The sequence below is a fragment of the Schistocerca cancellata genome, chromosome 5, assembly GCF_023864275.1.
Source record: "Schistocerca cancellata isolate TAMUIC-IGC-003103 chromosome 5, iqSchCanc2.1, whole genome shotgun sequence".
Lineage (NCBI taxonomy): Eukaryota > Metazoa > Arthropoda > Insecta > Orthoptera > Acrididae > Schistocerca > Schistocerca cancellata.
In genome coordinates this window covers 428,647,058-428,935,415 of record NC_064630.1, presented here as the reverse complement: position 1 = coordinate 428,935,415, position 288,358 = coordinate 428,647,058, and the positions used below count along the sequence as shown (strand labels likewise).

General features: G+C 41.6%; 2 protein-coding genes across 2 annotated transcripts; one reads left to right on the top strand and one right to left on the bottom strand.

Annotated features, from left to right (window-relative positions):
* Positions 1-52,026: 52,026 nt before the first annotated feature.
* Positions 52,027-83,431, top strand: LOC126187601 (calcium load-activated calcium channel). The gene is made up of 5 exons (XM_049928789.1): positions 52,027-52,206; positions 59,066-59,143; positions 61,537-61,711; positions 61,796-61,940; positions 83,112-83,431. The coding sequence occupies exons 1-5, from the start codon at positions 52,146-52,148 to the stop codon at positions 83,202-83,204; spliced, it is 552 nt and encodes a 183-aa protein (XP_049784746.1). The 5' UTR covers positions 52,027-52,145; the 3' UTR covers positions 83,205-83,431.
* On the bottom strand, positions 83,301-281,065 carry LOC126188582 (tripartite motif-containing protein 45). Its single transcript, XM_049930184.1, has 10 exons — positions 280,905-281,065; positions 207,700-207,854; positions 151,014-151,312; positions 143,560-143,976; positions 126,048-126,272; positions 108,566-108,770; positions 106,667-106,796; positions 100,019-100,133; positions 84,210-84,333; positions 83,301-83,948 (listed from the first exon to the last, which is right to left on the bottom strand). Exons 1-10 carry the CDS (start codon positions 281,063-281,065, stop codon positions 83,818-83,820), a joined length of 1,962 nt encoding a protein of 653 aa, XP_049786141.1. The 3' UTR covers positions 83,301-83,817.
* Between the last annotated feature and the right edge of the window lie 7,293 nt (positions 281,066-288,358).

Below are 288,358 nucleotides of genomic sequence, written 5' to 3'. Positions count from 1 at the left end.
ACATGATATCACTTGTGCAAGAATATGTCTCTAAGAGAATTGTGCCAATGAACAAGTGTAAAGCAGTATTCAGACAAATTGTGTCCGTGTGCAAATGTACTGTAATAACTCTTGCCCTTCGCTCTTCTGAATCACTTGGACTTGTAAGGCTTGGTCCGATCCCTTTTCATTTCGTAGCATGAGACCTAAGTTCAATCTTTTTATACATCTGCCATACTGTAGAATTTTTATGCACATATTCACACCATTACATTCACACATATTTCCATACATACCATTATTTATTATCAGTGTGGCCATTTTGCTTTGGTATCAAACACCTATTGTCCCGTATTTTACCCAGGACGTGACTGTATTGTTTGCTGGAAGCACACTTAAATACTAACTTAAAACTAAGTGCATAGTTGCTCACTGGCCACTAATGTATCTAAATGTATCACCCTTTCAATATCCATGTATTCAATTTCTATCAGTACATAGTTCATTCTTTATCAATTTTTTATGAGTTGTGAGAGTGAATGAGTTCGTACTGCGGTTGTTGTTTCATCTTACTCTAGTACCTTCCGCCGCGGAAGTCGAACACGCGGCATAACAAATGGACGTGGTCAGTCCCTAGAGGGCTCCGCCTCCGCGGCGGCTATTCCGCGCAGCGGCTCTCGCGCAGCGAGGGTGCCACCGCTAAGCCACGTGCTGACAGTGGCCAATAGCCGCTCCCTCAGGTTTCGTATATAGGGACCGTCTCTGCCCTAGTCCAGCCAGTCTGGTACTCGCTCTGGATTTCGTTTCTCTCTCGGCAGTCCTGCGTTCTGGTCGTTGTTCGTTGTTGACATTTGCTTGGCTCTGGTTCTGAGTGGATTTACGTTTGGTGTTCGGTGTTGTGGTTTCCACAAGCCTCCGTTGTTTATCTCTTCCTCGTTGTGTCGCTCATAGTCGGTGGTGGTCGGTTGTTGTCAGTTGTCGTTGGTCTGTCGTCCGACTCGTTCTGTGTTTACCTGGTGGTGCGTGCTCCACCGCCGGCGGCTTCCCCCGCCTGGCGGCTCTGATCCACAGCCCAAGGTGTTCCCGTTGTTGGTTATGGTTACTACACTTACCTTCTTGCACTTGAAAAGGAAAATGTTAGTATGGGGCACAATCCTATCTCTTACAGTATATTCAGTTGCCATTCGGATCATTGCCACTGGTCGGCGGCGCATTATAAACTGACTGTAACCTTTTTCGCTTTTAATTTCTGACCGAAAAAATTATGTCCTTACTTATTTATTCATCCTCGCTTGAATTTTTGCCCATTTCCGTTACCAAACTGGTTCCTGTTGCTAGTGCTGCGAGGGGATATTGGCTGCCAACCGCGTTGGTTGTTATTGCCATTCCTGCCATGTTGGTCATTTGTTTGTGTGGGGTCTGCCTGCGCGCTGCCAATTTGTGGTTGTGCAGGTCTTTCTTCATAGTCAAAAACCGCTGGAATAAAGAGCTGATTGTGAGAGAAAATTCTCTATATCGTGCTTAAGGGTGAGGATTAATTTCTCACTTATGTTAGCTGGTAGTCAACATTTCAAAATTTTTAGGACATCTACCTCTGATATCGGGTTTGTCCACTAATGGGTTTTGTTTCGATGCTTTCAAAGTATCTTCTGAGCCCTGCATGATTACTGCTGAATGGTGCCAGGTTGAACACTTGGCGCCTCAATTTCTCTTGTACTGCAGTGGACCAGAACTTGTCTAGGAACGCCCTTTCAAAGTGTTTGTAAGTGTGACAGTTTCCAAATGGTTCAAATGGCTCTGAGCACTATGGGACTCAACTGCTGTGGTCATCAGTCCCCTAGAACTTAGAACTACTTAAACCTAACCTAAGGACATCACACACACCCATGCCCGAGGCAGGATTCGAACCTGCGACCGTAGCAGCAGCGCGGCTCCAGACTGGAGCGCCTAGAACCGCACGGTCACCGCGGCCGGCTGTGACACTTTTCCGGGATTTAGGTGGCCCACAGCAAGACCCTGCCTACAACCTACCACAAAGCGTATCTTCTGCGCTTCTGTCCAATTCCATGGCAAATATTCCGGAAGACTTATGAGCATGACTGGAAAGTTTGGAAACTGCCTGTGTCGTAATAAGCCTTCATCCAAGAGCAAAGTCGAAAGGCATGCAGCACTCTCCATTGCCGTTTTGATGTATCAGATTGGATTCTGAATACGTATGCATGACAGGGACAGAAGTTGGCAGCATCTGTGCATGTTTCGGTTGTCATCTATCTCACCTAATAGGTTAGGGTTCAAGTGCAGCTAGATGTTCAGATTATCTATCCTGTCGGTTGACACTTGAATAGTGTTGAATGCCCATTCCTTTTTAGTGTTACTAACGATGTTAGTCCACACCGATGTTAGTCCATGATTTTTCCTTGACTGCCTTCAACCTCTGATGTATTTCAGCTCTTAGTTGTGCATTCTGTAGCGTCATCACTTCCTCGATCACATGTGCATAACGCTTGGCTTCCTAGAGTACCTCCTGCGCCAGGGTACTGCATCGGTCAAGCATACCAGCCTCGGTTCTATCCTTTATTTCCTTAATCGTTTTTATCTATCCTATCCTATCCTATCCTATCTATCCTATATTTAAACTTAAGCTACCTAACTGCAATGACAGGTCTTGCATCTGTTCAGGTAGTCCCCTTTCGTACGCTGTTTGCAACCTGGTAACAGTACCTGTACGTGTATTTATATTCTGTGTCTGCTCCTGCTGCATGTTTGTGTGAGCCTCGGATACCTCTGCCTTCTCCGTGAATGGTTCTTGTGTCTCACCTAGTGCTGACACTTTTTGTCCTAATTCTTTAAATCTTGTGACAAATCAGTGAGCAATTTTTTTTTAAATCTTTCCCCGTACTTAGAAATTTATTTGATAATTCATTTGATAGGGCAACACGCAAATCTTTTGCCAAGTCATTGAACTGTCGTGTTATGTCGGTTTTGAAAGCACCAAGAATTTGCTTTTGCTGTTCGAGTAATTCCTTTTGTGTAAAACCATTAAAATTTTCGTTGTTTTGAAAATTCATTAAATTTTTCACCAATACTTCGAGTTTCCAGAATGAGATTTTCACTCTGCAGCGGAGTGTGCGCTGATATGTAACTTCCTGACAGATTAACCTGTGTGCTGGACTGAGACTCGAACTCAGGACCTTTGGCTTTTGTGGGCTAGTGTGGTGGAGCACTTGCCCACGAAAGGCAAAGGCCCCGAGTTCAAGTCTCGGTCCGGCACACAGGTTTAATCTGTCAGGAAGTTCCAATACTTTGAGTGTTTGTTTTTGCTCTTCCTTAAACTAGTTCTCGAAATCATTGAAGCTTTGTTTAAATAACAGTTTTAATGTTTGCTTCATGATCAGGGTTTCTGGTGTGTACAATGCACCCTGTCTAATCACCTTTGCATTAGGCATAAACGTGGCAGGCAAAGAATGATTTAATAATTCAGCACTGTTGCATGTTTCATTTTCACCAAGGGCAAAAATACTCCTTGAAGAAAACAGTCATCATATCATTTTGAATGATGTTATTATCATCTGTGTCCGTGTTAATTGAAAAATGTAATTGGTCGTCGGCACTGCAACTGAAATTTTCAGTTTCGATTTCATTTGTTGCCATGTCTGTGTCGGCAACATCTTGTGCCTGGGTATCCTGCAGTGGACTGACAACAGTATGCCTGTTGTGTGTACCCATTTTGATAATTGTACAAAATCATGGGAAATAAATGAGTAGCTTTGAAAAATTCTCTTTGTAATAATGAAGATACCACTGTGAAGCCTATCAGTGGTGCTGTGCTAACAAGTATCAAAATAACTTGTTAGCTTAGATCAATGTATGCACACACCTCTCTCCCTAAAATTAATTTACTGTACACATGTCTACATATTTTACGAGAATGCTTCAGTGTGGGAATTGGTTTAGGAAAGGTACTATGATCACTATTGGTAGAGATACTACTAAAGTCATGCACGCAGTGGATCATGAATTTACCTACCTTTTCGTTGGCTTTTTATTTCCTTCCGGAATTAATTGTCCACTTGATAATGTTTCATCTTCTGCACATCGTGTGATTTCAGTCCTTGTTGCGACAATACAGTATACCATTCACTAAACAGAGATAGACAAAAATTAGTATACTAAAAAAATTTACAAAATTTTATCATTATTTTAAATTATTACAAATGTGCTAACCCTTCCCGATGGCGACGTCGTCTTATAAGTTTCCAGATATAGTGGTTGGAGTGAAAGATAAAGGGAATTGTCCAGAGCTGAAGTAATTATGCTAATGCACATTTAGCCGTACCGGAAATTGTATGCCCAGAAACGCATGCAGGTATGGATGTATGTGGGTAAAGAAACATTGAGATTGGGTGTACGGCTTGATACATAATTTGTCTCTCCAACGATGTTCAACAATGCCAGTGTGACTGTTCTCATCAGGGCATAGCTCGGTAGGAGAATGAAAATGCATATTATAACTTTTAATTAATAAAATATTACGAGACTGCAAGTATATATGCCTTTGTCACACCAGCCAAAAGACCGACACACATCGACTGGTGGAAAAAAAATTATAATACAGCTTTCAATTTTCTCATGTAATTATACCTCCCTATGGTACCCTTGCCCCAAGGGGATGGCGCGAATAAGAATCATATAAATATTTATTGATATAGTAGGCCATTTAGAGGACCTACACAAGTTCCAGGAAAATCAAATGCTAGCCTAACCAACACCCCTAACTGCTAATGGGAAGAAGCAGAAGGGAAGCATCATGAACGCAAAATGTGTTAAAAAGACAGGGAAAGTGTTCGACGTAAGTCCAGCTAGTGCTACAGATGGGCGTATTGCAACGCCTGACTATATGCCTAAAGCCGGCAATGGACAAAATCGAGCATTTGTATGCAAGTACAAAATAAAGCAAGGCGACTTTGAGGTTAACGTGTGTGAAAAGGCTTTCTGTTCATGTATGGTGTGCGTAAATGGAGGATTGAATGAATAATAAAAACTTACAGTAAACAAGCCCAGTTCCTGTGGACAACTTGGGAAAACAATAATAAGCCAAACAAAATACCTGAAGTATTCTGCAAATTATTGATGGCCATATAAATAGCTTCTCCAAACGAAGCTGTCATCACAGTAACGAAAGAAAGGAAAAGAAGTGGTCTCTCTCACAGGAATTAAATTTGACAAGAATGCATGGGTTATGCTTGGAAGAGTATGAACCAAGTGTCTGAAAACATGCATAAGGGAAAAAAATGTTGTATAATAGTGTCATATTTTTACTGCTGTCATTTTTCTGAGTACCACAACACACCCTCTCAGATGGCAAACATGTCACTGGACAATTGGATCAACAGGGGTAAAGATTCTGCTACTGTCAAGAAACTTATGCTTGAACTAGAGTTGCACACGCAGAAAAGTGAGGAATTTTACCGAGCTCTTCAAGAGAAAACAAAACAGGCTAAGACTCTGAAATCCTCTCTTTTATTTTGAGCAAAATCTACCACTCCCAGTGGTACCGAGTGGAGATGTATTTTATAAAAGGCAGTTGTGGTTGTATAACTTCCATGAACACTCCAGAAAGCCAGGCAAATCATTGTTGCGTACAATGAAACTATTGGTAGGAAGGGTCAAAATGAGGTGATGAGCGTGCTTGATCATTTCATACAAATTGAGATACATGATGACATCAGTCTTGTATCTGTTCTCGGATAACTGTCCGGCGCAGAATAAGAACCTTGGTACTTTTCACTTTGTATACAACTTGTCGAAGGACTTGATAGATTTGAGTAAATAAAACATCATATCCAGCGCCCAGACTTAGCTTCCCCCCTGCGACTGGACCTTTGGTGTAATCAAGAGGTATCCCCCATTACTAACGATCATTTTATATATGGCTGATGCAGACATAGTATAATTTCGGAACCGTGATTGGATGTCAACAGTGGACATTATACATCTCTGGAAAGCTATATCATGCTCGTATATCGCAGAGCAAATGATTTAAGGAAGTAGTTTTTTCGTTTTATGGTTCAATAACATAGTTTATCATAGAGAAACCAGGAAGAAGGATGTATATCATGTGCTGGAAATATATTTATTACATTGGAATATTAACAGCGCTGCATTCCACGTGACTGATGTCAGAAACTAAAGTGATCTAACAATATTGTGTGTTTCAAGTGCGGAATGTTGTAGCCTTAGGAGTGCATATGTTTATGTTCTCTGTTACCAGTATCTTCCAGAAACTGATCATAGACTCTGGAACAATACTTAAGAGTTGATAGCGTAGCTGATTTACGTACAATGCTACGAAATCAATCTGTCTGGAGCTCCATCATGCATAAAAATCACCCATTTCTTGTTCTTCTTAACTCTCTATTACATCACAACACTTGCAGATCTGTTACTAAACACCGATAATGGGTGTTAACCTCCTCAACATGGGTGCATCTGGAGAAATCCTGTGTACTTGGATGGGCGAGGACTTGGCTAGCTCCATTCATTCACGATACGTGGAATGTAACGGTCTACTTCTGGTTGCTTGCAGATTAAATCGGTAACGGTGGTGCAGGGTGGGTTGATCAATGAAAGTGTGAGGGGTCTTTCAGTCTCTAATTTTACATCTACATCTACATTTATACTCCGAAAGCCACCCAACGGTGTGTGGTGGAGGGCACTTAACGTGCCACTGTCATTACCTCCCTTTTCTGTTCCAGTCGCGTATGGTTAGCGGGAAGAACGACTGTCTGAAAGCCGCCGTGCGCGCTCGAATCTCTCTAATTTTACATTCGTGATCTCCTCGGGAGGTATAAGTAGGGGGAAGCAATATATTCGATACCTCATCCAGAAACGCACCCTCTCGAAACCTGGCGAGCAAGCTACACCGCGATGCAGAGCGCCTCTCTTGCAGAGTCTGCCACTTGAGTTTGCTAAACATCTCCGTAACGCTATCACGGTTACCAAATAACCCTGTGACGAAACGTGCCGCTCTTCTTTGGACCTTCTCTATCTCTTCCGTCAACCCGATCTGGTACGGATCCCACACTGATGAGCAATACTCAAGTATAGGTCGAACGAGTGTTTTGTAAGCCACCTCCTTTGTTGATGGACTACATTTTCTAAGGACTCTCCCAATGAATCTCAACCTGGTACCCGCCTTACCAACAGTTAATTTTATATGATCATTCCACTTCAAATCGTTCCGCACGCATACTCCCAGATATTTTACAGAAGTAACTGCTACCAGTGTTTGTTCCGCTATCATGTAATCATACAATAAAGGATCCTTCTTTCTATGTATTCGCAATACATTACATTTGTCTATGTTAAGGGTCAGTTGCCACTCCCTGCACCAAGTGCCTATCCGCTGCAGATCTTCCTGCATTTCGCTACAATTTTCTAATGCTGCAACTTCTCTGTATACTATAGCATCATCCGCGAAAAGCCGCATGGAACTTCCGACACTATCTACTAGGTCATTTATATATATTGTGAAAAGCAACGGTCCCATGACACTCCCCTGTGGCACGCCAGAGGTTACATTAACGTCTGTCGACGTCTCTCCATTGATAACAACATGCTGTGTTCTGTTTGCTAAAAAATCTTCCAAACAGCTGGTCTGATATTCCGTAGGCTCTTACTTTGTTTATCAGGCGACAGTGCGGAACTGTATCGAACGCCTTCTGGAAGTCAAGGAAAATAGCATCTACCTGGGAGCCTCTATCTAATATTTTCTGGGTCTCATGAACAAATAAAGCGAGTTGGATCTCACAGGATCGCTGTTTCCGGAATCCATGTTGATTCCTACAGAGTAGATTCTGGGTTTCCAAAAACGACATGAAACTCGAGCAAAAAACATGTTCTAAAATTCTACAACAGATCGATGTCAGAGATATAGGTCTATAGTTTTGCGCATCTGCTCGACGACCCTTCTTGAAGACTGGGACTACCTGTGCTCTTTTCCAATCAGTTGGAACCTTCCGCTCCTCTAGAGACTTGCGGTACACAGCTGTTAGAAGGGGGGCAAGTTCTTTCGCGTACTCTGTGTAGAATCGAATTGGTATCCCGTCAGGTCCAGTGGACTTTCCTCTGTTGAGTGATTCCAGTTGCTTTTCTGTTCCTTGGACTCTTATTTCGATGTCAGCCATTTTTTCGTTTGTGCGAGGATTTAGAGAAGGAACTGCAGTGCGGTCTTCTTCTGTGAAACAGCTTTGGAAAAAGGTGTTTAGCATTTCAGCTTTACGCGTGTCATCCTCTGTTTTAATGCCATCATCATCCCGGAGTGTCTGGATATGCTGTTTCGAGCCACTTACTGATTTAACGTAAGACCAGAACTTCCTAGGATTTTCTGTCAAGTCGGTACATAGAATTTTACTTTAGAATTCACTGAACGCTTCACGCATAGCCAACTTTGACATCGTTTAGCTTCTGTTTGTCTGAGAGGTTTTGGCTGCGTTTAAACTTGCAGTGAAGCTCTCTTTGCTTTCGCAGTAGTTACCTAACTTTGTTGTTGAACCACGGTGGGTTTTTCCCGTCCCTCACAGTTTTACTCGGCACATACCTGTCTAAAACGCATTTTACGGTTGCCTTGAACTTTTTCCATAAACACTCAACATTGTCAGTGTCGGAACAGAAATTTTCATTTTGATCTGTTAGGTAGTCTGAAATCTGCCTTCTATTACTCTTGCTAAACAGATAAACCTTCCTCCCTTTTTTTATATTCCTATTAACTTCCATATTCAGAGATGCTGCAACGGCCTTATGATTACTGATTCCCTGTTCTGCACTTACAGAGTCGAAAAGTTCGGGTCTGTTTGTTATCAGTATGTCCAAGATGTTATCTCCACGAGTCGGTTCTCTGTTTGATTGCTGGAGGTAATTTTCGGATGTGCACTCAGTATAATGTCACTCGATGCTCTGTCGCTACCACCCGTCCTAAACATCTGAGTGTCCCAGTCTATATCTGGTAAATTGAAATCTCCACCTAAGACTATAACATGCTGAGAAAATTTATGTGAAATGTATTCCAAATTTTCTCTCAGTTGTTCTGCCACTAATGCTGCTGAGTCGGGAGGTCGGTAAAAGGAGCCAATTATTAACCTACCTTGGTTGTTGAGTGTAACCTCAACCCATAATAATTCACAGGAACTATCCACTTCTACTTCACTACAGGATAAACTACTAACAGCGACAAACACGCCACCACCGGTCGCATGCAATCTATCCTTTCTAAACACCGCCTGTGCCTTTGTAAAAATTTCGGCAAAATTTATCTCTGGCTTCAGCCAGCTTTCTGTACCCTAAGACTGTGAGAATGAGAATGCTTTGTGACCGCCATCAGCATAGAGATAGATCGTAAGTTAAGCACTGTGCTCGAGGTGTTAGAAACGTGTAGAGCGCTGTCTGGTATACTTTGATGACGTATGTGTTGAACAATTAACAATAAATGGATGTACTGCACAGTCATCTATCTACATTTGCAATGATACTCGCAAAGTAGAGGGGGGAGGTTTAGCTATGATACTGAAATTGGGAAACATGCTGTCGCATCATTGCTCGGTGTTGATATTATTGATAAAATTGTTTGCAGTATCAACTGTGATGCTTATTATTAGAGTACATTTATGGTGTCTTTTCCACCCCATCCATCCACTGGTACACTGTTGGTTACCACATAATGATTGACTGACATCGCTTGTTTGAGTTGGAGAAAGAGTTTTGGTGGAGGGACAACACTTTCTGGGAATGGATAGCACCAAAACAGAGATCGCGTACATGATTGCAAAGTGAGGAATCGGTTGAAACGGAATGCACAGCCATCAGCTATTCCATCACTGTGGCAGATGAGTTTAAAAGTAGAGGTCGTCAGTCACTTTTGGTCAGCAGTTTGGAAACTCTCTACAGTGCCGCCAAACACTTCCAGTTTCCTTATGTTGTAATTGTCTTTTTATTTAAAATCATCCAGTGTGTGTGTGGTGTGGTATGGTAGCTGGAGTAACAAGATGATTTACACCATGTGACATCTAGTTTTCTGCAAAAGACAATGGATCAGAACGTGTTAATGCCAGTTTAGAACCTGACATAAACCTCAAAGTCGTGGTGGAAAAACAAAATGTATGGCAGTGTACAAAGCGTGTTACAGCAGAAAAAAAACAATGTTTCAAACGATGAGACAGGGTCACAGGGAGCATCTCTTGCGACTTATAGTATGGTCTGTGGGATACGGTCATCCTCCTACAGTACCTATGATGAAACATTAAACTGGTTGGTGCAGTTGATCAACACCTGTATATTTAATAGGAACGTCACATGTGCTAGATGCCAGCACGCATGTGGTATTTCTTTTTGGTATATGGGAGGAGAGAGATTCGGCAAAAATCACATAGAGTTCTCTATCGGATAAAGTTAGTGGATCTTTTATAGTTCGTAATTTTTTTTCTCTGGTGGATGGAATAGAATAACAATGATAGAATGTTGAGGTGGTAGACATGAATGGGTTCTGAGGGACGTGGATCTCTAGTACGTGCTTGTAGTTCGGAGAAGCACCACAATGCAGTAGCAAAATCCATGTGTCCCCCCCCCCCCCCCCCCCCCGTTCCTGTACTGTATTTTATACTACCTCATGTTGCAGGAGCAGGCTTCGCTTCCGTTGAATGGTCCAAACACAGTTCTGTCGCAGTTACTCAGCTTTGTTTCTACACAGCTTGCAGAAGGTGGTAGATATAGCTTCTCCGACTTCTACCAGTTCCAACTTACATTGGAACAATCACATGTGCAAAGCTTTAGGGACGGTAGTCTGACCGGTAGTTGCAAGATACATGGGGCTACCTAAAACCATGTTCGAATTTTACTGTAGCAGATAGGTTCGAGAAAGGTGTCTTGTTTCGAGATATGAGAGTGCCAGAAATATGATATGGCATCGAGACAGAATGCGTTACAAATACAGCAGAAATATCTAGTGGCACCGGCGTGAGGGGGTTGCAAATATGTTTCAGATCATGTTCCTTAGCCGAATGACTTTCAAAATTCGATAATTTTATTATGAGGGTGCACCATTGGCGACGTGTAACCACACTGCTGGTGTGATAATATACACTCCTGCAGTCACCATCTCGGCACTTGTCTGGAAAAACCACGTGATTCGTAGGTAATGCCATACGCGGATTTATAAAGCCTATATAGCTTTTAAAATGGATACTTGTGTGCACATGTAGAACTAAGACCACTTATGACAAAAAACATACAGTGATAGGTTCGCCTCGAGCATCAGGCTTAAAAGTATGTGTTTAGTGATCCAACATGTGCATAGTAAACGACTATGTCCAGTCGTAAGGAGGGTATGGGCTTGATGTGGAGTACTGTGACAGCAAAGTATGTCAAGTCATAAGAATGGTACAGATATTTCTATTTCCAGAGGCGCAGCTGTCAGCAGGGTTTATTTCCAATACTTCGCTCATTGTCGAATGTCATTCAACTGAGACCACAGTCGGAACATTTAGTTGTAAGTTTTCCTAGGACGATTCTGCCTGTGCGTGCTTGGCATGCAGCGCTGGTGACGGGAATGATTCACGTTTCCCATTAACTGTAGAAGCCGTCCGAATGGAGAGGCCTGTTGGAGTGTAGGAATGTAGATGATTTAACCGCATTATCATGTAGATGATCAAATAGCGAACTAATACTTAGTATGTGTTGGGCAACTTCCGTGATCAAGTGGAAATTTGACAAGATTCAATATGGACATGTGTTTGCGCTGGGACATTATTTCCTCCCATGTAAATTGTTCGATTGACTGCTTCTTTGCATTTGACTTCTTTATTTAGTTGAGAGAAGATCGATTGTGGTGTGTGCGTCTAGCAGGTGTAAGATACGTTTGCCTGTTCTCTAGGCATGAGAAACACCTTAGTTGACTTTGTAAATTCTAGGGATGATTTGGAATCTGTTACATCACCGACATTGGTATTCGGGAGTGGAAATATCATTTTCCTCTATTTGTTTCGAGTTCTCACATAAAGGTCTTCGCCGACAGGATAAGTTTCTAGTTACTCAGTGGTCTAGAGCACGTTCCACCTCGCTAAAGTTTGGGGTTTGTAGAGAAATAATTTCCAGTCTATATCTTCGGAATTATGTTGGGCGGGCTATTGGTAGGATACTGCTATGTGCTTAATATCGAGAAGAACCGCGAAAATGGAATAAATTATGGCAAACAATGCGAAAATACACGTGTTCTTGTAATCCCAGAGTCTGGAGATGGGTGTATGAAAGCAAGCAAGCAGGTTCGGAGCAGAAACAGTAACGCGTTTGTGCTGAGGGGGAACGAGTCTGAACTTGTAGAATAGTTCTGAGAGTGACTTTGGTCCGCTGAGGGCGCGCTGGTCACCCATCGGGCGTGGCTGTCTGGAGATTTATATATATATATATAAAAGACACCACTGTGTGTTGGTTGGATTTACAAGTATCAAAAATACCAAAAGGTTTCGTGGAAGTGATGAAATCGATAAACCGAAAATACTCTAGGGCTTTTTAAAATTGTAATTACATCGTTTATTCATCGACAAATACGTAATAGCGGGAGACTTTTTTGTACCGTGAAAATAACACCCAGCTGGTGCAAGTGTGGACATATCATAATTTTCTTTATACACCCATAATTGATAGTCAGAAATGTTATGCTGCTGCTTAAATGTGAAGGTTCCGTGGCTTATGTTCCGACATACATTGTGGGAAGTAATCAAACTACTATTCATGTAAAATGGTTCAAATGGCTCTAAGCACTATGGTACTTAACACCTGAGGTCAGCAGTCCACTAGACTTAGAACTACAGAACTACTTAAACCTAACTAACCTAAAGAAATCACACAGATCCATGCCTGAGGCAGGATTCGAACCTGCGACCGTAACAGCAGCGCGGTTCCGGACTGAAGCGCCTAGAAGCGCTCGGTCACAGCGGCCGGCTATTCACGTATAAACAAAAAAAAAAAAAAAAAAATTGCGTATGTCTAGTCGTAACTGAAGGATAGATTGGACATGGTGAATTGTGATTTGAACACCCTGAGAAGTATATCCAAATGTACATGGTTGTTGTTGTTGTGGTCTTCAGTCCTGAGACTGGTTTGATGCAGCTGTCCATGCTACTCTAACCTGTGCAAGCTTCTTCATCTCCCAGTACCTACTGCAACCTACATCCTTCTGAATCTGCTTGGTGTATTCATCTCTTGGTCTCCCTCTACGATTTTTACCCTCCACGCTGCCCTCCAATACTAAATTTGTGATCCCTTGATGCCTCAGAACATGTCCTACCAACCGATCCCTTCTTCTGGTCAAGTTGTGCCATAAACTTCTGTTCTCTCCAATCCTATTCAATACTTCCTCATTAGTTATGTGATCTACCCATCTAATCTTCAGCATTCTTCTGTAGCACCACATTTCAAAGGCTTCTATTCTCTTCTTGTCCAAACTATTTATTGTCCATGTTTCACTTCCATACATGGCTACACTGCACACAAATACTTTCAGAAATGACTTCCTGACATTTAAATCTATACTCGATGTTAGCAAATTTCTCTTCTTCAGAAACGCTTTCCTTCCCATTGCTAATCTACATTTTATATCTTCTCTACTTCGACCATCATCAGTTATTTTGCTCCCCAAATAGCAAGCCTCCTTAACTACTGTAAGTGTCTCATTTCCTAATCTAATTCCCTCAGCATCACCCGACTTAATTCGACTACATTCCATTATCCTCGTTTTGCTTTTGTTGATGTTCATCTTATATACTCCTTTCAAGACACTATCCATTTCGTTCAACTGCTCTTCCAAGTCCTTTGCTGTCTCTGACAGAATTACAATGTCATCGGCGAACCTCAAAGTTTTTATTTCTTTTCCATGGATTTTAATACCTACTCCGAATTTTTCTTTTGTTTCCTTTACTGCTTGCTCAATATACAGGTTGAATAACATTGGGGAGAGACTACAACCCTGTCTCACTCCCTTCCCAACCACTGTTTCCCTTTCATGCCCCTCGACTCTTATAACTGCCATCTGGTTTCTGTACAAATTGTAAATAGCCTTTCGCTCCCTGAATTTTACCCCTGCCACCTTCAGAATCTGAGAGTATTCCAGACAACATTGTCAAAAGCTTTCTCTAAGTCTACAAATGCTAGAAACGTTGGTTTGCCTTTTCTTAATCTAGCTTCTAAAATAAGTCGTAGGGGCAGTATTGCCTCACGTGTTCCCATATTTCTACGGAATCCAAACTGATCTTCCCCGAGGTCGGCTTCTACCAGTTTTTTCCATTCGTCTGTAAAGAATTCACGTTAGTATTTTGCAACTGTGACTTATTGAACTGATAGTTCGGTAATTTTCACATGTGTCAACACCTGCTTTCTTTGGGATTGGAATTATTATATTCTTCTTGAAGTCTGAGGGTATTTCGCCTGTTTCATACATCTTGCTCGCCATATGGTAGAGTTTTGTCAGGACTGGCTCTCCCAAGGCCGTCAGTAGTTCCAATGGAATGTTGTCTACTCCGGCGGCCTTGTTTCGACTCACGTCTTTCAGTGCTCTGTCAAACCCTTCACGCAGTATCGTATCTCCCATTTCATCTTCATCTACATCCTCTTCCATTTCCATAATATTGTCCTCAAGTACATCGCCCTTGTAAAGATCCTCTATATACTCCTTCCACCTTTCTGCTTTCCCTTCTTTGCTTAGAACTGGGTTTCCATCTGAGCTCTTGATGTTCATACAAGTGGCTCTCTTTTCTCCAAAGGTCTCTTTAATTTTCCTGTAGGCAGTATCTATCTTACCCCTAGTGAGATAAGCCTCTACATCCTTACATTTGTGCTCTAGCCATCCCTGCTTAGCCATTTTGCACTTCCTGTCGATCTCATTTTTGAGACGTTTGTATTCCTTTTTGCCTGCTTCATTTACTGCATTTTTATATTTTCTCCTTTCATCAATTAAATTCAATATTTCTTCTGTTACCCAAGGATTTCTACTAGCCCTCGTCTTTTTACCTACTTGATCCTCTGCTGCCTTCACTACTTCATCCCTCAAAGCTACCCATTCTTCTTCTACTGTATTTCTTTCCCCCCATTCCTGTCAAGTGTTCCCCTATGCTCTCCCTGAAACTCTGAACAACCTCTGGTTTAATAAGTTTATCCATGTCCCATCTCCTTAAATTCCCACCTTTTTGCAGTTTCTTCAGTTTTAATCTACAGTGCGTCGGTGATGCCTTTCCAAGAGTTATGTCCGTGGGTGCGTTATTCATTATCACACAGTGCTGGACGCCTGACCTTCGTAACACTTGTTTGACAGAATATTGGCAGGATGCAGCACCTTCCAGAAGTGGTAATTCGACGACTTTGTCAGATAATTTCCTAGGACTGAGGAGAATCGAGACCTATAGCCTGTGTGAGTGTAGGTATACCGTAATTTTTTTGGGTCCGTACAGATATAAAAGATAATTGCACTGTTTGTGTAAAATGCGTATATATTGCAGTGTAAAGTTACTGTGGCTTATGTTGTGGCTTGGTCAGAGAAGATGATTGTGTGTCCTATCGTGAGGGACGTATAAATTCAGGACATCGATAACCGAGAGGGTATGAGAGAGGTTTTCTTTAACGTGGAAAATTACGTGCGCTATAGATACTGAGATTCGTTCCAGAACCACAGCCGTCAAGAGGAGACATTACCTGTACATCGATTGTTGTCAGACTCCAGCAGCAATCATAATATTTAATTGTAGTTAGACTGGTAAATATGTTCCTGGCTTACAATATTCTTGTGAGTCTTGTGTGTATTTGATGATCTGTAGGCAACTTTTGTGGGTTTTTGCTATCAGAGCAATGTAGCGATCTGTGCAAAAAAATTTCGGCTCTGAAAGCCTCGTCTGCAGAAAAAAGGGCGGATGGTGGTGTCTCACTGGTAGCAGTGACAGTTTGATGGGTAAGTTCAGTAACAGACGGGCTGTACCGTTAGGAATGCACCTTGTGCTGCAACATTTCTCTCTCTGCGCTGGACCCAATGCATCATCATACCAGGTGAATACGTATTTAGACAGGAATTTCTCAAGTGTCAAGTATGAAAGAGATGCTGTCACGTCTACCAAACGGTCAAGTCATAGCTTCGCACGGACCGCCGATGCACCCCCCCAACTCCGGTGTTGACGTCGTGTGGCGTGTGTTTTATGAACGATCTTTTGTTTAAACTATATTCTATCTACATCTACATATATACTCTGCTATCCACCAAGTGGTGTGTGGTGGAGGGCACTGTTCGCGCCAAAGTCATATCCCTCCCCCCCCCCCCCCGTTCCACTCGCGGATCGCGTGAGGGAAAACTACTGTCTGAACACCACAGTACGAGCTCTAATTTCCCTTATCTTTGAACAGTGATTATTACACAATATGAAAGTTGGTGGTAATAATACATCCTCGGCGAAGATGGGATTTTGAAATTTAGTGAGCAGCCTATTCCGTTTAGCACGTCGTCTATCTGCAAATGTGTCTCACTTCAAACTTTCAGTGATATTTGTAACGCTCTCGTGATGGCCAAATGTACCAGTCACGAATCTTGCGGTTCTTCTTTGGACCTTCTCAAGCACTTGAATCAGACCCAACTGGTAAGGGCCCCCCATACAGACGAACAATACTCTAAGACCAATAGGGTGCTGTGAATTAAAAAAAAAACTACCCTATACATGGGAAGAATATAGATTTAATTAATTCGCATAATTTTTTTATGTCAACGTGATGTTAGCAGTACAATAGTTGGGGGAGGTTGTGTGTGAGTGGTAACATGGAGCAGAACAGCAGGTTAAGTGCAGAACACAAAGTTAATTTGGATAACTTTTATGTAAAATGCAGTATAATAGTTTAAGGGGGTGGATGACTGAGGGGAATGAATGAGAAATGGCGTTCAAAAGCACATGAAATTCGAAAAGTGTATCAGAAAATGGTGGGAGGACATAACTAATTACTTAATTTGGCGTCAAAGGCGGTACAATAGTTTAAGGAAACGGGGGTGACATCAAATACCACTTAACAGAGTAATAGGTTAAGTAAGACTTATGTCCGTCCTATCCAGCACAGGCTGAGTCCTTTTCCAGCCAATTCCTAGGAAGAGGTGGCAGTCGGATGACTTAGGTTTGTAGCGGTAGCCCAAGTGCCCTTTTTTCCCGCCATTTTCTTAGGTTAGTGGAGGTAGCTTTGGTATGTTGCATTGTCATAATGGAACTTTAACTTCCCGCCATTTTCTGGGGGAGGAGGGGGGAGGGGAGGGAATTTACCAGTGGGTGAGAGGTTAATTAATCGACCAACTTAATCAAGTAGTAAACCAAATTCATAAGACTGAGAGGAGCTATTGCAATAACTCAGACCTGAAAGTGTACCTGTAGCAGCGAGAAGGGGTGGTTGGAGGGGGAAGTGGTGGGGAGGGGACAATACGATAAGTGCCTGTCAGTCAGAAGAAAATGGGGTGACATGGAAAACCACTTAACAGAACAATAGGTTAAGTACCTGTCAATCAAAGGAGAACAACAGGTTTGCCCCTGAGTGCATACCTGCCCCTGATGTAGGCAATCTGCACTAACAAAATGGGCTTGTACATAGTTTGTTCTACTATTTGTTCTACTACTCTCGAATAGGTGCCACATTGACAGTGTCAAAATATAGATCGCTGAGTATAACAGCATTGGTCTGTCATGCAGTGTCAATAGGAGTACCACGGTAAGTGACATCTTTGTACTGGAGAAAGCAAATGCATCAAGTATTCTACATCACAGTGAATTAAAAGTCAAAGCAAATAGGGCAAAGGATGTTAAATATATGGCTTTGAAATATGTCCCAGCTAAATGATTGTGGTTCTACAACCAGATAGATTCAGCTGGGAGTGATGATGCACCCAGAGATGATGATGATGATGATGATGATGATGATGATGATGTGAACATCATTTTCTTGGTGTGTGTAAATCTTGTTGCATTGTAACGATATTTATTCTCACTGTAAGTCTGTTGCATAGTAAAGTATCTTACATTAATAACTCAAGTAAATACTAATGGTTATAGCATTGTCCGTTGTATATATTGTTTATTGGGGAATGAAATAAAACAGCTTCAGTGATTCTGTGAATAAACTGAGAGGAGTCCAGTAACATGTTCTGTATCATTTCCGCTTCAATACGTATGCTATACTGTTTCTAACTAGTGTACGTGGATAGTCCTTACTTTTTCAACGTACGAGGGCGGACACAAAAATAACTGGAATTGTAATGCTGCACATCGTGTACTTGTAGAAGTAGGTTGCGCCGCCAGACAGCGTCACCCAACAGCTTCTGTTGTGGTTTCTTTGGCAATTTTGTGAGTGTATGTGTATGTGAAGACGTGACACGAGAAAATAGCTACAATAGACAAACAATATGTGACTGTGAAATTTTGTTTTTACTTGACAAGAACACAGCAGAAACTATTGTGATAATGCAAACGACTTACAAAGATCATGCTTTTACTAAAACAGGGAGAAATGATCAATGAAGAGCAGTCCCATTCCAGTCACCCTTCAACTGCTTGAAGTGAGGACATTGACAAAATCAGTGATCTGATCAACGAACATCAGTGCAGGACAATCTATCAACTAGCGGACTTATTTGAAAAGGCTGTGCATAAGTTTGGCGCAAAAAGTCCGGATTTGTGGAATTCTGGCGAGTGGTTCCTGCATAACGCAATGCTCTCGTGCACGCGGCTCTGTGTTCGCCAGTTTTTGGCCTCAATGAGGGCTACCACATTGACCCAGCCATCTATTCGCCTAGTTGTTTAGCACCCTTGGACGTTCTGTTGTTCCTGAGAATGAAAAGAGAAGACTGTTACTGATGTCGAAGACATAAAACGCAATGTCACCAAGGAGCAAGCAAGTATCAAAGAGGATGAATTAAAAAAGTGCTTCCAACGCTGGAATGGTGAACGTTTGATCAACTGCATGAATGCTAATGGAGAGTACTGTGAAGGAGATTAAGGATGTTTGTGCGAAGAACGATAAAGTAAATGCTTCCTACAAAGAAATTCCAATTATTTTGGGTCGCCCCCCGTATAATTATTTTATGAGGTGTCTCATAAAAATTTTTATATTATGTTGCTGTCTGGTTCTTGCAATGGGCTCTTCAATCGTCAAAAATACAAAAAGGGGGCATTAATATTACTGGTATGTTAAAAAATAATGTAATATTATACACTCCTGGAAACTGAAATAAGAACACCGTGAATTCATTGTCCCAGGAAGGGGAAACTTTATTGACACATTCCTGGGGTCAGATACATCACATGATCACACTGACAGAACCACAGGCACATACACACAGGCAACAGAGCATGCACAATGTCGGCACTAGTACAGTGTATATCCACCTTTCGCAGCAATGCAGGCTGCTATTCTCCCATGGAGACGATCGTAGAGATGCTGGATGTAGTCCTGTGGAACGGCTTGCCATGCCATTTCCACCTGGCGCCTCAGTTGGACCAGCGTTCGTGCTGGACGTGCAGACCGCGTGAGACGACGCTTCATCCAGTCCCAAACATGCTCAATGGGGGACAGATCCGGAGATCTTGCTGGCCAGGGTAGTTGACTTACACCTTCTAGAGCACGTTGGGTGGCACGGGATACATGCGGACGTGCATTGTCCTGTTGGAACAGCAAGTTCCCTTGCCGGTCTAGGAATGGTAGAACGATGGGTTCGATGACGGTTTGGATGTACCGTGCACTATTCAGTGTCCCCTCGACGATCACCAGTGGTGTACGGCCAGTGTAGGAGATCGCTCCCCACACCATGATGCCGGGTGTTGGCCCTGTGTGCCTCGGTCGTATGCAGTCCTGATTGTGGCGCTCACCTGCACGGCGCCAAACACGCATACGACCATCATTGGCACCAAGGCAGAAGCGACTCTCATCGCTGAAGACGACACGTCTCCATTCGTCCCTCCATTCACGTCTGTCGCGACACCACTGGAGGCGGGCTGCACGATGTTGGGGCGTGAGCGGAAGACGGCCTAACGGTGTGCGGGATCGTAGCCCAGCTTCATGGAGACGGTTGCGAATGGTCCTCGCCGATACCCCAGGAGCAACAGTGTCCCTAATTTGCTGGGAAGTGGCGGTGCGGTCCCCTACGGCACTGCGTAGGATCCTACGGTCTTGGCGTGCATCCGTGCGTCGCTGCGGTCCGGTCCCAGGTCGACGGGCACGTGCACCTTCCACCGACCACTGGCGACAACATCGATGTACTGTGGAGACCTCACGCCCCACGTGTTGAGCAATTCGGCGGTACGTCCACCCGGCCTCCCGCATGCCCACTATACGCCCTCGCTCAAAGTCCGTCAACTGCACATACGGTTCACGTCCACGCTGTCGCGGCATGCTACCAGTGTTAAAGACTGCGATGGAGCTCCGTATGCAACGGCAAACTGGCTGACACTGACGGCGGCGGTGCACAAATGCTGCGCAGCTAGCGCCATTCGACGGCCAACACCGCGGTTCCTGGTGTGTCCGCTGTGCCGTGCGTGTGATCATTACTTGTACAGCCCTCTCGCAGTGTCCGGAGCAAGTATGGTGGGTCTGACACACCTGTGTCAATGTGTTCTTTTTTCCATTTCCAGGAGTGTATTTATCACTTTTGCTGGCGGCGAGCATCTAAAATGGTAAAAGGTACATAGCAAATTTTTGCCTGTGGATAATGAAGTTATAAATTCCTCCAACTAGCATCAGATTCCCAGCAGACCCACGTGAATGTTGACCGACGGGATTGTTTAGAGGCCAGTGACGGATCTCAAAATTGCGCAGTTTGCTTAATTACATTGCCCGGATACCGATAGAAACGACCGGTAAAAAGGTCTTGGGAACGCTGGAATAAAAGTTTGATAAAGTAATAGTCGATTGAACACTAGTAGCTTTCGGCTGTCGCCACCAAACAATTCGTCGGCAACTCTCCTTCGCTGTAACCTGAAGAAGTTCTAAAATGCATCATAACAGTTTGATATGTGGAAGTAATGAAAAAGGAAAGTAGATTATTAATTTAAACACGGCTGTTGTAATTAAATTAGCGTAACTATTTAATCAAAAGTTATAGATACGAGAGCGACTCTTACAGTCTGTGAAACAGCCGTCGAAAACAAACGAGAGAAAATGGCATTTATACTTCACTGTCTTTGTCTACCAGTTTTATAAAGTTTGTTCAGATACATTTATCTTTTAGAAAATGTTCATAAACTTTTAGTAGATATACGTAAATAGAGTATTACAGACATAAGTTCTGACTGAGTTTAAGAATCTTGACGCACTTCTCTGTAATACGAAACATGCATGGCACGTCCGATTGCCACAACACAACACTTTCTCTATTTGGCGCGCTCTGTTGAGGCGGCGGAATCGTCTGCTAGTGCGGTCACCTCTGGCGGCGACTCCAGGAAACCCGCTGCCCAGCTAGATGTCTATCGTAGCTGGAATGAGTACGAACGGCTCTGGCGGCTGGCCGCGCCCCTACTCCTGCTTGCTCTATACACGTGACGACTGGCTGCGGCCGTTGATACGTGCAAATCAAAGCAAACCAGTATTAGCAGCCGGCCGGGGTGGCCGAGCGGTTCTAGGCGCTACAGTCTGGAACCGCGCGACCGCTACGGTCGCAGGTTCGAATCCTACCTCGGGCATGGATGTGTGGTGATGTCCTTAGGTTAGTTAGGTTTAAGTAGTTCTAGGTTCTAGGGGACTGATGACCTTAGAAGTTAAGTCCCATAGTGCTCAGAGCCATTTGAACCATTTTTGAACCAGTATTAGCTCTACAAACATTAGTGCTGTATCGCAGAGCTGCCCTAGAGAAAAATTTGTTTACTACAATGGTTCATTATTGTCTTGCGTGTGTATTGTTCTTGTGATCCAGATGTATCTTTAGGGAACTTAATTTCTCACTAGTTTCTATTTGGCACCACAGTCTACATGTCATGGCGTATTTTCATACTGGGTCGAGTTCTTGACCGCTGAGTTCGTCAATGAACAGTACTCGTTTATGCATTTTAGTGTTCACCACAGGCATCTGAAGAACGTCTCTGCAGAGTCACTGTTTAGAATTTTTTTTCCATTACCTCGACAATGCAGTAATACTTTTTATAAGTTCACTAAGTCACTTTTGTGTGCAGATACATGCACACACAATGTGTGTACGCATCGAGGACAAGTCATGTGCACCGGACTTCTCACTGTATTGGGCTGGCATGCAGGTCACAACGGTGAGTGTGGCATATAAACTGTTCACTTCATGTAACACTTATTACTTTAAACATTTTGAATTCCCAACGTCACTTAATTGAGTGTCCTATTGCGACCATTGTCCACCACTTCACGTCGCAATCTTCATTTATAAAAACACTCACAAGTAAATGAGTCCCTTTTAATTATCCACACCAATCTGTTCGTTCCCTGAATCGCATGTACTTCTTGTACAGATTAACTGACATAGTTTTTACTGCTTGTTCACAAAAAGAAGAGCTAGGCCTCCCTAGTTCTGAGTCGTTAAAATTCGGTTCAATCGTGTTTAGCTCCGGTCGCTGCCAACGTCAGTGATGTAATACTGAACTGTGCGTAGCCATTGTAGTGTGACTGGTGAGCTTCGCTACATTCCTTAGTGAAGTTTTACACTTCATTATGAGTGACGAAGAGGTTGCTGGCCCATCGCGGGCAACTCCAAATACTTCATCCACTCCTCAGAGAAGAGCAAAGGGTAGCACACTACGGAGTCGAGAAAGAAAAATAATTAGTAATGTCGCTAAATGCTGCGACGAAGAGTGCAAAAATAAAAAATTGCTCCACCCTCTTTCGCATCCAATAACACGAACAATTACTTATACAGGGCTGAGCGTCATTTCCGTGAAAAGAATACGTAGATTTTCTGAAAGACAATCCTGGAAAATCACCAGAAACTCCAGGCAAAAAATTTCAGTTCAAATTTTTCAGTTCGACATTGCTTTGAATCTGCCTTACCGTTCGTCTGAATTGCTGTAGTCGTTTTGTTTGTATGGCGTGAAAGAATTTCTTGTCCTCCAATAGGCATATAAAATTGAATCTAAAGCTGTAAACTAGTCATATCCACGCAATTCGGATTATAGCGTAGCGGTTATGGTTAATGGAAGGTAACGGGCACGAATCCTGTTAACTGCAATTTTTTTTTAATATTAATAGCAAGGACTGTTATAATCATTTTCACTCAGTTCAGTTAAATGTGCCTGCATAGTACGACACCAGGGACCATAACCTACTACACTAACAAACACTACTCTATAAGTGTTAAAAAAAAAAAAAAAAAAAAAAAAATTCTTCACCTGGAAACGTCTCCTTGTTACTTCTAACTCCGCATTCTTACGGTCTGACTCTCTAACCCTTTTTTAAAAAAATTCTCTTTTATTTAGGCCAAGATCTACTGGAAAAATGCACTTGGATAATTTCGACAGGACTGTCGTAAAACAAACAATCGAAGATTTTTATATGGTACAGAAGATTGCTCCCAGTCTGAGAACACTTCGTCCTGTACTACAAGAAAAGATCGACTGGACGTGGGGTATTACTTTACTGCGGAATATTTTGTTATCCATGGGATTCACATGGTAAAAAGTACAAAATAAGCGGTCTTTACTGCTAGAGCGTGAAGACATTGTTGATTGGCGGTCGCGTTTTATTGTGCAAATGAAACATCTGAGGGAAGCAGCCACAGAAAAATTCTATTTGGATGAAACGTGGATCGACAGCAATATGACAGTAGGTAAATGTTGGCAGAAGAGTGGTATCGTCGGCATTGTGGGTTGGGGAACGTCCTCTAAAAGACTGAGTATTGGAAGCGTTGGATCAAGGAAGGGATTTTTCCGGGAAGCCGAACTAAAATTTTGGGTTAAATCAACTAAAGGTGACTACCATGGTCAAATGAATTCAGGAAATTTTGAAAGGTGGTTTTCAAGCATGGTGCTCCCGAAACTTCCTCTGAAGTCGGTAATTCTGATGGACAACGCTCCATACCATAACAGACTGGGTGAGAAAACACCCACACAGTATGACACCAAAGTGAGGATGTTGGAACGGCTTCAAAATAGGCGTGTCGCCTGTAAAGCGATCAGGAGAAAGCAGGCTCTTTTCGCTTTTATACAAGACATAGACCTACTAAAAAAACATGTTATTGACGAAATGGCGATAGAGAAAGGCCACATGGATGTACGCTTGCCTCCCAAAAATTGAGATATGAGTGCGGTAGAACTGGCATGGGCGAAATTAAAGCTGTTGTTTAGAGACATTTCAGGGGACATGTCGAAAGTTAACCTTTTTGCGACAGCAAGTGAATCCTTTTTTCCTGTAACTGCCGATGACTGGGAAGGGTACTGCAGGAAGGTCCAACAACTAGAAGAAGAATATTGGAGGCGTGATAGTGTTGTTGAACTAGCAATAGATGATACTATCATTAACACTGCCGAAACGGACAGTAGCGACGAACATGAAGCACACACAGGAGTACAGTGAAAGTGATTGAGAGTGATGTATTTGAGGGTACAATACAGCGTAACAATTGTCAATTCTCTTTTTATTGTCTCAATGGAAGTTTTTTCTGCTAGTTCTGTATAATGCCAAATTGTCCAAGAGAATTGTTACGAAATTAGTTGCAATAGGCAGTATCATTCTATATGAAACTTTCGATTTCACTTCATAGCGGCCAACTGTCGAAATTGCAGTATGGGGTTTTACTTGTAAATAATTTCACGTATCCTGCAATCTGTTATTATGCCGCCGTCCGCTTTTGCACTAGTATATGCGCCAACATTAACAGTTGCTGCTGCAGCTAATAGATGGCATTGTGTATACTGCTTGGAGCACAACTTTTATGTGGACGCCAGAGTGTTGCCAGCACTGAGTAACGTTAGCGCGACTTATTACCTTGCCAATATGCTGTGTGCCGGTGGGCGGAGCTTACCTTCACTATACCCTGGCCCCCCCTCCCCATCACCACAGAATTAGCTCTTCTCTTTGTGAGGAAGCAGTACATTGGTGTTTCTTAAAAGTGGCATACTTTCCATGAGTAATGTGTCGCTCGTGTGGTTTTTTTTATGTTAGCCATGTTTGTAACAATGCTTTGCTCATAGTCAGATGTTCACAAAATTCTTTACTTACTGCTCTTTATATCTCACATATTGAGTATCATTACCTAGGTTATCGTCATGTTACTACGTACCCATGAAATAATCCCATTCTAGATACGTATCGGCAACGGGCAAAGCACAAACAAAATCCAAATACAGACCACTTTCACGAAATTAACACATGCCTCAGAAATTGCATGTGCTAAAAATCTAATCTCATGCTCCACATTAACTCGCATAACTCATGGTCTCACATCATTTAACATATAATAGATCACACTAATGAAATGGTGACAGTACAGATTTGCGTAGCAATTCTCTAATTCAAAATAGAATTCATATCAACTCACGTGAAATAATAAGCAAGAGATTAGCATACACATAAATATTCACATAAAAAGTAAAACATCAGTTCAAGAGCAGCTTCTACTACCTTCTGTTTGACTTACATATTAGAAATGCTATCTTTCATGCTGATTACATACTAATATTTACAGATTGAGTATAGTTATTACATGTCCTGTACATCATTTCTTCAATAAATGATCAGCTCAATTTAATGTCACCCTATATAGCACAAGTGTGGCTAGAGAATGCACTCTGTTTACATACAGTTCACTATCAGGTTTAACTAATTGTCCTTTACTTGGTAGTATTCAATGTATAAGTGCATCACATATACATCCATAGAAATAAACTTGGAAAAAAAAGTTTACCACAAAGTAACTAGTTACACTGAATATTACTGCCTCTTGCTTTATATACACTTACTTACAGGTAACAGTTCATCTGTTTATGTTTGTACTAGACAACAAATTATGAAAACATAACTTTAGTTCGCATTTAGCCCTTTTATCACTTTCCGTTATCCTATACTTTACATGACCTGTACAGAAATATCTTCCATAATAAACGTGTCAAACTTCTAGACTTCATATAACTAATGCTGAAAATATTTTTTTTACTCTAAAAATACTCAGTCCTCATTTCCACATTTCATGGTTTTAGTGCTGCAGTGATACTTTCTCAATACATAGTCACTTTTGACAACATAAATGTACTTTCATGAAAACATACAGAAAAACTTCCTAACGACTACTTATATTCAGCAAATAATTAAAACTGAAGGATTATTATTGCTTCTAATGTGAAACAAATGTCAGCTGTTTTGTCACATTCTAATCATATATATCATTGGTAATATTTTTAGTTTTGGTACACTAGTACACGTTCTTCATTGTGCAATAGACTTTAATAGTATGACAGGTTCAAAGAGTCTCATATTCACCATACAGAGCGGTAGCATCTTTACTGACAACATTTCTTCACATCCTTTTCTTGATGATAAAATTTCTGGCCTGGTTCTTACAGGAATCGTTATTTCGTTGATCGATCGAGGATCAAGAACAAGGCGCATCCCACTTCCTGCCTTGCCCACAGCTAATAATGCGCTGCTGTATGGCAAAAGGTAAGGCTCTATAACACGGCACTGTACCATCTTGTGAAGCTCCTGTTTGACAGCCTCACTTTTGGACCATGGAACGGAAGAGGTTGCCTGGCAGTAAGTTTTATGCGGTAGGACTTCTATCCGGTAAACATAATCCTTAATCAGGCTTTAACGAAAATACCTCAACTTATTTCTCAAGTAACATACATAATTCCATTTTCTGTTCGTCTGATAAGGATTTCGCTTCATCGGATTTGCATTGTATGAGCAAAGAATCTATTTCGTTGTGCCCACTGTTCTTTTGTTCAGGTGCAAGCTTTTTATACTGTGAATAGTCTTGCACCCACAGGACTCTATTCTTGATAATTTTAACTTTTATTCTGTGGCACATTCTGCTATGTTTCGCTTTTGTTTTTATCAGATACAAACAAACTCCTCGTCCGCCCCTCGTGGTCTCGCGGTAGCGTTCTCGCTTCTCGAGCACGGGGTCCCAGGTTAGATTCCCGGCGGGGTCAGGGATTTTCACCTGCCTCGAGATGACTGGGTGTTTGTGTTGTCTTCATCATTTCATCATCATCCAGGAAAGTGGCGAAATTGGACTGAGCAAAGACTGGGTAATTGTACGGGCGCTGATAACCACGCAGTTGAGCGCCCCACAAACCAAACATCATCATCATCACAAACTCCTCACCTCCAAATGTTATATGGTATTTCCACGGACGTATATAAGAGGGGGGGGGGTGTCCGGACGCCCCCCCCCCCTCCCTTCCTTACTTTACACAAAAAAACGCCAATATTAGAAGAATAACCGCTTTTGAAACCCCGTGCCACAAAATAGTCGCGCACTGCGCTTGGTTGACGTAGAGACAAGCCATGGAGGAATGAGGCTGTAAAAAATAGCTGTGCCCTGCTGCGGGGTGTCTACTCCTCCCCCCCTCACCATGTGTACAACAGAAGTGAGTGCAATCTTGCCAACCGTAGCAGAATTCCACTACTCGTATTGGAGTTTTTTGGCCTTCGTGGCATAGCGGTGAAATTCTGAAATTCAACTTTCTTTGGCGAAATGTAAAACCCTCGTAAATTTTCACTGCCAAGTACAAAACATGTAATATATGCACGGGAATGCAGATACCGAACAGTCTTTCTCCATGATGACAGACATTAAAACTAAAAGACTTATTAAGCTATTCGCAGAAACGTTAAGTGACTTGTTGAAAGTGTGACTAGACATCCAAAACAAGAACAGTTATTGATCATTATTATATTTCGTACACAATTACGGAGGAACATTTCCTAAGTTTGAAAAACGTATCAATTATTATCTGAGAACTGAAGGTGATCAAAATATTGCTGCATCGACAAATTCATACATTTCACTGTGATTTTAATAAGCATTGAAACGTTTTGCTCACACAATGCTAAAAAAAAACCCTTGTAAATTAACTCCTTATGCCTTAGCCTGTTCAGATTCCATATAAAGAGGAAAAATTACCTGTCGCATCAAACTTCAATTACTATATTAATAGTAACTATTTGAATGAAGCACGATATTCAGGTCCATCATTGGACACTGTCGTCCTAGCTGTCGCTGATCGTTAAATGCCCCAGCTGGAAAGATATGGAATATATTTGTTTATAGCTTAAATTATTTATTTAGCCTGTATATCGTCAGGAATTATGTAGACTATATCATAAATTACATTTGAAACTGTTGTGGAATTTGGATGTGCTCGTAGCGGAATTAACTTATTTTTGGCTGGCAACACTGAACGGTAACAATCCAGTGTGTTCTGTTGTTTCCCCTTGGGCAGTCACAATTAAAGTGACGAAGTTTCGGGCGTCATGTGTTAAGCCAGCTTAAACTGTGCGTGCGTGTGTTATGTTGTTAAGAGTCGTGTTTGGAAAAAAAAATAAACAACTATGAAACGGACAAGACAGATATCCCTTCTGGTTTTTTTTTCTAAAAAAGAGACACAGAATTCTGATGCACTTGTTTTGAAAGAGAGTGGTGTGTCACCACGTGATGCGGAATCCCAGCATGAAGAAGCGGGACCATCCAGGAAAACTGAGGATGAAGCAAAGAAGGGTGAGTCTACTATTTACCATTATAAAAAGGGTTATGTGATTTTGAGCCGCAGTTTTGTAAAAAATAAAGAAGAACCTTCTAGTTTAACATTTAATTACAAGTGAACAAATGGGCCTATCGCAAAATACGCTATACCAATTTTTCTAGTTTAATTCTGCGTTAGGCTATTATATGAGAGAATTTGGTTATAATGTTTAGTAACTCTTTTCTATTTATACTTAGAGTAACAATTGCCTGGATTATGGGCGTTTTCCCTAGGAACTACTCACTTCAAAACTCTTGAAACGTGTTAGTCTGTTGTTAATGAAATTTCATGTGGTTACAGGCACATGCATTGGCAGTGTAAATCTCAACTTACAGAATTATTCAATCATTTATTGAAAGTTTCTTATAATTTTTCTAAAATAAGTTTTCCATGGCCAATATAAACGTAGAAAGCATGTGATTGTTTTGGAGCTCTCTTTTTGTGGTACCTAATCTTGAAACAACGATCACTGAGACTGTACAGTGTGATATAATTTTATGAAGTTTAATATTGAGTAATGGTTGGAATTTTGTCCATGTTGAAGTAGCTTTTTTTGCCAGCAAAAATGGTGACTGTTCATTGGCTGAAAAGTAAATATGACAAACAGTGGTGGATAAAAAAATTTTGCACCCTTGGCAGTGCAACAAGATTGTGAAGGAATTATTAGTAAGTTAGCAGCAAGACATAAAAGGCTAAATATAATACTTTAATTGAAAGTAATTAATGTTTATTTTTATATTAACTTACGACCTGAAGTTACAGCAAAATGCCAAAGTGTCACAATTTAAATGCAAAGACTAATTTAATAATATTATTGTTTAATACAATTGATTAATAACGATATTCAAAAATATATAATTACCTCCAATGTTAGCTTACAATTAGTTGCTTTTTCATAAATAAATACCTCAACAGCTACAATACATATGTTTTATTTAAAGACACTTGGACCAATTAGTGTTTCTCTACAGTTTTACCCACATGTAATATGGATGCTAACGTACTTTTTTTTTAAATTTATGCTTGATTGACTCTATTGGGGTTAACAGCAAAACCTTCTTATGTGGTGGACGAAGACATGTTTACCTTCCTAAATGATAGCGTTGGACACCCCCCATGCAAAAGCTGTAGGTACGTTACTGGGTATATCCCATGCAGGAGGTCGATCTTTACATCCCGTTCCCGCATGAATTCCATGCCTACGAGACAGGACACGGTTAAATTTTTTACTGTTTGTCTGTATGTATAAATTTTGTTCCAGATATTAAACGTATTGTAAACTCCACCTGTGATAATTAAATAAAACGTATCGTAGGTAATAGGTACTCTTTCAAACCATGATTTCTTTCAAGCACTCCTACTAACCTTATTCATTCACTCAATAAAGCAAGCTAGGAAACAAAACGCATTACAGAGGAAGGAGTGGTCAGAAGGTATGGTGGGGATGGGAGATAAGCGGGTGGCCAGTTTGCCCCTGTGTGCGTGCGGAACACCTGTTAACTGCACGCGTGCAAGTGCACCGCACATGTGCAGGATTCCTGCCCGCCCCTGACTTAGAACAACAGCTAGCAACTACTTTTTCGTAGCTGTGTAATTTAACTCATGCTCATGAAGGTTTATACTTGTGAAAGTGATGCCTTATGCTCCCTAGCTTCTGGATTCCATTCTCCTTGAAACAGTTCTGAAGCAACGCTGTATTATAATTTGGAGCCATCTGAAACTACTGGGTTGAATTAGAACACTGTGTCCTTTTCAGTAAATCCTGTGGAGAGATACTTCAGTGTAACTAATGGAAACTGTCTTCCACAGTCACCAGAGATATTAGTTGTCATAGTGATGCAAAAATTGTGCATATATGTTATCCTTTAGTTACAGGGGTAAATGTGCAAAAACGTATTTTTTCAGGTTGATTTGGAACATGTCACAATGTACAGAAGGAGATTAGACCAGCTGACTATCAAAGATATAACGAGACGAGTCTTCAGACAGCTGTTAATGGAGTCAAGGCACGTAAAATATCTCTAAGGAATGCATATAAAAGAGTTGGAATACCTGCTTTTACTCTTTCAAGAAAGTTAAGTAATAAAATCCTTCGAAAATAGGTGGACATAATCTTGGTGATAGAAACCAGTGGCATATTTAAATGTACAGAATGCCATCAGCCAGTTGCGACTACTGAGGTTAGCGATTTGTGACATGTTACTTGGCCCAAAGTAGAAGAGTAGGAAAGAGATTTGAGACAATAGGCCTGGATATCTCTGTTCTCATGTAACGAGGTTGTTTCTGTATGTTTCAGAAAAAATGTGAAGCTCAAGTGAACAGAGAATTTGTACCACACTGTTTCAAAAATTTCGAGGAGACTGTGAGAGGTGTTTCACCTAGTCAACTATGATAAGCCCAACTTTTGAAATGGTCCTTGTGCTGTCAAAGTGTTGCTCAAGAACAGATGTCAACATCCACTCAAAATCATAGACTCATCCAAAACAAATAACCTTGTTATGAAGGTGAAAGGAACTGATTTCCAAAAGGAAGAATGATATTTAAAACTCGTGAAGGCATTGACATCATGTAAACTAATATGTGGTATTAAGTAATTGGTGGTGAGATTTGTTTTGAAAACCATCATTGTCTAAAAAAGCATTTGTAACATCAGAAGTTCAATGTTTTTCTATTATAAAATACAAAAAGATTTTACTTAGCATTATTTAATGTTAAGCTCAAGAATATAAATGCATTTTTCTAAATAAAATGCTGTTAGATGTGTTTAATGTGTTCTAATTCACCTCTCTGAACATTTGAATGCAATTATTGCTCAATATATTTAGTTTTCCAAATCACTTCATGACCTGTGTGATTTTGAACACAGTTTAGATTAAAATTTAAGGAAGGTTTCTGGCAATACATTGATGTAAAAAGAGCTAGAGATCCTATGTCTAAGATTTCAAAGTTGTAGTGCAATATTTTGATATCAGTTTTCACAAAAATTTCAGTTTCTATTCCATTTCACAGCAAGTTACTATATTCTTGAGTGCTTCTGATGCCTCTTCGTCCCAGATCCATCTTGATTTTCGTTTTGGTGATATTAACATCCTACGATCGTTCATTACCTGGCAGTGTATATAATGACAACAAAATCTTGCTAGTCATAGGAAAGAATGTACTTGTTTCATGTTCTCTGGATCTGGACAATCTACTGTTGTGCTTATCCTGTCAGGATTGGGTTTGATACCTCGTATCCCTACGAGATGTCCTGAAAACTTTAGTTCCTCGACGCCAAAATGAGATCTCGACAGTTTAATTGTATATATTTCTGATAACATTTCTGCAACGTTTTTGCTAATAAATTTCAATGCTCTTCCTGTGCCTTAGACACTATTAAACTTTTATCTATGTAGATAATCAGTTCGTCTAATAACTATTTCCCCAACTCTTCATCTAAAGCGGTGTAAACACTTAAAATGAAATATTTAAGCCAAAAGCCAGTATTTTGAATTTATATGACTTTTCATCAAACAAGAGGTCTGTAATAGCATTTCAAATTTTCGTGTAACCTCACTTGCTAGTACACCCTATGAAGTCTATTGACTAAAATATCTGGTTTGTTCTAATATAACTAGCAATTCAACAATACACATAGTGTTTCTATTTGTTTGTTTTCTGTTTTGGTATGTTTTTTGAGACTATGGTGAGGTGTACTCCACCTGTAGAGTTCTTAACAATCAATAGTGGGTTTTTGTAAACACTTACCTTGTGTTCAGTGATGTTATTTTCTTTCATGTTTTTTATTTCCACTTGTACTTCCCCTTGTACAGCAGATTTTAAAGATAAGAAAGGATATTACAAAAGAATGGATTTTCATCTTTTATTTTAAACTGATAAGTGTAATCTCCTATTTCTCCCAATTTACCTTAGAATACTGGATTTTGTTTCCATAGAATATTATGTAATTGCTTCTTCTGATTGTCACCTAAGGGGATAGATTGATAAGCTTTACTATATATTTCTATCGTAGATATAAATTTCTATCATAGATACAAAAATATCTGTAGGTAGGTGCTGAGTGCTGCAAAAAAGTCATTTAATGACAAAATAATATATAATGCAGAGAATAAAAGCAGAGCAGTCTGGGATATTATAAAAAAGGAAATGGGGAGAGTCAAACAAATGCAGAATAACATATTGCTAAGTGAGGGGGATAAGATAATAAATGATCCACAACACTTAGCAAACTATGAAAACGACATTTTTTTAAGTGTTGCAGAGAAGTTACAGCAAAAATTCCCCAAAACAAATAAAACACCTGTAAATAATGTTGCACTAAATACAATGATATTACTTCCAACCACAAAGAATGACATCAATAAAACTGTTCAAAAAATAAAAAGTCAGTAGGCTTAGATGAAACACCAATGTGTGTACTGAAACAATGCATAGGGTTTATACAAGGCCCCTTAACAAACATAATAAATGAATCCTTCACATCAGGGACATTTCCAAAGCAGTTCAAACAGGCAAGAGTTGTACCTTTGCTTAAGAAAGTTGTACAGAAGATATAGAAAATTACCGACCCATTTCCCTGCTGTCACCATTAATAAACTACCTGAATAAATACAATCATTTATGCGAATCACAGTTTCGTTTCTGAAGTGGCAAAAATATGGAGTCAGCCATAGTAGAATTAACAAAAGCTGTAATTGATGCTCATTATAAAGATGAGTACGTCACAGGCATATTTTTATATATTTCTAAGGCGTTAGATACAGTCGACCACAAGATCCTATTAAATAAATTAGAGGCATTAGGAATAAGAGGGGTGGCTAATGACTGGTTTTGATCATACCTAACAGATAGGGTACAAAGAGTAGAGCTAACACATACTTCAAATAAATCTAAACATTTAGTAAAACACTTATCAGAATCAAAATGCATTAATATAGGGGTTCTGCAAGGTAGCGTATTAGGACCAGTACTGTTCCTTATATAGATCAATGACTTTCCCTGTAGTGTTGCTCATGGTGAAAATCTCGAACACCACCCACTGGGATTTTTTGTGATCTCTCAAAGGCTTTTGATTGTGTAAATCATGAAATTCTGGTAGACAAGCTCAAGTATTGTGGCATGAGTGGGACAGTGCACAAATGGTTTAATTCGTACCTAACTGGAAGAGTGCAGAAAGTTGAAATAAGTAGTTCTCATAACATGCAAAGATCAGCACATTCCTCGAACTGGGGAACTATCAAGAATGGGGTTCCACAAGGGTCAGTCTTGGGTCCTTTGTTGTTCTTAATATATATTAATGACTTGCCATTCTATATTCATGAAGAGGCAAAGTTAGTTCTCTTTGCTGATGATACAAGTACAGTAATCACACCTGACAAACAAGAATTAACTGGTGCAATTGTCAATACTGTCTTTCAGAAAATTACTAAGTGGTTCCTTGTAAACGGACTCTCACTGAATTTTGATAAGACACAGTACATACAGCTCCATACAGTGAATGGTATGACACCATTAATAAATATAGACCTTAATCAGAAGCATATAGCTAAGGTAGAATATTCCAAATTTTTAGGTGTGTCCATTGATGAGAGATTAAATTGGAAGAAACACATTGATGATCTGCTGAAACGTTTGAGTTCAGCTACTTATGCAATAAGGGTCATTGCAAATTTTGGTGATAAACATCTTAGTAAATTAGCTTACTACGCCTATTTTCACTCGTTGCTTTCATATGGCATCATATTTTGGGGTAATTCATCACTGAGGAATAAAGTATTTATTGCACAAAACCGTGTAATCAGAATAATAGCTGGAGTCCACCCAAGATCATCCTGCAGACATTTATTTAAGGATCTAGGGATATTCACAGTAGCTTCTCAGTATATATACTCTTTTATGAAATTTGTTATTAACAACCAATCCCAATTCAAAAGTAATAGCAGTGTGCATGACTACAATACTAGTAGAAAGGATGATCTTCACTATTCAAGATTAAATCTAACTTTGGCACAGAAAGGGGTGAATTATACTGGCACTAAAGTCTTTGGTCACTTACCAAATAGTATCAAAAGTCTGACAGATAACCAACAAGTATTTAAGAAGAAATTAAAAGAATTTCTGAATGACAACTCCTTCTACTCCATAGAGGAATTTTTAGATATAAATTTTAAAAAACCAAAAAAATATTTAAAAAAATAAAAATAAAAAAATAAAAATAAAAAACACAAAAAAATGAAAAAGTTGTTATATTAACTTAAGTATGTTGTTAAATTAACTTAATTATGTCATGTATTGGAAAATTTGACTCGTTCCACATCATTACGAAATATCGTATCCATGATCCATGGAACTAGTATTAATCTAATCTAATCTAATCTAATCTCTTCACTGATGACAGCAATATTATAGTCACTGAGAAACAAAGAGAACTCCTTGCTGATAAAGCAAATGAACCTCTCAAGGAAGTTAATGATTGGTCAATAAGCAATAAAGTGATATTGGACATAAAGAAAACTAATGCCATGATTTTCAGTTTGAAGAGGAAAAATGACCATGTTAAATTAAACATAGATAGCACCTCTAGAGACTGTGTAACAAATATAAAATTTCTAGGAATGAATATTGATTCTCAGTTGAAGTGGTGTGAACACACAAAGGTACTTGCAAACAGAATGTCATCAGCATGTTATGCCCTTAGAATACTATCATTAGTGTGTAACATACAATGTCTTTTAGTTACATACTATTCATATGTACACTCAATTCTTAGCAATGGAAGTCTTTTTTGGGAACAAATGCACAAAATATGAACACAGTTTTCAGACTCCAGAAAAATGCCATAAGAATAATAACCAAAAATACTAATCGAGCTCATTGTAAAGATCTGTTCAAATCACTGGGGATTTTAACTGCCTCATGTGAATACATTTACTAGTCAGTTGTACACATCAAAAATAATATTGGTAATTACTACACAAACAGCTCTGTCCATGACCATGCAACAAGAGATAGACTCAATTTATATTTACCAAGAAAAAATAAACAACAACTCAAAACAGCATTTTCTACCAAGGAATAAAACTGTTCAATAAATTACCAAAAGAGATTAAGGAAAGTGCAAAAATACATTTATTTAAAAAGGTAGCTAAAAAGTACTTGTTATGCAATACATTTTGTACATTGAAGGATTACTTAGATAAAACAGAGTAGGGGTTTGATAAAAAATATTATTCAGATAAATAATAATAATAATAATAATAATGATTATAAGACATCCACCATTCCACATAACACCTTTACTTTATTTTTTCCCTTCTTCTTTCCTTTCTAGAAATACTTACCCTCAAGCTATGCATAGTACAAATACTAACACCTCTTCCTCTTTCTGAGCTCAACATCTCACTCATTATGGAGGGATGATGACTCAGTTCTTCAGGATAGCAAATGGGAAGTTGCGGTACAGAAAAGGGCAGAGATCACCTCTCTCTCTCTCTCTCTCTCTCTCTCTCTCTCCCCTTCTTCTTCTTCTTCTTCTTCTTCTTCTTCTTCTTCTTCTTTTTCTTCTTCTTCTCTTGTGTGTGTGTGTGTGTGTGTGTGTGTGTGTGTGTGTGTGTGTCATGTTCAGAAAAACAGAACACCTTGAATGACTTGATATAGGATGGTCATATTGCAGGACTTGTGCATTAGAATGTTCTACAGAAAATGATTTACATTTCTGTGCAATTGGCATTCCGTTCAGCATGTGTCCTGTTGGCTGGTAGGCACAGGGTCCACCTTGGACCCAGATAACTTGTTATATATGTGATGGCACTGACACATATAAGGTGCAAATGGCGTCCTGTGGTATAGCCATCCATGTTGCATTCACCTGGTTCTAAAGTTCATTGGTGGGGGTTGACTGTCATTTCACCATATCGCACACGTTTTTGATCGACGATAAGTCTTGTCATAGGGTGGACCAGGGCAAAAGACTGACATTTTGTGACACCAATAAGTCACATGTTCGCACAGCAATGTGTGGTGGTACATTGTCTTGTTGAAAAATGGCGTCTTCCCCCTGTCTGCGGTGAACCAAAATTTAAGCCATCATTTTCAAACAAGCAGAACTTAGATTCGTCTGAAAACATTATATGATGTCATACATGTATCCAGCGGCATTTTTCCATACACGATTGCCGTCTAGCATGTTTCTGCACATTTGTCAAAGGTAGGCAGAAAAGTGGATGACATGCATGTAACCCATGATGTAATAACCTCTGATAGCGTCCAATGTGTTACACTTTTCCACAGTTGCGCCAGAGCTGATGAGGATGCAGATCTGTCATGCAATGTCATTCAGGTGAGGTGTCGATCTTCTCAAGGGATGGTATGGGTGGTGCAACCTGAACAATCTTCTGTGAACCATTCTGCACATGCCTGTTGCACTGTCAAAACACTTTGTCTCACACAAGCAGCAATTTCCTGGATGGATGCATCGTATTCTGTCACGCCAATAATGTACCCTCTTTCAGACTCACTGATTTGACACTAACGTTCACATACACATGTGTGAGGCATCCTGCACATCTGCCCAACTCACACTGATCCATTACCTTCGGTTTATAGTGACAATGAGAGCCACAGGGGCATTTTACTGGTAGATGATGATGTGTCTTGATATCAAAGTTGACCTTGAACTTGAAGGCAGACATGGTTCAAATGCTAATCATTTCTGCAGAACATACTAACGTACATGTCCTGTGAATATGAATGTCCTATCTCTAGTCGTTCAAGGTCCCCTGTTTTTTCTGAATATGAGTATATTTCTGTAACCAGTTTATACCAAATAATATTTGTAAATAACCATTAGGTATTGTTAGTCAAGTTTGCGAAAGCTGAAAATTTCTGACATTCATAGATACACACATTTTGTGTTTGATTAACTTACCGTTGCTTCCCATAATACCTAAGACAGTAGCAGATAGTATGGAACACAGGTCTTTATTTCTCAGCATTTGTAATAAGTCTTGTGAGATAAGTTAATTCTCACTACCAGGTTATATGTAAATATATTTCTCCAACTATTATCAGTCTTCTGTGACTTTCTTCTTTTTCTTCTTCCTGGTCTAACAACCACTCTCATGTAGGTATCTATAATATAAAAGTGCATTTTTCTGTACATGGACCTAAGATTGTATTGTCATTTCTAGATTCTGGCCCCTGTCCCAGGAGTTCCAGCTTTCCTGTTACAGTTGCAGGATAAATCCCTTTAAATACCTCATAATTTTACACAGATCTAGTGATAAGTGTTTTATTATCCTGGGATGAAAAGTTTGCAAAGGAGAGGAATTCATGACAGGCAAGGTCAAACCAGTCAAAAGACTGCTGAATTAAAAAAAATAATTAAAAAAATTGATGGTGTTTGGTGCAAACACTTGTGAGTGTATATTATTTTTCTCCATTCTTTTGTATTACTTCGATTATTACCTTGGTTATGAACAGTAAATAGTTTATCATGCAATGTAGGCTTTCACAATCGCTATTGTCTTCACTTAAAACTGGTGGGCTGATTGGCTGTGGTCGATGCATAAAACTCTCCCCTGTCGTTTCGTCTCCAACTTTGGGAGACGTCCTCTGAGGTACAGCAGCGAACTGCAAAGAGAACTCGAGGAAGCGCTGATTATATAGGCAGTACAGAGAGCGCCACTGTCCATCACTTGGCTTCGGCTATGACACTGTCTCTGGTAATACCAGCATTCTTGATTGAAGGTATCGATCGTCACGCTTGCGGTACAATGATGACATCCAAATTTTATCCAGTTTAACACCTTCATCTTTCCTGTTAAAATTATTACAGTGTTTATCAATCTTGATATCCTCTCTATACGTGCATGCATAATAATGCGACGTTTTAGATATGACGCTCGTCTCGCTGAACTTTATTTCATGATCACCTTCCTGGTAAACATGTTCCGCTAAGGCCGATTTATCCTTGTGATCCAGGCAGCAATTCCTCTTATGTTCAACAACACGGGTGTTCACACTTCTCTTTGTGGTACCGATGTAAACCTGTCCACAACTACAAGGAATTTTATATACCCCCAGTGTAGCCAAAGGGTGTTGTGCATCTTTTGCCGATCTTAAATATTCTTTTATATTCCTGGTGGTTCTGAAAACAGTTTTCACCCCATACTTGCTTAAAACTTTCCCATTGCGATCTGTGACCTTACTAATGAACAGAAGAAAAACCTTGACCTTGGGCGACTGTTGTTCATCATTGCTCCTGATTCTCTGCCTAGATCGAAGTGCTCGATCTATATCCTTGCTAGAATAGCCATTCTTCAGGAAAGTTGACCATAGTTGTTCAAGCTCATCTTTTAAATAAACAGGTTCACAAATTTTGCACGCCCTGTATACCAATGTTTTCATTACACCTCTTTCTTGTCTAGGGTGTTGGTTTGAATACGATCCTAGCCGTTTGCATCCTTGGATTTTACGTACATGTAAGCCACCTAACAGTAATTTGTTGCAGGCACAAAGGAAGGCGCTAAGGAATATAAATACAGATAAAAACATTATTGTTCTTAATGCAGACAGGGTAATGTCACTGTCATATTGAACAGTGAAGACTATCATGGAAAGATCAATGATATTTTGGTTCCCTCCAGTTACAAAAAACTCCAGAAGTATCTGACCATGAAGATTTTAAGAATGACCAATTGACTGCTGAAAGCATCTTCATTCGCCTCCGACGATAAGAAGCTGTTTTATAAATCAGAAGCGTACCCACCTAGACTTTATGGATTACCCAAAGTGCATAAACCTGAGGTTTCGTTGAGGCCAAGTGTCAGAGCTATAAGGCAGACCTTGCCTCATTGTTGCAACCTTATGTTGGTAGCATAGACAGTCATATTAAAAATTCAGCTCATTCCATTGACAAGTTAAAGGAAATGAATGTGGGCCCAGATGATATCGTTGTCAGTTTTGATATTGTGTCGTTATTTATCATGATTCTGGTAAACGAAGCTGTCTTATTCATAGCGGATGTTTTTCCTACCGATATTGTGGCTTTATTCCGACACTGACTCACCAAAACCTACTTTCAATACAATAGTGAGTTTTATGAACGGATTGATGGGGTGGCTATGGGCAGTCTTCTTAGTCATGCTGTGGCTAATTTGTTTATGGAGACTTTTGAACAACAGGCGTTGCAGACTGCCAATAACAGACCAGCCAGATGGTATCGTTATGTCGATTTGATGACATGTTCGTAGTGTAGACACACAGAGCAGAGGAGTTGGATGCCTTCCTGTCACATTTAAACACCATTAATCCGAACATCCAATTTACTATGGAGAAGGAGAGTAATGGGCAACTGAGTTTCCTGGATGTGTCTGTGATTAAACGATGGGCCAGAACGTTGGGCCATAAGGTGTATATAAAGGCCACACATACTGCTTGTTATTTGCATAAAGATTCAAACCATCACCCTAGACAAAAAAGAGGTGTAATGAAAACATGGGTATACAGGGCGTACAAAATTTGTGAACCTGTTTATTTAAAAGATGAGATTGAACAACTATGATCAACTTTCCTGAAGAATGGCTATTCTAGCAAGGATATAGATCGAGCACTTCGCTCTAGGCAGAGAATCAGGAGCAATGACGAACAACAGTCACCCAAGGTCAAGGTTTTCCTTCCACTCATTAGTAAGGTCACAGATCGCATTGGGAAAGCTTTAAGCAAGTAAGGGGTGAAAACTATTTTCAGATCCATCAGAAAGATAAAAGAATATTTAAGATCAGCAAAAGATGCACAACACCCTTTGGCTACACTGGGGGTATATAAAATTCCTTGTAGTTGTGGACAGGTTTACATCGGTACCACAAAGAGAAGTGTGAACGCCCGTCTTTTTGAACATAAGAGGAATTGCTACTTGGGTCACATGGATAAATCTGCCATAGCGGAACCGAGATTGATAAACACTGTAATAATTTTAACAGCAAAGACGAAGGTGTTAAACTGGATAAAATTTGGATGTCATCATTGTACCACAAGCGTAACGATCGATTACTTTCAATTGAGAATGTTGGCATTACCAGAGACAGTGTCATAGTCATCGCCACATGATGGACAGTGGCGCCCTCTGTACTGCCTATATAATCAGCACTTCCTCGAGTTCTCTTCACAGTTTGCCGCTGTACCTCGGAGGATATCTCCTGCAGCCGTCAGGAGAGAGTTTTATTCATCGACCACGGCCTATCAGCTCGGAAGTCTTAAGTGAAGACCAAATAATTTAGTTTCTCTTTTCTTTGCAGATTGGTTGGGAAAACACCCACAACGTTGTCATTTCGCCATTGGCATTCTCACTGTGTCTCTTAATTAAAGTATCTAGCTGTACAGTGAAGATCAGAAAATCAATTACGGTTGCTCACCCTCTATACCAAATTTCTCTTTCGAAGAGTCAACTTTTGTAGCTATCTTCCTCCCTTGTCTATCTAAATCTAGCAAATTCGTATTCAAGTTTTTTGCTCCTCCCCTTAAACCTTAATAAGGACCTTTGATTCCCCCATCTTGTTTGTTTGAACTGGCTTACAGTTTTAAAATTGACAGGTATATCCTCGTTCATATTTAAGCAATGTCAGTAGATTTTGACCTGATTGCTCAAAGGCAGGGGATTGTATTTTTACAACTCTTCACAGGACGAATTATTAATAACAATCGCAGGTCAGTGCTGTTTATGGCTCACTTAATCAGGCAAACAGCTACCTGCACTGTGTTGCCAATGTGTCATGCATGGGCTAAGTGACACTGTGATGAGCCAGTGTACTGTCATTGCGTAGCCAACTGAATGGCTGCAGCACTGCAAAGCAGCCACCACAGAGATGACTTTGCAGATTGCTGTTGCAATTTTAGTCTCAAAATCACAATATTGAATTCTCTTGTGTTACTGAAGAAATTCTTCTCACTGAAGTGCCAGAGGTTTCTTTAAGCAAATGAATATCTTTCACTGTTGACTTCTTTGCTCCAGTCAACTAACATGCTTTATCCAATTCTTTAAAACACTGTGATTTCCAAGGCACCACCAAGCCACAATGCCAAAGCTTAAGTGGTGCTGCACAGCAGGTAGAGACGCTCACTCGCCATCATGCCTTGCAATGTTCTGAGCTGATGTCTTTTACGGATCATCCGCACATATAGCAAACTAGAGTGTACACAGTGAGACGTTGCACATTTAACAACTACCTAAACAACTTTTCCATATCCCAGGCACATCTTTTGTCACCTGAATGGTTCGAAATGGAACACATTCTTCCACAGAATCGACATAGTACACCACAGATGATAAGCTCATTGAATATAATTACTATCTACGAATGTCTTTTGTATAATGTCGTAATTATGCAAAAAATATGTATCTTACAAGACGAAATTTTTCATGATTTATTTGGTTGCCATATTTTAAAATGTAGCATCATCTAGGCTTGTTTTCCTTATACTGTATTGAGTGACTGATTGATTTATTGATCCATTTTTATCTACAGCTGCACAATATGCAAGAGATATTTGGATTTTATGTTAATATTAACAGTTTTACATATAATATACATTTGTACATAATAACACACATTAATATATCAATTAATGATGAATACTTAAATAAATGTTGTTACGCAATATACAGAGAAATAAAATACGAATGTTCTTCTGAATGAGACTACATTGGGTTAACACAGAAAAATTTAGTTTTGTAGGTATTCATTTACTGTTTAAAAGGAGTGACCAAACAAGTACGACATTTGAAGTGACCGATGTTTTGTATGTGTTTAATGGTATCTGGTAAGGCATTGTATAGTTTGATACTAGGATGGATAAGGCCGTTTTGAAATAACTTTGTGTTGGCGCTTTGAACATGTACATCCAATTTTTGTCTTGTATCATATCTGTGTATTGTGTGATTTTGAGTGATGAGTGGTCTTTTTGTATGTAAGTTTTGCCTTAAATACATTATATTTCCAAGTATATATATGCAAGGAAGGGGCAGGATCATCCTTTCTTGAAACAATGGTCTACATGATTTGCGATTATCTACCCCTTCCATTATTCTTATAATTTTTTTTTTTGAATTTTGAATGTTTCGATGGCTTCTCCAAAATTTCCCCAGAACATAGTCCCATACCAGAGGTGAAAGTGTACAACTGCATAATATACACACTGAAGGGGGTTGTACCTGGTACAATTTTTAATGTATGTAACACTAAACAAGAAGTATTTAATTTTTTGTTCATTTGCTCAATATGTGCTTTCCATTTCAAGTTGTCTTGTAGATGAAGTCCAAGAAATTTGGTACAGGCTGTTTTGGCAATTGTCTATCCATATAGCTCTACATTGGGTGGTATCAGATTTTTTGTTTGTGCTGATTGTATATCCATAGCTACAGTTTTGATTGTATATCCATAGCTACAGTTTTTTCAATGTTTATTATTAAGTCATTGTAATCAAAGTAACATGTTAGCCTGTCAGTGGCTTCTTTTATGTTTTTTACAAGAGTTTCTTCTGAGCTTCTTGTAATTAGAACACTCGTATCATCAGCAAATTGAAATATTTTTTTTGCTGTCATTGCTTATGTTTAGGTCATTTACATAGAGTAAGAACAGAACAGGACCTATTACTGATCCTTGTGGCACTCCATATTTAACAGTCAGTAGCTTGGAATTATATTTCCTAATGACATTGTCCCTTTCTTGATCCATTTCCACATATTGTTCCCTCTTCTTAAGATAAGAGGTGAGCCAGTTGTTAGCTATTCACCTAATGCCAAGATTTTCTAGCTTGTGTAGCATTTAGTCATGATTTATGCCTTTGACAGAACTAAAAATATGCCCATGGTAAGTTTTTTATTGTCTAATGCTATCAGTGCCTGTCATAGAAAGGAGTGAACTGCTGATTCGGTTGAGCAGTTTGCTCTAAATCCATGTTGAGATTCTGACAGAATGCCATTATCCTCTAAGAACTCTGTTAGCCCTTTATTTAAAAGCCTTTCTAATGTTTTTGAGAAAACACAGGAGTGACAGTAGTCTGTAGTTGGAAATATCATCTTTGTTTCCTTTCTTGTATAATGGCTTTACTTTTGCTATTTTCAGACATGAAGGAAAAGTTCCTGTAACAAAAGATAGGTTACATAGGTGGGTTAAGGGCTCAGTAATCAAATCCCCACACTTCTTTATAATGAAATCAGGTGTATCACCTACACATGCACAGTGTTTCGTTTTGAGACATGTTATTGTAACTTATGCTTCTTCTACATTTCTTGGGTACAGAAACATTGATCTGCTTGAGACTTTTTTCCTGTTTCTGTATGCTGTTTTCTGTTAGAGGTCTGTTGTAGCAGATTCTTTGTTACATTTATAAAACAGTTATTAAACATATTAGCTACTTCCCGTGGGTTATTAATGTTTTCCAAGTCAGCCTTTAATACTATATTATTAACTCTATTTTTGTAAGATTTTGTTTCTTTCTTTACAACTTGCCAGATTGCTTTGGTTCTGTTTGAAGCATCTTCTATGTATTTGTCATTGTCTCGTTTCTTTGCCTCCTTTATTATTTTATTTATGATAGATTTATATTTTTTAAAGTAACTATCAAACTCCTGAGTTGTGTTCTAGCTTCTTGCAATATTGTGAAGGTACCGTTTTCTAGCACAAGATTCCCTTATACCACTATAGTTCAATTCTTTTATCTTGGCGGCTCGCGCATGCCCGCCTAGACGCGGGAGATTGCTGCGTTGCCAGTTGCACACGACGCACGCGCCAAGAGAGGCAGTGCCATAGTATAGCATAGTTCGCAAGCTTACGTTTAGGGGGGAGCGCGCAGTTCATGAAGTAAAGCCACCACGGCCGCAGTAACCCTTTCGCTGCTACAAAGACGTGCTCCCTGCATTCCGCGCTGTGGGCGATTTTGTCACTGCACTGCTCGCCTGTGCAGACACATTGTGTTCCGACTGCTTTGACACTCTTTATCATTTGATTCCATAAAAACTATTTGGCTCAAAAATTAGATTTTTACCTATCTTCTTGACTGATACCTTCCCCCCATAAATGACTTAATTTTGTTTCGATGTTCAACGCAGTTATTATGCAGCATTAAATACAGTAAACCATTGCACGAAATTTTGAAGAGTTTGCAGAGGTTAAGTCCATAGAGTATACTTTCCGGATGGTCGATTTTAGTTGCCACAATGTTGAGAATGAAATGTGGACAAGATACCTATATATTTCATTTAATTTAAGTACCACATAAGTGTCGTATGTAATATTGAGAAATATTCCACCTTTCGCGACTGTAACGAAAGTTTTACTTACACTGGGCACGTTTGGCTTTATTTTAAAGCACTTCAATCAATCAAAAGGAAGTAGACAAAATACATTAAACAAAACTGTGGACTTACAAAAACATTAGGACTTGAATATACCGTCTGTCAGTGAAGTGCTCAGAGCTATGTCAAATATAATTTTGTGTGTGGCACACACAAACAGCATTTATTTGCTAAAACACTGATGAGCCAACACAAACGTTGAATATTGTGGTACCGCAGCACAAAACTACGAAAGGTGACTTGGCAATGGAGGACACAAAATACAGTCCTCTTATGATGCCTCAAAAGAGAGAAACGCGTCTGGTCTAAATAAGTCGCTTATTACAGTTGCAGAAGAGGGATATATTTCAATACCATTGGTAAAACTGCGACTGTGGAACAAAAACAAGAAATAGAACATGAATACCATTGTGTATGTGCCATAGCTTTCACCGATGGAAGTGCTTTAAAATAAAGCCAAACGCGCCCTGGGTAAATAAAACTTTTATTACAGTCGCGAAAGACGGAATATTTCTCAATAATACATACGACACCTATGTGGTACTTAAATTAAATGAGATATTGTTATACAGTAAATATTATATGAAATTTAGGTATCTTGTCCACATTTCATTCTCAACATTGTGGCAACTAAAATCGACCATACGGAAAGTATACGCTATGGACTTTTACCTCTGCAAACTCTTCAAAATTTCGTGCAATGGTTTACTACATTTAATGCTGCACATCAAAACAAAATTAAGTCATTTATGGGGGGAAGGTATCAGTCAAGAAGACGTGTAAAAATCAAACTTTTTGGCCAAATAGTTTTTGTGAAATCGAATGATAAGTGTGTCAAAGCAGTGGGAACACCATGTGTCTGCACAGGCGAGAAGTGCAGTGATGACAAAATCGCGCACAGCGCGGAATGCTTGGAGCACGTGTCTGCAGCAGCGAAAAAGTTGATGAAGAGGCAAAGCACTAGAAATTTCATTAAAACGAATAAAATTCGTGAAGTAAGGCACTCCAATATTGTTTTAAAATAAAGAAAATATTAAGCACTGCACAAGGTTTGAACTCGTGACCTTCCCCTTGGCAGCCCAACACCTTAGCCGTTCCACTACCGCAACTCATTGTACAGTGTAGCTCCATAAGGACTCTAACACTATAAACACTGTTGGTATGACTTTGAATTACTCACGCTTCGTCGAAGTACAATAGGAAATAAACAATTACCGCTGTTCTTTATTGCGAAAAAGCAGTTCGTGAGATTGAAACAAACACCTTTCCTTGCTATCGCTTGAATTAGGAGTCTTATTGCTTGTTTGGTTTAATTAATTAATAGAATATGAAGCAGTTGGTATAAAGAATGCTTTTTCCAAACTTTCTATAAATGAAAATCTGCTATCAAGACATTGCTTTTGTTCTATTACTTTATTTATGACTGAACGTTTCTAAAACTGAAGACACTCGTCCGTGCTCTGCACTGCAGTCGAGATCTGGCAACGTCGTTCTCTGTTCATTGGCTGACTGTGTTTTTTGACGTCAGATGCGCAGAACGAACCTAAACTCGGCCGCCAAGATATATGACGCGCACTATAGTAATCCACTTGTTACTTTTAGTGATTTGGGTTGTTTTGGCTTTCAATGGAAAACAAGACCAAAACAATATTTAAAAATATTCGTGAATGTCTGAAACCTATCAGAAATATTTTCTGTACTATACACAATCTCCCATGGTTCTTGTTGGAGATAATTCTGGAATGTTTGTACTGCAGTATTACTGGAAGTTCTGCCCATGTGTGAAGTCTTCCACATATAATTATAGGATGGATTAGTGTTTACACAAAAGCTTATAGCCTCTGCATGATGGTCTGCCAGTCCAGCTTTAATCACAACTGATTTATATTTTGTTTTGGAGCTAATTATTATTTGGTCTATGGTAGTACTAGAATGATTCGTTTCACGTGTAGGGGACTGGATTGTAATTTCCAAATTATTGGCTGTTAATATGCTCATCAGCTCAGATTTTGAATTGCTTCACTTATTAAAGTCTACATTTAGGTCTCCACATATAAGAACTGTTTTTCGATTTGTTACTACTTTATTTAGTAAAGTACCAAGCCTAGTGTTGAATTTTTTTAGGTGGATATCCGGAGATCTGTATAAAGATATTACAATTAACTTGAATGCTGGGATTTCTATGCCTGATATTTCAAAATCTTTCTCAGTGTTTAAGGATTCAACATTGTCTAAGTTATTGAATTCGATATCTTTCTTCATCTATATGCAGTTCCCTCCAGGTATAAACTGATTTCTACAAGTTTGTGCTGCTAACACATAATCCGTTATTTTCACTGTCTTTAACTGATTTTCTTTCAGCCACTGTTCAGTTAAGCACAGTATATTTACATATCTGAGTTCACTTGATAGCAAGATTTCAAGCTCTCTTACTTTATTCCTAAGCGACTGTATATTCTGATGAAGAAGAGTGACCTGGTGAGATTTTAGGTTTGTTGTGATTGTACTTGGTTGACCACTTACCTTTATTCCTGAATTTAAATTGTGTGGGAAATCTTCATTCTCATCTAGAATTGTGAGTTGGTTTTTTCCATTGGTCATAAGAAAATATCCTGATGATGAAAGGGGCAGTTCTCCATCTCTCTGGTCATTTTACTTGTGTGGTCGATGTTGAGGTGGTTTCTGGTTTTGCGTCAAGGACTGCTACTGGAGGTGGTGTTGATAGGTGCACTAGTTATCCTAATTTGGTCTTGAGGCTTTTTGGGAATAAAAAATCTTGTAGATGACATTGTCGCCTTACATTTCTTCTCACTGAAATTGCTGAACTTCCTCCTGTTGCTGGGATGGTAGTAGTTGATTGTTGGTGTTCACTGTTACATGTAAAATTAGATGTCCTTGGTGATAGTTTTGAGACTGGATCTGTTGATGTCCTTAGTGGGTCTCCTGTAGGTACTGCTTCTGCTTTCCAGTACCCAGTTCTTCTTGTTGTATCTTGAATATCTTCGGTTGTGGAACTTGGTTCTGCTGCTTTTTTTTGGGGTTAGATGCTTTTGCCGATATCACAGCCTGGTTTTGTCGATGGTAGTTTTGTTCAATGAGTGCTGTTTGTTGATAGTCACTACATTGAACTAATGTTGTAACAATTGAAATCTCTAACTTACTTTGATGACTATATTACAGATCTTCTTATATCACTTTGATATTAGATTCTTTGTTGATATGAGGTGAGGTTACATGTATCTTTAATGACATTCACCTGTTAACTGTCAATAGTCTTTACGCAAAATGCCTGTGTTTTTTATGACATTGGCTTAATTATGTGTAATTTACATATCTTTATAAGACATCATTGCATATAAAAACGAGTGACGAAATATCAGAAGTATATCTGGCACTTGGCTGAAATTGGAAAGCAGTCAAGGGACATCCCTTGCTCGCTACTGCTGAGTCGCCATATTGGATTCATCATATTTCAATTGTTCCCATATTACAGCTTACAGAGGATTACAGTATCCTATTTTAGGACAAAGCTGCAATTAACATGTATCAGTCTAGGTGCAGTTTATTGGCACATTTTCTATAATAGTACTAGAGTAGTACAAGTTTATATGCCAACTAGCTCTGCAGATGACGAAGAAATTGAAGAAATGTATGATGAGATAAAAGAAATTATTCAGATGGTGAAGGGAGACTAAAATTTAATAGTCATGGGGAACTAGAATTCGATAGTAGGAAAAGGAAGAGAAGGAAACGTAGTAGGTGAATATGGACTGGAAGAAAGAAATGAAAGAGAAAGCCACCTGGTAGAATTTTTCACAGAGCATAACTTAATCATAACTAACACTTGGTTTATGAATCATGAAAGCGAGAGAGCATTAGGGAACGATCGTCAAGAACAGGGAAGAAGAATGGGTAGCTTTAAGAAATGAAATAGTGAAGGTAGCAGGGGATCAAGTAGGTAAAAAGACGAGGGCTAGTAGAAATCCTTGGGTAACAGAAGAGATATTGAATTTAATTGATGAAAGGAGAAAATATAAAAATTGCAGTAAATGAAGCAGTCAAAAAGGAATACAGACGTCTCAAAAATGAGATCGAGAAGAAGTGCAAAATGGCTAAGCAGGGATGGCTAGAGTACACATGTAAGGATGTAGAGGCTTATCTCACTAGGGGTAAGATAGGTACTTCCTACAGGAAAATTAAAGAGACCTTTGGAAAAAAGAGAATCACTTGTATGAATATCAATAGTTCAAATGGAAACCCAGTTCTAAGCAAAGAAGGGAAATCAGAAAGATGGAAGGAGCATACAAAGGGTCTATCAAGGGTGATGTACTTGAGGACAATACTATGGAAATGGAAGAGCATGAAGATGAAGTTGAGATGGGTGATATGATACTGCATGAAGAGTTTGACAGAGCACTGAAAGACCTGAGTCGAAACAAGGCCCCCGGAGTAGACAATATTCCATTGGAACTACTGACAGCCTTGGGAGAGCCAGTCCTGACAAAAATCTACCATCTGGTGAGCAAGATGTATGAGACAGGGGAAATACCCTCAGACTTCAAGAAGAATATAATAATTCCAATCCCAAAGAAAGCAGGTGTTGACAGATGTGAAAATTACCGAACTATCAATTTAATAAGTCACAGCTGCAAAATACTAACGCGAATTCTTTATAGATGAATGGAAGAACTAGTAGAAGCCGACCTTGGGGAAGATCAGTTTGGATTCCGTAGAAATATGGGTACACGTGAGGCAATACCGCCCCTACGACTTATTTTAGAAGCTAGATTAAGAAAGGCAAACCAACGTTTCTAGCATTTGTAGACTTGGAGAAAGCTTTTGACAATGTTGACTGGAATACTCTCTTTCAAATTCTGAAGGTGGCAGGGGTAAAATACAGGGAACGAAACGCTATTTACAATTTGTACAGAAACCAGATGGCAGTTATAAGAGTCGAGGGACATGAAAGGGAAGCAGTGGTTGTGAAGGGAGTGAGACAGGGTTGTAGCCTCTCCCTGATGTTATTCAATCTGTATACTGAGCAAGCAGTAAAGGAAACAAAAGAAAAATTCGGAGTAGGTATTAAAATCCATGGAGAAGAAATAAAAACTTTGAGGTTCGCCGATGACATTGTAATTTTGTCAGAGACAGCAAAGGACTTGGAAGAGTAGTTGAACGGAATGGACAGTGTCTTGAAAGGAGGATATAAGATGAACATCAACAGAAGCAAAACGAGGATAATGAAATATAGTTGAATTAAATTGAGTGATGCTGAGGGAATTAGATTAGGAAATGAGACACTTAAAGTAGTAAAGGAGTTTTGCTATTTGGGGAACAAAATAACTGATGATGGTCAAAATAGAGAGGATATAAAATGTAGACTGGTAACGGCAAGGGAAGCGTTTCTGAAGAAGAGAAATTCGATGACATCGATCATAGATTTAAGAGTCAGCAAGTCGTTTCTGAAAGTATTTGTATGGAGCGTAGCCATGTATGGAAGTGAAACATGGACGATAAATAGTTTGGACAAGAAGAGAATAGAAGCTTTTGAAATGTGGTGCTACAGAAGAATGCTGAAGATTAGATGGGTAGATCACATAACTAATGATGAGATATTGAATAGAAGTAGGGGGAAGAAGAGTTTGTGGCACAACGCGACTAGAAGAAGGGATCCGTTGGTAGGACATGTTCTGAGGCATCAAGGGATCACCAATTTAGTATTGGAGGGCAGTGTGGAGGGAGACCAAGAGATGAATACACCAAATAGATTCAGAAGGATGTAGGTTGCAGTAGATACTGGGAGATGAAGAAACTTGCACAGGATAGAGTAGCATGGAGAGCTGCATCAAACCAGTCTCAGGACTGAAGACCACAACAACAACATGCACATTTGTTATGGACTATTGCTCTGTGGCTATTTCCCAATTATGTTCAGATGGTAGAAGAAGCCAATCAGATGTTTAATAGGATTATCATTCAGAGAGTTCTGCAGAAATCACTTTAAAAGTCTTAGTAGTATGACATTGCCGATCCTGTATATGAATATGACCTTTTAATATGTGTTATAGGAAATATATATAAATTGAACGTGGGATTTCATGTCATCTTGTTTGATTTACCTTTCTTAAGACTTTCTGTAGTCAATAATAACTATTAACAGCCTACTTGAGCATAAAATTTTCAGCAAGTTACCATAATCAGTTCGAACAATACTACTTAATAATGAAAGAGCATATTATAAAGTTGACTAAAATACAGTGAATTTTATTTAACTAAAGAATTCCTAGAAGCTAATGACTGTAATATACTTTTTTCCTAAGTGATAAAGATAATATTTAGGTCTTAAATAAGGTATTTACTTAATGTATATGTAACTGATTATGGAACAAGTTTGACGAATCCAGTTAAATGAAAAAAAAATACTGGGAGGCGAATAAATAGTCTATTCTACTCTTGAATTTAAAATATTTGGCGGAACATAAACAGAAACAACGTCCGCCATGTTGTCAAGTTTTCCATCAACCAAGATATTTGTCTAACACGATCTGTGTTTGACTTACAAGTCAAATAGCAGCGGTACATGATCAAATAGGTGGCAAAAATAGCAGGATGAGACATATTACTTGATCAACTTGATCGTGTAGAGGGACCTATAAAATCACTCTTACCGTTCGGTAGTGGGCTAAATAAGCGAACCAATTGTGCTGACGTTACGCTTGATGTGAACACATCGCCATTTGACGATAACGTCGCCTTCTGATGCCTTCACGTTTAGTGTGAATCTGGCTTCAAATGATTTTTAGCTTCTCTGTCAGACCAGCTGCCGTGACAGTCAATAGCCCATTTCGCTGGCTAGTACGTAGTTGGCGGCTGGAGGGAGGTGCAAGTTTTAGTTGCCTGTAGAATGGGAGCTCATGGAGTTCTTTGGTAATCTTGTGTCATTCGAAGTACCGTATCTTTCGTCAAAAATTGAGATGAAATTGTTCCTTGTTGTGTTGACTGTTGAATGTTGTTGACTGTGATCAGCTGTGTTACGTGGTGGGAGTTGTGTGTTGTGGAACAAAATGTGGGCTGATACGTTGTTGATTCTTTTCATATCGGTATGCACAGCATTGTTGGGAGAAGGTGAGAGTATTTAATGAAATTAATCTTCAGTTTTTTTCTATGGGAATAACACGTTTTCATTTTCCTAAACTTTCGAATTTTTAGTTAAAACTACACAACTGTAATTAGAGAATCACGTCTTTTTTGCCAGAGTGAATGGCATGGGAATAGGCATCCTGCGTTAGAAGTGTTAATTGAAGTGATTGATCGTCTTAACACTGTATGTTTACAGTGAACATGTGCTGTTATTTGCGGTAGTTCCCTTTTCAGTGCGTGTATTTTAACTCTAAGGTATCACACAATCTATATGCAAACACGAAAGTGTTTAAAAGAACTGTAAATAAAGGATCAGCTCTTTCTACATTTAATTTATATATTAGTATTTACTTATAAAAAGTGCGTATACTATCTGCATTTATCGCACGGTATCATTTAATAAATATAAGAGCATATTACAAACTTGGCCAAAATACAGCGAATTCTATTCAACTGAAGAATTTATAGAAACTGATAATTATAATACATGTTTTTCTCAAATAAGAAAGTCCTTTAGTTCTTAAATAAGCTATTTATTTTCTTTGGAGTTTTATGTATATATAATTGATTATTATGCAAAATTGACTCCACTGTAAACTTTAACGAAGTTAGTTTTATGAAAAAATACTGAAAAACGTTCCAGAGAAAGGGTCAATCCATATGAAGTGGTCCAGTGATGGTTGCTTGACCATTTTTAAATATTTAAATTTTTAATATGTGATTGCCCCATATTTGAGAAGTTCAAAACAGTTTTTTTTAACGCACTGACTGCCATGGTATATTTGGGTTACCGACTCCTTGGAGCTATTTTACTTTTTTTCAAATATCCTGCTTTAGTTTGCTCCAAGCAAACTTGTTAACTGCAGATAAAGTGAAAATATGGCATTTTAGTACCTTTTTTTAATTTTTTTTGTGTGAGTTGCATATGATTCCGATGGCCACAGAGTAAAGGTACCAAGTGTGTCATTTGCTATCTTGCTAATAATTTTAGGCTTGTACTCCTGTCAGGTTTTCATTCCACAGCATTATTTGTGTACCGTTCCATTATTGCATTCCTGCATTGTTGCTACAGTCTTTATTCAGTGTTGTTTGCTCTATAACAAATTGATATAGTAGCAGAAGAAAATGTCTCGTAGAAGTTACGAAGATGAACAAAGGCATGTACAGCAGCCTTTAGATGAAGTTATGGGCATAAGTGATGAAGATTCTATGTCTTTATTTGGTGATAGCTCAAACGAATTTTTACCAGAGGAGACCGGAAGCGAAACCGGAACCTCTGATGATGGAATCACATGAGTGAAGTAGGAAGAAGAGTTTTATGTTCACATTTAGTCAAAGAACCGAACTTCACAGCTGTTATAACCAGGCAACAAAGCACCTCTAACCATGTTAGTGCCATAACTACTGCAGTTGATTCAGGTTCAATTGAAGTAAGTGTGATATGATGAAGTTCTGAAGATGAGGACGACACACTTAGAACAAATTCTAATGAGATTGTCTGTGGGCCAGTTACGGGTAAAAATATGAAAAACTTTACATTTATTCATTCCAGTTCTGGTGTAAATGCTTCTGTTGCACTAACTCTCAAAGGCAAGACACCATACGATTTCTTCAAATATTTTGTACCTGATGAAATTCTACAATACGTGACTCAACAAACTGGTTTGTACGAAAAACAAGTCTTAGAAAGTCATTCAGTAACTGTTACTTCACGACTGAAAAAGCGGACTGATGTCAGGAAAACTGAAATTGAACAATTTTTAGGATTTTTGTTATGGATGTCACTAAATGTAAAACTGAGGATTCCAAATTATTGGTCAAGAAATATGCTCTATCACGACAGTGTAAAAAATGTTATGTCACACATTCGTTTTGAACTGCTTTTACGTATATGGCATTTTTCCGATAACAACCAGTGCCCATTGGTAAACCGCTTATCAAAAATTCAGCCTCTTATTGATAAATTACTTCAGTGATTTCAAAGTGTAGTTGTGCCGGAGAAACAACTTTGCATTGACCAAACACTTGTGCCATTTCGAGGGCGGCTAAATTTCATTCAGTATATAAAGAATAAGGGCCATAAATTCGGAATTAAATTGTTCAAACTCTGTCTAAAGGATGGCTACACCTGGAATATGAAAGTTTACTGTGGGAAGAATGCGAATCCTGGTGTTCCTCTTGCCACTTCTGTTGTTATGAGCCTTATGAGTGGATTACTCAATGAGGACAGAATCTTATATACAGACAATTTTTGCACAAGTGTTCATCTAGCACACCAGCTTCTTGAACAATCAACACATTTAGTTGGTACCCTTAAGATAAAACAGAAAACTGAATCCTCAAGGTGTTGTACAGGCAAATCTGAAGAAGGGGGAACACAAAGCAAAGGAAAGTACTACAGGTGTAGTAGTACTGAAATGGAAAGATAAGAGGTATGTTGTGATGCTGAGTACTGTTCATGGAGAAGAAGAAGCAGAATTTCAAACCAGGAAGGAAAACAGTGATAATTGACTATAATCAGTCAAAGCCTTTTATAGACCTTTCTGCCCAAATTAAGTCGTATTTGCATTGTCTAAGGCAGGGTGTGACATGGTACAGGAAGCTTGCAATTGAATTGTTGACAGGGTCAGCACTGGTAAATGCTCATGTGACTTACCGATACATCAACAACAAGAAGATCACAATCACAGAATTCAAAGAGGAAGTGACTTTGAGACTACTCCATTCAGAAGACGCCGATGAGCCATTGTGCACTTGTGAACATGGGAGCAGCCATACGTAGGTGTACAGTGTGCTACGAAAAAATGAAAAATGAATTTGGACAAGAGCAAGATGTCAAGAAATGGAAAGAAACTTCATGGAAATCTAAGAATTGTGATTCATATTTTTGTGTAGAGTGTTTTTTCATAAAGCACAGTGCATACAGGTGTTAGGGAAACAAAGTGGAATGACCCAAATTTTTCAGTTTCATTGTTGTTACAATTAGAGTTGAAGAATGTCAATAAAACTGTATGTGATTTGCAATTACAATCTACTGTGTATTATGTCAAATTAAATAATAAACAAATAATGAAAAGAAGAAAAGTCCAATACAATTAAGCCATGAGAGTTATATATAACTCACAAATTCAAATGTCAATAACTACTCTTGAGCTCTTGGCCATAAACATGATTTGTTACTGGTGCCATAACCTGCTATAACTCGGAGTCACAGCGTGCTCCTGTGAGTTACAACTACACCACGGAGCTTTAAATGGAAAAGTGTCCATGAGTTGTATTTACTTCACATGGCCCCTAAGAGAACATTTCCTGTGATTTATATTTAACTCACATGGCAGACAAAGAGTTAAATAATTTATCTTGCATCTTTTCTGGATGGTGACCATTTTTATATGTAGGCGCGTGACTATTTTTGAGTCTGGAGACATTAGCGAAAATTTGAATATCTCTGCACTGGAATAAGTTACAACATTGCAATTGACATGACTGATTTTAGAAAAGTGCCCACTACAACATTGTCTAGTACACAAAATAACTGAAATTCAAAAATAACCAGTCAAAATGACCTCCAAAGTTTGGTATCCAAATTTTCAAAAATTCACTTTTTAGTCCCAAAAATAACAAACAAGGAGTGATTTACAAGAGTCTATTTTTTCCTATAGTTGGATATCATACACTACTAGCTTCATATAGAGCAAGAAGACTTGCAAATGTTTCTTTAATTTTTTATGAATTTTTGAAAATTTTCATTTTATGTAAAGTTTGGGGTTAGTTATCTCAGGTGGAACTGAATATAAAAATATGATTTTTGCACAGTTTGTACACCTATATGATAGCAATGTACTGTAAAAATTTCAACATTGATATGTAACTGTGAAAGAGATATGAATTTTTGAAAATGAGGAAATAATTCACGTTACTCTACAACTGATCTTATGTCTGTTGCCTATTTAAATGGTTTATTGTTTCATTGTAATAAAATTTAATTGTGGCATATATTTAGTTAACACTATCACTGGATTCTCAGTGACACACTCCGTATGTGTTTACATCATCAAAATGTCAAACTGATGATTGCGGGTGCAAAACTCAGTGAGCTTAACTACAAAGAGTTACTAGATTTCATGGTCTGTACACTAACAGTAATGACTGCATGATGAGTTTGTGTAATAAATGCCCTGGTAAGGAAACCGTTATTGAATTGTTTCACGAATGTGATGAGGAAATGCCAGACAGTATTACCTTCAAACAGTGGGTCACAACTGACAGGGCACAAATGATAACAGTGGTTAAATCTCAGGAAGAGTACTTGTAATCTTTAATTGATAACTTACAAAAACTCGAAAGTCACCACTATGTTTCTAAAATACAAAGTGAGTTTTTTTAAGGACAAAAAAGCACAACTTCATGAAGCTGGATGCATAGTGCTAGCTGATTTTGCAGAAAATTTTACATTTGTGATTCAGGACGCAATACAGGGGTACAGGGTTAATGACCAGGCAACAGTGTATCCATTTATTATCTACTTTAAAAATGAGAAAGATGAAGTTTTCAGTTTTTCAATTTGCATTCTAAGTAACTACTTATAGCACAACACATTGGGTGTACACGTGTTTCAAAAGTATGTAATAGGTTACATAAAAGAAAAATTTCCCGAGGTTGAGAAGCTGATATACTTTTCAGATGGAAGTGGTAGTCCATATAAGAACAAAAAGAATTTTTCAAGTCTGTGCAACCTCAAAATAGACTTTGTGTTGGAGGCTGAATGGCACTTTTTTGCATCTTGTCATGGTAAAAATGCATTTGATGGAGCAGGAGGAACAACAAAACGTGAAGTAAAGCCAGCCTACAAAGACCAACCACAGACCATATTCTCACAGTACAGGACAAGTATGTCTTTTGCAAGGATAGTATTAAAGGCTTTACCTATGTCTGATCAAGAAAGAAGAAGTGGTTTTGCATATGAAAACAATACTTCGAACCAGATTTGAAAACTGTATAGCACTAAAAGGAACAAGGCATTTCCACAAATTCCTTGACATTGCAGAAAACTTAATTTGATGCTATGTAACATCAGAAACCGAAATTTATGAGGATCATTGTGTCAGTAAAATTACATCGGTCTTTAATGTTGAATGGCATAGCTATTTAATCACTACCTATGAGACCCATTTGTTGCAGAATCTTAGAACACATTCTGATCTCAAACATAATGAGGTATCGTGAACAGAATGACCTCCTGTATGCAGGCAGCATGGATACTGAGAACATCAATCACGTTGAACCCATTTTCCACTTTTCTCGCATGAAATAACTGAAAGCCTTGGATCAAGGCAGCCAGTTAGGTGCAGTATTTCTCAGTCTCCGACAAGCATTTGACTCAGTACCACATCTATGCTTATTATCAAAAGTACTTTTGTGTGGGGTATCAAGTGAAATTTGTGATTGGATTGAGTGTTTTTTGGTAGGAAGTATGCAGTAAGTTATCTCGGATGGAGAGTCATCAACAGATGTAGAAGCAGCTTGGGGCATGCCTCAGAGGAGTGCATTGAGATCTTTACAGTTCATGTTGTATGTTAATGACCTTATGGACAGTTTTTAAAAGAACTTAATACTTTTTGTACAGGATGCAGGGATCTATAATGAAATGCTGTCTGAAAGAAGCTGGTATTAATAATTACTTAATACTATTTTAGATGATTCAGTTATTTGTAATGAAATACTGTTCAAAAAAAGTTGCTTAAATGTTCAGTTAGATCTTGATAATACCTCAATGTAATGCAAAGATTGTCAACTTGATTTAGACATTCAGAAATACAAAATTATGCACTTCATGAAACAAAAAGTGTAGTATTTGTAACTAAATTATCAGTGAGTAACAGTTGGAATCAGTCAACTCATACAAATATCTAGGTGTAACAATACGTAGGCATATGACAAACAATCTCAAAGGCTCAGTCGTAGGGAAAGCAAATGGTGAACTACAATTTATTGGTATAACACTAGGAAAGTGCAATCAGCCTACAAAGGAGGCTGCATACAAAACACTCATGCGACCCATTCTAGAATACTGCTCACGTATTGTAGGACGTGTACCAAATAGACTTAAATAGATACAAAAAAAGGGCAGCACAAGTGGTCGTAGATTTTTTCAGCCCATGGGAAAATGTCACGAAGATGAAGAAGAACTTAACTAGCAGACGCTTGAAGTAAGATTCAAACTATCCCATGAAAACCTACTTAGCAAGTTTGTAGACCCAACTTTAAGGGATGAATCTAGGAGTGTACTATAACACCCCTCCCAATCCCACCTGGTCCCCCCCCCCCCCTGCCCTGGCGCCCCCCCCCCCCTCCTATGCTGGTGTTGCAGAGAAAAGATTAGACTAATTAAGTATGCGTTTAAGCACTCAGTCTTTCCACGTGCCATATGTAAATGGAATTGGAAAAAGCCATAATGACCAGTACACTTGCTGTGCTGTGCACTTCTCAGTCATGTACCGATTGTAGAGGTAGACAGTACTTAAAATGGATTTGTTTGCGTTTGTAGTTTTTAATGTGTGTAGTAGAAACAGCTTTTTGCTAGACTATAAATCTTAGGTGATCCCTCAGAGCAAGTCCTTAAAAACTGACACACGCATTTGGCACTTCTTGCTTGGTGAATTCTGATGTTTGTTATTAAATATAAATAATATCTTACTTATTACAGCTTTTTTACTTTTATTAATTGCCATACAAATGTTATGAAGCTGTTTTGCTGTTTTGTTACGCAACAAAAGAAAGTTGTGTAGATTGTGTTTACTGAAATTCAGTACAATAGTCACAGCTAAATGATATCTTTTTTTAGGTCTTACATGGCTAATGGTATACAGAACAGAAAAATATCAGAAACTAAAAGCTGAAGTAGAGAGACAGAGTAAAAGATGTAAGTATATGTAGCATTTAGAATCTGATTGAAACTATTTATAGATGTATAGGTCTATATATCTAGTGAAGTTATCTGTGTGAAACTTTATGTAAGTAATATTAAAATCTAAGTCTAATACAACAGGTAAAGGTGTAGAGATGAATTGTTTGTGTGTCCATAATCTCCTGTATAAAGTATACAAACACTGTAAGACATAGCTAAAGTCTAAATTATGGCCAGCGGTAGTCACGACGGTGCTTATCTATTCATAGGTTGGTAGCACATCAGTTTTGCGTAGTCACTGGGATGAGTCTTTGACATAACCAACGAGAGACGAGAACAGAGGCAATGTACTGCTAGCACCAAAATTGGTGTTTGCTGCTTTTCATTGTATTAATGTGTTTCAAGAGAAACATTAATGGCAGCGAGAGCTGTATAGTGGAATCATCTGTTAGTGCATATCTCATGAATTAATTGCAGAGACATTAAAATGTGTCAAATGTGGTATGAAGTGCCTCTTAAAGATCCAAAGCTTTGTGTGAATGGAATCATCTGGAAGTGCAGCAAAAGCTTTTGCTTGGAGCAAGTGGTCAATGTTTTTTAATTCAATCATGGGGAAAGTAGGTGGATCAATGTTTATTAATAATGAGTTGCATGTTTGATATATTAATAAACATTCATCCACCTACCATCACCCATTATTTAATGAAAAAAAAATGATCCACCTAACTCCTCCCATGATTCAATAAAAAAACATACATCCCTTACTCAGTATGCTCATACAGATTGATTGCAGAGAAATGTTTTACTGCTTTTTCGAATATATCATGAGTTGCAACACTGTCCTTGGTTTGCAGATGCAGATAGTAGTACAGTTTAAGTAGCTGTTACTCAAAAGGAGCAGTTATAATCCTCATTTACAGCAATGTTTCACCCTTTCTTCTGAATCTATTACTTCAAAACATGTCATCTGCCCGCTGCTCTCTCATTGGCTGCATAATGCAAACAGCTGATACACCTTCATTTGTTCCCATAATACTTCACGTCAAGCGCTGATAACATTCTTGCATGAAACACGAGTATGACATTCTCCCTATTGTAAACTTTCACCATAAGACCCATGTTTAACATTGGTAAGTGTCAGTTTGTCAGTTATTTGTTTTAAATTATAATATGCAGGCCAAATATGAGGGCACTGGACTACACTAACTTTTGTTATGTTATAAGCAACATAGCCACTCATGAAATGTGAGTAAATAAAATCAATCACTTTGGTAAAGTAACTTATTTTTTACACCACCTGCAATGCTATAGTTAATCAGAGATAGGTTCTACAAAGCAGTTATACTTGTTAAGTTCGCTTAAAAAATGTGATTTCGACACCTACGTCCATTTTATCAATGCCAACTCAGTGGAACAGGATTCTTACTTTCTTGAAAGTACTGGAGAATAAGATAAAGCTTTGTCAGCTTTGAGCAGTTGCGCTATTAAGGCAAATATTGTTCAGTCGTATGTAACCGCTATGGTGCTTGGCTTTATAAAACCATGGGCTAGAGTGTGGGAGTTGATCCTACTAGCTGTGGTAACAGACTGATCTGGAGCATAGCCTGAGCTCTTAGTCGGGTTGGAAGGTGATAGTTTAGGCGTGAGTTGACCAAGCCAGTGAATATGAAAAAAAAGGCTGCAGTAAGACTGAGCTGTAGCATAGACTGCTGTCTGTGTCCATGCCATATTTCACACATACGTTTCATCATAAAAACAAAAACTCCAAGATAAATTCAGAATAGGTATATTAGATAATGGCCTATTACTAACAATGAAAAAGGATCCACTATGTAACTTTTATCCAATCATGTATACTTGATAGCCCAGTCATGTGTACTTGAACTATCATTGTTTGTTTTAGTTGGGATTGTTCTAGGTATTAAAAACTGAAACCTTGAAAACATCAAACTGTACTGTGAAAACGAGGGTTTTCAGCTGAGACGCAGTGTATATAAATGAAATAGTCCTGATGTATAACTTACAATTAAACAAATAATACGCCTAAAACATATGCTAGGCCTGGGGCCATGCTACAGGTTAGTCGCCACAATCTCCATTTAAAAAGTATGCTTTTTGTAATGGCACTTTGATTGCCTCCTTTATCAGTGCACAACCAAACCATCACCGCCTAACATCTCACCTAATCCCAACAGATCAATTTGTTAAAAAAAAGTTTTATCATCATTGGTCAAAGGAGAGTGGGTGTACATGGAACTTCACTACAGTCTGAATCATGATTAAGACTGTTCAATGTAAGTTAATGAATTCCTTATTCTGTGCAGTAAATGGTGGTAAATATATCATCTGCAAATTAATGGAAAAGTGTAAATAAATTAATGTAATGACACATGTTTGTTTAATTTCAGTGGAGAAACGAAAAGAGGCACATGGTGACTCTTTTGATAAACAACACAAGAAGAAAATAGAAAGAGAAGAAGAGAAATTGAAGAACAATAATAGAGATCTGTCATTAGTGAAAATGAAATCAGTTTTTGCAATTGGTTTTGCCTTCACTGCTCTTTTGAGCATGTTTAATAGTATGTAAGTATCTTACATAAGAAATTTCAAATGCCTAAAATGTTTAAAGCATTCTGTAAGTCATACATCTCCGAACTTTTCATTCAGCTTTGATGGAAGAGTTGTTGCAAGATTACCTTTTGTTCCAATTTCTTGGATCCAAGGACTGTCTCACAGGAATCTGCCTGGAGATGATTACACAGAATGTTCCTTTATATTCTTGTACATTCTTTGTACAATGTCTATTAGACAGGTAAGTTTGCTATAACAAAATTATCTTTTCTACAATAGAACTTTATTACTGTAGTTTGAATGGAGTTTTATATGCTTCAGTTGATAATAGTTGTGACGTAATCGCCAGTATGTCTTATTTGTGTATGGTATAATTTCTTCCTTCACATGTAGACCTCTGTCTAAGACATTCAACAGTTTACACACAAAAGAATAACACTGTAACACCTTTGTCACATCATCTAAATTAAAATTGTAATTTGACATTTGTTATGGTGATAAACAGATGTTATTTATTATGAGCAGGTTTTCAGCATATCTGACTGTCATCAGGTAATAACTCACCTCCGCTACAAGAAACAAATAAATATTAGTGGGACAGCTGCAGTTGGCTATATGCATGGTGAATGATGGGAAGTAATCATGATGAATCATTAGTCTCTTGTCAGTAGTCAGTCAGAATGCTCATTCATAAGTTCCTGTGGTTCTTAAATAAAGTTAGCTGGGATGTTCCTCTATTAGGTGAAACTTTAACCACATTGTGAGACTTTTCACCAAAATCAGAAATAACGCAAACAAATATGTTATTGCAATGATGAACTTACACCTCAGGCTAAGCTACATGTTGTCTATTATAGCAATCATGTTTTCCTGGTGAGATTTGTTGGCTTTGCCAAGTCACAACAGAATTGTCACAGTCCTTTCTAACTTCGGCCTCAGGCGTCACTACAGGCCAGTTTGTCAGTGCATCTAGTTTGCTTCTATTCACATTTATTGGCTTTGCCAGCTCACTATCAAATTATCACATTCCAACCTAATTTAGGCCTTGGTCTACACTACAGTTCATTCTGACAGCATATTTGCTTTTCTTCTTGCTTTCCATATCAAAAACAAATTTAATTAGTTTGTACCTTCTGTCGAAGGAAATTGTTAGATTCATCGATTCTGATTGGCTACCTCATACTACCATCTTATTGGCTGTGACCAAAAGAAACAGATTGCCAACAGAGCATGTAGTGGAAGAGCCTGGTACACCATAATTGCACTTTAGCTGAAAATAATTTTCTTTGGTTTCTAAAAGAAGCTGCAGGTTCAACAGGTCAACATTATTACAAAAAGTTTGGGGTGAAACATCAGAATGTTGTAGCTTCTCAAGGAACAAATAAGTACAAATTTTACTCATGTGTCAGCTGCTAGCTTGCCTTGACATTGGAAGGGAGGCATTCAGCCATAATATTTGAAGAGAATTATTGATTCCTAGAATGTTAGAACTTTTTACAGCAAAATGTCTTTGATCTTCGGATGTAATCTTGTGCTAATTACAATTAATGGCAAGTTTACACAAGTGAAACTGTGGTTAATGTTGAACTAGTAATAGTGATTCATTCCAGAAATTTTTTGCCTGGCCCTCAATGAAGCAGCTGAAGGTGGCTCATCACCACCTGAGGTTTTCCGTCTCATTGCACCTTGTACGTACAATCTACAGCATGTGCTGTATCTCATACTTTAGCAAGCATAAAATTATTTATTTTTGTAGTGTGAGTTTCAGTGCAAAATATTCACAACAAACCCAGTTAACACTGCAGAACACTATTGATGTATTAATTGGGTGCAGGTTGCGAGTGAGGAACACCCAATTTGTCATCATATTGAAATTTACCTGAAGGCTTTGAGTATGAGGGTTGTTAAAAATGTATTTATTGACTTTAGTTTTCTTGAAGTGCTAGTATTATTGATGAGATTATACATATGGAATTTTGCAAATTTGAAACTAACAAGTGTCACGATCAATAGAAAATAGTGTGTTTGCTGGAGAAACATTGTTTGCTTTAATTTTGATAGAGGCAGCTGGAACTATTTGTGCTGTGTATGCAAAGAGTACCATTGTTTAAATCAAGCCAAAAAGTGGTTTTCTCGTTGGTAGTTTTGATGTGAGTGATTCTCTGCATTCAGGAAGACTTAAGGGAGATCAGTGTGCTTTGAATAAGACCATTTAAATTTTCAGTCTGTTATGACCATTTAAATTTTCAGTCTGTTATGACCATATCAGTGTACTCAGTAATTGGCAGGTGTGAACTGTGACCATTTATCACCTGTGTCCACTCAGTAGCCCCGATCCGAAAGTTAGGTGTATGGGTACTGCCATACCTGCATTTTTGCTTCTGAAGAACAAGTGTTCCTACCCAGTGTCATTATTGATGATGAGCTATGGTGCATTTAAGTTAACTTCAACAGAAAAAATCAATTTCTGAGCCTCAGCAGAAATCATCTCTCCATGCAGAGACCAGTGTACACCCGCAACAGACGTTGTTATGCATCTCGTGGCACAAAGATGATAATGAGTACTAGAAATTGCTTCCCAGAGGTGTGATAGTCACAACTGAGATTTGTTGTCAGCATCTAGCACATTTTGTAGTTACAATTTAAGAAACACAACCAAGAAGATGGTATCAAGTGTTGCTGCTGCACAATCATGCCAACCTACTCTCTGCTGATTTGACAAAGTAAGCTGTCCTGGAGTTTGAAGCAATTTATTTTGATTAAATAAAAAGAAACTTGGAAAATAACCTGCTCAAAGCTTTATGAATTAGCAAGACATTATACACTTTTGACATTGACACAGACTGAGGTTAACTGTTACATGGGTCACCAGATCTGAAGATACTTATGAAAATTAACTGGAACTGATCTTAACATCTGCATTTGCACAAAGCAGGCCATTTGACAGTGTGTGTGGTGGAGGGTACTTCTGGTACCACATTTTCTTCTCCCTCTTCCTTTCATGTTTCATTAATGAATGACATTGGGAACAGTGATTGTAGATAAACCTTATTATGATCTCTAATTTGCAACTTTCTTTTTATTTCGTCGTGGTCGTTTTACGAAATACATATGGGAGGAAATTTTGCTGACTCCTCTTGCATTTTCAACAGCAAACCTGTCTGATGTGCAGTGCCTCTCTTGCAGAATCTGTCACTGTTTTAGTTTGCTGAGCATCCCTGTAATGCTCTTGTGCAGACTAAAAAATCTGGTGGCAAAATGTGCTGCTCTTCCTTCGATCTTTTGTACACCTTCTATTAATCCTAATCTGGAAAAGTGTCCCGGACTGATGAGAAAAACACTAGAACCAGCAAACAAGTGCTTTGTAAGCCACTTCTTTTATTAATGAATTATATTTCCTTAAGATTTTCCCAGTGAGTCTGAGCCCAACTGTTTATGTGGTGTTTCCAAAGGGTGCTCTGGATGGTTATTCCTAGGTATTTTACAGTAGTTACGGTTTATAATGATTTATCATCAGTAGTGCAACTGAACAATAGTAGATCTGTTTGCCTATTTACTCACAGTGCATTACATTCATTTATATTCAGAGTCAACTGCCAGTCCTTGCACCAGTTGTCGATCCTCTACAGGTCATCTTGTTTTCCTCATCTTGTGGCATTGTGACCGTCCTAAAGAAACAGCGTCATCTGCAAATGGCCTTATGGAGTTTTAAGCATTATCTGTTGGACCATTAATATAAACTGTAAACAGTAATGGCTCTATATCATTGCATAGGGATACTACCAAAATTACCTTTATATTTACTGATTTTATTCAGTTAAGAATGACGTTGAGTTCTGTCTGCAAGGAGGTCCTAACTTCAATCACAAATTTAGTCTGATACACAGTAAACTTGTGCTTTGTTCGCTATATGGCAGCGTGGCAATGTGGAACTGTGTTGAATGCCTTCTGAATGTCAAGGAACATTTGATCAACCTAGACACCTTTGTCTACAGTGTTTAGGATCTCTTGCACAAGCAGAGTGAGCTTAATTTTGCGAGATCTCTGTTCGTGGAATCCTTGCTGACTTTTACAGAAGAGATTTTTGTTCTACAGAAATGTTGTAATAAAGAGAAATAACCTTTATGATCTAGGTGGTGAAAAATCTGTTTAAAAATTATAAGAATCATGGGCCTTAAGACACTGTCACAGCTTAGAAATTGTAAATTCGTATGTCGACTTCTGCTTTCCTTTAAGTTACGAATAACAAATGGACTACACTGTATACTGCTCCAGTAATTCTTTGATTCACCATTGAAACAGACAACAAAAGGGAGAAAAAAAGGAATGTATGAATGGTCTTGCATGATTGTCAGTTTAAAATGCCTTCAGAAATACAGTAGGGATACCGAACTCTCAGCATAGAAAATATATTTAATTCTGCATGACAAAATGAGTTGTAATGTAATACATGAATAGGAGTCAGAGGGTAGCATAGACTGCTCCAAATATCTTGGTGAACTTACTGATGAATGTTTGAACTGGAAGAAATGATTTCTTGTGGCTCCTCGACAAGCTAAGTTCAGAAACTTGGTCCTTTTTCGTAATTGTCTGTTTGGGAAAATCAACAGTTCATGTGTTTATGAGATCTTCATTCATTAATACCATATGTCATAATTTTTGTGAATAGTTAATTACTTCTGTAAAGGGTATTGACTGGCCAAATACAAACTGTGAAAATGCACTGCCCTGCAGAACTTAAAGGAAGAGATTGGTTAAGTAATACAACACATTAATAACTTAGTGGAAATGAATGAAAGTGTGAGAGCTGTTGCCAGAGGTCTACCAGTCGTGCACATAAATCTGGATGTCACATGGCATCTAGTCAAAGTTACGATAGTGCCATGTGGGGCTGGCCCCATGACATTAGGCAACTGAATGAATGAGAAAAGACAATGTGCGACAATCTTCAAGCATGTATGGCACTGTGGTAGTGTTCTTTGTAACAGCGTGGCCCAGAGACAACATTTGTACGAGTTCACATGGGGAGGAATCAATGGGAAACTGGAAGAAGGGCGAAGTGTGATGAGTACAGCTCAGGAGTGTGGTATTGCTGACAGCATTGTTTCACATGCATGGGGAGGATTCCAAACCACAGGCACTGCTGCTCAAAGAAGAGGAGGTGGTCAACTGCAGTCAACCAAGCAGTAGATGACTGCTACATTGTGCAGTATGCAAGAAGGGATCCACATTAAACAGTGGATGCAGTTGCTGTCACATTTAACAGGATTGCAAGGCATGCAATCCACTGTGCACATTGAGTACATGAGAGTGACGTTTTTGTCTAATAACCAGTTTGTGGTGTTCCATTGACACCTGCACATTGGTGGCACCGATTTCAAAGGTGTCAAGAGCATATAAGAGATTGTCTGAAAAGAAAATCACATGGGAGTTGGAATTTGGTGATTTTTTATATTTATGGTACGTGAAGTTCAGCACTCAAACATGAATCTCGCAAGGCAGTTGTCTTTCAAAAATTCCTGAGAAAATCGATTTTGAAGTTTTCTGAGAGTTTGGCGTGAAGTGGTCGCTCAGGCAGAACGTTTGCCTGCCACATAAGCGGTCCAAGTTCAATTTCTGACTGTGATGAATTTTTAAACAAAGGTGCATGTTCCACAAAAATTTCTGTGAAGCTTGAAATGTATAAAGACAAAGAAGTTCAATTTGTAATGTTTTTTTTTAAAACAATCTATAAAAGATTGGGAATTAAGAATTTATATTTAGAATGTAAACTTGATTGTTAGAGCCATATGTAATCATAAATAAGAAATGCATTTTTCATAAAAATTACAATTAGATATGTGTTAATATATATTCGAAGAATTTTATATTTAAATGATGAAGGTATTTGAAATGAGTGGAGAGAGGGGGGGGGGGGGGGGAAATAATGACCAAAACAAGACTGGAACCTACAGTTTCTAGTCTCGCGTTTTCATCTTTATGTATTATATGCTTCACGGAAATTCCCATAGAACATTTACCTTTGTTTAAAAATTCACATTGGCTAAGAATCGAACCTAGGCCGCCAACATGGTAGGTGAGCATTCTACTGCAGCACCACATTGCCTGTCAAAATGCCAACAGTACTTTATAATATTAAAGACACTCAGAAAACTTTAAAGTCAATTTTATTTAGAATTTTTGAGAGTTGCATCAAACTGCTTTGGGAAACAGAAACTTGAATTTTGGACTTCACTTACCATAAATATAAAAAAATCACAAAGGTCCAGTTGCCGTGTGGTCTCCTTGTGAGTAATGATTCTTGATGAGGCCTCAAATAGCGAGAGGGGGAACACGTAGTTAACCCAGGAACATTGTCAGACATGATCTTTTGGTGGTCTAAGTGTTATTTTGTAGGGATGCACAGTGTTGCATGGGCCTACTGACTTCCAAATCTTTTAACATGGTACACTTACTGGTCGATGTTGTTGTGACACTGTAACTGCTTCCCCACATGCATCTTTTCAGTGGTGCATTTGGCTCTGAATTCAGTTTTATGAGTAACATCGGGTGACTGCATCGTACAGCACAGGTGGAGGAGCTCTTGGAATGAGAGGACATTAGTAAATGAACTGGCCTGTCTGTTACGCTAATTTAAATTACATCACGCACTTGTGGGATGCATTGGGGAGACTTATTGCAGCGCATCAATGTCTACATGCTCCAGTGACCATCCAGTAGTTGTCGACTATGCTGGTGGAGGAATGAACACACCACCACAAGAACACCTTACCAGCCTTGTGACCAGCATGGAAGCATGTTGCAAAGCATGCATTGCCATCTGTGGTGATCGCGCGCCCTATGAAGAACCATATCCCACCATTTGTATTGTCCAGTGGACCATTGTAAATCACTGTGACTTAAGTGTAATTATTGTCTTTGAATAAAAGTATCATTTCTATTCATCTTATTGCATATTTCTTTCAGTTACCTTCTGTACTATACCGTAGCAGTTTTTTCTATGTACGGTGTTAATTTTGTCAAGTTATGTTCCTTGCAAGTGACACATCCAAGTGTTGCATACCAGTGTTTGTTTTTACCTGTAATCCGTTTGTGCGTTTGACAGTCACAAAGGACATTTTTAATCTAACAGGAAGTCATTTCTGTGAACAGCTCCTTTTATGCCATAGACCATACTAAATTAAGCACTGGTAGAATATGCAGAAAAGAAGAGAAATGTTTTTGTTTTATCTGTGGCTCTCTTGTACCGTGAATAATGATATAGTATAATGTTGTTGATTTTTTTAAATTAAATTTAAGTCACTTTGCTATTTTGCAGTGTGTAAATTTCCAGCATGCAGAAAAATAACTTATGGAAACCAATTGTGCATATTCTACTATTGTGCTCTACCACTCTGTGACACTAACTGAGAGCCTATTGCTGAAAGACAAATTTCTCATAAGCATCAAGGGAATTATGCATTCTACCAATTCAGTGAGGCTGTAATCTTGCTTCTTGTCTCCTCTTATCCCTCCAGTTCATACTTTCACACTCTGTGGGAAATAGAAGTATTACCAGTGTCTGACTACTCTCATAGGGAGATGAATTCCAGAAAGTAAAATGCCGTAGTGAAACTCAGCAAAATAGTTGTTCTAGAAGTGACAGAAAAAATCAGATTGCTTAGGATTTAACCCCAAACCTTTTTGTTTGGATTCTGAACTCAGTTTTTACAGGCTTAAATTCCTGGCTCAGGTAGGGGTTTCATACAATTTCCCTGAAACACTTACGAAACATTCCACAGGAACATGCTCCGTCCTTTTCAGTCTCAGCTATTTCTATAATTACCGAAGTGTTGCCTGACTTCTCTCTGTATTTCGTTTCTTCCTTTGATACCCAGTGAATAGAAAATAGTTCGAGACTTTAAACTGGCTCTGATAATATATCTACATCTGTACTCCACAAGTCCTTGGGAGGAAGGCACATTATGCTAAATTTACTGATTCTGTTTGTAGTTAGGGGAAAATTTGTCTATATGCCACATTATGTGATCTAATCTCTCTCAGCCTTAATTTAAAGAGTTATATTATGGATATAGTAGAATTGCTATAGTCTTCCTTGAATAGTGGTTCTGTGATATCTTGTCTTTTAAAGATGCCCATTCAGGTGATCACCATTTACACCTTCATAGGGGCTGTACTTGTTTGTTAAGATTGTAGCAGCGAATCCTTGAAAATTCCCTGTTGCCATGCCTGCAGGACTAGAACAACAAACATTGGCATAGTCATCTGGAATTGGTTGCACTAGCATATAGTGTGTGATTTCCTTACGGATGTAGCACACATATCCCCAAATAAAACCTAAATCGTAAATCGCCACATCTATTACTTATTTCACATGTTTGTCTCATTTAATATCATGTTGTAGTATTATCCCTAGATATTTAAATATTATAGGCTCAAAATATTTAACACTAATGTTGTGATATAGTACTATAAGGTTATTTTTCCATTCTGTACATGAATTGAAGGTTTTGTCATTTTTTTTAAATTTTTCCATGTGATTGTCTAACATTGGTATTTTCCAATTGAGTGACCATATCTGATAAATTGTTTGCTTGTGTAGGGAACATTAGTGGTCTTATTAAACTTCTTCGGAGCAACACTTGTTGCTTGTGTTTGTGTTGAACATTTGCTGCTCTATACAACATTCTTGATTCTGTCAGTCAAAATTCACTGAAACAGTTGGATATTTGTGAATCTGTTGTAATTAGTGGTAGTGTGGTACAGTTTCAAACACCAGTCAAAAATGTAGACATGCTGAGTCTGCCTGGTCTTCTGTGTTTACTGTTGTCCAGATATTTTATGTTAATAAAGCATTAACGTGAAACAAAATAAAACAGTGGAAAATCCAGGATGGAATAATGACAATATAATGACAAGGATAGTTGCTATTCACCATAGAGTGGAGATTCAGAGAGGGGCATAACAAAAAGACTGTGAAATGAAGCTTTCGGCTAAACCGACCTTCATCATAATTAGACAAAACACACACACACACACACACACACACACACACACACCAGGCCTTGGCAGCATGAGACTGTGGTCATATGTGTGTGAGTTGTATTTGTATTTGTGTGTGTGTGTGTGTGTGTGTGTGTGTGTGTGTGTGTGTGTGTGTTGTCTAATTCTGATGAAGGCTGTTTGGCTGAAAGCTTTGTTTGACACCTTTTTATTGTGCTCATAGTGCAACTCGGCAACTCTGCTATGTGGTGAGTAGCAACTGTCTATTCTTTTCATAATATTGTCAAGCTGTAATGTGAGTTACTTTTCCTGAAGGCATGATTATTCTTTGGAAGGAGCTGTTTTATGAGTGACATAATGTTATGGCTTTGAGTGTCTGTAAGCTAGATTACAATTCTCAGTATCTTGTGAGAGTCTGTTCACTGTTCAATAATGCCTCCGTACAGAGAGTGGTTATCTTGGGTATTCTATTCCTTATGTCCTGCTCAGATTTTACATTATTGTAATAACTTAACCGAAATGATTTGTCACAAATTCAATACGTACTTTATGGCAACAGCTCATTTTAGTCTGAAATATATCGTACAGGGCATCAGTGTTACAATTGATTGCAGCTGCAATTGTTTGCTGCGTTCATTTCTGCATCCTATGGAATTTGTACACATGTTGTTCACTTTCAGAAGTCATGAAAAGTAGGACATATTGTTGTTGAAGAAATGGTACATAAGATGATCATTTTACTGAGAATGAAATTGTTGTTCACATGTATGTAGTGTATGGAAGGTTTTAGAGTGATTGATAGCTGTCAGCCATTGCATCAATTGTTGATCACCTGCAGGCTTTCCTGAATTTTGCTTCAGCCTTCTGGGTTATGCAACTGTCCTCTAGACAACAGCATTGCTTACAAACATCCTCACAGAGCTTCCAGCTCTAGTTACGTGTTCTTTCATTCTTCTACAGTATTGGGGAATTAACATCTTCATTTTACCTTGTTTGATGTATGAGGTCTGTTCAAAAAATTCCATAACATTCGTAATTTTGTGCCAGTGGAGTGTTGGAGCGAAATTCGGTTGACATGTGCAACTGCGTTTCATATGCAACTGCTGGAAGTTTCATTGTTGTATATCTGTTAGTTATTGTAAAATGCTATATTAAGTAGTATGTTGTGTTGCACAGTTTGCGAATTTCGAAATGGCAGAGTTAGAGGAGCAATGTGTCTGTATTAAATTTTCTGTGAAACCTTTACAGAGGCACACCAAATGATTCAGGTAGCCTACAGTGGTGAGTGCTTAAGGCATACTCAGTGGTACAAGTGGTTCACCCAGTTTGAAAATGGCCGGACAGAAATTAAAGGTTACCCTCGTTCAGAATGCCCTTCGTCATCTACCGACAATGCTCATGTCAGAAACATCAATGAAATTGTGCATACCAATTGAGGACTGACGGTCTCTGAGAGATTGCAGAAGAATGTAACATTTCAGTAGGTTCATGTCCTGAAATCCTGACACGGCATCTTGGAATGCGTTGTGTTACCGCCAAGTTCGTCCGACAGCTCACGGGTCAAGACCAGAAAGACCTTCACCTTGTAATCTGTGAAGAGCTTTTGGATCACACAAACGAGAACAAGATGTTCCTTAAGAGAATCATAACTGTTGATGAGACATGGGTCTACAGTTATGATGTTGAGACCAAGGTTCAGTCTTCACAATGGGTCATGAAAGATTCTCCAAGGGCAAAAAAAAGCTTGTCAGGTCAGGTCAAATGTCAAAGTCATGTTGATAGTTTTCTTTGACTTTGAAGGATTAGTACATCACGAATTCATGCCACAGTAACAAACTGTTACTAATGCTACTATCGGGACATGTTGCGACATCTGAGAGAATACGTGAGAAGGAAATGGCCTGAAATGTGGTGAGACAATTCATGACTCTCGCATCGCAATAACGCACCCGCACATTCATCCCTGTTGGTTGTTGGTGCAAGACTATCGCTTAAAAAAAAAAAAAAAAAAAAAAAAAAAAAACACACACACACAGTGCTGCCTCATCCTCCGTGTTCTCCAGAGATTGCCCCTGTGGACTTTATTTCCAACGTTGACAACCCCATTGAAATGAAATGGTGAAGATATGCAATGGTAGTGCAGACAGGGCTTCACACAATCTGGCAAGAGGCATACTAAGACTGCTTCTGGAAATGGAAACATTATTGAGAGCAATGTATCAATTGTGGAGGAGAGTATTTCGAAGGAGACTATGCACTATAAGTAAAAGGTAAGCGTAGAAAAATTTTGTGGACAAAGTTCCGGATTTTTTTGAACAGATCTTGTATGTGGTATTCTTGAGATGTGTTTTGATTGTAAAGAATTCAAAATTCAATGTTACTTAGGTAATAGCAGGTGCAGTGAATCAAGTATGTCAGCTGATTGGAATCCAGAAAATTAGAAAATGCAATTGTGTGTATTGCTTCTTCAATGGTGATAAGTAGAAAATGTACCCATCCCTGTCGTTGTTGTGTGAATCATATTCACAGAAATTGTCTATGAATGGTGTCAGACTAGTGTTTCTTAAATTATTGTTCACAGTCTTCAACCTAACCTACTCAAGTGGTAGCTGGATGTTTCTGATAGCTTAAAAGCAAGCTTTCCTGAATGGTAGCAGTTACTTGGTGCCACTTCTGTTTTATAACGAATGGTTTTATTTGTATCCGCTGCTTTGTATACACTGCTTATGTGACAATATTATGAAAAGGAAAGTTACTACTCACCATATAGTGGAGATGCTGAGTCTCAAATAGGCCCAACAAAAAGACTGTCAACAAATAAGCTTTCGGCCAGCAGGGTCTTTGTCAAAAAGGCGACACACACACACACACACACACACACACACACACACACACACACACACACATATGCAAACACACTCTCACACATGACTGCAGTCTCTGGCAACTGAAGCCACACACACTTGGTGTGGCTTCAGTTGCCAGAGACGGCAGTGGTGTGTGTGTGTGTGTTGTCTATTTTTGATGAAGGCCTTGCTGTCCAAAAGCTTATTTGTTGACAGTCTTTTTGTTGTGCCTTTCTACAACTTAGCATCTCCCATCTCCGCTATATGGTGAGTAGCAACTTACTTTTTATAATGTTGTTACATTCCATCATGGATTTTTCATTGTTTAAGTTATGTAACAATATGATGTCACTATTTTCACAGCCTTGGCTGCTGCAGGAGACTCAAATTGATATTTACAGGTGGTTTTTATTGCTGTGGGAACAAGAAAGAACAACACAGTTAGATCAGAGCTATAGGATAGATGAGGAAGAGTTTAGATGCGAAATTACTCAAGAGATTTAGTTTTCACCATGCTGTGAGCTGGTTCATTGTAATTATGAAGCAGCATCCCATCCATATTTGATTTTTATACACTTGTAGAGGTATTCAGAGAGATCGTGCACACCATCTCTGTGTGCACACACACACACTCTATGTTGTGGTTTGCTGGGAGAATTTCTTCTGAGAATAGCCATGTTTCAGCTTTGTTTCATCACAATTTATAATATTAAATACTGCTTTTGATTGGAACTGCATATTCATAGCATTTACTGACAGAATTCAATGTGGAAACTTCTCCGTCCAAGTGTTTAAAGATGCAGTATCTAACAACTTCAGAAATATTTAACCTGAATTTTCTCAAGCAACATCTTAAAAAAAGGGACAGGAAAAAAATCGTTTTATTTTATGGCCAAATACAATTTTTTTGACAAAATTGGTGCTATTTTTGTTAGAATCATTTATTTTTGCAAATTAGTTAACACTTTTGCCAAATTTGTTGTTATTTGATTGCCAAATGTGGTGTAGTTTTTGCCAAATCCTGTCTTTTTATTGCCACATTTGGTATCATTTTCAGCCAAACTCAGATAAGGATGTCTTGTCATGCTCACCACTAACAAAACTGCAATTTTCCCAATTAATTGGCAGATTAAAAGTTTGGAAGGTAGGAGACGAGGTACTGGCTGAAGTAAAGCTGTGAGGACGGTGCGTGAGTCGTGCTTGGGTAGCTCAGTTGGTAGAGCACTTGCCCGCGAAAGGCAAAGGTCCCGAGTTCGAGTTACAGTCGGGCACACAGTTTTAATCTGCCAGGAAGTTTCATATCAGCGCACACTCCGCTGCAGAGTGAAAATCTCATTCTGGAAACATCCCCCAGGCTGTGGCTAAGCCATGTCTCCGCAGTATCCTTTCTTTCAGGAGTGCTAGTTCTGCAAGGTTCGCAGGAGTTCTTCTGTAAAGTTTGGAAGGTAGGAGACGAGATACTGGCAGAAGTAAAGCTGTGAGGACTGGGCGTGAATCGTGCTTCGGTAGCTCAGATGGTAGAGCACGCGCCTGCGCCCGCGAAAGGCAAAGGTCCCGAGTTCAAGTTTCGGTGGGGCACACAGATTTAATCTGCCAGGAAGTTTCAGTTTAAGATATACTCAATCCTCAGTCTTGAGAGGATTAGAAGTCAAAATGCAGTTTTAACATTCAGTTACTATCAATTATGAATAATAGTGAACTACTGTCCTCAGATTTATAACATTTGCATACAGCAGAATTAAAAATTTCGCAATACATCATGAAATTGCAAATTTAACGTTATTTTGCTCAACATTGCCAATTTCGCGTTATTGTTCACAGAATTTTCCTGTCCTTATCTCTAAATCACTCGTGAATCAAGAACGGCTGCCAACATGAATAACTTAGAAGCAGGTATCCTTGGAGGAGTGAAGCAACTTAAATCACTTTATAGAAGCAAGTCTTTTGGTCTAGACTGTATACCAATAAGTTTCCCTTCAGAGTATGCTGGTGCAATAGCTCCATGCTTAACTATCATATACTACCCTCTAACGAAAGATCTGTGCTCAAAGACTAGAAAGTTGCACAGGTCACACCAGTATTCAAGAAAGGTAAATTACAAGCCCATATAATTAACATCAACGTAACGTACACTCCTGGAAATGGAAAAAAGAACACATTGACACCGGTGTGTCAGACCCACCATACTTGCTCCGGACACTGCGAGAGGGCTGTACAAGCAATGATCACACGCACGGCCCAGCGGACACACCAGGAACCGCGGTGTTGGCCGTCGAATGGCGCTAGCTGCGCAGCATTTGTGCACCGCCGCCGTCAGTGTCAGCCAGTTTGCCGTGGCATACGGAGCTCCATCGCAGTCTTTAACACTGGTAGCATGCTGCGACAGCGTGGACGTGAACCTTATGTGCAGTTGACGGACTTTGAGCGAGGGCGTATAGTGGGCATGCGGGAGGCCGGGTGGACGTACCGCCGAATTGCTCAACACGTGGGGCGTGAGGTCTCCACAGTACATCGATGTTGTCGCCAGTGGTCGGCGGAAGGTGCACGTGCCCGTCGACCTGGGACCGGACCGCAGCGACGCACGGATGCACGCCAAGACCGTAGGATCCTACGCAGTGCCATAGGGGACCGCACCGCCACTTCCCAGCAAATTAGGGACACTGTTGCTCGGCGAGGACCATTCGCAACCGTCTCCATGAAGCTGGGTTACGGTCCCGCACACCGTTAGGCCGTCTTCCGCTCACGCCCCAACATCGTGCAGCCCGCCTCCAGTGGTGTCGCGACAGGCGTGAGTGGAGGGACGAATGGAGACGTGTCGTCTTCAGCGATGAGAGTCGCTTCTGCCTTAGTGCCAATGATGGTCGTATGCGTGTTTGGCGCCGTGCAGGTGAGCGCCACAATCAGGACTGCATACGACCGAGGCACACAGGGCCAACACCCGGCATCATGGTGTGGGGAGCGATCTCCTACACTGGCCGTACACCACTGGTGATCGTCGAGAGGACACTGAATAGTGCACGGTACATCCAAACCGTCATCGAACCCAACGTTCTACCATTCCTAGACCGGCAAGGGAACTTGCTGTTCCAACAGGACAATGCACGTCCGCATGTATCCCGTGCCACCCAACGTGCTCTAGAAGGTGTAAGTCAACTACCCTGGCCAGCAAGATCTCCGGATCTGTCCCCCATTGAGCATGTTTGGGACTGGATGAAGCGTCGTCTCACGCGGTCTGCACGTCCAGCACGAACGCTGGTCCAACTGAGGCGCCAGGTGGAAATGGCATGGCAAGCCGTTCCACAGGACTACATCCAGCATCTCTACGATCATCTCCATGGGAGAATAGCAGCCTGCATTGCTGCGAAAGGTGGATTTACACTGTACTAGTGCCAACATTGTGCATGCTCTGTTGCCTGTGTCTATGTGCCTGTGGTTCTGTCAGTGTGATCATGTGATGCATCTGACCCCAGGAATGTGTCAATAAAGTTTCCCCTTCCTGGGACAATGAATTCACGGTGTTCTTATTTCAATTTCCAGGAGTGTATATCGAGTTCGAACATTATGAATTACCTCAAAGAGAATGGTCTATTGATACATGGTCAACACGAATTTAGAAAACATCATTCTTGTGAAACACAGTTAGCTCTTTTGCACACAAAGTGTTGAGTGCTATTGACAGTTGATTTCTAGATTTCCAGAAGGCTTTGTCGCTGTACCTTACAAGCGGCTTGTAGTGCAGTTGTGCGCTTATGGAATATTGTCTCAATTATGTGACTGGATTTCTGTTCCTGTCAGAGAGGCCACAGTTTGTAGCAATTGACAGACAGTCTTTGAGTAAAACAAAATTGATTTCTCTTGTTCCCCAAGATAGTGTTGTAGGCCTTCTATGTTCCTTACTATATAAACAATTTAGAAGACAATCTGAGCAGCCATCTTAGGTTGTTTTCAGATGGTACTGTCATTTACCATGTAGTAAAGTCATCAGAAGATCAAAACAAATTGCAAAACTACACTCCTGGAAATTGAAATAAGAACACCGTGAATTCATTGTCCCAGGAAGGGGAAACTTTATTGACACATTCCTGGGGTCAGATGCATCACATGATCACACTGACAGAACCACAGGCACATAAGCACAGGCAACAGAGCATGCACAATGTCGGCACTAGTACAGTGTATATCCATCTTTCGCAGCAATGCAGGCTGCTATTCTCCCATGGAGACGATCGTAGAGATGCTGGATGTAGTCCTGTGGAACGGCTTGCCATGCCATTTCCACCTGGCGCCTCAGTTGGACCAGCATTCGTGCTGGACGTGCAGACCGCGTGAGACGACGCTTCATCCAGTCCCAAACATGCTCAATGGGGGACAGATCCGGAGATCTTGATGGCCAGGGTAGTTGACTTACACCTTCTAGAGCACGTTGGGTGGCACGGGATACATGCGGACGTGCATTGTCCTGTTGGAACAGCAAGTTCCCTTGTCGGTCTAGGAATGGTAGAACGTTGGGTTCGATGACGGTTTGGATGTACCGTGCACTATTCAGTGTCCCCTCGACGATCACCAGTGGTGTACGGCCAGTGTAGGAGATCGCTCCCCACACCATGATGCCAGGTGTTGGCCCTGTGTGCCTCGGTCGTATGCAGTCCTGATTGTGGCGCTCACCTGCACGGCGCCAAACACGCATACGACCATCATTGGCACTAAGGCAGAAGCGACTCTCATCGCTGAAGACGACACGTCTCCATTCGTCCCTCCACTCACGCCTGTCGCGACACCACTGGAGGCGGGCTGCACAATGTTGGGGCGTGAGCGGAAGACGGCCTAACGGTGTGCGGGACCGTAGCCCAGCTTCATGGAGACGGTTGCGAATGGTCCTCGCCGATACCCCAGGAGCAACAGAGTCCCTAATTTGCTGGGAAGTGGCGGTGCGGTCCCCTACGGCACTGCGTAGGATCCTACGGTCTTGGCGTGCATCCGTGCGTCGCTGCGGTCCGGTCCCAGGTCGACGGGCACGTGCACCTTCTGCCGACCACTGGCGACAACATCGATGTACTGTGGAGACCTCACGCCCCACATGTTGAGCAATTCGGCGGTACGTCCACCCGGCCTCCCGCATGCCCACTATACGCCCTCGCTCAAAGTCCGTCAACTGCACATACGGTTCACGTCCACGCTGTCGCGGCATGCTACCAGTGTTAAAGACTGCGATGGAGCTCCGTATGCCACGGCAAACTGGCTGACACTGACGGCGGCGGTGCACAAATGCTGCGCAGCTAGCGCCATTCGACGGCCAACACCGTGGTTCCTGGTGTGTCCGCTGTGCCGTGCGTGTGATCATTGCTTGTACGGCCCTCTCGCAGTGTCCGGAGCAAGTATGGTGGGTCTGACACACCGGTGTCAATGTGTTCTTTTTTCCATTTCCAGGAGTGTATTTAGAAAAGATATCTGTATGGTGCAAAAATTGGCAATTGACCCTAAATAATGAAAACTATGAGGTCACCCACACGAGTGCTAAAATGAATCAATTAAACTACAGTTACACGATAAATCAGTCAAATCTAAAGGCTGTAAATTCAATGAAATACCAAGGAATTATTATTATGAACAACTTAAATTGATAAGAATGCATCAAAAATGTTGTGGGGAAGGCAAACCGAAGACTGCGTTTTATTGGCAGGACACTTAGAAAATGTAACAGTCTACTAAAGAGACTGCCTACACTATGCTTGCCCATCCTCTTGTAGAGTACTGCTGTGTTGTGTGGGATCTTTACCAGGTAGGATTAATTGAGTGCATTGAGCACATTTTGTATTATCGTGGAATAGGGGAGAGAGTGTCACTGACATGAGACAGGACGTAATTAAAATGAAGGCATTTTTCGTTGCGGCTCACGAAATTTCAATCACCGACTTTCTCCTCCAAATGCAAAAGTATTGTGTTGACACTGACCAACATTGAGAGAAGTGTTCATTTTTTCCATGTGCTTTTCGGGATTGGAATAATAGAGAATTATTGTGAAGGTGGTTCGATGAACCCTCTGCCAGCCACTTAAGTGTGATTTGCAGAGTATCCATGTAGATGTCGAGGTAGGACCCAATCCCAAGAGAGCAATTAATTTGCTGTTAAATGCAGTGGAGATCCTCTTCAATTACTGTGCTATATCCGCGAATAGCTGACTTCAGAAAAACAGGAGAGAAACGATGATGACGCAAGGGGAGGAGATCGACTACGCACGGGACTCAAACCCATGCTGGCGTTGAGCAACAGGGCTGACAGAATGGCAGACCTGACACACCAAGAGCAAGTCAATACAATCAATGCAACAACAAAGTGCAGTGAACTTTTGACACAACACTGTCAACAGGTCAAGTACAAACCACAATTGAAATCAGGACCAAAGAGGAAAACCAATAGCAAAGTAATATGGTGAAGATAGTAACAAACACTATCAGATGAAGTACATGACTAACTGAGTGATCGAGGTACATCGATATTTATGCTGCCCACGAGGGACACTGTTGTCCGGTGTATTCATGTGGCGAAACGGTGGTGCACTCACTAGACGAGTGGAGCGCTTGGGCGACACTGCCATTGAGGCCCATTAGCTCCGGCGGGCATTCAGCTTTCACGCAGCCTGGTAGCTGACAAGGTTCATGTTCTTTGGTATTGGCTTTTGCGACCCGTCATGATTGCCTTTCATCTTCAATAATGGTTTTCTTGTGCTGAACTAAATCAATGACAAACTTTCTTTGGAGGGCGTAGACTTGCTGAAAGCCGACTGCAGACTTTGCAGTGTGTTCACTCATACTTTTGAGTCATTGTGGGGAAATAGTAATATTGACAGCTCATTTCCATCTTAGTCTGACAAATGGCAAGAAAGACAAAAGTTGCATAACTCACATTGCAGGCCAGTACTAACTTTCTTTCTTGGAAATACTCTAATCAGAAGCAATCTTGAAAAACACAAAAACATTTGAGAGTAACCCTATTGATTACCACTCTTGTTCTGTAATACCCCAGTCATCCACCATTCATAGGTCATGCCGTTGTATTACCCCTACTTTGCAGATTTGTCAAATATTATATGGCATGTGGTTTGTGGAAATTTACAGTGACAGCTCAATTTTAATTAATGATTGCTCAATGTGCTATCAGTGCAATACAACCCTGAAACATTTTCTGCTAATTTTTATTTCTTACTTTTGTTAACTTTATGACAGAATTTGAAATGAGATGTGACAGTACTTGTCATTTGAATGAATGTTTAAAAATTGTCTATGCAATCCTGCATATTAATCATTTTCTTCTACAATAATCTGTGTAACTCTGGCAATGGATTGCATTGAACCATATTTTCAGCAACTAAGTAGTTCCATTATAGCAACCATGTTTACCCATAGCCTAGTTATAATATGATTTGAAATGAACTGCTGTGATGTACAAAGATAAACATTGCATTTGGATTTTGCCAAGATTATCTTTCGGGAATTTTTTTTTTCCATTTTGATGTTTACTGGCACTTGCCTAGTTTTCTACACTTGTCAGATTTTGCCATTAATGTAAGTAAGTAGTATACAGGGCTATTACAAATGATTGAAGCGATTTCATAAATTCACTGTAGCTCCATTCATTGACATATGGTCATGACACACTACAGATACGTAGAAAAACTCATAAAGTTTTGTTCGGCACTTCAGGTTTCTGCCGTCAGAGCGCTCGAGAGCACAGTGAGACAAAATGGCGACAGGAGCCGAGAAAGCGTATGTCGTGCTTGAAATGCACTCACATCAGTCAGTCATAACAGTGCAACAACACTTCAGGACGAAGTTCAACAAAGATCCACCAACTGCTAACTCCATTCGGTGATGGTATGCACAGGCTTCTGGATGCCTCTGTAAGGGTAAATCAACGGGTCGGCCTGCAGTGAGCGAAGAAACGGTTGAACGCATGCGGGCAAGTTTCACGCGTAGCCCGCGGAAAATTGGCTCATGCCAGAACTGGAGACCGACAGCGCCGACTTCATCTTTCAACAGGATGGTGCTCCACTGCACTTCCATCATGATGTTCGGCATTTCTTAAACAGGAGATTGGAAAACCGATGGATCGGTCGTGGTGGAGATCATGATCAGCAATTCATGTCATGGCCTCCACGCTCTCCTGACTTAACCCCATACGATTTCTTTATGTGAAAGATTCAGTGTTTAAACCTCCTCTACCAAGAAACATGCCAGAACTGCGAGCTCGCATCAACGATGCTTTCGAACTCATTGATGGGGACATGCTGCGCCGAGTGTGGGAGGAACTTGATTATTGGCTTGATGTCTGCCGAATCACTAAAGGGGCACATATCGAACATTTGTGAATGCCTAAAAAAACTTTTTGAGTTTTTGTATGTGTGTGCAAAGCATTGTGAAAATATCTCAAATAATAAAGTTATTGTAGAGCTGTGAAATCGCTTCAATCATTTGTAATAACCCTGTACTGGTAGATACATGCTTATGATGCGAAAACTGAAAAGTTTAATAGGAGGTACAAGTGTGACATGTTATTTATGTCAGGCTGTGTGGCACTTCTGCATCAGTACTAACACTTCAAACAACTATTGGGAGCCACTGCCAGTAAGATAAACAGTTTGTGTAGTGTGAACACTATTACATGCACTCTTAACAAGGAGTAGGCCAGAAATGACTAAGATGGAATATAATCAAACTTCAGTATCAAAAACATATTCTGATCTTGTCATAATTAAGCCTTCATTGCCGTCTTAACATTGTTGACACTGAATGTTGCCATTGTTATAATTGCCCATGCTGTACTGCTTTATCTACAGGTTACTCATTAACATACAAGATATTTAAGATACTTTAATTCAGTTGCTCTTCCAGTATGTACTTTTCTGACTACAGAAAACAGGTGTTTTATTTTGATGTCTCAAATATGTAAAGAAGTTAAAAAAACAGGAGTGTAATGTGAAAATATGCACCCAAAATAGCATATTGGATGCCTAGTTGGGTTGAAAATGTGATAACCATTAGAAGCCTAACTGCTGAGATTGATTTGTATCACTGAGCTAGGTAGTGCAATGGTTAAGACAATGGCTCACATTTGGGAAGACTGGATTTTAAATTCTTGTCTGATGATCCAGATTTAGGCTCTATATGGTTTAATAAAATCGCTGGTGTGGGTTCCTTTCAAGTGAACATGACCTGTTTTCTTCCTCCATCCAAGCTTCTGTCTGTACTGATTTCATAACCAATACGATGTTCAAAAATCTAATTTTCCTTCCTTCATAAGTCAGAACTAATGTATCTACTTAAACCGACATTAAAAGTTTTCAAAAGCTTAATCTTTACATAAAGTCATGGGTTTGCATTGGTTTTGACACTCCTGTAGTTAGCATGTTATGTATGAAAAACATATAAGTATATATCCTGTATATACTCTGCATTGATTCTGCACATATATGATTTTTTTTTCTGTTTAGTTTGTTGTGCTGAGTGTTCCTTTGTGTTTCCTTTTAAAGAAGACATTTCAATTATATAATTTTTTGTCACTTCCAGAACATCCAGAAGCTGCTTGGGTTTGCACCTTCTAGAACAGCAAGCAAGCAAAGTGGTGGCCTCTTTGGACCTCCACCTCAACAGTTCAAATAGTTTTCTGGACTTAAGCATTTTTAAATTTTTTTTGGAGTAAGTAGATGTGGACACTTTAAGCAGGAGGCTACTGGATGGTTGTTGGACAAATAGGGAACACCCCCCCCCCCTTTCCTCTCTCTCTCTCTCTCTCTCTCTCTCTCTCTCTCTCTCTCTCTCTCTCTCTGTGTGTGTGTGTGTGTGTGTGTGTGTGTGTGTGTGTGTGTGTGTGTATGGGGGGGGGGGGAGAAAGTGCGACTAAAAATTCAATAACTGACGTTTGAGATTTTTTTATGCACTTAAGAAGTAATTTAATTGTGGAAGAGGGTGGTGTAGTAGCTGAATGTATTTATTTCCTAGAAGTACAATAAAAATAATAATTGTTGAACACATTTATTTGGGAAAATGTTCCATTACAAGGGGCTGTGATTTGTGTGTGATGAAGTTGTTCCTATGCTATATTTTGTCACTGGACTTTCCTGTAATTGTTTTTAAAATTTATTTGTTTTTATCCTCCAATAATAAATTATCTGAGTTGTTACTGCACGTCATTTCATTTAATGCATGCTTCTAGTGGTGCTTGTGTTTATCTCGCACCCAGTAAATTCCACATATAAATGTAAGTAATGTCCAGTCACAGAGTGAATTGGTACAGAGCAGAATTTGTACGTCCACACTCGGAATTTTCAAGAATGTTCCCACAGCAAGACCAATGCCGGCGACCAGGATGTCCAGCATGGCCATGGCCGCAACCCTGGTAGCCACCTGGTGACATAAACAAAATTAAGTAATGATGATGTCTGTTATTTGTGGCTCCTTATTGTACAGTGCCAACTTCAGTTTCACATTAGTTCTTATACATTGATGCATTGTATATACGTGTACAGTTTGCATGGAAACTTAATTTTAATGGAAAAATAATGAAAGGAAGTGTTATATTGTTTGAGAATACAAGATGTATAGGTTAAAGAAAATGTTTGTGCCTTATCTTCCCTATATAAAGCCTTTTGTTAGATATTCTATTACCTGGCATTTTCCCACCACATCCACATGTAGCAGTTTTGCTCCCATTACTGGAACAAAAGCTGCAGCAATGAAATGTCCCATGGTGAGGACGCAGTGTCCTCACACAGACCAGGAAAGGACTTCCCTGTAAAAGAGATGCAAGTTGCTCTTGAGTGGACACATTTATAAAGGCGGCATTTTCAGACACTGTCTTTGTTTACAAAATATGACAGTGTACATGTGATGTGTTAAGGCAGTGAAAGGAACTTGTTACCACTGGAGTGCCACAAGTTCCTCCAGAAATCATAACACAACACATACATCATGCTAACAAATGTAAATCCACCTGATGATGGAGGTTTACACCTTTCAAACACATCATGGAGATAAATAGTGACTGGTAACAGTAAACATGTTGTTTCATTTGATTTCATTGTCATTGATGATACTTTGTTTCCTCTTTCATGTCAATTAATGCAGCAAGGGAATGTGTATAATTTATGGGAATGGTTGTAATAGTTGATGCTGATGAACTATGTATTTATAATCCATAATTGACAAACTTTATCTGTTGAAAACAGTATGAGATCTTTCTTTTCTGAATGATCGAGAAGGATGTACTCTGCATGTGCAAATAATTCCTTAGTATTGTGTTAGTTTTCAGACAAATGCATGTTTTATGCAACAAATCATACAAGAGAATACACATAGTTAGATGACTGTGTGAGAAGCTAACTAGTGTCCTATGAGTTTTATGAGTTAACACCATCTGTGCAGTTTTGCTCAAGAAATAGCCTTAGTAACTCCAATATTTTCTCCTGAAATAGCCAATTGACATCAAGGAGTGAACGAATGAAAAATAAGCCAACATAAAAGTGTATCACAGGTACTGATGAAAGAAAATATTTTAATCATAAAGGTTACTAACTGCATTCTACTTCTGCAGTTTAAGAAAAGGTGGCTCCCATGAGGACTTGTTGTTGCACCTCTGTCCCAGTAATCTAGTGTGCTCCCCTTCATGACACTGTTTCAAGGTACTGGAATAATGTCACCTACAGAATTGTGGATTAGAAACTGAATATGCTGCACTTGCTGTAAAAGGAATCAGTTTATTAGATATAAACCATGAACTGGTTCCCTTGCGTGAATTATTTGCTTTATTATTCAGTTCATACCCTGGACATTTGTCAGTGTTACCAGAAAATAAAAACAAGTTTGGACCTCTGTGCTACACTCAGTGGAAAGTGTACGATGTATTACAAGTTCAAGGACTTCTCGCTTTGTACCACTTATGTAACTTAGATCCATTCTGTGGCTTTTTCCTAATTCCACAGTAATGTAGTGTTTATGGAAATATACTTTTGTCCCCATTGTCATTGACATATCTAAAAAAAAATACCATATTACCATAATCTGTTACAAACCTCATAATTTCATCCAAGCAGTAAATAATGCATTTATTGATGAAACATTCTTAAAGGCAAATTTGTGTTTATAAATAAATTTTAATTACTGAAATAAGTAGCAATTGTTCATTTAGAGTGAAAAAGTTATTGAGGAAACAAGCAATAACAATGTAAGCTACCATCTTGGTTCAAGTTTATTATGTTATGTTTTCAATAACTATCCAACAAGGCCATAATTAATTCCTTTCCCTACTCTTGTGACAACTGAATTATTTCACCACATTAATGTTCTGTGTAACATATTGAACTATGAACAACAGAAATACAGGTTTTCATTATGTGTTTCCTCAATTTAAGTGCTTTGTTCTCAAATGCAAGCAACATGACCATCCTTAACTATAGCAGTGATCCCAAATGCACAAAATGTTGTGCTGATTATACAACAGTTTGAAAATGTTTTTGGTTTGGAGCAAGTTGATTTTTGCTTGATGAAAACAAAATAAAATAAACTGTGTAAAAAATGGGAGGAGTGATAATGGTGATGCTGGTTACTTTCCAGGTTGCATGACAGTTAAAGTTTCCAAAATTATTAGCTGTGTCTGTGTATCTTTTATGACAGTTATCACATGTAAACATTGAACAGTGTGTTCAAACAATTAATATATTTGGAATCTATTACTTAAATATATCTTCACCCACAATTATCAAACTTTTCAAGGATTCACCTACAAATATATCTGTGGTACAGAGATGGGCACCTGCATGACTCCGTCCTGTGTCAGCCTATGTATGGGCCATGTAGAGAGTTCCTTCCTAACCATCCAGAATCCTTTATCTGGTTCAGATTCATTGATGATATCTTCATGATCTGAACTGAAGGTGATGATACCCTATTCACATTCCTCCAGAACCTCAACATCTTCACCCCCATTTGCTTCAAATAGTCCTCATCAACCCAACAAGCCACCTTCCTTGATATAGATCACCACTTCAAAGATGGCTACATCAATATCTCCATCCATATCAGGCCTTCTGCCAACCACCAACAACCTAACCTTCACTTAGGCAACTGCCACCCATTCAATTCCAAGTAGTCCCTCCCATACAGCCTAGACACCCATGGATGAAACATCTATAGTGATGAGAAGTATAGTGGTGTTTTAAGTACTGGTGCCATGAGGAGGTGTGAATAATTTATGTCGATTATTTTGAGGTGTGTGACTGGCAGATACTTTTTCCAGCAACAATTCATGCGTCTAAGTTTGAATCTTCACAGTTTCGCTACAGTTACCACTGTAATGGTCTAGTTGATATATTAACTCTCCTTTTGAACAGAGTGATATTTACCTCTTCTTTTGTGTAGAAAAGTGTGCACTGACCAAATCCTTGTAAAGAATGCAGTAGAATAAATGGTTCAAATGGCTCTGAGCACTATGGGACTTAACATCTCAGGTTATCAGTCCCCTAGAACTTAGAACTACTTAAACCTAACTAACCTAAGGACATCACACACAACCATGCCCGAGGCAGGATTCAAACCTGCGACCGTAGCGGTCGCGTGGTTCCAGACTATAGCGCCTAGAACCACTCGGCCACCCCGGCCGGCTGCAGTAGAATACAATCATAAATAATGTCGCTGTGCTTTTTGAATTTTGTTGGCTGCATTGTATCCAGATATTATTTTCAGGATGAAACAATTTAGAAATGAAAGAAACTATCTACCTTGCTATAAGATATATTGTAAAAACTTTATGTATTGTTGTCTGACAACACGCGATACATCCACCTGGAATCCTGGGCGGGAAGAGACAGATAGTTTGAGAGTGAAAAATTTGATGTCAGCTTAAGGGAACATTATAATACAGATATATGTTCATCTTTCATTTTTGTACGGATCTCTTTTTGGTGTGGGGATGTTCATATTGCATCTTTGCCAGTGTTCTGATACTTATTGATTGACATATACTTCAAGGCTGAACCAAAAGAAGGTCCATCACAATTTGCCACCCCACAGTATTCTGGCATTGCCCATTATTACCAGATGACTGTATACAGTAGTAGTAATGCATTTTACAAATGTTATTGACATAAATAATCAAATTTTATAGGGAAGTACCACTTGCCCTGGCTGAGGATCAAATCTCTGCATTTGTCACCAAGTTTATACCTTATGTATCCCCTGCATGTGTCAGATTTGTTTATATTACCATTAATTTACATGAAATTTACAAAACTTTAAAGGTTCAGCTTCTGAGAGATCATGACTCGATATAGGGGATGTTGAATTAGAATCTTTTGCTTCATTATTGAGGTGTAACTGCCACTCATAGTATGTGCTGTCGAATCTCCACACATTAAGTGGTGTTCGTTGTGAGCGTTCCCTGCAGTACAATTGGTGCAACTATGGAAAAAAGTTCGGCCTCGGGTGTGTAACTTTGTAGATGACGATGAATTCCATGTTGTTATAGAGTTCATAGGATAGCTCCTTAGGATAAGTGTACATTGATGTGTGTTTGGTTAAAACATTTGATACCCCGATGGAGAAGCCATACAGTTTTGACCATGGTGATGTAGACTACTTCGTCCATTACATATTTCAGTGTCCAAAAGGCCAAACTGTATCATCGGTAACATGTCGAGAGCTCACTATATTCCTGGTAAGTCCATAAAGTACTTGCCTTAGTCCCTCCTCTGTAGCAAAATTCAACACCCAGTGCCACTCCAAAGGGCACTTAAAATATTTTCATCATTTTAGACACACGTAGGTTTGATCACCACTTCACATAAGTGTGTATTCCTTATTCAACACATGCTAAACCTATGAGTCAACAGTTTTTCTTGAAGCTCCTTTTTGCTCTGCATGTGTTAAACACCCTTTTCATATACAGTTTTCATTACATGTTTTTGTATAATTGCGTAAAATTTTACACAACTGGCATAAAGAAATTAGAACATGATGAAAATTTGCTCCTTATAACAACACATAAATGTCATTTTAATTTTAGCTGACACATTAGGTCTAATACATTTTACTTCTACAAAAGTTTATACATGAATTTGCCACATCATTTTTGATGTTTGTGTAAAAATATTTAAAAACAAGTGAATAATATTTAAGAAGTCATTTCACTTTCAAAACTCATAAGGCAACATTTCTGGGACAAGTTATTTCATGTTAATTCTCATTGTTATGTTTACAACTTTCATGATGATGAGCTAGTACCCCTTTTAACTTTGTTTACATGAATAAATTGCAAAACATATGTCAGGATTGAAAAAACAATATACAGAAGAGTCATGCTAATTCAAACCCCGGTAATCAGAACGTTTTGGTAATCCAAACATGAAAAATGTTAGTCTAAATATGGAAAACTGTGTGGTAAACTGCTGTACACACTATTTTAATTTACGCAGTACAGTTAACATGTATTAGAAAAATTGGCATGAAAACATTAGGTTTAAACAATGCATAACAATGAAAGAAAAGCTGTCAAACTTACTAAAATACAGCGGACATTTTATCCCTACCTTTTGGATGACAAAAACTCAGTTATTGTTTTTTGGCGTAATGAAGACAGTCTATCATATGACACATAGTTGCGCCATCATCTCATGAATATCGAATCAGCAGGTGTAATACTGAGCTGTTGCTCCAAATAACATAGCGCAAGGTCAAGGGCTTCTGCTGCGTCACTGTGTGGCACCAGCTCTCCTTTGTTGCTTTCAGGCTCATTGTCACTTATGTCACAGCAGTCCACGTCTTCCTGGTCTTGAGTCACAGCAGCAACTAAATCAGTGTCAGTAAGGTTCTCCACACATGCCCTATCCGCTGTCATCTACTCATCTACATCTCCTTCACTAGCTTCTTCACATCCAGGGATTGTCTGTATCATTTGTGGTAGATTTTCCTCTTCATTTTCAACTACGTTGTCCTGAAATTCAAGAGATGTCCACAGTTTTCTCCACGATTTTCTCAGAGTATTTTTTGAAATATTCTGCCATGCCTCAGCGGCCCAATAAACAACATCCTTCACATTGGTCTTTTTATTTTGTCCACTAAAGGAATGCTATCATCTTGGATTAGCATTCTTAAAAACTGTTTTATGTAAATCAGTTGTAATGTTTGCAGTACACCCTGGTCCATCGGCTGTAGAAGTGGTGTAACATTTGGCGGCAAAAACTTCACCACAATTTCTCCATTGCATAATTCCTCAGTGCTGGGGTGAGATGGCACGTTATCAGTCAAAAGGATTGTTAGGGGGGACAAATGATTTTCCTTAGAAAACAGTCAAACAGAGGGAACAAACTGGCTGTGAAACCATTCTTTGAACAGCTTACCATCCATCCATGCTTTTTTCTTGTTGTGATAATATATGGGCAGGGACTACATGTTCCAGTTTTTAAAAGTTCTGGGCCTAGCAGATTTGCTGATCAGCATTAAAGGCAGCTTGTGATAACCAGCAGCATTGCTGCACACTAATAGTCACATGATCTTTGCACATTTTAAAACCAGGAGCATGGTCTTCTGCTTTTGATGCCAGGCTTTTTGTTGGCAATGCCTTAAAATTAAGGCCAGTCTCATCAGCATTATAAATTTGTTGAGTAGAATACTTTTCCTCTCTTATCATTTTTTCAAATAACCCAAGTATTCCTTCGCTGCATCGTGGTCGGAAGAAAGCTTCTCTCCAGTAATTGTTAGCTGACGGATTCCATGACTTTTTTGAATCTGTCCAACCAACCCGTACACACGCTAAAAGGCTCATCACCATCCATTAACTTGTTCAAGTAAACAGCCTTCTCCTGAACCAGTGCTCCACTCAAAGGAGTTCCCCTTTCTCTTTCTGCGTAAACCAAAGGGAAAATAGTTGTGACGACCACGGTGGACAGAGCCATCACTCCGTCGTCATCTCAGACGCCGTCGCAATCTGTTCCACCGCGTGACCGTGGCGCAGACAGCGGAGGGAGCGCGCCGCTGGCGGAGGGTATTTAAATCGGCCCTCTGAGCAGCCATAGCGTATGGATCTCCGTACCGGCACGTTCACAGGAGCTCAGTCCGTCAGTTTACCTGATGATGGCGACATGTATGATCACCGAAATATTGTGCCTGTTGGACACTGTAGACCGGCAGTACACCCGTGGATATTTTGATTAAAGGAAAAGAGCTTCATCCACTTTATCATACTGGGACTATTTCAAAGTCTGCCGAATTTCAAGTGTTTTTCCTGAAGACGTTGCACAGGACTACTCAAGCTTGACTCGGTTCTTCTTCCAATCACAAATGGTTACTTTACCAACACCCAGTTCTGTTGCCAGTTTAGATACATTCTCACCATTGTCTATCCACTTCAAAGCATTCAGTTTTTCTTTGAGAGTTAATGTTGTATGTTTCCGTTTACTCATGACAAAAATACGTACACCACTACACTTGAACGAATACAATACAACTGTTATGCGTGCCAGCGATTGATAACTAACGTAACCAAGCACTTTGCTAGCCAACTGGCAGTGCACTGACCTCAGACATTACAAAGGTCTCAACAATGCACAACAAAAGGGCAGGGAGTGAGAGTGATCCACTGTTCCCACACTTGTTCCCATTTGTTAACCATGGTGTACCTACTTATCTGCTTGGTATACTTCATTCTAGAAACTCGTCACCGTAATTCCGGCTAATCCGAACAAATCGGTAATCTGAACAAGGTCCAATCCCAATTAGTTCTGATTAACGGGACTCTACTGTACATATATACATTCCAATGAACTACTTTGATCATCTCATTTAACTCAACTGTTTGTAATTCCGTGCTTTCTGATGAAAGGCATAGAGAACTTCACTCACATGTTTCCAATCAACACAAGCAAGCATAACTACTCGCAGCCATTCGGTGTTCATATCTGTTACTGTTTTTTTGTACAGGACCTTGACTTTACTTCACAATATTTTACGTACTATAATTTCTTTATATCCACACATAACATTCAAACTATCATATTCATACACATATTTGCCGGCCGCAGTGGTCTAGCGGTTCTGGCGCTGCAGTCCGGAACCGCGGGACTGCTACGGTCGCAGGTTCGAATCCTGCCTCGGGCATGGGTGTGTGTGATGTCCTTAGGTTAGTTAGGTTTAAGTAGTTCTAAGTTCTAGGGGACTTATGACCTAAGCTGTTGCGTCCCATAGTGCTCAGAGCCATTTGAAGCCATACACATATTTAAATCTAAATAGTTACTCATATTGTGGTATGGCCCATTTCTTTTGGTACCAGCTATCTAAATTCTCTTTCTTCTCATTACAGGGGTGTTCTTTGCATCATTACCTGTAAGAAGTGTAATATTTTGTCTCTGTTACTGATAGCATGGGATTGTCAGGTTCAGTAAATAATGCAATGGAATATCTGAGACCATAGCACACAAGCAGTCTCAGTAAAATGGAATTGACACTTACTTCACCCAAAGAAATAGAATCCACCATAAAGTCCTTGAAATCAAAGCATTCTAGTGGTTATGATAAGATATCAACTAAGTTAATAAAAGTGTGTTAATGTGAGTGTAAGTTGTTTGTGTAATCAATCACTTATTACAGGAACGTTCCCGGACTGGCTTAAACATACTGAAGTTATACGTCTCCACAAGAAAGGGGACAAAGAAATGCCGTCAAATTACCGACCGATCTCACTTTTGCCGGCTTTTTAAAAAATCTTTGAAAAGGTTATGTTTAAACATACACTGAAGCACCTTAGTGAAAATAACATACTGTCAAAGTCACAGTTTGGGTTTCTTAAGGGTGCTGATATTGAGAAGGCTATTTCAACTTACAGTGAAAATGTCCTTAATTCATTAGACAACAAATTAGAGGCAACTGGCATATTCTGTGACCTGTCAAAGGCTTTTGACTGTGTGAATCACAGCATGCTTTTGAGTAAATTAAAATATGTTGCAAAATGGTTTCAGTCATATCCTACTAATAGAAAACAAAGGGTGTCCTTACATAACACTTCAGCAGTAGGCAATCGGACATAATCTGATCGGGAAGAAATTACATGTGGTGTTCCCCAAGGTTCCATACTAGGTCCACTAATTTTTCTTGTGTGTATTAATGACCTGCCATCTGTTACATTACCAGATGCCGAGTTTGTCTTATTTGCATATGATACAAACATTGCAAAAATAGTAAATCAAATATAAATTTAGAAAGGGCAGCTAATCAAATATTTACTGACATGAATGAGTGGTTCATAGCCAGTTCACTGTCATTAAACTTTGAAAAGACCCACTATATGCAGTTCAAAACTTCCAAGAGATTTCCTTCTAGTGTATGTGTAAAATATGACGACACGAAAATAGGAGAAGTTGAGAGTGTAAAATTCTTGGGATTACAACTTGATAATAAATTCAATTGGGAACTACATACTAATGAACTGCTAAAGCGCCTAAAGAAGTCTGTGTTTGCAATGCGAATCATGTCAGATATAGGAGATATAAATATAAAAAAAACTGACATATTATGCTTATTTTCACTCCATTATGTCATATGGTATCATATTTTGGGTTAACTCCACAAACCGAGAAAAAAGTTTTAGAGTACAGAAGCGTATAACAAGAGTAATGTGTAGTGTAAATCCAAGAACATCCTGTCGAAACTTATTCAAAGAATTGGGCATACTAACCACAGCTTCTCAGTATATTTATTCCTTAATGAAGTTTGTTGTAAATAATACATCGCTTTTCCCAACTAACTGCTTAGTACACAGTATCAGTACTAGGAGTAAGAACAATATACGTAAAAATTTAAAATCACTTACTCTTGCCCAGAAAGGAGTCCACTATTCACCAACGCATATTTTCAATAAGTTACCAGCAACCATTAAGAGTTTAGTTTCAGACAAGACATAATTTAAACATAATTTTAAAGAATTTTTGGTGGCCAACTCCTTCTATTCCATCCATGAATTTCTCAACAAGTGCAGCAGACCATTGTAATGAAAATTTATTATACTTTAATTTTTGACAATACTTGGTTGTAACAGCCAAGTAACTACGTATTGTGTGAATGATGGATGTATGGAAAGCAGATGTAAGTATTAATCCTGTAAATATTAGAAGTTCAATTTTAATTCATGTACATAATTTTACTGTTTATTGACTGAGGATCATTAAAATTAATGAAACTCAAGTTTTTCTAATTACAGTTTTGTAATGTGTTTATCTGACATGTTCCACACCCAGGAGGATCCCCGCTTTTGTGGGTCTATGGAATGAATAATCTAATCTAATCTATTAACTTACAAACCAACTACATAGTTGATCCAAAGCTGACCAATGTATCATTTGCACTTATAACATGTATATATTTTCATTCAGTACGCAAATGTTTTTAGTTCATTATTCAGATTCTCAGAATTCAAATCTTTTTGTGAGGGAGCAAATATTAACAGCATTTTTATCACTTTGACTCACCTCTTTCATATCTTCCATCTCCATAGGATGAGTGCACATAAAAATAATAGATATCATCCTAGATGAGGAATAGTATCATTACCCCATCCTGTAGCTTATTCAGAGCATGAGCATATGCCTAGAATTATTCATTCTTTCATGGTCCATACAGATTTCATATAGTGTAATGTTTAATTTAATTTGTATATTGTCAAAATATAGATTTTTGTGTATATCCGAGGGTTGAACTTTAGTAGTGGCGACTATTTATTTACAGCTTGTACAAAATAGATACTTGTTTCAAAGTTTTACTGACCTTCAAAGCTGGTCGTAGGTTTTGTTCCAAAAATGAACAGCATAGAGACAGAAGTGATGACACTTTCTGCAGGACCTGACATAATTTTGTAGGACAATGCTCAAGCACGTACAGTTCAAGCTGTTATTGATTTGTTTGACTGATGGGGCTGCTAAGTGCTATACCACCTACTGCACTCCCCCGACTTAAGCCCTCGTGAGTTCATCTCAGTTTCTAAACTGAAGGAAACACTTCATGGCATTCGCTTCAGAACTGCTACAAATTCGTTGGGCAATAGACCACGCCGCTCAAACTGTCAACACAACTAGCACTGGTAAGAGTATCCTCCGACTTCCACATTGCTGGCAACAGGTTATACACAATGCTGGTGACTACTTTGAAGGTCAGTAAAACTTTGAAACATGTATCTATTTTGTACAAGCTGTAAATGAATAGTTGTCACTATTAAAGTTCCAACCTCGTATTATAAATAATAACCTAGTGTGTAGATATCCTCTTGTAGTTAGTTCATTTTCTTTCCTTCCACACAAATATATCCTTATCTTAGTTCTCTTTCCTTATATTAATTTTATTCTTATAGTGCAGACTTTGGTATTTATTTTAGTAGCCAGTTTATATTCATAATCTTTCACGTATACTGTATTTGGTGTACAGGTTTCTAATGTTGCTTGAGTGTTGGGTGTGATAAGCAGCATTTTCGACCTGTTTTGCCTTTGCACATGTGCTGAGATCACTGTCCTGTGGTGCAAATTTCTATTGCGCTTGCAGAAAATTTCTACTGCACTTGTGTGTAGCCTCGTGTCGTAATGGTACATCATTTATTTCTCCCACTATAGTTGTCCATTTGCAGTCACAAGTTGTACATATCGTAGTAGTGAATTTGCATCATGGCGATTAAGTGAACATCTTTCATAATTTATAGTGAAATATTTTCACTATAAGCAAGCACAATAACTTCACGAGTTGGTTTAACCTTTTGTCAGACTCACTCATTGCACAAATTTCTTTAGAGCCGTGTGTGTGGTTAAAGGCCTTTGTCCTTTCTACTTACAGGGTAAGCTAGTCTATATGATCCTTGTAATTATAAAAGGTCCAGTTGACAAGAGTTTCCATTTGTGATTAAGTTTTCCATGGTTGGTAGATCTTGAGTGCATTCGCAGCAATACTTTTTGGCCTGTATGGAATTGTACAGTGCACCCTAATCTTTGTCGAAAGACCTTTTTCTCTGCTCAGCCTTTTCTACTAGATTAATCAAGGTTTGCTGTATTTTTTTCATCAAATGACATATCTCTCTTGGGTACTTTAAGTAGTGGTTTTTTCCCACTCATCCGTTTATCGTTTCTCAAACATTAATGCAGCTGGTCTAAAACCTGTTGAAGTATGTGACAAATTATTAATGATTTGCTGAAATGGCGAGACGAACTTGATACATTATGTATTTTTCTGTGGTGTGTAGCAGCGTATAAATCTATTAAATTCCTTAAACACCCTTCCTATGGGCTTGCTTTGGGGTGGAATCATGATAGCAGTACATGTTTTATTTTATTTCCACCTGTTACCTGTGAAATACGGTGCATCATCAGATAACAGTGTCTGTGGCTCCCCTATTCGAGGGTGATAGTCATTTGTAATTCTTCTAATAATAGAATTGGTGGTCACTGACCTCACTGCATGCAACTTAATGTTCTTGGCAAAAACACCACATAGGGAAATTACTTACTTGACACCCCCTTTTCCTTTTGGATAAGAACTGGCAACATCCAATGGTTGAAATTCTAATCGTTTTGTGGGAACTGTTGGATGCAGTTCAACTTATTTTTTTTTTTAATGTTTATTGTTTTGACAAGTAATGAATTTTTGGATTACTTGGAGAATTTGTTGGGTAAGAGCAGTATGTGTTAATCTTATCAGTGCATTTAGAAACACCACAATGACCCCATACGTAGTGAGTGTAAAGAATGAACTTGTCTGTAAACTTTTTAGATAAACATATGCACTACTGTTCTTGGTTAGGTGTATGTCGGTGAAACAGTATTCCTTTATAAATAATATAAAACTTTTTTAAGTTGTTATTATCATCATCTTCACATATTCTGAGTCTTACCTTCTTCCAGTGTGGATCTTCTTGCAATTGATTCAAGGTATTGCACTTTTTATTATATATATACATATATATATGTACAATTATAAGATCTTCTCCAACTGCCTATTAGAATGAATAAAACCTATAGCAACAGACATAATTGGAGAATACCAAGGAGGTTTCCAGGCAGGGCGATCAACCACGGACCAGATTTTTGTCCTAAAACAGGTCTGTGAAAAAATGTACGAATACAGACGAGAGATACATTTCCTGTTTGTAGACTTCAAGAAGGCTTAGGACAGTATACATAGACCTAGCCTGATTAGAACTATGACAGAGTTTGGTATACCAAAGAAGTTGGTCAAACTGGTAGAGATATGCCTAAATGACACAAAACTTAAGGTTAAGGTAGGCAATCAAATGACAGAAAGCTTCCAAGTTGTAACAGGATTACGCCAAGGAGATGGGCTATCACCTGTCCTCTTCAACCTGGCACTCGAGAAGGTAATGCGGGATTTCGACAAAGAAAACATTGAGGGCATTCAAATTGGTAATGAACACATTACATATCTGGCCTATGCAGACGACATTGCACTATTAGCATGCACACAAGAAGATCTGAAGAGAAGTATCCAGACCTTGGAGTTATTGGCAGCTAGGATCAGTCTACAAATTAGCTCTGGAAAGACAGAGTATATGAACATAGGAAAAATATCCAAAACTCACAAGATTTAATTGTGAACAACACCAGGTATAAACATGTGAAAGAGTTCAAATACCTTGGATCATTTGTTACAGAAGTAACATCAACTGAAGCAGAGATAAAAGCACGACTGCAGGCGGGAAACAGATACTATCACTCTCTAGACCCTATATTAAAATGTAGAAGTGTCTCGCAACAATTAAAGCTACGGTTGTATAAGACATTAATAATGCCAGTAGTACTTTACGGTTCTCAAACCTGGAGCACTCGAAAACAAGACCTTAAGCGACTGCTAACATTTGAAAGGAAAGTCCTCAGGAAAATATTTGGACCAGTCAGAGATCAGACTACTGGAGAATGGAGAAGACGCCATAACACTGAATTAGAAGAGCTGTACAAGGAGCCTAACATCTTGGGAGTGATGAGAAGCAAAAGACTGCAATGGGCTGGACATGTTGTTAGAATGGAGGCAACAAGATTGCCCAAAATCACAATGGACTGGATCCCGTCAGGCAGCAGACCAGTGGGAAGACCTAGAAAGAGGTGGATCAATGGAGTGAGAGAAGACCTGTTGCAGCTGGGAGTCACGGAAAACTGGAGACAGATAGCAGAAGACAGAGACGGGTGGAGAGCTCTAACTGTGGTGGCGCGCGGTCCTCTGGGCCTGATCACGTGAAGAAGATTGCACTTTTTTACACAATAGGGTCGACAAGTTTTGTCGTGCATAAGTAGGACGCTGATTTCAGAACTGTGTTCGATGAGTTGTAAAAAGTCTTTTAACCTTTGTATGTTTTGTTTACCTTTGATGTACAGTACCTCAAACTGAGTTTCTGCAAGTAATGACACCATGTAGCTAATCTTCTGTGCAGAAGTTTGCATGTCAAGAGAAAAGAAAGCACTTGGTAGTCATGGTAGACTGTGGTGTGTTTTCTCCACAAATAATATCCACACTATAGAGAGAGCTTCGAGCTCCATTATTGAATATGATCATTCACATTCAGTAAGAGTTATCTTGGGTGTTTGTTGTCTATCTGTCTTGGTGATTTGAATAGGCAAGTGACCAGATCCTGTGAAGATGCATCAGCACTTAAACAAAACTCTTGTGACATGCCTAGATGATACAATACATTTGCATTGAGTAGAGTTTTTTTTATGCTTTCAGAGTCAGTTTGACATTGATTTGTCCATATCCATGGGTTATTCTTCTGTGACTAATTTAACAGGGCACCACTGTTCAGCAACTGGTCAGTAATAAATTTTCTAAAGACTCCAGGCCCAGGTAAGCTTTGAGTGGAGTTGTTTTTTGTCCTGACATTGGGGAAAATGTCTGATTGCATTCAAATTCCCTGCATCTGGCAAAATACCTTCTAATGATATGGTGTATCCTAGGAATTTGACCTTTCCCTTCCCAAATTCAGGCTTTTTTAAATTTTCTGTAACACCGTATTCTGAGAATCAATATGTGCTTGTCCCAAAAATTGCAAATACTGTTTCCAGAGAGGCATTACTGGTAGCAAGTAAATGACTAAATTAAGTAGTTCTGGACCAAAAACTTTGTCTAATGCAGGAATGAAGACATATTTTGTTGTTTGTTCATTCCTAATTTCACTATGAGTTTTCATCATTGATACAACTTATGCAAGGGATGATGAAAACTCATAGTGATGTTAGGAATGAACAAACACAAAACTTTAATGGCCTAACACAAAAATTTAATAATTTAACACAGAAAGTTGAAGACAGGCCTTTCTATTCTGCCAGCACACCCACTAGTCTTTTTTCTCCCTCCTTTACGTCTCTCCTTTTCCGCCCCCGAATGCAGCTTTACCCTGTTCCCACAATGTCAGTATGTGCTCCCACAAGCAGCACTGCACCCTCTCCCACCCCTACTCTGCTATGCCCACCCTCTTACCACCTACGGACTGCTTCTCCCATCAGGCACAGTTGTTGTGCACAGTCCGCCCTCAGTGACCAGAAACGGTTGTCGTGTGTGTGTGAGTTGTGCTTGTGTGAATGTGCGTGTTTTCTACTTTAGAAGAAGGCCGTTTGGGTGAAAGCTTAAATCTGTAGCAGTCTTTTTGTTGTCCTGGTCTGTGACTCAGTGTCTTCTCTATATAGTGAGTAGCAATCTGTCCTCAAAATTTTGTCATTATTTGAAATGTGTTACGTGTGTTTGTTTATATGTGCAGGAATAAATTTGCACGAGTTGGTCATTCTGTTACACACTAAAATTTCCCCCTAACAACTTAGTTATGTGGTCCAACTCAGGACAGAATTTAAAAACTTTGTTGTCTCATAAAATCAGTAACAGAAAACTGGATAATCTTAAAGTTGTGCTATTGTGAACATGTCACGTTAAAAATATGGTGTACAGACAGGATTTCATTGGGCACAGCATATACTGGTTGACATTCATCTCTAAGAAGATAGGTGTGGTTCATAGAGCACGTGTTTATTCTGAGTATAATAATGACAATTTAACCCTGTCTTTGTTTGCAGGATGATGTATACCGTGACTGAATAGTGTTACTGGCCATAACTTGTTTGTACCATAGGAAGATTCATTTGAGAAAACTAATAAATTATGAGACAGAATATCTGGCCAGTACTTAGCTTTAGGAAGCAAAATATCTAATACTGTTGATAGACACATTTAAAAGGGCCACACTATCTAGACTGAGATTATACATTCTAGCAAAGAATGTAGAACACATGATTTATGTCATCTTCAGCATAATTCCTGTAGGATATTAATTTTATCTTTTTTGCTATATGTGGAGCAGAGTTGCCCAGAAAGGCCAAAATTGGCATACTTTATGTGCCTGCTGTATCTTTTGGCTTGACACTAACATGTACAGATATTTTTATTTTATTACTGTAATTTACCTTAATTGGTTTCCCACGAACATAGACAGAGAGACTGAGGTTCCCTGCAGTGTCTGGTACAAACACTAGCAAATACGTTCCATCTCGACGGTCAGCCACGTGGATAGGAATCTTCCTGAAATTTAATGACTTTTAAGTACTCGTAATAAGTTATTTCTTATCATAAGAGTGTCAATTTCCTTTCTGCATACCTATGGAAGAAGAATGCCATGCTAATCAGTTTTGTGTTGTGTTTGAATAATTATGTTTTGTAATATTACTTTATCAATATTTACTAATTTATATTTTTGAAATATCATGCAGTATTTCTCTCTTAAGATGCATCCATAATAACTAAAGTTTATTAATGTAGTTTATAATGGAATCTTCACTTTGTTAATGTGTATCATAACTTGTTCCACACCCTTTAAGGTTATCACTCTTGATTATCATTGGAACACAGTGGTTGACTGAGTGAATGTATTACTTAACTTAAAATTAGACAGTTGATTTGTCATTGAAGAAAATGTGTATGTACTATGTAATTTCAAATTAAGTGAAACTCTTTACATTACCAAGGAACTATTTATCATGGTGTACTAGCATGCAATGATTTTTCAGCCTTGAAAGGTGTTCTTGTGGCAAATTTAATCAAAATCAGTCTACTTGGTATTGGTGAATGCATTTTATTGAGTAGATTCCTTCATGAAGAGCCTACAAGTATATGGGGCTGGGCTGATAAAGACATGGAAAGATGCAGTTAATACTGCTGGCACATATTTGTTACTCCAATAATTCTCATGAACAAAAGCATGAACTACTTGTAATATGGTTAAACATAATCTAGTCACCAAGTGGCAGCACATGTGAACATGTGTAAAGATGTAAAATTGCTAGTTGTTAGAATTAGGAATGAGCTGAAGCATGGTTGTCTGCAGATATTTTTCGAGGGTGTGGAAAAACTCTAAAATATTTCTTATATAAATGATTTGGTCAGTTGTGGGACATATCACACCATAAGAGCTATGTTTTATAGATGACATCAAAAACTTATTATATATCAGAGAATTGATGCTAATCCACTTAATATATGAGTGAAAACCCTGTAGTCCAGATTCCATAGGGAGGGAGAGGGGGAGGGGTCAGTGCTCCGTCCACCTTCGTCCCAGCCTCCCTCGTGAATGTCCATGAGTTGTAGAAAATAAGTCTAGTAATGCTTAAGGATGTAGGAAGAGTCATCCAAATCAAGGAAGGCTTATTGGATGGGATGACACAGAAAAATGGAATAATTTTTACTGTTACTCTAGTCAACAGTTGTTTTTCTTCCACTTCTGTATGTAGCTGCAGTGATTATAAACTTTTAACTATATACAGTAGAAATGAAGTATTGATTTGCTATGCACATTATTGCTTAAATTTGTAATAAGGATTTGTAATGGCAAAATCCAAATATTTTTAATTTGGGGAATTGTAAGTTTTTTTACTTATGATGATGTGATGAAAGAAATTTTTAGCATCATGACCCCAAACTGTGTTATGAAACATAGGTAATAATGCTAAGCCTATGTGGAGATTATGTTTGTGTGTTGTGTTGTGGTTATGAGCATCATCAATCATTTACTTTATTTGTACAAACTTACTTCGCTCACCGAATAGCAGAAGTGTTGAGTTGTTGACAGGCACATACAAAACATAAATAAATTTTGCTGGCTTTCAGAACTAATCCTTGACACAGTGCCAGGATTTAAATTTGGCAGTGGACTAGTTTGGGATGGGGATAGGTTCGGGTGGGGTGGGTAGAGGGTGAGAGAGGCAGGAGACTGGAAGAGGGGTTGGAGGGGTTGGGTGTGGGTAGCTAATGTCTTGAAGGGAGGCAGCAGGTTTGCTTGCTATGAATGTGGGAGGGAGGAGTGGCAGGTGCACAGGCTAAGCATGCGAGTCATAGATACCGGAGCCAGTTCAATGTGACACACGATGATGACAATTTAGAGGCTTTGAATGGGAGGACAGAGGAAGTAAAAATTGGATAGAGGGTATGGGGAAAATGGGTTAGATGAGATTGAGACCAGGAAGGTTACAGGAGAGAATTGTATGTTACAAGGATAACTCCCATTTGTTTAGTCCACAAAAGCTGGTGGTGGAGGGAAATAACAAGGTGGCTCAGGTTGTGAAGCAGCCATTGAACTTGAGCATGTTGTGCCAGTGGGTGGTCAACTTATGTTCATGACCACAGTTTAGTTGTGGCCATTCACTCTGGTGGACTGCCAGTTGCTTGTCATTGTGACATAAAAAACTGTGCATTGATTGCAGCAGATCTGGTATACGGCGTGGGCTGCTTTCACAGGTGGTACAGGCCTGGAGCAGGAAGTTCTTAGTTGGTGGACTGGGCAGATCTTGCACCTGGGTCTTCCATAGGGATATGACCCCTGTGGCAAGGGGTTGGGAGTGGCAGTGGCATAGGGATGGACCAGGATATTGTGTAGGTTGGGCGGGTGATCAAATATCCCTTTAGGAAGGATCCTAGGTAGAATGTCCTTTAATTCTGGGCTGATGATAAATAATCACCACCCTGGTGAAGGATATTGTACTGTTGTTCCAGTTGAGGGTGATATTGGGTTATGTGGGGTTCCTCCTTCGTAGATGATTTTTGGGTGCAGTTGGTGGATTAGGATTGTGGGAGGATATGACATAGGAAATCTGTTTACAGACTGGGTTTGAGGGGGGGAGGGGAGGGGTAATGCTGGTCTGTTAAGGCCCTCAGATAAGATTTTTAGCACACTGGGAAAGGGAATTCATAGTTACAGCTCTGCCCTAACAACAAGCCACTAAATTTGATCACCATGTCAGTCCACCTCTCCCCACATTGATCCCTTCAGAATTTTATGTCTTTCCTTTTTTTATGTTAACTTAGGTGTGATCAAGTATCCTCACATCACAGAATTATCCTAGTTCACTCAGCAAAATTTCTTCCATCCTTTTCACTCTCCGAGCTCATGTTCTGTTATCCATTTCCCTTTACAACCACCTGATGCTTTCATTTGTCCATTTCCTCTGTCATTTCACGTTTTCCTAGTGCCATCTAAGTTCAAATGAACCCTTGTTCCATCCATTTGCATCCACTCTGAAAAGCAACCATTTCCATAGCTAAAACACAGTCCCTGTTCCTCAAATGCTTCCTAAAGCCTGGAATACCCCTCCCCCAATGGCCTAACCCTAAAAATTCTCCTTCTGAGATCCCATCCTTCCACCTTCTGAAATCCCATCCTTCCACCTTCTGAAATCCCATCCTTCCATTCACAATGAACCTTCTTTTCAGTGTATGCCAATCCCTATCCCTCACAGACCTGGTACTGCAGAAACACATCTTCATGGCACAGGCATGTTAGAACTAACTCTGCTCCTTCCAGAAGGTATTTTTGCTGTGAAAAATCCTCACTTCATAAGCCACATCTCCAAAACTGAAACGTTTGCCTTGAACAACTGGAAGATACGTCAAAAAAAGTTTTGCATTACCCTGGTTCCCAGAACTCCTGAAGATAGACATTGACTGTGGATATTGCATCACAGACACTTTGACGGTTCAGAGATGTCACTATACCAGCTCAAAGATGTAAACAACCATGCATGAGCAATACCTGTTAGATGGAGGGTGTCCGACAGCCAATCAGTTCCAGTCATTCCACTAGGACGAGGTACACGGCTCATGTTATCTGTAGCTCTACCATGCCTAGACTGTCAGTATTGTGGTTCGATCGCATCTGCATTGTTACTTTGTGCTAGAAATGGCTCTCAACAAGGGAAGTGTCTGGGCGTCTTGAAGTGAACCAAAGGAGTAGTTTGGGCATGGAGGAACTGTCAATGACATGCCTCGCTTAGGCCGGCCAAGGGCTACTACTGCTGTGAATGACTGCTTCAGATTATGGCTCAGAGGAACCATGACAGCAATGCCACCATGCTGAATAATGCTTTTTGTGCAGCCACAGAATGTTGTGTTATGACTCAAACTGTGTCCAATAGGCTGCATGATGCGGAACATCACTCCTGACATCCATGTTGAGGTCCATCTTTGCAATCACGACACCATGCAGCGCTGTACAGATGGGCCCAGCAACCCGCCAAATGGACCGCTCAGGATTGGTATCACGTTCTCTTTATCAGTAAGTGTCACATGTGCCTTCAACCAGACAATCGTCGGAGATGTGTTTGGTGGCAACCCGGTCAGGCTGAAGAAGGCCTTTGACACACTGTTCAGCGAGTGCAGCAAGGGGAGGTTCCCTGCTGTTTTGTGGTGGCGTTATGTGGGGCCGACGTATGCCGCTGGTAGTCTTGGAAGGCGCCGTAATGGCTGTACGATACATGACTTCATGGATGACAATTTGAGCCCCCATTGTGCACATCTTGTGAATGACTTCCTTCAGGATAACGACATCACTTGACTAGAGTGGCCAGCATGTTCTCCAGGCATGAACACTATCAAACATGCCTGCGATAGATTGAAAAGGGCTATTTATGGACGACATGACCAACTATTCACGCTGAGGGATCTATGCCAAATCGCTGTTGAGGAGTGGGACAATCTGGACCAACAGTGCCTTGATGAACTTGTGGATAGTATGCCACGACAAATACAGGCATGCATCAATGCAAGAGGATGTGCTACTGTGTATTAGAGGTACCGGTGTGTACAGCAATCTGGACCACCACCTCTGGTGAACAGCAATCTGGACCACCACATCTGAAGGTCTCACTTATGGTGGTATACCATGCAATGTGTGGTTTTCATGAGCAATAAAAAGTGCAGAAATGATGTTTATGTTGATCTCTATTCCAATTTTCTGTACAGGTTCCGGAACCCTCAGAACTGAGGTGATGCAAAACTGTTTTTGATGTGTGCAATTCTAGTCACCACCTCCATGGATTGTCCAACCTGTTGACGTCCTGCTCCCGCCTTAGAAAACCATGACACATCAACACTTGTCCTATCCACACTGAACTCCCCTCTCCACTCATAGCACTCAAACCCTGTCGAATCCAAACAATCCCAGAACACTGGTTTTAATCTTTCCACCAAAACCTTATTTTCACAGAAGTTTCAGTCCTATCCAGAGACCTCATCTTTAGCTGACCATCCAAGTTTAACTCTATTGGGCTTACAATGGAAACCTTTACTACCAATCGCTCCAGCCAAAGTAAGCCTAAGTCCAACACTGAACATTGCCTCTCCCAGTTCATACCACTATCTAACAATGACCCTCTCACCTAAGCAACCTGGTTACCGTCCAGGAATTCCTTACTTTCAACGTGACCTTACCATCCTTTCCAGGTCCCAGGCTTAGAATACTAACTTCACGACAAAAGAAAGGACAGCTATTCACAACCTCAAAACAGATTCTTAGTTAATCATCCTTGCAGACAAAGGCTCCACCACTGTTGCGACGAATCGCAGTGGCTACCTGCCAGAAGGCTTCTGCCAACTGCCTGATTCCTGCCCACGCCCCCCACACACCCCTAATCCTCCCAACATCCCAAAGAATCACTCACAGAGGAAAGCCCCCTCATCACCCAATATCACCCATGACTGGAATAACTGTACCATATCCTTCAACATCACTTTGATTATCTATCATCATGCCCGGTAATAATTGACTTTTTATCTAAGTTCCGTCCCATGTCTCCTCAAGTAGTATTCAGTTGCCCAACCAACTCAGCATCCTAGTCCTCCCTATGCCACTGCCACTGCCACTGCCACTCCCAACTTCTTGCCAAAGAGGTCATATCCCTGAGAAAGACTGAGGTGCAAGACCTGCCCAATCTAGCCACTCCGGACTTCCTACTTCAGTCCTGCCACAGGTTTTTCTTACCACATCAGAAGTAATGCCACCTGTGAAAGCAGCCATGTCTTGTATGAAATCTGCTTGCAATCACTGCTCAGCCTTTTATGTTGGTAGGAATGAATTGCCACCACTAAATTGTAGCTAAGAACAAAGTTGACCATCCAGTGGCATCACATGCAGCTAAGCACAACACGCTCGAGTTCAATATTTGCTTCACTGCTCGGGCCATCAGGATCCATTGCTCCACCATCAGTTTTTCTGAACTATGCAGATGGGAATTATCCTTACAGCACGTACTAGACTCCTGTAATCCCCCTGGCTTCTGTCTCCATTAACGCACTATCTTGACACACACTGTACAACAGTTGCCACTTCTGTCCTCCCTTCCGAATCCATGCCTCCACGTCATCTTCATTCTGCGCCACATGGTACTAGTTCCAGTACCCATGTTCCACATGTTTACCATGTGCACCTGCCACCCCTCTTTCCCACATTCCTAGCGAGCAAATTTGCTGCCTTCCTCTGAGCTATTAGTTACCCACCCGAACCTCACCCTTGTCCACCTGCTTAAATGCAATCCTAGCATTGTGTGTCCAGTCGACTCAATTCAGGAGCACAGGTAGGGTGTGTGTGTGTGTGTGTGTGTGTGTGTGTGTGTGTGTGTGAGGGGGGTGGCATGTTCTCTTTTGTGTGTGCCTTGCCTGCCTATTGACAACTCAATGATTTTGCTGTTTGGTGAGTGGTCTCTTTTATTTGTAAATTATTTACATTTTGCCAAAATTTTTCTTACTATAATCATAATCTGATATTAAAATTAATTTGGACAACAGTGTACCTGTTGCTGGCATCCTTGTATCGCAGTTCTGCAGTGACTTTCTCTCCACCATGACATAGTGGCTGTTCATCAGCATCTCTTGTTGTTAGAACTGCTTCAGCTTTCTTATGCTGTCGACAAATCATCAGAGCTGCAGGTTGAGAACAAATCATTATTATGTCCTTCAAGTCAAGCAGTGAAGAGCGTTATATAGTAAAATTTCTATACCTTCCAACTATGTATCAGATAAAAGTTAAATATATTTTTTCAGGCACCAAAGATTTTGAAGATCTACAATTCAGATATTTATCATCATTTAGAGTGTAACGTTGTGTTATTTGTGTATAGGACAGCAAGCTTAGAATTACAGATTTTCTTCACGTGTGTGTGCACGCGCTGTGAGGAATTCAGAACACGGTAGCCATCTTTTTTTTTTAAATCTCACTGCTGTTGTTTCAGCTTTATTGTAACTGACAGCTGAGGATGGTTCTTGTTCACATTTTAATGTTCAGTATTAGTGCTTTTGTGGCTCCATGTTTTATTCCTGTAAGTTTTCATTAAAAAAAAAAAAGAAAGGAAAACATTTAGCTCTGTAGTGTACTCGTTTAAAATTTCCCAAGAATTTTACAAGAGTCAGTTCAGTTGTCTTAGTTGTGAAAGCAGGCAATGTGACTAAATAAAGAATGAGATTATGGTGGAGTTCATCTATCAGCATACTCATCAATCAACTTAGAGGTTGTAAAACCATGTATATGATTTTTGTATTTATAGATGGACAGTGACTTGGATGTAAAGAAAAAGAAATAAATAGGTGAGTAAAAATGGCATGGAGTGCTTTTAGTAAACTAAGTAGAGTTTCCAAAACTGATCTCCTTATGTGCCAGAGAAGGAAAATTTACAGTTGACGTGTATTTCCAGCTTTGAGTTATGGCAGTGAGACATTGAATTTCAGTGTGAAAACTACTAAAATAATGAGCACTGGTGACATGAATGCAAGGAATAAAAAGTAGAGACAAGTGGCCAAACACATGTATCTGGAACAGACTGTAGAGGAGGACATGCAAGATTCCAGGAGATTAGAAAAAAATCTAAAATGACATCCTAATGGAAGATGAGTAAATTACATTATGAAACATCCAGGAGCCTGTTGCCTTTTCTTGTAGACCATGTATGAGCACACGTACCCACATGTTTCATTTTTGTGTTGCCAATGCTGCCCGATGTATTGTTCAGCAGTCACACTTTCAAGATTGGTATGCAATCTCCATTTATGTTGGTTCATTGAAAGTGAAGTGTTAAATGTAATAATACATAAAATAAAGGAAAAGGTTCCACTTACATTTAGCAGTCTGTGTAGGAACAGATGACAGTATTCACACTAGTTTTCAAGCTCTTGCTCTTTTCTAGCAACACACACAACCACACAAATAAACGTACACTACCTTGCTTGCATTGGGGCATGTACTTCTGGGTGTCTGTGGATGTGTGTACTTTTAGCAGAAAAAGAACAAGAGCATGAAAGCTAGTGTGAATACTACTTTCCATTATGTGTTTCTGTGCTCGACACATCAGTCTGCTGTAGGTGAGTGGTTGCCTTTATTGTTCCATCCAGGAATTTACGTTAGTGTTTAATGTAAATATATTTTATACCAAAAGCCTGTGGCAACTGATAGGCAGTGCCACAGGTTGCACAGAAAACTGTTCATATGAACTGTTTAAGTTTCATTAAAGCCATCTGGTGATGAAGGTATAATCCTCTGAGACACATAGTGAAAAGGTAAATAAAAGTAACTCATGACAATAATTTTTGTATTTAATTGGCATTGATGAAACGGACCTAACATACAATGTCTCCAGACAAACTTCTCAGTTTTCACTGATCTGATGCTGAATTGATGCTTCTCGTTCAATAGCACTTACTGTCAGTGTTGAGCGTGCAGTGTTGTGGAGACACTGTCTGTGTTGTTATGACGCCAAAGAGGGTGTGTGATTTGATTCGGCCACAGCCCTCCTCAGGAAGAAACTGCAGGCAGTCAGATACACGTGGTTCCATGAGGCTGCCACTAGCCCCATTGTTGCAGCACCATTCCAGACGACGCAGCACTGGGGAGACCAGCGTCAGCAGCTGAAACACCAAGTCTGCCATATGAGCATCCACTATGATAAACTTCTTCCTTTCTGTTAAACGATTCAAGATGACTGACAATATCATATCAACTTTTTAATAAATTAGTATTCTGGAAAAAAGGGGAGTAGTTCTCATGAATCAATGGGTAATTAAATCTCACATACAAAGGTAAAGTCATTTGTTAGTCAGAAGAAGAATCCTTTGTTTTTATCAGGACCATACTGTTAGGGTGGCCAGATAGGTTTCCGCTGAGGGCATGGGCACTGACAGATGGAAAATTTAATGAAAAAAGAAAAACAAAGCATAAAAAGACAATGGTTTAAGAAGTAACTGGGAGAAGTATATGAGTTCTCCTACCCCTCACAATCCGTCCTCTGCCTTTGTGAGGAAGTCTTTCCCTAGCTAGCAACTGTAAATGTGCACTGTTGTCAGTGTCATTTCTAGACCCCCACTTCATCTGAACAGCATCATAAAGAAGTGACAACTATTGATCAGTTCGTCTGTCGCTGACGTCGTTTGTGTGTCAAAGGTGCACTTCGTTCATTCAGGTGCAACCTAAACGACTTGCTCGTGTTTGACAATGGAGTTTGTGCTGCTACTTCCATGTGGTATTGTGGAATCTCATAGGTCTGCAATTGGCTGCTGAAGCTAATGGCCCTTGATTTTTGCTGATTTTTGTCGGTTGAGAACTGGAGCAAGAAACAGTGATGGAGGCAGCTTACAAGAAAGTTGGAGGGATTATGTAATTACCTTGCCTCTCTAGGCTGTAGTTTTTCTGCTCCCTAATTTCAGTTGTGTGACTATGTTGTGGAAACAAAAAATAAATCCAGAACAAACCTTACGTTGCTGATTAATAATATTGCAGGAATTGCTAGTCATGCTTATTGACAGCTAAATACTGTTGATTTAAGTTTAGCCCTTATGCAAACAAACATAGGCTCTGCCATTGGTCATTAGCTGTGTTGCTCTAGGACCTGGTGAAAGCCTTACTTACGTATTAGGTATATTGTTGTTGTTATAGTGCAAATGAAACTGGTACATGCTAAAACACCATAAGTATTCAGTTTTGTTGCTAATCGCTGTGCTAAATGTTCAACCCATGTATTTATTGTAGCAAATTTCACTGGACATGCAGTTTTACTGTGCTTTATTTTTATTAAATATACTTACAAAATTATAAAATTTACTAAGTCTGCATAGAAACTTTTGCAGAAAGGTAGTTTTACACAAGGGGGTGGGGCTGGAGGGACGAGTGTGTAGCTTAGTCAGCTCTGTCAGGCGGCCAGGATCACCTTGGTGTGGCTTAAACCAGTGGCTCAGATAATTCTTTGACAATCTTGAATGCAGAATTCTTGACTTCGGTTATCTAGTGGAGAGCTGTAGCACTCTCATCCCCCTCCACCCCCTTAATAGGCAGGACATGCGCTATGAGCAGGATGATGCTGCTAAAGTAGCAGAACGCATATGTTGTAAACAAGTGTTGTGTTTTAGGGTTGAGAAAATTCGTCCATGGGCCTGATAAAAATTACATACCGATTTTGGAGAAAGGAGAATACAGCCTCATTAGTCACAGATTGCAATATTCATCAATATGTTGTAGAATTTTGGAAAACATTTGATTCTTATGTATTATGACCTTTGTGGAAACTGAAACCCTCCTCTGCAGGAAACAACATGGATTCTGCAAATAACAATCTTTTGAAGCCTAGCTCACTATGCTCTTGAGACTGAGAAGGTAGTGGATACTGACACCCAGGATGATGCAGTGTTTCTTCTCTTCCAGAAAGCAGTCAGTACGGTTCCACATGGGGGAACACAGTACAGCATTCTTAACAGAGACAAGTCTTCAGGTATAAAAGTAGCTAAGGCTAAGGGAGTATTATTTGGCCATTACTATGAACTATACATGTAAAGGATTGAGTGGGTAACTTTAGAAACTCCATGAGGGTGTTGGCAGATGCTGTTGTCATATATAGAGAAGTCACTAGGCTAGAAAATTGCAGCAAAATACAGAAAGATGTACAAAGGAGCGATACTTGATGTAGGGTTTGGCAGTTTACCCTCACTGTAGAGAAATATGATGTGTTCCACTCAGACAGTAGAAAATACCTGTTTTTGTTCCATTGGACAATGGCCAAACAACCACTGGAAACAGTCACATTGACTAAATATCTGAAAGTAGGCATATGAAGTAAAACCATGCAATTAATCATAGGAAAGGCCAAAGATGAAGTGAGATTCATTGAAGGAATCCCCAGGAAGTGTAGTCCATTCACGAAGGTGGTGGCCAGAAAATCCTCGTTCAACCAATAGTTGAGTGTTGCTCTTCGATCTGTAACTCTTACCAGATAGAATTGCTAGAGGAAATAAAGCAGATCAGTTCATTTTGTCATGGGTTTGTTCAGTAAGTACAAAAGCATCACAAAGATACCCATCCATTTCAGTCACAGAGTGGTGGAATATTTCCTGAATGGCTGAAATATGCTGAAGTTAAGCCACTGTTTAAGAAGGGAGATAAAGAAATAGCATCAAATTTCCGTCCAATTTCACTGTTACCAGCATTCTCAAAAATTTTCGAAAAAGTAATGTACCGTCGTCTTTATAACCATCTTATCTCAAATAACATACTGTCAAAGTCACAGTTTGGATTTCTAAAAGGTTCTGATATTGAGAAGGCTATCTTCACTTACAGTGAAAATGTGCTTAATTCATTAGACAAAAAATTGCAGGCAACTGGTATATTTTGTGATCTATCAAAGGCATTTGACTGTGTAAATCACAATATCCTTTTAAGTAAACTAGAATATTATAGTGTAACAGGAAATGCTGCAAAATGGTTCAAATCTTATATCTCTGGCAGGAAACAAAGGGTGTTATTAGGAAAGAGACATGTATCAAGCTATCAGGCATCATCCAACTGGGAACTAATTACATGTGGGGTCCCACAAGGTTCCATTTTGGGGCCCTTACTTTTTCTTGTGTATATCAATGACCTTTCATCAGTAACATTACCAGATGCCAAGTTTGTTTTGTTTGCCGATGATACAAACATTGCAATAAATAGCAAATCAAGTGTAGTCTTAGAAAGATCAGCCAATAAAATATTTGTGGATATTAATCACTGGTTCCTAGCCAATTCTTTGTCACTAAACTTTGAAAAAACACACTACATGCAGTTCAGAACTTGTAAGGGGTGTCCCAAGAGTATATGTCTAACATATGATGACAAGAAGATAGAAGAAGTGGACAGTGTTAAATTCTTGGGATTACAGCTTGATAATAAATTCAATTGGGAGGAGCACACCACAGAACTGCTGAAGCGTCTTAACAAATCTCTGTTTGCAATGCGAATTTTGTCAGACGTAGGGGATATAAAAATGAAAAAGCTGGCATACTATGCTTACTTTCATTCCATAATGTCATATGGGATTATTTTTTGGGGTAATTCATCAAGCCAAGCTAAAGTTTTCCGGGCACAAAAACGTGCAGTAAGAATTATATGTGGTGTGAACTCAAGAACATCCTGCAGAAGCCTGTTTAGGGAACTAGGGATACTAACTACAGCTTCCCAGTATATTTATTCCTTAATGAAATTTGTCATTAAAAATATATCACTTTTTCAAACCAACAGCTCAATTCATGGAATCAATACTAGAAATAAGAATAATCTTCACAAGAATTTAAAGTCACTTAGTCTTGTACAAAAAGGTGTGCAGTATTCAGGAACACACATTTTCAATAACTTGCCAGCAGCCATAAAAAGCTTAACAACCAATGAAATTCAGTTTAAGAGAAGCCTAAAGGATTTATTGGTGGCCAACTCCTTCTACTCCATTGATGAATTTCTTGGTAAAACCAACTGATTTGTATATAAGTACAACATAACTTCTGCACAATTTCAGTGCAGTAATGTGTTCACTGAAAATTTGTGTGTGTGTGTGTGTGTGTGTGTGTGTGTGTGTGTGTAAGTATAATCTAACTTCTGCACCATTTCAGTGCAGTAATGTGTTCATTGTAAATAAGTATTACAGTAGTTGTATTACATGTTTATTACCTTATAAATAAATAAAAAAGTTTTTTATTTTAAATTCAGTGCATTAGTATTTGTAAAATGACTCTTAGTGTTCATTAAAAAATGACGATCATTCCACTTGGGACCTGTGGAATGGTACATTAGCTTATTTGTTTTAGTTGTAAATATTTGTCATGTATTGTTGTTTTTCTGACATGTTCCACATCCAGGAGGACCTCCTCACTACGGATCAATTGGAATGAAAGTAAATCTAATCTCTAATCTAATCTAATCAATGTAGTTTACTATTAAAATTCTGAGAATTTACATTCCTAGAGCAGACAACCAATATATTGCTCTGTGCTAAATATACCTTGCAAAAAGATCATGTAGATAAAATTACCAAGATTAAAACACATAATGGAGGCTTACCAACACTTGTTTCTGCACAACATTTGCTAATGGAATGTGACAATGGTAAAAGCAGTACATTTCACCACTCACTGTCGTGGCATGTAAATGTTCCCACCAGATTTTCACACGCACACCATGTGTATCAGTATCTTGGCTACCACCAATCAAGGAACAACCGTCACTGCTGGAGGCAGATTTCCTCATCCAGCAAGCCAGTGTAAAGGGTTTTCCCAGACACACCGGACGTCTGTTGTGGAGTAATTGAGTTCACTAACTTTGTAGCTCCACGAAAGGTAGCATTAAAGATGTGACGATTCCAAAGGAAGTGCTTGGCAGCTACCAGCCAGAATTCCTAGAAAACCTTTATAGACAGTGCCTGATATGACAATTCTCATTGAACAGCTGTATGAAATCAATGAAGCTATACAGAACTGATCAGCTGCAACAAGCTATGGATTTTCCTCTATCAGCTCTGTCATTTTAGCATTTTAGATAAGAGCACCACTGCTCCTTCACTGATTATGTCCACATGGGCGGAGATATTCCTTAAAACTTATGGAATCCCAGGCAATCAACAACTTTTCACCTGTGTTCTGCTTTGTCAGCTGGACAGTGCTGAGAAAAATAAATAGTACTTTTTACATGGTTGTGTCAATAGTCTGCATTAATGGAGAGTGCAACAGAGTTAAAGTAGGTAATCAATAAGTTGCAAATGGTCTTTTCGTGCACAATACCCATAACAAAGACCTGCAAGATATAATATTATGTGATTAAATATTTCACCAATATAAATTTCATATTACTTCTTGACATTACAAGAGATATACTACCTAAAAAAACTTCTACTGCATCAAGTCACCAAAATATCTTTTTCAAGCACTCCACCTCTATTTTCAGCTTCTTATTTACATACTTATTCTTAAGAAATTTGTAACATTATGGGCTGGAGCTTCTTGAATTCTCACTAAACCAGTTAAGTAGCAAAAATTCTACTAACATATTTTTCCTGAAATTTTTTGTATAAGACCCATTAGATGATTTTGAACTCTATCAAAAATATGTCTGACTTTCACCCTTCAAGCTATAGATCCTTGTTTGTTTGTGATTGCAGACATGTACCTGGTTTTCATGAAAGTAGATGGGCAAGACTTTATTACATTTCAAATAGGTGGTGTAGAAAAATCCCAAGTACAAAAATGTTTTAGTTCTGTCTTTGCCAAAGCAAGTAAACTTAAATTATAAGTTGTTCAAGCTATAATGGTTGTAGAAACGAAATTAGGTTACCTGAAAATTCATTATGTTTTACTATTTTGTGTGTTGAATAAAGAAGTCAGTAGTTATAAAGGTACTCTAGTTTTCATCTCTAAATGGATGATGGGCATCAAAATTTACACACATTAGCATAGACTTATACACTGTCCATCACAGTAACGAGCCTACCTGTCAAAAGCCTACTTTTACAGTGCAGACTGCTGCAAGACATGCAGGAAGACAGAGAGGTTCTATATTGTACTGACAGGGATGTGGAGCCACACCAACTCCAATGCCATGGCTGCCTGTGTTAGGTTTCTTGGTTGATAATTCAAGGTGCATACAGCCCAATCGAGGTGGTCCCACATATATTTGACAGGGTTTAAATCTGGAGAGTCAGGTAGTCAGAAGGGTACGGAAAACTCATCCTGCTGCTCTTCAAATCACTAGTACACTGTGAGCTGTGTAACATACTGTTCTGCTGTTGAATGCCATAATGCTAAGGAAAGATGAATTGCATGTAGGGGTGGTCATGGCCCCCATGGATAGTGTGTACTTATGTCAATGCATTGTACCATTGTGCCTTACAGAATGATGAGATCACCCAAGGAAAGACACGAAAACATTCCTCGGACTGTGATGCTCCCTCCTCTTGCTTGGACGCTTGTGCTGATTGTTGCAGGCTGTTTGTTTTCAATCTTTCACACTCCATCTGTCTGATGGAGCATAAAATATGATTCATCTGAAAAGGCCACCTGTGACCATTTAGTAGACATTCAGTCGCAGTGTTGGCATGTAAAATCCAGCCTTTGTTACTGATGTTCAGCAGTCAGCAGGGCTGCATGAACTGGGTGCCTGCTGCTGGGGCCCATACGCAGCAATATTTGTTTAACAGTTGTTGAGAAGAGACTTTTGGTAGCCCTTTGGTTCTTCTGATCAGTCAGTTGCTCAACAGTTACACACCTGTTCAAATGTGCACGTATCTGCAGCTTTCGTTCACCCATCATCTAAGGCCCATGATGCACTAAACTTGCCTTTGCGCCGGTTTTGGAGCACACCATTTTGTCATGAACGGTATAGTTTAACCATGACAGCACAAGAACAGTTTACAAACTTAGCTTCCACTCATGACCTGGGAGCCAATGAAAAAGTCCTTTTGGTTGTCAAATAAGTCACTCTGTTGTCACATTACGACAATGACTGCACCTTTTTCCATGTCCCCTCAATACACTTTACATATCCTTCATTGCTCGTTATGTCAAGTGCCATCTGTGAGTGCTTATTGCACATTGCCTTCAAAAATAGGTGGTGGTCACAGTAATGTGACTGGACCATGGATATCTATTTGGCAAGCTTCTGTACAGTGCAAGAGTCCATTTGCTTATGTAGTGAGAGAAAATGACCATCTGCTCTGCCCATTTGAGTAAAAAGTTAAGTGTAAAAAAACATGTTTTTTAAAAAGTTACTTCATCTTAGGGCTTGCATGTTTTTCTGGTAACATGTGGACCCAATTCATTTCTCGCACGTAGTCCAAATGCATCCTGACGAATAATGCGAAAGAAGAATAGGCACAAAGTTCAAGTTGCTTTAGGTTTCTCATAAGCTAGGCCAAATATTCCACCGCAGAAAACCAAAACAAGTATGTATCTCAAACCATACACTGTCAACAGAGAAAATAACAACTGTCTGGAGGACACACAGATACCACCACCAGATAAAGTCAGACAGCTACTGGATACAGTAAGACAAAGCCCAGTGGGGGAGCATGTGACACATACACTGGAGAAGGCAGGTGTTCGAGTCTTCTATTTGTGCAACATTACTGGTTGCGACTTTCTTCCATATGATCACCCCCTATTACAATGACAGAATAGCGTACTTAAGCCAAACTATAGTCGACACTCCTCATAGCTGCAGAGCACTTACTATCTCTGACATGTCCACAGATTGGTTGTGTGGAATCAGCACACTAAGATGGGTCGACTTGAAAAAGAAGCTATATTTGAAACTACCCATGACCACACTATGAATGACATAGTTTGATTTGATGGCGTGCCAATCTCGGCTGTCCATTGTGTTTGCAAGGAAGGGTGTACCACTCCCAGCCATAACAGTAGGATTTGGTAGTGTCAATGAAACAACAGTTTGGAGATGAACACTGCAAAAGGAATTGCATGCAATTGACATTTGGAACAGGGTATCTTGCTAAAAGCAATTTCTTTTTAGAGTGATATAAAGCTGCACACCTTCAATGTGTGAGAAGATACAGAAACAACGGCAGAGCAGAGGCACATAGTTAGGCCCTACAAGTCGTGATTTTGCCTCTTTTCAACTGATTCAAGGCACCTAGTGCACTAACGACGTAATGAGGCATTTAACCAAAAGTGAATGGAAGTTATAGTTCAGGCCAAAGGTGGTTGAATGATATTTTCGGGGTATTTGCTGTACTTTGACTTGGGCCCACTCATTCAGTCTACTGTGACAATGATCCAGGATGTTTAATCCAATATTTGGTGAACGAGAGTTCCCTTTCTTCTACTCTTCATGATGAGTGTGCTGTGAACACCAGCATCTTGCAAGATGGCGACACCCTTTACAGAGGGCTGCACACACACATCTGGTTTGATGAACAGCCATGCACCCTATTGCACCTCAACTGGCCCACTAAATCACTGATTGTGAATTCCATAGAAAAGGCCTGGAATTGTTTGGTACAACAAATAAAATGTAGCAGTCAGCATCCCAGCAATGAGGCAGCTCTATAAAATATAATAACTGATAAGTGATTTCATTTGCATTTGATGTACCTGAAGAAAATTGCAGACTGTCTACCATGCCAAAATTAGGTGCAGATCCAAGGGGATAGCAGTCTTGATCCGTCAGCCCACAAACAGATTTTAGTGGAACCGCTTCCAAAATTCGCACCTAACTTTCAGAGAATAGAGTAGCATGTAAACAAAAAAGTCTTGAAAATGTAAAGGAATTCTAGAACTTTGAAGCTACAGTTTAAAACAGTATACTTTTCGGTTGTTTGTCTGAGGGGGCGGGCTTGCAGCCTGAGTGGTTGCCGAGAATATTCAGCCAGGTAAAGGCATTATGCACCGTGCTGTCAACAACAAATCAGACATGGCTCGTGAGTCTCCAGGTAGTAGAATCGGCGTATCACAGGAAGTTGATAAGAGAGGACGGGAAGGGAAATACACTCGACTAAGAAGGAAACATCGCCAGCCTTACGTCACGTTTTAAGGAGAAAAAAAGTAAGCACAGCGATATATTTACCCCAGCAATCGATCCCTCCCGAAAATTTGGACCATAATTCTGATAGTATACTGTTACGACCTTGTGTATGTACATCTTTTAAACTTAGCATTCGCTGGGCGTTCGTCACCAGTCCGCCCCACGCATTCACATCATACTCGAATGCCAAATAGTGTATAGTGCAGTAACAGGTTTTATTCATAACTCGGTGAGTCAGTGACAGATCAGCATTAGCAGGAGCGGTACGGATTGACGATCCAATTGCAACGCTTAAACGTGAAAAACGAGTATGCCTACTCCTGAAAGTAGTGACTGGTAAGCATCGTTATTTGCGGCTATTAGACTAACTTTTATACAAGGCAAACGAAATTGTAAGGGGTTACTTTTTATATCTTTCAGTTTCGTTGCAACAATCGAAGACAACTTCGTGAATGAAGACATGCTAGAGGCAGAGCAAAATCGGGTACTGACGTTCGATGCTTCTTTCGCGAGAGGATGACGATGATGATAGTGAGGCTGCCCTTGTAACAGTCACATTCGTCCTATGGCTTCATTGATACAATGGGGCAGGGATGTGAAAACGAGGAAGTTAGTTACAGTGAAGCCTGCTGTGAAAACGCAATATCCTCAGATACCACTTGGCCACTGTCCGTAACAGAAGAGTTTATGAAACGAGCTGTAAATCAGAAAGGAGGGAGACATATCTTTCAGGACCATCAGGAGGAACTTTAAATTACTAAAACACGGAACAGAAAACACTGCAGTTTTTGTATTGCCGATACCTCCATGTGGAATTAGATGATGTCGAGCGCTGGATGTATTTGGCTTCTGCATATTCAGGGTTTTGTCTGAAAGTTTAAGAGCTCGCCACAACATCTGGGCATCGATGTGAGCTTCGGCCAGATCAACAACATACTTGAAATGCAGTCTCTTCTTTACTGCCAGTTATGTACATCAGTATTTCGACCGATCTTCTAGCACGCATGGTATCAAAGCAGCTACACCAACGACCGAGTAGATCACTTATAAACTTCTAATTAATTACTGTTCTGATATTGGTAACATGATTTGTTCATTGTGTCAAAGTGTGAGGTTTATAATTTGTAGTTGGTACCAGAGACCTCATTGCTTTGAACACTTTTATTTAGCGATTCACAATTACAGTGTAAATCAATGAAATGAATGCCTCATTAAGGAAATAGCCAAGCGGTATTTAATTAATAACATCGCTGTTGTGTGTTATTTTCTTTGGGTTGTAAAGTTGACAATGTTAAAGTGAAGTACATTTTCTGGAGTTCACTGTTCATCATTGTGGTTGGCATGATCAAATTTTAATTCGAAATCATTAATTTCACAATAACTCTTCAGTTGCTTAGGTTTACTCATTTTGATGTACAATAAATATAAACTGCTGCAGAATACGATCACGAGAATACTATTAAAATAATATTAAATGTATATGTGCATGAGGTTGACATATTACATTTGGTACTCACATTACTGACGTCTTTTTCGTGTAAAATAACGTGTGTCATTGAACAAAATTTCAAAATACGTTGGACAGATGTAGCCACGTCGCCCCTCCTATTCCCTCACCTTCGAAACCCGCGAGTATGAGGGTTCTGGTTGTCGTTCGTGCTCGGGCATTAGGCGGCTGCTGTGGGACGGAGCGAGTGACAAACAGCTGGTACGCGCCTAGTCTAAAAGCAGCACATTCAGAAAGTTGTAACTGTGTACTATGAGAATTATGGTGGGATCGATTTCTGGGGTGATATCTTGTAACTGTGTTGTTTTCCTCTGAAAACACAAAGTCAAGTTGGTGATGTTTCCTTGTACGGAAGAAACTGACCTCCCAAACATAGGCGGAAATACCTGAAAGAAAGATCATTCACTTTATTTACATGCTCGTATAGCCACAGTCTGCAGAGCAGTGTTCGCAGCTGTAGTGCTTGGTGCAATAGTGATAACTGTGAGTGTACACTTCGATTTTATTTTATGTAAATTTCGACATTATCAGAGTTGTGAGAATATGTCGTTATTATGGTTCTTAAATTAACTGCGTGACATATGTAAGCCCACTTCTCAAATTTTTGGAGGAATGATTTTCAAAGTTCATATTTTTCTGACTATCAGTATCTTGGATGTTATGCTAAATCGATGTACTATTCACTATTCTCAACAAATTATTATTACTATCGTCATTGTTATTATTACTGTATAAAATACTTATGGTAATTAAACAATTTATTATGATTATAATGAGATTCTTTGCACTTTATTGTTATTATAATTTAAATTGAACATATCTGTGGGGCTGACAACGAGAGTCATATACTGCCAGAAAATAAATGAAACTCTCTCAAGGACTGTGTTCATTGGCACCAGGGTATAATATGTGCATACTGAGGGGTTTTTAGTGTCAGTGATTCATTTGTCGCAGTCATCAGCGATGGGATGGTAGGCCCTCTGTTTGACTTTGCAGACAGCAACTGTGGACAGTTTAGAGGGGAACAGTGTTTGCAACATTCACTGTATGCTACGCAGACGTCCAGAACCTGTCTACGGTTGTGACAATGTTCCACAGACCACTGCTGAAAGCAGTGAAACATCACCAATGAATTGTGCCCAAGGTGTGCAGCAATCCGTCGATATGTCTCTCCAGCTTCCCTCGGGCCCACAGTGTGACCCCGTTCAAATGGTTGCAGTTACTAAACAGTTCATAGTAGTCGGTAAGGCCTACTACTATGAACTGTTTAGTAGCTGCAACCATTTGAACGGGGTCACACTGTGGGCCCGAGGGAAGCTGGAGAGACATATTGACGGATTGCTGCACACCTTGGGCACAATTCATTGGTGATGTTTCACTGCTTTCAGCAGTGGTCTGTGGAACATTGTCACATCCGTAGACAGGTTCTGGACGTCTGCGTAGCATAGGTGTACTGTCAAGATTTTCACACTGCGTGAGCAGCAGTTGTCGACTGAACACCACCTAGGGACGAAATTCAGGCACATATTGTACCTGCTGTGTCATCAGGGACCATCGGGAACACATGCTTGCAACAGGATTGAGATCACATACAGTATGACTCTGGTTAGGCAGCCACTGACAGCATGGCACCATCAAGCTACTCTGGGGTCGTGGGAGAGTTGACTGGACAGCAATAAGGCACTCTGTTGTCTTCAGTGATGAGAGTAGATTCTGTCTGTATGTGAGTGATGGATGTACACGTCCATGGTGTAGACCTGGTGAGCTATCTGTTCCATACTTCATTCACCCACGACACGTAAGTCCCATCCCAGGCTTTATGACGTGGGGACCATTAGTTACAACTCACGGTCACATAGGATGTTTCTGCAGGATAAAGTAAAAATGCTTGTTCACTGGACAGGCTGTTATCCCCATGTTACTACCATTCCTGTGTTTGTTCAGCAGGACAATGCACAGCATACACTATGTGATCAAAAGTATCTGGACACCTGTGTAAAAATGACTTAAAAGTTTTTGGCGCCCTCCATCGGTAGTGCTGGAATTCAGTAAGGTGTCGGTCCACCCTTAGCCTTGATGACAGATTCCACTCTCGCAGGCATACGTTCAGTCAGGTGTAGGAAGGTTTCTTGGGGAATGGCAGTCCATTCCTCATGGAGTGCTGCAGTGAGGAGAGGTATCGATGTCAGTCGGTGAGGCCTGGCACGAAGTTGGCATTTCAAAACATACCAAAGGTGTTCTACAGGATTCATGTCAGGACTCTCTGCAGGCTAGTCCATTACAGGGATGTTATTGTCATGTAACCACTCCGCCACAGGCCGTGCATTGTGAACAGATGCTCGATCTTGTTCACAAATGCAATCGCCATCCCCGAACTGCTGTTCAACAGTGGAAAGCAATAAGGTGCTTCAAACATCAATGTAGGCCTGTGCTGTGATAGTGCCACACGAAACAACGAGGGGTGCAAGCCCCCTCCATGAAAAACACGACCACACCACACCATAACACCACTGACTCCGAATTTTACTGTTGGCACTACACACGCTGGTAGATAACGTTCACCCAGCATTCGCCACACCCACACCCTGCCATCGGATCGCCACATTGTGTACCGTGATTCGTCACTCCACACAACGTTTTTCGGTTGTTCAAGCGTCCAATGTTTACTCTCTTTACACCAAGCGAGGCGTCGTTTGGCATTTATTAGCGTGATGTGTGGCTTATGAACAGCTGTTCGACCATGAAATCCAAGTTTTCTCACTTCCCACCTAACTATCATAGTACTTGCAGTGGATTCTGAAGCATTTTGTAATTGCTGTGTGATGTTCTCGATAGATGGCTACCTATTAGACCTTACGACCCTCTTCAACTGTTGGCGGTCTCTGTCAGTCAACAGACGAGGTCGGTCTTTACGCTTTTGTGCTGTACGTGTCCCTTCACGTTTCCACTTCACTCTCACATCGGAAACAGTGGACCGAGGGATGTTTAGGAGTGTGGAAATCTCGCATACAGATGTATGACACAAGTGATACCCAATCACCTGACCACGTTCTAAGTCCGTGAATTTCGCGAAGTGCCCCATTCTCTCGATGTCTAATGACTATTGAGGTCGCTGATTTGGAGTGCCTGGCAGTAGATGGCAGCACAACGCAACTAATATAAAAAACGTATATTTTTGGGGGTGTCCGGATACTTTTGATCACGTAGTGTGTATGGCTGTATTGACGCAACTTGATATACGCCCTGACAGGCAAGATCACCAGATCTCTGGACAATTGAACACGCCGGGGACATGATGAAGCGGGAATTTACTCAATCTCGAGGGCCCGCAAGAACCATTGCCGAACCGCAACAAAAGGCGCAAAACGCTTGGACAGTCTGTCGCAGGATGCTATTCAGTACCTTTATGATCGTTTGCATGTGAGAATGAACACCTGTGTTATCGCCAGAGGGGAGGAGGGTTACACTGTTTACCGATGCTAGTGCTTGGGCACCCTTTACTGTGACGTGTACTTGTCAATAAAATGACCGTGTACTTGATGGTGTTGCATTTTTTTCCGGCAGTATATTGTGGCAGGGGGGTACGAGGGGAGCGGACAGCGACAGTAACAAACTGTGACCTGCTGAGCGCTCCCTTCGCTCCTCCCCTCCCCCCCCCCCCGCCCCTCCCGCTTCCACCCAGATGAATCCAACCCTGGATCTGATGCCATTATCGAGGATAGGATGATGGTGCTTAGTGTCTTGACTAGCGGCTTTTTATGCGACGTTCCGATAAAATCGATGTTGAAGTTTTAATGTGTACGATCTATATTTGTAACTCTGTCTGTCAACCAAGTGAGAGTGGCGTAGCGGATAAAATTACGGCTACGACGCTGGCGGTACAGGTCCAGACTCTGCTCGTGTGCTTTGTCTTCTCTCAATTTCATCACGAATATCATTAAATAGTATACAAACTTTCTTCAAATGTGTATTCTGTTTGTTACAGAATCATCGTACTTGCTATTTCTTGCATCGCTTGCTGTGCTAGAATGTAATTCCGGATAGTATCTCTCGTAGAAGCAACCGAAAAAGATTCGTAGAATATCACGTATATTTAATAAAAGCTTATTGCCTTACAGGGCACATGGGTTTGTCAGACGCTTCTGACAGCAAAACACAGTTCGTTGAAATTAGGAAAGATTATTCTTTCTTCGATCAACTTCGACACGAGCCACTCGTCTCAATCATTCCTCTGCAAATGAGCTGCACTAAATTGATCAGAAATAAAGAATGAATTTTTGTACAGTTTTCCCTCGAAGCGATTTCTGCGTTAGTCTTTAGCAAGCAGTTTGAATTTTTTACGTAAAAAGTGGAGCACATTTGGGTGGGATAATCTGTATGATGCACGTGCAGGCTTTTCTTTAACCTACAGAGATTTGATCGTAGTTTTATCGGTCTGCCCTCTCCACGAATCAATATGTACAGAAATTTTTCTTGGCCTCCAGCGGAAGAATGATAGATTTTCAAAACTCTTCGTACAGCACTTTCGTTAACTTTCCTGATTTTGAGCATATGACAACATTTTGTAATTTATGAGTCAAGTTGTCCACTCTGTTTTGAACAGTCCAACTAAATTTCAGGGGTGGTTCTTGCATACATGAAAAAACATAAGAGAATATCTTTCTTGACGCAGTTATAGTACAGTGCCCTGTGACACTATAACTAATCTTGATGATTTTTTTTGTGTGTGTGTGTACTAGGATGGATTCCGCTCCTTGGTCCACAAGGAGTCTATTGTATGTCGATTGACACTGTCAGCCGGTATGATTAGTGTTAATTACATGATCCAGGCCAAAATAAGGGATGAGTGCTTTTGTCTGTATCTGGAAATCTTCGGCAGCTGCTAATTTTCGTCCATCGTTGCGAATTCTGTGGAGCTCTCCAAATATTGGGAATTTTAACTACGAATCACAAACGGAATATACGTTTGAAGAAAGTGTGCTGTAATGTTTGATTTGTTGATGAAATACTACGGCAAAAATGACTGTTCTTGAATAATTTTGCTCGACATATACGTGCTATTTAAGGGGTAATACTACTGTAACGGTCTAAAAAAGGTCTTTTTTTCTTTAGGGGAAGGACAGGTGCTGAAGAAATAATACTTTGGTTGGTTACTAAGCATATACTTAAGTATAATACAAAAAATATTGTCGGAAAATATTACAAAATGGCGACATTGCGGCAATTCTCCCGAGGCATGTTGAATTTGAGGCGATCTACGGCACGCACTATAACCAGTGCCAGTTTGAATCTGGTAAAGAAAAAAAAAACTGTATATTCTACATGAGTGTAGTGAACACATGAGTGTGAACCACGTAGAGTGTTTTAGATATATCGATTTTTAGATAGTTGGCAAGTGTTTCACTAACGTCGTTCAATTTTCACCAAAAAGGACAATCATTTGTTAATAAATATTGTTTATACTAACTAATCAAAAATGTTATTTCAAAGTTGTGGTTAAATTTTCAAATAGAAAGATTGACTTTTTTGGAGTTATGCTGCGTGCTGTTTTGAAAAACGCGTTTGGAGTTTTAAAATGTGTTATAGACATGAACAAATGAAAGAAAATCAACTTTTACTAAACTCGTGCCATTGATCTGCTATCTAAGGGCTGGCCAGTCGAACTGTTGCCGTCGAACTCGAATTCGTATTCACTAGTTCACTGTAGGACGATTGAAATGTCGATCGTGGCAGTTCCATGAATGCACAAAACTTTGCAAATCCGTTTAGCCCTATTTCAAGCAGGTGCATTGATAGGACGATTCATCAATTGATTTCACATGCTTACCTTATAAACTCATTGCTCTGTATAACTGCTTCTGGGCTGTTTTGACAAGCAATGGTTACTGTGACGCTTAAGGCCCGAGAACTTCGTTCTTGCATCGCACATTTCTCGTTTTCAGAAATAACAAAGAAAACGGCTCAATTCGTAATTCACATCAAAATCCAGGCCACTGCCTCTCAGTTTCTTAGCAGAGGCACTGACTCCCTCCAAACTGTTCTCAGACTCATATCTATTCCTTGGAAGCTTTGATGACATATACTACTTCGAAGCCGTATTGGATACGACGTTTTCGTACTTTTTCTACCCGAGTACACTTTTTATCACTCATTTTTAGTTGAAAGGCAAAACTGTATAAATAAACTATCAAAAGTCAATACTGCATACAAAAATTAAGATTAGATCCGAAAGAATTGCCTTTTTCATACACGTACTGATTATTCCTGACGCCAAGCAAACGCGTCATTGTTTTGAAATGTTTCTAACTGTATGCAGACGCTACAGGGGGTATCGAGTTGGCGCAGGCAGGCCGTTTCGAGTCATCTGAGGCGCTAGAGGAGGAGCTCGTATTTCCGTAGAACAATTTTTTTTTCGGTGATTAGACTTTTTGCCTCATATTCCACAAGGTTCAAATCATCTTTTACGGCAATAAAAAAAGATTTTTTGATAATTCTACACTAGTGTTACCCCTTTAAAGGCATTCTACACGATGAAATTGAGAAAAAATTAAAGAACATGTTCAGGATTTGAACCAGAACCACTAGCATAGCGGCCTTGAACCTTAGCTGCTGCGCTACGCTCGATAGTTGGAAACATGACTGACATTAAAGGTGTAGGAGACACACATGAAGGAGTCGACATCGATTTTTCCGGAAACTATGGGCCGTCGCGTGAAAAGCCTAATCAGAACAGGCCCCTCTCCCTCTATAACATACATAAGTCTCTTCAAAATCCGTGATTAACAGGTCTGGCGATCTCCGTGTAAGACGTGTCAGTTTGTAGGTGGAGCTGGTGAGGGGGTGGAAGACGCACCTCGACGTCGGAGGCCTCTGCGAGGAGGTCCTCGGTGAAGGCGACGGCGGTGGCGGCCTGGTCGGCGCGGCTGTGCAGGTGGCGGGCGTGCGCCTCGACCAGCTGCAGCTTGGCGGCGCGCGCCTCCTGCACCTGCCGCTGCAGCGAGCGCCGGTGCTCCTCCAGCGCCGCCGAGTACGACTCGATGAAGCGCTCCACCTCGTCCGACACCTGGCTGCACCGCGTCTGCGCCCACCAGCCGAGTCATGAGAAAGGAAACATTCCCCACACAGAGTGGAACAACGAGGAGCATAGCGAGTACGAACAAACGATCAAACGAAAAACACTAGGGGTGACGTTCCAGCGAATGTAATTAAATGTAGATACTGCATTGCTGTGTCATGCAAGACAGGGGAAACCGCCTCATCTCAATGCTTTTCCACATTTGGTAATTGCTTTTAGTAATGAATGATTTTCAGTTTCCAGGAAATGGTGCCAATGTCTTTCCAGTTCTACACTACTGGCCATAAAATTGCTACACCACGAACATGACGGGCTACAGACCCGAAATTTAACCGACAGGATGCTGTGATATGCAAATAATTAGCTTTTCAGAGCATTCACACAAGGTTGGCGCCGGTGGCGACACCTACAACGTGCTCACATGAGGAAAGTTTCTAACCGATTTCTCATACACACACAGCAGTTGACCGGCGTTGTCTGGTGAAATGTTGTTGTGATGCCTCGTGTAAGGAGGACAAATGCGTACCATCACGGTTCCGACTTTGATAAAGGTCGGATTTTAGGCTATCGCGTCTGCGGTTTATCGTATCGCGACGTTGCTGCTTGCGTTGGTCGAGATCCAATGGCTCTTAGCAGAATATGGAATTGGTGAGTTCAGGAGGGTAATACGGAACGCCGTGCTGGATCCCAATGGCTTCGTATCACTAGCAGTCGAGATGACAGGCATCTTATCCGCATGGCTGTAACGGATCGTGCAGCCACGTCTCGATCCCTGAATCAACAGATGGGGACGTTTACAAGACAACAACCATCTGCACGAACAGTTCGACGACGTTTGCAGCAGCATGGACTATCAGCTCGGAGACCATGTCCGCGGTTACCCTTGACGCTGCATCACAGACAGGAGCGCCTGCGATGGTGTACACAACGACGAACCTGGGTGCACGAATGGCAAAACGTCATTTTTTCGGATGAATCCAGGTTCTGTTTACAGCATCATGATGGTCGCATCCGTGTTTGGCGACATCGCGGTGAACGCACATTGGAAGCGTGTATTCGTCATCGCCATACTGGCGTATCACCCTGCGTGATGGTATGGGGTGCCATTGGTTACACGTCTCGGTCTCCTCTTGTTCGCATTGACGGCACTTTGAACAGTGGACGTTACATTTCAGATGTGTTACGACCCGTGGCTCTACCCTTCATTAGATCCCTGCGAAACCCTACATTTCAGCAGGATAATGTACGACCGCATGTTGCAGGGCCTGTACAGGCCTTTCTGGATACAGAAAATGTTCGACTGCTGCCCTGGCAAGCACGTTCTCCAGATTTCTCACCAATTGAAAACGTCTGGTCAATGGTGGCCGAGCAACTGGCTCGCCACAATATGCCAGTCACTACTCTTGATGAACTGTGGTATCGTGTTGAAGCTGCAAGGGCACAGCCGTACCTGTACACGCCATCCAAGCTCTGTTTGACTCAATGCCCAGGCGTATCAGGGCCGTTATTACGGCCAGAGGTGGTTGTTCTGGGTACTGATTTCTCAGGATCTATGCACCCAAATTGCGTGAAAATGTAATGACATGTCAGTTCTAGTATAATATATTTGTCCCATGAATACCCTTTTTATCATCTGCATTTCTTCTTGGTGTAGCAATTTTAATGACCAATAGTGTAGTAAAGAATGATTATTCCACACGCCTTGCTTCCTAACACATTTTCTTCCATTATACTGATATTAATAATTGTCAATGAGTCAACCTGCTCAGACACAGTTGTTATTTTTTCATTGTAAAATGAAACGGTAATACACTGAAATGGCAAGTAATGGGATACCTCCTAATATCGTCTTGGACCTCCTTTTGCCTGGCGCAGTGCATCATCACGACGTGGCATGGACTCAGGAAGTCGTTGGTAGAATCCTGCAGAAATATTGAGCCATGCTACCTCTGCAGCCGTCCATAAATGCGAAAGTGTTGTCAGTGCAAGATTTTGTGCACGAAATTACCTCTCGATTATGTCCCGTAAATGTTCGACAGAATTCACCACGGACGTTCTGGGTGGAGACATCATTCGCTCGAATTGTCCAGAATGGTTTCAAACCAATTGCGAACAATTGCGGTCCTGTAACATGGCTCATTGTAATCCATAAAAATTCCATTGTTGTTTGGGAACATGAAGTCCATGAACGGCAGCAGATGGTCTCCAAGTAGCCGAACATAATCACTTCCAATCAATGATTGTTTCAGTTGAACCAGAGGACCCAGACGATTCCATGTAAACACTGCTCACACCATTATGGAACCACCACCGGCTTACACAATGCCTTAATGACAACTTGGGACCATGGCTTCGTGGAGTAAGCGCCACTATCGAACACTACCATCAGCTCTTACCAGCAGAAATCAGGCCACAATTTTCCAGTAGTATAGGGTCGAATCGATATGGTCACGAGCCCAGGACAGGCGTTGCAGGCGATGTAGTGCTGCTAGCAAAGACACTCGCGTCGGCCTCCTGCTGCCGTAGCCAGTTAATGCCGAAGTTTTGCCTCACTGTCCTGAAGGATCCGTTCGTCGTACGTCCCACATTGATTTCTGCAGTTATTTCGAACAGTGTTGCTTGTCTATTAGCTCTGAGAACTCTACGCAAACGCAGCTGCTCTCGGTCTTTAAGTGAAGGCCGTCGGCCACTGCATTGTCTGTGGTGAGAGTTAATGCCCGAAATTTAGTATTCTCGGCACTGCCTTGACACTGTGGATCTCGGATATTGAACTCCCTAACGATTTCCGAAATGGAATGTTCCATGCGTCTAGCTGTAACTACCATTCCATGTTCGAAGTCTGTTAATTCCCATCATGCGGCCATAATGACGTCGGAAGCCCTGTCACATGAGTCACCAGATTACAAATGACAGCTCCGGCAATGCAATGCCCTTTTGTGTGCGATATTACCACCATCTGTATATGTGCATATCTCTATCCCATGGCTTTGCCACCTCACTGTGTAACCCTACACTACCTGATCAAAAGTGTCAGGACACCCCTATGTAATGCGAAATTGATCACTAGACTTTATGAGGGACGGACTCTACGGTATAAAACGAGGCAGAGAATATTGTGTTGTCGGTAGAGAAGCAGTAACAGCAAAACTTGTCGGCCAGGAGAGCTGAGTAACTTTGAATGTAGGTCAGTCACTGGATGTCACCTGAGTAACAAATCCATTTCGCCCTTCTAAAGCTGTACAACTCGGCTGTTGGTGACGTGACTGTGAAAGAGAAATGCGAAGGAACATACACAGCTAAATCAAGACTGGTCTATAGAGTGACGCCCCTAGACACTGGATGATTAGAAACTAATGATTTGGAGTGATGTATCACGCTATACCGTGTGGCAATCCAATGGAAGGGCTTGAGTTTGGTGAATACCTGGAGAATGATTCCCGCCATCATGGCTAGTGCCATCAATGAAGTACAAAGGAAGTTGTGTTACACTACATGGGCTGTTTTCTGTACTTAGGGTGTGATCCCCTTATTTCCCTTAAGAAAACACTTAATGTGGAAGGTATTAACACATTTTGCAGCATTATGTACTGTGTACAGCAGAGGAACAGTTCACAGACCATGACTGATTGTATCAGCATGACAATCCACCTTGTCATAAATCAGCATCTGTGTGGCAATGGTTTGTGGACAATAGCATCCCTGAAATGGACTGACCTGCCCAGAGTCCTCACCTGAACCCAATGGAACACCTCCAGGATGAGTCAGAATGTCGACTTCGCTACAGATTCTAGTCCCAAGCATCACTACCCTTTCTGGTTTCGGCTCTTGAGAATGAATGGGCTAACATTTCTCCACAGACGTTCAGACATTGAAAGTGTCCTCAGCAGAGTTAAATCTGTCATAAAGGTGAAGAGTGGACACAAATCATATTAATATCCACCAATAGGCGTCTGCATACTTCTGATCAGATAATGTATAAACGGGTTAGTATATTTGCATACTTAAGTACGTCAATCCTTTGGAATAACTGCCTAAACTTCCGACTCCTTTTCCACCACTTTCAGTTTGCTGATGACACTGTTTTTCTTGCCCTCTGCCCAATACCCAAAAAGTCTCAGCGATTCTTCCAGCTCTATCTTGAACAGTTTTTCTCATGAAGATAAGTCCCAACATAACACAGTCAGTAGTAATAGGATGACCCACACAGAACTTCCATACATATGGCTTTTGCCTAACTATTTACAACCATACTATTCAGTTAACAAAAAAATTCAAATAATTTGGACTAACACTCGAACGGCTAATAATTTGAAAATCTTATCTACTAACCATCCAGCAGACAGCCCACATTACACTAAAGCTACTAAGCAGCCAAACATGAAAATTGCAACCCCCGCAGAATTCCAAACTTACAAAAGTTGAACCATTATAACCTCTCCTACACCACTGTTGCCTTGATATCTGCTCCACCCATGTTCTGTGACACCCTCCAAATCCTTGATTACCATGCACTCTATCTTTCCATTTCTAAACCTACACACACTCTCAACAATACCCTATTGCAACTTAAGCGGACTTCCCCCCCCCCCCCCCCCCCAAACAATGAAACCCGCCTCGATATTTATGTCATTTCAACTGTAAGCCTTTGTCCCAATCCTACCCAGCTTCCTTCTGCTTTGGTCCTTTCCTTTCCCACTCCATGGCACACCAACTCACCTACTATTATCTGCCTACCACCTTCCACACTCCTCCTCCACTTGCTCTCATCTTTATGTTACACCCCATCTGACTTCTCTTGTTTATATACACATTCTAAGATCCTAAAGAACACCTGACTTTCCCTCCCCTAATGCCCATTCCAAGAGCAGGTTCTCTCAATGTTTAGTGAATGTGCATTTCTTCTGTTTTTATTTATTTATTTTAAATCCTTCCAATTTTCTGCGCCCACGTTTTATGTACGACTGTGTGCATGCAGTTTTTCTTAAAAATCTTCTTTCCTTTAATCTTAGAAAGAACCAAAAGAACAGCAACGTTTATATCAATCAGAACTTATTTATAAATGTAAATACACGTGTAACCTACTTCTCATTAAATTTATATAGTATCTTGCTCATACATTTATAAACAATGCTTGACATAAGCGGGATGTTTGTAGAGCTGATAGCCCACTCCCCAACCGTAATGGTTGGGGGGTGGGGGTTGGGGGGGAAAGAACAATAAACAAAATGAGACTGGGATTATATTATTTAGATTCAGTAATTTTCAAAATGTAATATTATTCAGATTCCGTAATTTTCACAATGTGTCTGGGTTAAGAGATATGCAATTCATGTATTTGTTTTCTTTATTACCACTGGCACAGCATAGTCGAACAACGACATGCCACAAGTTATACTACATATTCAAGCGTCACCTGAATGTGGGATGGGTGTTTTTCGTTGTTGCTTCGATGTCAGTTTTTATGTGTTGTGTATACGCTTTTAAACATTTTGAGAATTTTTACTGTGACGAGTTCAAAGAATGAATTGTATCATGACGCGCTGCTGGTGAATACTTTAGGATCTGGTATAGTATAATGGTTGTCCACTTATTTCATGGTATAAGATTAAGGAAAGGCAAATCTACGTTTCTAGCATTTGTAGACCTAGAGAAAGCTTTTGACAATGTTGACTGGAATATTCTCTTTCAAATTCTGAAGGTGACAGGGGTAAAATACAGGGAGCGAAAGGCTATTTACAATTTGTACAGAAACCAGATGGCAGTTATAATAGTCGAGGGGCATGAAAGGGAAGCAGTGGTTGGGTAGCCTGTCCCCCAATGTTATTCAGTCTGTATATTGAGCAAGCAGTAAAGGAAACAAAAGAAAAATTCCGTGTAGGAATTGAAATCCGTGGAGAATAAATTAAAACTTTGAGTTTCGCCGATGACATTGTAATTCTGTCAGAGACAGCAAAGGACCTGGAAGAGCAGCTGAATGGAATGGACAGTGTCATGAAAGGACATGAACATCAAAAAAGCAAAACGAGGATAATTGAATGCAGTCGAATTAAGTCGGGTGACGATGAGGGAATTAGATTAGGAAATGAGACACTTAAAGTAGTAAAGGAGTTTTGCTATTTGGGGAGCAAAATAACTGATGGTGGTTGAAGTAGAGATAATATAAAATGTAGACTGGCAATGGTAAGGAAAGCGTTTCTGAAGAAGAGAAATTTGTTAACATCGAGTATAGATTTAAGTGCCAGGAAATCGTTTCTGAAAGTATATGTATGGAGTGTAGCCATGTATGGAAGTGGAACGTGGACGATAAATAGTTTAGACAAACAGAGAATAGAAGCTTTCGAAATGTGGTGCTACAGAAGAATGCTGGAGGTTAGATTGGTAGATCACATAACTAATGAGGAGGTATTGAATAGGATTGGGGAGAAGAGAAATTCGTGGCACAACTTGCTTAGAAGAAGGGATCATTGGGTAGGACATATTCTGAGGCATCAAGGGATCTCCAATTTAGTATTGGAGGGCAGCGCGGAGGGTAAAAATCGTAGAGGGAGACCAAGAGATGAATACACTAAACAGATTCAGAACGATGTAGGTTGCAGTAGGTACTGGGAGGTGAAGAAGCTTGCACAGGATAGAGTAGCATGGAGAGCTGCATCAAACCAGTCTCTGGACTGAAGACCACAACAACAACAATACGGATAATTTTATTAAAAACAGATGTTTGGGTATTATTGAACCTCACGATGTACAAGGAGCATCTCCAGAATTTTCCTTTGAGCCCGTATTACTTTCTTTCTCTTAGCATTGGCTCTTTACCACCTGTCAGACTAAGCAGTTCTGGTCTTCTTGGGATTTTCCACCAATCCAGCTGTCCTGTTGTGAATCTTAAACCAATTTTTTATCTTTGATATGTCAAGTTGTGTTATCTGTGCTTCTTTGAGGTCTTCTTTTACAAATTCAGTCCGTTTCTTGTGTTAATTTTATCTTTACTACCACTTTCATACAGTCCCCCAATCTGTCTAATTAATCTGGGTGGTTACATTCTTTTAATATGTCCACAGAATTTTAGACTGAGTTTTTTCAAGTCTGAATTTGCTCATAGTCTGTACGTTCCGTCTTCATCATTACTTGGATGTAAATTATTTCAGATTAGTTGTCCTCTCTCTTGCATGTCTTCAGTATCACTCTTTCTGTTTAAAAGGAATGCCTCTGCCCCATAAAGATACTCTGGTTTGATGATTATGTTGCCGTATCTCAGTTTTCCGCATTTTGACGCGCATTTTTTGTTACAAATATCTTTTGTAAGTCTAAAGGCTGTTTCCATGTTGTGGCAATACAGTTCATCACAAATCTTTTCCAGGCCAGTCCCCAGAATGGTTGCGCCAAAAATATTTGATCTGAGAAACTCGCACAATTTTCTCATATTTAATTTTTAGAGAGTTTTGATGCCAGGTTTTTACTAGATATGTACTTTATTTCGTCAAAGGATATTTTGAGACCTACTCTTTCTGATTTTTCGTTAAGAATTTTTATATGTTTTTGTGGTGTTTGAATTTACTGACCTAGAGTCATCAACCTTTTTACAAAAGCTAAGAAGGCTTCTTAATACTTGTTCTTCCTAATTTCATTGGATCTTCAATCTTGGACTTCAATTTTAGTTTTCGCTATTTTAGGATCATTTTTTTTCAGACAGTCCGCCTCCGTAAGTGAGTGGTCAGCGTACGTGGCTGCCATTCAGAACACCTGCAAACGGTTTTCCTTGGTGGGAAGACTGGTGCAGGGTGCACCCAGACTCGTGATGCCAACTGAGGAGCTACTTGACTGAGAAGTAGCGGCTCACTGGTCTTGAAAGTCGGTAAAACGGCCGGGAGAGCGGTGTGCTGAGTACATGCTCCTCTATACCGCATCCGCATGACGCCGGATGGCAGAAGATGACACGGCAGCTGTTCGACATCCCTTGAGCCGTCAAAGCCTGGACGAAGAGTTCCTTTTTTTCCTTCTAAGACAGTTGAAAATTAAATAACGGGGAGAAGGGAGATTCCGTCACCTTGTCTAACTTACATCAACAGTGAAATGTATAAACAGGGCGTTACAAAAGATAGCGACAGGCTTCGAGAGGCAGTGGCGGGTGTTATCAGGAGCAAACTGAGGATAAGAACGTGTGCCTGGAACCGTCATCCAGTGGCATTACAGAGCGTCGGAGTTATAGGTGCCAGCGTCTGCCACTACACCACCCCTTCGACAGCAAACGTGACATTGTACGCTGACGGACCATAGGCGGAACGTCTCGCCAAGTTGTTTGTTTTTCAGTGATCACGACTGATTACCACGATCGACAGTGGAGAAGATGGAGCTAGCTGTTACGTGGACGGGCCTTGTCTCCTGTGAATGTGATGCTCTCTTGCTTCAGTGGAAGACGGTTTTGGACACAAATTTCCACCTACAATTTATTTTTCTCCTGGAACCCTCTAAAATATCCAGTGATTTTCGGTATACAGAAGACAAAAAAACTGTGGATGGAAGTCCTTGTGCAAAACCGTAATCCACCGTGGCAACAGAGCATCGCATTCATAGGAGACAAGATCTGTCAATGCAGCAGCTAGCTGCGTTTTCTCCACTGGCGATCTCTGGCAATCAGTCGCAAACATGGGTAAGAAACAAAATTGCGAGATATTCTGCCAACAGTCCGTCAGAGCACAAAGTCACTTTACTTACGCACAAGCAGTTTATAACACGACGTATACGATGGACAGCAATGTGTACACAAGGTCATGAACGCCCTCAACAAGGAAGAAAGACACTGTCTCACTGAACAATGAACCCAATGAACAATGGATAAATCATTATACAGATCTGTGGTGTACACAGAAGGCCAAAGATGATACTGGAGGAAGTATGAACAATGAAACAGTAGATCCAATTACTATGGCCAAACTACAATAGGCTTCGAAAGGCATGAAGAACAGAAAAGCTACTGAATAGACGGAATAAATGCAGAGCTAATTAAATATGGAGGGTTACCAATAGATAAAAGACTTTTACAATTAATAAATGAATGCTGGTCGAACTGCAAGATCCCAGACGCTTGGTATACAGCAGAAGTAATATCTTTTTTCAAAAAAGGGAAACGTAATGACTGTAAGAACCATCGTGGCGTAAGCCTTCTAAACGCTTGCTATAAACTACATTCAAAGATTATAAATAATTGCATGAAGAACATCACAGAAGCTATTATTTCTGAAGAACAAAATGGATTTAGATCAGGTCATTTATGCATAGACAACGTGTTTGTAATTAAAAACATCATAGAAAAACACAGAGAAATTAATACAGAAACCCATGTGGTCTTTATCGACCTCGGGAAAGCCTTTATAGGCTGTGGTAGATTATCTCTGATGTGGGTATCCTTATTGCCTAATAGAGGTAGTGCAAAGTCTTTACAAAACTAGACACAATGTAATAAACACAGGTACGAATCGATTAGAAGAAGTAATTATCAACCAAGGAGTTATACTAGGATGTGAAGTATGCCTACCCTTTTCAGTATCTACATTGACTTCATTCTTCGCAAATGGAAATGTAAAGTAAACAAAGGAATTAAGATAACGAATGAGGAATACCTGAATGTACCTTTGTTTGCTGATGACATCGTTATCATTCAAAAGAATGAAGATGACCTCCATAGATCAGTATATCAGCTAAACGAAATTTACAAGAAGTACAACTTTAAAATTTCTGGTAACAAAACAAAAATAATTGCATTCCGAGGAAAATATCCAGTCAGATCAAAAACTGTTTTAGATAATTCAGTTTTAGAACAAGTGTCTCAAATCTGTTATTAGACTGTGTTATAAGTTTTGATTTGGACCCTGATATTGAAAATAAAATACAAAAATTCCAATCTGTCAGTGGTACCATTAGCAGAACATTGGGCCATAAAGTACAAAAAGAAACTATATGAAATTCTATATGGTAATGGTCGTTCGGGTGTTATCCTAAGGAAGCGAAAGCTGGGTTACCACAAAAAGACAAGAAAACAAAATTCAAACAGCGGAGATGAGGTTCCTGAGGAAGACGAAGAGTTGCAGAAGAAAAGATTAGAAAATAAGATATTAGACCAGAATTAAATATTTTCAGCATGAATGAAAAAACTCAAGAATATCGTGAAGATTGGAAACAACACCTTATGAGAATGCCAGGTCACAGAATTCCTCAGAAGATCTTGAACTACAAGCCAAATGGGAAAGGAGATATTGGAAGGTCTAGAAAAAGATGGGAATGACTTTGTTTGCGAATACGGAATAGGTAACAGCCTAATCCTTCAAAGGAAGATGATGATGAATATTTTTTCACATTTGTGCTGATCCGCTAATACAATTAAAAAATCTTGATAGCGCTGATCAACTAAGCTAGGAATAAAAAAGAAGTATAACTGTTTACGTTAAAGTGTAGACGGAAAACATTTTTTTATGCTTCATTCTTATACCCCTCTTTTAATTAACTCACGGAAGCTATTTTCAAGTAAAAAATAATACGTTTAAGTTTACAACAGTTGTTTCGCTTAGAAATGATTACAAAAGAACACACTTGCCAGCTCATTCTTCCTTGGTAACCTGACGTATTTTAAATAAAAATTTTTCTAGTCGGTTGATTTTGAGAGCGATGCCAAGCTTTATTCATCACAGGTAATTTTTTGATGAATGCTTTTGGGAGACAGTGCTCAAACAGCATTCTAAAATGAGAAAGGAAATAAAGTACCTATTTCAGAAAGTACTGCTGTTTCTACCAGCTAGGTATATGAGGCATATTACTGGCGTAGAGGAGCAGAAATGAGGGCAATCCATTGGTCATTTTATGCTCCCGCTAATGGAACTTGTTTGGGGTTTTATTCCCCAAGCACGGCCAAGAACAATATGTTATATGTGGATTGGCCGCTAGAGGGTATTGACCGAGCCGTCACGTCGCATGTAGGGACGTTCGATGATGATTGATATTTACGAAATATCTAGTATGGGACTTTAAACATCAATGTTTCAATATCGATAACGAATTCTTAGAAACATCGCAACACTGATGCTTTTAGGAAGAAAACACGGCCTGCAGAAAATAATAGCCCAGCCTCGTGAGCTGGTGTTAGAATTTCAGAGGACCTCTGATGTAAAGGTAGTTGCTGGTGACGAAAACGTGTCATTAGTATTTTAATCGGTACTGTCATGAAGACGCCGCTGAAGCGGCCTTTCTTTAGTAGCAGATGGGCTTTTTGTTGAGTGATTGGCGTCAGATCACGACGTGTTGCTTTTGGCGGGGTTTTGTCTGTAGAAAGAACTTCGCTATTGGGCCGCTGTGTTCTGCATTTTCCGCTATTGGCGGGCAGGTACGGTTCAGTGGGTGAAGACAGCAGGGCGTTAGAATTCACCAAAAATTGAGGAACTTCTTGTGGAGATGCGGAGGAGGACGCATGTAGTCTTCTTAGGGGAACGCGGAGCTGTGCGCATCTTGTGCATGCCAGCCACGTACATGGGAGACAGAGATGAGCTCATTTTAGAAGACGAGCACGCGCCCTCCTCTTCAATCGAGAGCCATCCTCACAACGCAGCGAGACGAAGGGAGATAACACTTTTACTCAAAGACAATAATTAAACTCAAGTTATCACCGAAGCGGTCTTGTACAGCTGTGGTGAGCATAAGCGACAGCAGTAGTGTCACGGCATTCTTCATCCGCACGTGTGCAACTCTATACGAGTGCCGGTTTCAGATTCAGCCTTGGCGTGTTGAGTATGTGAGCTTTATAGTTAGTCGCCACGCTAAGTCACTATTTTTCTTGTGGGATTAACTAGTTTTACAACTGATTTTGTGATCGACTTTAAAGCCATCAGGGCATATCTTCTCGTCCAATCGAGTAACGTTTGTAATCAATTACAGCCGCTAATTGGAATTTGTGTTGTACACTACTCCACATTTCCTCACGATTCATGCGTATGACTGATGTCTTCAGTGAACAAATTAACGAGTTTAAATGAAATACTGTTTCTGTTAGACACCGCACCTTCAAATTAAATGTTCTATGTGCAAATCCCCACTTTAGAACCTATAACTAGCACTAACAAAAATTAGCGTTATCCAATTAAGTTGTGCACATTAAACTCATAGCTTAGATCTGCTCACAATTAGTGTTGCGGCTTGCTGTAACTTTCCATGCGTAGGTGTTTCGCATGATTGTGGGCAGATTTGAGAGTGATGTTTTATGTGTTTCTTTCCCTGTTGACTTTTAACTGTATCCCCGTTTTGTTGTGCGATTTTGCGGTAGTTTGCTAGTAACCGGTTAAAGTCTGTGCACTGAACTATTAGCGGTGATCATATTCGAATCCAGTGGTCGGATGTTGTAATCTGATATGAAAGTAATTGGATAACTTACAGGGCTTTTAGTTACTGGCTTTCGAGTCGTGAAGTGTAACCCTATCTCTCGGGCCAAAGCGAAGTTGTCGATCTTTATTTATACTGATCTTGGAGATGTAGCAAAGTAGAGAATTAATCCAGGTCCGCCAGTAAACGTTTCCGATAAAATCCACACAGTGCGAGGATTCCGATCGCGGCCGCGAGTGTGATTTCGCACGACGCTACGGATGCTCCGAAGAACGGACGAAAAGGAAGTTTTCAGCATTAGCTGTATTTGCATGCTACTTTTTACGCCATCTTAAGGACGAAACTAATGTTCGCATATTGTGTAACTACGAGGGGTGGTCGAAAAGTCTCTAGCCTGAGATAGTTACTGTAATGTCTCGCACAAAAAACACCACCTACTTTTATGGAGACCATTTGTGGGTATGAAAGTTAAATTTCGTGGCTCCAGCTTCGTTTGTTTTGCCTCTAGAATGCGTTGTATACGGCAGAGTAAGCAGAATGGCGAATATCGAGAGAATCAAGAACTGTGCAGTGTTTGAATTTCTTCATTTGAAGGGAATGACGCCCAAGGAAATTGCGGAGGACATGCGGAATACACTTAAGGACAGTGCTCCGTCTTATGAAACAGTGAAAAACTGGGTGTTCGACTTCAAACGAGGAAAAACGAGTGTGGAAGATGCACCAAGGAGCGGAAGGCCTTGCACTGGTGAAACAGTGACTGCAATTCACGATACGATTTTGCAGGGTCGTCGAACAACGTTGCAACACATTAAAACCACGCTTGGAATTTGCCATTGGCCTGGTCATGACGTTGTTGTGGATATTTTTGGAGTATGGAAAGTTTCATCTCGGTGGGGCCCGGAAGACTTGAAAGCAGATCAGAGACGGAAGCGTGTTGTGAAGAAATTTTCCGTCAATTTGAAGCGGATGAAGATGGCTTTTTTGCAAGGTATGTGACAAAGGACGAAACGTGGGTTCACCAGATTGATCCCGAGACAAAGCAACAGTCATAACAATAGAAACACCCTTCATCTCCCACCCCAAAAAAATTACAGGTGCAAAAATCAGCCGGTAAGGTGGTGGCATAGGTCTTCTGGGATGCAAAAGAGGTAATTATAGTGAATGACTTGCAAAAGGGCGTAACTATCAATGCACCGTACTACTGCACCCTCCTGCGCCGTTTGAGAGAAGAGATAAAGAAAAAGAAGGCGCCGAAAATTGGCTCGCGGAGTTCTTTTGCATCAGGACAACGCACCGGCGGACGAAGCCCTCACGACACTGGAAACTATACATGGCTGCGGGTACGAATTGTTACGTCATCCGCCATATTCTCCATATTTGGCTCCATCAAACTTCTTTCTTTTCCCAAACCTAAAAAAGACCTCAAAGGATGACGATTTGATAATAATGCATTGATTGATGCTGTGAACACGTGGTTGGACTCGAAATCGAGGACCTTTTATTTGAATGGTTTGCTGAAATTAATCTGATCGTGCGCCAGTGTATTAATGTACACGGATGTTGTATTGAAAAATAAATTGGTATTATGTAATTTCTGTCACTCTTTATTTGTCAGGCCAGAAACTTTTCGACCCTCCCTCGTACCCTGTAACATACACTATGTGATCAAAAGTATCAGGACACCTGGTTGAAAATGACTTACAAGTTCGTGGCGCTCTCCATCGGTAATGCTGAAATTCAATATGGTGTTGGCCCACCCGTGGCCTTGATGACAGCTTCCACTCTCGTAGGCATACGTTCAATCAAGTGCTGGAAGGTTTCTTGGAGAATGGCAGCCCATTCTTCACGGAGTGCTGCACTGTGGCGAGGTAATGATGCCGGTCGGTGAGGCCTGGCACGAAGTCGGCGTTACGAAACATTCCAAAGGATATAGGATTCATGTCAGGACTCTGTGCAAGCTAGTCCATTACAGGGATGTTATTGTCGTGTAACCACTCCGTCACAGGTCGTGCATTATGTACAGATGCTCGATCTTGTTGACAAACGCAATCACCATCCCCGAACTGCTGTTCAACAGTGGAAAGCAATAAGGTGCTTCAAACATCAATGTAGGCCTGTGCTGTGATAGTGCCACGCAAAACAACAAGGGGTGCAAGCCCCCTCCATGAAAAACACGACCACACCACACCATAACACCACTGTCTCCGAATTTTACTGTTGGCACTACACACGCTGCAGATAACGTTCACCCAGCATTCGCCACACCCACACCCTGCCACATTGTGTACCGTGATTCGTCACTCCACACAACGTTTTTCGGTTGTTCAAGCGTCCAATGTTTACTCTCTTTACACCAAGCGAGGCGTCGTTTGGCATTTACTAGCGTGATGTGTGGCTTATGAGCAGCTGTTCGACCATGAAATCCAAGTTTTCTCACCTCCCACCTAACTATCATAGTACTTGCAGTGGATTCTGAAGCATTTTGTAATTGCTGTGTGATGTTCTCGATAGATGGCTACCTATTAGATCTTACGACCCTCTTCAACTGTTGGCGGTCTCTGTCAGTCAACAGACGAGGTCCGTCTTTACGCTTTTGTGCTGTACGTGTCCCTTCACGTTTCCACTTCACGCTCACATCGAAAACAGTGGACCTAGGGATGTTTAAGAGTGTGTAAATCTCGCGTAGAGACGTATGACACAAGTGATACCCAATCATCAGACCACGTTCGAAGTCCGTGAATTCCGCGGATTGCCCCATTCTGCTCTCTTTCGATGTGTAATGACTATTGAGGTCGCTTATATGGAGTGCCTGGCAGGAGGTGGCAACCGAATGCACCTAACATGGAAAACGTATATTTTTGGTGGTGTCCGGATACTTTTGATCACATAGTGTAGCTCTATAAAACTTGGAGCATACATAGAAAGTATTGCTACACTGTAGTACAGAAGGTAAAGGAAGGAAATATGCAGTGTGACGAGGGGAGATAACACTTTTATTGAAAGAGCATATTTACACTGAACCAACCGCAGTTCACAGTCGTCCTCTGGAAATTAGAAAAGCCGGTATATGATAGGAAATACGGTGTGTAATCACCTCGGACGGCACTGCCCGCTCTGCGACGTGCTCCCATGCTGGCTATAAACATGATAAGTTCTTTTGGTAGGGCATTCCATATATCCACTAGCGCTGTTGACAACTGAGGGACGAGTCTTTGCCGCATGTGAAGGTGTATTGCAATACGTCTCTCCAACGCATTCCACACGCCATCGATTGAATTTAAGTCGGGTGAACGGGAATTCCAGTCCATTCTCCCAATACCCTCTCATTTGAACATATCCTGCGGCTGTGCTGTTCGATGCAGTCATGTATTGTCATCCACAAAGACGAAATGAAGGCCGAACCCGCTAGTGAAAAGACACACACGAGGGAGGTGTACAGTGTCACGATAACACAAACTGGTGAATGTTCAAAGGCTTGGAGGTAAGTACATCCATGCAGCATAATACCTCGCCACACCATAACACCTAGACCACCAAAACGATCATGTTCGACAATGTTCCTGGGTGCATTACGTGTTCCAACCTCTCGCCCTGTGAGGGTACGCCCACAGACATGTAGCACAGGATGGTTTCCGTGGTCTACGTGTTACGGGGTGGGGAGATATGATGTTGACTCGGCGCACTGACGTCCGAATCTTTGAACACGGCACACTCACCAGTCAACGTTATTCTGACCCTTTATTCCCTCCGCAAGTGCGTCTTTCTGGGGCGTATTCGTCCCTGATTTCATTTTTATTGTGATGGCATTGAACAGCACAGGTGGAGGAGCTCTTGGAGCGAGAGGACATTCAAAATGTTCAAATGTGTGTGAAATCTTATGGGACTTAACTGCTAAGGTCATCGGTCCCTAAGCTTGCAAACTACTTAACCTAAATTATCCTAAGGACAAACGCACATACCCATGCCCGAGGGAGAACTAGAACCTCCGCCGGGACCAGCCGCACAGTCCATGACTGCCAAGCGCCCTAGACCGCTCGGCTAATCCCGCGCGGTGGACATTAAAAAAAAAAAAGAAAAAAAAAATAAATTTCAAATGTGTGTGAAATCTTATGGGACTTAACCGCTAAGGTCATCAGTCCCTAAGCTTAAACACTACATAACCTAAATTATCCTAAGGACAAATACACACACCCATGCCCGAGGGAGGACTCGAACCTCCGCCGGCATCAGCCGCACAGTCCATGACTGCAGCGCCTCAAGGGGACTTATGACCTAAGATGTTGAGTCCCATAGTGCTCAGAGCCATTTGAATTTTTTGCAGCGCCTCAGACCGCTCGGCTGAGAGGACATTCGGCGAATGGACTGGCCTGTCCCTTTTCCTGTGTTAAATCCCATCGTGGGCGTGTAGGATGCTTCGGTGAGACATATTACACCACTTTCACTATCCGGCAGTTGTCAACCAAGCTGGCGGAGGAATTGAAGGCCCTACTGAAAGAACTCCTTGCCAGCCTTTTGACCAGCACGGGAATACGTTACAAGAGTCAGTGTCATCAGTGGTGGACACACACGCCTCTGTAATGTCCAGGGGACGATCGTGATTCACAGCTACTTCAGTGTAATTATTGTCTTATTGCGTACTTGGTTCCATTACCTCCAGCACCATTGTGCAGCAGTTCTATGTACGGTTCATGTTTCATCGAACTGTGTTCCTCGGCAGTGATAGATCATGGGAAAGGCATATTTTGCCCTTACGTGTGGTGCACCAGTGTATAATTTCATCGTTTAACGTCGATGTTAAAAATATCAATGTTTTGGGGTCGGTTATTATCGGCCATCGTGTTAAGGCGTCGATTACAGCTTCGGTGATTTGCAAATGTGCGCAGCACTAGTGGTATGCGGCGCGAGGCAGGCGAGGGGTGCGCCCGCTGACCTGTATCCTCTTCTCGAGGTGGCCGAGGCGGTCGAGGGCGAGCGCGGCCTGCTCGGCGACGGGCCTGGCGCGCTCGAGCGCGTCTCGCAGCCCCCTGGCGCAGAGCTGGGCGGCGCGCGCGGCCGCCTCCAGCGAGTGGCCGCGGTGGGCGGCGCCGGGCGCCTGCGCGCAGTCGCGGCACACGGGCCGCGCGCACGTCGCGCAGAACAGCCGCAGCTCCTGGCCCGGGTGCAGCGCGCACGTGGCCGGCGCGGGGCGGCGCACCCCGGCGCTGGCAGCGGCAGAGGCGGCGGGGCGCGGGCGGCGCGCCTCGCCCAGCGAGAGCAGCGCGTGGGCTGACGTGGCCCGCTGGCGGCCGTGCGCCTCCGCGCAGAAGGCGCACAGCCACGACATGCAGTCCGCGCACCGGCTGCTCGCCTGCGGCACACCGCGCAATGCTCACTCGCAACTTATCAAAAGAGACACGAGCTCTACTTAACACACAGGGTTTCGGAATATTTATTAACGACAAAATCTAGAACGTAACTTAATTTTATACACACTGAAGCGCCAGGGAAACTGGTACACGCATGCGTATTCAAATACAGAGCTACGTGAACAGGCGGGATTCGGCGCTGCGGTCGGCAACACCTATATAAGACAACAAGTGTCTGGTGCAGTTGTTACATCGATTACTGCCGCTACAATGGCAGGTTATCAAAATTTAAGGGAGTTAAAAAAAAAAAAAAAAGTGGTTCAAATAGCTCTGAGCACTATGTAACTTACCTGCTGTGGTCATCAGTCCCCTAGAACTTAGAACTACTTAAACCTAACTAACCTAAGGACATCACACACATCCACGCGCGAGACACGATACGAACCTGCGATTGTAGTGGTCGCGCGGTTCCAGACTGTAGCGCCTAGAACCGCTCGGCCACTCCGGCCGGCTAAGTGAGTTTGAACGCGGTGTTATAGTCGGCACTCGAGCGATGGGACACAGCATCTCCGAGGTAGCGATGAAGTGAAGATTTTCACGTACGACGATTCCACGAGTGTAGTGTGAATATCAGGAATCCGGTAAAGCATCAAATCACTGACATCGCTGCGACTGGAAAAAAATCCAGCAAGAACGGCAGAAGACAGTCGTTCAACGTGACAGAAATGCAACCTTTCCACAAATTGCTGCAGATTTCATTGCTGGGCCGTCAACAAGCGTCAGCGAGCGAACCATTCAACGAAACGTAATCGGTATGGGCTTTCGGAGCAAAAGGCCCATTCGTGTACTCTTGATGACTGCACGACACAAAGCTTTACGCCTCGCCTGAGCCCATCAGCACTTACACTCGACTGTTGATGGCTGGAAACATGTTGCCTGGTCGGACGAGTCTCGTTTCAAATTCTATTGAGCGGATGGATGTGTACGGGTATGGAGACAGCCTCATGAATCCTTGGACTCTGCATGTCAGCAGAGTCTGCTCAGGATGCTGCAGGCTCTGTAATGGCGAGGGGCGTGTGCAGTTGGAGGGATATGGGACGCCTGATACGTCTAAATACGACTCTGACAGATGACACGTGCGTAAGCATACTGTCTGATCACCTGCATCCACTCATGTCCATTGTGCATTCCGACAGACTTTGACAATTACAGCAGGGCAATGCGACATCCCACACGTCCAGAATTCCTACAGAGTGGCTCTAGTGACCAACTCACTGCCACTTTTCTGCAACTTAACAGACCCACATTTCATACGAACAAAGGACTATCGGACTCTGGAACTGAGGATGCTCTCACAAAATGAACAATAAGATCACTGAAAAGATCGTTTAATTCTGGATGAAGTTTATGTATAAGTGGGGCCTCTTGTTGGACGAATGCATTTAAGGAGTTGCCAGGTGGAAGAACAGAGAGAGAATGTAGCAGAGGCAACCATCCAGTAGAAACATACATCAATATTTTATGTGACTTTTCACCAAAGATTTGCTGAGATACCTCAAAAGCATTTTGCCTCTTTAAACTCTTTAATACGTAACAAGAAATGTCAATTAAAAGACAAGATCATTACAGCTATTTCAGCAGCTAAGTGCACAATATGACAAGCATAACCCTGCACGCGAACATTAGTATTTTTTTCTTTACAAATAAAGGAACGTACACCTTTGTAAACAACAGTCATAGTACTTGCATTGTCACATGTGAAACGTATAGAGTTATCTTACAAAATCTCGTTCTTCTTTAGTTACTTATCCAAAACACTGAATATTCCTTTATCTGTATTGTTGTTGGATTCTCGAATTGAGAGAATTACTGTTAAAATCTGTATAGTTTCGGCGTCGAAAAGCGACACAACTACTGTGTAGGGCCTTTTTTTTCATTCATATCATTACTGCCGTCTGTTTCCAGGGCAAAGGGCTGGGATTTCATTTACTTTGTTACCTTTCCCTCAGTTGCAGAAGCCACACTTTCAATTAGCGCTCCGGCTTTTGTTCCTGCACAACCGTATTTGGAGGCTATTTCCGAATGAGGAAACATTTTCTTGAACAAACGTCCTGCATGTTAAAGGTAAATTGTGCTCAAGAACGAGGTGGTTCTGAGCACTATGCGACTTAACTTCTAAGGTTATCAGTCGCCTAGAACTTAGAACTAATTAAACCTAACTAACCTAAGGACATCACACACATCCATGCCCGAGGCAGGATTCGAACCTGCGACCGTAGCGGTCGCTCGGCTCCAGACTCAAGAACGAATATCGTAAATAACGTCTCTGCCTTTCTTACCAAACTTTCATTTAGTAAAAACTGTGGAATTCTTGTTCATGTCCCTCAGATTCATGGTATCTGAATGAATTTTGCTAGCCACGTACTTGCGGCAATCGTCTCTTCCACCAAGCGCAACTGAAAAACACCGGCTACATCCTCTACACAAAACGGACGAGTCAGATTTGGAGGAGCGCAGTAAACAGAGCCATATACATTTTGCTGCACCTGAAATCGCTTCATTATTTATTTCAGTATCTTTCCAGCATATTTCCTCGACATACGCTTAGCATGCGCTAGAAGAGCATTCTATGTTAATTTGCTTACGATAAATGCAGTAAACGCTTGTTAATACGTCACGCACATGCATATTATTTGCTAAACGTAGCTTGACTCCAATTTGTAGTCGCAACAAAACTTTAAAGACACCAGCGCGGGAGCTCTCCAGGAAGAGCCAATATGTGACTAGGAAAGGGAAAAATTACGCAAGATATACATAACGATGAGTGAAGCCATATACCATACATGGTATTTGGTGTAATCAAAATTCTACGAGGCACACAAAAGGGCAAGTATACCAACTGTTTACGAAAAATGTGAAAAGAAATATTGTTGAGAATTCAAGTTGTAAAGAAGCTCTTCACACGCTTACACTTACAAATCAACAAAAAATCGATAAAATCGTAATTTTTGCCATATAGTTTGTAAAGTCGTAATTACTGGATGAAATTAGTAATTATTACGATTGATTCATAGTAGTTAGCATCTCTGCCTCTCGTTATTGAAACGTTGTTAACAAACAGGAAAATAGTGTTTATGGCTTATCAGCTTATGATTAGAATACTAGTACAGAATCTGAATATGCAATAACAATAAATAAGGCTCAAGATCAGAGAGAAGGGGGAAGAGGAGATGGACAGATGGGTGAGAGGAAATGGAGATAGAAAGCGGAAAGGAAGAGGTGGATAGAGAGGGGCTGCAGGAGAAGACAGAGAGAGAGAGGAGAAGGAGAAGATGGACATAGAAAGGTAGGAGAGAGTGACGGACAGAGAGAGTGGGAGAGAGAGGTGTCAGGAGGAGATCGAGAGAGAGGAGGGTGGAGAAGATCGACAGAGGAAGGGGGCCGGTGGTGATGCATAGAGAGAGGGAAAGAGAGACAGGGACAGGAGGAAATGGAGAGAGATGGGATGTGATGAACAGAGAGGGGGAGAAGGAGGAGATGTACGAAGATAGGGGGAGGAGGACGTGGACAGACAGGGGAGAAAAGGAGATTGGGACGTTTGTCCAATTACCGTACATATTAGAAACGTGTGCTTCCACCTTTCTTTCTTTTCCATTTAACCTGACTGAGCCACAGTAACGCGTGATTGAGACCAGCTGGTAAATAAGTAAAAAAATTTAAAAAAACATTTGTGTAACGACAAAATAGACTCTTTCCCATGGGTGGTTCTACACAGTGCTGCTGAGAAACGTCAGTACGTAGTGGAACGTACCATTTTTCGGATGCAGGCTTGAATCCGTCGCAGCATACTATCGATGAGATTATCAAGCCAGCACTGGTTCACATTGTCCACAATGGCGATTCTGCGTAAGTCGTATAGAGTAAGTGGTCGTTGTCGACGTCCAAAAAGAGCTCCTTCAGTCGATTCCACTCATGCTCGAATGGCTCCATGGCCGGGGAACAGACAGGCCACTCCATTTTGGTGATTCTATCGTGCTGAAGGAACGTGTTCGCGAGAGCAGCACGATGATCACGCGAGTCATCATCCACAAAGATCAAATTGTAACCAAAATGATGGCGAAACTGTCCCATTATTGGTTGTAGAGACTCGGCCCTGTACCATTCGGCAGTGGCTTGTCTTTGAGAACTACGAGAGGTGTACGGTGGCTCGACGTAATGCCACCGCAAGACATCACTCCATCACCACCTTGTCGCACATATGGGACAAAGTATTGGAGGTGCCCGATATTACCGGGTTGTCTCCAAACACGTTTTCTGCGATTATCAGGGTGCAAACAGATCCGAGTTTCTTCCGTAAACGATATCTGACGGCAATTCTGAGGCGTCCGTTTTGCTACGATTGCTTACTCATCTGTAATGGACTCCATGGTGCTGTGGTGTACGATGTGGAGCTTACCATGGTCGTCGGGAATGGGGCTTCACATCATGCAATCGTCTCCTAACAGTTTGATGAGATACATGACGTCCGGTAGCTGCTTCGAACACCGAATTCAGTTCTGGAGCTCTTATCCAAAGGTGCTTTGATTAAAAAATCTTAGATATCGATCATCTTGTGCACCTGTCGAACTTTGACTGCCTGTGCGGTGTAAGTCCTCAACACTACCTGTCAGTTGGAACCGATTCCATGACGGCGCCACATAACGTTGATTTTGGTGCACGCGTCGAGCAACTCCCCTGTTTTACAAGCGTTCCCTTATGTAGCTGACACTGTAGAAAGCCTTCGACATCGCATTGTTGAAGCTGTGAATTGGATAACGAGAGACCAACTGCTTCGTGTGTGGCAGGAAATGAGCGACGGTTTTGATATTTGGCGTGTAATATACGGTGCTCACACTGAGAGCATAAAAATGTGAACTTCTCAGGAACGTTGGAATTTGGAACTGTGTTCTATCTTTTGTAGTTTGAAAGCAATAAATGTTTGAAAACTACTTGTTACTTCGTTTTGAACGGTTCTCTATATATATCATGATCAAAGGCAAGAGTTTCCTGTTGTTATTGATAAATGCAAAAGTTATTAAAAAAACAGATATATGTTTTCTACAAGTTCGACGAAGTGTTGAAGCGATATTTGATATGATCTTGCTATGAATGCTGTTTACTTTCAAGTAACAGTCAGGAGGACAAGCATTTGGAAGATCAGTGTTCTGTACGTTACCCAGCCCTTTATACAGGGTGTTACAGAAAGGTACGACCAAACTTTCAGGAAACATTCCTCACACACAAATAAAGAAAAGATGTTATGTGGACATGTGTCCGGAAACGCTTAATTTCCATGTTAGAGCTCATTTTAGTTTCGTCAGTATGTACTGTACTTCCTCGATTCACCGCCAGTTGGCCCAATTGAAGGAAGGTAATGTTGACTTCGGTGCTTGTGTTGACATGCGACTCATTGCTCTACAGTACTAGCATCAAGCACATCAGTACGCAGCATCAACAGGTTAATGTTCATCACTAACGTGGTTTTGCAGTCAGTGCAATGTTTACAAATGCGGAGTTGGCAGATGCCCATTTGATGTATGGATTAGCACGGGGCAATAGCCGTGGCGCGGTACGTTTGTATCGAGACAGATTTCCAGAACGAAGGTGCCCCGAAAGGAAGACGTTCGAAGCAATTGATCGGCGTCTTAGGGAGCACGGAAGCCTATGACTCGCGACTGGGGCAGATCTAGAACGACGAGGACACCTGCAATGGACGAGGCAATTCTTCGTGCAGTTGACGATAACCCTAATGTCAGCGTCAGAGGAGTTGCTCCTGTACAAGGTAACGTTGACCACGTCACTGTATGGAGAGTGCTACGGGAGAACCAGTTGTTTCCGTACCATGTACAGCGTGTGCAGGCACTATCGGCAGCTGATTGGCTTCCACGGGTACACTTCTGCGAATGGTTCATCCAACAATGTGTCAATCCTAATTTCAGTGCAAATGTTCTCTTTACGGATGAGGCTTCATTCCAAAGTGATCAAATTGTAAATTTTCACAATCAACATGTGTGAGCCGACGAGAATCCGCACGCAATTGTGCAATCACGTCATCAACACAGATTTTGTGTGAACGTTTGGGCAGGCATTGTTGGTGATGTCTCGATTGGGCCTCATGTTCTTCCACCTACGCTCAATGGAGCACGTTATCATGATTTCATACGGGATACTCTACCTGTGCTGCTAGAACATGTGCCTTTACAAGTACGACACAACATGTGGTTCATTTACGATGGAGCTCCTGCACATTTCAGTCGAAATGTTCGTACGCTTCTCAAAAACAGATTCAGTGACCGATGGATTGGTAGAGGCGGACCAATTCCATGGCCTCCACGCTCTCCTGACCTAAACCCTCTTGACTTTCGTTTATGGGGGCATTTGAAAGCTCTTGTCTACGCAACCGCGATACCAAATGTAGAGACTTCGTGCTCGTATTGTGGACGGCTGTGATACAATACGCCATTCTCCAGGGCTGCATCAGCTCATCAGGGATTCCATGCGACGGAGGGTGGATGCATGTATCCTCGCTAACGGAGGACATTTTGAACATTTCCTGTAACAAAGTGTTTGAAGTCACGCTGGTACGTTCTGTTGCTGTGTGTTTCCATTCCATGATTAATGTGATTTGAAGAGAAGGAATAAAATGAGCTCTACCATGGAAAGTAAGCGTTTCCGGACACATGTCCACATAACATATTTTCTTTCTTTGTGTGTGAGGAATGTTTCCTGAAAGTTTGGCCGTACCTTTTTGTAACACCCTGTATATCATCAACTTAGTTTCTAGACATTTTACCACATTCTGTTTTCAGGGGAATCTAGTGAGACACTGGTCGCAAACGTACAGTAAAGAGAACTATCGTTAAGAGGTAGCGCCCGATAGGTATGCAACACACCTAACGTACAGGTAATGCGGGTACGACCTTAACTGATCGAAGCTACTAGGAAAACTATCGTAGCCTACGCTCACTTACGATAGTCTACGGTAGGTTTACAACTCTACCTGAACGTTGGTGGAGCAGAGGTCGCAGAGCGGCGCTACGGCGGGCTCTGCGTCGTCGTGCGTCGCGGCGGCGGCCGGCGGCGCAGCGGAGGCGGCGGCGGCGGCGCGCAGGCGGCTCTGCAGCGGGAAGTCGGGCGGCAGCGCGCGCACCCCGCCGGCGGCCAGCGGCTGCGCGCAGCCGCACGTGGGGCACTGCAGCGAGCGCGCCTCCCCGCACCCGGACCCAGACCCGGACCCCGACCCAGAGCCGGACCCGCTCGCGTCCTCACCGGAACCTCCCAGGAACACCGAGTCCGCTGCTGCGACACGACGCACACTTACCACGCTGCAACTGCTCAGCTCGCAACACGCCGTTCAACTTCAAAAAGTACTCATCGTGTGACAATATTTACATGTAATAAGTAATTAAAGCCGACTGCACAGGGACCGCGCAATCGAATGTTGAACATTGAATGTACCGAATTTCTGACGCCATAGTGTGGAAAAAGCACGTCGGGGAGTTGGTTGGTTGGTTGATTTGGGAGAGGAGACCAAACAGCGAGGCCATCGGTCCCATCGCAAAGGGAAGGATGGGGAAGGAAATAGGCTATGCTCTCTCAAGGGAACCATCCCGGAATTTGCCTGAAGTGATTTAGGGAAATCACGGAAAAGCTAGATCAGGATGGTCGGACGCGGGTGTGACTCATCGTACTTCCGAATGCGAGTCCGGTGTCCTAGCTACTGTGTCTCCTCGCTCGGTCGTTGGGGAGTTTTCTCGAATGTGCAGAGCAATACCTAGCACGTCAGAATTCAGAAGGTGCGTTTGAACGTGGACCAATTAGATGGAAGAACGCAACCAACGTCACATGCTTGCCATCCGGGGCCAACGAGAAATACTAGCCGTGTAATGCACTTGTGACGTCACACTAGTCGTATTGTCTGTGAAGGACCCACAGTAAATCAACATGTAATTGAGAAGTACCCACTAAAGTCATTAACACTATGGTGTGGTATCGACAGCTTACATGATTTTAAACGCGCAGTCAACAATTATTAAACTCGTCTGAAATAGCTACTCGACCCCCGTCAGGGACAGTTGCTGGTATTTGTAAAACCTGCTGTGTGTCACATGCTGTGTGATATACGCGCCGTGGCCTGTCTTCTCGTGGGCCTCGCTTTCCATCTCTCTTCGGTACACACTAGACGCCATATTGGCATTCAGTTGAAGTCCATAGGTAAATATGCCGTTTGTAAGCACCCGCAAATTAAGGATTTCTCGAAAACCCGTCGTTCATTATCTACTTTGTTGTAATAAAATGACGGGAAACATATTTGTGGTTAAATAATTTTTCTAACTTGCGTATTACGACAATGTGACATTTGAAGGCAACGCCACACGGAGGATCCAACAAAAACGTATCGTTCTTGGTGCAATTTGCTGTATTTAAATGTTACTTAACGACATATGTACGATAAAAGCTTTCAGGAGATGGTAAGAGGTCAAGTATGTGCGTAGTATATTACTCATGGTTGGTATAGCGCAGTGAGTGGGGTTACGTACTTGTGAGGTATTGCGTGATGTATTGCTGGTTCGCGTCTCACTATTTCCAGAAATTTTTTCCCCTGGCCTTCACGTTTTCTAATAGGACCTGATACTTTCTAATTAGTTTAATGAAAATATACTCTGTCATATTCGACGTTACGTACATATAAGCGCGCTGTTTCTGAGGAGTGAGTTTGATCGATTGGCTTAATCTACAAGACAGCTTCAACTGCTTGCAGTAAGATTTTTACACTGTCTTGTTTTAAGTTTTTTGTTTCACATATTGTAAAGATTCGACTACTGAATAGAAACAATAGAAAGAATGACGTTAGAATTTTACTAAAAAGTAGGAATGACGTAATAATTTTTGTTATATGGAGAACTATTGTAAATTTGTGTCGCAATATTGTAATGGAACTTTTATAAGCCCATGTCCTTATTCACTGGACAAGGTCCTTTCCTTTTTGCCTTATAAAATGTTCATGATTATGAAAGTTTTTATTTATGTATGCTGTTGACAGAACATGACTAGTGTAATGACAAGGGAGGAAATGTACGTTTTAACAGAGCTAATGTAAGAATTTGACATACCCATTTCGTAGTGTGATTTGCGTGCCTGATACTGCCGACAACTGCTGCTGAAGCGCGTTGCGATCGCATCTACCATACATTCAGTAGCACGATGAACTCGGCACGGTCAACGCTGACGTTCAAAAGCGCGGTCCCTGTGCCGATGGCTTCAACGACCACTAGACTGTCAACAGTATTGTAATATTATCGAGCATCTATGGATAATAATGACGTTTCTCCAAAACATTGTACTGGGTGGTTGTAATTAAAGTGCAGCTAATCACAGAGGTAAAGTGTGGTCTTTAATTATCGTATGACAAGGAAACTTTGTAGATATTCTAATGAGTTAATGTGAAACAGATTTACACAGCATAAAAATTAGTTCCAACTTTGGCTACTAGATGCTAATCTAGCTCTGTGAACGCAAGACATGCGTATGGAAATGTTTCCATATGTAATGGGTTAGGAATGGGACTTGGGCAAAAAAGGCCAAACAAGAGAGAAAGGCATAATGGTGATTTTATTACCACTTCCACAATATCTTCACCACACTGAAGTGACAAAAGTCATGGGATGGCTCCTAATATCGTGTTGGCCCGCCTTTTGACCGGAGTAGTACAGCATTTTGACGTGGCATGGACTCAACAAGTCGTTGGAAGTCCCCTGCAGAAATACTGAGGCATGCTGCCTCTATACCCGTCCAAAATTGCGTAAGGATTGACGGGGCAGGATTTTCTGCACGAACTGATCTCTCGATTATGTCCCATAAATGTTCGATGCGATTCAGGTCAGGAGGCCTGTGTGGCCAAATCATTCCTAGAAATTGTCCAGAATGTTCTTCAAACCAATTACAAACAGTTGTGACCCGCTGACATGGCGCATTGTCATCCTTAAAAATTCCATCGTCGTTTGGGAACGTGAAGTCTAGGAATGGATGCCGGACATAACCATTTCCAGTCAATGATTGGTCCAGTTCCATGTAAACACAGCTCATACCCTTATGGAGCCACCGCCATCTTGCACAGTGCCTTGTCGACATCTTGGGCCCGTTCCTTAGTTGGGTTTTGCCACACTCGAGTCCTACCATCAGCTCTTAGCAACTGAAATCGGTCTCATCTGACCATGGCACGGTTTTTCAGTTGTCTAGGGTCCAACCGATAAGGTCATAGGCCCTAGAGAGGCGCTGTCGGCGATGTCGTGCTGTTAGCAAAGGCACTCCCATCGGTCGTCTGCTGCCTTAGCCCATTAACGCCAACTTTCGACGCTCTGTCCTAACAGATACATTCGTCATACGTCCCACATGGATATCTGTGGTTATTTCACGCAACGTCGCTTATCTGTTAGCACTGACAACTCTACGCAAGTGCCATTGCTCTAGGTCATTAAGCGAAGGCTATTGGCCACTGTGTTCTTCGTGGTGAGAGGTAATGTCTGAAAATTGGTATTCTCGGCACACTCGTAACATTGTGGATCTCGGAATATAGAGTTCCCTAACGAGTTCCAAAACTGAATGTCCCTTGCTTCTAGCTCAAGCTACCATTCCAAGTTCAGAGTCTGTTTATTCCTGCCATGTTGCCGTAATCACGTCGGAAATCTTTTCACATGAATCACCTCAGTACAAATGACAACTCCGCCATTGCACCCCTGTTTTATACGTTGTGTACGCGATACTACCGCCATCTGTATATGTGCATATCGCCTAATTTCATGACTCTCGTCACTTCAGTGTATGAGACATCGACGAGATGCTGTACAGAGCTTTATTTACACCTGGTGGCCAAAATTGAAAATAATTTTTTCCAGCATAAATCGGTTCCACGCTCATACCTTACGTACAAAGTTTCGGTGCCATATAATAATTACACCCCGCACTGGACCTTCGCAAGTAGCTGCACTTTAATTATAATCACCCGTTACAATATACTGACAGGTCTACAGAAAACAGATTTTTATTGTGCAAACTGGTTGTTCTGTATAGTCTTTGGCTACTTTTGTATATCTTTGTCAACTCAGACCCTTATGGCTTGAAGCCAAACTGTTTATTTGTGTGTTCTGTAAACAAAATTGTGGAAATAGCTTCGAATTCCGTTGAACGCACATTAATTTTAGGATTGCTGTAAATCTATAGTGGTTTTCCACGGTCTGCAAAATCAAACGAGAATAGTAATTGCCAGAAGAAAACCGAGCAATACTATCACTTCTTATTGAAATATATGGAAATATATCTGCAAACATATAAGCTACAATTGTTAAAGAAGTTAAATTCATTAGGCAGTAATTATGGGACGTTCAACGAAAAGCAGAGATGAAGATGACGAGCTACTGAAGCTGACAATTTGACACACTTGATGCCATGTATTTTTTACAAGGGCAACAAATTATTTCTAATTCAGATATAACCTAATTTCAGCGTTAAATACGTATAAACACCTTTCCTTGCCCGTATGCAATGTTTCGAGCTTTCTGTAATAGCAGTAAACTTTTACATCACTTGACTGTAGTGATACTGCACTTACTTCAAAAGAATTTTCTGTGGCCAAACAACATAAGGTTAGTGAGGAACGCTGAGTTTCAAGAATAGTGTCTAAAAAATGAGCGTCCTTTTCCATAATTATGGCCCCTCAGTCCTGCAGCTTGTGAGGAAGTAAATGTGCAGTGTACTATAGTATGGTTTATGTGCCGTGAAATATTTGAATTAACTGCAAGATAACTGTACTATGAGCATCTAGTACATATAGGAGATCACAATGATTCATGAACAGTACTTACAAATGAATGTAAGTATAAAAAATACAATCATATATTTATAAATAGTTGGGTAATTAAATAAGCTGCAGATTTCTTATCAAAATATATATACAAAAATAATTTTGTTGTACATTATAAATCATTGACGATACCTACTGTGAATAGGTGAAATATGTTTGATACACACAAATAAAACATTAGTTGCAAAAGGCGGATTTTTTTCTTCTCTATGTGATAAAGCGTAATATGTGTAATAATTTACAAAAGTAGAGGGTGGGGCAAAAAGAACGCATGAATTTAAAACTACTGTGATTAGGTTTATTTTGATCAGAAATAAAATTTATTTACATTTGTATAACATGTAAGATATCAAATTTCAGAATTGCAATTTTTTAAAGATAACATCGGAAATATGGCGTCATTTTTCGCGCACACACATTAAAAGTCTTACTTTAAAGTCCTGAATAACTTTTATCAAAGTCTCCTGTGAAACAGCAGCCATTTCTTCGCTTATTGCAATGTTCAATCGTTGAGTGAACGAGGCTTGCGACAGTAAATATTGCATTTCAAATGACCCCATCAGAAAAGGCGCAAACCTACAGATCTGGCAGGCAGGTAGGCCGTGGAGACAGCCGAAACGTGAGATCAAGTGGTAGAGGAAACTTTTCTCGAACAGGTGCTATGAATACATCATCCGTGTAGGCTGGGACTCCTTCCTGTTGATCCCCAAAGCCTCAAATTTTGGGCGCAAACAGTTGCATAGTATTGCAAAGTAAAGTTCATAATTTACTGTTACAATAGTGCCACTTCTTATTAAGCTTCTGTACGATCGTAATTGTGTAAGGATGGAACTGTATCTCATAATTAAGGATGCGCTGTAGCGAGTGATGAGGTGTGTCCAAAATGGGAACACGCCGCCTATACAAGGTGATTCAAAAGTAATTGTACAGATTTCGTGAGTGTAACGTATGCATCAAAATAAGAGTAAAATGTTGTATAAAGTTTTTCCTGAAATTGTTTTCTTTGCGAGCTAATGTCATTTGTGTTGGGCATTGCCTCATGGACCGGTACAGGTGTTTGGTGTGTCGGTTCGCCTGCATATCGACTGATGTTGCTTTCTACACCCCTATACACGGTTCGGTGGTTTCTGGCATGAAATGCCTTTGTTTACTTGACATCCGTGTGGTCCGTTGTACTGTGTGGCGCTGCTGTAGTATATCGGCACCACCTGTCACGTACATTCATTCTGTCGGTAGTTCACGGACTGTGTACTGCAGGCATACTTAAATGTTACCCGCGGATATGAACCTGCTTTATGGTTCAGCAGAAGGTGACAACGAGCAGCATGATGGCAGTATATGGAACTGTTTCCAAACATAATAGTACTAAGACATTGGACTTTCAAAGCTGTGGACAGGTGTTTAAGGGAAGATGGCATTCGTGGTGCGCCACGGTTAGGTGGGCGATAAATGGATAGATCAAGCACAACCAGTTGCTTGGCCCGCGAGATCTCCGGATCTTAAACCCCTGGACTTCTACATTTCATCTACATCTACATAGATAATCTGCAAGCCACCGTACGGTGCATGGCGGAATGTACCCTATACCACTACTAGCCATTCCCTTTTCTGTTCCACTCGCAAATAGAGTGAGGGTAAACAATTATCTACATGCCTCCGCGTGAGCCCTAATTTCTCGTACCTTATTTTCCTGGCCCTTACTGTACGTTAGCGGCAGTAGAATGGTTTGGCATTCAGCTTCAAATGAGGGTTTTCTCAATTTTCTCAATAGCGTTTCTCGAAAAGAACGTCACCTTCCCTCCAGAGATTCCCATTTGAGTTCCCGATGCATCTCCGTAACACTTACATGTTGTTCGAATCTACCGGCAACAAATCTAGCAGCCCTACCCTGAATTGCATCGATGTCTTCCTTCAATCCGACCTGGTACGGATCCCAAACACTCGCTCAGTACTCAAGAATGGGTAGCACCAGCGTCCTATATGCGGTCTCCTTTATAGATGAACCACTCTTTCCTACAATTCTCCCAATAAACCGAAGCTGACCATTCGCCAACCCTACGGCAGTTCGCACATGCTCGTTCCATTTCATATCGCTTAGCAACATTACTCCCAGATATTTAAACGGGTTGACTGTGTCAAGCTGGACACTAGTAACATTGTATTCGAACAAGTTTGTTCTTCCTTCCCATCCGCATTAACTTAAGTTTTTCCACATTTAGAGCTAGCTACCACTCATCACACCAAGCGGTTGTCTTGTATCTTCGTACAGTCACTTAACGACGACACCTACCATACACCACAGCATCATCAGAAAACAACCGTAGATTGCTGCCCACCTTGTCCGCGAAATTATTTATGTATATAGACAACAACAGCGGTCCTGTCACACTTTCCTGGGGCACTCCAGACGATGAACACTCGCCGTTCACGGCAACAAACTGGGTTCTATTAGTTACTGCCTTTGGGGCCGTGTCAAGGAGCTCGTATATGGTGTTACAATTTAGAACGTAGCACGACTACAGCAGCGAAAAGAAAACGGCTGTACAACTGTGGAGAATGAGATGAACAGAGCCTGCATCACTCCGGGAGCTGTAAAACATTGAGCATGTCACTGTCTTTGTCTAAATGGAAATTATTTTGAACATGTTCTGGGATAAATGTACAGTACGTAACTGTGTTAAATGTCGGGTCCATTCGTGTCGTTGCTTTCTGAGCAGAATTAATTTTGTGTTGTTTGTTTTGTACTCGTATCCCTACTCTGTTCCACAGCTCTGAAATAAAACAATTTCACACAAAATATCATTTAACATTTCACAATTATTTTGATGCATACCTTACACTCACGACGTGTGTACAATTGCTTTTGAATCGTCCTATATATTGGAGCAGCTAGGACGTTGAAGAACAGACACTCTTACTCTGTCGACATTTTCTGGAGTTCGCGCTTTATGAAGACGACCAGTCGACTTTTTCTTCGTAACTGATCCAGTTTTGCGAAAAGAATTAACCCAACGAAGTACTTTGCTGTGATTAGGCATCGAATCATTACGCTCAACATTGAACTGTGTACGGGAAAACCGTCGAACGTTGATAACTGATCCATTACTTTTGAAATGATGTCCAGCAGTGAAAACACGATGCTGAACGGTCCACTGCGCCATTGTTACTGATACTGAACGCACTAACTGGCAGAGTAATAGCGCTCAGGGGTGGGTTGGGGGGTGGGGGGGGGGGGTGACTGAGTGCTCCCCTCCTCTTCTACTATGCAACTCACGCCAAATCCATATGAGTCCATTTGTGCCACCCAGTTCATAAGGTGAGGGGCTCAAATTTCATCATCTTATTACGTTATGAACTGAATAAGTCCTGAAGGGTTACGGAGAAGGCTGCGAATTGTTACACATATTCTTGAATTTATGCTCCACTTCAAAGCAATCTACAATTAAATTGTTGTAACATATTAAAGGCAGTATTTGACATAAGAGTTAACATTGCAAGAACAAAAATACAAAACAGGGCTCGTATTTTCGTTCCCCATAAAAATTCTCCAAAGTACTATTAATTTAAATATATTTTTCCTCTCTAGTATTGCCAGGCCGTTTCAACACTATGATTCCCTTGAATGTCATGGATGAACAATCTTTTCAAGTTTCTTCAGCCTTCCACAGATTTATTCCATATGAATTTGTATGTCTGTCTATAAAACAGCATGTTTCGGGATAACAAACTAAGCATTTCGTGCAACGAATCTGTTTCTCCCCCCTTGCGTTTTCCCAGACCAAAAAAGTAAGATAATCTTCCTAAATAACAAATTAAATCAGTGTTTAATAATAGTTTCAAATTTCGTCCTCGGAACGAAAACAGGAACCTCACGAGGAACGAAATTACGAACTTCCCAGGTTTATCGTATTGGCCGCTACAGCAATATAGGCCAAACCCTTGATTACATACCAGGAACTACAACACACGACTGACATACAGTCCAATATTTGTACACAAATCAGTGCTCACACTATTAATTTGACTGCTACACTTACTCACCTCGGCATAAAAAAATGAGTTCTTTGTACATGCAAGCTACATGTGCTCCATACAATAAACTCTCTCAACAACATATTGGACAGAGGTCATCACATGTACGTACAGCCAAACACTTGTTACCAACAGTTACCGAAAATTCCTTGGGGGACGAAATTAGGAGCGGGAACGATATTAGGCCTCCTTACCTTAGAATGAGCGAGTGTCTATCCTTCAGAAAGATCTGATGGTCATTTGGTCCGCTTGATGTCAAGTCCATTAGCAAATTTTCACCTATCAGGCTTTCTCTTTTCTTATTCCATACCTTCGTCTATCGACACTTGCACTTTTTCTTTCTGCTAGTGCAAAACCGGCCCAAGGCCAAAATAACAGCTGGCACCCACATCCGTCATGTTTGCACCGCTGATATATGGCATGAAGTTTCCGCAATATTACTTCGCTGTCTCGAGCCAGCCATCAATATACTGTACAGTATTATTGTTCTATATTATTGACAGCCTAGGAACTGCTTTATGTATGTGGTCATAGATACATTTAACACTGAAGTTGTGTAGTGGATGCACCCTTTATAGCTGGCAGGTGCAGCATCATACTGTGGTTGCAGAAGGGGCTAGGGAGAACTAATGGCATGCCTATTCTGTCTTTGGCGACCATTATGGTAACATCTGCTATATAGGATAGAAACCACTGTGTTTCAATAAACGTGAGTAGTAGCGCAACCTTCACGCCACCCCACTTTGCAGTGTTGCCACATTTATTCATGATGTCGGATCCAAGATGGAGGCAGTAGATATGGCAATGTCGCAATGACGTCATGGCGGTAAGTTCACATTTTGGCGGGAAAGTAGGTCAATTGGGCTACCTCCACTAACCTAAGCCTCTCCGCACCCCCAGAAAATGGCGGGAAGTTCAAATTTTGGCAGAAAAAAGGTCACTTGGGGTATCTCCACTAACCTAAGAAAATGGCAGGAAAAAAGGTCACTTGGGCTACCTCCACTAACCTGTCATCTGACCGCCACCTCTCCCTAGGAATTGGCAGGGAGGACTCAGCCAGTGCTGGGCCACTGGATAGGATGGATGTAAGTCTTTATTTTTCATGCAGGGTTTATTTAAATAATTTGTGACAGTAGCTCCATCCAATATGTTCACCATGAGGTCTCGAGTCCAACTGATCTAGTACACAATACTACCACCAGAGGGCAGTCTGAGGAGGGGGGAAATGGCGGGAAGAGGACTCATCCTGTGCTGGAACTGCTGGAGAGAGGAATGAGTGTACTTTATTTATTTTGGAACAATTTATTTAGCGATGAATTTCACGTAGTTCATTTATTACACTGATACAAAACACTCGCTCTGATGTGCTTGGGGTCATTCTGCAAACCTGCAAACCACTCGTAAATTATCGAAATAATGCGGTACACTGATGTACAGACACGCAAACAACTCGTAAATTACCAAAATAATTCATTGCACACACTAAAGAGCTGCAAACTACGCGTACATCACCGAAATAATGTAGTACACTGATGTGCCGACATGAAAACAACTAGTAAATTACCTAAATAATGCAATATACAGTATACAGACCCGCAAACTACTCGTAAACTGTCGAAATAATGCAGTATACTGATGTGCAGACATGAAAACAACCTGTAAATGATCAGAACAACGCATTTAAAACGCTCTTCAGACACGATCACTAATTCTAAACCGTCCAAATAATGCAGTACATTGCATACAGACCTGCAAACTATCCGTAATTTACCGAAATAATGCAGTACATTGATGCACAGACACGAAAACAACTGGTAAATTGTCAAAATAATGCATGTAAAAGGCTCTGCAAACACCCTCACAACGCTTAAACAGTCGAAAATAATGCACTGCATAAGCACTCACTGCATGTAAAAACCGCTTTCGAACTATTGTCAACCACGATGCATCAGCGAATTATTCCAACATGCGCACATGCCGACACTGCACGGGCACTTTGGATGGCCAGCCGGACGCAAGCCAGCGCCGGAGCATAAGCCATCGCTCTCACACCACTGCTGCCTACAGCAAGCAGGTGAAAGTCACATCTATTTTTGGGTATGCGGTTAGAATTATTCAAGTGTTATGCTGACATCACATGTCTCTGAAAATAAGAGACAATTCACCCTCTGGACTCGCAGGTGTTCACCATTCCTGGCGTGATGCCTCTGTACCTGCGGTCCAGCAAAGACCTAATTGCCCAGTGACTCACCCTCACAGTCGCAGCTAAAGGCTCTCAATGTTATACTGACATCACAGGTCACGCTATAGAAATCGGTTCCAATGTTTCCCAGAATAGCACAGGGTGCATTCTTCGTAGCGATCCTAACGGGACATGTGACTTGCGTCTAGCCATCACGCGTTTACCTGCCAAGCTTGGCTGATGCATCACTGTGAAATGTTCACATAGCGACTCAGCATGACAGGTGCACCTAAAAGGTTCTCAGAGTTTTACTGACATCACATGGATATGTAAATAAGAGCAAAGTTGACCTCTAGGAAATCGTAAAGTGTCCCAGAAATGGTTAACGGTCGCTTTTGTAGGAGCTTTCATGATGTCTCAGCTTATCCACAGGGAAATTCTTGTCCTAACAGAACCTGTTTATGAAGATACACCAGAATAACGCTGAATGCATTCCTCTTGATGGTCGTAACGTGGCACCCCATCTGTCATGTGTTACCCTACCTGGAAACCGTTAAGTCCTGCTATCAACAGACATCTCCGAAACGCAAACGTTCTCACTGCTATGTAGAGGCTCCTATGTCCCAGGCGCAAAGGCTGTCTTGTGAATGAATGGAGCATTATGATTGGCTCTAACTGAATTTACCCACAAAATTACTAATGCTGCCGGTGTGTAAGCAATGTCTCCCTTTTTTTCTTCTTTCTGCAGACAAGACCTTCAGTGGCAAAAACTATTTTGTACAGATCGCCACAATGCACTGGCAATTAAACCCTGCAAAAGTGGCCTATAGATCATCAAATACAAAAAGACTCAATCAATTACACTGTTTTGCCACTGAGGATGGAATGTTGAATATTAGAGAGTGAAACCTATGTCCAACCCAGAAATATATCCCTGTGTACCATGTCAATGTAGTAAACATACAGTTCGTATCCTGCACCATATAAAATCGCCCCTTTTGCATCATGCATATAGCTGTCGACCACCAGACACTCGTACATATACCGCGAAGACAGACAGCATAAGCACTAGATTTTTCCCAGATCATCCACTGCAGCCGATGGTCACAAGTCTTGCCCTCCCAAGGCGTGACCAGCGTGAACTCATCGGACCAAAGTCACTCTCAGAACTGTTGTAGAAAGTCGGGCTCGTTTCCCCTCAGCACAAAGGCGTTACTGTTTCTGGCCTCGACCTGCTTGCTTGCTTGCATTCTACACACTTCTCCAGATTCTGGGATTACAAGAACACATGTATTTTCACATGGTTTGCCAGAATATTATACCATTTACGCGATACTTCCCGATATCAAGCACACAGCAATATTGCTCGCACAGTATAATTCCGAAGATATAGACTGGAAATTATTTCTCTAGAAATCCTAAACTTTAGCGAGGTGTAGCGTGCTTTAACCATCGAACTAGAAACTTATCCCATCTGCGAAGACCTTTACATGAAAACTCGAAAAAAATAGAGGAAACTATTATTTCCACCGATTTCAGTGATGTAACAGATTCCAAATCATTCTTATAATTTACAAAGTCAACTAAGGTGTTACTTATATCTAGAGAACCAGCAGATGTGCCTTCCACCTGTCTTTTACCTGCTATATGCACACACCACAATCGATGCCCTCTCAACTAAATAAGGGCGCGAAGTTTGTACAAGCAGTCAACTGGAGAATTTACATGGGAGGGAATAATGGTCCAGCGTAAACACACATCTATATTGAATCTTCTCAAATGCGATCACAAAAGCTATCCAACATATACTAAGTATTAGTTCGCTATTCGGCCGTCTAGAGGACGACACGGTTAAGTCAGCTACATTCCTCCACACCAACAGGCCTCTCCATTCGGACAGCTCCTACCGTTAACCGAAAACGTGAACCATGCCCGTCACAGGCGACTGGCGCAGACAGAATAATCCTAGGAAACTGGCCACATTGATAGTGAGCAGTCCAAATATCTCACGAAATAAGCATCAAACGAAAAAACTACAAACAACGAAACTCATCTAGCTTGAAGGGGGAAACAGGATGCCGCTATGGTTGGCCCAATAGATGGTGCTGCCATAGGTCAAACGGATATCAACTGCGTTTTTTAAATAGGAATCCCCATTTTTATTACATATTCGTGTAGTATGTAAAGAAATATGTTTTAGTTAGACCAATTTTTTCTCTTTGTGATAGATGGCGCTGTAATAGTCACAAATGTATAAGTACGAGGTATCACATAACATTCCGCCAGTACTTCATGACACATTACCCGTGTTAAAATGGACAGTTTACTAATTGCGAAGCCGGCCGGAGTGGCCGTGCGGTTCTAGGCGCTACAGTCTGGAACGAAGGACCGCTACGGTCGCAGGTTCGAATCCTACCTCGGGCATGGATGTGTGTGATGTCCTTAGGTTAGTTAGGTTTAATTAGTTCTAAGTTCTAGGCGACTGATGACCTCAGAAGTTAAGTCGCATAGTGCTCAGAGCCATTTTTGAACCAATTGCGAAAAAGGTCGATATCATCGTGTTGATGTATGACTATTGTGATCAAAATGCCCAACGGGCGTGTGGTATGTATGCTACTCGGTGTCCTGGACAACATCATCCAAGTGTCCGGACTGTTCGTCAGATAGTTACGTTATTTAAGGAAACAGGAAGTGTGCAGCCACATGTGAAACGTCAACCACGACCTGCAACAAATGATGATACCCAAGTAGGTGTTTTAGCTGCTGTTGCGGCTAATCCGCACATAAGTAGCAGACAAATTGCGCGAGAATCGGGAATCTCAAAAACGTCGGTGTTGAGAATGCTACACCAACATCGATTGCACCTGTACCATATTTCTATGCACCGGGAATTGCATGGCGACGACTTTGAACATCGTGTACAGTTCTGCCACTGGACACAAGAGAAATTAGGGGATGATGAGAGATTTTCTGCAAGCGTTCATTTTAGCGACGAAGCGTCATTCACTAACAGCGGTAACGTAAACCGGCATAATATGCACTATTGGGCAACGGAAAATCCACGATGGCTGCGACAAGTGGAACATCAGCGACCTTGGTGGCTTAATGTATGGTGCGGCATAATGGGTGGAAGAATACTTGGCCCACCATTTTATCAATGGCAATCTAAATGGTGCAACGTATCCTGATTTCCTATGTAATGTTCTACTGATGTTACTACAAGATGTTTCACTGCATGACAGAAATGCGATGTACTTCCAACATGATGGATGTCCTGCACATAGCTCGCGTGTGGTTGAAGCGGTATTGAATAACATATTTCATGACAGGTGGATTGGTCGTCAAAGCACCATACCATGGCCCGCACGTTCACCGGATCTGACGTCCCCGGATTTTTTGCTATGGGGAAAGTTGAAGGATATTTGCTATTGTGATCCACTGAGAATACCTGACAACATGCGTCAGCGCATTGTCAATGCATGTGCAGACATTATGGAAGGTGAACTACTCACCGTTGAGAGGAATGTGAGGTTGTCGGACATTATTTTGAGGATTTATTGCATTAATGTGGTATTTACAGGTAATCACGATGAAACAGCATGCATTCTCAGAAATGATAAGTTTACAAAGGTATATGTATCACATTGGAACAACCGAAATAAAATGTTCAAACGTACCTATGTTCTGTATTTTAATTTAAAAAACCTACCTGTTACCAACTATTCGTCTAAAATTGTGAGCCATATGTTTGTGACTATTACAGTGCCATCTATCACAATGCGAAAAAAGTGGTCCAACTAAAACATTCTTTATTTCTTTACATACTACACGAATATGTAATAAAAAATGGGGGTTCCTATTAAAAAAAAACGCAGTTGATATCCGTTTGACGTATGGCAGCGCCATCTAGTGGGCCAACCACAGCGCCATCTGGTTTCCCCCTTGAAGCCAGACAAGTTTCGTTCTTTGTAGTTTTTTCGTTTGACGCTTATTTCGTGAGATATTTGGACCGGTCACGATCAGTGGACCACCCTGTACATTTTATCACGATCATAGTCTCAACTGGACGATAATCGACAATGAGCGAAGTATCGGAAATACATCCTGCTGACATCTGTGGCTCTGGAAATAGAAATATCTGTACCATTTTTATGACTTGACATACTCTTCCCTTTGCTGTCACAGTATTCTGCGTCAAACCCATACCTTCCTATGCACATGTCAGAACACACACACATGCATGTACTTCATAAGCCTGATGCTCAAGGCGAAACTATTACGCATCCCCTACTATTAAGTACACTCCTGGAAATTGAAATAAGAACACCGTGAATCATTGTCCCAGGAAGGGGACACTTTATTGACACATTCTTGGGGTCAGATACATCACATGATCACACTGACAGAACCACAGGCACATAGACACAGGCAACAGAGCATGCACAATGTCGGCACTAGTACAGTGTATATCCACCTTTCGCAGCAATGCAGGCTGCAATTCTCCCATGGAGATGATCGTAGAGATGCTGGATGTAGTCCTGTGGAACGGCTTGCCATGCCATTTCCACCTGGCGCCTCAGTTGGACCAGCGTTCGTGCCGGACGTGCAGACCGCGTGAGACGACGCTTCATCCAGTCCCAAACATGCTCAATGGGGGACAGATCCGGAGATCTTGCTGGCCAGGGTAGTTGACTTACACCTTCTAGAGCACGTTGGGTGGCACGGGATACATGCGGACGTGCATTGTCCTGTTGGAACAGCAAGTTCCCTTGCCGGTCTAGGAATGGTAGAACGATGGGTTCGATGACGGTTTGGATGTACCATGCACTATTCAGTGTCCCCTCGACGATCACCAGTGGTGTATGGCCAGTGTAGGAGATCGCTCCCCACACCATGATGCCGGGTGTTGGCCCTGTGTGCCTCGGTCGTATGCAGTCCTGATTGTGGCGCTCACCTGCACGGCGCCAAACACGCATACGACCATCATTGGCACCAAGGCAGAAGCGACTCTCATCGCTGAAGACGACACGTCTCCATTCGTCCCTCCATTCACGCCTGTCGCGACACCACTGGAGGCGGGCTGCACGATGTTGGGGCGTGAGCGGAAGACGGCCTAACGGTGTGCGGGACCGTAGCCCAGCTTCATGGAGACGGTTGAGAATGGTCCTCGCCGATACCCCAGGAGCAACAGTGTCCCTAATTTGCTGGGAAGTGGCGGTGCGGTCCCCTACGGCACTGCGTAGGATCCTACGGTCTTGGCGTGCATCCGTGCGTCGCTGCGGTCCGGTCCCAGGTCGACGGGCACGTGCACCTTCCGCCGACCACTGGCGACAACATCGATGTACTGTGGAGACCTCACGCCCCACGTGTTGAGCAATTCGGCGGTACGTCCACCCGGCCTCCCGCATGCCCACTATACGCCCTCGCTCAAAGTCCGTCAACTGCACATACGGTTCACGTCCACGCTGTCGCGGCATGCTACCAGTGTTAAAGACTGCGATGGAGCTCCGTATGCCACGGCAGACTGACTGACACTGACGGCGGCGGTGCACAAATGCTGCGCAGCTAGCGCCATTCGACGGCCAACACCGCGGTTCCTGGTGTGTCCGCTGTGCCGTGCGTGTGATCATTGCTTGTACAGCCCTCTCGCAGTGTCCGGAGCAAGTATGGTGGGTCTGACACACCGGTGTCAATGTGTTCTTTTTTCCATTTCCAGGAGTGTATAATACTTGGCCAATAACTGATTGCTGGCTATACGTAATAATGCTGACCGAAAATCAGAGATGGGTGGACATGTCTCAAAAAGTTTTTCTTGCGAGTGGTACCACTGTCTCTTAGAAAGAGAGGTGTAATCGTCTTACAAACCACCATATGTTAAAAAAACACGATCGCAACGACCATATTACTATCACAAGCGGTCTTGGTTCTATAGGTACACACAAGTATTCATTTTAAAAGTTGTACTGGCCTTAGAAAACGAGGTATGTCATTACCTCCGAATGAAGTGGTTTTCCCAGACAAATACTGCAGCACTGAATACAGACGGTGATTGCTGGAGTGTATATTATCAGACCAACAGTGTGGTTACATGTAGCTGACGATGCAACCTCGTGATAAAATAACTGAATTTAGAAAGTGATTCGACTAAGGAACGTGGTATGAAACCAGTATTTGCAACTCCCTCATGCCACTGCTAGATGTTTCTCCAGTATTTGTAACGCATTCTGTCTCGATGTGATGTCACAGGTTCTGCAATACATCCACTGGGTTATATGCGAAGGGTGATTGAGAAGAATCACAAACAGTAGATTGTGTGCTGATTGAGGTCATAAGAAATGTACACTAGCTTTTCATATCTCTAGTGTTACGCTCTTCGGTAGAAATGCTGTCTAGGATTTGCAATCAAGTCTCTCCATTCAACCACATATCTGCATTGTATCCTATAGAGAAGTCCTTTAATGTAACAACCACTAGGGAATCATATTTCCGGCACTCTCGTATCCTGAAACGAGTTACCTTTTTCGAACCTATCAGCTGCAGTAAAATTTTAGATAGTCCCCATGCTTCTTGCAACTGCTGCCATTCCTGCAGCTTTGCGCATGATATTGTTCCAATTTAAGTAGGAACTGAGGAGAAGTCGGAGAGAGCCGTATCTACCACCTTCTGCAACCTGTGTAGAAGCAGAGTGACATGAGTTAGTGCAACAGGATTACGTTTTGACCATTCGGTGGAAATGGGAACATGTTGTCGTAGCTCTGCCAACAGTGTACGACGCGTATGGTCAGCACCAAACGAAGCCTGCTCCTGCAACATGAGGTAGTATAAAAGACAGTACTGGAACTGGGGGAAGGACGAGGATTTTGCTGCTGCATTGTGATGCATCCTCAAACTACATACAAGTACTGCTGTTCAAAACAGATCTGTGTCCCTCAGGGCTCATTCATATCTACGACCCCAACATGCTATCTTCATTATTCTGTATCATCCAACAGAGAAAAATTAGAACTATAAAAGCTCCACTAACTTCATCCGGTAGAGATAAGATTTTTACTGCATCTCTTTCCTCCCTTATATCGAAAACAAATGCTGTCTGCGTGCCGGCATCGAGCACATGTGACGATCCTATTAAGTATACAGCTATTGATCCATTGCACGGACCATCTCCCTGTGACCCTATGTCATTGTTCAAAACATGGTTTTTTTTTTGCTCACTGTAACACTATTTGTACACTGCCATACATTTTGTTTTTTCTACCATAACTTCGAAGTCTGTGTCAGGCTCTAAACTGACGTTAACGTGTTCTGATCCATTGCTTCTTACAGAAAACTAGACATTTCACACCGTAAATCATGTTGTTACTGCTGCTACCATAACACACCACACATGCTGGATGGTTTTAAATAAGAGACAGTTAAAAACATAAGGAATCTGGATGAGTTTGGCGGCGTTGTCAATCGTTTCCCAACTGCTGTCCGAAGGTGATTGTTGACCTATAAATTTAAACTCATCTGTCACAGTGACGGGATAGCTGATGGTTCTGCATTCCATTTCGACTGATTCCTCATATTGCAGTCATGAACGCGGTCACTGTTTCGGTGCTAGCCATCCCCAGAAGTTGTTGCCCCTCCGCCAAAACTCTTTCTCTATCACAGACAAGCGACGTCAGTCAATCATTATGTGATAACCAACAGTATACTGGTGGACGAATGGGATGGAAAAGACACCGTCGATGTACTGTAATAATAAGCATCACAGTTGATAGTGCGAAAAAGTTTAGCAATTTTACAGTAATTTCGCCATCGACCAATGATGCGTCAGCATGTTTCCCAATTTCAGTGTCATCGCTGAGCTGCCCCTCCACTACTTTGCGAGTATCATTGCGAATGTAGATAGATGACTGTGCAGTACGATTATTCATTGTTAATTCTTGAACATATACATCGTCAAAGTATACCAGACAGCACTCTACATATTTCTGGCACCTCGAGCATAGTGCATAATTTACGATCTACCTCTATGCCAATGGGAGTCACAGAGCATTCTCGCTGTCTTAGGATAAAATTAGAGACTGAAAGACTCCCTCGCACTGTCTTTGATCAACCTGCTCTGCAGCACAATTACCGATTTAATCTGCAGCTGACCAGAAGTAGACCGCTACATTTTGCATCTCATGAATGAATGGAGCTTGCCGAGTCCTTGCCCGTCCAAGTCCACAAGATTTCTCCAGATGCGCCCATGTCGAGGAGGTTAGTACCCCTTCTCGGTGTATAGAAACAGATTTGAAAGTGTTGTAATAGCAGACGGTTAAGAAGAACAAGAAACAGGTGGTTTTTATGCATGATAGAGCTCCAGACAGATGGAGTTCGAAACATTCTGCGTAAATCAACTACACTATCAATTTTATAGTATTGTTCTAGTGCCTGGGATCAGTACCAGGAAGGTGTTGGTAGAAGAGAACACAAACACATGCACTCCTAAGGCTACACGGTTCTGCACTTAAAACAGGCTATGATGTTAGATCACTTCAGTTTCTGACCTATCAGTCATGTGGAATGCAGCGCTTTTAATATCCCAATGTAAGAAATATACTTCCAGTGCGTGACATACATCCTTCTTGCAGGTTACTCTACGGTAAACTATGGTAACAAAGTGTAAAGTGAAAAAAACTTCTTTCTTAAAACATCGGCTCTGTGTGATACATGCGCAATATAGCTTTCCAAAGATTTGTAGTATCCACTGTTCACATCCAATCATGGTTCAGAAATTATGCTATGCCCGCATCAGTCCTACATAAAATGGTCATCAGCAACGGAGAATACCTCTTACAAGGAAACACAAAAAAGCTTAGCAGCAGCGTCCGACATGTGAAATTACACGTCATGCTGCCACAAACTCTGTAAAAAGCACATCTGTCAAACAGATGTATACACAGGGATTGCAGCGTCTCACTCCCACCTATCGCTAACTTAAAATCATCTTAGATATGAAACTGAAGTCTCGATTTTATACCCAAGATGCGACAAGGAAATGGAGTACATCACATAAATCTTCGTTTGTTTAGAGGAATGTGTCAAAACAGGATGGCCACATTTCATCACACATGAGATGGAAGTTCTCTGATGACCGAGAGGTTTGCTGTTATCGATCGCAAGTAGACAGTGCTCTAAGTCACAATATGCAGAACACATGGTTGTATACGAGTCAAACACAGGCTATGTCATGCAACTGATGCATCCTGACAGAACAGCGGGAAAAATGGTCAAATGATCAGCAGCAACATCTCCCTCCTTAGAATGCATCATCAGTCCGCCATTAAATCGTTTCTTGTTACAGCTCCATCTCAGTCGATCACCCTGTACACTCTCTGTTATCCTTTAATGCAGCTGCATATATGTTTAGAGGCAGATGGTTCTCTGTTGTCCTGAACAACGTCAAATACAGTAGTCAACTCGTGTGTATCACTGTTACCTCAATAGAAATATAGTAGAATGCTGGCCAGAAATAAAAAGTGACTGTTTCCAATGCTCCCTTCGCTGCCATGTCGACGTTTTCTCAGATTCTTCTTGCTGACACAGCAAGAGCCCTCTGGTGGCAGCATTATGTATTATGTCAGTTGGACTCCAGACCTCATGGTGAACACACTGGATTGAGCTACTGCTTCAAATTGTTTAAATACACACTGAATGCAAAATAAGGACTTATGTTCATCCTATCCCACAGGCTGAGTCCTTTCCCTGCCCATTCCTCGAAAGAGTTGGTGGTCGGATGACTTAGGTTAGTGGAGGTAGTCCAAGTGACCTTTTTGCCGCCATTTTCTTAGCATAGTGGAGGTAGCGCAAGTGACCTTTTTTCTGTCAAAATTTGAACTTCCCGCCATTTTCTGGGGAGGAGAGGGGGAGTGTGGAGGGGGGAGTTAGGAGGGGAGGGTGTTAGATTAGTTGAGGTAGCCCAATTGACCTATTTTCCCGCCAAAATGTGAACTTACTGCCATGACGTCATTGTGACGTTGCCACAACTACTGCCACCATCTTGGATCTGCCATCTTGAATAAATTTGGCAACAATGCAGAGTGGTGTAACGCACAGGTTGCCCTACTACTAACATGTACAGCACAAGAGAAACTTCTATTATACCTTCAAAAAAATGGTTCAAATGGCTCTGAGCACTATGGGACTCAACATCTTAGGTCATAAGTCCCCTAGAACTTAGAACTACTGAAACCTAACTAACCTAAGGACATCACACACACCCATGCCCGAGGCAGGATTCGAACCTGCGACCGTAGCGGTCACGCGGTTCCGGACTGCAGCGCCAGAACCGCTAGACCACCGCGGCCGGCAATTATACCTTATTGAGATAGATATTCCAGTACTTAAAATACACTGACAGAAAAAAAAAGTCGCAGCACCAAGAAGGAGTTGTGCGACATAAAAGAGAGTTGGTAGGCGTTTAAGATGTTGTCTATTCCAGTTTCGCGCCAATAGCATAAGAGTGGGACAAGTAGTGCCACTATGAGGATACAAATCAGGTTTGCCTTAAATACACGCTGTAACGGTCGTGAGTGTTAGTTACTGAACTGATGTTACTAAAGAATGAATTTAAAGACAAAGACGCCATTATCAGCAACTCATTGCGTTTAAACGATATTGTGTAGTAGGGCAGAAGCTGAATGTTCCTTCTGCAGTACTGCAGAAAGACTTGGCAGGAATATAACCACTGCATATGGCGGCAGTAGAGGTCACGAGAATGTAAGGTCGAAGAAGAGCAGGCTCCGGAACCCCAGGTTGTACTACAAGAAGGAAGGCCATCATGTTTGGCGTATGACTCTGCCGCCTTGTCCTGCATCTGGAGCAGCAATTTGAGCAGCAATAGGCACCACAGTGACACAACGAACTGTTACAAATCGGTTACTTCAAGGACATCTCCGGGCCAGACGCCCTGCAGTGTGCATTCCACGAACCCCAAGCCACTGCCATTTGCAACTTTAGTGCTGTCGAGCAAGAGCTCATTGGAGGGCAGGGTCAAGGTCTGTTGTGTTTTCTGATGAAAGCTGATCTGCTTTGATGCCAGTGATGGCCGTCTGTTCGATAGAAGGAGGCCAGCTGAGGACTGCAATTTAGACTGTGGATCAATGGAAGCGCGTCACCTGGTCAGATGAATTACGTTTCTGGTTACACCAGATCTATGGTCGTCCGGATACGGTGTCATTCAGGCAAACGTCTGCTTGAAACATGCACTGCATCACACAGACCCTTAGAGGCAGGATTATGCTATTGGGGGGGGGGGGGGGAGGGGGGTGAACGACATTCATCTGCGCTTACATAGGACCTGTACTAGTATTAGAAGGCACCATGACAGCTATGGAGTATTGCGGATTACCTGCATCAGTTCACGCTTGACATCTTTGCAGACTGAGAGTACAACTTCCAGCAGGATAACATTAGGTTTCACAAGGTGAGAACTGTGCTGCAACGTTTTGAGGAGCATGGCAGTGAACTCACGATTATGTCTTGATTGCCTGTTTTCCTGATCTGAACCAACACTTCTGAGACGCTATCGGTTGCCAGCTCCATATCTACAAACCAACGGTCCGTAACCTACAGGAATTGTGTGACCTGTACGAAGACATCTTTTGCCACATGCCTCCTGAAAGCTGACAATGACCTTTCGGATGCATGCCACGAAAAATCGCTGCTGTATTGCGTTCGAATGGCGAACCCAAACGCTGTTAAGTGTCATAGTGTTTTGGCTCATCAGTACAAAAGAAATGAATAAGTCAGGCGAGAACATAGTGAGTACGATTACTAGCATCACCAGTTTCGATTAGAAATAGGTGTACGAAAATAAAGAAGTATCATAACGCCGTCCGAGTTGCGATGATGGGATACGGCGAGAGTGTTTCCACGTACAGACTCATGGTCATAATATCATTATGGGCAATTAACAGGTTACAACGTGGAATACTTCTCCGTTTGATGGGAACTTTTAGTATTACAATGAAATGAACATCCTTAGCTGCTTACAGGCGTTCACATAGTCAACGGGGGACAGATGAAAATGTGTGCCCCGACCGGGACTCGAACCCGTGATCTGTTTACATGGCAGACGCTCTATCCATCTGAGCCACCGAGGGCACAGAGGATAGCGCGAGTGCAGGGATTTATCTCTGGCACGCCTCCCGCGAAACCCACATTCTCAACGTATTGCCCCGCACTACATTCGTAGTGCCCCCGCCCATTATATTCATTACTCGCGGCGCGTTGCCGATTCCCGTAAGGGTTCAGGCACTGTTTGTGCATTCGCACAGAAGAAGAAGATGGTCAAGTGGCCGGTGAGCCTTAACTATATATATATACTAAGATGGTATCTGTTCTTTCGGACATGTCCGATACCATCTTAGTAAATATATGCTTTTAGTATTGTGTCAGTTAAGGCATTGTGGAGAGTACTCAGGATATGTCCGCTCGGTCTGCAATCGGAAGAAAGCGACGATATAGTGGCTGAAGAAATACGAAACCTTGGAGTGCAGAAGTATAGTAAGAATATGGGTTACAAAAAATAGCGAATTCACATTCAGGTTTTACTCCAGCGACAGAAACGATGTGATGATCCTCAAACAGCGAGTCGTACTTATGGTTTCCTCCCCAGCATAAGACAAAGGCTATGATCGAGAGCCCCATGTCTCTCAAAAGGAATGACACAGTTCTTGACAGGTCACAGCCTTTACGCTATCTACTGAGTGCGAATTGAAAAAAGACAAACTACCATCTGCATGTCAGAAAATTCTCTCTCTGGATATTCGATGTATGTCGATGTGGTCGGTATGGTCGGTTGTAACTGAATCGTCACAGAAGTCCTTATGTCAGAGACACATTGCACTACGAGAGATGACAAATCCTGGAGAATATCGGTGGCGCCATCTCGAGGAAGACTTGGACTGTGTGACACTTTACCAGTCAATGCCAGTTGCGACGGAAGACCGCGAAGCAACACAGCGAAGGGAGTCGAGTTCAACAGCTGCGGCTGACGGACGGCCAATAGCACACGCTCGGAGAACTTCGGTGCATCAGAGCAAAGTGCAGCTGTGGGCACAGCACTCGGCAGCCGGTGTGCTGCGCGCCGACATGGAGCTCCTCACCGGCAAAAAGGAAGCTCCCTCGGAAGAGGGGAGTCGTCCCCTGCCACCAGGGGACACAGGCAGATTCCACTACGGCGTCATCGCAGCACTCAAGGAACCTGCAGGATGTGCCTACGGGCTGTGGAGTGACGGAATGCCTTGTGGAATGTAGCGTGCAATAATGTTGTTATTACTGTCTGCAATGTATTTAAATTAGATATAATGAATAGTAGTGCTAATTAGTAGTGCAGTAGTAGTGGTAGATATGAATCGTGGTAGTACAGTGGTTCCCAACCCGGGGTAATTACCCATTGAGGGCTAAAATGAAATTTTATGAAGCTTAAAAACTAAATAATTAGATTCTGTTTCAATCATGAAACTAAATTATTTTCAAAAGATCGTTACTATTACCAAAATTTTGTAAGACTCTAATACTGATTATGTAAGTTATCAATAATTACTTTTTCTCAATTAGTAGCGGTGTAGGTTACAGGTTCCTCAGATACTCCACGCCCTACACACATAGGTTGCGCTTTGTCCCGAACATTGTAATGATAAAAGTGTGATACATACGTAACAAATGTTAAATATCTCAAGACAAATCTTCTTCAAGTTGTAGACAGTACCTGCAGTAGTCCAGAAAATGCTTCATTACTAGCTTCGAAACATAATCGAATTAATTGGCAGCACGAGTCAGTAATAACTACATAACGGCTACTATAGTGCTGTACAAAGTTTTATTATTATCATTCTAATCATCATCATCGTTAGAGAGGTTAGACACAAAACGTTAACAGCCTGAAGTTGTCCAATTTCTGCCAATTCAGAAGTAAAAAATGTAGCAATGAAGTGATTTACGAATAGTAAGTATAGTGCACACGACTGAACTTGTCTGATTTTAAATTAGGTTACGGTATGCAGGTCAAGCAAGTGCCGCAATGGAGAGAAGTAAGGCAGGGGAAGTTAGTTTTGTAACAACGTGTCTACCCTCACTGTGGGTATTTAGCTTTCTTATCTGAGAAAGAGTTGTGGGTGAACTTGTGATGCACCACGAATTGCTTCATCATTCACTCTAACACACACACACACACACATACACACACACACAAACACACGGACACACAAAATATCATTCTTTTTCATCATGTTCGATGAAAAGTCTTTCATTTTACAGTTTAGTTAGGTGCTGCAGTTGAAGATAGTGTGGGGTGGGGCGCAACAGACGGCAAGGGGGGGGAGGGGGTATTAGCTAATGTCTAATTACACTCAGGTTGTATTATGTTAGCCGGCCACGGTGGCCGAGCGGTTCTAGGCGCTTCAGTCCGGAACCGCGCGACTCCTACGGTCGCAGGTTCGAATCCTGCCTCGGGCATGGATGTGTGTGTTGTCCTTAGGTCAGTTAGGTTTAAGTAGTTCTAAGTTATAGGGGACTGATGACCTCAGATGTTAAGTCCCGCCGGCCGCGGTGGTCTAGCGGTTCTAGGCGCTCAGTCCGGAGCCGCGCGACTGCTACGGTCGCAGGTTCGAATCCTGCCTCGGGCATGGATGTGTGTGACGTCCTTAGGTTAGTTAGGTTTAAGTAGTTCTAAGTTCTAGGGGACTGATGACCATAGATGTTAAGTCCCATAGTGCTCAGAGCTATTTGAACCATTTGTTAAGTCCCATAGTGCTCAGAGCCATTTGTATTATGTTAGTTGCCGATGTATAGAAGACAGTATTAACTGTTGATATCAGTAACTTGAACTCCTCCCTAGCTAACAGCCGACAGCCAATCGGTGAACACACACGTGTGTGGTGGCGCTCGGCCCGCACGTGGCCAGTTCGAATGCTGATGGCGGAAGAAATTTGCTGCGCCAGCGTTTCGCCGATAGCGACAGGAGAGGCGGTGGAGTAAAGTTTCTGATCTCCAGAATTTTGGCCTCTATCTTGGATTAAATTTCAAATCTTTCTGCAGTGTCTCACGGAGTTAGAATATGTGACGCTGTTGATGATCTGTCCGTCGAGTGGGGTCATTAAACTCCGCTCTTAGTGCCATTCAACAAGAGTACGTTACCTGCAGGCACCAGGCTTCACCCATTCCCTTCTCCCACCATTTTACAACACAAACATGACACGAAACTCAGGAGCTACACTTAATACTCGTCTCTCGCACGCCGCATGAAAAGGGTCCATTGTGCATGGAAGAAGAGAAACCTTTTCCTATTAGGCGACTGAATTACCCTGTCAGGCCTCTCAGCCAACAACGCCACACTACTCTTTCTTTCTGTAGTAGTTTGAGTAAAAATGAATACTGGGTTTCTTCTTCTCCTTGCGTCAATCCCGTCTAGTACAGTGAATGCTGTACTCATGCTCTGGCAAATTAATTTTATTGAACATTGCGCCCGGATGCCCTCCCTCTTACTACAGCCCTCGGTTGCCTAGGAGGGGGCTCACCTCTCTGTGAGAACTGTGTAAACTATGTCTAGTCTTTGATCGTATTTTAATTGTTTGCGTATCGAATGTGCTGTGGTAGAAAATGGGGAATAGCCCAGCATTTGTCTAAACGAACGCCCCAAAACCACATGCAGGCTGGCCATTGTATCAGTCACAGTCGTTAATCCGTCGGATGGTTTCGATCTGGGTCTGACTCATTTTCCTGTTTCACTCAGCTAGGGTGCTGCAGGTTATGCTATACGAGCAGGTCATGTTCCAGCCTACAATGTAGGACATAATTAACTCCACAATCAGTGGGTACATACACTATGTGATCAAAAGTATCCAGACACCACAAAAACATACGTTTTTCATATTACGTAAATTGTGCTGTTCCCTAATGCCAGGTACTACATATCAGCGACCTCAGTAGTCATTAGACATCGTGAGAGAGCAAAATGGGGCTCGTCGCGGAACTCACGGACTTCGAACGTAGTCAGGTGATTGGGTGTCACTTGTGTCATACGCCTGTACGCGAGATTTTCACACTCCTAAACATCCCTAGATCCACTGTTTCCGATGTGATAGTGAAATGCAAACGTGAAGGGACACGTACAGCACAAAATCGTACAGGCCGACCTCGTCTGTTGACTGACAGAGACCGCCGACAGTTGAATAGGGTCGGTAATGTGTAATGGGCAGACATCTATCCAGACCATCACACAGGAATTCCAAACGGCATCAGGATCCGCTGCAAGTACTATGAAAGTTAGGCGGGAGGTGAGAAAACTTGGATTTCATGGACGAGCGGATGCTCATAAGCCACACGTCACGCCGGTAAATGCCAAACGACGCCTTGCTTGGTGTAAGGAGCGTAAACATTGGACGACTGAACAGTGGAAAAACGTTGTGTGAAGTGACGGTACACAATGTGGAGATCCGATGGCAGGGCGTGGGCACGGCGAATGCCCGGTGAACGTCATCTGCCAGCGTGTGTAGTGCCAACAGTAAAATTCGGAGGCGGTGGTGTTATGGTATGGTGTGGTCGTGTTTTTCATGGAGGGGCTAGCAGTCCTTGTTGTTTTGCGTGGCACTATCACAGCACAGGCCTACATTGATGTTTTAAGTACCTTCTTGCTTTCCACTGTTGAAGAGCAATTTGGGGATGGCGATTGCGTCTTTCAACGCGATCGAGCATCTGTTCATAATGCACGGCCTGTGACGGAGTGGTTACACGACAATAACATCCCTGTAATGGGATGGCCTGCGCGGAGTCCTGACCTGAATCCTGCAGAACACCTTTGGGATGTTTTGGAACGCCAACTACGTGACAGGCCTCACCGACCGACATTGATATCTTTCCTCAGTGCAGCAATCCGTGAAGAATGGGCTGCCATTCCTCAAGAAACCTTCCATCACTTGACTGAACGTATGTCTGAGAGACTGGAAGCTGTCATCAAGGCTAAGGGTAGGCCAACACCATACTGAATTCCAGCATTACCCATGGAGGGCGTCACCAACTTGTAAGTCGTTTTCAGCCAGGTGTCCGGATACTTTCGGTCACATAGGGTGCGTGTACTGCCGGGAGTGGGACTCAAGCTGCCAGACGTCTGGCACGGAGATAAATAGCGTGAGCTACGAGTAGACAGTGTGAAGAAGCAGCAATTCTTGAGGCGGTCCAGTGTCTTGCAGTCATTGTTGGGTTCCATCATGCAGTCGAGGTCAGATATGCAGAGTGGTCATACCTGGTCGACCTCGTGCTATAGCAGTCTGCACGTAATATACGGGTGTATGTTGCGTTCTGTGCAGAGGGAGATGGGGAAGAGACGCAGAACACTTTTTGCTCTCTTTCACGCCTCATGCTCCAGCCACAGTAACCTATCTGGTAACAGGCAATGCTACGGTAAGCACCACACTGGAAGAATGTTTCTGCTTCACACTCTCTCAAAGAAAAGAAGTATACTCGGAAAATATTGTTCTTTGTTAAGGCAATACTTGATGTGTTCCCTTTTGCCACCCACAATGAACAACACAGTAGCTATAAGACCTCACCATGTCTACATTACTAACCAACTAACCAGCTGCTCGTAGTTCATGGTTCATGGTTCAAGGTTCCAGTTGCAAACTGCCCATCTAATGACTTCTACGGGCAGCAAAAATTTGATTCTCAGTGTTTCATATAATTATTGACCGCATTTCAAAATTTAAAATGTTGCGACTATCTAAACATTAAGAGGTATAACATTATGTTAAAGGCCTAGCACAGTAAGAACAGTTAGAAATGGTGTATAGAATATCTGATAGTAAGTATGGGTTGGGTTGTTGTTTGGGGGAAAGAGACCAAATAGCGAGATGATCGGTTTTATCGGATTAGGGAAGGACGGGGAAGGAAGTCGGCCGTGCCCTTTCAAAGCAACCATCCCGGCATTTGCCTGGAGCGATTTAGGGAAATCACGGAAAACCTAAATCAGGATGGCTGGACGCGTGATTGAACCGTCGTCCTCCCGAATGCGAGTCCAGTGTGCTAACCACTGCGCCACCTAGCTCGGTGGAAAGTATATAAGCTTCACACGTACGATACAGAATAAAACGCCAAGAAAATAACTGTATATTGTCAACAGGAAGTAATTATGGCAATGTCATGTATCAAATAACAAAACAATATCTACCCTTATAACGACAGGGGCATGCGTAAATGAGATAAAGTGAACGCAGCTTGGAGACCAGCCGTGACTAATGGCATTAGGAAATCCCAATTAACATTAACAAAAGAAGGCCCAGCTGCAGTGCAGAAAGAAATAAGGCGAGTACAGTATAATATCTTTTGGAATAAACTCAGCCGAGACCGTGGGTAAATGGCGATGCTACATTAACGAGGGAGGCTAGTGGCGACCCGGGCAAGAAAAATAAGAATTCACCTATAACGAGGAAGCAGTTGGCCGAAGCCCTACTGTGTGACGTAGTAGAATCGTGGTGGGGAGAGTAACGTCATGTAAAAGCATTTTGAGAATTAAATTAACACACAGAGAGCTCTCGTCTCACGGCCGGCCACACACATGAGTGTAGTAAAATTAGCGAAGACGTTGAGACTCAAACTTTACGTTTGCGAAGTGAGGGCGGTACGCTTCACGTATCGTGGCGACAAACGTAAAGCGGCAGTTCATATTCCTGCGGGAATTTTTGCGGGCTGAGATTTCTGCACGTCGCTCCATCCAATACAGAGTGTGCAATAGCCATTAATTTTCTCCGGAACGTAGGAAAGTTAAGACTGAATTAATTCAGTCAAGGCCTGAGAAGGGAATTAGTATGTCAGATCCAGCATGGAGACAACACCACATCAGTTCCCGATTGGCAATGCACCAACGCAAGTTAGGCAAGATTAAATGTTGAGTTGAGATTTTGTTTACTCCAACCTGCGTACGCTTTGAATTTAGAAATTTAAGAGTTAATTACTAACATACCCTCCATTGAGTACATGAGAGTTTTGATTAGTTCAAAATATAAAGTTCATTCTCCACCAACTTAGACCATTGCTCAGTTACGACAACGTAGATGTAAATATCATTGATAATGGTTTAATTGTTTCATTTGTCATAATGCTTTCATATGTAGAGATAAAGTTTTAATAATCACATATTCAATGTCTAAATGTTAATTAATTTGTTGAGAGTTGAAAGTAATTAAACCCTCTTGTCGTTTATGACTTGAACTTTGAAAGCTTTCATAAATTAAAATGTAGAATGAGAAAGGGTGCTCCGGTGTTTGCAGGATTGGCTGACTAGGTCGTTTCCAGGGGACGCCCGATTGCTTGTTATTCGTGTGGTGAACGCAATCTTCGTGAAGGCTCCTGCAGTGAGAAAGGGAGAGGTTTGTTATCATTTTGGGATAAATCCCAAACTTGTCATTTATATTAATTTGAGATTCTTGTAATCTAACAGTGGCATTTTAATTAATTTTGAGACAAAATTTATATCTATGTGGAATGCCTGTTTGCCACCCTGGGCATGAGACAACAGTTAAGATACAATATTTATTGGCGCGTAAGATACGTTATCCACTTGCATAAAGACCATAAGATACGTCGCCCGTTCACACTATGTAATATGGAACTGGCCACTAGACGTCATGAGAGTCGGACCTACCAGCAGGGAAGGAGCTGTGAGTATTCAGCTGTCAGTGGAGAAACACTGGCACCTGAACGCATCGGTCAGGAGAGCTCAGTGACTTCGGATGTGGACAAGTCATTGGATGTGTCGCTTGCGTAACAAATCCATCAGGGACATTTCAAACCTCCTAAAGCTGCCCAAGTCGACTGTTAGAGGGATGGCGGTGAAGTGGAAATGGGGAGTAACAATCATAGCTGAACCAAGACCAGGCAGACCTATTGTATTAACGGACTGAGATCGCCGAGCATTGCCGAGGGTGGTTGTAAAAAATCGCATGAAATGAGTGTAACAAATAATTTGTGAAATCCAAAGTACTACCTGCAGTCCAGCTACCACAATGACTGTGCGTAATGAGTTGAAAAGAATGTTCGAGCAGCTCCTCATAAGCCACACGTTTCTTTAGTCAGTGTTACTAAACAATGCTTGAGGTTTTGTAAAGAGCGACGTCACTGAACAGTGACTGGATACAAGTGATTTGTAGAGACGAATCACTTTGTAACCAACGCTAACCCGATGGAAGAATTTCGGAGTAGCGAATGCCTGGAAAACATACCTTCCAATACGTGTAGTGCTAAGAGAGAAGTACGGAGGAGGTGGTGTTATGATATGAGGTGTTTTTCGTGGTTGGTTGTCGTCTCCTTTCCGCCCTTAAGGAAACACTAAATGCGGTAGGATATGATCGTATTTACAGCACTGTGTAGAGTGTACAGTAGAGGAACAGTTCAGAGCGATTATAGTTCTTATCAGCAAGACAATGCATCCTATCATTAATTAGCATCTGTGAGGTAGAGGGTCTGTGGGCAATAACATTCCTGAAATGGACTCACTTGCCCATGGTTCCGAACTGAACGCAGTGGAACACTTTTGAGGTGAGTTAAACGTCAACTTCGTTCCTGATCTCAACGTCCAACATCATTACCTACGCTGGTTTCGGCTCTCGAGGAAGGGTGGACTGACATTCATTCACAGACATTCAGGTACCTCACTGAAAGTGTTTCCAGCAGAGTTCAAGCCGTCGGAAAGACGAAGGGTGGACACAGACCATATTAATATCCAACAAGCGTGCCAGAATACCTCTGATCTGATACTGTAGGCCTATGTATTGAGGCAGCGTAGTTCACTACGCTCAGATTAGCCCTACTGTATTCATCCATTATATGAGAATGAGAGTATTTAGCGACTTCCAACAAACTTTAAGTACAATTTCAAACTTTATCTTTAAGTTTTTATCGCTCACATGCTTAACGGCAAATATGTAAAATATTAACTCATCTATAAATCAATCAAAAGTTTGAAGATGTTTTATGCATGGGAGTTTGACTCTTTAAAGAATCAGGAGTTTGCTGGTGTAAACACGAAAATTAACGGCAAATATCCTACATGCACCCCCAGAGCTAAGGACCGACATCGTAGAATGATGCTATTGACTGGTGTGTCACGCGGTATACTGGCCCTCGCTCCTTTAAACGTCCACACGATATAGGATAATGACTGAAGCAGAAGAAATGAATTAAAATGTGTAGTGCAGCTGGGTCTCGAACCCAGAGCTTCTTACTCGTCAGGCAGAAACGCTACCCATTGCACCACGTCAGCCCTAGGGCGAGCACTGCTACACGAACTTCTCAAGTTGACTGCACTACCGAACACAAACTTGAATTCATATCTGTGTACTTGAGGCGAGCGCGAGATAGTCCCTGCAGTCGCACTACCCTCTGTGCACTCGGTGTCTCAGATGGCTAGATTGTCTGCCATGTAAGCAGGAGATCCCGGCTTCGAGTCCCGATTGGGGCACACTTTTTCACCTGTCGCCGTTGATATATATCAACGGCCGTCAGCAGCTGAAAATATAATTCTAATTTCAATTCATATTTTCCGTTTATTTTCCCTTACATTGTCTCTATTGCCAGGGTTCTCCCAGTGCTGGACGTGATGGGAAAGTCCTGTGCTGGGGAGGGCACTTACGCTTACTGTAGTGCTCTGGTGGTGTAATGGTTAGCCTTTCCACCCAGCAAGCAAGCAGTTCCGGGTTCGAGTCCTGGCCGCAGTACAATTTTTAATTAATTTCGTCTGTTTCAATCATTATCGTAGATAAAGAAGAGACTTGAGTGGCTCAGGCAAAAATGTTTTGTAAGATCTATAAGATCACCTATGGTACAAGACTTTCCCATTACGTCCAGCGCTGGTGTATCGTAGATAAAGAAGAGACTTCAATGTTTCAGGGAGAAATGTAATTATTGTGTTCTATAAGTGCACACGATATGGTCTATAACGAACATTTCCTATGCCCAGCAATCGTCAGTAAAGCTCGAACTGGAAGTTTGTGGCACAATCAACAATGCTAATACTGCGTTCTTCGTCAGATCTACTTAACGGTGTCGGATAACACTACCCTTAGAAACTGATCCAGACTATGTCTTTGTGGCATCGCTGTGCTAACTGCAGCTTTTAGAGTACACTCTGCTCCTAACCAAAGTTCAGACACTACTAGAATTTGGTGGTACAACGCATTGCTTATGGTGTATTCCATGCCTAATTGAAGCGCCGGCCGATGTGGCCGTGCGGTTCTAGGCGCTTCAGTCTGGAACCGCGTGACCGCTACGGTCGCAGGTTCGAATCCTGCCTCGGGCGTGGATGTGTGTGATGTCCTTAGTTTAGTTAAGTTTAAGTAGTTCTAAGTTCTAGAGGACTGATGACCTCAGAAGTTAAGTCCCATAGTGCTCAGAGCCATTTGAACCTAATTGAAGCAGGGTGTACTTCTTCCCTAAACAGACAGCAGAATTCCGTTTTGTGAGGGAATCGTGACGGCCTTTTACAGTGATAGCTGAGTTGAATTTATTCCGTTTGCCTCTTTTGCTGGTTTTTTGACACTTGCGTTGGGAAGTTGAGGCAGACTGGCGTGTTTTGGCCGGTTCTCGGTGCGGCTTCCCTGCTCCAGGGCTTCCTCGCCCTGTTGCGCCATAATCCAATACAAAGCCACGGCCGGCCTTGCCCTGCGTAACTCAGCTGATGTAAGCTCAAAGCGTCTCTTGCAGATTTCCTGCAAGCCCATATATAGACGCTTTCACGTGTATCAATATGCGCTATGGAATTAAGTTTCTTACAAAATCCTGTCTGAACAAAATCATGACATAACTCGATTCTGGTTGTCTGTCACAATACTTGATATTGAGCCCACTCCTGCTAGCGCCTCTCTCTATATTCATATTGGATTTTCTTTGTACCTTGTTGTGACGGTCACAAATCACGGTCCTGTGTCTTTTTTTGGTATTTCACCTTGACGCCAGTAGAAAACATAAGAAGATAAACATTTAAGGTCTCGTCAACTTCATTGTCATTGGCGACGAACTAAAAACTCAGAGAGGAAAGGCAATCACTCGTGATACTTTCAGAGGAATAATCCAGTCAGTCTAATTAACTGATGTAGGAAAATTATGGAAAAACAAATTCTGAATGGCTTCAGGGGGGATCTGGAATCTGATTCCTTTGAATCTACCATACATACTGTGCCACTTCTTTTAGAAAAAGCATTGTATCACGAGGACAAAGTATATACGCTTTAAAATACACATCAAAGATTATAATGGGGCGCGAATCCATGACCATTTGGTTAGTAGCAACCGGCCAGAGTACAGCATAAAATTAATCAATAAACAGTATATGAACTACATATATCGCAGAAGATGAGATGTATCAAAATTGCATTCCAGTGGTCCTTGGAATTTCCATAAGTTTGTACGTCTACAGCTAAACTCATAGGCATGGTTCGTGACCATTTCTTGGTCGCAGAAAGAGGGATCTAATTTTTGCAGCTCCACCTTCAGATTTTTTAAATTTGATTAGTATGGATATTAATAGCCCATTATACATAACCGATGTGACTACAATCTTAAATCTGTCATCTTGGCATGATATAGAGTAATAATGTTCTCACAATCCATGCAGTGCGCTTGGGATGTGTTGCTGACAACGACAACTTTCCATATCTAGCTTTTCCGTATTTTGTTTCATATAATAGCCAAGTGTTGAAAATATCTATTCTATCTGTGAATTTTCCAATAAACTGTAGACTATCAAAACCTGAACTACATTTATTGTTTCACATGAAGATTCAACCACTTCCTGTTGCGTAGTTCCTATGCTGAACACTCTTACGGGGTTGCACCCATACACCGTTTTGTCGATTTGATTCTAAAAACCTTGATTTATTTTCACCGAAGAAAATGACTGAACTACAAATGTTAAGACTAAAATTGAAAACCTATTACGGGACATTAGAAATTCACATTTATTAAGTTTTTATGCCTATTACATGTTATAGTAAGCTCAAGAGTGAACGTCAAGTTTTTGCAATGCCCTGAAATTACCAAGAGTTAGATTTCGTAACTGCGTTGACGGCAATTAGTTCAAATGGCTCTAAGCACTATGGGACTAAACATCTGAGGTCATCAGTCCCCTAGACTTAGAACTACTTAAACCTAACTAACCTAAGGACATCACACACATCCATGCCCGAGGCAGGATTCGAACCTGCGACCGCAGCAGGCGCGCGGTTCCGGACTGAAGCGCCTAGAACATCTCGGTCACAGATGCCGGTGCGGCAATTAGTTGTGGCACGCTTTGACATGAATTTCTGCCAGTCATTGACGGAACTGAAATTTTACTGTGACTGTGTCACGTCTGGCATAATTTCCTGATAGCCTGACGGTTAAGGCGACAGCTCGCGAGGAGCAGAAAATCCGTGTTCTAACCTCGGTGTAATACAAAGTTTCATTTATCTCGAGGCACTCATTAATAGAATGTGTTCTTTCTAAATTTTCTCCGTAATATAGTTCGTATTTTTAAGTACAATTCTGGGGTGGCAGTCTTTTAGCCAACTCGATGTTGGCGGAATATTTTACACTGACAGTTATCTCTTCTTCCTCACGAATCACTTACATCCCGACTATTACATCACAGATAACACTAATCCAGCTCTATATTCCCTCTCCTACCGAATGTGACACTCAATTATATGCTTACTTGCTTTAAGTGATCGCACCCAGAGGACCGCGCGAAATCAGAATTAAAGCTTTCCATCTACTCCATCTACTCCATCTTCTGCTGTCTGTCTCCAGTTCTCCATGCCCCCAGCTGCAGGAAGTCTTGTCTTACTCTATCCATCCATCTCTTTCTAGATCTTCCCACTGGTCAGCTACATGATGGGATCCAGTCCATTGCAACGTCATAACACACTACCCGAAGAAAAAAGTGAAGCTCTCATAAGTCATGGTAGGATGTAAATGTAACATCGGCGGATATGTAAATGATTAAGAGCTACAATTCTCTGTGATAGCTGGAACGGCCACCAGAGTCCATTAGTGTTACCAGGCATAGTAGGGTATATACGGGGTGCGAACAGTGTCAGACGTTTAATGGTCACTGCAGAGGACAAGGAGATGACGCATATTCGTGTGAGACAGCGTTATCAACATCTGTCAGAGTCTGGACGGGGCCTTATTGTGGGTCTCCATTTTGCCAGTTGGTCGAATTGTGCAATATCCTTATTTGTGCGGAATATGCATGTGGCAGTGTCCCTATGTTGAATTGATTTGAATCATTAGAAAAGGCACACTCGTCGTCAAGGTCCGTCGATCAAATCTGGCAACCCGAAGGAAGGATCGTCGTACTGTGCACCAAACACATTGTACACCCTTCATATCTACATCTCCCATCCGAGAACTTGCAGCGGACTCCCTGGAACACTTGTATCATCCTGCACCATTGGTCAGAGACTAGCAGTCGGACTATAGAGTTACCATCTCAGGTGTACGCTGCCGTTAACACCACTAAAAAAACGGCCGCATTTGGAGTGGTGCCGTGACCAGGCGCCATGGTCTGTTGATGGATGGCGTGCCATTGTGTTAAGTGATGAACCACGGACTGCATTATCCCGGATGACCATCACTGACGAACGTGGCGGCGACCTAGGGAGAGGTACCGCTCTTCCAATGGTTTGTAATGGCACAACAGTGTTACTTTTAGCGTCATGGTGTGTGGAACCATAGGGTATGGTTGGTCGTAATTGAGGAAACTCTGGCAACACAACGGTATGACACACATACCATGAATCTTCATGTATTACCTTTCATGCAACAATACCATGGTGTCGTTTTTCAACAGGACAACGCTCGTCCACACAAGGCGCGTGTTTGTACGAACCGTCTGCATGATGTTGAGGTATTCCCATGGTAATCAAGATCCACAGATATGTCCCTGATAAGATATGTTTGGGACCAGCTCAGACGTCAACTCTGTCCTTGTGCGAGCATCCAGGATATACGACAGTTGCGAGCTGGCTTGTCACAGGAGAGGGTGCAACTGCCATCAACTGAATCAGAGCATGCATGCAGGCCAGAGATTGTGCAACTTCATAGAGATAAGTGGGCCCATCTTCCAAGGTCCTTTTAAATGTGAATAGATGCAGTAACCACTGAACTAATATTATGTACAATCTCAACTTGTGTTGTTTCGTTTCACTTCCTCCTCCCATTCTAAGTGGTTTACTTTTTTCATTATCAGAGTTTATGATTTAAGATAATTTGTTGTGTCGGTTTAATACATCCCAAAATAGTATATCGGCCTTGGTTACACAGAAAATTATTTTTAAGAGTAGTTTTTCTGCGTATACATATTACTGGTTTGTTACACATTTTTCATTTACCGAAGATGAATACGATTACTAAGTTATTGACTGAAGCTGGTACACAATTATAGAAATGCTGTCTGCGGGGCCTGTTTCTAGAGATATGGTTAGTGGCGACAGGATAAAAATATTTGCTATTGCTTGTTTGATGTAAGTATGGCATTCTGCTTACAAAATGGTTCAAATAGCTCTGAGCACTATGGGACTTAACTTCTGAGGTCATCAGTCCCCTAGAACTTAGAACTACTTAAACCTAACTAACTTAAGGACATCACACACAGCCATGCCCGAGGCAGGTTTCGAACCTGGGACCGTAGCGGTCGCGCGTTTCCAGACTGTAGCGCCTAGAACCGCTCGGCCACTCAGGCCAGCTTCTGCTTACAGACTACATAGAAAATACAAATTACATCTATCACAACATGCTACAGCATTAAAGTCGAGGAAGTATTACGAATTATATGCCCACAAAATTTATTGTGGTTTTTCTCTGTATACTATGAGTAGCGTTAAAGACATTTATTAATGCTTGCATAACACATATAGCGACTATAGGAAACGTCGGACATGTCTAATGCTGACTGTAGGGCGGGACTGTGGAGGCTGGGAATGATTAGCCTCTACAGCACGTGGAGGATATGCTTGTCAGAGATCAGGAAGCTGGTAGTTCACCATCCTGGACAGGATGCAGTGAATGGATGCTTGGTTGTCGTCCGAAGTTTCGTCGTGAAAACAGCATTGCTAAAACATTCATTTAATGTTCAGCAAATATAAGAGTTGGGAAGTTGCTCGGAGAAGCCAACGCAAGCCAAAGTGAAAGGTGTACGTGACAGGCGACAAGGTGCTGCGGTTAGTATGCGGTCTGTCATTGGCAGCTTGCGACGTCTGTGGCCGATGAAACGATGACGTCAGCAAGGTCATTGATACTGGACACATGCAGAGGCCCAGTCCAGCGCCCATTTGAACTAAGTGTGGCCTCACAGCTCGGGGTGGAACTCACCATAGCACACAGAATCGTGCCTTGGAACCAGTGTGGATGAGACAGTGATGATGATGATGATGATAAGATACCACACTCCGAGGAGCGTAGGGGACGTGGGAGACCCACAGCGCCGACTAGGGAAGGTCCTAGCGGAGGTGGTTTTCCATTGCCTTCCTACGACCGTAATGGGGATCAATGATGATGATGTAGACGACACAACAACATCCAGTCATCTGGAGGCAGGGAAAATCCCTGACCCCGTCAGGAATCGAACCCGGGACCCTGTGCACACATAGCAGCAAAGCCTACCCACCACAATGGAGGCAGAGAGCAAGGACTTAGCCCACACAGATGACGGTGGCTGAGTGGCTGTAGGGTATCAGGCTGGCAGCAGGTAAAGTAGGCCCGCAGGAGACCCACTGTTTGGAGGGCGCTAAGTCAGCGTCATCGGCCTCTGTGTGAACGGCATGGCCGCACTTAGCAGCAGCTGAGTCCAGAAATGACTGCTAGTTGATTCATGCAGACTCTTAAATCAGCATAGGTACCTGTCCAGAACTGGAGGCTGTCAGACTGCGTACTTGCGTCTAGAAATGAGTAGTAGAGAGGCATTCAGTAAGTAATGCAACACATTTTTATCTGAAAGCAAGTTGGTTTCATTCGGGAATCCTATACACCATATTATCCCTCGCCTTTGGCTACAAAACTCTTTTTCACAACATAATCTTCGTTCAACGCGACGGTCTGACGCCACCTTACAGGGAGGCGCTGTATGTCCTAATGGTAGTAGCACTCTAATGGTCGATGTCAGAGCCAACATCTTGCTGCATCAATAACCTCTCCATCATCCATGTACTGCTTCCCACGAAGTGCATCCTTCGCTGGATTAAATTTGTTGCTCTTTATGGTCTTCTGTTACGTCGTGAGGAACCCAGTCAGCACACCCTTTGAGCACCTCAACTGGCGGGCGAGTATGTCTGCACTACCAACAGGGACGTGAAGTGAGGTGTTTGACTGTGCTCTGTCGATCACCTCAAATGAGAGTGTCCGCACGTTCCAGTACTGCAGGAGTCAAAGCTGTGTGTTACTGTCTGGCACACAGCGTATCGGACAGGTTTGCGCGACTTCGTTGCAATGATGACAGACGCGTCACCCAACAACTCACCAAAATTTTGTCCACTGCCAGGTCTTTGTAGACATTCTGCAAGCGTCTACGAATATCTGCGATGCTCTGCCGAAAGCAACTCAGCACAGTTCTCCGCTTGGAATGCACCCAAGTTACAGACGTCATTTTTGAAGGCTACGTATAACGCCGCCACCCATTGGAACTTCATGAAACTACAGGCGCTGAAGCAGAAATATTTCACGATGTCCCACAACCAATTCAGCATTTTTTCAACTGAAATCGGCCGAGAAATATATGTATTACGTTAATTATAGAACGCCTCTCGTATACATATGGGTTTGGTTCGAATCCGTTTTACCAAGGCATCAGTTAACATCACTTAAGAAACAACGTAGCGATGGATCGAACGTGAAGCAATCAGGTCACCAGTGCCACAGCAGCTCTACCTTCCTGATGCATCGAAGCTATTGCGACTATGGCTCCTCAGCTCGGCCAGCTGTATCAGCACCTGGCTGACTCGTTCTGACCCACTTTCGTAGCCTCTTGCATTAGCCATCCCAGTTTTATTCAGCCTCGCTTCTTCAGAAGGTTCAGTCCACAGGACCCTAGATCATGGCAATTCTCCAAAGTCTCGGACAAATATCTTACAGGATGGCAATTACGTACATTACATTCAGTTTCCCTTTTAGACTAGTTCAGCTTAAACCATAAGGTTCATTGGCTGTATTCTTAATATAAATGCTATTTTCTATGATTAGGCCACTGTACATTTCTTGCTTCCTTATAGCAACATGGTTCCATTAAATCATCACTTACAAATTATTATATTTACATTACCATTTTCTCTCTTTTTGACAAATTCCTCAGCAGCCATTTAACGGCAAATAGTACCATAGGTTGTTTCTTATGCTCAGCATTTTTCCTTGTTTATCAGGTAGCTACTCATCTAATTCTACTTAACTACTTGTTACTTGCTACAGGTAACCCAGTCCACTATTGATTGATGTACTGGAAGTTCATAGGGTGGGTGGCTTTCTGATTGTGGTAGTTGCACGTTTCACAAAGCAGAATCAGAACCTAAAAAGTAACAGAAACCGATTCACTCATGGTCATAATGTTATTGCACTGCCTATCTTGAGATTGCCGTACATGCTGGAACATTCTCTCAGCAGTAATATCAAACTTCTGAGACGTTATGAGCTCATCCAGTGCATAAAAGTAGTTTCGTTTTAGGACGTCATCTAAATAGGTCAGATTCTCGTTTAGGAACACTTCTAATGGTTTTTCCAACCTATACAATAAGGATTGTTTCATGTTAGTTATGGTTGTTCTAGTGATGGTAGCTGTGAGACGCAACATAGTGCCTGTTATATCACAAGTTGTACCATTAATTAGTATTCCACTATTTTGCAATTCGAAGCCTGTCATTCCTTTCGGTTGACTGTATTCATAACAGTTCACTATTACCATATATGGAGCGAACACAGAGTCACCCTAATGCATACCAATCCTTTAGAAATATAGGACTGGCGTCAGAACATCCCTTTCGCATCACATTGCATCTGCTTTCCCCAAGTGTAACTGTAATTTCCCACTTGCGTCTAATCACAGTTTCTTCTGTCGTAAAAATGTCATGACGCTAAATCCATCACTTGATTAACTGATCCTATAACCGCTAATAGCCGCTGTCTTTGGTAGTCTCCCCATATTTCTTCTAATATTGCTTTCCTCTCAGCTTCGAGACGCAGCCCTTTGAATGTCTCTTTTCATCTCCGTGCCTCATTTCTTACTTCCCATGTGATGCAGGTTCACCTTGGTGTCCACTGGTGCCTGCGTTCACGACGTCCTCTTGCCTGGAAAACAGCAATCGTGTTTCAAGTCATTGGTTCCCTAGAGTGTCCACTACTTCTCTCATAATGAGGTACAGTGTAAATTAGAATTTACACACATCCTGGAAATTCTCGACGGTAACGCAACCTGGGGGAAAGGTATTCGCATTATTCTCCGTCATCGTCTCACAAGACTAGACGTACATGGTCCATATTATACCAAGCACCATATTACAACAGCATACTCCGATACACTCCATGTGAGCCGTTCCATTGATCTTGGAAAACAACCTTCAGTTTTGTTAAAATTCATAACGACTCAAATGTTTGGTACGACTATGCGAGAGAGTGTTGATATAGTAACATTTCTCAGTGTGATTTCAACGCCAAAGGAGAATATCTTTTTTCAGTTTCAAATTTATAACTATGTTCTGTGTGTACCTGTGTAATCTATTATCATGTATTCATGTCGTATCTTTCCTGCCCCCACTGTTGTCTGCCAGTATGAATGTGTGGATTGCCTATAGCTGGCACTTCGGGTTTCCTTAGTTGCCAGGAGGTTTCTTTGAATTTTAAAGACAGTTTAGCCAACCTTTGTGTAAAGCTTTGAATACGGCTATGTTGGGTCGGAGAGCCATTAGTGGCCACTGGTCAGCATCCATTGTGAGGTTGGTACAGGTAGAAATCGCTTACACTCTCTGAGTCCTTTCGGGTTGCTGTGCAGACCACGGAGACGGGGCAGGCTAGTCTTACTCTTCCCTAAGATGCCTGTGAGTGAGGATGCTCTCAGCAGTATCTCTATTTGCTAAGTTGAAATGTGTAAGAGTTAACCTTGTTTGAGTTTCCGGTAGTCACTCTGGTTTGTGGCATTGATAATCATACTGCACCAACTAATTCCGTCAGGGAACGATATTAATTTCATTAGTATTCAATTTATTCGATGAGATCTTTTGTGCGACTGCAACTTGGCGTAGACGAGCGGTGTCACCACGTGATGCACAGTTTTAGTTAGTATCGTGTATCATGTATGAATGTGTCGTGTTCTTTGTGGAATGCTTGTGTCAAATTTAATTTAAATTATTGTCCAATTTGTGTTTCTTTCCCACAGACTTGGTAGCCTGTACTTTGCTGCACCATGTGCGTTTCTTTGTAGACCATGAGGCTCCGATTCCATGCAAACATCTCTCGAGTGCGAATTGATTCTTCTGTTTCATCGTGGAATTGTATGGAATTTCGGCAGTGGGTTTTGTTCTCTGACATTGACCGTTAAAGCCAGTCGCACTCTGACTCTGTGAGCTTCACGTGGAGTAGAGAAACTTTCTTCAAAATTCTGTCTTTTGTTGTGTGAGTGAACAGTGTGAACATGGTGTGTAAGATCCTGATAAACTGTAACCAGTAATTTAGCAGATTTGTCCCCACATGTATCGGTTCAGTTGTTGCGTTGTAAAATGTATCATGTGTCGAGGTTCATGCGCTGGCATTCCAAGTAACTGTGTTTTTAACTTAACATCTGTGTATGTGTAACTTTTAATGAGGAAATAAACGTTAATTATTGCTAAATTCGTTGCTACTACGTCTCATATTGCCATTCCGCTTCCTAGTCACGGTTCTTAAAATCAGTCGGTTTGCACCTTACCGTAATAATGTTTCATGAAATTTATCATGATTATAGTACATCCAGTATATGGATTGGTATTTTATTAGGTCATCAAATTATCTGTGAGGTGATGCCCTTTTTTATCAGTTGAATTAATTAATATTTAAATAAATTTGGTCCACCAATCAGTAGTTTTCGTTTGGTACTTGTTCGAGGCAAGCAAATGTAGGTCCTACTTGCACACTCATTCTTGGGATTGAGGAAATTAGAAAAAGAGATATTTCCCGAAGCTGATCCTACCAGTACCTTGCAGTAGTAAGAGACGACAGGTATCATTCATTACAACCACAATAATACCAGAAACATAACAACAATGCAGAAATAAACTCCCAGTATCAACACAACTCCATTACAATAAGATCAAGCTATAACTATCACATATTTAACCGCAAAAACATTTACATATTCTGTACAGCTCGATATCTACTGATGTGATGTCAGTGCATAAGGCGCTCCACATACATTTTGATTGTTGGCTTCTGTCTCCTTTCTTCCCTTTTTAGCTTTAATTTCTTTCACAGGCAATACTCTGGCATTCGTGGTAAAGTAATAAACGTACTCTTCAAAGGGTTAATGCATCTTACATGAACAACGGAAGTTCATGATGATGTTGTAGCTTCAAGTTCTTGGATAATGTCATTCCTATGACTTGACATGCGACTTGATATGACGTTAAAACTTTTTTTTCCATTTTGTCCTTTGGTGTGCAGGGGCTCGATAACATGACTCACTGACCTATTCTACACTCCTGGAAATTGAAATAAGAACACCGTGAATTCATTGTCCCAGGAAGGGGAAACTTTATTGACACATTCCTGGGGTCAGATACATCACATGATCACACTGACAGAACCACAGGCACATAGACACAGGCAACAGAGCATGCACAATGTCGGCACTAGTACAGTGTATATCCACCTTTCGCAGCAATGCAGGCTGCTATTCTCCCATGGAGACGATCGTAGAGATGCTGGATGTAGTCCTGTGGAACGGCTTGCCATGCCATTTCCACCTGGCGCCTCAGTTGGACCAGCGTTCGTGCTGGACGTGCAGACCGCGTGAGACGACGCTTCATCCAGTCCCAAACATGCTCAATGGGGGACAGATCCGGAGATCTTGCTGGCCAGGGTAGTTGACTTACACCTTCTAGAGCACGTTGGGTGGCACGGGATACATGCGGACGTGCATTGTCCTGTTGGAACAGCAAGTTCCCTTGCCGGTCTAGGAATGGTAGAACGATGGGTTCGATGACGGTTTGGATGTACCGTGCACTATTCAGTGTCCCCTCGACGATCACCAGTGGTGTACGGCCAGTGTAGGAGATCGCTCCCCACACCATGATGCCGGGTGTTGGCCCTGTGTGCCTCGGTCGTATGCAGTCCTGATTGTGGCGCTCACCTGCACGGCGCCAAACACGCATACGACCATCATTGGCACCAAGGCAGAAGCGACTCTCATCGCTGAAGACGACACGTCTCCATTCGTCCCTCCATTCACGCCTGTCGTGACACCACTGGAGGCGGGCTGCACGATGTTGGGGCGTGAGCGGAAGACGGCCTAACGGTGTGCGGGACCGTAGCCCAGCTTCATGGAGACGGTTGCGAATGGTCCTCGCCGATACCCCAGGAGCAACAGTGTCCCTAATTTGCTGGGAAGTGGCGGTGCGGTCCCCTACGGCACTGCGTAGGATCCTACGGTCTCGGCGTGCATCCGTGCGTCGCTGCGGTCCGGTCCCAGGTCGACGGGCACGTGCACCTTCCGCCGACCACTGGCGACAACATCGATGTACTGTGGAGACCTCACGCCCCACGTGTTGAGCAATTCGGCGGTACGTCCACTCGGCCTCCCGCATGCCCACTATACGCCCTCGCTCAAAGTCCGTCAACTGCACATACGGTTCACGTCCACGCTGTCGCGGCATGCTACCAGTGTTAAAGACTGCGATGGAGCTCCGTATGCCACGGCAAACTGGCTGACACTGACGGCGGCGGTGCACAAATGCTGCGCAGCTAGCGCCATTCGACGGCCAACACCGCGGTTCCTGGTGTGTCCGCTGTGCCGTGCCTGTGATCATTGCTTGTACAGCCCTCTCGCAGTGTCCGGAGCAAGTATGGTGGGTCTGACACACCGGTGTCAATGTGTTCTTTTTTCCATTTCCAGGAGTGTATATTCAGACAACTTAACAGCACGCCATCCCAATTGCTCCTGCCACTTGAGCACTTGCGTATTTACCTTATTCGCCCAGTTACATACATCCCAAATGTTTTTGCAGACTTCCTCACTAATTCCTCATTTTCCTATATTCAGGCTTAATTACTTCAAAACGTGATGGCATCTTTCTACCGTATATCTCTTCATACAGTGAGAGCCTGCTGTTATGCACTTTAGAAATGTACCTAGGGCGGTCCCAGTCTTTGTAGTAACTGTACCCATAATAGCTTAACATTTTGCCAATAGTACCGTGCATGAATTCAGTTCATCCATTCAACTGAGGGTCGAAGCGCTCTTAGCCTGCAGATTTGGAATAGATGGCATAGTTGCTTAATCAGAGCAGACATGAAGTTGGTGCCCTGATTTGTGATTACTGCGTCAGGAATGTTAAACTTTAATAACCAGCTGTTTACCATTACTTGTGCCACTGTATTCACTTGTTGGTTTGGGATTGCAATCATAAAGTGAAAGCTGGTCTATGATGAATAACACATAGTGATTACCTGCTATTCCTAGAATTTCAAATGCGTGGATGTCCCCAGTAATCTTTGCAGCAGTATTAACTGATAGTGGAGATTGGCACATTGTGCACATGGTTTGCAGTTCGTCACATGCAGGTCAACATTCTATCTCCTCATTCTCCTCGAGTATTGGTCGCCAACCCTGTTATCAGTCGTTCTTTACCATTTATGATATACTAAAACGTGACTGTGTGTTCTTTCAACACTTTCTCCATCAGAGTTGCGGGTACCACAATGCAGGACCTGAACTTTATTGTCCTGCGCAGTAGACAATTATGCATAGCAAACTGCGACTGTGTCCTGAATAACTACTCTACAAGGCTTCTGCCAAGCAGTTGTATGAACCCATTCTTTCTGCTCAAGCCACTAGCATTGCCATGTTTCTTGCTGGGTTTTTGTACAACCTCATGATCACATTTGCTTAATTTTAATGTCCAACGAGTCAATCTGCTCGAAAGATCTTTCGGCCCTAAATAACCACTTTAATGCCACATGATCTATTACAACTTCGGATTTCCTACCATACAAGTAATAACGAAAACACCAGATATGACACTCAAAATCTCCTCCTCGATGGCCGAGTAATTTCGTTCACTTTTGTTTCACTGCTTTGATGCATATGCTTCTGGGTTTCTTTGCCATCCATACCCTGTCTTGGAATGGATCCTTTCGTCCTGTTCCTTGTGTCTTTTTCACTATTTCGAAATATGGAAACTTCAGAAGGTGATGGCATCTTCCTACTGGATATATACAGTGAGAGCCTGATGTTGTTATGCACTTTAGAAATGTACACAGCTATGACATAGGACAATCCCAGCTGTAATAACTGTACACATAACAGCTTAACATTTTGCCAATAGCACAGTGAATGGATTCAGCTCATCCGTTCAATTGAGGGTGGTAGGGCTCTTAACCTCCAGATGCGGAATAGATGGCATAGTTGCCTAATCACCTCAGATGTGAAGATACTGCCTCTTTCACTTCTCAAATGCAGTATGACAGTTGGTTGTCTACTGGAATTTTATGATATTTTTTTACCAAATGTGCTAATGGTCTAGCAATTTCAGCAAACCCTTTGTAAGTAGGCTGTTTAGGTTTTCTTATTGGTAACGCCACGTAGCGCTCTGTATGCAAATCACTGGCTGTGCTGTGTGCAGTCTGTGGATAGTTTGCATTGTTGTCTGCCATTGTAGTGTTGGGCAGCTGGATGTTAACAGCGCGTAGCGTTGCGCAGTGAGCCGCCAGCAGTGGTGGATGTGGAGAAGTGAGATGGCGGATTTTTGAGAGCGGATGATCTGGACGTGTGTCCATCAGAGACAGTACATTTGTAAGACTGGATGTCATGAACTGATATATATAATATGACTTTTGAACAATATTAAGGTAAATACATTGTTTGTTCTCTATCAAAATCTTTCTTTTGCTAACTGTGCCTATCAGTAGTTAGTGCCTTCAGTAGTTTGAGCCTTTTATTTAGCTGGCAGTAGTGGCGCTCGCTGTATTGCAGTAATTCGAGTAACGAAGATTTTTGTGAGGTAAGTGATTTGTGAAACGTATAGGTTAATGTTAGTCAGGGCCATTCTTTTGTAGGGATTTTTGAAAGTCAGATTGTGTTGCGCTAAAAATTTTGTGTGTCAGTTTAAGCACAGTCATGTATAATTGTTCAAAGGGGACGTTTCACCTTTGACATGTTTTCTATAATAATCACATAGACCTGAAAATTATTAGAGTTGTTGCACAGTTTGTGGTGGTAAGAAATCACGGACAATACATATCAACCTTGGGTCAGTTTCATCTTGATTAATCACATGGCGTAGGTAGTTTACTTCTGTCGATTCAAAGTGAAACTTTTGAATACTTACAATTAAATGAGCCAATGGTACCTCTTAAGCACTTCTTCCAGTTTTTGCGTATGTTCCTCGAAATCTTTAGAAAATACAATAATATTGTCTAAATAGACCATACAAGGATGTGGTTTCAACCCTCTTAATACTCCATGTAATAAAGTCTGAAATGTAGCTGGTGAATTTTTAAGCGCAAATGGCATCCGTTGGAACTTGAAGAGTCTCCAAGGAATAATGAATATGGTCTTTGGCTGGTCTTCGGGAATCAGTTCCAACTGGTGACATCCACTTTTTAAATCCATTATGCAGAAGTATTTACATTGACCCAGATTATCTGACTTTTGTTATATTATATTCACATCAATCACTCTTCTGGCATTCAGATGTTGGTAATCGCAACTAAACCTGTATTTCTTCATCTGATCTGATTTTTTTTCTTGGTCGCAATAACAATGACTTTAGACTGTCATCGTCCTCAATAAAGCCATCAGCCAGCTTCTGATTGATGAATTCCTCCAATATCAGTAGCAAGTACCAAGCTATTCTGCATGGTTTCCTTTAGACAAGAGGATTATTCTCCAATGGGGCTTCTTCATTCTGTGCTGCAGATGTCACTGTTAATGGTCCATTAGGACTGAACAAATCTGTAAATCATATCAACAGTGTTTCCATAGCTATCCCATCCTTCCCTTTTAAATGCTGTACTTTTGTGCCTATGCAGCTACATTGATAGTTCGCTTGTGGCAAAGGTCTTCACTTGACCTACAAATTCATCGTCATCTAGAACGTACAAATTGGCAATCAATAATCCTTTTGACATATCCACTTCGTCAGAGACAAAATTATCCACATTTATTTGGTGCAAGCTTACCACGCTCCTATATACAAAACAAAGTGAAATATCCAACTTTCATTGTGTTCCGATGGCTCTATAACGCACAAATAACATTCAGTAGGTTAGTATACACGCTTATTCAGAGTAGTTTTCCCATACTTCCAGGTACTTTATCACTTAAATTGAGCTTTAATAATCATGTGCGCAGTTTACTCGGCTCCGCCTTCATGTTCAGTGAACCTTGCTACGATATATAATTTGCAGTGGCCATTCCTAGCTAGAACAATGTCCAACTGAAGTCAACTGTGTGCTGCAAAAGATCGCTTTTTATGTGATGATTATTCAGTAAATCCAGCCTTGGGATTGTGCAGCACCCATCATTGTCATAGAGCGATAATTCTACATATTCCCAAAAATTCGTTGATCTAGTACAGAAATTGAAAACTGCTGATCCCAATGATGCCATAGCATTGTCCCCTACTCCACATAATCTACATCAAGTAGAATTCAGTCTCTAACTATCCAAGAGTCCAGACTAGTAATCCTCACATGAGCCCCTGTACCCACTAAAAACTTTTGTTGCATTCGATGCCCACCAAGCAACAGTCCACCTACGAATATGCCTTTGTAGCATTATCCTTTAATAGCAACGGCTTCCAGTTGCATAGCAACCTTAATCGCAGGAGCCGAACCCACTGGATGCTCCATCTGTACTCTCCTCGACGTATCAGGTGGGAGCCCCCTCAAAAATGCACCTGGAGCTATTTATTCTGCCTTTTGTAGGATACTTTTATCTGTCTCCTCACTCTCTGTTAACTCATATGTTTGCGAATTTATTTTCCTATTTCTTTTCAAGGACATTTCCACCATTTCGTTCTGTTTCTTAGACATTCCACTGAGATGCTTCCTGAAGAATCTTGTACTGTTCTGCTTGTGGTAACGCTGAAAGAGTCCATTCACGAATTGTTCGAATGTGCTTGCCTTATTACACCCTTCAGGACACAATACATATGTCTTTGTGTCACCTAGCTATATGAAATATGGACTTTGCTATCAGTGGGGTGGCTTGTGTGCCTCACCGATACTGCTAACCGTACCATAGATGCAACCACGACACAGAGGTATCTGATGACAGCCTAGATGAACGTGTGATTCCTGGAGAGGGGCAGCAGCCTTTGCAGTAGTTACAGGGGCAACAGCCTGCAAAATTGACTGATCTGGCCTCGTTTCATCAACGAAAACTGCCTTGCTGTGCTGGTACTGTGAAACGCTGACAGAAAGAGGAAGCTACAGCCGTAATTCTTCCGGATGGCATGCTGCTTTACTGTAACGTTAATTAATAATTGTGCAAGTCAGATTTCGGGATTTTTCTAGATATCGACTGTTTCGCTTAGCAGCCTAGATACAGGGAGCATTCAATAAGTAATGCAACACTTGTTTTCTCGACCAATTTCGATTGAAAAAATGCAGAATAAGTTGTGGGACATTGTAGAGTATTCTCGCTTTAGCTCCTATAGTTTCATGTCGTTCCTATAGGTGGCGGCCCTATACGTAGTCTTCAAAAATGCTGTCCGTAACTTAGATGCATACCAGGCAGACAACTGTCATTGAGTTTCTTTTGGCGGAAAACCAGGGCTTCGCAGATATTCATAAGTGCTTGCAGAATGTCTATGGATACATGGCAGTCAACAAAAGCATGGAGAGTCACTGCGCGCGGCGTCTGTCATCATCGCAGCGAGGTTACAGAAACTAATCCGATCTCCAAGTGCTGGCCAGCTGCACACAGCTGTGATTTATGCAGTGGAACGACTTCAGCATGTTCACCAACACAAACATACAAACTAACTTCTCCTTTTCCCAAACAATGCAATGCCACGCTCAAGTCTGCGCATCCGACAGGCGCTCAAAAAACTTCATTGCACAGTTCTTCCTCAACCGCCCTACAGCCCGGATATCACACCTTCCGGCTTCTGTCTGACTGGCCCAATGAAGAATGCGCTCCGTGGGAAGCAGTGAGTGGTTGACGGAGAGGCTACTGATGCAGCAACACGTTGGCTCTGACATCGACCAGTAGAGTGGTACCATGTTGACATAAAGGCACTCCCAGTAAGGTGGCGTAAGGCTATTATATTGAACGGAGATTATACTGAAGAATAGGTTTTTGTAGCCAAAAGAGTGAGGAATAGTACGACGTATTGGAATCCTGAAAAAAACCAACCAACTTTCAGAAAAAAAGGGTTGCCTTACTTATTGAACGCTCCTCAAGTTTGATTTGAGGGTCCATCAACAAACGGTTTTTAGCATAGATTTGTTAACAATGTGAAGCAACCAATCGTATTCGACAATATGGTGGTGCATTTTTATAATAGCATACAACAGACGCGAGTGGATTAGGAAATGTGAACAAAACCCTTCCACCAATTTACAAAATTTTAAATGTGGTTTAAGACAAAAAGATTACAATGAATGTAGTATTCGAATTCTTGAAAATAGAGCTTGTCGATGACCTATGATTGTCAGTGATTTTCAAGTGCTGCACAATCATGCGCAAGTAATACTAAACCTTATTATCATTTTCAACTGGGAACTGGTGAGCTTAACTTTTACACGAGGAAATGGACACTGTGGCTGCGGAACACATGACTGTGTGGGGTACATAGCAAGTGCCCCATGCGTAGTATGGATAAACAGCCTCTGGTGGCTTGCACCATTTGTAGTTTCTGTATAGACTGCGTACTAGCAGACTAGCTTATAATATTGATATTGTGTGCCATAGCATTTAATGTTTATGTTTCTGCACGATAAATTTTCCAATCTGCAACTAGAAAAAAAGTTGCACCCAGGAGGGGAGAGGGAAATGAAATGAAACTTCACTGACTGAGACGCGTGCACTGATCCTGTTAGAAGCCGTTGTATCCACTCCTGAGGCAAGCTACGTCACAAGCGTTGTAGCTGGTCCTTAGTACACAGGACATTGGCACTAGGATAGGGTTGACATCCTAGATGGTCTTGTATATAGCGACAGATCTGGGGATCTTGCTGGCCACAGGTTGTTCTGGGACTGTTTTTCCAGAAAAAGTCTCATTATCTACACAAATCCATAAAGGGAATCCATTTCATCGGATTACTTAATTGACACCGAAGAATGTGAGAAACAGCAGTAATAGTGATTGTAAGTAAATAACTCATGCACCCTTAATATTCTTTCACTGATGCTTAATATTTGTATGCCCTGTAGAAGTGCAAAACGATGAAAGCTACCAAACTGTGAAAAGGCACGTAGATCGCCAGAAGCCCCGAAATCAGGCACCCCTCAGCGCCAGTTCTCGGAATGCTGCGAGGGTAGGACTGAGCGGCAATGGACCAGCGGCCAGTGCGTATAGCCTTGGAGCACATCCACAGGACATGTGGCTTTGTATAGAAAAACAGATAGCCTCTCCCTTGGAGTCAACTCCAGGCGAAAATGTTTATGATCTGGAAATGGAGTGAGGAGGATCGCCCTTTTTAGCAAAAATAACAATCGTACTCGAAATGTCGTAAGTTGGGCGTTTCTCCAGTAAGTACTGAAAGCTAAATATAAATATCTCAAAGATGGATAGGTCTCTGAAAACGTAAGGCACCACTAAACGTTTGGACTCTGCAAAGAGCAAATGTTTACTCAGTATAAACCCGTCAACATTGGCTCACATAAATAAATTATAAGCTAGAAAGAGACACCGTACGGTGACGATGCAGAGCACCTCGTTAGTCAAAGAAAGACACAGAGGGAGAGTGACGTAACTTAACTTGTGGAGAATGCCAGGACGCAAGTTATTATTGGTTAACCAGCTAGAGGAAGGGGACTAGTGTTTTGTGAGAAGCAGTTTGATAGACCAGAACTCAGAAGCTCCAGACGTCAGCTAACCAAACATCAATGAGAGATGCAGGACACGTCAATGCGAGATTTCCTTTTAACCAACACTCAGTCGTAAATTAGACTTGGAACTCATTTTCAACCTTCATGACGAAATTCTGGAGCCGGCCGCAGTGGCCGAGCGGTTCTAGGCGCTACAGTCTGGAACCGCGTGACCGCTACGGTCGCAGGTTCGAATCCTGCCTCGGGCATGGATGTGTGTGATGTCCTTAGGTTAGTTAGGTTTAATTAGTTCTAAGTTCTAGGGGACTGATGACCTCAGCAGTTAAGTCCCATAGTGCTCAGAGCCACTTGAACCATTTGGACGAAATTCTGGAGCCTTCGCTGCCAGGCTATCTATACGGAGAGGTGCCGCCGGCTGCAGAGCCACCTGACCTGACGCAGTGGGAACTTACAAAAGTTTTTAGGCTAATTTCAACTTAGGCACCGACTAGGGTGTCGTGTCCGCCAGTAATCGATTCTGCGGCCGCTTCAGCCGCCACCCGCAATATTATGGTGAGATCGAGCCGCAACTGCGGGACGTGTGTAGGGCCGTTAAGTCTTTTTAAGTAATCCGATTACTTCATGCTTCACTCTGAAGACTTGCATCTTAATACCATGAACATCTGCTTTGAACTCCGAGCACAGGGGTGTCGCATTCGCTCGTATAGTACTACCCATATTCAATTAACATTACGGGAATCAGTCGGCATCTCGCGACTGTAATTAATTTACTTGAGTATCGGCATCTTTCCTCCCGACCCCCTATGTCAGATATAATGTTTTATTACATTAATATTGGCACAGCCTGCCATTTGTCTATTCATGATTTTGTTGTAAGAAGACTGATGTTTCGATATCTTACTATCTGTTTATTTGAATAAATTAAAGTAATTCGTGTTAGTAGTTAACAGTCATAAACTTCCCCATAAATTATTTTGGCGGGCATCCTTGCATATTTAATAGGATTCAATTCACTAACATTTAGTGTCATCACACTATTTACAAGTATACTTGTTTTAACTTGAGAGAACTAAATATCTCGAAAACGACGCGTGCTATAAAGAAATGCTCTATTGTCTGTGCTACAGCTGGACAACCATTCTGCGTGGGTGAGGTGAACTTTGTATCTTTGTGCCGTCAAAAATTTTCATTACATATTCGGATTCTACGTCAAAAAAGTAAATATGGTTTACTCAGACCATTGTTTCCCATTCATAGTAGGTGATACTGTAATCGACAAATATCATTTGTACTTGTTTTGCCGGCCGCGGTGGTCGAGCGGTTCTAGGCGCTTCAGTCCGGAACTGCGTGACTGCAACGGTCGCAGGTTCGAATCCTGCCTTGGGCATGGATGTGTGTGATGTCCTTAGGTTAGTTAGGTTTAAGTAGTTCTAAGATCTAGGGGACTGATGACCTCAGATGTTAAGTCCCATAGTGCTCAGAGCCATTTGAACCATCTGTGCTTGTTTTCGCAATTAAGAACCGATGCATTTGGTTCTGTAATTCATTTACGATGTAAATGTCAACCTTTGTCTTGATACAGATGTTCAAACGTTACTTGGATTGTTGCAAATGTGACTATACAGTACAAGTGATATGGCTAGACATTGACATTTCTGGCGAATAAGCTATGTGCATGATAAGGTACATTTGTGTTACCTACGGGGTTGATTGCAGTGAGTCCCAAAACCATCAAAATGCTCGATTTCGGTGGCCACCTTCGTACCTTGCTTTGAGGGCGACTGATATCGGTGTGTGTTTCCATCCAAACGCCCTAACCCTCGTGGTGGCCCCTACGCACCTACCGGCGGGATACGAACCACAACCAATGTAATAAGATGAAATGTGCATGACGTGATAGCGACAGGCGCACCTGCCATGGATACTCGCCGAAATCAACCTCTGAAATGGTGAGAGGCAAGGGGACTCACTAACATGAAGCATCCCGATGGGACCAGAAAACTATTACATCAACGCCGTTGTTCGTGGATCACACAGAATGTAGTTTCTAACCAAACACTGAAAAGGCTAACCGTATTGTACTGTACAATCAAATTTGCAACATAAAAGCAAATTTCGAGTATAAATATCAGCCGTTAGAACAAAAACATTGACATTACATAGTAAGTGAAATGTAGAATCAAATGTGTCGGTTCGTAACAGGAAAGACGGAAATACTTGATGTTTGTTGATTAGAGCGCCATCTACCAAGAATGGAAAACAATAGTTTGAGTAAACCGTAGGAATTTTTTGGCGAATAATCGCAATATGCAATAGCAATGGGGAGGGGGGGTAAATACGAGGCGTGTTTTTTAAGTAAGTACCGTTTCGAAATTTAAAAAAAGACGTGCTAAGATATCTCAATAATTTTATTTTTATATGAAAGCCTGTACCTTAATCTATGCACTGACGCCATGACAATCTGATTGTTTCTTGTTTACGTTGTGTAAAAAAAATGGTTCAAATGGCTCTGAGCACTATGGGACTCAACATCTGAGGTCATCAGTCCCCTAGAACTCAGAACTACTTAAACCTAACTAACCTAAGGACATCACACACATCCATGCCCGAGGCAGGATTCGAACCTGCGACCGTAACAGTCGCGCGGTTCCGGACTGACGCGCCTAGAACCGCTTGGCCTCCGCGGCCGGCTACGTTGTGTACTGAGTGTTTAAGACGCCTCTGATACTCGTGAGTCCCGCCGACTGTGAAGTACGGGCTGTTATAAGATTTCTTAGTACTAAAGGGCTAAAAGCGATCCCGATATTCATCGTGAAATCTGTGCAGTTTACGGAGAAAACATTATGAGTGATGGAATGGTAAGAAAGTGAGTGAGAGCATTTAAAGATGGCCGAACAAATGTGCATGATGAACAACGGAGTGGGCGTCCTTCGGTCGTTAAGGAAAGTTTGGTGCAGGAAGTGGACAATAAAGTGAGAGAAAACAGACGCTTTACTATTTCCTCCCTGCAGGATGACTTTCCTAATGTTTCTCCTAGTGTTTTGTATGGCATTGTGGACGAGCACTTGAATTACCGAAAATTGTGCGCACGTTGGGTACCGAAAATGTTGACGGATGTGCACAAAACCGAACGTTTAGACAGTGCATTGACTTTCCTTGAGCGGTTCCACAATGATGGTGATGATTTCTTAAGCCAAATTGCTACGAGCGATGAAAGACGGGTGGCCTACGTCACACCAGAATCAAAGCAACAGTCCATGGAAGTTGAGCAAGGGCATCGTTTTGCTGCAAGACAATGCCCGTCCGCATGTGGCGAATCAGACCAAAGGTCTCATCACATCTTTTCGATGGGAAACTCTAGATCATCCTCCGTACAGCCCCGCTCTTGCGCCCAGTGACTACCATCTGTTCCTGCACTTGAAGAAACACCTGGGCGGTCAGCGTCTTCAAGATGATAACGAAGTCAAAACAGTGGTGACGTAGTGGTTAACAAGTCTGGCGGCAGACTTCTATGAGGAGGGTATTCAAAAACAAGTACAATGCTTTGACCAGTGCCTCAATATTGACGGAAATTGTGTAGAAAAGTAGATTAAGGTACAGGCTTTCATGTAAAAATAAAATTATTGAGATATCTTACCGCGTCTTTTTTTAATTTCAAAACGGTACTTACTTAAAAAACACGCCTCGTATTTGCAAATACGAAGTTGACTGCGCCCAGCGGTGGGTCGGAGTGGCTAGGAGGTGACCAGTTGTAGCACAGACAGATGTTCCCTTTGATAATATTTGCTTTTCACATGCAACAGCCGGCCGGAATGGCCGAGCGGTTCTAGGTGCTACAGTCTGGAACCGCGCGACCGCTACGGTCGCAGGTTCGAATCCTGCCTCGCGCATGGATGTGTGTGATGTCCTTAGGTTAGTTAGGTTTAAGTAGTTCTATGTTCTAGGGGACAGATGACCTCAGCAGTTAAGTCCTATAGTGCTCAGAGCCATTTTGAACATACAACATTTGATCGTTTTCGAGATATTTAGTTCTCTCAAGTTGAAACAAACACTCTGTATAAAACAAGGATTTTCAGCAGGGAGTCTCTCAGCATCATCCAAACAGTTCGTAGAGTAATATGCCATGTGTGGACGAGCATTGTCCTGTTGGAAAATGCCACTGCAATACTGTTACACGAGAGATAACATATGCGAATGACATAGTAGGTCCGCGAGGTACTGTTGTGGCGCCAGAGTTTCCTCAATCACTACTAGCTGCGCCCTGAAGTCATATACGATGGTTCCCCCATCGTGACTCCAGGAGTAACATCGCTGCGCCTCTTCGTAACGACGACATGCGTGCCACCTGCTAGAGGCGCTGCAGCGGCTGCGCCGCTCACCCGGGTCGCTCCAGGCGTCGCCGGCCTGCGCCGCCTGCAGCTCGAGCAGGCAGTCCGTGCAGAAGCTGTGCAGGCAGGCCAGCAGCCGCGGCTCCGACTGCGCGCGCCGGCAGATGCCGCACACCGCACGGTTCGCCGCCGCCGCCATCGCCACCCTGCACACACACAAACACACGCACATATTCATACAAGGGCTCACTCCTATGCACACACTACGAGATGGGCCACAAGAGCAAGCGTCAAGTTCGTTCCACTTTGGCACCAAGGTCGCGGTCACATTGGCACCGATATCGGTGGATTCCGCCGAAGACCGAAATCGGCCGACCTTTTCAAATCAGCACACTACTACGCGAAATACTAACACGAATTCTTCACAGACTAACGGAAAAACTGGTAGAAGCCGACCTCGGGGAAGATCAGTTTGGATTCCGTAGAAATATTGGAACACGTGAGGCAATACTGACCTTACGACTTATCTTAGAAGAAAGATTAAGGAAAGGTAAACCTACGTTTCTAGCATTTGTAGACTTAGAGAAAGCTTTTGATAATGTTGACTGGAATACTCTCTTTCAGATTGTAAAGGTGGCAGGGGTAAAATACAGGGAGCGAAAGGCTATTTACAATTTGTACAGAAACCAGATGGCAGTTATAAGAGTTGAGCCGCATGAAAGGGAAGCAGTGGTTGGGAAGGGAGTGAGACAGGGTTGAACCCTTCCCCGATGTTATTCAATCTGTATATTGAGCAAGCAGTAAAGGAAACAAAAGAAAAGTTCGGAGTAGGTATTAAAATCCATGGAGAAGAAATAAAAACTTTGAGGTTCACCGATGACATTGTAATTCTGTCAGAGAGAGCAAAGGACTTGGAAGAGCAGTTGAACGGGATGGACAGTGTCTTGAAAGGAGGATATAAGATGAACATCAACAAAAGCAAGACGAGGATAATGGAATGTAGTCGAATTAAGTCGGGTGATGCTGAGGGGATTAGATTAGGAAATGAGACACTTACAGTAGTAGATGAGTTTTGCTATTTGGAGAGCAAAATAACTGATGAAGGTCGAAGTAGAGGAGATATAAAATGTAGACTGGCAATGGCAAGGAAAGCGTTTCTGAAGAAGAGAAATTTGTTAACATCGAATACAGATTTAAGTGTCAGGAAGTCGTTTCTGAAAGTATTTGTATGGAGTGTAGCCATGTATGGAAGTGAAACATAGACGATAAATAGTTTGGACAAGAAGAGAATAGAAGCTTTCGAAATGTGGTGCTACAGAAGAATGCTGAAGATTAGATGGATAGATCATAGATTAATGATGAGGTATTGAATAGGATTGGGGAGAAGATAAGTTTGTGGCACAACTTGACGAGTAGAAGGGACCAGTTGGTACGACATGTTCTGAGGCATCAAGGGATCACCAATTTAGCACTGGAGGGCAGCGTGGATGGTGAAAATCGTAGAGGGAAACCAAGAGATGAATACACTAAGCAGATTCAGAAGGACGTAGGTTGCAGTAAGTACTGGGAGATGAAGAAGCTTGCGCAGGATAGGGTAGCATGGAGGGTTGCACCAAAGCAGTCTCAGAACTGAAGACCACAACAACACTACTACGACCGCCGTCACACTGTAGCTGATCTCCTCGCCCGAACGACAATAGGTGAGACTCAGATCGGTTTGTTTTCTTTGGTCAAATCGACTGACGTTCTCACATATGGACTGTGAAACGAACGGTTTAATCCAAGGAAGAGCGAATGTTTTCTTGAGGATAATAATATCATGAAGGTGAAGGAGCTCGTACAAGATAGAGTGCATGGACGGCTGCATCAAACCAATCTTCGGACTGAAGACCACAACAACGACGAATACGACATGGTTTGGAATCTGTGGACTGAAGTTCCAGGTTTATTAAAAACCACTAATAGACAAAATATTTATAGAAAATTTTAGGTGTGAATTGTGACCTCAAAAAATAGTTTGTTCAAGTGGGAAGGATGGGGTGTCTTACGCTTACTGTGTGGATCTTTTTTGGGTTGTTGAAGGTGGACATAGCTGTCTACAAATTATTATCAGTGCTTACTGGCGTTTTTATGTCAGTAGGGTGGTGATTCTGTTACATAAAGTGGTTTGTGAATGTGGTGTTACGTGTGTCTGTTTTTCACGGCTTTACGCGTGCGGACTATTTTTTTAACTTTGTTTATCTTTCACACATATGCTAAATGACAGTCATTGAAGGTTAATTACCGCATGCCTGCACAACTTCAAATAAATTCAGCAAAACATAGCCTTTGTAACCTTGCTTTGCAGGGTTAGCACTAATCATGCCGTGTATGAAAATGTGAAGACACATACGTGAAACACTTCCGGATAAAGAAAGCTAATTTCGATTATTTCGAGTACTTGTGCAGGTGTGATTCGAGCTCTACTTAAAAAAATCCGGTACTCACATTAAAGATGCAGTTCTGGCTCAAGTAAAACTAGAAGTGACACTTCGGTGTTTGACACTTTGCGATTACATCTTTCCAGTATTCAGGCCTATACCTCGTTCTGAAAAATACAATTTCAAAGTTTTTGTGCGTTACATTGGATGCTGTTTATGATGCCCTGAAGACTAAAAGCTAATATTTTCACTCTTGCACCCCAAATACTACGAAATGTTACATTTATTCTATACAAAATTTTGAAACTATGCTTTATGCAATTACACTAAAAAGACTCACAGCAACGCCATCACGTTGAATAATGCTCTTCGTACATCCACAGGACGTCGTCTTACGATGCAAATTGTGCGCAATAGGCTGCATGATGCGCAACTTCACTCCCGACGTCCAAGGCGAGGACTATCTTTGCAACCACGACACCATGCAGCACGGTACAGATGGGCCCAACAACATGCCGAATGGACCGCTCAGGATTGGCATCACGTTCTCTTCACCGATGAGTGTCGCATATGCCTTCAACCAGACAATCGTCGGAGACGTGTTTGGAAGCAGCTCTGTCAGGCTGAACGCTTTAGACACACGGACCAGCTACTGCAACGAGGTGGGGGTTCCCTGATGTTTTGGGGTGGCATCACGTGGGGCCGACGTACGCCGCTGGTGATCATGAAGGCGCCGTAACAGCTGTACGATACGTGAGTGCCATCCTCCGACCGATAGTGAAACCGTATCGGCAGCACATTGGCGAGGCATTCGTCTTCATAGACGACAGTTCGCGCCCGCATCGTGCACATCTTGTGAATGTCTTCCTTCAGGATAACGACATCGCTCGACTAGAGTGGCCAGCCTGTTCTCCAGACCATGAGCCCTATCGAACATGCCTGGGATAGATTGAATAGGGCTGTTTATGGACGACGTGACCCAGCAACCACTCTGGGGGATCTACGCCGAATCGCGGTTGAGGAGTGGGACAATCTGGACCCACATTGCCTTGATGAACTTGTAGATAGTATGCCACGACGAATACAGGAAAGCATCAATGCAAGTGGACGTGCTACTGGGTATTAGAGGTACCGGTGTATACTGCAATCTGGACCACCCCCTCTGAAAGTCTCGCTGTATGGTGGTACACATGCAATGTGTGGTCTTCATGAGTACTAAAAATAGCGGAAATGATGTTTATGTTGATCTCTATTCCAATTTTCTGTACAGATTCCGGAACTTTCGGAACCGAAGTGATGTAAAACTTTTTTTGATGTGTGTAGCTTATTTACATGAATTCGGCATCTTCTTAATAAAAAACGCCGCATTCCAGCACTTGTCTCGAAGCATGGTACCCATACCATTCTTGGAGGTTAAAATCTAACATACTTCATACAAAGAACAGATTCTTACCTAACCTCCTTGACCGTGCCTCAGACTGACGGAGGTCGGATGCATTGTGACAAAGCTGTCGGCCATTTTATCGGGCGACCTCTGGCGATGGCGTCTGTCGATCGTTGTTGGTGCCACTGTGGACGCAGCCTAAGGCAGCAGAAAGCAAACATTGCCGTTCGAGAAAGAACTGATAACATCGCATAATTCATTTGACCTTCTTTCTGATCCTCTGTCATTCGTCATTAAGTACATTTCAACAGGACGGCTGAACTAGGGCTCCCACGAAAATTTCTGTTCGCAGATGAGATAACACACTGGGTCGGAAGGAAAGCTTACGTTTTAACGTCCCGCCGAAAACGTAATCATTAGAGACGAAGCACAAGCTCAGACTGTGTCACGGATGGGGAAGAAAGTCGGCCGTGCCCTTTCAAAGAAAGCATCCTGGCATTTGTGTGGAGTGCTTTATGGAAATAATGGAAAATCTAAATCTGGATGGTCGGACGCGGATTTGAATCGATGTTCTCCCGAATGCAAGTCCAATGTGCTAAGCACTGCGCCACCTCGGCGGAAAAATTAGTTTTCCCTCCTCCAACACTCCACTGAGAATACGGATGGATGGAATTCTCATCACGAGCGTGTTTCTTCTTTTTTCTTTTTTTGTGCCGTCTGACAAGTGGATGCAACGCATCTCAAAATTTGAGCTCCTGTCCAGTGAGGCTAACGGAACTGACACTGTGTCAAAGTGAACATAAAAATATTTCTGAGAGATTAGTGGGCAAGGTTTCGTAAAAATATCCTCATGTGGTGCCGGACATAATTAGAATAGTCATACGGACCAGAATTTTTATTGGAGCGCGATACCTCGATGAAAAGCTGAAGAAAGGGAAGGTGGCAGCATCACAGACGAGCAAATTTCACTGATACTCTTCAGCAATCGGAGGGATATAACGAGGTAAGTAATTGCTATAAACAAAACGTAAATGGTAATTTTGGGTTTTAAGCTGCCTTATTTGTGACGGAGCAAAAGAACTCGCCTCGCGTTCGCAGTTCTGCTTCACTGCTGACGTCATTCCAATAGCCAATAGCATGTCGTTCCGCTTCGGGCTCAACCTTTATAGAATAAATTTGCTAGAAACCATTACCGAGAAAAACGTAAATTAGGGCGTATTAACACGAACTTTCGACGATATCCTCCCACTGTTTTCCCCAAGAAAGGCACAGACTGTCGAAGAACTAACGGGATCACACAGATGTACCTGTGTGTAACGCGACAAAATAATATTGCACAGGACGTTACGGGTCATGCGTCTCCTCAACTCATTACGAATAGAACTACAGCCACGTGTAAAGTTAAAAGCAATGGATATGGTAGCTTTGTGTATAGTGACGTTATACACTGATCAGCCAGAAGATTGTGATCACCGACCTACTATCGATATAAACGCGCCAGGCGATAACAGCGCCAACTGGTGAGCAATGACTGCTACTGAGACACATGCACTGTGCATGTAGTATCAGTGAGTGTGCTGTCCGTGTGTAGAATGTTGAAGGCGCGCGACCTACCTGAGTTTGACCGAGAGCAGATTGTGATAGCCCGGCGGCTCGGCACGAGCATTTCGGAAACCGTATGACTTTTCGGGTGTTGGGGGAGTGCTGTGGCGAGTGTCTTCAACACGTGGCGAAACCAAGGTGAAACCACGTCCAGACGTCATGGGGTTGGGCGGCCACCCCTCATGACAGATGTCAGACGTCACAGACAGGGCACACTGGTAAAACAGGACAGGCAATAAACTGACACAGAACTAACATCAGACTTTAATGCTGGGCAGAGTAAAAGTGTGTCTGAATACATAGTGCACCGGACACTCCTAACGATGGGCCTCCGCAGCCGACGACCTATGAATGTGCCAATTTAACACCAAGCCGTCAGCAACTGCGACTGAAGTGGCACGTGAAAAATGGCACAGGACGTTGGCGCAGTGACAGAGCGTTGCATGAAATGTCGATGGAAGGGCGTGAATGCATCGTCTTCCACAGGAACAGCTCCTTGACACCTGCTCTGTGGGATGGATACAAGTTGGTGGCGGCTCCCTTATGCTCTGGGGAACATTCTCGTGGGCATCCATGCGTCCACTGGAGCTTGTGCAAGGCACCATGATGGCCAAGGAGTATCGTATACTGGTTGCAGGCCACGTACACACCTCCATGGCGATCATGTTTCCCGATGCCAATGGCATTTTTCAACAAGATAATGCCCCCTTCCCGGAATCAGGTGACTTGTGTGTCCATATGTGATGTAAACTCCTTCCAGCAACCTGCCAAGGCCTCATGCTTCCATGGCACGACGCGTGCCAAAGTGGACGTACCGGCAATTAGATAGGTAATCATAATGTTCTTGCTGATCAGTGTAAGTATATGTGCATATCGTTGTAGAGAGAGAGAGAGAGAGAGAGAGAGAGAGAGAGAGAGAGAGAGAGGGAGGGAGGGAAGGTTTGCGAGGAACTGAGTAACTGCCATGCTTATAACCCGTTATTATACGCCACATAACAAGTGCCCACTGTGACTAGACATTAAATTGGCGCCAATTATTAACTGTCACCCATAGTTTCCTTGTTTCCATCACAATGTGTAATACGCAGCTTACTCCTTGGAGAATTAGACACATTACACTTCGAGAAAGTCATAGACTTTAGTCTGTGAGTACGCAGCCAGGTACACTTTCACACACGCTAGACTTTAAATTATGTTCTGGGATATATTGTGCCAAAATTTGGTACAAAGTAGTTCCCATTCCCATGTTCTGAGTAAGGTTCCCGGGAAGGTTCCCTTGGTTTAAGGCAAACGCTGAAACAAGTGATCACTTTCCATTTATTCCCAATTCGAAGCCCCTCCTCCCGTTATAGTCTCCCCTGATATTTGCCTAATAACAACTGACGCTCTACTACGACCGGTTTCCAAACAGCCTTCTTTACTCTTTGAACTGGAGAATGGAAGTACAAATAAAAAAAAGACCTGTGCTGTTTCTCGTTATCAACTGAACGCTTATCGTGGTCACAACACAGGGCGTTTTAAAAAGAATCACCCGATTTCCAAACGTCATATGTACTGATGAAAACATACTACAAAAGAACTACGCTGTTTTGCAGTACAATTACAAATGCTGTATGTGTTCACCACCAGCCGCACAAACACTATCTCGATGACATAAGTTCTACGTACATTTTGTTTAAAATTTCTTCATCGACGAAAGTCACTGCTGCTGTTTCTCTATTCTTGAACTCATTTATGTTACGAGTTAAAGGGTAGGTGAAAATCATTCCTTCACGTACACCCAAAAGAAAAAGTCGAATATTGTCATGTCTAAAGATCTTGGAGGCAATGAATACGAGTATAGCGCAGTGTCTCGGCGTCCAAAATTGTCCTGTCCAACGTTGAGGCAATGTGTCGTGAGGAAAAGTCGTATACTGTTACGCCATTGTGGTGGCATTCCATTCTCTTCGAATATGTCGAATATGAAATCGTTAGAGTCCTCCCTAATTATGCAAAAAGCCACGTCTGCAGCATTTCAGGGAAGCTCGTTCCAGTCACTGCATATCAAATGGTTCAAATGGCTCTGAGAACTATGGGACTTAAATTCTGAGGTCATCAGTCCCCTAGAACTTAGAACTACTTAAACCTAACTAACCTAAGGACATCACACACATCCATGCCCGAGGCAGGATTCGAACCCGCGACCGTAGCGGTCCACTGCATTATACTAAAGAGAGAATAGGTCATACTTTTTTTCAGAGCAAATGGCGCAAAGCAAGATCACTTTCTGCAAATCTCATTCATACTCAGCTATATCATTAGGGTTATGGAATCTTCATATGCGCACATTATGTCGGTTAACTTTACCGCTAAAACAGAATGAGGAGAACAGTGATGTCCATACCTACAACACTAGTGGAAAAAATGACTTATATTACACACTATTGAAGCTGTCAGGGCTTCGGAAAGGAGTTCAGTGAGGTGCTACAAAGACTTTTGATCATTTTCCCAATAGCATACAATGTCTGACAGGTAGCGAAGCAAGTTTTAAATCTAGCCCAAAATCATTTCTCCTAAATAAGTCCTTCTATTTTATGGACGAATTATTATTTAAAAATTGGTAGTCTGTAAAAAAAAAATTTAATGTACTTGCATGAGTACATGTGTAGGACTAAAAAATAATATGTTCGTTAAAGTTAGCACTAGTGATGTATACATATGCTTTAAACTGACTCGTCCCACATCATTTCGACAAAGAATCCTTCAGTGATTCATGGGACATGGTGAAAGGGTACAGTACCGCCTGACAATGAATACAGGTACAACATTCTTCGTTATTCTTGTCAGAACAACATATTTTTGTAATAATAACTCAATTTCACTTAATACACCAAAGCCGGATACCAGTGTAGGAAAGAATGACAATTTATTTATTTAATTGATCACATGTGCACTCCCACAAAATAAATCCCTACATCCAATTTGGTGATATATGCGAACTGAATGAATGTATGGTCGTCTGCTAACCGCAGATAGTGAATGTGCAATATATGATCATCTTTGAGACGGTCCTTTGGTCACCTTTGGTGGAACCAAAGAGATGAAATTTACCTGAGCTTTGAGCGCCTGAATGCGGCTGACCAATGGGTAGCATGGTCTTCCCCCACCTCGACGGAAGTGCGAGATGACCTGAAGAACAGCCATGTTTCAGCACTCTGGCGCTGGATCTTGTGTTGGTAAGACCTGTCTTAGGTGTGCTCCGTAAAGACAAAAGAGTGGAGAAAATGATATGCATGTGAAATACTTAAGAGTAGTTTGGAATAATTACTTCTCTATTTCAGGACCTTTTGGGGGGAGAATTAAATGACAGGCAGGTAATATTAAGGGGATAGTAGTAATCTTCGGAAGTGACCAACGGTCACAGTGAATCCACGTGTAGCAATAAGATGAAATACTTGCGAGTGCTAGTACTAAGTTGGAATACTGTCAAATGCTAGCACTAAGTTGAAATACTTCCGAGTGCTAAAGTTAAGCTGAATTACTGGCGTGTGTACTGTAAGTTGGAAATATTTAAGAAATGGCGTGTGCAGGACTTGAAATTAGAGACGAGTACTTCCACATGGTGAGTACTGTGTGAGTCTCAATCTGTGTAATAGACAAAGGATAAAGAGAAGTACTCGTCCATGGTATCAGTTGAGGACTCGCGTGTGTGACGAATATGTTCTTAATATTACTCTGTGCGTTATGTTTCCGTGTGACGCTGGATTCAAACTCTAATACTCTGAGAGAGAAGCAAGGTGAGTCAGCCGTCTATCCAGCAACGCCACTTGGCTTGCATTGCACAGGAAGACGTGCATATATCCTCCAGAGTTCGTAGTAGGAAAGAAAAGTTACGAAGTGGGGTAGTGTCGTGTGAAACTGAGATGAATACTAATTGAACTGGGAAAGCTGAAAGTGAAGTGATTCTAACGTTGTGACTATTCTTTGTGATGTATGTTGCCAGTGTGTTGTATTTCATGTAGTTTAAGTATGTGTGGTTTGCATGGGAGAGTAGCAAGATAGGTTCACAGGCGGTGGGTTATGCATGTTCCTTTTTGTACCGCTCGGTCTGGAGTAAATTTTCGTGATAATGGGTATGAGAGTCGAAGTGTGAGATATAGCAAAAGATCCACCATCCTATCCAGAAAGTGCACTGTAGCGTTAGATAATTACGAGACCATAAGATAGAGAATCACCATTGTTAAGCCATGCCCACTGGGCGAAGTTTCTCATGTGTAATTATTGTATAAAAATGTAATAATAGAATAATAGATTTTATTGGAATAAAAAAAGATAGTGAAAAGAAAAAGATTGGTGGCCTTGTTCTTCAAATAGAGTGTAGCCATGATATCCAGAATTTATAATGTGTGCGCCATTCATATTCAGTGCGATGGCCACGGGTTGGTCAAAGCCGTTGGATTAGAAAGAAATGTGGTATTGCCAGTGCGTAGTGGACAATCAGAGTTGTGTAAATTACTGATAGTCAGATGTGCGTTATCCGTTTCCGTTGCGTAATATTCAAACAGGAGAATAATTTGTAGCTTAATTGTGAGTACTAGAGCTCATAATCAGTCATTGATGTTACTCGATAAATAAAAATAAATCCACTCGCTTGGCAGACCACTCATCTTGCAGGCCTGACTGCTTGATGCCACAGTATGAGCATGTGGGTGCCTCTCAGTGTAACTAACTAACTGATACGTCACTGAAAATTAACTTCACTTAAAATCTGTTGCTTTCCGCGTCCTCTAAGATAATTTTTATAACGTTCACATCTTATTCTTTCATCTCCAAGGTGAAAAGCTCGCGCTAATTGTTTGTGGACACTCACCAGACAATCGTGTAGGGATTCATATATTTTGCGACAGCTTTGTACTCAGTTACAAATAATTATTTACTGCGAGCTCTAGAGAAATAAAGAATTAATCAATTTATGTTAGTAAACTGAGGAATGTGCAATTCAAACGTAAAGCTTCGATAGCAGTTTCTCAAATTTGTAACAAAATTCTAATTTGCAGGACCAGTCTCCACATCACAAAAACTATTGCCATCAATCTTATGGGAAATTTTCAGATTCCTGGACGGGGAAAGAGGAGAATGATTATGCGTTAATGAAAAATACTTAAACCATCTTCGTTACGCTGATGACTTTCGACTGTTTACCTGGTGTTGAGATAAAAGTCAGCAACTGAAGGAACAATATAATAAAACAAATGACCTGTAAACCAGTTAGAATGAAGCTAAAATATTTCACGATCAACACATAGAAAAGAAAATAGTGCAAAGTATCAATGGACTCAGAGAAACAGTTGCTGAGTTTTTGTATCTGTGGTAGCTGAAGGTAACGTCTAGATGCAGAGCAAAAGAAATCAACAGAAGAGCTAAAATGAACGGGAGTACCTGGGGTGAACAAAGTGGGAATTTGATGAGGAAGAATGCAACGTGTCCGAAACGGAAAATATACACTCAGTACGTTTTATCCATTCTGATTTGTCTACATCTACATCTGTAATCCGCAAGCATATGATGAATGGCGAAAGACACTTTGTGTACCAGTGTCACTTCTCCCTTTCTCAGCTCCAGTTGCGAATGGCTCGAGGAAAGAACGACTGCCTGTAAAGTTACCACGTGAGCTCGAATCTCTCTCTAGTTTTATTGCCAGGGCCTTTTATAGACGTATACCCAGGAAGAATCAATGTATTGGCTGCCTCTTCGAGGAACAAACGCTCTCAGAATTTTAACACTAAACCACACCGTGACGCAGAACGCCTCTCTTACATCGTCTGCCACAAGAGTTAGCTGAGCACCTCCGTAACGCGCTGCCCTTCTCTGGATCTTCTCTGTTTCTTCTATCAATCGTATCTTGTGTGTTCGCCAGGCTGGCGAGCAATATGCAAGTACTGATCGAACGGGTGTTTCGTAAGCCACCTCCTGTGTGGGTGGACTACGCTTTCTGAGGATTCTTCCAATGAATCTCCACCTGGCATCGGCCTTGCGCGAGATTAATTTTATGTAGTCGATCCTCTTTAAATCACTCCATACGCCTACTCATAGATATTTTGTGGATGGGACTGCTTCAGTGATTGTTCCGAAACCGCGTAACCATACAATAACGGGTCTTTCTGCCTCATTGTGCGAAATACGTAAGGTTTATGTAAGTCGAAGGTCAACTACCAAACCCTGCACCAAGCGTCGGCCCTCCGCAGGTTTTCCTGCATTTCGCTGCAGTTTTCTAGCCTCACAACTTCTCTGTATAAAGCGGCAGCATCCGCAACAATCCTCATGGAACTTCTTATGTTATCCACTATGTCATTTATACAGTGAATCACCTAAACCTTGCAGCGCAAATATTTCGATAATGGATTGCGGGCGGCCGGGGTGGCCGAGCGGTTCTAGGCGCTACAGTCTGGAACCGCGCGTCGCAGATTCGAATCCTGCCTCGGGAATGGATGTGTGTGCTGTCCTTAGGTTGGTTAGGTTTAAGTAGTTCTAAGTTCTAGGGGACTGATGACCTCCGAAGTTAAGTCCCATAGTGCCAGAGCCATTTGAACCAGCCAATGGATTTCGCCATTGATGTGCGGATTTCACAGACTGGAATAATAGGCAAGGATCCGTCTTTGCAGCCCACACACAGACTGTTATGAGTTTCAAATGTGTATTTATTTGCAAAAGGTACAAATATTTCACTGGAACAATGCCTGTTGACAGTACCACAATCAAAGACTAAATTAGAACACCAATGGTGTTTGTTGTTTGTGAATGCCTAAGGGACCAAACTGCTGAGGTCATCGGTCCCTAGACTTATACACTACGTAAACTAACTTAAACTAACTTATGCTAAGAAGAACACACACACCCATGCCAGAGGGAGGACTCGAACCTCCCGCGGGAGAGGCCGCGCCATCCGTGGCATGGCGCCTCAAACCGCGCGCCCACTTCGCGCGGGTGGTGTTTGTTGCAGGACCCTAGTGCAGGTAGTTTATGTGGTATCGTAGTTTGAACACTGTGAACACCGGCAGCTGTTTGTTCCATGTTGAAGCACAAACGAATGTGAATTTCACATGGGTGCGTATGTACAGCTCTACACAGATGTTAAAACGTCTCCGCAGGCGTTCCGTTGTTAAGCGGGTCATTATCAAGCACAGCCAGACGAATTGGCCGAGCGGTTCTAGGCGCTTCAGTCTGGAACCGCGCGACCGCTACGGTCGCAGGTTCGAATCCTGCCTGGGGCATGGACGTGTGTGATATCCTTAGGTTAGTTAGGTTTAAGTAGTTCTAAGTTCTAGGGGACTGATAACCTTAGAAGTTAAGTCCCATAGTGCTCAGAGCCATTTGAACCATTTATCAAGAACAAACGAAAAACAAACAAAAGCGAATACAGTACATCTGTGGGGCCTGTCGCGTGAAGAACCAATGTACCCTCAAAGCTTGTACTGAAAATAATCACTACCTGACTCAATAGAAGCTTGCAGTCTGGAATGCAATGACTGCTGCACACATTCTAGCATTCCAGCGGAAATTGCAGGGCAGGCAACAGCAATACGCCGTTTCATATCATATGTAATTGTTTGAAGAGGTTGGAGAGGTTGACTCTATTGGGATATCTTTCGGCGTACAAGGTACACGAACGAACGGCAAACTTCCTGCATTCTCCATAAACCACGAGGATGTCTGTTTCTTTCGCATTGGCAAATACGATCTTCCAAGCACGTCCTACTACGTCCTCTGTCACACAATAAGTGAAAGGACCATCGCAGGGAAATTACAGTGTGCACCCAACACAGTGTAAACAGACCTGACGTCTTCGTTTAGCATCTAAGCAATAGGATGGAACAAATAGCTGTTGATCTTTCCATTGTTCACAGTACGATAACTCGTAACTACTTGCACTAGCTTCTTGCAAAAAACACCACTGACATTCTCATTTACGCTACTTATATGATTTGACTGTCAACAAGCATTATCCCATCTAAATAATTTGTAACTGTTGTAAAAAACTGCACTTTCGTCAACGTCTCAACGTGTATTGGTTGCAACCAGGCCCCCTTGCCCCAATTCAGTTATGTGAAAATCACACATCGATAGTGCCTTCCACGTCCGAAATATTTGCTGTGCGAGTAGTAGCAGATTCAGCCTGTGTATTCTGTGAAAAGTAATTGACGTATAACAGTCTCTTCCGTAACCCCAGAACTTACTTTAGAAACTATTCATTGCAGTCACACTACTGATCGGATATTCTTATTCCGCATGCTTGTATTTTGTTCATTAGGTGGCATTGTGAAACTGCATCGAATGCCTTCCAGAAGTCAAAAGAATACATCTACCTGGGCACCAGTATTTACTGTTTTGCTGGTCTCGTGGACGAACAGAGCGCGCTGGGTTTCATATGGGCTTTTTTTCCAGAACGTATGTTGATTCCTGCAGAGGAGATTTTCGGTCTTCGGAAATTTCTTAATAAACGAGCATAAAACATGTTTCAAAAATCTACAACACATCGATTTCAGAAATGTAGGCCTATAGTTAGATGCGTCTTTTCAATGACTCTTCTTAAAAATGAGAATGATTTGCGCTTTTTCCTAATCATTAGGTGCAGTTTGCACCTCCAGTGGCTTACGATAGGCGGCTGCTAGAAGATAAGCAGGTTCTTCCGCATATACTATTTAAAATCAAATTGGTATCCCATCAGATTCATTCGCCTTTCCACTGTTGAGCGATTTCAGTTGATTTTCTGTCACGTGGTCGCTTACTTATACATCTGTAATTTTGACGTTCGTGCGACGGTTTAAAGAAGGAACTACAGTACGATATTTCTCACAGAAAGATTTGTGGAAAAAGCCGTTTAGTATTTTGCCTTCTCTTTGTGATCCTCCGTTTCGATGTCTCTATGGTCACAAGGACAGATGGCTTCGATCCATTTACTGATTTAACATAAGAACAAAAATTCTTAGGATGTTCTATCAAGTCGGTCTCTGAACTATGGGACACCCAGTTGTCATCAATTTCACGAACGCTTTTAGCTGGTTTTAATTTATCTATGACGTGAAGTACAGGGAGTGGGTTCAGGAAAGCGTAAAATAATGTTGACCATTTATATCGCGCGAGGATGCGCCTGCATTAAACGAAACTGGTCATGGCTTTAATCAAAAAAACTTTCTATAGCCAGAGTGGTGTTTTCTGCCCTTTTCTAAAGACATGGCCGTTGGCTGTGGCTGTCCGCAATTCAAAATAATATGACTTCACAGTATACGCGGTCATTCAGTCTTCACAGTGCAGGTGTGGGATTTCTATGAAGTGGTCTATGCAAAGCCTAACTAAAGCCACTTTTTCAAATTCAAGATCGCTTCTCCATTCAAGCAATCCGTTATCAAGCGACTCACTACTTACATTTACAAAGGAAGACATTGGTATGACAAGTCATAAGCCGCCTTTTTCCAAGCATATTGTAACACAGGCTCGTATTTCGGTTCGGAAAGTTGATTGTATAGCACACACGATTAAGTGACGATCGTGTAACTTTACCTGTGGGTTCTCACACAAAAAAAAGGTTTTGCTTCGTCTCGGTTCCGAGAATTCCGGAACCTGTACAGAAAATTGGAATAGAGATCAACATAAACTTCATTTCCGCCCTTTTTATTGCTCATGAAAGCCACACATTGCATGTTGTACCACAATACAGCGAGACCTTCAGAGGTCCAGATTGCTGTACACACCGGTACACCTAATACTCAGCAGAACGTCCTCTTGCAGTGATGCTTGCCTGTATTCGTCGTGGCATACTATCCACAAGTTCATCAAGGCACTGTTGGTCCAGATTGTCCCACTCCTCAACCGCGATTCGGCGTAGATTCCTCAGAGTGGTTGATGGGTCATGTCGTCCATAAACATCCCTTTTCAACCTACTCCCAGCATATTTGATATGCTTCATGTCTGGAGAACATGCTGGCCACTCTAGTCGAGCGATGTCGTTATCCTGAAGGAAATCATTCACAAGATGTGCACGATGGGGACGTGAATTGTGGTCCATGAAAACGAATGCCTACCCAATATGCTGCCGATATGGTTGCACTGTCGGTCGGAGGACGATATTCACGTATCGTACAGCCGTTACGCGAGCCTTCCATGACCACCAGCGGCGTACGTCGGCCCCACATAATGCCACCCCAAAACAGCAGGGAACCTCCACCTTGCTGCACTCTCTGGACAGTGTGTCTAAGGCGTTCAGCCTGTCCGGGTTGCTTGCAAACACGTCTCCGACGATTGTCTGGTTGAAGGCATATGCGACAATCATCGGTGAAGAGAACGTGATGCCAATCCTGAGCGGTCCATTCGGCATGTTGTTGGACCTATCTGTACCGCGCTGGATGGTGTCGTGGTTGCGGAGAAGGACCTCGCCATGGACGTTGGGAGTGAAGTTGCGTATCATGCAGCCTATTGCGCACAGTCTGAGTCGTAACACGATGTCCTGTGGCTGCACGAAAAGCGTTATTCAACATGGTGGCGTTGCTGTTAGGATTCCTCCGAGCCGTAATCCGTAGGTAGCGGTCATCCACTGCAGTAGTAGCCCTTGGGCAACCTGAGCGACACATGTCGTCGACAGTTCCTGTCTCTCTGTATCTCCTCCATCTCCGAACAACATCGCTTTGGTTCACTCCGAGACGCCTGGACACTTCCCTTGTCGAGAGCCCTTCCTGGCACGAAGTAACAATGTGGAAGCTGTCGAACCGCGGTATTGACCGTCTAGGCATGGTCGAACTACAGACAACACGAGCCGTGTACCTCCTTCCTGGTGGAATGACTGGAACTGATCGGCTGTCGGACCCCCTCCGTCTAATAGGCGCTGCTCATGCATGGTTGTTTACATCTTTGGGCGGGTTTAGTGACATCTCTGAACAGTCAAAGGGACTGTGTCTGTGATACAATATCCACAGTCAACGTCTGTTCAGGAGTTCTTGGAATCGGGGTGATGCAAAACTCTTTTTGATGTGTGTATTATATCGATATTTTGTTTCTTCCCGTTACCAGAGTTCCTCTCTTAGACCTTGAATAGGTGATCGTTCAAATGTCTCTCGTGGTAAGGAGTACAGTTTTGCATGCGAATAAATATATGAGCGACTTATATTCCAACACTAAGCACCTTTTTGTGCGGTTCTGATCGTTCGAGGTCACGTACTTTCCTAGTCAGTATGTGATTCGTACTCCGTCCACAGTACGGTATTCTAAATCATTTCATTTACTTCTAACTACTAGTCTGCTATAGAGCGGTGTTTCTCCATTAAGTCCTTAGAGCTGAAATTTTTTAATTTCCGACTGGTGATTTTTACGAGTTCCGTGAGGTTACATTTTACAGGTCGGATGCAGTTCTTTTACCTACAAACTTTTTCATTGGCACCAGACCAAGACAATAAATATGTAGTACAAAAACCGTGTGTCACTCTAAAGATCAAAATTCTGCTTCGCGTGAAAATTTATCTTGACTGTGTGTGTGTGTGTGTGTAGTATCTGCTCACTATCTCTGTACGACAAACTGAATCGTAGCTACGTTACATTCTACTCTCGCCCTCCCCAAACACACGTGTGAACAGTGCTGCCACTGTGTGGGCGTTGCAAAACTGAGACCTGAGAACACGGCGCGTCTCTTGCTGTCCACCGGGGCGGCCGCAACAGTCAAACACGCGCGGGGAGGCGACAACGGGGCATTCACGGCTCGTTTACTCGTTCGGCGCTCTCTGCCCTCCAGATACAAGCGCACTATTCTCGTGTGCTTCGTTTCGACATTCAGAACGGAATGAATCTTCGAGAACGAGTTTGTTTACGTCTGCTTCCCACCAGCGGTTTAGCCCATTTTGTTAGTCAAAACATTTCCCTGCACGTGCACACGTGCATATTAGACGCCGGACAATTATGTCATCCTATCTGGTTCACTACTAACGCCCCCTCCACCTTTTTGAGAGTTACAATGGTATCATATGCGGCGATTTCGTTGTAAGGATGTAATTGCGCATATATCACGAAGAACCAAGAATTACAGGAATGAAATGTACATTTCAATGGTTAAAGAATTTTGATTGAGAGTAAACCAATAGAAGAGGTAGGTAATGGAGAGCAGCAAGAGCGAGATTAGCGGTAAAATTAACGTCAAAGATAGTGACCATAAGGTAGGTAAAGTGAGGGAGTTCTGCTGTCTTGGAAGAAAAACGCATGTAATGAGCGAAGCAAGGAGAATATACACTGAAGAGCCAAAGAAACTGGTACACCTGCCTAATATCGTGCAGGGCCTCCCCGAGGACGCGGAAGTGCCGCAACACGACGTGGCATGGACACTACTAATGTCTGAAGCAGTGCTGGAGAGAACTGACACCATGAATCCTGTAGAGCTGTCCATAAATCCGTAAGAATACGAGTGGGTGGAGAACTCTTCTGAAAAGTACGTTGCAAGGCATCCCAGATATGCTAAATAATGTTCACGTCTGGGAAGTTTAGAGGCCATCGGAAGCGTTTAAACTTAGAAGAGCCACTCTGTTGCAATTCTGGACGGTTTAGGTGTCACCTTGTCCTGCTGGAATTGCCCAAATCCGTTGGAATGCACAATGGACGTGAATAGATGCAGGTGATCAGACTGGATGTTGTGTAGATGTCATTTGTCAGAGTAGTATCTAGACTAGCAGGAGTTCCATATCACTCCACCTGCACACACCCACACCATTACAGAGGCTCCACCAGCTTGAACAGTCCGCTGCTGACATGCGGGATTCATGGATTCGGAGCTTGTCTCCATACCCGTACATATCCGTCCGCTCGATACAATTTGAAATGAGACTCGTCCGACCAAGCAATATATTTCCAATCATCGACATTCCAATGTCGGTGTTGACGGGCCTAAGCGCGGCGTAAAGCTTTGTGTCGTGCAGTCATCAAGGGTAAACGAGTGGGCCTTCGGGTCCGAAAGCCCATAACGATGATGTTTCGTTAAATGGTTCGCGCGCTGTCACTTGTTCATGGCCGAGCAGCAATTTGTGGAAGGGCTGCACTTCCGTCACGTTGAACGATTCTCTTCAGTCGTCGCTGATCCTGTTCTTGCAGTATTTTTTTTCGGCCGCAGCGATGTCAGAGATTTGATGTTTTACCGGATTCCTGATATTCGCGGTACACTCGTGAAATGGTCGTATTGGAAAATCCCGATTTCATCGCTACCTCGGTGACACTGTGTAGCATCGCTCGTGCACCGACTACACCACCACCTTGAAAATCACTTAAATCTTGGAAACCTTGCATGGCAGTAGCAGTAACCGATTTGCGCCAGACACTTGTTGTCTTCTATGGGTGTTGTCGCAGCGCCATATTCTGCCTGTTTACATGTCTTTGTATTTGAATAAGCATGCCTATACCAGTTTCTTTGGCGCTTCAGTGTAAGAAGTAACTAGTACAGACAAAGAGGGCAATCTTGGCTAAAAGAAGTCTATTAGTATCAAACGTAGGCCTTAATTTGAGGAAGCAATTTTTGAGAATGTGCGTTTGGAGCACGGCATTGTGTGGTAGTGAACCATGGACTTTGGGGGACCCAGAAACGATGAGAACTGGGGCGTTTGAGATGTGTTGCTACAGCAGGATGTTGAAAATTAGGTGGATTGATAACAGAAGGAATGCAGACATTCTTGGCAGAATCGGAAAGGATATGTGGAAAACAGTGACAAGCAGAACGGACAGCGCTGTATCCGACGGATCCAGCGCTGAGTGGCTTAGCTGCGCTATAGATAATCACGGTGCTGGTAGATGCCACAACGTGAAGGAAGAGGCGTCGTGCATCCAAGCATCTACCAATAAACCGCAAGCAGCTGGCAATATAGTCGCGGATGCTGCTAACGAGACAACAGTTATTATCAGGCGCTTTTCTGGACGTCAGTCATCGCCCCCTAGTAAAAAGAGCCTACACCTGATGTCGGACTTGTATTTGGAGCGGGTTAATCCTGCTAAACGACGTCGCGCTCCTGCCAGGTATTTTGCGTGTGGATACTGATTGTGATCAGTTTTATTTCTCGTTGTTCAACCCCCTGCTAACTTACGTTCTATGCACATGGTATATGAGGATTCCTTGGAAACTATACTTGTATGTGTACGTGTAGCTTATAGACCAAATAAAGTGTAGTTTTGGGCAACCACAACAGGCAGGACGATAGTACATTATCTTTCTCTTTGCTGAGATACATCGATTAACCAGAACATTATGACCACTACCTAATAGCCTGTATTTCTATCTTTGGCACAGATAACAGTGGCATGGAAGTAATGAGGCCTTGGTAGGTCGCTGAAGGGAGTTGGCCCCACATCTGCACAATGTGTCACGTAATTTCCGTAAGTTCCGGGGAGGGGGACGACGAACTCTGACGCCACGCTCAATCGTATCCAAGAAGTTTTCGGTCGGGTTCAGATCTGGTGAGTTGGGAAACCAGTACATCAGTTGAAACTCTCTACTGTGTTCCTCGAACCACTACATCACACTCCTGGCCTTGTGACATGGCGCATTATCTTGTTGAGAAATGCCACTTACTTACTTACTTACTCCTGGGCTCTACAGCCCTTTACGCGTCTTGGCCTGAATCACAATATACTGACATTCTGTCCCGTCCATGGCTTTCCATCTCCATCTTCTGGCAACCAGCTTTTTCATGTCTTCTTCGATTCCGTGTACCCACCTCTCTCTGGCACGTCCCTTCCGTTGTCTGGCTCCAGCTTTTCCATGAAAAATCCTCTTACATGTTCTGTCTTCCTACATTCCGACCACGTATCTTGCCCACTGCAGTTTTCTTATTCTAATGGTGGAGACAATGCCAGTTTCTTCGAGAAGTTGTTCTAGTTCTGCATTCTTACGGATGTGCCAACTTCCTTGATCGTATATTTGGCCATATATTTTACGAAAAACCTTTCTCTCCCAAATGCTAAGGATCCTTTCCTCATTTGCAGTCATGGTCCACGTCTCGGCTCCATACATAACAATTGTTTTGTAAAAGAGGATTTTAGATTTTCATGAATGAAGCGAGTTTCTAATCATGGATTGTTCGGCAAAGTAGCATCTGTTGCCTGCTGCTATTGTAGCTTTCATTTAGCTGCCGATGTCCCTGTGATAGTCGATCGAAGGTACTTGAAGTACCTCACCCTTTCAGACTCCTTGTCGGCTATCCCGAGACTTGGTATGTTACGTTGGTTGGTCATTGCTGTATATTTGGTCTTTTCGATATTGACTACCAGATCAAGTTCCCTTGTAGTATCTCTCTCCATTTGTTGACAGGCATCAGCCAGCACAACTGTGTTTCCTGCGAGTAATGCTACATCGTCTGCTAGGCTAGGTACTACAGAGTACGATTAAAAATGGTTCCTCACCAATTTAACTCTGCCTGACTTACGAATTTTTCTAGCTGGGGGGCCAGTACATCAATTGGAACTCGCCACTGTGTTGCTTGAACCACTCCATTACACTCCTGGCCTTGTGACATGACGCATTATCTTGTTGAAAAATTCCACTGCCGTTGGGAAATGTGATTGTCATGATGGGGTGTACGTGGTCTGCAACCAGTGTACAATAATCCTGGCCATCATGGTGCCTTAATGAGCTCCAGTGGACCCATGGATGCCCGTTTAATGTTCGCCAGGGCATAATGGACGCGCCGCCAGCTTGTCTCCGTCCCGCAGCACTTGTGTCAAGGGGCTTTTCCCGCTCTCCCATCGGCATGATGAAGAAGGTGTCGGGATTAATCGGACCATTCAACGCTCTGCCACTGCGCCAACGTCCAGTGTCGATGGTCACGTGCCCGTTTCAGTCGGAGTTGCCGACGTCGTGGTGTTAACATCGGCTGCAGAAGCTCATCGCTAGGAATGTTCGGTGAGCTGTGTGTTCAGACACACTTGTACTCTGCCCAGTATTAAAGTCTGATGTTAGTCCCGCCACAGTTCGCCGCCTGTCCTGTTTTACCATTCTGCCCAGCCTATGACACCCGACATCTGTGATGAGGGGTGGTCGCCCAACTTCACGACATCTGGACGTGATTTCACCTTAGTTTTCCACGTGTTGAAGACACTCATGACGGCACTCCTCGGACACCAGACAAAGCGTGCAGTTTCCGAAATGCTCGTCCCGAGCCTCTGGGCCATCACAATCTGCCCTCCGTCAAACTCGGCTAGATCGTTCGCCTTGCCCATTCTACACACGGATAGCACCCTCACTGATATTAGACGCACCGTGCGTGTCTCTGACTAGCAGTCATTCCTCGCTAGGTAACGTTGCTATCGCCTGGACGGGTTTATACCGACAGTAGGTCGGTGATCATAATGTTCTGGGTGATCAGTGTATGTGTCTGTTTATTTGATAGTTTGTTATTTGGCAGCTGAACTATAGGTATCTGTGAGTGGCGTTCAATAAGTAATGCAACACATTTTTTTTTTTCTGAAAGCAGATTAGTTTTATCAAATGGTTCAAAAATGGTTCAAATGGCTCTGAGCACTGTGGGACTTAACAGCTGTGGTCATCAGTCCCCTAGAACTTAGAACTACCTAAACCTAACTAACCTAAGGACATCACACACATCCATGCACAAGGCAGGATTCGAACCTGCGACCGCAGCAGTCGCGCGGTTCCGGACTGCGCGCCTAGAACCGCGAGACCACCGCGGCCGGCGATTAGTTTTATCCAGGATTCCAATACACCATATTATTCTCCACTGTTTTGGCTGCATAATCCTGTTTTTCAACATAATCTCCTTTCAATGCGACGACCTCACGCCATATTTCGGAGAGGGGCTGTATGCCGCATGGTACCAATCCACTGGTCTACGCCCAAACGAACGTCTTGCAGCTGTAGGGTAGGAAGAACAGTTCAGTGACGTTTGTGAGCTCCTCTTGGGTGCGCAGTCTTGTGGGAGGTCTTGCACTGAGACGTCCAACTGTGCAGCGAGATGTTTGACTATGATCCGTCGACCACATCGATTGAGAATGTCCGCACGTTCCAACACTCCAGAAGACACAGCTATGTGCGGCCAGACGACACACGGAAGATCGGACAGGTTCGTGCAACGTTGTTGCGATGATACCAGACACCACGCCCGAAGACTCACCATGCTTATGTTCACTGCCAGGTCTCCGTAAACATTCTGCAAGCGCCTATCAATATCTGCGTTTCTCTGGTTTTTCGCTAAAAGAAACTCAATGGCTACTCTCTGGTTGGAACGCACTTTCATTACAGACGCCATTTTGAAGGCAACGTATGGCGCTGCCACCTCTCGGAACTTCATGAAACTATAGGCGCTGAAACGGGAATATTCCAGACGTCTCACAAGGAACTCCACATTTTTTCAACCTAAATTGGCCGAAAAAGATGTGTATTGAATTGTTACTGAACGCCAATCGTATAACAAAGTACGTGTGATGCGGAAAGCCAAGTGTTTGAATAGTAAGCAAGTAATCTCATGAGTTCGGAATACACAGCACACACTTAAACAGACCACACCATTTAATGCTGAGAAAGATATTCGAAGTGGTTAGATATTTCAGCTCTTGAATCAATAAAACCAATAATTCTCTAACTCGCACTGCCAGTTAACAAAATTGACTTCTAAAGTAGTTCTTGAGTATGAGCTTGTCTTTTAAGTGATAGCAGTCATTGCTATGAATCTCGAATAATTAACTGATTGTCCAAAGATCAGTTTCTGAACTCGGATAAAATGCAGTTATCGATCTTTAATTCTAAGCGAAGGATTCATTTTAGTGCATGATCCGACTCTTAATCACTCATTACACACACACAATTATCTCTAACTTGATGAAGTTCGGTCACCTTTTACATTGATCTCAGGAAGCTCTTGTACCCCCTAAAATTCTTACTAAGACATACACAGAAATAGTTTCTACGCCGTGCAAATACATCACGGGCACGCTTTGGTGCAATAGTGAATTGTCACCTATATATTTGGAATTCGTGGAGCGAACTGAATGCGATTTACTAGTTAAATTGTCCAATGATGACAACAGAAGTATTACGACCGTGAAGAAATTGCAGATTCTTCCATGAAGCCGAGTTATATGCCATCCCCGTCTATAGCGTAGCAGTCTCTTGCTGATAAAAAAAAAAAATAATTTTGTAGACAACCTTAATTTCATATATGTATTGATAATTAATTTTGAAGACTGCCTTAATTTCATACATATATTGAGTAATCTTCTTACAACACTCTCCGTACATCTGACTTCAAACTGTATTTTCCATGTAACTTCAAATATGAAAATTCTCTTATATACCTAAGATGGCGCACGACAGCTAACAAGAAACACTACAGTGTAGAAAAGGTCTACCTTTATGTACGATTAAGGCCATAGTCCCTCCTTCTAAGTCTTATTACACTTAGCACTTACATAAAAACTAAGAATAATGGAGAAGCCAGCTACAGTATTGTGGCGTCTGCACAAGTACGTTGTCTCTGGCGCTTCGGTTCCACGTTTTGCACTCAGTACAGGGTTATTTGCACTTTTATGAGTTTACTCATGAAATAAAAGGAGATTTCACAATAGGACATGTCTTAAGACATCGGTAATTACTTCCGTTGTATTAGAGGGAGATATAGAGGCTAAGACAGAGGTTGGAATACATCCAACAAATGACTGAGGCCGTTGGTTGCAGGTGCTATTGTGAGTTGAAGAGATTCACACCGTACAGAAGAAAAACGTGGCGGGTCGCATCAAAGTACTCAGAGTAAAAATCATGTTATGGAAACTTTTGGAGACCTTCGAAGATCATTTATACGAAGGGTAATATAGTCATAATACAGAAACGTACCTGGGACAACTCCATTGCACTGGCAGAAACCTGAACAGTGTATCTCTTTCACGTATCTGGTTTCACGTGGGAGAATACCGAGAAAGGACGATAGAGTTTAGCGTACCGTCGATATCGGGAGCGTTGGAATCGAAACAGATAACCGAATTCGTCAAGAATAGGATGGAAACTGACGTAGTCTTGTTTAGGTAACCCACCTGCTCCCGAATACAACTGTGATAAACCATCCATAGCCCAGAGGTTCGTTTGAACACCACAGTGCTGCCCTAGACGTGGAGCTACTGGAGGTGGTTTCTCTGTCCTCTGTGCCGAATGACACAGCCAGCCAGAGGGGCGATACCGTTTAAATGGATTCCGATTGGCTGTAGTGAGACGAATCTTCGAGGCACGGTTTTTTATTCTAAAGAAACATATCATAGTTATATTACTTGTTTAAGAAAATCGTCAGTATAATTTGATGCTGTCCTCTAACTTTTCCAATCTTGTGCTAATCTATGATAAAATCTCATCGGGTAGACAGCCGAGTCAATGTGTTGTTTTCCAGCAACGTTTCAGCAAGTTTCTTACTTGCCATCTTCAGGCGAAGGCCTTCGCCTGAAGATGGCAAGTAAGCATCTTGCTGAAGATGGCAAGTAAGAAACTTGCTGAAACGTTGCTGGAAAACAACATATTGACTCGGCTGTCAACCCGAGAAGATTTTATCATCGAGATTCGCCGAGAAAGCCTGCATTCTCATATTGTGCTAATCTTTCCATCTTCATGTAGCTACTTCACCCAACAACTTACTTTGTCTTGATCTAAAGAGTAAAGTAAAAATTAACATGATTAGAGAGTCATTGTCAGACGTGTTGGTCTAGTGGTACAGCACATGCCTGGCAATCAAGAGTTTGTTGGATCGAATTTTTGTCCTGTGGATTTGGATGAGTGTCTTCTTGTGGGTGTTGTAGGCCTGTGATAGGAATGATTGACAGGCAATAATAGTATTGTGCATAATTGCAACCATTTTTCCCTAACTGACACTTCAGTTATGTTTATCATTTAGATAAGCATAAGTATTATCCCCATCCATAGCTTCAACTAGGCCTAAAATCGAAACTAATAAAAAGCTGTATTAGCCAGTCAACAATGTCAATTATATTTTTATAGTGTAGAACATGATGCATTATCATCTTTTCCCTAAAATGGCGTTTAGAGAAGTAAACTGAACTGAAAAACTTCTAAAAAGGTAATGATACTTCGTTTGTTGTACCCAACGTTCCTCGAACATTATTTGTGATTACATATGGCGCCACCACCTTACAGACGAACAAGCTTCAAAATTCAGTGCGTTTTACTTGGATATAATTACTTAATAATGCATAACTGCAGTATGTAGTAAGTAAATAAACTGATTTACATTTTACTCACAGATACTTTCAAATGTAGCACAACAAAGATGGCTGTAGCTTCAAAAAATTTTTTTCCACAAAATGTTAAAAAACGAAATAAAGTTACGATCTGTTTGCGCCGCCTACAGGGCTAACATACATATGTTTAGGTGTGTACTGCTCACAATAGCTATATTGAGAACAGAAAATCTAGCAAAATAAGTCAATAGTATCCTTTCAAACTACTCACAGTTTATTGTTTCATCATTTTAGGTCCCTTGCGTACGGAAAATGAACTAACATTGGCTATGAGACGAATACGTCTGACGCCATGCATTCATTATACGATTGCCCATACCACTGGACCAGAATGATGCTATATACTGCTCTCCCTTGCCGTACGAACCATTCTGGTTTGCCTATTTTCAAGTAAGAGGCGTGGTATAAGAAGGAGTCGAGAAATGTAATTGGATAGGCTGACATGCTTTCCCATGAACCATGGACCTTGCCGTTGGTGGGGAGGCTTGCGTGCCTCAACGATACAGATAGCCGTACCGTAGGTACAACCACAACGGAGGGGTATCTGTTGAGAGGCCAGACAAACGTGTGGTTCCTGAAGAGGGGCAGCAGCCTTTTCAGTAGTTGCAGGGGCAACAGGGGCAACAGTTGTAACAACAACCAAAACGGCCTTGCTGTGCTGGTACTGCGAACGGCTGAAAGCAAGGGGAAACTACAGCCGTAATTTTTCTCGAGGGCATGCAGCTTTACTGTATGATTAAATGATGATGGCGTCCTCTTGGGTAAAATATTCCGGAGGTAAAATAGTCCCCCATTCGGATCTCCGGCAGGTGACTACTCAAGAGGATGTCGTTATCATGAGAAAGAAAACTGGCGTTCTACGGATCGGAGCGTGGAATGTCAGATCCCTTAATCGGGCAGGTAGGTTAGAAAATTTAAAAAGGGAAATGGATAGGTTAAAGTTAGATATAGTGGGAATTAGTGAAGTTCGGTGGCAGGAGGAACAAGACTTCTGGTCAGGTGACTACAGGGTTATAAACACAAAATCAAATAGGGGTAATGCAGGAGTAGGTTTAATAATGAATAGGAAAATAGGAATGCGGGTAAGCTACTACAAACAGCACAGTGAACGCATTGTTGTGGCCAAGATAGATACGAAGCCCACGCCTACCACAGTAGTACAAGTTTATATGCCAACTAGCTCTGCAGATGACGAAGAAATCGAAAAAATGTATGATGAAATAAAAGAAATTATTCAGATAGTGAAGGGAGACGAAAATTTAATAGTCATGGGTGACTGGAATTCGAGTGTAGGAAAAGGGAGAGAAGGAAACGTAGTAGGTGAATATGGAGTGGGGCTAAGAAATGAAAGAGGAAGCCGCCTGGTAGAATTTTGCACAGAGCACAACATAATCATAGCTAACACTTGGTTTAAGAATCATGAAAGAAGGTTGTATACATGGAAGAACCCTGGAGATACTAAAAGGTATCAGACAGATTATATAATGGTAAGACAGAGATTTAGGAACCAGGTTTTAAATTGTAAGACATTTCCAGGGGCAGATGTGGACTCTGACCACAATCTATTGGTTATGACCTGTAGATTAAAACTGAAGAAACTGCAAAAAGGTGGGAAGTTAAGGAGATGGGACTTGGATAAACTGAAAGAACCAGAGGTTGTACAGAGTTTCAGGGAGAGCATAAGGGAACAATTGACAGGAATGGGGGAAAGAAATACAGGAGAAGAAGAATGGGTAGCTTTGAGGGATGAAGTAGTGAAGGCAGCAGAGGATCAAGTAGGTGAAAAGACGAGGGCTAGTAGAAATCCTTGGGTAAAAGAAAAAATATTGAATGTAATTGATGAAAGGAGAAAATATAAAAATGCAGTAAATGAAGCAGGCAAAAATGAATACAAACGTCTCAAAAATGAGATCGACAGGAAGTGCAAAATGGCTAAGCAGGCATGGCTAGAGGACAAATGTAAGGATGTAGAGGCTTATCTCACTAGGGGTAAGATAGATACTGCCTACAGGAAAATTAAAGAGACCTTTGGAGGAAGAAAACCACTTGCATGAACATCAAGAACGCAGATGGAAACCCAGTTCTAAGCAAAGAAGGGAAAGCAGAAAGGTGGAAGGAGTATATAGAGGGTCTATACAAGGGCGATGTACTTGAGGACAATATTATGGAAATGGGAGAGGATGTAGATGAAGATGAAATGGGAGATATGATATTGCGCGAAGAGTTTGACAGAGCACTGAAAGACCTGAGTCGGAACAAGGCCCCCGGAGTAGACAACATTCCATTGGAACTACTGACGGCCTTGGGAGAGCCAGTCCTGACAAAACTCTACCATCTGGTGAGCAAGATGTATGAAACAGGCGAAAAACCCTCAGACTTCAGGAAGAATATAATAATTCCAATCCCAAAGAAAGCAGGTGTTGACAGATGTGAAAATTACCGAACAATCAGTTTAATAAGCCACAGCTGCAAAATACTAACACGAATTCTTTACAGACGAATGGAAAAACTAGTAGAAGCCGACCTCGGGGAAGATCAGTTTGGATTCCGTAGAAATACTGGAACACGTGAGGCAATACTGACCTTACGACTTATCTTAGAAGAAAGATTAAGGAAAGGCAAACCTACGTTTCTAGCATTTGTAGACTTAGAGAAAGCTTTTGGCAATGTTGACTGGAATACTCTCTTTCAAATTCTAAAGGTGGCAGGGGTAAAATACCGGGAACGAAAGGCTATTTACAATTTGTACAGAAACCAGATGGCAGTTATAAGAGTCGAGGGACATGAAAAGGAAGCAGTGGTTGGGAAGGGAGTAAGACAGGGTTGTTGCCTTTCCCCGATGTTATTCAATCTGTATAGGAAATCTGTAAAGGAAACAAAAGAAAAATTCGGAGTAGGTATTAAAATCCATGGAGAAGAAATAAAAACTTTGAGGTTCGCTGATGACATTGTAATTCTGTCAGAGACAGCAAAGGACTTGGAAGAGCAGTTGAACGGAATGGACAGTGTCTTGAAAGGAGGATATAAGATGAACATCAACAAAAGCAAAACGATGATAATGGAATGTAGTCGAATTAAGTCGGGTGATGCCGAGGGAATTAGATTAGGAAATGAGACGCTTAAAGTAGTAAAGGAGTTTTGCTATTTGGGGAGCAAAATAACTGATGATGGTCGAAGTAGAGAGGATATAAAATGTAGACTGGCAATGGCAAGGAAAGCGTTTCTGAAGAAGAGAAATTTGTTAACATCAAGTATAGATTTAAGTGTCAGGAAGTCATTTCTGAAAGTATTTGTATGGAGTGTAGCCATGTATGGAAGTGAAACATGGACGATAAATAGTCTGGATAAGAAGAGAATAGAAGCTTTCGAAATGTGGTGCTACAGAAGAATGCTGTAGATTAGATGGGTAGATCACATAACTAATGAGGAAGTATTGAACAGGATTGGGGAGAAGAGAAGTTTGTGGCACAACTTGACCAGAAGAAGGGATCGGTTGGTAGGACATGTTCTGAGGCATCAAGGGATCACCAATTTAGTATTGGAGGGCAGCGTGGAGGGTAAAAATCGTAGAGGGAGACCAAGAGATGAATACACTAAGCAGATTCAGAAGGATGCAGGTTGCAGTAGGTACTGGGAGATGAAGAAGCTTGCACAGGATAGAATAGCATGGAGAGCTGCATCAAACCAGTCTCAGGACTGAAGACCACAACAACAACAGGCTGACATGACAGTAAAATATTTATCTGCTTCTAGGCTGAATATGTGTATTGGTTTGGAAGATTTCTAAGCGGATTTCCAAGAAAGGGGTCCAGGGTTTAAGAAAGAGTGGAGAAATCTGATTGGCAGCAAAATACCGATCTGCCGGCCGGAGTGGCCGTGCGGTTCTAGGCGCTACAGTCTGGAACCGCGAGACCGCTACAGTCGCAGGTTCGAATCCTGCCTCGGGCATGGATGTGTGTGATGTCCTTAGGTTAGTTAGGTTTAAGTAGTTCTAAGTTCTAGGGGACTGATGACCTCAGAAGTTGAGTCCCATAGTGCTCAGAGCCATTTGAACCATTTAAACCAAAATACCGATCTGATATTGAGGGAACTCAATATGTGTAATGCAGTTGGCATAATATCTCTCTGATTGGTCTGTTTTCAAGAAAAGGAGGGGCTGTGGAGGGAGCGGGGAGGGGACATTGGAGAAGGAATTGAAAATATTCTTGGACAGTAGAATACTATTATTAGGAGAGCTAAATATGTGTTTTGGCTTAGGAGCTCTCTGATCGTCCTATTTCAGAAAAAAGGCACATGGCTTAGGAAAGCACTGGAGAGGGAAACGGTGTGGGTTAGGAAGGAGCGGGTGGGGGGGGGGGGAGGATGGGGTAGGAGTTGCTGGAGGGGAGATTCTTGACTTAAGTGGCTGCATGGCTTAGGAGAGGTGTGGAAGATGATGACGTCATGCATGTAGTCAACCTACCTATCCAGAATACTAATTGCATTCTTATTGGAGTACTACAAGAAAATATAGTACAATTTTAAGTGAGACTGCGTAGAAGACTTTTTAGTGACGTGCCTTTAATACTGCTCGAACGTTCGTACCGTCAGGCCGAATGAAGTCAGAGATGTTCTCTAAAACTATCACCATCTTGCTCTCTCAATAAGACCATTTCTTACATTGCTGTCTTTGGAATGAAGATGTTCTGTCACCAAAGATTATTGGAACATTTATATTTCCACTGTAAGCAGAAGAGTTCTGCGATTTTACTGAGGTACGGCCTTTATTTAAATGACAGCTACATTCAGGAATCACCACGCAACAACACAACTCTTCCGCGTAATGGAACGTATCACAGCCGGCTACAACACAAGCAAAACAACAGGGCCTTCGATCGTCTATGGCACAACGGTCTCATTCACAAACTCAGTGATGCTGGTTTCCGCGACGGAGTCATACGTCTCATACACTCAAATCTCACCAACAGATGCTTCTACACTGACGTTCAGGACAAACAGTCAGCACAACACGATATACAAAAGATAGAGCCCCAAGTCAGCATCCTGGGACCTCTCTTGTTTAACACGTTCACAGGGACTTCCCAGCTACACAAAACACGACGATAGCCATCTACGCTGATGACACGGCCATCCTGGCGCAAGACTGGAAATCGTCAAACATTAATTCACGATTACAGTCACCACTCACAACTGCCGAACCTTGGTTGGAACGATGGCGTGTTAAAGTAAACGCCGACAAGTGCGAGGCCATTCTGTTCACACGCCAACCGAAACAGATGCAGAAACATCAAAACTGCAGACAAATAACACTGCACACATGCTCAATACGTTTCTGTAAAAAATGTCATATACCTGGTATCCAATTGGACCAGAAACTTACACGGGGAGGACCGCATTGATTACATAACCAACCGAGCAAATGCGAGGCTGAAAAAGCTTTACCCTGTGCTCAACAGGCTGTTCTGTACACGGAATTGGAGGGTGTCGAGCTCCATGTGCACATCACTAATTAGACCACTGGGAACGTACGCAGCTCCAGTTTCGGGATATGCAGCTACAACACGTCTGCGTGCCTGTAGATCATACGGAACAAAGTGCTACGTATCATAAGCAAAGCTCCACGATACATACGCACCGCGGACCTTTACAGAGAATACCGTCTTGAGACTCTCACGAAACTATTCAGAAAACGTTCCACACGACTGTACAAGGAAATGGGACACTCGAGCAGTCCTGTCATCCTTAACCTGGGCAACTACGATCACAACCACATACGAGAGTAAACGCTCAAAACCAGTCATGATTTACTGAAATCAAGCTCTTGTAACACACTTGCTTGGTTGCTGTAATTTCAGTACAACTTTTGCTATTGAAAAACTTAAAGGGAACTAAGACAGACTCTAACGATCGTTTCACACCCAGTGTATATCTCACAGAGGGACCGTACAAAGAAGTGAAGAGGCTTTAGCGCAGATACTGAAGTATACGAGGGTAAAATGGTAATATTTCAGTGTGGAAGCTGAAGACTGTGTTATTATTTTTCGACCTAGTCCTCTTTTAGGTCAATGCACTTTGAGTACACATTTTTTCTAGGGTGTAGATTTCATCCCTCAAGTACTAATTTGAAAGTTCTTTGAAACATACAGCTAGGGATGCTGTAACCTCCTCATTGGGCTGAAAATGTTTTGTAGGTATACATTTTTTTGGACTTGGAAATAAAGAAAAGTCAGAGGGAGACATATCTGGTAAATAGAGTGTGAATTATAACAGCCCGTAATTTAAATCACTCAGCACTGCGAGAACACCTTCGTGGTCAGGCTTATTACCCCCGATGATAAACGATCTATCTTTTTCTGTCCAGTACGTAGCAGTTAAGAGTCACTGCGTCGCTCTTTGCAAAGGAAATAGAAGACTTCCTTTTGCTTCCCGTAAAACAATGGCACAACCTTTCCAGCAGATGAAATCAACTTCGCCTATTCCGCCTTCCTTGCACAAAATCTTTGAGATTGTTACTGAAACTTTGCTCTGAATTTCTTTTCGCATTTGCTTTTGGTCAGCATCCTGCATAATTTTTTTTAAATTTTATTGAAGTTTCCGGCGGTTGTGGTTGCAGTTGTACACGTCCTTTCAGTAGATCATTTTCAAGATAATTTTGTCACATTAAAATTCAGGCTCCTATCTTGTAACTATTGCAAATGTAGGAGAATGTTCTTTATGAACCTTCACTTACTTGAGATGAATTTCCATTAGTGATCAACAAAATAAATCAAAGATTTACAATATGATGGCACAGTATTGCAGTTTATCCATATGCCAGCAACACATGCAACATCAAAAATAATTCTGCAAGATTGAAACTTTGTGGCGGACCAGGACTCGCTTGCCCGAAAAAGGCAAACATCCCTGTATCAGGTCCCGGTCCGGTACGCGATTTTAATCTGACAGGAAGATTCAAATGAGCGCACACTGCGACTCAGAGTCAAAATCCTTGCTGGATGTACCAAGAAACTTCGCAAATGAAATTAACATCTGAGCTATTTATTTTGAAACATGTATGAGGGGATTTCAAAACGTAAGTTACGCACTATTGTGGTAGACCAACCAACTTTTATTGAATGTTGCACCACAATTCGAACGAACAGACATATATGAGAAACAACAATATTAGGGAAAGAATAAATTGCTACTCACCCTAGAAATGCCTCTTTGAGTTGCAGACAGGCACAACGAAAAGACTATTACGTTACACGTAGCTTTCGGCAAAAGCCTTCTTCAGCAAAGACAAGTAAGCACACAAGCACTCACACATTCAATTACACCTCACACACACATGACCGTTACCACCGGCAGCTCCGCTCGGAGCTGTGTGTGAGGTACGCTCGCTTGTGTGAGTGTATGTGTGTTCTCTTTTGTTTGCTGAAGAAGACTTTGGCCGAAAGTTATAATGCGTAATAGTTGTTTCGTTGTACCTGTCTGCAACTCAACGGATCATCTTTACAGTGAGCAGCAGTCTATCCATTTCTTAATATTACAGATGTCTGACACTATTTTTCAACATAGTCACTATGTATCTGTAAATAACGGTCGAAACGTTCTCTCACTCTGTCAGCCTTGGTCAAATTGTTCACACCATTTCACTGGAGATGGACGCGACATTGCATTTGGTCCATATTCTGCCAGAATTTCACGGTAAATCTGCGTGAAATTCAGACGTTTTGATCACAAGAATCGTACTGTCACGCGTACTTCAACTTTGGAGTACGCTTCCATCGCCATTTCAATCTCACACTCTGATGTACATGTTATCGGCACCGGAGGAGAACTGTGTCTGCGGAAAACGTGGACCATGTACTCTCTTCTGATAAGGTAATGGTCTCAGCATGGGACAACACCTGTAACTTACTTTCTGAAGTACCTACCATACGCAAAAACTTACCAAAACTAAATTTTGCAATATGAACGTTACCTCTGCACTAGACCCGCAAATTTTCTTTTCTCATAGCAATTTTCCCGGAAATTTGCTCGTATGGCTTAACGCTCAGCGTGTCAGCTTGCGTGATAAGGTTATCCTGGCCCAGATCGTATTCGCGTGGCAAATTAACGCCCGTTAGGCTAGTACGCCACCCAGACTGTGGTTTTTAGGCTGTTTTCAGCGCTCCTCCAGGCAAATGCTGAGCTATTCCTCGATCTCAGGCTCCGAAAATTTGATGCGCAAGCAGCTGAAATGCGATAACACTCAGGACAAACTTTATACGATTCATAGACAGATGAAGCAGACGGCTTCCCTTCATTGGCATAATTGACGACTATGGCGGCGAGAAGGGCATGTGGACACAAATTTAAGTAATAAATTAAAGTTTTGCCACATCGTAATAATGTCGACCTCGTCCAATGGAATAAACACTAGCAAAGATACTCATTTTCTTGTCACCCTCTGGAGAGCGAAACTAGAAAAGGGTATGTACGAGGGTGAATCAATAAATAAGTTACAAACTGGGATGAGACATCGGAACCGCGGATACCAGCCTGAAATTTATTTTCCTTTCCAATATACTCCTCTTGTAAACTTAAACACTCATCCCCTTGTTATACAAGGCGTTAAAAGGCCTACAGCAGAGAACTGTTGTGGGAACGTTCGCATCTAACGAGTGACCTCTCAGGTTATAACAAGGTTATTTGTTTCCTTACATTGCTGCAACACACAAGACCGATGTGTAATGCGGGTAGCGAAATACGCCTAGACGGGGAAACAAGGTGCCCGCGGCAGGACGCTCCTTCTTTGTGACTTTTCTTGTCTTTTGTTGAATTCCTGTAAACAACTGGACACAAATTTCCATGGAATTCAGTTCTGTCTACATCCGGGACGAATTTCGCTTTAGATGTGCTATGTGGACAGCCCCTCAGCTCATAAAAGTCGCATTGTTCTAGTCGGATACACGTTGATAGCATACCTGCCATCTTGATCTGACAACAGATCATTAACCATTGAAAGCAGAGTACTAACTAGGGAAACACCCCATCGCACCCCCCGTCATATTAGCGGTAAAATGACCCAATGTACGGCCCGCCGAAAACAGAACACAGATAAAGCATGAAAACAGGAAGACGTACTGAACTGTGAAGAAAGAAGCAAAATGGAATCAGTTAACGGTCCAAACACAGGATGTGCAACATCGGGCAGATTGCCAGAGTCACGGTGTTGTGGTTGTGTGGTCACCATGTTGGAGTGCGAAGAGGGAGATCCGTTTTCAAACCTTCCTCGTGCCCCAATTTTTTTTTTTTTTTTTTTTACAAAATTGTGAACTGTCTCTCCGTCATTGGCGTGTCTGTTCTTCTGTAGTCTTCGCAATTTCCGTACTACACATAGCCTATAGCATATGAGTCATCTGGTAAGAATGTATTACCGTCGCAAGTAAATGTGATGAAAAGTGAGAGTAGACGAGATGCCGCATAGACATCTCACAGAAATGAAAACAACAAATAAACATGAGTGAACTATGTTACAACAAGCCCGCCCGGTTGGCCGTGCGGTCTAACGCACGGCTTTCCGGGCGGGAAGGAGCGCCTGGTCCCCGGCACGAATCCGCCCAGCGGATTTGTGTCGAGGTCCGGTGAGCCGGCCAGTCTGTGGATGGTTTTTAGGCGGTTTTCCATCTGCCTCGGCAAATGCGGGCTGGTTCCCCTTATTGACCCTCAGCTACACTATGTCGGCGATTGCTGCGCAAACAAGTTCTCCACGTACGCGTACACCACCATTACTCTACCACGCAAACATAGGGGTTGTACTCGTCTGGTGTGAGACGTTCCCTGAGGGGGTCCACCGGGGGCCGAACCGCACAATAACCCTGGGTTCGGTGTGGGGCGGCGGAGGAGTGAAGGCCGGCCGGAGTGGCTGTGCGGTTCTAGGCGCTACAGTCTGGAGCCGAGCGACCGCTACGGTCGCAGGTCCGAATCCTGCCTCGGGCATGGATGTGAATGATGTCCTTATGTTAGTTAGGTTTAATTAGTTCTAAGTTCTAGGCGACTGATGACCTCAGAAGTTAAGTCGCATAGTGCTCAGAGCCATTTGAACCATTTTTGGAGGGGTGAAGTGGACTGCGGTGGTCGTCGTGGGGTTGCGGACCACTGCGGCTGCGGCGGGGACGGAGCCTCTCTGTCGTTTCTAGGTCCACGGTTAACATAACATAACATAACATAACATGTTACAACAAAGGAATTCAAGAATCAAAACTTCCTTACACCTCGCTGTTGCAAACGGACGTTGCACCACCACATACGCACAAATTTGAATACAACGAATATACACCTCAAAGACCGGACAGATAGTTCATAACTTTGTGAAAAAAAGGGACACGAGGAATATCTGAACCCGGACTTCCCCCTTTACAGTCCAATGACGTGACAACATATCCACAACGCCGTTGCTATTCAGCTTCACTCGATATTGTCCATCTTTATCATGGACCGTTTCTATTTTGCTTCCTTTTTCACAGTTTTCGTGCTTGATCTGTGTTCAGTCTCTGACGCGCTACCCACTGGGCCTTCTCACCACTAAATCTGAGGGGGGTGCGATGGGGAGTTTCTCTGGTAAGTATCGACTACCTTCTATGCGACATGTGCTGTCAGTTTCTAGATACGTATAGGCGCGAAATTTAAAACGATATGCGGTATTCTGGCATTTGCGACTTGCTTATTGACTCGCTCTTTTATAACAAGTAACAATAAGCAGTATGCTGGACAATACACTGTACAATGACTTAAGAAGTACTCGCGCAGACGAACTAAACGAATCAGTAGTGCTGTGTCTTATAGCCAGCTGAAATTCTTGACGTTTGCGCACCCACACCGCGAGTTCGAACACCATTAATGTTGAGTTGTACGAGAACTGACGACTAACTTCTCGCTCTTTTGGAGAAGTGTCCTCGAGTATTCGACCAACAAATCCGACGAACAAGATCTCGCTTTCCACGTTGCTGATCGGCTAATGTCGACAGCAATTGAGACCAGAACTAGAACAGTTGGCGATTGTTCTCGTAAAAGGTCTCGGATGAGCATGCGTTTCTGCTTGTTTCCAGCAGCCTCTTACTATTCGGACAATGGAATTCATTTGTTCACTTACTACAGAATACAAAACATTGCACTGAAGGATGCACTTAATGTGAACAAAAAAGAGGAACAGTTAATTATCAAGTGGCAATGTGAGACTTCAATAAGCCAAAGAATCAATTTCTTTGCGAATGATTTCCTTAAAGTTGCACAATCAGAAAGACTACAGAGCAAAGAAAACACAATTTTTTTTTATGCAGAACGTGAAATGTTAAGCCAACAACTAAGTTCATTTGCATAAATCTGTTTCATTCAGATGTGCAGCAGATGACATGAAATCCTACGTTATGGAGAGAGACGCGCTAGATGCACATGCAAGAGCGCACACCCGTCGACGCGATGAAGCTTACGGTGCCCTAGCAGTTAGGCCGTAAACAAGTTGCCGGCCGCGGTGGTCTAGCGGTTCTGGCGCTGCAGTCCGGAACCGCGGGACTGCTACGGTCGCAGGTTCGAATCCTGCCTCGGGCATGGGTGTGTGTGATGTCCTTAGGTTAGTTAGGTTTAAGTAGTTCTAAGCTCTAGGGGACTTATGACCTAAGATGTTGAGTCCCATAGTGCTCAGAGCCATTTGAACCATCGTAAACAAGTTGTTTCTATGAGACATACAAGTTGCTGCCAAAAGATTCATTAAATTTCACAAGTTTCTTCGTCTACATCATCAAGATTAGAAGTTTGGGCTACATTTTAACTCAATAATCGAAACTAGAAATTTGTCTTGGCACCAGTTGCAACTTATCGATGTATGTGGTTGCCGCTACGCGTCTCCCTGGAGTAACTACCTCGCTCGCTCGCACGTTCTTTCATCAAGCTTTCTCCAAAATTGTGAGAACATGTCGAAAATTCCATTTATTGATAGGACGGTGCACCACCGCACTGTACGTACATGTAAGAGAATTTCTTAGGCTAAGGTTACACGGCCGTTTTTTAACGCAACAGTTTTACGGCTGCTACCGCAACGTTCTCTTTTTCTTTTACCGCAGACACCTGGCTGTACCACACTTTAAATAACACAAGGTTTTATGCGGTAAATAGCTCCAGTTTGGGAGCACGCCGGCTACACGATGTATTGTTAATGCAGTTGGCTTTGTAGCACTGTCCATTGAGCACCAAGTGAAACAGAAAAATCAGAGGAAACTGTACATACTACCAATAATTGCAAATCGGCGTCGCCAAGGAAATTTCAGAAATATACACGAAAGAAAAATTGTCCAACCTTGTTTTCTTTATTATTGTCGTTTGCCTTTGTAGCTAATGAAGCTTTTGCACTTTGTCAAAATGTAATGCACCACTTTGTCAAAATGTAATGCACCCTTATCCAAGAATAATTCTAACATTTAAAAAAAAGTTCAAATATCGGTTCAGCAGAGCCCGAAGATCTGTCGAATGTGCGTTGGGAATACTAATCAATAAGTGACGCATTTCCCACCGTCCTCTTGACGTTCATGCTGAGTTTGCGAATTTCATAATCAAAACGTGTCGTTCGTTATACAACTTTGTCGGGAAGTGGGATGTATTCGACTTTAAAGACACACTATTGTGTTCTTTTGAAAGTGTACCACCTCGTGGAATTAGAGGAAGTCAAAGGAACACCGATGTAGGAGAAAATTTTGTGGCATATTTCACTTCGCCACAGAGTATTTCCGTGACAGAAAGACTGTTTATAGATACTGGAACTGAATTATTTTCTATACTGTTTACCTAATTACTTGTCAGGCGGATCTCATAAAGGCCACTTAGTATTTAGTGAAACTGAATCGCATTAGTGTGCTTACGAATTTATTATTGCTATACTATTGTAAGAACTATAAACACGTAACACAACAAAGGCTTACCTACTTCATTTCTTTCTCTGTTTCCATAGTTCCCCATCGATCTCTGACAACTGTCTCACATCCAATCGTCTATGCATTTTGTTTCTTATAACGATTTCTATAATCAGTGTCGCGAACAAATAAACTTTTGTATTCTCAACGTCCATTATAAGCATTTCCTTGTAACTCCATTGTGAGTGTAAAACAACCCTCAACAATTGTGGCCAGAGCATTGTGTTATTTAACGCACGTCTAATCACTGCCAGGTGCTTCTTTTAACGCAAGAAAAGGCGCCGAGGCACTTTCACCTACGGTAGGCCCTTGAGAACGCGCCTGCCCTTCCACAACGTGCATTAATTTTCGTATCGTGTAGCGATGTCATATGCCCCAACACTGGGTCCATATTTCTTGCGTTGTTTATCACATAAAAGTTACGTTAAAAATGCTAGTAAAGCCTTAGCCTAAGAGGTGTACGGACGTCGCATTGCATCGTTGGCCTCACAGCTCACCTGATCTCGCGGTATGTGACTTTTTTGTGGGTGTTTATGAAAGATATCGTCTACATGCATCCCATCCCAAAAACTTTGGGTGAACTGCGCTGTAGCATAGCAATGGCAGTGAATGCAGTAACTGTAGACGTACTTGCAAATGTATTGCACGAGTTCATTGATGTAGAAAACATAGGCTTGTGAAAACCAACGAGTCTTTATGAAACACTCTGCACTTGCATCCTTGATGATTTTCGTTATATGGCATTAGGCAGGGGTTTGAGGCATATTTCCGCCCTAACGTTTTATGTCTTAATGTTGAAGGCACCACCAAAGGCTACACAGACGCACTAGTGTTTTGAAAGGTAAACAGTCCGACCAAGCCTAACTCTGTATACATAACCGCGCAACGGTCTAATGGTGACGATCAGACCATTGGCTAAGATCTCAGGGTCGTTCCGAGGCGTGTCACGGAGGTTGTACTACTGTAGAGCAGGCACTGTTTGCTTTATTTAGCGCTAAGGCTCACAACTTGTTAATTTGTCCACATTTCTACTGAAGCTGTTTTATTACTTTTGAATTTCTTTGCCCCCCCCCCCCCTCCCTCTTCCCCCAACCCAATGTATCCTAGATGCTAACACTGTAATGATTGGAACTTGATAATACGGTAGTATCGGAGAAACGAATTTGTGGTTCCCTGGCCTGACTGCTACCGCCGATTTATCCGTGTTGCCCGACGAAAATTACTCTTATATTCTTTTTGTAGTTTGTATGTACACTTGACAGCATGTCCACGGCATCTTGTACACGCCCGATGTGACAAGTGGTAGGTCTAGGCTCTTGAAATTGTTCAATTATTCTTGCACTTTTCTTCTCGGTTTAAACGCTTTGCCACTACTGTGTCTTCTTAGCACTTGCTGATGCGATCTGTAATTGTTATTACGAATGGGAGGATAACTTTCCCTTTAGTCGGTTATTTTTTGCTATATGCGCAATATCTTTTAGGATGAAGTGTGCTATTTATCTCTTTGTCAGATTAGGATTTTTCTTCCGAATGTAACTCTTAAATGATCGATATCTTCCTCGAAGTACTGTGGCCAACAGATGCTTTAATCAAAGAAGAAATTTTAGGCAAAGAAGCGCACATTAGACCAGAACCCAATACCTGCGTAACAAAACTCACCAACGATTCTACGATAGGAAAAATGGACGGAGAGTCGTTCACAGAAGTAGATGTAGTTTCAGGGAAGTGTGGTGGGATCATTGTTGTCCATATATGTATTAGTAACGTGGCAGACAATGTAAACAGCATCCTAAGAATTTTCGCAGATGATGATGCTATCTGAAAAAATGCTGCATAAATATTTCATCACATTTTAAAGTGGTATAAATATTGGCAACTTGCTTGTAATATACAAAAATGTAAAACTATGCACTCATAAAACGAGAAAACGTCGTATCCTCTGGCTACAATGTCAAAGATCCATTGTGTAAATTAATCAACTCGTACAATTACGCGGGTGTAGAAATTTGTGAGCACGTGAAATGGAATGGTCACATCGTCTGAATAGTAGGTAAAGCAGGCGACAGACTTCGATTCTTTGGGAAGATAGTGGGAAATGCAGTTAGTCTACGTAGGAGACTCTTTACAGATCACCTGAACGTTACATCTTAGAATTTTGTTGGAGTTTGTAGGATCTATACCAAACTGTACTAACACGAGACATTGAATGCACACAAATAAGGGTGGCACGAATTCACGATTTCCTCACAGGTCTTTTCGTCCGAGGGAAGAGTGTCACATACATGTTGAAAACACTGAATTGGCAGATGCACGAAGGTAGACACAAATTACGCTGCGGCAGCCTACTTAAAATATTTAAGTACTAGTATTAAGTGATGAATCTGGAAAAATGATTCATCTTCCCTACATATCGCTACCGCAGGTCCCAGAAGTCAGACCTATTTAAGCAGTCATTCTTACAGCGCTCCATAGACGATTGGAACTGGGAGAAAACCTAGCGTATTGTACACTGCGAAGTACCCTCTACCACGCACTTCACAATGACTTGCAAGGTATGGAGTAATCTAAATGTAAATATCAGCTGCGAAAAATCTGATTCCGTTGCTTTGTCGATTCCAGAAATCACAAAAAATTGTCCATGGGTAGGATAAAAATTAGTGGCAACACCGCCGTAACGTGAAGGACGTGCGTCAGTGGCATGCCTGCTGTCTGTAGCTGATAGCAGAAGGTCAGTCGAAATAGTGCAGTGAGCGGTGACAGCTCAAAATGGTTCAAATGGCTCTAAGCACTATGGGACTTAACATCTGAGGTCATCAGTCCCCTAGACTTAGACCTACTTAAACCTAACTAACCAAAGGGCATCAACACATCCATGCCCTTGGCAGGATTCGAACCTGCGACCGTAGCAGCCGCGTGGTTCCGGACTGAAGCGCCTAGAACCACTCGGCCACCGTAGCCGCCGGTGACAGCTGTGTTTGAGTTCAAATGGTTCAAATGGCTCTGAGCACTATTGGACTCAACATCTGTGGTCATCAGTCCCCTAGAACTTAAAACTACTTAAACCTAACTAACCTAAGGACATCACACACATCCATGCCCGAGGCAGGATTCGAACCTGCGACAGTAGCGGTCACGCGGTTCCAGACTGACGCGCCTAGAACCGCACGGCCACACCGGCCGGCTGTGATTGAGTCAGTTACTGTGTGTGTTCGAGCATCCTAACAGTATGTTTAGGAAACACGAACTTGTGTGGATCAAGATTGAGGTGCCATGTGGCCGGAGTGCGCAACGTTTCCTTGTGATATTGGATACGATCACCCTGTATGACAATGCACGCCACCACACAGCGAATTCCGTGCATGAGCTCCTATGTACGTGGGGCTGGGAAATACTGGAACACCCACAGTATGCACCCAATATGAGTCCGTACGATTACGACCTGTCCGTGGAGGAACCTGTTCGTAGCATTCGCCACAAGAGAAGACGTCATTCGTGCCATAGTGCGGTCCTGGCAAGACATCGACAGAGCTGGATGCGCTGATGGTGCACAACAACGCCTCTCATTTCTGTGGAAGAAAGTGATCGTGATGTGGAGCAGTATTCGAGGGAATGTAATACGGTGAACGCCTGTCAGTAACGTCCGGTATTAAGCGCAACTGCATTGCCACTGCTTTTTATCCGGCCAGTGTAGTACGGCTGCACGGTCGGAGTAGCGTGGCGTGCGGTCAGTTGTTCGAAGAGCGCACCTGATGGGCGACCTGAGCGTCATCGACGTCGTCGTCGGCGGCGGCGGGGCGACGTGCGGGGGCGGCGGCGACCCGGCGGTGGGCTGCGGGTCCAGCGAGCGGCGCTTGGCGGCCGTCGCGTCGTCCGACTGTCGGCGGCGCGACACGCTGCCGAAGATGTAGGTCACGTGGTCCACGTCCATGGCGCCGCACCGGCAGCTCTGGCGGCCCGCCGCGTCGCGCGCCCCTTAAAACACTGCCGGCCCGCTGGCTGGCTGGCTGGCGGCAAGCCGGCTTCCCCCTCCCCCTCCCCGCCTCGCAGCCAGTGCCTGATCCGATTAAAGGGCAGCCCCTTCACACACTAGGGGTCGTGCAGCGAGCAGAGGAAAGGCCAACCCATCTCCATAGCCCGAGACGCTTTCTGTAGAGCAGTCATAGAACAGCCGGGCAAAGCTGTTTTTCCTCCTGAAATTGTCACAGTTCACTACATTGCTCATCAGTAAATATACACTGACAGAAAAAAATTGCGGCACCAATAAATAATTAATTTACAGTTATAAAATTTCTGGAATGTATTTGTCCGGGCAACATACGATGGGGGCTCCAAAAGTTTCTAGCCTAACAAATAAAGAATGACAAAAATTTCATAATACCAGTTTATTTTTCAATATAATACCCGTGTACGCTAATACATTCGCGGGCACGCTCAGGTAACTTCTGCAAACCATTCAAATAAAAGGTCTTCAATTTCGATTTCCACCAAACGTTCACAACGTCAGTCCCTGCATTATCATTGTCAAATCGACGTCCTTTGAGGACTTTTTTACGTCTGGGAAAAGAAAAAATCTAATGGTGTCAAATCTGGAGAATATGGCGGATGACGTAACAATTTGAACCCGCAGTCACGCAGAGTTCCCAGTGGTTCAAAGTGGTTCAAACGGCTCTGAGCACTATGGGACTTAACAGCTGTGGTCATCAGTCCCCTAGAACTTAGAACTACTTAAACCTAACTAACCTAAGGACATCACACACATCCATGCCCGAGGCAGGATTCGAACATGCGCCCGCAGGCCGGCTCAGTGGAATGCACGCTACAGGCCTACTGGCTCGGTGATGTCTTTGAAGTAACGGGTTTGTAACATTTCTTTGTGTCACTGTGGTCCCAAATGCTGCTCAGATGGCTGCTGCGGACGCAGTACGATGCGACAGAGACATAACACCGAGCACGGCAGTCTTCCCTCTCGGTAGTGCCACGTGGTCGTCCGGAGCCCGGTCTTCTTCCACCCGTACATCCTCGTGACCACCGCTGCTAGCAGTCATGAACAGCGGCTACATTCCTGTCAAGTCATTCTGCAGTATCGCAGAGGGAACATCCAGCTTCTAGTAGCGCTATTACACGACCTCGTTCAAAGTCAGTGAGATGTTGATAATACCGCCTTTGTCGCCTTAAAGGTATTCTCGACTGATATCAATCCACCACGTCCAATCTCAAAGGTAACTAACGCTCACGACCGTTACAGCGTGTTGTATTTAAAGCAAACGTGATTTGCATACTTGTAGTGGCGCTACTACACTCCGTCTCATAAGAATAAACCTGACATAAACGAACACAAACGCGATGATTGGTGAAAAGCAGTAGCAAACGTACACTGGTGTTGTTGCGCCCTTGGAAGTAGGTCTTACTTCTGTATTAGATATATTATTACTAAGTTACGTTAAATGAAGCTTTAAGATATTCAAATGTATTAGCAGCCATCAACGTTTTTCTTAATCACGCTGTAGTTATGTACGAGTAGTTGGTATATAAAGAATTGTGTATAATCACAGCCTCTGCACTATTGTGCTCTGATTGTCGCGCTTTAATACGCAGTATGAAAATGAATGAGGCTGCTTCCTGATCCATAGTGAAACACGCGTGTGGAACACGGTTAAAAAGTGCTGAGATATAGTTCAAAATGGTTCAAATGGCTCTGAGCACTATGGGACTCAGGGATTTTCTCTGCCTCGTGATGACTAGGTGTTGTGTGATGTCCTTAGGTTAGTTAGGTTTAAGTAGTTCTAAGTTCTAGGGGACTGATGACCGTAGATGTTAAGTCCCATAGTGCTCAGAGCCATTTGAATCATTTGAACCACTATGGGACTCAACATCTGAGGTCATCAGTCCCCTATAACTGAGAATTAAACCTAACTAACCTAAGGATATCACACACACCCATGCCCAAGGCAGGATTCGAACCAGCAACCGTAGCGGTCGCGCGGTTCCTGACTGAAGCGCCTAGAACCGCTCTGCCACAGAAACCGGCTGAGATATAGTTTGTTCTTAATGTTTGTCATAAATTTACAGAGGAAATCGACTTTGAATTTGTCCGAGAAATTGTATTAGGTATAGTTGAATACAGCTGATACACAAGTAAACATTCACGTATAGCGGAATCGCCAGTAGTAATATATAGATAACAAACAGGCTATAAAAAATTTCCGCCACCAGTCACAATAAAAGTTTATTTATTTGTCACACGACCGGTTTCGGGCTTGTGCCCATCCCCAGGTTTTTATACAGTCATGTACATGTTTATATTGCTGGAGATCACGGTATAAATACAAAAAAATTATTTGCTGGTGACTAAACAGATACAAGTGGGACAATTGTAAGTGGCAAGGAAGCATGTTTCGAAAATATATCTGTACTTACATAAAGATGAAGCATCATTATTATAATTACGCTGTGGCGACAGTTTTTGCACTTAGTTGCATACTTGTTATCTTTTTCATGTCCATATTTCAGTTTTATAAAGTTTAGCTGCATATTTCGCTAGTGCGACGTGCACTCGTGAAATACACTGTGCTTACATACAAACATGTGGGCTACGGTCAAAGAACTTAGACGTAGCAGGTGTAAACATGTTGCTCATACAGAAACATGTAGGTTATGGTCAAAGAACTTAGTCATAAGAAGTGCAAGGACGTTACACATATAGAAACTTAAAAAGCTATTATAAACTGCGAAGTTTTTTTATGCACATTATGAAATTTTTTGATCCACATTTTTGTCGGAGAACTTAGATTTAGGAAGTACAATGATGTTGTATATATGAAATTACTAAAAGCTATTACAAATTTAAAAAATGACAAAACTGTTTTGAGCCACACTGTTGTCAGATAACTTAGATCTAGGAAGTACAATCAAGTTTTACACATGAAATTTTGAAAGCTGTTAGAAATTATGAAAATGACAGTTACAGCTTGTGTTTACAATACGGCTTTTACAAATTATGATAATGACACTTGAACTGTTGTATGACTGCTACATCGAATTTCCATAGCATATTACTTTGTTATTATATCAGAGGATAATGAGTTTTTGTTTTTGAATGTTTCATGAAATATGTGGAGATAAGATTTGTTTGCAAGCTTCACTTGTTCACTGAGAATAAGGGCTGGTGAGTTACAGCTATGGATATAAATTTCTAGCTCTTCTGCTAGAAATTTATATCTATAGCTCTAACTCACCAGGTCTTATTCTCAACGAACAAGTGGAGCTCGAAGTGGAGAGACATTTTCAAGAGCGCTTCTCTGCAAGTGTGTGTTGTGTTATGATAGACTATCAGCTGTGTTACAGCACCGTCTTGTAGAACCCCGTTATCTAGACTCTTGAAAATCAGCTTCCAGCAGTATTGGTAGGGGTTACTTTGGATAAAAGAATAACTACGTTATTCCAGCTTGCCGATCCCTTTCTCGTTCTAATCGTCAGATGAGACTTCATCTATAACAATTCCCGGGAAGTGTATTGGTAGAAATGTTCCTACTTCGTAACCATCAAAGCCCCGAAACTCTTCCCTTTAAATTATTTTTTCCCCGTAGGGATGATGGGAAGGTCAAAAAAAAAAAAAAAAAAAAAAAAAAAGAGAGAGAGAGAGAGAGAGAGAGAAAAGACGAATGGATCGTTCTCATTATGAATAGTGCGTAGTAGCCCAGCCAGTGAAGGCCCATAAAATGTTGAAATGAGAAATATTCGTGTAGTCGCAGATTTTTGTACAGCGGTATGAGAGAGTGCCATGAAGCACATACTAAAAATCCTGATCGGTGAAGGAAGAGTGTGGCGGTGGGGCTGCGTCTAAAGGCCACTTCTGTACTTAATTTTCGAAAACCGCAGCCTCTAAAGAAAACGTATCCTACTACAAAATTAAATTACATTAGTTTTATTACAGACCAATAGTTTGTGCGCAGAGAGCGAGATAATGTTGAAAACCTCGCACACTACACATGCTGACAATATTATTTCCGACAATCTAAATTTATATTCAAAATTTTCATTCTTTTCGCCTTTCATTAATTCATCCTTGCTGTTGCTGTACCTTACCATAAATATTTCTTCGTCTGACAGATACAGTCACAAGTCAAGACCTCACTACCGAATTCGCCCATTACCTACCGCACTTCAACTAAGAATGTATCAGACTGCGCAGAGAGAAAGACTGTGCCACGACAAAACAAAAGATTATTTAACAGTAACATAACATTGCCCTCTCTCTGACGTGCACGTCGGTAACTTACAAAAATCAAAATGACCTGCCCATCGTAAAATTCGTACGCATCAGTAAAAAGACGAAAATTTGTTGGAGGGAACTTCCGTCAAACGCTTTTCCATTCTTGGCACAAGTCATATGCAAGAGGCACCTCTTGCGTTGGCCAGGGTGATTTTCTGAATCAAAGTCTGCTGACAGGTATATTGTGAAACTGGATGTGTAGAAGTGAGTTCTGATAAGTAGTACACTTTTGTAACTCTCTTGCAGCTGCCGCTTCTCGTCTGATTGATGGTGATGCAATACCACATAATACAGGCAGTCATGGAAGTGGTGTTGATTTAACAGTGCCATTAATTCTCATTGCTTGATTTAGTTAAATATCAACTTTGTGTGCATGAGAGCTGTTTATACGTACTGGAGCACAGTACTTTGCTGTAGAGTAAACCAACGCCAATGTAGCAGTACGAAAAGTATCTACGTTAGTACCCCTTGCTGTCCACCTAGTTTTGTAATAATATCAATTCTGGTGTTCACTTTGCCATATTTTCAAAATGGCTCTTAAAGGTAAGGACTCTGTCCAAAATGACTCCCAAAGTATTATGGGTATGGGTTTTGTTCCAGAGTAACGTTTTAGAAAACTATATTTAATTTGTGATTCGCCTCGCTGTTATTAAGATGATAAACATTTTCCCCTCTTTCAGACGGATTTGGCTTCAATTTCCAGTTTTCATGTAATGATCCACTACGTGTAAATCGAAAAAGACGAAGGAGACGACCACCCGACAGATGGGCCAGACACTTAAAAAAAAAGCCGGACTGAACTGGCAACAGGAAATTCAACATCGGTCGAATTGGAGGAATCTGCAGGGATCCTACATTGCAGGCGACTCAAAGAGGCCATATTACCAAGTGATCGAACTGGCTGATGATGATGATGATGTGTAAATCTGTGCTCAAAGCGCCTTCAAACTCCTCCACGTTTCCTGCTTGACAAGCCAGTGATGGATCATCAGCTAACTGTTTAGCATTAGTGTTGGTCATATCGGTGGTGTAAGAATCAAAAGGGGTTCGTGATAGAGCAGAGCCAATGGGTAGCCTATCATTCATCCTTCCCGATCTACTAACTTTTCCTCCAAGGAATACCTGGTATCGCCTCATGCTAAGTATTGAAAGGACTGTTGATATTTGTTCACTGTCAGCTTCCCTTATAATTTGGATACACAGACGACAGTCGCGCTTACTTTGTTTCTCAGACATCGCTCATCTGTGACACAGCACGTGTGCAATAACATCTCTGCGTCGGCAGCTCCTCACGGATGCTGGTCGCAGAGACAGTCAGTCTGCATAGTGTAATCATGATGTGAGTCACGGCCGAGGAAGCAGCATGATGAAAATGTATCTTTATTGAGGAAACTGATTTTATTATATGGTTTTTGTAATGTTTACCGCAAGACAGAAAGATTGTTGAATGATTTGATGAAGACTTCGTAATAAGGTAAGAATTAACTTCCTTTGGTTTAATTGTGCGCGAGCTGCTGCCCACACACCGTTATAACAATTTAGTATCCAACACAGAACTGTACCCTCTTCTTAATTAGATAACATTAGCGACAATTCAGGAAAGATTAGCTCAATTAATGCAACATTTTATGAAATATGCTGAACATATATATTTTGTAATAATTCTTTGAACTTGATACTGCTAAATAAACAACTTTAAAGTATTTTCAGAGTTTGTCATTTCTTTGCAAATCTTGGTTATAATGAAGAATAGTTTTGTAAAATGACTTTTCTAAATTTGCCAGCGAACTTTTTAAAGGAATCGGCATTAACGTTAATTTGCAATGTCATCATCCATTTTCCAATCTTTATCGTTCATTACATGAAGTTCCACAATTTCAGTTTAAAATGCAGACACATTACGTGGACTCAATCCATACTGACTTAATCTGTAGTTGGTTTGCCGCCTTTTTACTAGCTTTCGTTAGCAGCAGCAGCAGCAGCTTCCAGAGAGCTGTTGCCCGAGCTTTACTCATTGTCATAGGTAAGCCAAAAGAGAAACGGAAAGAATTAAATTTCAGATTTCAAGAGACTTCCTTTCAGACGACCAGAGATCAGTTAATGTTTTGTCAAATGTCGAGTCAGAGAAGTAAGAAAGTGTAGATCAGAATGTTACGATTTTTGAAGGGAACTTAGATAGAATCTGGTTTTCTTTATTAGGCGACTGCGTATATTTTCTTGCAAATCACGCAGTCCGATTAACTTCTGTTTCGATTCATTGTTTGCAATAGACGTATCTTCTCAAACAACCTTTTAGACAATCCAACCAAAGCAATTGCCAATGCAAAGTCAATAAATAGAAACTATTAGTAGAACTAATAATTTTTTAAAAGAAACTTTTGCTTGGCGACATCTGTTCAAAGGACGGGCTTCGTGGACTTTTTGCGAATTTTTAGTCAGATAAAGGCACTGCTTTTTTATTTAATTTCTGATACATTTGTATTGCTTTTGTAATATCGCTGCGCTGTTTACTAACCATTTGTGTATTCTTTTTTCAGCTTAGTAAAAATAGTTTTGAGTTTCCAGTTTTCTATACTTCGTAAAAATATATCTCACCAATACGCCAAATGATGAAGGAAAAGCTGGGTCCAGAAGCACGAACAACAAACGACCTCAGAATCAGAGATCTTCAATTCCCACCGCAACGATGTCTTCCGATGAGTTAGCAGATAATCAAAGTGTATTCAAACCTGACGTAACAATGTAAGACGCGACTGCATTCCACGCGAACAGTCAGTTTCTGCTCAACACAGACTCGTTACAGAGTAGTGAACGCACCATATGATACAACTAGAATATTTCATTTCCAGACAATTGTCGCGATTCTAGAGTGACAAACGAGGATCCATTCTAACAGACACTAAATTTTGCCTTGAAAAACTGCGTCACGAAGAACACAAACAAACAGTATCACCAAACACGAATGTCACAATTCTTACATAGCATTAATCTTATCCAAATGTTAAAACAAGGAGAAGAATTAAAGACACATTTCACTGCTCAGTTTGACGAATTTACCAAGAAACAGGAGGAACGCATTAAATCTTTTGAAACGAGCTTGAAGGAAATTTCTAGCCCAATTCAGACAATGACAGGCGAAATCACAGAACAAATAAATAATGACATTAAACCGGAACAGACGAATTTAGCAAAACGAGTCGAGGCGATTTCCACTTCCCACAAACGTTCAGATGAACGCCACCACAAAAGACAAATCAGTAGACGACAGACTCAAGGACATCACTAATAAAATCACCAAGGATAAGGAACAGATCATGGCAAAAGTCGACAATGTAGTACCCATTACACTAGCTACAAACTTGCAACAACAGTCACAACTACAGACACAACAATCAGGGGAAGAGGCGAAAACACTACACACACTAACGAAATACGTGGACTTGAAAACTTAAGAACAGTACCACTCTTTAAAGGAACAGTTAGATGGTCTTTCGCAGAGAACGTCACAAATTAATTTGAATTCCGACCTTCACACTGATGATACACATCCAATACATTTTACCAAGACGGAAGAATACTACTCACTTGAACAGTTCAAAGAAGGACAGATGATTATAAATGAGAACCAAACATGAAGTTACAGACTATAACAACGGAAGACACCATACATGACTTCGACTGACAACATCACAGTTGTGCACAGGAACCATTATACACAGATCGTCCAGGCATACTTGTTGGAGAAAGAGATTAGACAAACAGAACTCGTCAATTATTTTCGTCGTATCATTGATTGCAAAGCTCTTAACACTTCACCTTTAAGCCAATTAACAGGTAAGGACGCAGTTTGGAATTGGGATAAAGAAGCTCAAACGGAATTTGGTAGTTTAAAACATGCATTAATTAACGTACCATTACTTTTCCATCCTCACCTTACTTGTGATTTCTGCATTGCCACAGATTCTGCTAAGTCTGCACTAAGTGCACATTTATTTCAGGAAATTGAAGAGAATAATGTTATAGTACAAAGAGTATTGCTTTCGCTAGCTGTGTTTTATCATATTGAGAACGTAACTATTCAGGTACAGAACTTGAAGTGCTAGCAGTCCTTTGGGTTTTTACAAAATTTCGCTACTTCTTATTTGGAAAAGACACTTTACCGACCACCGTGCACTGCAATTTTTAGTGGCCGCAGAATTCTCCCACAGACGTTTGGCTCGTTGGGTTAGCCATTTACCACTTTGTAACACCCCCTCTGCGGAATGACAAACCCATTGAACTGTCTGGTACGGTAAGAGGTAGATTTACAGGGATGCGTGGCAGATCCTCTTTGTGACTTCCTGCACGTTGGCAGCGTAGTCAGCCTCCGCTCTTTCTCGACCTGTAATCTTACCTGCCATTACCTGCAGTTCAGCCGCTCGTACGTTATTCGCCACCCTGTGGATTCTGGACTTAGCAAATGCTTAGAACTAAGGTTTTGGAGAGGAATTCCGATGCTACTAAACAATGCAACGCAGCTCTGATAAAAGTATTTATATTCGAGAGAGTAGTTGGCCTCAAAATACTTGGATACAGTTTACTACAAACAAGTTACAAAATCGTAGTTTGCACGCCAGATGGATATGCCCCTCTAAGTGGGTTCAAGACCACTGTCGGATACCGATTGCCTTTGGTTGTTGTCTCAATTAGGCTAATCTCAATTGTGATCGTTTTAATATTCTTCACTCAGCTGCCACGCGGGTCTTTTCGTGCACAAGGCCAGGATCTTGTATTACCGGATGCCACGGAACTCAGTCATTACTTACACTTAATACCCCACATAAAAATAAGCATAATCATAACCAATTGGTCATAATGATCATTGGCAGAAACCAAAAACAGAATTTCAACACAGAGGCGAGCACAGCAGCTGACTTACCGTGTTCAATGACTGTCGTGTTGTTGCATGCACCAAGCTTTGCTCAATTAACTATTTGCTTGTATACCTCAGTAATTGTCACATATTAAGATAAATATTCATTCACAGTCAAAATAATTTCACCATCTACGCGCACATTCCTTTGTCACGGTCTTATACAGATTTAGCCAAAAAGCAAAGCTTAGTTGGAAATCTTGCGGGAGCGCAATTGCCGGCTATCGTACTGCTCCCCGGTCTATTCGCTAGTCCTTGTGACGTCAGCCACCATCTCTGCCCTTTAAACAGACACATTTTACCATATATTTTCTGCGCAAATACACTTTTGATTTACACTCTTCTGCAAATTTTACTCTGTTCCTCTGCTCTAATTTAAAGTTTTTTCAAACGAACTACTTTTCTACCCTTCGGCAGTCTCTTGTCGTACCAGTCCACCTTCTCCATCCGCAAGGAGTGTCCGCCTGTGGGTGCTGCGTCGTATTTCTAAGCTGCCCCTGGTTTTTCTGTGTCCTTCCGCCTTCACGTTCTTGCAAGTCACCGTGCTGGCGTACCGCTGCCGACACGGCTCTTATCGTAACCGTTCGGCGCGCTGCCTCCGCTCTGGCCGTCCGTCTGTCTGCCATCCCCCTGCATTCTAATCGGGGCTCGCTTAATTAACAAGGCTAGAATTTTAGTTTTATTGCCCGTACAACAACCTGGTTTCTTTCTGAGGCCACCTCATATTCTTAGGTGTCACAAGAAGTTCTTAAAACTATTGGTTATCTGAAGCGTCGTCATTGGTGCACAGCACATAGCCGCGTTTCAGGGTGCTGTACCTGCAGGAATTTCAGTTTACTGTGATACACATTCCTGGCACACAGAGCTACGTTGCTGACGCTCCTTTACGATCCATTGGTGGAACATGATACAGCAGAGGTACCTAAAACACTTTAGCCATTTTTGGAAACACTACGGTCGCAGGTTCGAATCCTGCCTCGGGCATGGATGTGTGTGATGTCCATAGGTTAGTTGGGTTTAAGTAGTTCCAAGTTCTAGGGGACTGATGACCTCAGAAGTTAAGTCCCATAGTGCTCAGAGCCATTTGAACCATTTTTGGAAACAACACGTAGCTTTTGAAAATTTCATTCCATCCGCTCTGAGCGACACTGCAGAACCGATTTGGGGAGGCATCGAAGAATGATAGTACCGCGAGAACAATTTGACTGTCAGAAACTACTACTTAGTGAGACACAACATTTATTTCAAACGACAGAATCCGAACAGCTCTACTTGGCTTGCATTTCGGAAGACCTAATTATGTCGCAAGAAAATGTTTTCCGATACTAAGTCAGACTTCTTATTTTTTCAACGTGGAAAAACTTTATCAGAAAGCGAAATCACCCACAGTTCCACACTTTGCTCACATTTTTCCTGTCATTTTAGTGAAATTACGCCATCTAGCCGCAGTTGATCACTACCGACCAGTCTCATCGACAAAAGGATTTCATTACATTTTCTTTGCAGTAGAAATAACTTCTAAAAATGTTACATTCATACCTTTACGAAAAGCAACAGCTGAAACAGTAACTACAACCTTTGTTAAGAGTTTTTTACGAGAGGTAGGTCATGTAAACAAAATAATTTCTGACAATGGACCTAATTTCGATCTACTTTTTGGCTCCACACTTTGAAAAGTAGAAAAATTCAACGTATCTTTATTTTCCTGTACACGCACAATCAAACACTGAAAAACGTATAATGAAGGAATTAAGTAAATTATGTAGATTGTACTGCCACAGGAAACAGACTGAATGGGATAGATATATAAACATTTTTCAGGAAATGATAATCTCTTTCTCCTCATTTAGTGTTGAAAAAATGCTACCACCAGATTGCATTAGAGAAATAATTCGTTTTGCAGAGCGACGATGTTTACGACATCATGAACCCATTGACATTGCAGTCAAAAACATAAAACAAGCAACAGAGAAGGAAACGCACTCAACGATCAAAAATGAACAATAAAGAATTTCACTTAAATCAAAAGGTTTTATTTCGCCCGCATCTTCTACCTCTCAACGGTAAAGGCGAGTGTCAGAAATTCTTTCTCTTGTACGTCGGACCTTTTTGCATTCGATGGATTGCCATCCCATCGCTGTTCACATAGAAAGATAACTAGAGGCTGGCACCACATTCCCAGCGTTAAGGCGTTTATCGACTGAGACAAGCTTTTACAGGCATGTCAGACAAGGAAATATTATTGAGGAAGACGAGCGGCTTTATATCGGTTTTACCACATTTACTTCTTAAATCAGTTTTGTTATTATAGAGCAACGATGCGTTCTCAGACATGATTTATCAGGCAGTGTTTTTGTAGAATTTTCTTTTTCTTACAACTTTAACTATGACTGAATGTTATATTCTGTACCAGTTTTTTCACATTAGGTATTCATACTTATATATGTACTTTTACCTTTGCTAAAAATGCACAATGTTGTACAATTTTAAATGAAGACATCATCAAACAATTACGCAGTCTACTAATGAAGCTTTCCTTACAGGAAGAGATAACATTTAATATTTGGCAGGACGGAAAGAATCACAGCTTTCTCTACCATGTGAACTCGTGTAGATGTACGAGGTGCGACAATAAAGAAATGAGACTGATGTTCTTTGCAAGATGTGGCAACCCTTCAGGCTTGGGTAGGCACAATAACTTTGACCATGGTCTATAAGCTGCCTCTAGTCCAAGCGGCACATCGATGCAACTGCTCAGTCGTGAGTTGTGCTGTAATACGTCGACACGTGTTTGTGTCTCTCGTCACGAAAATGGAACCACATAATATTGCGCAACGGTATGCCGTTTCTTTTTGCGTTAAATTGGGTGAAAACTGGACGGCAGCTTACGGTAAGCTTCAGAAGGCTTTTGGATAGGAAGTTATGTCAAGAACTCAAGTTTTTCGTTGGCATAAAATGTTTAGTGAATGCAGAACGAATGTTGAACATGAAGACCGCAGTGGACGACCATCAACCTCACGAACGGATGTCAACTTGGCCAGGGTGTATGAACTTGTACGATCTGATCGAAGATTATCCGTGAAAATGACTGCAGATGAACTGACATCAATTGAGAAACAGTTCGTCTAATAATAACTGAAGATCTTGGTATAAGAAAGATTTGTGCAAAAATGGTCCCCAAAAATCTCACACTGCAACAGAGAGAAACACGGAAAAATATGGCAGCCGATCTGGTAGAGCAAACGGAAATCAATCCAGAATTGTTGAGCCGTGTTATCACTGGCGATGAAAGTTGGTTTTTTCAGTACGATCCAGAGACAAAACGCCAAGTTCGCAATGGTGCTCAAAGGGATAACCCAGATCAAAAAAAGCTCGCACGTCAAAGTCAAAAGTGAAATGCATGCTTGTGTGCTTCTTTGATTCCAAGGAAATTATTCATAAAAAGTGGGTGACTCCTGGACAAACAGTTAACCAATATTACTACAAATAAATTTTAGAAAGACTTCGTAAAAGAGTTCTTCATGTCCGTGCCAACATTGCTGATAATTGGATTCTGCATCACGATAATGCGCCATCCCATACTGCTCTGTCAGTACAGCAATTTTTAACCTCAAAACAAATTCCAGTGCTATCACAGCCACCTAATTCACCAGATATCGTTCCGTGCGACTTTTTCTATTTCCAAGGGTCACAACGGCGGTCAAGGGACACCATTTTCAGACAACACAAGATGTCCAAAAAGCTGTGACGAGGCTATTACAGAAACAAGTTCCAGAAATGTTACCACCAATGGCATAAGCGCTGGAAAAAGTGTGTGCAATCAGAAGGGAACTACTTTGAAGGGACAACACTAAACTTAAAACGGTAAACAACATTTTTTTCACATCAGTCTCATTGCTTTATTGTTGCACCTCGTTTAGTGTTTGCTGTATTTAGAATTGCAGGTGGATGATCGAAGGAGGTAATTTCCTATTCGATTAAGAGTGTCGTAAAACAGTAGGATAGTGTCAACGTTACAAGCTGAGAGTCATAAGGAATTTTTTACTAAGTAGAAACGATGGTGTTGAAATATGTATCTTATGGATAGAGACAATGATAATGATTACAAGGATTGCATGATTAAACATTTTGCCAAGAAAATGTGTATATGATTACGAATTTATATTACGATATGTTGCTGATGATGATGGTAAGAGATTTGAAGTTGAGTTAGAAATTCGGAAATTTGTGGTAAGGTCTTATGGGATCAAAGTGCTGAGGTCATCGGCCCCTAAGCCTACACACTACTTAATCTATCTTAAACTAACTTACGCTATGGACAACATACATACCCATGCCCCAGGGAGGACTCGAACCTCCGACGAGGGGAGTCGCACTGACCGTGACAAGGCGCCTAAGACCGCGTGGCTACCCGAACGGCATTGGGTTAGAGATTATAGGGACCTTATGATGACTGATTTGTAATAAATGCTTTTAAATATAATGAAACAACACTCTTTATAGGTATTGAGGAGTTACCTTTAGTTATGCAATGAAGTTTCTTTTGACAACCTTGCTATTTGCTCTACCTCAGTCGATGTGTAATTTTTAGTAAATGATTTGAGGAATAATATACTTATACTTCAGCAATAAGTAATTTTTTCTCTGTGCAAGAAAGCTTTCTATTAGACACATACAGATTGATGTGAAGAAAAGTACTATAGTTTACCTCAGGTGACAACTTTTGTTGTGATTTCGTCTCAGTTTGTTCTTACACCCATTTTGTCCTTGGTAATTATAGCACAGGGACAAGAACGAAAGACGAGATGAATAACAAGAGGTAATGTGACAGACGGTAATTTTATCTTTTTCTTGGAGGAGGAAAATACCAAAGAAATTTAAAATATATAACATTAGATAACCTGTAACAAGAAAAATTTGGACATGTTAGCCCATAAGTAATTATACCCTTTGGACTTTCTTTGTCTTATTGTGTACTTATTGTTAGATGGTGAATTGAGTTTGTAGTCATTCATGTGCACCAATATTTCACTCTGTATGTAACTTTAAGGCATGCTTGAACTTCTAAATTTGTTTGTTATGTGGGGTAGAATAAGGATGTTAATGTTAGTCTAATATTCCTAGTAGACACGTGCATAGGTTAAGAAATTAATTTTGCTACGACTATATTACATGTATGACTTACAACTGACTGACCTTAATGACTACCGCATTCTTATACCAGGAACAACAGTTCATTTGTGCACGAAGCCTTTCTTTCCCAGAACTCATCCTGTATCCTTCAGTAAAAGCTTGAGCTCGAGCATTCTGTAGAGTGTAGTACTTTGAAAGGTGGTAATTGCTGATATACTTAGCTTCACACATCACACTTTCACATATGCAAATACAGCTTGAACACTATTTTATGAATCAACATGCTTCTACCTAAGAAAGAAAATTTTGAACATAACTGAAACCACAACGTTTTGTGGAATTTTGTAACTACTTTTCTCTACACATTTGTATACAAGCAATAATTTTAACATGACGTATTGCTATGAAGAAGTTTTATATTGATTTATGAATATGAACGCAACATTTTCTTTCCTATGTCATTTCTACTTCTATGTTTTGTCGCCCTGATGTGCGTTATTTGCCCATATATTCGTATTGTACATTTTCTAATCCTGAGATTTTGTTTTGTTTATTGCGAATAACTTGTTCACACATTGTAATACTATTCGTAGGCTGCTTTCAGTAATTTGGGATTTGACATTTGAACACCAGCAATATGACACAGCTATGAGGCGCACTGTAAGCAAGTAACACGAAGAAACTGTCATGTGTATAGCAAAGAGCTATGACAAGTTTAACAATTGCACGCAATCATTTAATGGACTGGTAGATCGTCTGTTTCTCACTGTTTGTTTACATCATGCTGTGTAACTGATAAACTTTTGAGCTTTGAGCTGTCAGCAGAGATCTAGAAACTGGTACCTCATTCCCTGAGTCTGCTCTTAACAACGTTATATAACATGTCTTCCTATTATTACGAGACGCTTTATGGTGCATATGTACGATTTTCTACTCCAGTTAGTACCACTAAATGCTGGATAAGTCACAATCATTTGGGCTCTGAGTTGTGAGAGAGCACATGCTTCTTTGTCGATGTCAGTGGGGCACATCTGGAACTCAGTCTCGCACTGAGTCTTCAGCGAAGGTTACTGTGATGATAATGTGCTACGGCCTCTCGTAATGTGCTACGAACTTCCATGTTGTGAGCAGAACATTCCACAATGCACACTTCAGCATGATGTGCTTCAAACTTAAATATCTTCAATATGTTACAACTTTTTAAGCACGTGCTTCCATTGCTACATCTTTATTCATTGTACATCTCTCAAGGTTATTTGTAATTTGAGATACTTTTTTGTTAAAACAATTGTTTCATCTCACTTCTGTTCACAATAGAGATTTTTTTTCATAACTTCGTTAGCGAATTTCTCAGAGTAAGCCTTATCCTCCATAAAACTTACTTTGCAGAATTCTGGCCTCAGAAGCCAGGGGGTTGTGAAAGATATTTGTTCACTATCAACCCTTATATCTAGGATACACAGACGGCAGTCGCGCTTACTTTACTTTTTAGACAGCGCGCAATGTCATCTGTGACACTGCGCGTCTGCAATAACATCTCTGCGTCGGCCGGTCCTCACGGATGCTGTTCGCAGAAACAGGTCGGCCGTATCGTGTCATCGTGAAATGAGCTACTCCCGAGAAAGCGGTATGGCAAGAATGATGACAGTTTATCTTCACGGAGAAAATTGATTTTATTACGTGACTTTTGATATCTTTACTGTGAGAGAGAAAGAATTTTTGATTGATTTGATGAAGACTTCATTATGAGGTAATAATTGCCTTTGCTTTAATTGCACGTGAGCTGCTGCCTACGCACCATTATAACAATTTAGTACCTGACACGGAACATTCTCCCTCTTCTCAATTAGGTAATGTTAGCGACAATTCAGGAAAGATTTACAACAATTTAGTACCTGAAACAGAACATTCTCCCTCTTCTCAATTAGGTAATGTTAGCGACAGTTCATGAAAGATTAACTCAATTAATGCAACCTTTTGTAATCAACGATGAACGTATGCATTTTGTAATAATTCTTTGAACATGACACAACTGAATAAACAACTTTAAAGTATTTTCAGAGTTTGCCGTTTCTTTGCAATTCTTGATTACAATGAAGAATAATTTTGTTAAGATACTTTACTTAATTGGCCTGTACATCTTCTAAAAGAATCAGCATTAACGTAATTCATCACTTCATCATCCATTACCCAATCTTTGTCGTTCATTAGAAAAAAGTTTCACAATTTCAATTTAAAATACAGACGCCTTACGTGACTCATTGAACACAGAGTTCATCAGTAGTCTGCCACCCAGACGTGCCTTTTTAGTAGTTTTCAGTAGCGGCAGCAGCAGTTTCCACAGAACAGTTACGCGAGCGTTATTCATTGCCGTGGGTGAGCCATAAGAGAAAAAGAAAAAAAAATACATTTCATATTTCAAGGAAACTAGAAGAAGAGATCGGTTGGTAGGACATGTTCTGAGGCATCAAAGGATCACCAGTTTAGTAATGGAGGGCAGCGCGGAGGGTAAAAATCGTAGAGGGAGACCAAGAGATAAATACACTAAGCAGATTCAGAAGGATGTAGGCTGCAGTAGTACTGGGAGATGAAGAAGCTTGCACAGGATAGAGTAGCATGGAGAGCTGCATCAAACCAGTCTCAGGACTGAAGACCACAACAACAACAACAACATTTCAAGGAACTTCTTTTCATAAGACCAGAAATTAGTTAAGATTTCGTCAAATCTCTTGTCAGAGAAGTAAGGAAGTATGAAACATAGTGTTACGATTTTTGAAGAGAACTTAGGTAGACTGGTTTTCCTTAGTAGGCGACTCAGTACACTTTTCTGAAAAACACTTAGATTAACTTCTATTTCGGCTCATTGTTTGCAATAGACGCAACTTCTCAAACAACAGTTTAGATACGCCAAGCAAAGGGATTGCCAATGATAAATAGATATACCAGTATTATGTATGGTATGATTTCTGCAAATTTAAGTAGCAGGCCATTGCGCCATGCGGTATCAAATGCGGCCGTAAGATCAACAAATGCTGCTACAGTCTATAGTTCACGTTGGTAAACCACTTTTTAACTGACTGTAGAGAAATTGAACCGTATTAAGTCTCAACTGCTTCATCCCATCAGAAAGGACATTTAGAAAAGTCTGCGTTAGTTTGCATAAAAATACACGAGAAACACGACTAGTGTTGCTAAGTAAGAGTTATTATTGTCGGGGCATTAATAGTTACAAAACCGAGAATAAAACTTCAGTAACAGAATTTTATGTATATAGGTAAACTTTGAGTGTAATGGAATGATCGCGAAATATGGAATACCATGATTTTTCATCATTCGATTGGAGCTCACAAGCGGGAGCGCATGAACTACTTCAAAAGGTTCCCTTGATGTTCGTCTGCAGATATCGTGTTAAGTTATAGTACAAAAAATGTTTTTATAGTCTAAACTTTTGCAGTTAAGATTACAAAAATATGCGATAATTGTTGAAAATATACGCTAACGATTAAAACTATGCAATTTATTAAGTAAAAGAGTAGCAGATCGTTATGTAGATCTATTGCTCGATTTTTAGTTATGGATACAGATGTTTCTGTTTTAATATTGTGAAGTACACGATGACGTGTCGAAAAATACGGAATACTTAATAAATATGGCCCCAACCCGACTGTGCAGGTGCTGAGAACGAAGATTGCATTCGTGACCTCCGCAAATAAATGAAGGTGAACGAATCATCTACGACGTAAGCAAATAATTGTTTCAGAACTTTGTTTTGAAGTTCATGAACTTAACAGATATTTTATCGTATCGACTACTTTTTCTGTTACTGACGAGTAATTCTTCTAAGAGCTTAAAACAAGAGCAATCTCAGAATTGTATTTAGTGTACATTAAATATATTTTTCCCAAATTTACGTAATTATCTATATTTTTCACCACTCTGTTCCATATTTCCGGAATATTCCACATTAACCTCCAAGTGCAACGTTTTTAAAACATTTTTCAGTGGTAAATTCTTAAATTTTGTTAAGAGAAATACAAATACTTACCAAACAGCTGAAATATGTGATACAGTGAGTTTGAGAATTAGTCCAATTTGGAATACAACAACAAAAGTGAACTGTTTTCCTTAATACCCGAACTTCCTCTATAAAATATACCTGTGGATTTTGGTAGAAAACTTTTATAAATTTGTTTTCATATTAGTAAAGGAAGCTGGATCCAGAACCTGACGAATTACAAAGATTTTAAGGCGCCAAATGTTCATAGTATCTGACTTACCACAACAGTTTTCTTAATAATCAACGTTTTTCAATATATTCAGGTTCTTGCGTTAATACTGCTTCAGTATCTCCTTTGTTTAAAAATCTGGCTTGCTGGATAAAAAGTATGACATATGTGACGACAGTCAAAATTTACTATTCTGACTTATTACTCATCCTGGTAGGAAAAGTTAACTAAAAGTACGTCTCTTGCTTGTCTGATATTGTTAAAATATGTTCCAGCGACGTAGACAAAGTGAAATGCTACTGCTTGGTCAAATGGACATCAGAATTAATCTGAGAATTGGTTCATAGTCACTGGATTCTCCACTAAGTCTGCTATTTGGCCTGCTACTTGGTTATTAGATGAGCGACCAGACCGCTGTCCACATATTATCTAATATCAAGCAACGGAAACAGCTTCTAGCGAGGAGGTAGCGGAAAATAACCGGAGGGAAGAGTGATGGCTTGCTTTTGCATCAGAGATGAGAGACATGCATCACTTTCAAAAGATATTTATTTCTTAAGACAGGATTAACTAAGGTGAAAACGCATCTCATCTACCTATACAAATTCACAATGAATGACTACCAAAATGTTACATGGGATGGAATGGTCGGTTCCCTTAACACAACAGCTCTGCAAAGATATCGACAATACACTAGTGTGGAAAAGAAAATCATAGAATCTTTACTTATGATATCGGAAAAAATAGCCTATTATTCACTCGCATACGTTGCAGGCACACCTGAGAAATATTCTTCTCTACTAACTACCGCGCATTATACGGTCGCTGGTGACAGTGAGGAAAGAACACGACCTGCGAAGAACGGACAACCAGTCCAAAACTATTATGAGACGTAAGAACAATAACTAAGAACTGAATAACTAAGCAGAAGCAGAAACGGCGTGAATGCTGCCTAACATGGCCTACCCTCAGTTCTAAGAACAGCAGGAGATCTCGCGCAGTCGCGACGGTGCACTCACCACAGCAACCAGATGCCTCCCAGCACTGCCTCCTCACCAAGCGTCGCTGCCCTGCACTAGTTCATCACTGGCACGGAAACACTCGTGCAGTTCAGGTCATTGTACGGTCCTTAGGAGTGGTGGAAAGCAAAATGAGCTAAATCTGAAAGTGACCAAACATACTCTCTTCCTCCTTTCGTAATTTTTCCATCCTCATCTAAAACTATGCCTTACTCTGTCGTCTGTCGCCCTCACTCTCTCATGAGTGCTACTCTCACACTCAAAGGGAGGGGGTAAAAGCTTGTTAGCTTTTAGACATATGCAATCATCTCATGGTTTACGACTCTGTGTCCCTGTCTCTCTCCCTCAACCGCCTTCGTCACCTCCAAAATGGCGCTGGTTGCAGATTGAAGGGGGAGAGAGGTCAAGTGGATTTGAAACACTCCGATCACAGGCCATTTGAGGCTACGAATTTTTCTGTCCCTTTACCGTCCTGCATTTCTCTCTCGTCTCCGAAACTAGCTCTGTCTGTCAAGTGGTGTGTGGTAGTTTTCGTTAAAATTCAAGTACGCCAGTGATTCTCTTGCTTTACATTCTGCATTTGCCCCATCTCTCTCACACATGACCTCCTTCGTACTGCCTATGTAAGACCTTTTCGTTAAAATTTAAATACGCCGATGATTCTCCTGTTTTAGGTTCGGCGTTTCGCCATGTCCTTCACGCAGTGCTCCTCTTTGTCATACACGAAGTAACGCTCAGTTTCAGATGGTAGGGAGAAGTTTTCATTAAAAATTAATCATTCGAAAGAAACACACCGACATTCCCGCCCGTACTGGGTCTTTCCCTGCTCTTCCACCATGATGCGTTAATTCTCAAGTAGCCATACAATCACCCAACCGCATTCGCACATGGAATGAGAAATTAAGGAACTTAAGTAAAGTAAAACACCTTACATGTCCCACTTTCTTCCAGGAGGTTTTACTACAGTCTCGCCAAAGCAAGAATTTACAATTCCAGGAGCTATACAGCGCCAGTGGCATGATGTACAGCGGATACATTTCATCAGCGTATGTGAAACGGACTGATGGTCACATTTCAACAACACGAAAAACATTTTACATACATTTTTGCGTATTTGTTTGAAGATGAAACCCCTCCTACTAAATTGATAAACAGTCTTCCAGACTTTTGATAATGTCTGGAGCAGATGATACAAAGCGTAGCAAGAAGGGAGTTCACTGAGGAATATGTAATTACGGATTACGGTGCTTGTACGAAGAAAGAATTGTACCCAGTGAGTGGAAGAAAGCATGGGTCACATCTGCCTACAGAAAGGATAGCTAAAATGATCTACAAAACTGCTGCCCAGTTTTATTGGTGTCCATCTGTAGCAGAATCTTCATATTCTGCGCTCAAATATAAGTGGTACAATGAACAGGACGCATGGCAACCAGCACCTACTAGTGCTTTTCTAAAGAGATACCCTGAAAACAATGGATCAAGGCTGACAGGTAGTTGCGGAAAGCTTTTGACTCATTACAGTTTATTAGCAAAAGTATGTGGTATGATTGGACTGGTGGTTTCTTGTTAGGGAGAACGTAGCTTGTTATCTCCTACAGAAAGTCTTCGACAGAAATAGAAGTAACTCCACGTCGTATGTTAATGACACAGCAAACAATATTAATAGCAACCTCAGACTTCTTCCAGATGGTACACTAACTGCGATGAAGTACTATCCGAAAAAAAATTGCTCAAATTTCCAGTCAGTTCTTGACAAGATGTTAAAGTGGAGTAGATATTGATAACTCACTTCGTTTGCACAAAAATGTAAAATTGCGCACTTTTAAAACTCAATAAAGTAAGTATCCTATGACTACAATAAGTTTCAATTGCAATCATTCAATTCATTCAAACACTTGGGTGAAGCAATTTGTTGAGGTATAAATGAAATGATTACCAGACCCAACCGTAGGTGAAGCAGACGGCAGCCTTCGGTTCTATGGCAGGATACAGGGAAAATGCAGTCAACAAAGAAGACAACTCCCATCTTAGAATGTTATTTAAGCTCACACAAAATAGGACGGACCCAGGACATGGAACATAAACAAAGAAGGACAGCACGAATAGTTACAAGTTTGTCCGACTCACAGGAAAGCTTCACAGAAATGATTAAATATATAAACCAATAGACGCTTGAAGATAGACGCCAAACTATCCGGCGAAATCTTACCAAGTTTCAAGAAACAGTATTAAATGAAGACTCAATGAATATACTTCAGCAGTTTAGGGACTGCGAAAATTTACTACAGCGCTCATAGAGGCGTCAAAGCAGTTCTTGACGTTCGCGCTGTTTGCCTTGCTCCTTTGTCTGGAGGCCATGGAGATACACGCAGAACTTGTCTATGGTGGTCTGGCGGCTAAAGAAGTCACCTGGGTAGGCCTGACACAGCTGGCTGCAACATGTCCGCTACTGTCTCGCTTCCGCTTTGTAAATGGGTGTAGCAGCCGCGCAACCCAGCGGTTGGCGAACTTTATTGCGTTCAAAATTTCGCGCAAGATGTTCAAACTTTGCCATGATCGATAGTCACTTTTTCCGCTACCGCTACTGTTACGATTCGTCGGCATTCGAGAAACAAAGTTTCCACTAGTTTTGCGATCGCGGTTCTTCACAGATAGATGGCCTGCCACGTCGTTTTTTAGAATTGTTTTACCACACTGGAAGCTCTAATCTATGATGTATTACAACTATTAACAAAATCTTATAAAACAAAATGTAGTAATTATTTGCATCAGTCATTCAGTTTCCAGTAAGGTAAGTCTTTGGGTGGCAATTTGCACTGCTGTAAGTTTCGTGTTCCATCTTCAGTGCGAATTGTGATGCAGAGGATTGTATCGAAAGGGAACTTATATGCAGAAATCACCAGTTGTACAAAGCATTGTATCTAGTGGACGATGAGAGTGTTAGTACCTGAAAAACATCGTGGAATTATTGAAACTCGTCTTAGTTACGATGATAACTATTTCATGTTGTCTTGCACCATATACAGCCGCGTGTTAGTAACTAACGGTCCAACACAGAGTCAATTTCGTTAACGACAGCTTTTTCCAATATTCTCACGTGTCTCCTTTCAATAGTTTACTTCTTTTTTTACTTTGTATGGTTATCACTTGCTTTATTTTTAAATAATACGTCGCCTCTGTTTTGTCATGACGTTTTCGCATTTTACTCCACTGACAATAAAATCGTGTACTGCTTCGACCACCTACTCCTTTCCTCTCGATTTATCTTGATACCAACGTCTTCTTAAAGTTCGCAGCCTTCTTTTATTTTCACCACACTCAGTTCTTGTTGTGGTGAACTGACTTCTACTGTAATGGGTAAACTTGTGTTTGCAAGGCATGCAAAGTTCTCCCTTGACTGCATAATTTATATCCAGCAGTCGCTTCGGCTCCCGAATCTGTCAATAGAGCTTATTCAGCTCAGCGTATATGTTTGATTTTATATAGCATACAAGAATCTAAACACTTCTTCCATAAGCATAGTTATGGTCACCCTTACAGTAGCTGACGTAGCCTACTTACTTTCTTTTCTAATCAAATAAATCGAATATGTTGGAAACCACAGATGACACAGATGACATAATAAGTCGAGAGCCTGTTTATAAAAAACATTGAATGAAAAAAGGTAATTTGGGTGTGTTGACCATGAAATATGAAATTGTTTTCCCAAGAAACAATGGCCCTCAATAGGTGTTACACCACTTTCACAGAAACGGAACAAACGATGAACGAAAGTCAGATCGCCGTTTCTAGTAATTTTCTGTTTATCGTTATCAAACAAGCAAACGCGACGTCGAATACATAAAAGTCCGCAGAGTACGGAAATCTGTCAGAAAAATACAGAAACATGTTAACGGACAAAAGTATGATGTGTTGTAAGAATATCCGCCTGCTTGTGTTTCTCATCCCTACGAAAACACTCGTAGTGGGTGCCGTCGCGTCGTGCTGCCTATCCGCTGGTTAAGCACTCAGCCGGGACAGCTCATCTGTGAAATGTCTCACGCCCGCCTCTCATCCCGCTGTATAAATAAATAAACGAGGCTCCGGGTCCCGCACCCACACCCCCACCCACACCCACAACCCCGCCCCTCGACAACGGGGATCCTGCTAGCGCTCTGGGTTGCCCCAGGCGCCGCTAGTCCCTGTGGGTGAGGATCAAAGGGTACAGTACCGCCCGACATTGAAAATAGGTACAACATACTTCATTATTTTTGTCAGAACAACACATTTTTTTTGTAAAATAACTCAATTTCAATTAATACAGCGAAGCCGGATACCAGTGTGGGAAAGAATGACAATTTATTTATTTAATTGATCACATGTGCACTCCCACAAAATAAATCCCTACATCCAGTTTGGTGAGATCTGTGAAATGAATGAATGTATGGTCGTCTGCTAACCGCAGATAGTGAATGTGAATATATGATCATCTTTGAGACGATCCTTTGGCCACCTTTGGTGGGACCAAAGAGATGAAATTTACCAGAGCTTTGAGCGCCTGAAATGTGGCTGACCAATACGGTAGCAAGGTGCTCCCCCACTTCGGCAGAGGTGCGAGAGAACCTGAAGAACGGCCATGTTTCAGCACTCTGCCGTTGGATCTTGTGCTGTTAAGACCTGTCTTAGGTGTGCTCCGTAAAGACAAAAGAGTGGAGACATGGAATGCATGTGGAATATTTAAGAGTAGTTTGAAATAATAATTTCTCTATTTCAGGAACTTTTGTGGGGAGAATTAAATGTCAGGCAGGTAATATTAATGGGATCGTAGTAATCTTCGGAAGTGACCAACGGTCACAATGAAACCACGTGTAGCAATAAGTTGAAATACTTCCGTGTGCTTAAGTTAAGCTGAATTACTAGCGTGTGTACTATAAGTTGAAATATTTAAGGAATGGCGTGTGCAGGACTTGAAATTAGAGACGAGTACTTCCACGTGGTGAGTACTGTGTGAGTCTCAATCTGTGTATGAGACAAAGGATAAAGAGAAGTACTCGTACATGGTATCAGTTGAGGATTCGCGTGTGTGATGAATATGCTCTTAATATTACTTTGCATGTTATGCTTCCGTGTGATGCTTGATTCAAACTATAATACTCTGAGAGAGAAGCAAGGTGAGTCAGCCGTCTATCCAGCAACGCCACTTGGCTTGCATTGCACAGGAAGACATGCATATATCTCCAGAGTTCATAGTAGGAAAGAAGAATTACGAAGTGGAGCAGTGTCGTGTGAAACTGGGATAAATACTAATTGAAGTGGGAAAGCTGAAAGTGATAGTGTTATGACTATTTATTGTGTTGTATTCCATGTTGTAGTGTGGTGTATGTCATGTAATTTGGGTATGTGTGGTTTGCATGGGAGGGTAGCTAGGTAGTTGCAGAGGTAGTAGGTTATGCGTGTTCCTTTTGTACCGCTTGGTCTAGAGGAAAGTTTCGTGATGATGGTTGTGAGAGTCGAAGTGTAAGATATAGCAAAAAAAGATCCACCATCCTATCCAGAAAGTGCACTGTAGCTTTGAATAATTACGAGACCATAAGATAGAGAATCACCAATGTAAAGCCATGCCCACTGGGCGGAATTTCTCATGTGTTATTGTTGTAGGTTATAGAATTTGTGTGTTTAGGTTATAGAATTTATCGGAATAAATAAGATAGTGAAAAGAAAAAGATTGGTGGCCTTTTCCTTCGAATTGTATGTTGTCATGATATCCAGAATTTATATTGCGTACGCCACTCATATTCAGTGCGATGGCCACGTGTTGATAAAAGCCGTTAAATAAAAAAAAAAGAAAATGTGGTATTTAGTGAACACTCAGAGTTCTGTAAATTACTGATAGTCAGATGTACGTTTCCGTTGCGCATTATTCATACAGGAGGATAATTTGTAACTTTATTGTGAGTACTACAGTTCATGTTACTCGACAGATAAGAATGAATCCACTCGCTTGGCGGACCACTCATCTTGCAGGCCTGACTGCTTGATGCCACTGTATGAGCAAGGCATGTGGGTGCCTCTCAAGGAAAACCGGGCGCGCTACCGCTGTTCGCTGGCCTTTAGCTGGTGCTTTGTTTACTAATTGGGAGGATCACGAAACAAGTGTGGAAGCTCAGGCTGCTGTATCAGTTACTAACTGTCGCAGTTCGGTGTTGTGGACGGAAAGCCTCAGTGCCTTTTAAACATAATAAAAATTAGGTAATGTTCATCCTTCGTTCGTAACATGCAAGTCGCCCGCCTCCCACCAGTCGAAAAATATTTCACGCTACAATCACAGGGATGGATCGTTCACCTCTGTGTATCTGCAGTAACAGCAGCCCCATTTGTATATAACAGCTTTTGTCAGGCAAGCACCGATTACACACATGAAGTTTAAAATACAAGGTCGTGATGAAAAGTAATTCCTCCGAATTCTTTTCTCAATATCGGTTGAGGTATTACAACACTACTGGCCATTAAAATTGCTACACCACGAAGATGACGTGCTACAGACGCGAAATTTAACCGACAGGAAGAAGATGCTGTGATATGCAAATGATTAGCTTTTCAGAGCATTCACGCAAGATTGGCGCCGGTGGTGACACCTACAACGTGCTGACATGAGGAAAGTTTCCAACCGATTTCTCATACACAAACAGCAGTTGACCGGCGTTGCCTGGTGAAACGTTGTTGTGATGCCTCGTGTCAGGAGGAGAAATGCGTACCTTCACGTTTCCGACTTTGATAAAGGTCGGATTCTAGCCTATCGCGATTGCAGTTTATCGTATCGCGACATTGCTGCTCGCGTTGGTCGTAATCCAATGATTGTTAGCTGAATATGGAATCGGTGGTTTCAGGAGGGTAATACGGAATGCCGTGCTGGATCCCAACGGCCTCGTCTCACTAGCAGTCGAGATGACAGGAATCTTATCTGCATGGCTGTAACGGATCGTGCGGCCACGTCTCGATTCCTGAGTCAACTGATGGGGACGTTTGCAAGACAACAACCATCTGCACGAACAGTTTTTACGACATTTGCAGCAGCATGGACTATCAGCTCGGAGACCATGGCTGCGGTTACACTTGACCCTGCATCACAGACAGAAGCGCCTGCGATGGTGTACTCAACGACGAACCTGGGTGCACGAATGGCAAAACGTCATTTTTTCAGATGAATCCAGGTTCTGTTTACAGCATCATGACGGTCGCATCCGTGTTTGGCGACTCGCGGTGAACGCACATTGGAAGCGTGTATTCGTCATCGCCATGCTAGCGTATCACCCGGCGTGATGGTATGGGATGCCATTGGTTACACGTCTCGGTCACCCCTTGTTCACATTGACGGCACTTTGAACAGTGGACGCTACATTTCAGATGTGTTACGACCCGTGGCTCTACCCTTCATTCGATCCCTGCGAAACCCTACATTTCAGCAGGATAATACACGACCGCATGTTGCAGGTCGTGTACGGACCTTTCTGGATACATAAAATGTTTGACTGTTGCCCTGGCCAGCCACAGTCTCCAGATCTCTCACCAATTGAAAACGTCTAGTCAATGGTGGCCGAGCAACTGGCTCGTCACAATACGCCAGTCACTACTCTTGATGAACTGTGGTATCGTGTTGAAGTTGCATGGGCAGCTGTACCTGTACACGCCATCGAAGCTCTGTTCGACTCAATTCCCAGGCGTATCAAGGCCGTTATTACTGTCATAGGTGGTTGTTCTGGGTACTGATTTCTCAGGATCTATGCACCCAAATTGCGTGAAAATGTAATCACATGTCAGTTCTAGTATAATATATTTGTCCAAAAAATAACCGCTTATCATCAGCACTTCTTCTTGGTGTAGCAATTTTAATGGCCAGTAGTGTACATGTCACCCATATTATTCGAGCGACTTTCCCGCTTCGCTGACGCTTGTAACCCTCTGCCGCTAGATGGCTCCGAATTGTACCGTGTAACATCGCGATGTGTAACGTAACTGTGTCGGGTACTTGAGAAACAGCGTGCTGTAATCGGGTGTCTAACTGCAGAAAACTTGCCTCCAATTGAAATCCATAGAAGAATGAAAGCTGTATGCGGTGATGATTGTATCGATATCTTAGCTTGTTTGTGGTTGGCTATGTAGCCGGTTATGTGGAGTGGACTCCCACCAAGAACCAGTTGTGCAGCTCCTCATTAATAAACCACTATAAAACGACTTGGTACCTGGATTATTCCATGGAATTCATGTAGCTAGACCCAGTTTGCAGATGAAATGGACCGGGATGACGACTTCAGCAGCATCGGCAGGAAGCAGATTACTCTGAGTTACACCGACTTAAGATATGTATAAGCAATGAACTAAATTTTATATGTCACTGTAGAACTAATTACTAAAGTGTAACGTTTGGAAACCGACCTAAGATATGTATAAGCAATGAACTAAACTTTATATGTCACTGTAGAACTAATTACTAAAGTGTAGCGTTTGGAAACTGTTCTAGCAGTAAACAAATGTATTTGTCTCGAAGTTATCGTTGAGTGGTGAAGGCTAGAGAGATCAGTAAGAAACACCCCCATGATCACATGTTTTTGATGTCATTGGAACACAAGTGTAACAACAAACTTTTCAAATTCTCTGTTTAATCAAAAATCTTTCAATGATTATTTTTGTTGCATTCCAGTCACTACCCCTGCCAAAAAAATTTCGTTACAACTGGTATATAGTAGATACGAGCCTAACACATTGGAGAGCATTGTGGTGGTATAACAGACGATTAAGAAGAAGAAGGAACGTATGCATGTATGGTTTATGCATGATGGAGGTCCAGATGGAAAGAGTTTGGAGCGTTTTATGTATGCTATCAATTCTGTAATATTGTTGCGGTGTTTGGGTTCTATATCAGGAAGATACTGGTAAGAGTCCGGCACTTAAACATGATATAATGTTAAAGCAGTGTGATTTCTGATATTTTAGTTCCTTCAAATGCAACACTGTTAATACTCCAGCGCAGGAAATATATTTCCAGCACCTGATTTACGTTCACGCTGCAAGTTTTCTGTCCCACTCACTATGGCGAGAAACTTTAAAATGATGAAACTACTATCTTCTGCACCAAAGGAAAAAAACCATGGATTCTTTCTGATAAATGCACTATATTGCTTTCCAGAGGCGTACAGCTCCCACTGTTCACATTTTATTACTGTTGCTATGCTCCCATCAGTCCTAAAAAATGTTCGTCAGCAACAGAAAATGCATGAAACAACGATTTGTTATGAGGAAATAGACAAAACGCATAGCAGCGGGGTTTGACAAGTGAAATTACACGCCATGCTGCCGTCCATGAACAGAACACAGTCTCTTCCACACACAACATCTGTCAAGCAAATGTATACACTGGGATTGCATACCTCACAACCCCCTATCAGTAACTTAGAATCACTGCAGTCATAACACTTAAGACTCGATTTATATCCGAGATGTGGTAGGGAAATGGAGTACTTTGTATACATCATTGTTCGTGTAGAGGAGGCCGCCGAAATAGCTTTTCCATCGGTTTGGTGGACATGATTCATCACACATGCGTTGGTAGTACTCTGCTGACTGTGGTATGTAGAGGTTTCCTGCTAACGATCGTAGATAGTGCTCTAAGTCACACACATAACATGAAGTTGTACACGAGTCGAATGCAGGTGATACCACGCAATGATACATCCCAAGAAAACTACGGAAAAAATGGTTAAATGTGTGATAAATGACGTGCTGCAACATCTGCCTCTCTCTAGTTTGCGTCATCAGTTTACCATTAAATCATACCTCGTTACAGCTGCTCCCAACCGATTCCTCCATCTACTTTCTATCATCTTTTAATGCAGATCCATGTCAGGTTAGAGGCAGACGGATCTCTTTCCCAGGAAAGCATCAAAGACCGCAGCCAACTTACAGATATCCCTATTATCTCAACAGACGTGTAGAAAAATGTTATTAAAACCATGCAGCAACTGTTCTGTAAAGTATATGTTAGGTGACTCCGCATAGTTGTGATCAGTCGAGGGAACAGAGAAGCACACTGTAAATACTCGTTGTTAGCATGTAAAATACTTAAAAAGTCGCACAAAGGGTCACACATGTGATCCATTCGGTATTGGTATATTGTAGCCCCCAAACTGATAATACAATGCTCTTTACCTAAGGAGGTCGTAAAGTTTACCATAGTCACATGTCCGACCACTTTATGAAAATCTATAGGGTGTCTGCCAATAACTTTGGGGTCACAGCAGGGCTCATGATGCGACATATATAAATTTATTACTCTACATTTGCTGGTCATCCACTTAAACAATCTATTCAAGCCATCTTAGCGCTGTCCACGAAAAAATTACTGTTTTCTTGGTTTCCAGTGCATCCATGTCGAGATGTTCTTGAATTCCTCTTGCTATCGTACACTCATTTCCATTTATAAGAATTTTCCTGCGCCAACCAGATTGTAAGTACTCTCAGGAACAGGGTGGATGTCGACCTGTTTTAGGAAGCAAGTGGTTGTTGATGGTGGAAGCATTGTCCAATTTCCCACACGTAGCCCAGCTGCCCTCCACAACATATACAACAACTATTCATGCACTGTCAGTCATTTTGCTATGGAAGGCTAAAATCGGACCTTCGTGTCTGGTAATGGTCAGCAATTTCTGTCATGGGAGTTTCAAGGTTTTTGCGTTTGCAGTGGTAGCCAGCATGCGACAACTGCCCCATTTCAGCTGACTTAATTCCGAGGCGGAGCGATTTGTACAAACTTTCAAGGGCCATCTGAAGAAGTCCATGTTTGCCCCATCCTGTGATGGTGCACATGCTAGGTGACAGCAGTTAATGAGTGCAGTCCAGTGGAACATTTGCATATGGGTGCCCAGCACAGGGCGTGTTGGATTTGTTAACTCACTTGTGCCCTGGAGTGTCGCAGTCTGCCGCATTTTCCTCGTAGGGCTGTCATTTGGCCTCGTTTTTTTGGCCGGCAGCTGGGGTAACTATCAGTTCTGCTGAGCCACAAATATCGGCATTTGTTTGTGGTGGATGTCGGCTGGGAGCAGCTGACCTGTCATTCAGATCAGTTGCATGTGCAATCTGTCCTACATGCATCGCCACTGTTTCCCTGCCAGTTGGGCGACGGTATTGGTCGTGGTGTCTCCCTGGTAGGGGGCTTCAGTTGCAGCAATGTGCAAATATGTTGCCACCTCCACCACGACGTCAGCATCTGCAGTCTTCTGCCGTTCCGGCAAAACCAGCTGAGTCATCGTTGTCTAAGGCGATGGTTAGTTGCCTGCTGACAAGGAGTCTCGCACCCTCTCCAGTTGTGACCGAGGGCTTTTCGGGGGCGGGGATACAGTACCCCTGCAAATGGGACACGGATGAGCTGGAGTGGACCTTGCAGCGGAGTAGTGCAGAAATTTATCACGGATGGCCGGGCTCCCAGCTCTTATGCTGAGACCGGCGAACATAGATCTGGCTTTCTCATCGCGCCGTGCTCTGGGTTTTGCGCTAGTTGTTTCTGTCATTTGGGCTGATCACGTTTTGTGTTTTTCTCCTGCCGTCTCTACACGGTTTTTGGATTCTCTGATCTGCTACAGATTACCCCCACATCGAGTTTTCCCTCTTCTACGGTACCGCTGTCTGACTTCCGTGTCGAGCAGCTAGTCACCTAGAGTATTGATATCTGTGCCGACAAGACGGTTTCGTAGCATCGTTACACCTGCGCAGATACAAACACAAGAAAGTTATAAATTGAAAACAACTGAATACGAACAGTCTTAAACCACCAATATAACGTTTCCTGTCATTTTAGTGCAACAAATCGTACCAGTAACGTCGCATTTTCGCGAGATCCTCAATGTTCTGATGCTTTGAAACAGAATATATCCAGAAAACTCATATATATGGTGTCTCACAAGTTTTGTTTGTGGCGTAGAACGCGATATTACGTCTTACTGGTCACATTCGTCTCCACGAAGCAAAACATCTAACTTGCTTTATTCATTCTTTCACGCTTCAGAATGCTGTGGAACGTAAAATTCCACGCAGTGAGTTAACAAAACTGGACTTGCTCCACGTCCACGAACTCTTCCTCGTCCCATGTGAGCACAGCTTTACGAATATCCACCTCACCAATGCATTACGCTCTCCTCTCAGGCGAAGCACGTCGGCTATGATCCGGGCCAAATCAAGAGCCAGGCATGTAAATTCACAAGGATTTGTTATTCGCATTACATAGACAGGATCAGTAGAATGCTACAGCATGGACAAACAGTCAGCTCGTTTCCCGTTCTGGTTAGACTTAGAATGATGTCCTTTATCGTCCAGAAATGTAAGGAATGCTATATTTATGGTGTTTTGAAAAACCTTACGCACTCCAACAGTGTGAATACTGCAGGCCATGTGCGGAGAGTACATCCCCCCTGCGTAAATTTATACACGACGGGAATGAACAGCATTAAATCAAGAAAACCTCGACCAAATGTTAGCAAACTTATGCTCCAGTATTTCCGTAACTTGTAACGATACACGCATTGCCATCGATAATAAATTTGACAGAATCTATTACCGTTTTATGAGATAGTAATACATGTCCTGTACACATGTGGCTATTATTGGTGTACAAGCTTGCTACATCACGCAGCAGTGGTGTGAGTTAACGAAGTGCCGTATGAAGGGCTGATGCTGTACTGCAAGTTGCAGTTACATAGTGACAAAGATTTTGAATGAACCATCTGCATTCCTTATCGTGGTTGAGATACTATTTACCAATGATTAAAATGTTTAATACTTGGATTATGGCAAACCTACGATTCTAGCATTTGTAGACTTAGAGAAAGCTTTTGACAATGTTGACTGGAATACTCTCTTTCAAATTCTGAAGGTGGCAGGGGTAAAATACAGGGAGTGAATGGCTATTTACAATTTGTACAGAAACCAGATGGCAGTTATAAGAGTCGAGGGACATGAAAGGGAAACAGTGATTGGGAAGGGAGTGAGACAGGGTTGTAGCCTCTCCCTGATGTTATTCAACCTGTATATTGAGCAAAAAGTGAAGGAAACAAAAGAAAAATTCGGAGTAGGTATTAAAATCCACGGAGAAGAAATAAAAACTTTGAGGTTTGCCGATGACATTGTAATTCTGTCAGAGACAGCAAAGGACTTGGAAGAGTAGTTGAACGTAATGGATAGTGTCCTGAAAGGAGTATATAAGATGAATATCAACAAAGGATAATGGAATGTAGTCGAATTAAGTCGGGTGATGCTGAGGGAATTAGATTGGGAAAAGACACTTAAAGTAGTAAAGGAGTTTTGCTATTTGGGGAGCAAAATAACTGATGATGGTCGAAGTAGAGAGGATATAAAATGTAGACTGGCAATGGCAAGGAATGCGTTTCTGAAGAAGAGAAATTTGTTAACATCGAGTATAGATTTAAGTGTCAGGAAGTCGTTTCTGAAAGTATTTGTATGGAGTGCAGCCATGTATGGAAGTGAAACATGGACGATAAATAGTTTAGACAAGAAGAGAATAAAAGCTTTTGAAATGTGGTGCTACAGAAGAATGCTGAAGATTAGATGGGTAGATCACATAACTAATGAGGAGGTATTGAATAGTATTGGGGAGAAGAGAAATTTGTGGCACAGCTTGACTAGAAGAAGGGATCGGTTGGTAGGACATGTTCTGAGGCATCAAGGGATCACCAATTTAGTATTGGAGGGCAGCGTGGAGGGTAAAAATCGTAGAGGGAGACCAAGAGATGAATACACTAAGCAGATTCAGAAGGATGTGGGTTGCAGTAGTTACTGGGAGATGAAGAAGCTTGCACAGGATAGAGTAGTATGGAGAGCTGCATCAAACCAGTCTCAGGACTGGAGACCACAACAACAACAACAACTTGGATTATGTCATATGTAAAACAAACTATTAAACGGTAGGCCTACTATAAAAATCTGCATGTAATTAACGAGAGACGCATCAATAACGTCAGTTACGGGATTTACTGCTGCGCAAAGAATACGATACGATCCAGCCTTTTCATTAGTTTTCATTTGTGAATCTTTGTGAGTATGCCTTTGTGAAGGGTTGCTTACATTTCTGAGCAGAAAGATTTAGCGTCGGTAGATTGTAAAAAACGCTACTTTTGGAGTCGACGTTTATACGAGTATATCAGCAGTGCGCCTTCGTGATGGAGTATGCTGGCTCTGCATCAGCAAGTTTTGTTAAGCCACTTTTGCTTCGGTAGAATGGACATCATAATGTATGGTATCTTGTGGATGGTGTCTGGCTAAATACATAATGGACACTGAATTTTATATGGACTGCAAGCTCTTGTACGGGGTTAAATATTTAATGGATATAAACGTGTGAAATTACGTAACATTACCACCAGAGGCAAATTAACCGATCACTGAAGCAACTACGGACTTATTTTGCCAGACAGGTATGCTAAATTAATTAATAACTGGGATGTTCAATTTTTTGAAGGTGGACAGCTGAAACTGAGATATAAAGGCATGAAAATACATAAAAATAAAAACAATGAATTTCATGATCTCGAATTCAGTATGTAAAACTTTTCTTCGGGTGCGCACCCGTTTTGCAGTTTTTTACTCTTGTTCACCATTATTTTCTTCCTATTGAATTTTATATTCCGTAAATGCAACAGCTGAACAGCTAAAACAATATAGTACGTATCTAGAGAAAAAGAATGTTGGTGAATTTTACAAGGATAATATTGAAAAGGTGGATATTGTAGAATGTGTATAGAATGTAGTAAAGAATATCAGAAAATTGAAGTTACTTGTGAATGTGGTAGAACTGTATTCACGAAATCAGTCAAAAAACATAAAAAAAATTAAGAAATTCATAAAACCTTATCGCTAGCTCAGTGAAGACTGAGTGGAAGGAGTTCGATAGGAGATATTTTGCACTTCATCGAGTCAGTTACGCTCGTTCACCATTATTTTCACCTCTTTATTTTCTTACGTTCACCTCTTTATTTTCTTACATTCACCAAGATGAAAAATGAGTGAGTTATAGCAGAAAATGATTGTAAAGCAGATGGAAAATGGGGGTTTTGACGAAATAGCGAGCGAACGGAATGAGTGAGCTAGTAAGCCAAAAAACCCATTTTCTAGCTACTGTGCTGCCAAAGCAGAGTTACTAAACACAGCCTTCCGAAATGCCTTCACAAAAGAAGACGAAGTAAATATTACAGAATTAGAATAAAGAACAGCTCACAACAAGAGTAACGTAGAAGTAAATATCCTCGGAGTAGTGAAGCAGCTTAAATTACTTAATAAAAGCAATACCAATTAGGTTCGTTTCAGAGTACGCTGATGCATCATCATATACAACCGTTCGCGCGACGAAAGATCCGTACCCAAAGACTGGAAAGTTGCACAGGTCACACCGATATACAAAAAAAGTAGTAGGAGTAATCCACTTAATTATAGGCCCATATCATTAACGTCGATATGCAGCAGGATTCTGGAACATATATTGTGTTCGAAAATTATGAATTACCTCGAAGAAAATGGTCTATTGAAACACAGTCAACATGGGTTTAGAAAACATCGTTCTTGTGAAACACAACTAGCTCTTTATTCGCATGAAGTATTGAGTGCTATTGACAAGGGATTTCTGATCGTTTCCGTATTTCTGGATTTCAGAAAGGCTTTTGACACTGTACCAAATGGTTGAAATGGCTCTGAGCACTATGGGACTTAACTTCTGAGGTCATCAGTCCCCTAGAACTTAGAACTACTTAAACCTAACTAACCTAAGGACATCAAACACATCCATGCCCGAGGCAGGATTCGAGCTTGCGACCCTAGCGGTCGCGCGGTTCCAGACTGAAACGCCTAGAACCGCTCGGCCACTCCGGCCGGCCAAACTGTACCACACAAGCGACTTGTGGTGAAATTGCTTGCTTATGGAATATCGTCTCAGTTATGTGACAGGATTTATGGTTTCCTGTCAGAGAGATCACAGTTCGTAATAATTGACGGAAAGTCATCGAGTTAAACAGAAGTGATTTCTGGCGTTCCCCAAGGTAGTGTTAAAGGTCCTTTGGTGTTCCTTATCTATATAAACTATTTTGGAGACAAACTGAGCAGCCGTCTTGGGTTGTTTGCAGATAACGCTGTCATTTGTCGACTAATAAAGTCATCAGAAGATCAAAACAAATTGCAAAACGATTTAGAAAAGATATCTGAATGGTGCGAAAAGTGGCAGTTGACCCTAAATAACGAATAGTGTGAGGTCATCCACATGAGTGCTAAAAGGAATTTGTTAAACTTCGGTTACAGGATAAATCATTCAAATCTTAAGACCGTAAATTCAAATAAATACCTAGGAATTACAGTTACGAACAATTTAAATTGGAAGGAACACATAGAAAATGTTATGGGGAAGGCTAACCAAAGGCTGCGTTTTATTGGGAAGACACTTAGAAAATGTAACAGATCTACTAAGGAGACTACCTACACTACGTTTGTCCGTCGTCTTTTAGAATAATGCTGCGCGGTGTGGGATCCTTACCAGATAGAACTGACGGAGTACATCGAAAAAGTTCAAAGAAGGGCAGCACGTTTTGTATTATCGCGAAATATTGGAGAGTGTGTCACTGAAATGATACAGAATTTGGGCTGGACATCATTAAAAGAAAGGCGTTTTCCGTTGTGACGGAATCTTCTCACGAAATTCCAATCACCAACTTTCTCCTCCGTATGCGAAAATATTTTATTGACACCGGCCTACATAGAGAGAAACGATCACCACGATAAAATAAGGGAAATCAGAGCTCGTACGGAAAGATATAGGTCTTCGTTCTTTCCGCGCACTATACGAGATTGGAATAATAGAGAATTGTGATGGTGGTTCGATGAACCCTCTGCCAGGCAGTTAAACGTGATTTGCAGAGTATCCATGTAGATGTAGATGTAGATGTATATCCCTTTTGTGTTATTCATTTGATTCTAGATGCTATTTGTTTAGTTGGTATTCTGAAATTATATACTCGAATGGTTAAGTCTATCATGTATCCAACTAAATGATGATATGTTAGGAAATACAGCTAAAAAACATTTACAAATATATTTTTATCGGTATACAAATCACGTTAGATTCCCATTAAAAATAAAAAATGTGATACAGAAAAAAAGTTAGAGCAGCTGAAATAGTCGTCTTAGACGTAAGAAAAAGTAACTGTGTAATGCTCTCCGAAGTGTTAAGAAACTGGAGATAAACTTTACAAACTGATTATTCAGCTTTGGTGGCATGTAATATAACACTTCACAGTTTTTGGAACAACAGATCTGATCATCATGCTGGATACATCGGAATATTTTCATGTCTTTTTATCTTTTGTTGTTGATTGGCATCATTTTAAGTTTAATAAATATATTCTGAAATCTCTGTGTTTTGGCATGTTTCTGTAAAGTGCAACTCAAACCCAGCGTTCGACCAGATAAATGTTACAAATTTCGCGCAAACACACTGAAATTGTACAGTAAACAGACCCGTAGTAGTGTATGACCGATCCAAGACGTTACTCAGCTCCTTAGTTTGACACATTGTGCAGCCATGCCAAATTGTTTGCAGAATTCATAGCTCTGGAACTGGATGCTGCGGTGTGTTGAGCCCAAATACAGTTTAGAGCTGTGGCAAACCGTTCAGAGCAGCTGAAATTTCACAACTTCATTCCTTTCTTTTAAAGCAAAAAGTGGCAATTTCTGCTTCTGACTGATGCCGTTGATGCAGTAGATGAAGCATAGACAGTAAACTTGATGTTTTTGGGTCTACTCCCGTCGCTCTACCGTGTAAAACTGAATAGTCTCACGAAGCCATCGAAGATCTTAGATGTGAAAAGGCGAACTGTAAACTGGTTTTGTGATTAACGTGCTCGCAGGGAGGTACGTTGCAGTCATTTTTTGTTTTGCTGATGAGACAGGAGGGGAGGGACAACATGGCCTCCACGCCAAAGAAATGACCCCATTTTCCATACAGACCATGAGAATCAATCAGACCGATGTTATCCATCGACTGTTAAAATCACAGTATTCCCTGTCGTGCACGGTACTGATAAATCTGTTGTTTTACAGAATCACAAAGATTCATCTATAAAAATATGAGACAATGAGTGACGCTTCTGCAATGAGTGAAAAGCCCCTACTCTTAACACGAAATGCGAAACGGAAGAAAGACATAACTAAAACTACGTAGGCCAAAGAAAGTATACAAGAAACATTACCTATTGTTCAAGAAGGTTACAGTCGGCTTTCAAGAAAATGGTTTCTCTAATAAGGTGGTGGAACAAGCTCTACATCTCAGAAGAAACTCGAAGGTCTAATGGTGAACAACAGTCGCCAACGGGGGCATGTTCCTCCCCTTTAAAAACAACATTGTTGATGGCGTTGGAAACGTTTTGGCAAATAATGAGGTTGAAATGACTTTTAAGTCCACCAGATAGTAAACAGATTCCACGTATCTGTTAAAGATCCTCCTTTTGGCGTTTGGCGACAGCTGCTAAGTATCAGTTGTTGCCTCCGCCAAT

Coding starts and splice junctions, on each gene's coding strand:
- LOC126187601 (XM_049928789.1), top strand. CDS start 52,146: ATGTGGGCTGATACGTTGTTGATTCTTTTCATATCGGTATGCACAGCA. Junction 61,712..61,795: donor TTGAGCATGTTTAATAGTAT/GTAAGTATCTTA, acceptor CTTTTCATTCAG/CTTTGATGGAAGAGTTGTTG. Junction 61,941..83,111: donor GTACAATGTCTATTAGACAG/GTAAGTTTGCTA, acceptor TGTCACTTCCAG/AACATCCAGAAGCTGCTTGG.
- LOC126188582 (XM_049930184.1), bottom strand. CDS start 281,065: ATGACTCAGCTGGTTTTGCCGGAACGGCAGAAGACTGCAGATGCTGAC. Junction 207,855..280,904: donor GGGAAACAGTGGCGATGCAT/GTAGGACAGATT, acceptor GTGTGTGTGCAG/GGTGGCGATGGCGGCGGCGG. Junction 106,797..108,565: donor CTGCACGCTCAACACTGACA/GTAAGTGCTATT, acceptor CTCAACCTGCAG/CTCTGATGATTTGTCGACAG.